This window comes from Neodiprion pinetum, chromosome 4 (genome assembly GCF_021155775.2).
Source record: "Neodiprion pinetum isolate iyNeoPine1 chromosome 4, iyNeoPine1.2, whole genome shotgun sequence".
Classification (NCBI taxonomy): domain Eukaryota; kingdom Metazoa; phylum Arthropoda; class Insecta; order Hymenoptera; family Diprionidae; genus Neodiprion; species Neodiprion pinetum.
The window spans coordinates 18,059,193-18,345,497 of NC_060235.2; the positions used below are offsets into that span (position 1 = coordinate 18,059,193).

Genomic DNA, 286,305 nt, shown 5'->3' on the forward strand with positions numbered 1-286,305 from the left:
GTTTGACTGATACTTGTATTACATATTTCTTAGCCGGTAGAAAAGCATCACGTTATTTGTTAAATCCTATAACAACTTCGTGTCATTACTGTATTATAATCATTATTTTACTTATTGTTTATTTAATCATTTAATATGTATTTCTCAATAACCTATTATACTTTGTTCTATATATAATCATTTTCAATATAATTCCGGTATTCTTGTGAGTTTATTTTATTTCTTTTATGTACTTCTGTCCAAGACATATCATCATCCCATTCAAAGTGATTTATCTATTTATTATTCAATTGATTTATAGTACATGTTTCATATTTTTCTTTTAAAATAACAGTTTCAAAATAATATTGTCCTAGAAATTTAAATCATCGAATTGATTTAAATCAATCGTTAAGCCATTGCCGCAGATTTATGCACGCATATATATATATATACGAAAGAGATTTGATTGCCTATCTGTCGTGCATTTTTTTTTACCTCTGAAACCGGCCTTTAGATCTAAGTACCAAGTTGTAATCCAAACAGAATTAATTCATTTGTCGCTTGAATTGTTACCCGTATCGTTCGCCGCCACCCAGATTCTAATTTATTTGGTTCGTTATCGTTAAGTAAACATTTGCGTTTTTTAACGGTGATAAGAGATCTCTACAGTGAAAAACTTTTATTCCATTTATTGTCTCGACGATTTTGTGTCCCGGTTTCTCCCATTTCTTTCGATACTAGTTGTTGAGCTGCTCCTGGAAAAGCAATAACAGCTTGAATTTCGTCAAATTTTATACATTCAACGGCACAATTTTGTCTCCGTTTGTTACGTTTTCCTAATTTAAGGGAAAGCGAAAGAAAATGATGCGATATTTTCATCGCAAGAACATACAAAATGAACGGGACAAGGACAAAAAAAAATAAAATAAAAGGTGAAACGAAAAACAAAAAGAGAGAAAAAATTCTAAATAAATGTTAACAATTATTTATAAAATATAAGCAATTATTAAGATAAATTATTGCACATTGAAAAAATGATTAAACCTGGTGAAATTCTCTGTTGCGCTATAACGATGCAGATAAGCCATTAGCCCGGAGATTTCTTTTACTTTGATTAACTTTATTATGATTTTATGTTCATTTTACTTTTCATTTAAATTACCTAGGTATATTTACTTGTATACATATAACGCCTAATTAGTAAAGGAGGAATGTACTTGGTGGTTGCGTAGTTGAGCAAGGATAAGAATTGAGCAAGCTTAACGTATTTATTTGTAATTTAAAAAGCTCGTTTATAATACTAATAATTATTACTTCCCAATTGGCTGTTACCTGTTAGAATTACAACAGTGATTTGAAAATATTGTTTACTTAAAATTTTCATCGAAAACCTGTGCCTATTTGTTGTGTTTCATTTGTCAGTTATGTTTTATTCCCGATTCGAATGACGAGGAATGAATGGCAATAGATACCGAAAGGATGTTGTGGCAAGCTTGATTATACGCCCAACAATAAACTCAATTTCTCCAGTTATCACTACCTAACTGTGTCAGTAATACATTAATTGTTATTCAATATTATATAACATTTATATTTTAAGCTATAACGCTGAAGTTAAAATTTTATCTTCCTTTCGTCAGGTATGTGAAGAAAATATATACTTATAAAAAAATGTACAAGCGGAGGATACATTTTTTCACATTTATACGTGTACAGGTATATAACGCTTTCGTTTTACTCAATTCTTAAATCCGCTCAACAATCACGCGCACTCACGCGCCACGTACACACAGACGCACAGGACACGCAGAGCGTAATGCAGTAGCGCATATATATATGTATGTATAGTGGCTAGAGATTTGAGTAGGAGAGATTTCATTTAATTTGATTTAATTGCTAGAGAGGCCTGCGACGTATTCAATTTTATTTATCTTTAGTACGATACGCATAGACGACACATTTGTACCGCGTATATTAATACCGACGTTCAGAACCTCCCAGCCGTGGAATGCTGCCTGACGATAATTAAACTTATAGAGGTTCAAGTCGCTCCGCCTCTCTTGGCCGTCGACCTCCGACGCATCGTTGACTTTGGGGATGAGTAAGCCGTTGCAGGCGCTGAGAAGCTCTGTACCAAATGCTTGACAGTGCTCTGCCGACCTTTGTTCTTACGATTATTATTGTTGCTGTTGTTGTTGTTGTGGTTATTATTGTTATTATTATTGTTATTATTATTGTTATTGTTGTTATTGTTATTGTTGTTATTATTATTATTATTATACGCACTACTAACACCGCCACTATTACCCCGATAATCAACGGACTTTTTACCATCGATTTCACTACTTTTTGTAATAAGCAAAGAGTCCTGAGCTCTGGCAGATGGTGATAATAAATTTTTGCCACCCCCCAGATTGACCGCTGGTAGCGCTGCTTCCGATGTACCAAACGACGCAGTCCTCGACACGCCCAGTATGCTAGAGCTGCGAAACTCTCCCGCCCGCTGGCCGATATCATCACCAGCACAGTGGTAATCGTAGCTGCAGCATAACTGCCCATCCTGCGAAAGTAAATATTCCAGTTTAATCAATGCCGGTGATACCTCTGCGTTTACTTCGTCATCAATTGCTCATACGGAAAACCTTGTCTTCGTTGTGATTTTCTGATTCAAGTCGCCAAGAATCTTTATCATAATCAAGCGACACAAAGGCACAAAAGTTATGAATGTACATCATATTTAAGTTGCTCAATTTACGCCACAAGAACAGTTGAAATTTAACCGACTTTGCTCTTATCAAACATGGTTAAAATTTTCAACATTTCTTAAGATGTGAAGCATCGTTTGTTTCTTTCACCAGAACGTTTATTCTTTTCTCTTCTTTCTCCTTAACAACACGAAGACAAAACTTTCCGCTGTCTAAAAAATCTCACTTGACGAAGCATATAGTAAATAATTCATTGTTTCGTTTGTAGAGTTCATTCGATCACAGTTATTAATTATATAAATATCTAACGAGACTGTAATTTTATTTGCAATACATTAATGTCTCACATATAAGTGAAAACCTTGCTCTTCTGTGAAATCGGTATTTTAGAATAGATGGTATGATAAGCTTGTGGTTTTTCTCACGATTTGATTTGTCGTCGAATAGATCATAGTTTTAGTTAAAAATTAGGAAGGCAAACACATTACCTCTCAGCAGAGTCGTTCTTCATTCAGATACATATGCTCCGAACTAACACGGGGGACGGAGGAGTGGTTTGTAAATTACTAGTACATATAGGTACCATAATTAAGATCCACACACATTCATATAAAAATCATGCGGATATACGAAACAAAACAATGAATTATCATGATATGTCTTCAGTCTATAGGTAGATTCTACTACGCTAGCTACGCTATAGCGACTTTGATGGGATCTTTCTGTTGATATATTCATTTTTAGTCACTTTTAATTCGTAATTGATCCAATGATTTATTCGTTATTTTTTCAACTCTTCGCTTTGAATTTTGAAATAAATAGAATGAGCGGTAATACAAGGAAATTGTTGTTCATTATTTTCGATTATTAAGCAAACATAAAGCTAGTTTTTCAGATATATGTATTACAGAATGCAATCCCAGATCAGCCGCTATAGTTTCAATGATAAGGAGTAAAAAGTTCCTAGTGCTTCTATATATGCATAGATTTCATATGCAAAGAATATCAGAAATGGTGCAAAATAGGCTGAGATATCCCAAAAAGAGAAACGAAAAATTCAAATAACCGTGTCAAGATGCTGTAAATGTGAAGATGTGTTTATCGTCAAAACTTTGATTGGTTGTTTTGTATTAATTTTTTTTCTTTTCTTTTCTTTTTATCAACTCGAAGGTATATAATTCGTAAGGGCATATATAAAATAGAAAGAGCATGCGTCGTGATCGTGCACAGTGACCGCGCATGTAAAGAGCACTTGATTCGATAATCGTGTATCAGAGAATCGTGAACAGATTTAAATATAAGTGGTATGAAAAGTGATGCACATATATTTGATGAATTACTTTAGCAGTGAATATATGTGACCTGTATTTTTTCACGGTAAATAAATAAAATCTCATTGTACCATAATATTTGTATAATCGAAGTATAAAATGAGTTGAAATAATGTGAAATTTATTTTTTAATACACCAAATTTTACACCAACAATCCGCAGCGCAAGCTGTGCAAAAAATTTCTTCAACTTCCAAATTATGGATGAAAATACAAGCCACGTGCTAAATTTTTCTCTTTAATTTAAATATAACTGAGCAAAACTGAGAGAAAACGAAAGAAGAAAAAACAAAAAATATTGAGATATAAAGAAATTGTTTGAATAATGACGAATGCAACGTGAATGAAATTTTTTTTTTTCCAATAATGAAAATGATCATAAGAGAGTTGTGATAATAAGAGAAAGATTAGTAAATAAGTAGTTAAGAGTAGTAAGATTAAAAGGTAGGTAAGGTGAGGTAGAGTGACGTGATTACCGATGCACACAACACGCGCTATTGCTCACCAATTGGGCGCAGTACGGCACCTGCAAGGATACCCAGTGTTAGGCTGTTAGTCTCAAGCTAGGCATGTTAGCATGTTAGGTATTGATGTCGATATAATTTCTTTCATTTTTCTTTCATTTCCACTTTCATTTCATTACTTTGCTCTTGGTCCTTTCTATTTGGTATTTATTCTGCATTTTCACCAGCCATCATTCTATTGCGCCCGAATAAATAGACAATGCTTATTAATGATTTAATCCTTCGATAGACGTATACATCCATGGATAAAAATGTTACACGTATAATATTTTATTCGTCGCAGCCATCTACTGTTTTTTTCCGCTGATTGGTGAATGCATTAAATCGTGCAAGTTGTATGATCCTAACTGTATTACAAATCTTTTACTCGTTTCAAACAACAATAGATTTATTAATAGCCCATAGATTTGTTTCACGAAAATATCTCAAGGCGAGACACAATGACAGATTATCCAATTGGTTTTTACTTCAGCAAATAAATATTATACATGTTGTTTTCTCACCAGGATTTGAAATCTTCAATACAGAGCTCTTATCGATTCGCGAATATGAACGTGAATGCATGATCTATAAAAGACAGGATCCTAATATAGTTGTTAATTTTGTTTATTCTGCTAATTTCTCTGAAAAATATCTCATTTGATTTCTTTGAAGTTCATATGCATTCATTACGTATGCATAGTAATGATTAGTAGTGGATCAATATTTTGATAGGCGCATTAGAATGGTGAAATATTTTAGTAAGTGATAGAGTTCAAAGTATGTATTATGTACGAATGATCCATGCAGGGCCGACCCGAAGCAAATATATAGTCACAGTGTGACATTGTCGTAAAAGCTTCAAAAATAAGCAATAGCTAGCAATAAATATACTTTTTCCATAAATTCGCAGGCAGCGTTTATTTGCGTCACTATAATTTAGCTAAAACCGATTCGTACGTATAAGTATACCCACATGATCTCAAAGTTTCATATAGGTTGGGAGAAATTAGGTAAACAATATTTAGAACTTTGTTATTTTATGCTCAAAATCTATGCCAAAAAAGCTACGAGGTAATTCGAGAAATTGATGAAAAACGGCGAGAATAACATATTCAGCAAGAGGTTGATATTCATATTTTATGTTTCTTTTTTTCAAGTGGAATATAATTGAGTTAATTCATCAACAGAATTGTTTGTTGATGTCGCTATATAAACACTGCCAGTTGCGCGGGCAACATAAAAAATCAGGCTAGCTTAGGGACGCCCCTGTATGGTAGCTAATTAATAAGTCAACGCTAATATGCTAACACAATATTATATTCATCTAATAACAAATGTAAAATCTAGCGGTAGCAATCTTGCACACACCGATTATGCAACATAAAATGAAAGAAATGAAATCATGTATACATGTATAATAACAATAGAAAATAACAATAACGATAATATTAATAATTCAATAAAAAATGTATAAGACGTATATGTATATGTATATATTAGATAATAATGATAATAACAATAACAATAGTAATAATATGCATCCCACTAAGCAAAAGGCAATATGCTTTTTTCTTTTCTTTTTTTTTCCCCATAGGTTATTTGCATTTCCTTTTTTCGTTATATATTTACTAACCTTGCATATGCTTATAATATTGCTAAGTCTTTGATAAATGGGGTTGTACTCCGTACATTCATAAAAGATTTATAATATAATATTTATAGTGACAAATTATGTTCGGCTTTTCTATCTACACATATAGGTATATGTATCATAGATTATGTATCTAGTATGGAAAATTATATGCATGTTGTATGTATATGTATGTATATTATATGCATGTGTGTGTATGTGTATGACAAATTATAATATTGTTGGAATTACAAAAATAAAGCAAAAGTAATGAAAGACTGTACGATTTTGCCGCATATTCTCTCCCTTTATTTTTCGGTTATTGTTCACAAGAGCGTTTAAAATTGAGAAAAAAAAAACCGTTAAAATTGAAACTTCACCAGGATAATGTATACCTATAGTGTATAAAATGAATAGAAATAAATGTGTATGGGAAATTACTAGCAGAACTCATTGTATATGAGTTTTAAAAGAACCTCTGTTGCCTAGACACATATGTGTACATTGTATAATGTACCTATATAAAGTATGTATGATGTATATCCGAAAATACTAACAGGTGATGTGTAGAAAATTGGAGTTATATATATTGGAAGGGTCTATACAATGTATATAAAAATTTCGGGATTTGCAAGTTAAACACGTTTCCTTACCTTGCACTCGCACGTTGTGCATTTGTCGTGCGGATCTTGCCACGAGCTGCTACTCTCGTGCATTATACCCGCGTAACTGCACGGCTGAGGATGACTAGATATAAGGGAAGTTCCATTGTTGGATAATTCTCTGGCGCAAGGGTCATCCTCGCATCTAGGACAACAGTCGCCGTCCTCGGTAACAGGATTGGAACATGTCACAGGCGGACATTCCATTTCCCAGCAGTCTATTTCTCCATTCTGTACAAAATAAATTTTACCACATCGTCCATCTAAAGTTAACGACATATGTTAACGATCGGATGTTTTCGTACTTCTCAAGTCAGGTTGACCAGAATTTCATACACAATTCGTCAAGAAAGTACACATGAGATGATTGATGAAAAGGTCAGTGAATTTTAAGAATTTATATTACAACAATCAATTCTTAAATTTGATTAGGGTTTGCTTTTTTCAAAAGTGTGTGGATTGAATTTCGTCAACATGTTTTTCATAATTGGGATGAATTAATAGCAAGCATTGTTTTTGATAATAACGCCAATATGTTTCGCGGTGACCAAAATATCTTAAAAACGACTGAAACGGTGTACTTGAAATTTTGAGATATTATCTATGGATAGTTTTACAAAATGGCGACAATTTGAAGTTGAAATTAAATTTTTCGTAGAAAGTTAACTTTTCAGAAATTTAATAAACAACACAAATATGATAGGTAATTAAGAAACAAGTATGGTCATTGCAACGGGGATAAGGTATTCAAATTTTATGTAAATCGGTTAAGCCATTTTTGAGATATCATAGATTTTGTAGAAGATATCGCTGAGCGAAACGATTTGTATCATAGTTAATAACGACGCTTTTAATTTATTTAATGTGATAAAAAAAATATGAAAATGAAGTTCGATCTGTACAATTTATTAAGAAAATAAACTGCAAATAAATGAAATAATTGACTGTTGAGATATAATTAGTTCCGAGAAATTCACCCTTATTTTCAGCCATCTAGTTAACAATGACAAAGAGAAAATATATCTTACCAAACACTCGCAAGTTTGACACTGATATATCCACCTTTCTCCGCTCCTAAATATAAGATGATATAGATCCTGATGCCTGCATGATGCCAAAGGATCGCACTGCGGGCAGCACTTGTCTCTCTGGCTCGCAGTAATGCTGCAGTTACAAGTGGGGTCTCTACAGGTGACAACGCCATTAAGGCAGGTGCATCGTCTGCAGGGATAACCAGCAGGGACGACCGTTTCCCCGTTCTCAACTTCCTTCTCCTCAAACATGCAGCCTATTTAAGAAACAAAAACAAACCATAACAATGGTATTTTTCTTGGTACTTTTGATCAATTTACAAATCAATTGAATTTTTGGAAATATTGTCAAGAATGATAAAAATCTTTTGTCGTTAATGCACTTTTTTTTTTCATGGAATTGTCTCTCTACTTAGAGCGAAAATTGTTTCCTGCTGCATCAGTTCATACGTTTCACAGTCATTTGCATGAAACTTTTTCAGAGTGCTTCAAAAATATCAAATTATCAATTTTTTTTTGGTTAGATAAATTCATGCTCGTCATTCAACTGTAAAATCCTCTAAATTTCAGATCTCATCATCAAAACGTTTCAAAGATCATGGCAAAAGTTTTTTTGGGAAAGATAGACAGACAGACGTGTCTTAAAAAAATTGTTTTGTGGATACTGGTGGTCCAAAAACATGAGAATTCATATTGAAAATAAGAGAAAGTAATCTTCAATTGAAACCAATACTTTTTATATAAGTGACAAGAATGAAAAAAAAAAAAAAAGAACCACAGCACGTCGATAGTAAACCTTTGCAACGAAAACTTTCTCATACCTATCCTATCCGTCTTCAACACACTCAGTTTAACTTACTCAGTTTACAATCTGGCCCGCGTTCCGGGGGACAGGCACACATGTAACCACCGATGGTGTTGACGCACTGAGAGCTAGGATGACAGGTGTGTTTTAGGCCATTGGTCTGATCGTTGCACTCGTCGATATCCTGGCACTGAGTGCCCTGTGTGGTGTCGTGGAAGGCGCTGTGATAGCCGGGCTTGCATCGGCAATAGTACCACCCCTGCATGTTGTAGCAGGTCGAAGAATGATGACATCTGTGAAGATCGCTGGCGCACTCGTCGAGGTCAAGTTCGCAACTCGAGCCGACGTAGCCTCGCCTGCAGGAGCATTTTCCAGGCGCAACGCACTCTCCGCCATTCTGACAAGGTCGCTCGCAAACGGCTGTGGATTAGACACAAATGAGTATCAATGAGAACGAGAGCATTTAAAGGCAGTGTATCGCGCTTCTGCTGTAGATTTACAGTTACTCAGAGATTTCTTTGCCTCTTCGTGTGTCTATTACTCACGTGTACACGAATTTCCGTCTCCTTTATATCCGTCCCGACACACGCAGTGATAACTACCCACTGTGTTTATGCACATCGCGTTCTCGTGGCATTTGTGATTACCCGTCGAGCATTCGTCGAGTTCGGCGCAATTGTACTTATCTACTCTACGATATCCTTGCAAGCATTCGCAAATGTATGACCCGTTGGTGTTGACGCATTTGGTATTGGCGTTGCAGTGATGACCGTTGAAGCCTCCTTGGTGTTTGCACTCGTCGACGTCTAGAAACGAATACAACTTATCTTTAGTAATATTGCTAAACTAGTTTCGCACAGATTCATTTACATATTTCCATTATTGTCTTGTGAGAATATTTCGTTAAATATGATCTGGACAGTGTTGCACATTATTTAGATAATTTTACCTAAGACAAGAATCTTGGATAATTTCAACTTTTATCTTTTATCCTTTGAAGATTCCCTGAATTAGCATAAGCGACACCATTCAGAAGAAAAACACCCTGGTTTTATATTGCCTAAGTAAATAATTCAACAGAAACGTCGCTTTAAAATTAGTCTGCTTCGCAGTTGGCAATACTGAAAAAAGAATTGTTCGAGTCGATCGAATATTTTTTGAACTTTGCACAGAAATGATTGTTCAATTAATGATTCTCTTTGTCCTGTGTGTGTTAAAGTTTCTCGTTTTCTTCGTTATATTTGCGATTATCTAGATGAAAATCATTATAATTTCTCATCTTTTGTGAAGATAATTGGATGAGAAAGATCATATCCGCATAAATTTGTATAAATGAATAACCTTATCTCCGTCTATAAGATACCAATACTTATTAACTTGTACAACACTGGATTTGGTATTAGTAAAACAAGAAGAAGAACAAGAACATGAAGAAGGATAAGGAAAAAAACATATTTTGTTAGATACCGTGACAATTACGTCCGTCTCCTTGATAACCAGCGTTACATTGACAGGCGTACGTTGTCTGAAGATTCAAGCAAGACGCGTTGACGTGACAATTAGGATTTTCAGCGCAGTAATCCACCCCTGTGTTAGTCGATTAGAAAAGCATTGTTAACATTAAGAACATGTGATGTTAGTCGCCTCATGACAACACACAAAAATCATACGCATTAGTAAGCGAGTTTGTTAGGATAAAAATTCCACGTTAAAAACAAACAAATTATAATTAATGAAAATGACGAAATAACAAAGACTCACTTACCTGGGCAAAACTTGCAGCATTCGTCCGCGACGCTGATTTGTTCGCTAGGCCGACACGGCAAATGTGGACAGACTTTTTCCGGTGGTGTTGACTCACAGGTGAGAACACCGTCGTTACATACGCAGAGCGAACACGGTTTGGGTGCAAATCTATCACCGTGATCGTAAAAAACCCCGTGCTGGTAGCATTGCTCTGCGGAGAAAGGAAAATGATGATATCCGTCCGTCGATTATTTGCTTGTAAAAATTACGTGGCGTCGCGCAATCTACGATGATTTCGAAATACTTTCATAGTGCTTGAAACTCTCGGTTACTTACTGCGACATGCCGGACAGCATTCACCCTCCGGTATGTAGGGGCTTTTGCATGTGACAGGCGGACACCATTCTGGTTCGCATTCGATCTTTCCGTGAGTGCAGGAACACTTTAGACAACCTTTCTTCCAGTTAAGCCCGTCTTCGTGAAGAGTTCCGTTTGCTCTGCAAGATTTTTGGCACTCGCACTCCTCCACTTTGCTTATCCTACCTTCGGCCGCTGTTAACTGAAAACAGTACGAGATGTCGATCACTTCTTTTGAAATTTTTAGATTTCCTTAGATTATGTATACATATTTATTTATTTATTATTTACGAGAGGATTTTACATAGAAAAAGATAGAATAAAATGTACATATAATGAATTGAGTGGCAAAGTGGTGTAGTGTAATTTACAAAAGAAGTAACTGTTCATACCCAAATAAAGCTCTGGAGAAGTTTTTTATAGTATAAAAACTAGTGTTGTAAGGATCAAACCAATTTTCGTTCTCGTTACATAATAACAACGGACGGTCAATTATAGATTAAACGTTTGATACGGTCGATCATTTTAAACTTATTGAAAAGCTTGAACTGCTCAGCATAAGGGGTCTACCACTGAAACTAATTATAAGTTATCTGGAAAACCGAAAGCAATAAGTTCAATTTAATGTTGTGAACAGTAATTTCTTGAACGTCCAAACAGGTGTACCTCAAGTGACTATTCTTGGGCCACTATTATTTAATATTTGTATCAACGACATATTTGAGGAAAGTGATGAGAAATCTATTATATTTTCATACGCCGATGATATCGTCAGTATATGCTCAGATATTATGTGGTTGACAGTAGAGCCGAAGATCAAATGGAAGTTAACTAACATAAAAACTGGCTTGATCACAATAGACTATCCTTAAACGTGAGCAAGACAGTTTTTGTTACTTTTGTCTGTCACAAAGATAGTATACCTGTCGATTTTGAGTTTGAAATTTATGGTAGTAAAATACAGCGGCGCTCTTCTATTAAATATTTAGATGTTTACATCGACTGCCATCAGAGATGGGATGTAAAAATTATAAAGAAAGTAAACCACATTGAACCTTTTATATGTATCATCTGGAATCGGCAAATTACTATCACCAAACAACTTACAAATGATACCGTATGGAATATGCTATGGTGTTGCCACTTATGGAACATTAGCTTGGGGATCAGCCAATGAAATAATAATCAGCCTAATCGAGAGTGTTCATAATAGAGTTATAAAGTTGTTAAATGGGTTACGGGAAAGGAAGAAACCTTCGGAGCTTTACGAACTATACATTCTTAAAGCTATTTCGCATCATTACCAAAATCTTAGTCAAGAATACCGAGACAACACTGCAATTACTAGGAATAAAATTCTTAAATTACCCAAAGTAGAAAAAGAAATGGGAAGGACAAGTCACGGTATATTCCGATGCTGATCTTTAATAATTTCGATAATTTTATGAAAAGTGTAAAAGGTAGGAGCTGTAGAAAAATTATTAAGAATTATTTAGGGAATACTGACGTGTAATAACGAAACCAGTCAAAGTTTTACTAAATAACGCCCGTTGTAAATTTTTATTCCATCCTGTTGTATTTTTAGGATTAAGTTTTGCATTAAGTTAAGTTATTTTTCAATTTTAGTGGCCAGTCCGCGTTCAGATGCATTTTCATCCCTGTCGAACACAGCACCTTGTATTGTATTGCTACGGTGTAACCTGGTTAAAATATTTATACTCTTCTGTACTTGACATGAATAAATCGGTTTTCCGTTCCCGCAATACATCTCATTAACTAAAAATATTCGGAAAAAGTATTTGTTTAAGAGGACATTCTACTTTGTTCAATCTGAAAAGTATTTGTTTAAATCACCAAAAAAAAAACTTTTTTTTTCGCATTTTGCAAAATCAAACGAGACTTTGTTTACTTTGAAGACATTTTTGCTTGAAATTGAACAAAACGTTTTGAAAAAAATTAATTTTTGCTGTAATAAATTACTTTTTTCTCCGGGTGTGTGTGCTAATTGTATTCAAGGATTTGCTTGCTGTCACTTTACCTTCTGCGTCAGTTCGTTTAGGTTCTGCATAAGTTGTTCGACCGTGTTTTGGAGCATGGAAAATTGGCCACAGGTCGGACAGGAAGAGTCAAGCTGCGGACACTGTGACAGGTACCCGTGGGGACCTGGTATAAGCTTGACGTCTTGTAAAGCACCCTGTCGACAGATAATTCACAAAGATTCTGTGATCAGTTGTGAGTTAAATTTTTCCTTCATGAAATGAGAATGTAGAAATAAATAAAAAAGAAGAATAAAAGTAAACGAGTCTCAGAATTAGAATTGTACAGCTTATATAACAGAGAGGAAGAACAAATTTCAAATTATATTTTTCTGTAGGTTGGAGGACAAATTTTGTAAACATCTTCATTTTTTTTTTTTTAGATAATATTTTTCCGGTTGAAAAATGGGCAACAAATCGATGTGAAAGAGGAATACAGAGAAACCGTTTCAAAGACATTTTTTTACACCGACTGAGCAGATCATGCACGGCTTTTCCTCTGATACGATTTTGAATAATCCGGATTGCAAGAGGATTTACGGACTCTTCTCCAAGGATTTTATTTCTGCTTCGGCAGCTCCTGCATTCAATCTCGCGGCATCAGAAAGATGAAGCAGCTGTTTTATTCCCAGGAAAAGTTTTTAAGCCGGCATGATCTGCAGAAGCAAATGGAATCGAGAAATAAAAAAATTAAATGAGAAAACCTCGAATTCTTGCAATCCGCGTGGGAAAATATACAGCTGAGCAGTCTGGAAAAATTTCAATGTTTATAATAAGATATCATGAGAGAAATACTGTGCATAAATTACAAGAATATAGAAGAAGCATTAAACAACAAATGCAATAAATTAAAATCGAATTTCTGTAGAGAAGATTTACATCTGAGGTCGGGATGTGATTAATTCTTCCGATAAATTCTTCCGCCATTCGTCGTAATTTCGTTACTCAAACTCCACAGATGGGAGAAAATTGAGTTACTTGGCGTAAACTGCTGCTGCTGCTGCTACTTTTGCTGCACCCTAAACGTTTATTAGATCATCGTAAAATACAGGCCTTGAATTGAATGCGTTAACAAAAGGTGTAAATAAGATTAAAGGACACTGGATAACTTATAGCTCTGCGTAAATATACGTAAGCCGAATTACACGGAAACAGGAAAGTAATTAACTTCGAAACCACAAAACGTTGCAGCACGTGATTATCAAGGTTTTTTTCCTTATTTTTAGTCTTTACGTGAATCGGAATAAAAAACAATAACGCCCAAGAGTAAAATTCGCATGAAAAATGTTCCATTTGTTGCCTAATACTTACTCCGCAATACTGAGAAAGGAATGGTAACAACAAAACCCCGCATAGAGATTAATCGATCTTCAAAAACGAATAAGAACCTTCTACAGGGTGATTTGGCAAAATTTTCTGCAACCCGCCACCCCCAGTGCCGCCGTATTCAGGTTAGCCCTCCCTCCCCCATTGGCTAATGTTTTATTCAATGCCTTTGTTCGATCCGGCCATTTCATGGAGATAAAAAACACGGAATAAAAAATCTCTCCCTCATCTACGCCGTTGGTGCAGCAGCAGCAACAGACGCGATGCACCCTAAATCGCGTACTCATTACGCGAGATTAGGGGAGCAGAGCTTATAGAAAGTGATTTTCGATTTATTTTCCATATCGGCTGGCGCAGGCTGTCCCGCATTATATTTTATACATACGAACGAGTCATTTTCACCGCGATTTGCACAAAGGTTCAATCCAGTCATTTCATTTCGTTGGGTTGAGTATTCCGCATTTTCACTGGTATTTGAAAATCCCACTTTTCACATCCCATATGTAAGATTAACACAGAATAAGGCGGATGTATCTACAATGTGAATTAGTGCAGGTAATCCAAACACAGGAATATAATATTCTGGCGTTATTGCCGCGTGAAACAAACATTTTTTTATTTCTGGAGATATTTATGTTAGGTATATTTTTTTTCCTGTAACCGAAAAACATAACAGTTCTGCATAAAAAATAATAGAGCGAGTTTTGTAGCTGTGAGCAGAAAATCAAATGTGCTGATATTCTTTTTGATTATACGAGCGATAATAATTAACGTTGAAGCAAAAATAAATTGATATTGATAAATAATAAGACATAAAATTTAATTGAAAAAATGCGTGATAAATTAAAAAAACTGATTAAATGTTGCAGTAATAACCAAAAACATAGTTATATAACTTGTCGATATTGTGTTATATTAACTTGTACTTGTACAAATAAATTTCCTACACCATGAGTTTTCCCAAGTGCGAAACTATCCGTGCGCCTGATTTAAGCAACCGGAGTTACAGCTCATGTTCAAGCTGAGGATCGTGTCCCGCCACGGCCATCCCTAACGTGAAAGATTATATTTCAAATTTTGGTAACTTTGACAGCTAATATTTGACGTTTGGGTGGCCATGGTGGGTTATGGTGCTCAACCTGAACATGATTTGTAAACCGGAAGTAAGAAAGACGGAGACGAAACTCAAGCCTGCCTGCCAGTAAAAATAAGTGGGCCCGTTTTTGGTGTAGAGTTAGCAGTACCGATTTCCTCCACTCGCCGCGCTCGTGTTCTTCAGTCGTTCGAAACGTGTAAGCCAGGCAGCTATCAACACCTGGTCAACACTCAATAAGCATAATATTTGGACGATCAAAGAACACGGACGCAGTAGGTGGCAGATATCGGTACTACTAACTTGACGCAAAATCTGGCCCAACTTTGTTTTCCGGAGTTTTGTCTCATTCTGTCTTACTTCCTGGCCGTAACCCCGACTGCATGGAGACTAGAGTAAAGGAGTGGACACAGCGTGCTTCAGAAATTTATACGAAATCCCGGCCTAACACAACGGCGCTGCGATGAAAAAGATCGTAGTCATATATATATATATATAGATCAGACACACTGTTACTAATTATTTCCTAACCTCAATGTGGCAAAATTCGTGCAGTGTTTATGTTTACATGTGTAAAACTTTTTGTTACTAATGTGCAGTGTTAATTAATTTATTATGTTTATTAAAATGGGTGTATTAAATTTCGTTGAATAAAAATAAGCTGAAACATTAGTGAATGAAATTACTTTGCTCAGAGAAGAAAACGTCGAATCGTACGATGAAAACTTGAAATTGAATTGTTGATAGAGATTGTGACACAAATCACAACTGTTCTTACACGAAAAGCAAGGCACAAAATACGTTACACAAGCACTGATAAAACAAAAATAATCTCCTTAACCTCCAATATACTATCATTGAGGTGCGTCACTTTTCATTCTACTGCGCAAGCGCGGATCGGTCAGTAATTTTATTACTATATTTACGATCTTTTCGACCCATGCGATGCTAGTGGCAGAGCGGAGAACTAATTGAAGGACGGGTTTTTGAGGACGCCGTTACTACTTATTCTCCTATGCTGTGTCCACTACTTTACTCTAGTCTCCATGCCCGGCTGCTTGAATCAGGAGCATGGATTGTTCAGCGTTTAGAACAACCCAAGGTATAGTGTAATTAAAAAAAAAAAGAAAATCAAACCTTCATAATTTTAACGATACACCCATATTTACCATAGAATTTTCTAGTGACTACATCAAATGAAATTTTCTGTTATCGTCAGCGTGCGTAATCGATACATGTAATAGCCAATATTGTAAGTGATATTTTCCTCGCATATTCATCGACATCTTGTTCGTCTTGGTCTTTCCTCTATTTCTCTAATTACCTTGAACAAGAAATGCTTGGCGCTTCGTTGCCCGACCCAGAGCTGAAGCTGAGGTATCGTGAAGTTAGTATCCGGAGGCCCGGGTCGCAGCAAACGCCTGTAGAGCGGATGACAATCGACCAAAAGCTCAACCTGGGATCCGCTTATGCTGAGGGCGACCCGATGCCAGGCGCCGTCGGCTAATCGGAATGGAAACGCCTCGACATGAACGGCTCCGTCCCTCCTGGAAAGATAGTGGAGCCGAAGTTCGTCCTTCCGACCGCTGCTTTGCAGCTCCAGATACCTAATATCACGATTCGAAGAGAAAAAGAGAATATTTTATTAAGCGTCAACCATATCAGTTTCTTTTTCTAATACTTGGAATATTTAGTTTGAAACATAAAAAAAAAATGGTTCCTTTGGTAAAAGTATTTTGCGTGATGTATAACATCCGACAATTTCAGGTTCGCATTATCGAGGAAAACGTTATTTTGCTACGATATTCGTCAGGTGAACTCAAACTTATAGGCGCAAAATCAAAATGGCCGTTGTAAAGCCACGCACTTGAAATTTTATTTCAACTCTAAACTGATTTTCAGAGCTTTTTGGATATCAAATGTTATTTTGCAGCAAAAAATGTGACAGCAAGGACTGCTGGAGTACAATTTCACCTTCAACGAAATTCTAATAACTGAATTTAGCCCGCGATAATCACTTGTACTACGTGTGTACTTATATGACAAAAAAAAAAGTAGGTATGATTACATCTTAACTTGTCGTTGATGATTTTCGTATTTAAGAGAGAGGTAGAGAAAAAAGCATTTTTTTGAGATTATCTTCTTCGAATCCAATGATTTTCTTCCAATTCCTTGTATACACGATTGTATTATGTATAATATCAGGTGTGTGTAATTCGTTTTTATTTGTTTCTATATTGTTTTGTTTTAATTAGTACGAACCTGTTGTTCCCGTGTGAAAAGGCGATTATTGTACCGGAATTGGCCTCTTCCTGGCGAAGAGCTGCAGCTACCGTGAACTCCGGAACCTGCCGAAGAACCGCCGCAGCTCTTTGAAATCCCGCTTCGCTAACTCGAAGCTCTCTGTCGTCGCCTGAAATCGTAAAAAAAAACAACTACATTAGAATGCAATAAAATAGATATCTATGCTAATTACACAGTAATAATGATAATAATTTTAAAAAAAGAGCACACTATAAAGACAGCGATAAAACCGGGAGAATACAATTAAAAAAATATATATACATATGTATAAAAATTCTTTTCGTTATACGCGCGTGATATGCATTTTGGGCAATATAAATACGTATATAACTATTATACGTGTTTCTGTCCCTATTCACCATCAGCTCGTCACCCATAATATTATATATATATATATATATATATAATATTATGGGTGACGAGCTGATGGTGACTTTCATTGTATATATATATATATATATATATATATATATATATATATATATATACATACATACAATGAAAGTATGCAAGAGGCATGTGCAATGCCGATAAGAGAATATTATTCAAGATAATTGGAAATTTTTCGAGAGATAGGATTACGAATATAGAAGGATATGTTACCGGTGTAGTATTATACCTCTAAAGCTCTATGAAGCCTCAAGAATTTTCCCACAGACATATACATATATGTATGTATTAGGGTGGTTTTTATTTGGGGGTCCGAGAAATTTTCATTGGGACACCCCCCAGATCTGTTCCAAATCATTAAAAAAATCTGTGTAAAGTTTCAATCCTCTACGTCAACTGGAACAGGTTTGAAAGTTTTAAATTTAAAGTACATGTAGTTTTTATAAGCAGTTATTTCGTTTTGTATGACTTTGGTATAAATTAAGAGACCGATGTGTAACTTGACAAAGTTGTTGCTTATAATCATAGAAACAAACGGTGGAAATTTCAAAATTTCACTATCATTTTATAATATACTTCTTTTTATATATAAGCTTAATAGCATCACTTTTATTAGGCTGATATGTAAGGGAACAATAATTATAAAATTTTTAGGATTTTTTCCCATCATTATAAGCAACAACTCTGCCAAGTTTCAAATCGGTCTCAATGAAAATTTTTCCTACCCCCAAATAAGAACCACCTTAGTGTATATATTATGTAATATATATGCCATATAAATATTAAAAATTCTCTTCTCATCTCGCATTTTTATTAAACCCTCCTTTTTTACTCCCCTTCGAATACCGTGCTGCGTAATAAAGAAAAATAAATCTCGCTCGATTTTATATTCCTTATCTTTCTTGTACCCCGGTGTGTTGCGTTTTCTCTTTTCTCCATGGTATATACGTAGTAGATCTATTCAACGAACGGAACTTATATCCATATGACATTATTCGGTCATCCCTTAAAGGAGATTTAATCTCTATCTATCGTCTGTATGAGGTATAACGGTATAGATTCTAGAATACAAACGTTCAGGTTTATCAATCCTAATCTCGATCTTATACATAGATATATGACACATGTATGTACATATAGAAAATCTGAAAAGCTGTACACTGCATATTTGTATCCTTTTATCGTGTGGTTTTTCCTTCCCTCTTATATGATTAAACTATGTGCGGTACGAATTATTCAAACTGAGATAGAAAAATTACAAGTCCGAGAGAGTCTTTCTTATAGTAAGACTCGTATAAGAAAAATAAACTGAAATGTAGAAACAGGCAAATATTTGCACACGCAACGTGCGGATGGAAAAGATAAATACTAACGCTAGGCAATATCCAGATTCTAGATCATTCGCACGATCGAAGGTGCAATATCACTTATAAAGGTATACTGTACATATACAGTATTTCCACAGCTGCATCGAAAACAGCACGTGTTATTCGTCCCTTGCGCACGGAGTACAAATACTGGATTGCAGGCACAGACAGTATAAACAGAGAACATAGAGACTGCGAGGGTGTTAGTCGAATAATAGAAAAAGGGCGAGAAGGACGATGGAAGAAGTAACAGAAATAAGAGGACAAACGGGAAACAGGCGAAAACAAGGATATTAAAAGTCAGGGATATGGGGGAAATAATTGTCACATAACACGTATGACACTTTTGGGCACGTCAAAGAGGAAGAATAATGAGGTATAATGACATGCGATGTGCATGCATATGGATATTATGTAAAATGTACATGCATGTATGCAGGGTGGATCCGCGACCCCCTGAAAGAAAAGGAGGAGGAGGTGGAGGTGGAGGTGGAACGACGTGTTAAACCAACAATGACATAGATAATGATCCCGAGGGAGCTGGTTAGCGAGGTTCGCTGCCCAATGGCTATGGTCCATTTCCGGGGTCGGCCTGCCTGCTGCAGGTATGCGTAATGCCGTTCACCCTGGATGACAAATCCGCCCTCCAGTTCGGAGAGGCATGGTGTCTAATAAGAAAACGGTCTCTGCACGCAATTTGATTTAGTGACCAGGGGGTGCAAAGCTGGCGGCGATTTGACCAACCGGATATAAGAGATGAGAGAGGGTCGCATTGTAGCGTTTCTCGTGAAATGAGAAAATAGAGAAACTCGCCTCGCACGACCGGCAGCTGCTTTTTTCTAACGAACGTTCGAAATTTCGTCAATACATGATCGTTTATTCATGTTGCAGACGGCAGCAATACTTGGATAAATAAACTATACCGTCTACATTAGAGGAACAAATTATGTTGCTGTACAAACGGATTTTATGTGGTGTTTTTATAAAATCATGCTATTCCTTTTTTTTTTTTTTTTGAACAGCTGCAATGTTCTTCTTAGTTCAAAAATAAGTTGGGAAAAATGACGATGGATATACGAAAAGAAAAAAAAAGGATCGAACGAGTTTTTATTAGCAAATATTTTCTACGATAAATTAACTCATGTTTATTATACCTGTTATGTGCACAATATGATGTGGAATTGTATATAATGTAGTTTTTCGATGTTGATAACGAGAAGACGCGACGGTGAAATTGTGACAACGCCCAATTTAATGTATTGTATATACGTAGGCCAAACTTAAACGACAAAGTCATTAGTAAGAATATTCTTCAAATCGCTGAAATATTTTTTTTTCTATTTTTTCTTGGCCAATTCATTTCAATTTTTTTGCTAAACCTCCTTTTAATTTTTGCATTATCACACAACCTGTGCTTCATATCAATTCCTTTTGCCGTTTCAATTACTTTTCTTACAACATACTAGATAAGTTGTTCAAACGCAATGAGAAAGTGAAAATACGATTGATACAACATAATTGATGTAATGTAGAAAAGCGATGTCATGAAGTTATATTATACATGCAGGCTCTCCGATAATAATAGTTGAATATGAAGAATAAGCGAGTGATCAATATTTTTATGAGAAAACTCTAGAGAATGTTACGTATTCGAAAATGAGATGTGAAAAATGACTAGAGAATTTTTTTCCAATCTCATAGGACTACAAGAGTTAAGATGCGAGCAAGATAAATTAACCTTAGTCGGTCACACCTCGATAAAATTGCACAACGATCACACTGGGTGACATTCACCGCAAAAATGAGTTGTTAATTTTTTTTTAAATATCTATATATTGTTTAAGGATCGCAGAAAAAGCTCTCTCAGTATTCCTAACCAAAATTGATTGTTTAAATATAGTAAAACATCGGCAAAGTTATTGAAAATGCCAAGAATTCGAATAGAGAATGTTTGTAAAATGTTTGAGGTGAAATTCACGCAGAGTGATCGATTAGGGTTGAAGAAAAAAGTGAATCCCTGGCAGAGTTTCTCAAAGAAAGATATTAAGTTAAGGCCGTAAGTTAAGGCGATACATACTATATCTATAAAACGTAAATTAGATTATTTCGTCGGTATCAATATACTATAAAAATTTAATCTGATCAAGTCATCGTTACTATCGTCAATATAGATAATTAACGAAAGAGCCGTTGATCCGAACGAACATTCCATTTCCAAGTTGAGTATCAGCCCGTAGTCTCAGAGTGACGTTTCGGCGTCGATTGTCTGACCATAACGATGCGGAACTACTGGCAAATTATATGGCTGATAGTTGTGTTGCTCGTCTCCAGGCGCAACACAACTGAACCGTGATGGTTTTGTTGCCGGCACGCAGGCGCAGCAGAATTAGACCGTGATAATCATATTGCTCGTTTGCAGGCGCAGTAAAAATCCGAAAATCACCCAACGATAAGAGTTTGACTATATCTACGTGTAGACTTACATTATTGTACAGTAATGTTCATTAATGCTACAAACTTCCGGTCAGCTTGTTTTCCTCCCAAAACAAAATGCGAGTTCAATTCTATACGAATTATCTGACAATGACTGGCTAATCAGCTGATGTGATAGATTCAGAGTCATTGTCACGTGATTCGTATAAAATCGATGTCGCATTTTGTTTCGGACAGAAAACAAGTTAGCCGGAAGGTTAAGGCATTGATGAATACTACTGTACGCCTGTCATTACTCGAATAATTATAATACACCATGATTTAGAACGTGATTTAGATTTGAAGAAGACAAACATATACGTAATAGCGTATGTGTAATATTGTTGAAAAGCTCAATCTCGATTCCGCAATAATTCACTCCAACAATATTTATATTATAACAGTCGAAACTGGACACGGGGGATGTATTTTTTATGATTTCACTAAGAAGACAGGCACAAAACGATTGAATAAAAATATTCTGTATATTTCAATAAGAGAAGCAAAGTAAAAACGACTTTATATACGTATAATACACATATTTACGTAATCGTATATAATCTTGATGAAAGTAAAAAAATAGGAGGAAGAGGAGGAGGGTGGAAGGGAGGAAGGGAGGTAACGAGGCCGTTGACCTTCACCGTTCATCCCGCAGCCCCTGCCGCCGGCCACACGGCAAATATAATATCACGTGTCTCACGAAACACGTTACCTATTTATCTATTATTACCAACCAGCCAACCATTACGCGCACAATATACATGATACATAATATATAGACGTATACTTGTACACACGTTATACATTGGGGAATTTTCGCGTTTTATCTTCATTTCTTTTTATTATTCGCATTCCCGGAATTTGGGACTATTTGGTCATACCCCGAAAGGGGAGAATAAAAGGAGAAAAAGAAAAAATGACACACACATCGCGTGCATTGCAAAAGGTGTAGTATACAATGTATAGAAGTATAAGTTATTGGCAACCATGCAGAATACACTTATGTATAAAACAGTTTCTTTGGTATATAATATACAAGCAGGCAACAAGGGGGGAAGAAAAAACGAATAGGGAATGGTAAATGAAAAATATGTTAAACTAAAATCAGCTCAAACCACGCGTGTAATTAAGAATACCATACAAGATAAAGTAACGTCGAAACAAAAAAAAAAAAAAGCTTAAAAAATTGTCACACTGGAGCTAATCTGTACTTAATTGTTATTATCCAACTGAGATATAAAACAAAAATGAAACAGAACCCGCGTACTGCCAACATCAGATAACTCATTCTCAGATTGTTCTGAAAAAACTGTTGTTAGTCTAGCGTTGTTTCTGGAAACTTTCGAGCCGGTGATTGGATTGATCGAAATCTTATACTATATGACCGATAAAATACGGTTTGATCGTCACTCACCTTGCAGATAGTAGGCGGGTTTGATGGTGACCAATCCCTGAGTGCGACTGACGCCTTGTCGCGTTGTGTTGTGAAGTTGCAATATAGTCAGTAGATCTATGCTGCCTGCACCTACACCTGCACCGGCGTTAATCGCGGATCCAGGAACGTTGGCCGCTGCACCTCTGTTAGATAATCCAGATCTCGTTGACGAACCAAGACCAAGACCGGAAGGAGAAGATGACGATGACGATGACGATGACGATGAAGAAGAATAAGAAGAAGAAGAAGAAGAAGAAGAAGAAGAAGAAGAAGAAGAAGAAGTAACACTCGCCTCGCTCGACGACGAACCGGAAACTGTCGAACAGAGAAGGAATTAACAAATCAGGTCTCACGAATCCATTATAAAAAGCAAATGAAAAATTTACAACCATACACAAATTTGTTTGTGGAGGAGGTACGAACAGGTACGAAAAGTTGCACCCGAGGTGTCATTTAGCAATTTACTTCATTCTGGGATATGTCGTAGTACATCAAAAAACATTAGATACGTACTTTTTTCACGTGCCAATTCGGCCGTTAAAAGGGTAAAAACCAACTCCAAATTTGAAAAACATAAACCATGCAAGTCCTGAAGGTAAAAATAACAGAATAACGTCCAATTGATTCTAATAGAAAATTTTTAAGTGCTATAGATCAATCGTAAAAAAATTACTTTCAGGGGGTAATCTACTGGGGAAGTTTTTATACTTTAAGCGGCCGAATCGGTGTACAAAAAAAAAATATACGTTTTGAATTTATTCTGATGTACTACACCATATCATAGAATAAATAAAACCGGTGAGGGGCATCTCGGTTACTTAACTTACGAGTGACTCGTAACGGCATAAACACATATGTACAGTTTTTCATATTATATACATATAAAAAGAGTAGTTTTTAATTGATGCTGCACTCTGCGATTCGATGCAGTGACGTATTTTATACTCTGCTTATAGTCAGTTGAAATTACACTCAATCTCTCTTACATAGATGTGTGGTTCATTTTATGAAGCTGCAGAGTTGGCAGCGGCTGCAGTCGTGGTAATGTTTGCCGAATTTTCGGAGCTCAGGATTGTTACACAATGAGCTGGCTAGACGCGTGGACTCTACTGTGTAACCATAGAGACTAAAACCACCTCAAATTAGCCTCTGACGCAACGACTCGACTACCCCTAAAATAATGACCGACTCTCATCCTGTCGACTCGAGTCCTTGCCACTTAATGTTTAATTTATGCAAGGCGCAAATGTAGACTTGTACATATAGAGACGAAAAACCATCAGTCAAGAGAATCGAAGAAGAATAAACCGAAGATCGGTATCATCATCTACACAGTCTAGTAAAAAGAATGTCCGGTGGAAGAGTAAGGAAATAAATTAAATCAGCACAGGTTGTGTGTTGTAAACCGATGATATGTTTCAAACTATATTCATGTCATCAGAGAATTCACGCTTACAGACAAATATTTAACGAATATGATGAGCCGTGTTTGTACTCATTGAAATTGTACAAACAATACGAATTTGACGTTAAGAAAAATTACTTGGTACTGTAACTCGTCTGGTATCATTTTATCAACAACTAAATTATTTCGATCGCTAAATTCACGCTTTACGTTTTTTTTTTCATACCACGGAGAGACGTTTTTTTTTTTTTATGAACTCAGCAGAGCTCGGTTTAGTTTATACCCGTACTATCTCTAAAAGTTGCTGTTTCCCAACTCTTCTCATTTTATGGCACCTCATTTTTCAGTGGACATTTACCTATCTGTACACTCCATTTGCAAACTACGTTTGATGACAATCGCTCAGACATCACTTGAATTCGTTTGAAATCACTTAAAAATCTCTTAGAATCAACCAGAAACTGCTTGAAACCCATTTAAAACAGTTTCAAAGTCGTCCAAATTAGTCTGAATCCGTTTTTAAGAATTTTGAAGCCGTTTTAAATCACCTCAAAATCGTATGATACTCATTGAAATCGGTTTCAAATAGATTGAAACCACCTTTAGAAGCAATAATTATGATTTTCAAACTGTACGTTATCACTTGAAACGTCTCAGAAATCGTTTCGAAATTAGTTGAAATTGGCTTCAAACAGGATGAAACAGCATTCGAAACAATTTATAATAATTTTGAAAGCATTCGAAGTAACTTGTAACGATTCAGAAATCATTAGTTTTTTAAACCACTTGAAACCGTTTAAAACTCGTTCAAATTAGTTTGAATCTGTTTGTAAGAACTTTGAACCATTTTAAATCACCTCAAATTCGTATGAAACTACTTGAACTTGAAATTAGTTTGAAATAGGTTAAAACCACCTTTGAAATTATTAGTAATGATTTTCAAACCGTTCGTTATCACTTGAAGCGTCTCAGAAATCATTTCGAAACTAGTTAAAATCAGTTTCAAACAGAATAAAATAGCATTTGTAACCGTTTGTAATGATTTTAAAATCATTCGAAATAACTTGACACACCTTACAAATCATTTAAAACTGATCGAAGTCAGTTTGAAACAAGTTCAAATCATTTTAAAACCGTTCCATACCGTTTGCGACTTCTTGATCCGTGAGTGCAAATAGCATCACGATAGGTATGTACACCATAACGTATACAAGAGAGGGTAAGCATAATGGCGTAAAGTGAACAGGTGTAATCGGTGAGCCGAAGGTGAGAGCCAATTCTGCCAACTACAGCGTATCTCTATACGCGTAAGTCGGTGAATTGGCCTCCCTCGTTCTATATATAGGGCGTCGTCGGTCGGACAGGGCCAGCCAGACGACGTCGGCTAGGTGGCAGACAGCCGGGCGTCGCGACGCCGACTATCGAACCGGGGAGCTAGCCAGCTAGTGTCATAGCACGACGAGTATCGGGGTCCCTCTTCCAGAGTCTGGTTAGACTCGCGGTTAATCGGGATTCTCTTAGCCTTCCTGCCTCTTCAGCAAACTCTTACGATACATCCGATAGGCCCGGAGTTTCGCCACGTTTACGGGTCTGGTGTGTTTTTTTTTTTAACTTGATAACGTCACGTCTTATAAAATTTTTTGTTAAACATTTGGGGCGGCTGGTTGGCCAAAAACAACGACATTTCTCATTAATTCTCATACAAGATATAGTCGTAGATCGGGTATTTATCAAATCATTATATTCGTGGTCGCGAAGAGCTCTTGAAAAAAACTAAAAATAAAATGCACTAGAAGTATACACATTTAGATGTGTATTAAAGTGTTTCAAAAAAACCGCTTATTTTTTTTTTTTTTCGAAGAACATTGAAAAATCTTCCGAGTGTCCCTCAAAAATGACCTCGGTAAAATATGAGCTCTTAATATTGATATTTAGAGGTGGCGATTCTCAATTTTCTATTTCCCATTTAAATAACATGGGAAAAAATTTTTTAAAAGTTTAGAATTTTATTGCTCGAAAACGAATCAGTGTGAAGATATAAACAAAACATGTTCTTGTAGGAAATTTTACGCTCTACAAAAAAGATCTGAATAAAGATTTGCGTAAGGTAAGTCGTTTCGGAGTTATCAGGCCTCAAACATCGAACCGTTTGAAATAATGATGTTATTAATTTATAAATGCTACAAAACTGACTCATATCACTTAAATACACAATATTATTGATTTTAAAATTAAAACTATAGACCTCCAATGAAATTTTAAGTAATAAATTTCATTAATCAACGATATGAGTCAGTTTTGTAGTATTTATAAATTAATAACATCATTATTTCAAACGGTTCGATGTTTGAGGCCTGATAACTCCGAAACGACTTACCTTACGCAAATCTTTATTCAGATCTTGTTTGTAGAGCGTAAAATTTCCTACAAGAACATGTTTTGTTTATATCTTCACACTGATTCGTTTTCGAGCAATAAGATTTGAAATTTTTGAAAAATTTTTTCCCATGTTATTTAAATGGGAAATAGAAAATTGAGAATCGCCACCTCTAAATATCAATATTAAGAGCTCATATTTTACCGAGGTCATTTTTGAGGGACACTCGGAAGATTTTTCAATGTTCTTCGCAAAAAAAAATAGTCGGTTTTTTTGAAACACTCTAATGTGTATAAAAAATTGAAATTGGATATCGATGCTTAGCTACAAGTCACGTTAAAGTTGATAAAAATCTATAGGTAGGATTCGTTCGATTTCACCGTACGATTAGTCGCAAGCTGAGCGAAAGATTGTCTTCTACAAATTTACAGAATCGGTGCTATGTTGTAAAATCAAGTTTCGTAAGGTGGCAAAATGATAAGAAAAATTAAGCATTTCAGTGAATTTATGGAAAATAATGTTTGAAATAAAATTTACAACCATCGTAGGGTGAAATCAAACGAATCGTCTAGTAGATCTTAACAATTTTTAAATAATTTGAATCGGAGTTTATCGAAATTTTAAGTTTTCGTCTCAGTATAATTTCGACCAGATCCTTACAGCTTACGAACATGTAATAATTTGATAAATAATCGATGCACGACTATCTCGTAATAAAATTAATAAAAAGTGTACAGATGATTTATCGGTTCGGAAAAATTAATGATGAATCCATGCGTGTAATCATCATACGCAGTATATACCTATGGAACGAATAGATAGAAGAAATTTGGTACGGCGACGTCGCGTAATAAAGTTTATAGCCTTCCCCTTCCTCATTCTCTACATGCAGACCGTCCGAATAAAACTTTTATTACGTAACCCACAATGATCAATATGTAAAAACATGCAGCATGGCAGCGAGTCGGACGAATCGCAGCCCCAGAACTCAATGTTAGTTGTTCTCTTGGCTTATAGACATAGAAGCTGTAGCTGTATTTAAGCTGTTTATAAGTATAATATTTGGTTATCAACTATTAAATTTAAAGAGCTCCTTTCACTTTGTGACAGTATCGCCTCGTTTTTGCATAGTTTTTTGCCTTATGTAAACACGACACGTGGTACTTGACTGATTGCAAAATCACAGTGATTCAACCTATAATACAAAAATTTATACGAAAATAGGAAGAGGGAAAAAAGTTTGCGAAAAATTGGGTTATAAGCGTTGTAAACAACCACGATAATATCGCATGGAATAAAAAAGCGGAAAACATGTTTTATAAAAGGCGATCGTCAAGTCGCGTGCCATGCGATGTGAAAATAATTCAGCAACTTTGACGAGTTGATTACCTTCCGATCGATCACTCTCGTATAAAATTAAAAAACATACTATTATCTTGGTTTGTCAAACTTTCGGGGTAGACGAATGAATAAAATTTTCACAATTAACGAACACATCGAATACCGAAATGAAATTCTTTGGAATGTCGGGAAATTGAGTAAAAAATGTTGCCAACTTTAGCGGAACGAAGTTTGTTAATCAGGGATGAGACGAATATGAATTGCAGGATGAAATAGTTCACGTTGAACACACCTCGCAGAGATAACAATAAAAACGAAAACAAAACAAATACTCACTGATATCAAGGGGGGAGTTTCTTCCTAATCGGTATAAAAAGCCGGAAGGCAGTTCTTTATCATCGAGTTCGTAGTCGTATTCGACCCTTGACAGGCCCTTTTTTATGGGGTATCTTTCGAGGAGCGCCGGCATTATAACGGCGGCAACGTCCTCGGTCAGAAAACTAAACGCAATTGCAGTGATAAAAATTACTTGCACCCTCATCACCCGGTAAAAACCACTTTAATAACGTGTTATATATGTATACGTGCAGAAAAATGATTGGTTAATTCTTTGTAAACAAATACGATCGTCGAGTAACGCGTAATTAATATTTATGACACATTGAAAAGGGCGAGAGCATGATATTGCATATGATATGCAGCGGAAGAGCTCTTTACTGTCACATTCCTGCGAACTGACTGACGACGCCGATGAAACGTGATTCGGACATTTTTCTGCACACTGACAATGAGTTGAAGGTTCGAAAGTTGATTTTTTTTTTTCTCCATTTTCTCTTACGTTCCACTTCATTCATTCTTCACTTTTATTTCTTTTTCTTTTTGTATGTACACATTTTTTTTTTCTTCTTCTTCTTTCCTACACACTATTGCATCGTAAACGAAAAATCCGATCTTATCGTTAGTCCAGCGTTATGACATCTGCCTTTTTAAGTATATACGTGTATACATATTATATATGTATTATATATGATATGACATTGAAGGTAAGCAAACTCTCACCCACGCGCCACACATTATTGTTAAAATATATTATTACACTGCAGATTTCCTATTTATTCTTATTTTTCTGTTCCATTTTCGTTTCTCCTTCTTTATCCTTTCGTTATATGCAATTTTCATTTCTCTCTATCGCCACCTCTGCGCGCAACGTTTCCACATAATCAATTATGCATTGTCATTGAAATAACGTTTCATATTGTACATATAAATATATATGTATTTGACACTCGATAACCGTGAGAAGAATAGTTTCCGTTTACTGAACCTCGGTCAGTTTGTTCGCCTTTCTTATCCAGGCTGTCAGGTGGGGAGAAGAAAACTAAAAAAAAAAAAAAAAAAAAGAAAAAAAATTATAAACCACGTGCAGCAGCATTTACGCAATTTTTAGCGTACGTTCGCGGATTATTTTTTTTCTTTAATTCTTTTCAAAATACGTATAATATTCATATTATATAGAGTGCTGATTACTGTGCAATTATTTATCGCTTCACGCAATACTCGTATTATATGTATGTATATAATACGTTATATATTTCCAAGGTATAATTACAGTTACAATTTGAACTCACGACGAACTGCATTTGACACGGGTCGTTGACTTTTTTTAATACAGGATTTCTTCTTCTTCTCGCTTTGTTTGTAATCATAACACTTGAGAATGATTCAAGAGAGAAAATTGATGATTACGTACCTACTGGGTAAGCTGATTACTTACGTTCTTACGCATACGTATGTATGTATAATTTGTATGAATTTAAAAATCTATTCTTACACTTTATACTATTTATATACACAAATGCGTGTATACATATACCATTGTTTCTTATTTACGTGTGTGTGCAATGTGCATAATACAATCGTTGACATTTAGTGATGTGCCACGTTATATAATAGTAAGGTTATTTGCGCAAATTACCAAGATAATCTACTGTCTATCTGTGACATTTTGCGAAAGTCAAACGACAACAAAAAGAATCTTAAAGACTGTTTCATTTTATAATACCGATCGACATATCGAACGAAGTAGTAAAACTTCACGCCATTTCTTTATAAAAACAATTGAAAATCCATCTTCAGATATCACGATATACGCTAATACACTTGTGCTCAAGTATAAGTGTGAATTTCTGTACGATTTGTTTGTTTATTTTTTTTTTTTTTTGTTTTTTTTTTTATCAGTGAGAGGGTCGCGACTTGAAACACACCAACACAGAAATACGCATTGACGTCCGAGTGTGGACGTCGAAATAAATAACATTTTTCACGGGGAGTGTTAATATTTTGAGCAAATATTGATAGAAGGCCGTCTTACAACGGCATATAACTTATACACACAAATGTATGTGATACGTATGATGTATATTATATGTGTATAGAAGAAGAGGAGAAGGAGACGAGATATTTTATTTTCTTTTCTTTGTTTTTTGGTATTTTTTGCGGTTTTTTGTTCTTTTCTTTTTCACATCTTCGGTTTAGATTAGATTGTATTTCGTGGTTGCCGAAGCCGAAAAGTTTTATTATCATTATTATACGACATCGGATTTCACCGAACACCGTCTAAATTTCATCTCGATCCACTCCGAAAAGTAGAGAAAAATATGAACGAAAATAAGGAACATTACCAAAGTTTTGCCAAATTCTGAGCTACATATGTAGAATAACGATTCACGCTTCTTGATTTTTCTCCGTCTCTCCTCTTTTCTTCTATTCTCTTCTCATTGATCGTCGCGTATATTGTTAAACGATGATGTTTGTTTGGCATAGAAAGAATAACACGCGTTCTAAACTTTGAGTGCTAATTATTGTTACAAAAAAAAAGTAAACATATAAATGAACAACGCGCGGATTTGGATCAATCGAATCTCAAAATTTCTCTATAGTATTGCAAATAATAAGCAACCATATGTCAGTCAAGCTCTTGGTCAAGGTTGTAGTTTCTAATCACAAGGTGATTTCTCTCCCTCTCTCCTTCTCTCTCAGGATGCGAAGCAAAGTTTTATCGCGCTGAGCCAACATTGTTCATTCGAGAAATGAAGAGAAGCAAAGAAGTAAAGAAGGAAATAAGGAAAGATTGTAGAGATTTGAGTCTTATGTTCCGCTGTGTATAGATGCGGCTGAAGGAGGTTATATATGCAGGGTGTTTATAATAGGAGAGCGTTTTTACAGTTTATTTGACATCGATAAACTACCCGGCCGCTGAACATTATCTTATGTACAGAAAGGAAGAGAAGAGAAAAGAAAAAACGGCTGAGCTACAAACGCACATACACGCAACGAACGCGATGAAAAGGAAAAAGAAAGATGATATGTGCAGCTTCGGCTCAGACTGCAGGTTGTTTTACCTTTCAAAAGCGTCGTCTCAAAGAGAAATCCCGAAATCTACACCCATAATGAACTGACAATGAACGACCAAACCTTGATTCGGATAAATCAGTTTCTCTCTCACTTTCCCCTCTTCATTTTTGTTTTTTGGATTACTCCAAATGGTATCCACTGCTGAAGAATATACGAAACAATGCAAGCAATAAAACGAACGGCAAAAAACAGAGATGTTTTTTTTTTCAGTATACAAGCATAACGAGCCTAAGTATACGTGACTGAAATCTGCAGGAAATTCCGATTGTATAGTTGTTGATAGAAATGATTGTATGATAAATGGATAAAAGAAGATGAAAAATATGAAGAAGAAGAAGAAGAAGAAAAACATCTTCGAGAACATGAAATTGCTACAGACGCAGATATTTATCCAAATTATGCCAATCTTCTTGGACGCGACGACGGGAGCCGAAGAACGATGAAAGGTTAAGTATTTTGACCTCAAAATCAGGGTCGAACCGCGTATCATCAACCCCGGCATCAGCATCAGCGGGGCGCGTTATTATAAATATTGTACTCAAGGACACATTTAAACGTTTCTGCAGGCAATCAAACGAGGCATATCGTAGAGAAATCGTAGAGTTGTTACATACGTGCATATGTGTACAAGAACAACAACAACAACAGTAATAATAACAACGATGATGACGACGATGATGATGATGATAGCGAGAAATGAATAAGTAAATGAATCACCCGATTACGTTGCATATGTATAGACGAATGGCGTATATTACGTAAACTGATAATTCGGTGTAAACATTTGTTATTTCTTTTGAGACGCAGAGTGCATCAGGGGCACTCAGGGGGTGTAAAGAAGAAGAAGAGGATGCACGGAGGATCACGATCGTTGAAGAGTGTCAAAGAATCGCGTTGCTCGGTTCATATTGTAACAGGATGGATGAACGGATAGAAGGAAATTATTTGAAATATTTAATCCTGCATTATCCGGAAGAGGGAAATCGAAGAACAATAAATGTAAGATTTTAATTTTATTCATAGTCTGTAATATTTTGTTAAAATCAGGATATGATACGTAAACGAAGATGAGTAAAAATGCAGCCTGACGATTTTTAACTGTTTAAAAGGTTCGATGCCAGAGTAGCCTAACCCACATTGTCGATAATGCTCACTTCGGCTATCCTAACTCGTTTAAGATAAGCCTTATGTACGATGTGGGTTAGGCTACTACGGCATTGAACCCTTCACATAACGGTGCAGCAGATTGAAAAATGAGAAACGGAAGACGAAGAAGATGAAGAAGGAGCGGAAGAAATAGGAGGAATTCAACGGTGCGTTGGGACAGAAGACACGCACATACACAAGCAAGCGCACAGAGTCCAATAGAGCGAATTGAAATTTGGCAAGATTGTCGACGCGTGTTTCTTCCAACGAGACGTGCAGGGCAATTCAGCAGCGTCGTCGTTGCCGATTGCATCATCAAGGGTGCCATTATTCCACGTATAACTTGATATTCTTTACCGTCCCAAGCTGATATAATACACGTACAAACACACGAGCAAACATACACATACAAATGCAACCACCGTGCACGCGTGATATTACCTTCTTTTCTCTACACTCGGCATCGCGCACACACACACACACAAATATGGTATACACGCATAGGTATACGAACTCTTATCGCGGATAAGCCGGAGAGGAGGAGAGAAGAAGTAGAGAGAAGAGAAACTCTCGGCGCGGATATAAGAAGGAAGAGAGAAGAGAGAAGAGGAGGGAAGGGAAGGGAGGGAAAGGGAAAATACGACCACCGTCTCACGGTTCCACCCTTCTCTGAGCCTCCGCCACTTCCTATATATATATATATATATATATACATACATATGTATACTTTTATCCATATACTACAGGGGATGTCGGCGCCGTCTTTGGGCAACAACGACTACAAGGCGCCGAGACGCCGCAGCATCCATCCAGGGAATGATAATGGTACAGGCTCTGTATAAACCGGTGCCATTTTATTGTCTCAAAACTATACATGGGTACGTCAAAACGTACGGGAATAATAATTCGAATTTTTTTTATTCATTTTGTTTTTTTTTTTTTTTTCTTGTTTTTACAAAGAGATCTGACTTTTGCACGAATTGTATGCTTTCCTGGCAGGAAAAAAAAAACATCGCAAATTGAACAGACTATTTAATGTCGATAGCAGGCTTCGACTCGAGAAAATTTTGTGAAAAATTGTCCCTATAGTCTTTAAAATAGCAAAGTTAAGTGAACGAGTTCCAGAGGGAGTAAAAATTTAACGAAACTTTTCCGTTCGATTTCATACAGAAGCCTTGTACTCAGAAATTTCAAATTGAAAAAATAGATGCAGATAAATCCGATCGCATAATTTGTAAAGAAAAAAAAAAAAAAAAAAACAATGTTCGTTATGAGAATATAAGAAAAAAAAGGGGGCCATCCTCTTGAAATCGTGAAGTTTGAGCTTCAAATAAAAAAATTATACCGCAATTAGTAATAATCACGTTTTTGGTATCTTTTTTCTTAATGTATCGTTAAAAGCAACAATTTTCAAAAAAAAACAAAAAAACACCTCATCTGGTCAATTTTTCAAGATGTCGTCAACTTTCGTAGATAATTACAAAAATTCATACCTCAAGAACAAATGGATGAAAATAATAAAAATAAAAAAAAAACGATTAAACTTCTCTGTTTAGAAAATTTTGATGGAATCAAAAATTAGAAACTATGTGAAACCATTAAGTGGAAATGTGGGAGAAAGATGACAAAAAAAAGTCACCTAATTGCTGGTCGATACCCTTGAAAGCATGGATAGTGTCGTATCCAAAACCTTAAACTTTTCTTAACGTTTATGAAACTGACATAACCAAATGAGTACAATTACAAAAAAGTATAGTAATTTGGTGCTCTTGCGGTGCTGAAAAGTAACGCTATCGCCAATTTTGTTGCTGCTTGATTATTTTCAACATGGTTTTTATGCCGACTTGCTACTCGAGCTAGTTAAATCACCATTTTCGAAAAAAATATGTACAGCACTAAAATCGGCGACAGGACAACTAATGGTCAACAAAAGAGCACCATATTGCTGTAGTTTTCTTGTGGTTTTTGCACATTTGGTTTGTGTCAGCTGAATGGACGTAAAGAAATATTAGATTTTAGAGGCGCCACTATCAAAGTAGTGTCGAAAGTATCGACAAGCAATCAAGTCAAAAAACGGGGCGAGTTTGGAAACACTCGGTCCAGTTGGAAATAGAATATGACAAAAATGAGGGTGCGCTAGAGTTTTCGATTAATTTCCAAGCTCGAATCAATGTCCGTGGAAAAACGGTGAACCGGACCCCCGAAACATAAACAAGAAATACAGGACACTTCGTCAAAAGGTTATAACTCTTCTGTCACCGACGTATAACAGCCTGGAACTGGGGGAAAGGGTGGAACGTCCCGAGGCTTGGTATGTACGAAATACCGCCAACCTCATCGACCATCCATAACTGGCTGCCAGAGGCAGGTGATTGCTTGGTATCGTATTGCACATTGTACCCAGCACAGCATGATGGCCATGTGGTTGTTACGGGTTGTTGGAGACAGGCGATGATCGCGCGCGGTACGTTTAACGTATGGGTTTATGCACATGACGCACGCTTTGGGTTAAAAGGCCCAACAACGTCTTGTCAGAGGCAAACTCCGACCCCTGTGCATTCGCCGGTCCAGTCTCTGATATAAATGGTACACGAACGGTGAACGAACCGCGTTATTATACATAGATACGTCATGTACTCGGTTCTTTACCGTGTACGTTGTATACTTTGGGTGTACAAGTTTTGTGCCATAAACCGTAACCGGAAAAGTTTGATGGTAGTGTAGTAACAAGAACTGGTAGAAGTAAAATGAGCAAAAGAAGAAGAAGAAATATACGGTAGAGATTCATCTTTAAAACTAAAACTATAAACTTGTAACGCTACAGTCCTGATGACGATTCTAACCGTTTATAATGCTACGTACACAACAAAGTATTGCACTCCAACCATTGTGGTTGAATGGTGGTTGAAACCAAGGAGGATAGGATTGGATGAAACTTAGTGAGTCACTGTATCGAAATTAGGGGAAACCATTCCTTACAATGTTCTACGGTGAATCAGACATTCGTTTCCGACTGTGGATTACAAGATATAAACTATACGGGGATGAAAATAAATTGGTGTGATATTGAATCTCTGGACCTAATGCTTCTCCTCTTTTTACTTCTTGTTTCATTTTGCACCCTATGGTCAACTCCCTGGGGGGTTGCTAATTGCGCAGGAACTTTGTACCGAGATTCCATTAGACAGAGGGAGAGTAATAATAATATCCCCCAAGGAATATGCTCCTCAACTCCACAGGCATGAGGACTCCTGGGGTGCGATCATGAATCCTCCTCTCCATCATTACCCGAGAAATTGTGAAAATAAACTACTTTCGCACAAATGTTTTCTTTCAATCTCATACAAATATAAGAATATTATACTGTACAATTTTCTTATATTTGCGAGTTATATACATACCGATTACACAAACCATATTATCTGTCAGAGCCTACGGTGTCCTGCAGGTATCTAAAGCATATATTGGACGACCATTAAGCCGTGTAATTTCGAGCTGGTTGGGGGAAAATGCGAGGAGCTTCAGCCATGACTCTCGTTCTCGCATTACATAACTTATTGTTACGGCTCTCTTGGTACGTATCTATGTATCTATGGACATACATATGCGCACCCATGTATGTAGGCATTTGTAATACCGAAAGTGCCAAAGGCTGCTACTCCCGTTGCTGTTCTGTTCCCGTTTCCCGCGACGAGTTGAGCCAACAAAAGTATCACCACCCTTACTTTTCCTTCCTTTTTACATCCCCATTCCATTCCATTCCATCCCTTCCCACTCTCTTCTCTTATCTTCTCTGATCCGCAGGCAGAAAACCAAGGAATATATACTTTGACTGTGAAGGATTAATTTCAACAGAGGGAATAAGAAAAATTGGAGAAAAAAAAAAAAAACCACAAAATACGAATCAGTGAACACAATTTTTCTGCATCAACTGCTTTTTCTGTTGCTCTGTAATTACTTTATACCACTGAATTTTCTCATCTTGTTTATAATTTCTTATTTACTTTCCATTTATTCTGAACGTTGTAGGTAACAGGTTGTAAAATAATTCGCATTATAGATATGCAAATATACGTCTATAATCGAATACAGAGCATAAGAACTCTCTATCGAAAGTTTTCTAATATACAGTATAATAATACTCAATGTTCAAGAAAAAGAAACACGTGAGTTGACCAGGAAAGAAATGATACAATTATAATACTATTAAAAGATTGCGATCATACCACGCGATCGGCGTTGTTATACGTACCTATAACATCGTAAAGTGTGACTAACTAAACTCTAAGCAATAACAAAAATCTCTAGTAATCAGTAAATAAGTCAGGCCATTTCTTTGTACACAAGTATTATCCACATATATGTATATTATATAAACAAATTATTATGCCACACATAATCGTGTCATTAGACTGCTCAGATTTTAATCTCTCCCATTTTTTTCTCTCCCTCTTTTTTCCTAAAGTTTCTACAGTTTATGTAAATGTTTAATACCGCGTCGTTACATCATAGAGTGCACTGTTATTATAACACCGATAGCTGATTGATTTGAAAACGCAATCGGCACCGACAATGAGAGCCGAGGACCGGGGGGGGGGGGGGGGGGGGGGGGAGAGGGCGAAGTATTGTAGAAAGAGAGAGGTGGTCATAATTCGTAATCGGGACACAGTAGCCAGCTTGTAATAGTTATAATTATTATTGCCCGACACTTGACGTTCCGCAAGAGCAGTTATAATGCCGAGGAGAGTTTCACGTGGATAAAACTTTTTATCGACTAGGTACTGCTACTGTACTGCTGCTGGGGTATTGCACTCGGCGACTTACGAAGCTGACCGGTATGACGTTATATTCGCACTCTCAATTATTTACCCGATATATCCAATTCCACCTCCTTCTATCCCGAAATACGTACCGTAACGTAACAATTGGACAGGTTGCTCAACCCCGGTTGTTTTCCGCAGGACCCCCAGACACGCACCTATATAAACTACGCTCCTATCCGACATGATCGTCACAATTCATTAAGTCGCTACACAGCAGTATCATACGTTTAATCGACAGTGATAATTCGGTGATATTGTAGAACCCGAGAACATGACGTCCAAGGTAAAGATACTTGTTGGCTTCTGATACCGTCTGTTTTTTAATCAAATGATTTGCAACAGTTTTTCTCGCCCTTGAAATACATGAAGCTAAAGCTATAAGCCAGAGTTAGACGGAAAACGTGTTGAACTTTTTGGAACTAGAAAAATCCTGTTTAATTATATCCTCATAATTCTATAAAAGTTCACAAAATTTTATTTTTGAACTTCACTAACTTATTCGAACGTTAGAACGTTTGGCTGCTAATTCTGGTTATTGGCTTCAGCCTCGGTTGAAAAACACATTCTCGCGTCATTTCCATGAACGCTTGATCAAATTTTACCGCTGACTCGTAAGGTTAAATGGTAGGCAGATAGTGTTGAAACAAAGGTTTGAGAAGTGTCGCCGAAGCTGATCCACTTATAAATCTATAATTGAAAGAGTCTTACAATTAGTGATCCGGGAAGAGATATTAAAGCACTACGAGGCTGAAGTTAGTAACGATAACGTACTCAAACGTCGAGGTAAAAAATCATTATTGTGCAATTTCCGAATGGCTTTCAGGGTGTTGACTCTTCGAAATATATGAGTATGTTTTGTTTATCATAGTCTACTAAATTTCGGTCAATCCTAAATGTGCGAAGTAACGATTTTTCCTAAAGCTGCGCGGTTACTCTAACGTTACTAACTTCATCCTCATAAGGCACTGAACTTGAATTCTGAACACTTCGCAATATTAAAGACATCGGAGAAATCAGATTATTCTACAATTTCTCCATTATAAAAAATCCATAGTCCTTGTTCGTTTCCGACGAACAACAGCTTACTTCAAACGTGAATGAATTGTACCGAATCATTATAAGTGTCGTCATTCTAACTTGGCAGACCTTTGTTCTATAACGTTATTGTTTCATCGCACTGTTTTGGCCTGATTCTAACAAGTCCCATAAGCCCCCGATCACGAAACTCTCGACCTTAAAATAACGAGCTCCAGTTTCGACTTGAGAAAAAAATGAATAAATCAACATCGAAACACTTCCAAGTCATCGGTTTATGCAATATCCATTAACGCGCGATAACTTGACACGTATTTTCCTATCCTTTCATTCGCAGATGATCCTTATTGCGGCTGTGGCGATAATAGGAACGCTTATGGCGGTGGATGACGCATCGTGTCACAAGGCGCATTCGCACCAGCATTTCCACGGTCCCGTGGTAGGACCGCACCATGAAGTATCATGGAAGGGAAAGCACGGTCACCATCACGTCGACTACGTCGCCCACCCGAAATATGATTTCGGATACGGAGTCGAGGACCACCACACGAAGGATTTCCACAGCCAAAAGGAGCACCGAGACGGAAAGAACGTCGCTGGTGAATATTCCCTCCACGAGCCGGGCGGCAACGTGAGAACGGTAAAATACCACGCCGACAAGAGTGGATTCCACGCTGTGGTCCACAACAGTAATGGAAACGATCACTCCGGTGGTGGACACGGTCACCATCACCACTAAGAATTCCAAACTAAAAGAAAATCAAGACGGCGATGAGCCGAATCGCATCGTCGTCAATTAACTCACGCTGTTCAATGATCGTACGATAATTGTTGTGATGTAAATATACCCGCGTTGTTGATTATTTTTGCTCTTTTACTCTGTATATAAATCGTTGTTATTGTACAATTGTACCATCGAGATCAGTAGACGACTGATCAATAAATTGTTACCGTTTTTTCTTCTCTGAGATGAACGAATTATTTTTTTTTATTTTTAATCCCCTCCCCCCACAAAGTTTCCATTACTATTTACACATGTGGGTGTAATTTGTGGCGTTCCTCTTTTCACTCCGAAGTGAGTTGTTAATAGTGTTAATGATTAATAAAATTAGTTTCGGAGATATATAAGGTCGGCCGGTTGTGTGTGTCAGGCACAGCTAGTGCACACTCGAATCGAGAAGAAACCGGAAGTTGAGCGTACAGCGTTGAACACACCCTTCCTTCGTGGGCAGGGAACACCCCCGTTCAATACTTTCTTATACCTATAACGAATGTCTAGTATAGAATATCGTTCTTTCGTTCGTTGCGTAAGTGGGGAAATACCGTCTCTCTTCTTATATTTCGACGAATCTCCTTTTCTGCGTTGCAAAAATTGTATACAAAAGTATACACGCAGTTAGTACCTGTGTACAGAGAAATGGAGACAAAGATAGAAAGAGACAACGAAGGTGAACATTTCCTTGAATTACGGATAAATGCCACCTATAACTACCCAGCCCGCCACTTTGGCGACAAAAAAATATCGATACATGGAAAATTACGAGCAATTTATGAGCACTCGTAATAATCAATTCCCGATTTTCGAGCTCAACCGGTCGAGTAGAAATCAGCAATTTTGAGTGTGGGGTTCAGTTACGTAAGTAGTCAGTCCCCGCTGCTAAAAAAATATGATGATAAGAAATTGAAAATACCAGAATTATGAGCTATCGATGAGCTTTTGGAATAATAAAATTCCGAATTTTGAGCTGAAACACCTGGGTAAGGTAAGACAGTAAAGGAACGGGAGAAATTTTTTTTTGTAAAATTACAAAATCATTAACTATTTATGAGCCTTTTGGATATACTTGTTTCGAATTGATACCCACAACCCCCAACGACTCACCCTTTAAAAACCCGTTTCTGCTAGGAGAGAACTAGTATTAAAATCAACATATTTGAGAAGGCTTTGACTGGACATCGTGGTTCTGATTTTTTATTTGCACCCACCCCTCGAAACCCGTTACCGCGAAAAGAGAACTGGACTTTAAATCGACGTATTAGCAAAATCTTTGATGGTAGAATATTCTGTAAACTCCAAGCAGCCTTGATTTCTGAACTGCAACCACGGATAAAAACAGAATTCCGAAATACTTGCTCATATCGTAAGTGAATTTGCTTCGCAATTCGTCGAACTCAAAAATTTATGCTTTTCAGATATCTTGCAATTCGCAAGGTTCCAAGATAAAGCGACCTGAATTTTTTCAATAATAGTTTCATTGCGTTATGTACAGTTGACCTTCCGTCATCATCCATTAATCTCAATGGTAGTATTTTTACATCATCTTATGACGTGATGGGAATTTTCCATCGATAGAACGTTGAAATTCATGTTGAAGTTCAAATTCATCCGTTTGTCAATCCGAATGTAGTTGATCCCAAGTGTGTGACACGCAATTACGTCGTGAAAATGTATTTCATCCATTTTGTGATAAGGAAACTATACCGCGTTTCACATGCATGAATTCAGCTGATTTTCAAGGAGATTCTCTATTCCGAATATATTTTCAGCATAAATAAGCCATCATAGCCGACATTTTTATAGCGATACAGGCAATTGTGATCAAAAAGCTCATTTTCGTTTTTCAGAGCAATTTCATTCTTTTATAGTTACTAGAAAACCAAAACAATACGGGTCTCTTCGCAACATCGTACGTGGGACAGTCCGTGCCAGATCGCCGAGTTTTGTAATTCACCATTCATAATTCAATTGAAACTTTTTCAGGTGGTTGTAGTACCTTCAAAGCACTGAATTCTCAAAAATAGCATCTTTCATACCAATTTGAACCACTCGTACCCTTGAGAATTTGATTTTCGTATAAATCGACGGCTGTTGGTGTAAAAAGTTTAAACACGTGACTGTGAAAAGATAGAGACACAGAGAAAGTTAGAAAAATCGTTTTGAAAGCGAGCGATCGTCCCAGATTGATGATAGGTAGTATTAGATTGAAATCAAATAGTGTTAGATTGATACAAAAAATATTCTAGAAGTAGAAGTATACAGAGCATTTTTATTTTTTTTTTTTTTTTTTACATTGTACCTGCACACGTTTGATATACATAAAATTTATGTATTTCTACTCCAGAATTAAGTGAATTGCTAACGAGGATATAGTTTTTTTTTTATACGTACTAGCTTTTTTCACCACCACCATATAATTCGGTAATTTGGAATGACGAAAGGGTGCAACAAAACTTTGTAACGTCATTTACATACATTTCTTAATATTCTTCTGATGAAAGAGCCGAATTCTTTTGATATTTATTTAATTCCGCAGTGGAAATACGTACGTTGTATCTGGAAAGCGTGCCAGACGGCGTTGTGGCCGGCAATATCAATTTTCTTGAAAATTTTCAACTCTTACGGCTTTCCTCACTTTCCGCGATTCCCAGGATCACACTTTTGCTGTGTTTCACGTTTGAGGACTATGTTTTTCCCGATTTTCTAATTTTTCTAACGGCATAAGTTTCGGTAGTTTTGACCCTAGGTAACCCTAGGTAACGGGGGGAGGGGGTGAAAATACACCCCACGCGAAGTTAAGTTTCCCGCCGCAAGACAACAACTTGCGTTTTCGACACGAGAAACTCACAAATTCAATTTCATTAACCGAGAGTAAGAAAAGTTTTTTGGCCCACGTGATTCTTTATTAAAAAAAACGAAGAAAATGAAACCCTGCAGGACCATGAACGATGCGATGTACCCGAGAGATGGAATTTACAAGATTGGAGCTTTTTTTCATCCCCCCTTACTGAAGTAGATGAAAAAAAAAAAAAAAAACAATAACGTTATCGTTTTAGGGCTAAGAACGATCCGTGAAGTTTTCAGGTTTGAAACGTTATAAATTTTAACTTCGGTGACCAACTGCGAAAAAACATATTTTCAACTTATCGGTGGCAAGAGCTGACGTCGCAATTTTCGCTCGATTATAAGCCATTGATTATTATTGAACGCAGAAAACCGTAATTATTCAAAAATGCCTTATTAAATACTTTCCATGGTTGTGTAGATTGTCAGCCTTAATTTATGGTCTGATTCACCCAAAATATGGTGGTCTTTACCATTTAAATAGTCGCAATGACGTTTTGGATGCTTTATTTTCACCTTAAATGAAGATCAAGGGCAATTTTTTGAATTGTTTAATTCTGTGCGTATTTAATGCATGTAGTGAAAACATGATGTCTCGTCAGCTCATAATTCAGCGTATATTGTACTGTCAGAAATTTTTCAAACATGTTGGTTTTAAGACTAGTTCTCTCACATCGGAAACGGGTTTTTCAAGGTTGGGTCGTTGGGGGTTGTAGGTATCAATTTGAAATAAGTATGTCCAAAAATCTCATAAACAGCTCGCAATTTTCCAAGTATCGATGTTGTTTCCCCGAAATGGAAGGGTTAGGTGCATGCAAGTAAAAATGCCGTTCCTTCTGCTCTTCGACAACAACATTAATAAGAATTGTCCAAACAACAGTAACAATCACGAGATGATTATGATGATGATGACGATGATTCTCGGTAATTTTCCCAATTTGTGGAAAGAAAGGCTTCACTTCTCTCGCTCTCTATCTCTTTATTTCTTGTATAATTTCATTATTCCCGTTTCATTCATTACCTTAATACACTGATGCTTACAGCAAAATCGACGACGATTATATTGTTATGTTATTAATAATCATCCTCGTGATATCTGTCTGAATTATGTGAAACTCATCAGCGCCGATCATAAAGTATAGGCAAGCTGCGAGTCTAATACAACCAAACAACCGAACTTTGAGTTTCGAATTACGAGAGAAGAGGTAGGCAGGTACTTGGGTGGTTATCGACACTTTGTGCTAGCCAGCGACTAACGATCAGTGGCACGTGCCGTACGCTCCGAAATTCCCGACTAGCTAGCTTGCACCTCGAACAGCCTGAATATTTAAAGATCTATCGGGCGTACAGTCAAGTCGAAAACAATATCCAGACGAGAGAATAATAATGGAATAAATAACAAGCAAGTGCTATCGAGGTTGATCGAGTTGAGTTTGGTGGGAGAAAAAATATTATTCGGAACAGCAAAACAAGAAATCAACAGATTTTCCCGCTGCAAATAACGGATAAAGCGCTCTGAATTTATCAGGGACTTTTCATCATATAATTCTATTCTTCCTTCCTTGGCTGTGAAAAAAACTTTACCGTACATCTAATTTCAATAAATCATATCCATGGTTTCGTTTGAATTGATTAATTGACATGGTCGACAGCTTTTTTTCGTGCCAAGAGAGATAGATAGTTGTTGGATAGAACTGATCAGAACTTAATTCACTCGATAAATCTACCCCACTGTTACTCAGTTTTTTCGTCCTGCCAGACTTTCGAACGGACTGTACACCTGATAAAACTTTAACAAATCTTGTTAAGGAACTTTCAAGCCAAGGGTCCACCTTCCATTATTCCCCCCGGTAATTGATGTGCGAACGGCGAAAGAGGATCGTTAATATTCAATCAATGATCGGTGGAGCAATCTCAGAATCGAGTAGCAGAGTGGCCATCAGGGTAAATGTGATACTGGAAATGGTTCAACTGTTATCTCAGATATTTCAGTCATTACCGGCAGCAGTCGCTGAAATATTTTAATCAGAGAGTTCCGGGCGCGGATCGAAGGAACTAGCGCTGTGCGATTAATCGATTAATTGTTTTTCCCATCAATTAACCGACGGTTTTGATTCATATACCGATTGACCTGCAGAATGATTGTGAGGCAACTTCGATTAATCGATTAATCGAAAAAACGAGTAATCAAAAAAGTCGATTAATCGAAGCTGCCGATTAATCGATTAACCCCACAGCACTAGAAGGAACTCTGAGCGCATTGACGCTGCGTCAAGTTGTTGGCTGACCCTACACGGACCGATATCACTGCGCACTGAGATTGTACGCGATGCTGCTACTACTTATTTCCAGCTGCTGCGGTGCAGATTTTTGTATCAAATCCTGAATCGCGATCAAGGACGAAACATCAACCATAAAGTGACTTTCACAAGGTAAAGGAAGAAGAAGAAAAAACTGGAGCTTGGTTAGCCGAGCCAGTTTAACGGATGGACGACGTTTTAAAGAACATTTCACGACACGAAGCAATCGAAGTGAGTGAAGTAAGTAACGAAACGGTTTGAATGCCTCATAACCCTAGAGAACGTATGGTAATCGCTTGGTCTGTCATCTTCTTAACCGCCTTGCAACGAGACTGGCAATCGTACTTTTTCCTATTAGTATAATAATCACAAAATTATTGGGGACGGGGTTGTTTTTCAACGTCTGTCTGTCATTCGTTCCATAATTCATACAAGTTTATTTCTGCTTACCGACAGATAATACACATGTACGACTAAAACGATGGTTAAGGTTAAAGACATCGATACATTTATCCGCCTAACGTAAGTAACGTCCAAGAAGTTTGTCCAGCCAAGTATATAGACGAGCAATCAATACTTTTCACTGATGGAATTGATCAATACTCTAGCATAGTTTCAGCGTTACACGTGCCTGTCCTTAAAGCAATTAGGACAGCAATAGCGAGGATGAGGTTGAATTATTTCTTTCCACTTTAGCCGTTTCGATTTTCATTACCGCAAAGTTCGTCATTTCGCGGTAGCTTCTTAGCCAATTATTATCCTCCCGAATAGATAGGCTTTTTTCTTCCGCGGTGCATCGATATCTCATTGCGTGAATTTCTCAAGGCACACACGTACGCAGTCCACCGTGAAGGTGCGACAGACGAAACACATTCGTGCCGTACAGGAATGTGAAAATCTTTCTGTAGGCCGTGACAGAGAAGTGGGGGCCGCCATATTGTCTGGCCACCCCGCATTGCGCCAGTGAACTCGGAGAACCACGAACCAACCCCGGCCCCAAGCCCCCCACAACCACAACCACCATCCATCCCCCCCTTCGACCCTCGAGGAGTTTATATATTACCAGCTAACTACCATCCATCCCTGCATGCGTTGAATTTCACTTACTGAATCTACACCATCTCATGCACAGGAATCGTCTTTGATGGAAAATCCGTACAATGTGCATCGTGTATTTCAATATCGGTACTGGGACCACCGTCCGTAAGTGTCGCAACTTGCGATACAAACGTCTACCATGTATTCCCTCTACGGTGCTGCTTTAATCCTCTTCAATTCTTCCCCAGTACAATGTATGGCTTAACCATCGATACTGTAACAGATGTGTAAATCGTGGAAAATCGTTCAAACGAAAGACTTTGGGTGTACAGCCAATATTTGTTCATATTGTATGATCACAAACCGTTAGAAAGCCATTTATAAAAGTGAATCGATGCGCGGGATTTGAAGACCAGAGAGTTCTTATCTCTTTCTCTCTCTCTCTTTTTCTCTCTTTTTAAACCGATCCATTAATCAGCGTCATCATCCAAGGCTCGCGAAATTGAGAAGGAGGGAGTCAGAACTTCCGAGTGTAGCCGCTGCTGGCTGCTGGTTGAAGAGTAAACAAGTGTGTAGAAACTACACAATAGATCCTCTTATATATAATTGTTCAAACCCTTCGTTTTGCCGGCAGTCGACTGACTGGTTGTGCATTTAGCTGCCGCATCCTGGCTTTTGTGTTTCGCACATAATATATACCCACACAGCTGCAGCGTGGCACGATCATTCAAACTACGATCCACTGACGATGAGAGGAAAATATGTGTACGGTGAATGCATGCAGGTTGCGAGAGGTCTTTGGAACCTCGATAATAATAGCTACTCTTACTGTTCAAAACACAGTAGTCAAGTGTTGAGCACTTCTGTATGCTCTCGGTGTGATTTTTGATAACTTATATTAACCTCGAGTCAAGGTTAAAAACAATTTTTCGTCATGTGTTTGAATTTCCTTCAGTGTATAAACTTCTCCGCATCCTTTTGCTTCACTTTTACGATATTGAAGTAATACATAGTTTCCTTCACACAACACTTTGCTCCGTAGCAGAGTTTACCGCGGAATTTCAGATGATTCTAAAATCTCGAAACTAGTATTTTCCAAAAAACTTCGTCGTCGCATTGACGTTAGAAATTCCGACCTCATACTTGATTTACCAGATTGTTAGGAATGTTCCTCTCGACTCAGCAGCCGCAAGCAGGCCTTCAAGTCTGGTGGTAACATAATTCGGAAATGGCTGCAGCACGCTTATGCCATGATCCATCCGCATCACGCAGACAGTCGGCTTGCCCAGTCAGTTGTTGTTGAGGGTCTTCACCTCTCTTGGTTCGTTCGTCTATCTTTTCTTCTTTCTTCTTTTCTTTTCTGTTCTGTATCCGGTTCCAACCTGCTTAGACAGTCCGCAACTTCTCTCTTCATGTACCATCTTCTTCTGTCCATTCCGAACAACGTACGCTTCCTTTCACTAATTGATGCTCGTACCGTAAATTCTCCTTCTCTATTCTCTTTTCCTTATTCTTCCATATTTCTCGTGGCGAAGTAGGAGTAGGAGGAGGAGGAGGAGGAGGAGGAGGAGGAGGAGGAGGCTGATGTGGAAGAGAAGGGACGAGCGAGCCCGACCCCAGCACATCGTCCATTCCATTCTACCGGGAGCAAATTGATTTTCTTGGCTTAAAGAGGAGGGTTCGGTTTCCCCGGTTGGAGGACAGACATTCAACCCCGCCACGCGAGTCGCTCTCCAGCAACGTCCCCGCGGCAAGTAAGACCCGGGGGAGTCGAATAACGGCGTTGAAGACGAGTCGGTAACCTTTAATAAAGCCTCCAGCTTGAGCAGCCAACATCAGCCAAGAATCTTTGAGATTAAAGCCTGTCTTTCCTCTTTAGCCTCCTACTCCTCCTTCACCTTCTCCGCCTTCTCCAATTCGCCAGCACCATTTCCTCCACGGCTTTGGATTAAAAGACAAGATCTGTTAACGGAGGCGAATAAATCCGTGAATATTGAGAGAGAAAAATTTCTCATCTCTCTGCAGAATCAATTATAATACACCTATACTGTTCCAATTTTCAATCTTAAACTAAATCAAGCTTCCGAGAAATCTACCGGGCGCGTTTTTGAAAATCTGTGCGGATAGAAACAGAAAACGACAGAAAGAGGATCAAAGAGAAAAATGTATGAATGTGCGTGTATAAATCCGCGCACCGCAACACTCCATACCTAGTTCCTACATCATCCATCAAGCGAGGTTTTGGTTTACTTTTAGCTATACATGCATACATACATATGCGGATGATAGCATACGTATACAGAAGTAGAGAGAAAACACCTCCGGAATTAACTCTCGCAGTTTTACGATCCATCCATAAACCAACGTTCTTGTTTCGTGTTTATTACACGTCACCCTCCCCCTTCTCTTCCGCCACCTCTTTTACTTACACATGCACACAACAGTTCTTCGACTCTTAACTCATTTAAACAACTTCTCTGCTGTAATGATTCCGAAGAAAACTCGGCACCGGGCTAACCCTCGTCTATAATTAGAAAAAAAAATACCGCGTGCCGAAAAGGATGGGGAAAGAAAAAGAAAGACAAAAAAACAACACAGAATTAAACAGCCAACTTATAATTTATCGCCGTGACTACCGTTTTCTTTCATAATCACCATGCGTATACTTGCATAATAATATTTAAACACGCCTAATATACAATATCATGACGAGTGTATACCTTGCCGTATATCGTGATCTACAACGGCCATAAAATTATAGTCGACAAATTCTAAATTCATCATAGTTGCAGGAAGGCAAACGATGACTGGATAGGTACAATTTATACAAGGACTACCGAACCCGACGAGGTTCGTGAGATATGACGATCACTGAAACACTGAGAGAAGAAAACTCGAGACTGTTTAGCAAGTTAATTAGTTCGATTTGATTTATGACTCGTCCTAATTTTCACTCCCTTTACCAATTACCGTGTAAACTGTAACTATTCAACTTGTACATTTGATCTCCACCCACAACTGTTGTCTTTATACACCGTCATGTATGGCTATATAGAACGAAATTTAGTCAGTTGTTACTATAGGTGGCCAAGCAAATACACTATAACGTTATACCATACCGTACCGCAACACCGTGACGCAGGTGCTGGATGTGAAATACATACGTGGAGTAAACGTAGGCATGTAAAATTGAAAATGAGTGCAGCATTGCGCACGTCCTTTCACCTGCGCAACCCCTGCTGGCGCTCACCGGTTTCCCATTCCCCCTCTTGTTTTTAACCCATGGTTCCAACCTCTCAGCATTTACACTCACAATCAGTACCGAAACCCTTCGCATATAAATTTAAATCAAACGGATCGTTTCTCTCCTCATCTTTCGACAATGCAAGTGTTATCATTTTCGATCTACCCTCAATAAAGTTATAATAACAGTTCAAGTTGATTGTGTACATAGAACATAGATACTGGGTATTATTGTAAGATCCATCATGCACAAGAGATAACGAGCTTATAATTTTAATCATGTGCTGAATTAGAATTTTTGTATTTAACATACGTATCAAAGGATGCAGACAGACGTTGGAGACGTTAATCTAATTCGATTTGTACCTTGAACGATGACTTAGAAAATGCCCACGCGACAAACCGGCGTCAAGTCTACCCCGTAACCCATGAAGCGCGAAAACCGAAGGAGGAAAATAAACGTGCAGCCGTGCAGGAGGGTTTTCAGCAGGCACTCATTCCAGCCGCGCTGTCACTCTCTCGTTATAATACCGCGCCACTGTAACCGAACGATGCAGGCACGCGTCCGTTGCTTACAGTGCAGCACGAGTTGCGTGCAGCGCGTGTAAAAGCACTTGAGCTTGCGAAGAGTCTCCTCTTACTCTTAGGACGTACAATATAAAGAAAGGAAGGAACGAACCTGCAGCTAAAAAGGTCTTCTAACCAACCCCCGGGTCTTGTTTTTTCCACTTCGACGACCCCCGCCAACGACGGACGAACGAACATCGGCGTCATGTGGCAACTGGACGAGGAACGCGTGTCTACCTGCCGGCTGCCTTATACGTGAACTCATAATACGGAATGCAGGCGATTATGCTATATTCTTATAGAGGAGGGGGAGTATCTTAGGGTTATAAAAAGTTAGCTGATTTCGAGTGCAAATAAGAGTGGCCACGCTGTTAAGCGTAAAGTTTCCCACCTGCAGTTGGTTCAAGACACTGTCTGACATACTTGAGATATAATAAATGTAACTGTGTAACCAACTTGAACATTCAATTTTGTATCAATCGGCGCCACGTCGGTTATTCTGTGTACCCTTATTTGTCTACAGAATTTGCCGTCCTTCAGTTTAAACTACACTACCTCGATGATGTTTCATATTTTCGTCAAAAATGCCTGCAGGCAAGTGCCATTAGGCTTTTAATTCTACTTTGGGAATACGTTTCGTAAGTTTTCAATATCGATGTTGTCGACGATTCGAGAAGAATTCTTTCGTGTAATCGAACATGAGTATGGTTGTACGTAAGATTGCAGGGAAGACGGTACCTGCAAAAGGTATTAGAAATATCTATAATTTCGCTAAAACATAAGTCGTTCAATTTATTACATATCTTACATACGAAAGGATATTGAATTCGTTACAACAGCGGTATAGCTTGGAGTGCGATAAAGTGTTACGCCTGTGTGTATAGAAAAGTGTGGTAAAGCACAATTTGGTGAAATTCCAGGTCGCAGCCTAGTTGGCAGTGTAACAACGACGCGAGTGCAGCCCGAAAATGGCGAAGGGAAGGGTGAAAAAATAAGAAGAGAACTAACGATAGCTGAGGCAGTAGTGCGGCCAAAAATTCGAGGAGATGGAGTACCAGAGAATATATGATCGAAGAATTGAAACAGAGGGAAAATAAAAAAAATCTCTCTGCACCATGAAAACGAGGGTAATGGAACTTGAGGTTACAACTATATTAACCCTTTGAGTCACAGTGGTGAGTATTGTTAGAAAATATTTCTTTGCGGTTTTTTTGCTATTTCCGATTGTACATTAATAGGTTTTCAATACTCGAGAGTAATTGTTGCGATACGATGTAAACTATTAGTGTTAGAAACAAATTGGTTTAAAAAAATCGTGAAAATTTAAGGAATAATTCATTTCCGAGAAAATTACTCCTCTACACTTATACATGTTTTACATAAATTATAAGCTTCTGGGGTCGCTCGTTACAAATCCGAAGTCGGATTTAAAAAATTTAAAATGGCGGGTCTAATATAACGGATAAAAATTTTAAATTCGATTAAATCCGGATACAAAACTCGCTCTGAGGGTTTTTGGGGCCGCTGATTTCGAATCTGTAATCAGATTTCGGAAATTCAGTTTGGCGAATCCATTCAGTAACCCCGAAAACCCCTGCATAGAGTTTTTTGACCGGATTCGACCATATTTGAAATTTTCGTCCACCGTATTGGATACACCATCTTGAATTTTTTAAATCTGATTTCAGATTCGTAATCTGCGACTCCAAATTATCTTGTTATATAATAATGTGTGAGTCAAAGGTTTAAGGAGATTTGGAAATCTCGCTCAAACAACAGAAATATATTTGAATTTTCAGGATTCGTTTAATTAGTATTGACAAGTGATGTCTTTGAATTTTAAGTTTTTCGATCGTTTCGTTTTTGAAAAATTTTTTAGTCAAAGTCGGGTCTTACGTACAGGCTTTTATAAGAATCACGAACAAAAGTGTGGTAAATGCGGTGAAAAAGGTAAAGTGGCAGTAAGAGATTGAAAAAAAAAAAAAAAAAAAACAGTTCGAGTATCGTGGAATGAAGCATTCTGAATAAATACGTGAAAACGAACGAACATTTGACCATCTAATTTACGATACACACCTCATAATCTAAAAAAAAAAACTCGGCAACCGTTTTAGGTTAGGTTTAGGTTAGGTTGCGCGGTCGTTTCAACTCAGCGCATGTCATTTCTACTGCACACGCGCCGTGAGACACGTGATCAAGCATGTAGCAAGGGTGGCAACTCTAGAAGCTACACACACTATCGCCAAGTTTTCATTGAAATTTCCATGAGCATTAAAATGAGATATTCGCGGTCGGTTATCATCAAATCTATTTGTATCGATATGTAATTGGAAAATATCAATATACGAAACGTTGGAAAAGAGTAACGTGAACATTTACGCACTGGTACTTGTCACGAAACTTCGGCCAAAGAAGTTGGTACTGCTTAGGCTCTTACGTGTACAAGCATACGCTCCTAAGCCTCTCTATTACAACATGCAGAGTAGATGGTAACGAATTCTGATTGCGTCGTCGTGCTTAATCCTTATGCAAAATCGTCATCAGAGAAAGAGGAAGAGAAAAGGAAGCAGAATATATTTCAGGTGAAATAAAAAAATAAAAAATAAAACCAGAAACAATAAGTAAAGACAGAAAATTATAAAAAGTAAAAGAGAAAAACGGCTGATTAAGGGATGGGACAATTTGGAGCGCTACGACCCAGTTAAACCCTTAACATCTCGTACCTACAAACTGCACTGCAGCACGTATCCCGAGGCTCTCGTCGTTTCCATGCAGACCTCTGATTTTCACATTCCAGAAAGTGTACATACGTACGTATGCCTAGGTACCTATGTACAAATCGTTGATTGTAATTGGAGCTTTGCGATAATTAAACAGAAGATTGAATCGAGCGAAAAAATGAGAGAAAAAACACGTTCTTTGTCACGAGGTTCATCTTAATTTCAGTTTTTAGGTTCAGTCTCACGTTTTTTGTTTTTCTCTTGGCTTCACCTGCACATCGCCACCGTATATTTAATTGTTAGACTTGTTCTCTGGTACCGTTTTTATTTTATTTTCTTCTCTCTCTTTAATCTGTGCAGAGCAGAACAATTTCTCTCCGATTATATTAGACCTCTTTTATATGAGCATCTGGAAAGGAGGGGGGAGGCAGTTCTGCTTGAGCCGACTATCGATCAGCATTCGTCGTTTATCCGGGAACGAACGAACCGTCGAATCAACCAACCAGGCAACCAGTCATAGGATACAGGATAGGAATAATAAAAAGGTCGAATCGCGTATTTGGGTCAATTTGATTGTAGTTTGATATCGATTGCACCCCCTCAAACTGTACAGCGCACACCTCACTGCGATTATAGAGACATGTTCAATTGCTTGGTACATCATTATTGTCTATCATCACATACCTATATTTACCTGTATCACGAATATTAAAAAGGCTTTACAATTAGTCCGATTCAGAATCTGCCAAACTGCGAAAAGAAAAAATCATTCTCAGGGTTGCATGTAAAGATAGTTTGAACTTTCTACAAATATGTATGTTTCACCGTCACAAGTAAAATTCGACCCTATTCTTTTCGACGAGAAAAAAGACCACATTTTTATAAATACTCGTATTATTCCAGTTTAAAAAGTATTTGTAATAGTGTTTCAATTTCTGTATATGTATTGCTGAAAAAAAATATTTAAATATTAACCTTCAAAGTGAAACACGGTGTCTTTCGTGCTCGCGTGATTTCTTTGTCATGTGTATATTTTGTAAACAAGCATGCACGCGACTTTCTCGTTTCTACGAAAAAAAAAAAAAAAAACCCTAGGGACTATTGTATCTTCAACTAGAAGCCTTAAAGAACTTGCATGAATTTTTTCAAAATTTTTGTAGCTCATTAAATGGCCAAAATAAAGGCCAGTTGCGAAAGACCCCATGTTTCACTTTACGTATAGTGAAAACCATTTATCACTTTGAAGATTATGACGTACTAGCTGAAGAATAAGAACGGAATGAGATTAGAGTAAAATAAAAAAAAGGGAGAGTATACCGAACTAGTGAAAACTGGCCAATTGAAATGTGGGGTATGAAACTGACCACGTGCCGGTTCGTCCAAGGAGAAAGATAGAGAGAGAGAGAGAAGATTGTATTCATGTATGACGGTGCGGTACGACAGGCAGAAATACAATATCATCAAATTAGCCGTGTAACGAGAATGCGCGTAACCTAATAGCGTCCAATTATACGCGGGGTGTTTTTTGCCCCTCATCGCCGTTATCCTTTTCCTTGTGTGTGTGTGTGTTTTTTTTTCCATTTTTTTTTTTTTATTTCGTTTTTAGTGGTGGTTCCGATCCCCGTCGGCTGCAGGGGTAAGCGATCGGTATGCAAGCTTGAAGATAGAAAGAGAAGCATTTACGGTTCGTTGGAAGTGTGTGTGTGTGTGTGTGTATAACGTGTATTTTGTAAGCTATGTGTGTGTATATATGACATATAAGTGCTATCGCTGCTGCTACATGAGGAGAGGCGGTGAACTTTAAACGCCCGGCACCACCGATGAAAGTTAATGACACCGTGAACGAGAATTAGAAGCGGCCTTCATCGATGATATAAATGACAACGACGAAAGCCATAAGAAGAAGAAGAAGAAGAAGAAGAAGAAGAAGGATGGAAAAAGAGGGGGGGGGGGAACTACGAGGAGTAATTTAAACCTACCCCGCACCTTTAACCTTGCACTTCCGGTCTATATGGGCGTGTTTCACCGATACCTATTCTTTTTCTTTTTTTTTTTTTTTCTTTTCTTCTTATTCCTCTTCTTTTATAATAGGTCGCATGGCTGTTACAACGTAACCAACGTATACACCTATATATTTTTTCGACTTCACTGAGCCCCGTCTAATTAGAACGGTCGGATAATTGTACTGATCAATTGATCAGCCGACTAACCAGGGGTGAAACGATCCTTCCTCGCCCGTCATTAATATATTATTGTACTATATATTATGTAGAAACCCATGTATAAATGTTTGATCCCGTTAAACCTCTACGGGATTTTGTTATTTCCATCGTTAATGTGATTATTATTATTATTATTACTATCATTGTATATTTTATAAGGAATATTTATAGGAATGCGATTGCGTGAAAATAGAAAAAGAAAAAAATAAAAAAAAGTCATTCAATTACGAGTAAAATTATACAACCGAAATTGCGTAATTGAAAATCATTTATACTGGAGTTATGTATTCGTGTATTATTGGAGTTATTTTTTAAACTTTTTAAAATTATTAGAAGTACTCGAATACGTCGCAGAAAATGAAGAAATTTTTGCTTCAAAACGTTTCCTTTTTTCACCACCCTTTCCAATGTATGTACATAGAAATGCAAGAATTGCTTTACTTTTTTCTTCAAAGAAACTCCGTCTGTTGTAAAAAAAAACTGCATGCCAACTATTATTCTGATTATTGTTTCCACCATTTTTTTTATTGTACGATGATAGGAGATTATATCGGACTACGTTATAAGAAGAAAAAAAATCACACTTCAAGTAAAACAAGTACTGTTTTATATTATGAAGCAAAAGAATGAAAATAAAAAACAAGTATAATACCGCAAGTGAAATCGAATCTATATAACGGACATATCGCGATGTCATGAATAGAAATTAGCGCAAAGCAGTAAATGTCTATGTGATCTACTATTCAAGTACCAATGCTGTGCAGCAACAGCAACAGTCGCGGTGAAAAACACGAGTCTTTGTGATTAAGCACGATGTTTAAACGAAATGGGAATCAGAGGAAGAAAACAGTAGAAAAGAAAAAATTCTCGTATATGTATGGCTAGGTATTGTTGTGTTTATTCAGTCTTTTAAACAAATTGACCTGGAAGAAATATTTACGCAATAACAATAATAATGATAGTTATAATAATAATATGCACGCCAATCGTCGAGACAATGTTATATATATATATATATACATATATACTAAAATGAATTTCACACCATATATTATATAGCGGTAGACGCGTTCACGACGGAAAAATTATTCATACCGCGATTTGCAATTTATTTTTTGTTCGATTATTTTTTTTTTTTCCGAATGTTTTTCTCCTGTTTAAAACATACCGTTATAATAAACTAGAACAGTTTATCACGCATGGTGGGTATATATAAATCTGCAGATGTAACATGCGAAGCTGTGCGATGCTGCAGTATCAGAATCAGAAGTCTGCAAAAGTCGGGATATAGTATATAATATATAGTACAAGTGTAAGCGACAATGTCTGCACATCCGACGAGACTCGTGGAAAATGAAATATTCTGGCAATGGTCCAACCAACGGTCGTCAAATATCGCCGAGAGGTAGTTATATAGTTAGATTATATACATATACCTACATATAATGTAAAGGTGGATGGTTAACGTTGAAAACCTATAGGTTACGATTATATAGGTTAAAAAATTATAGGTAGGTACGTACATGCATCCATTATACACAAAAAATAGGTACATACGGTGTATGATACCATCCCATACCTCATACGTGAAAATTTGGAAACAGCGATTCAAATTTCAAACCGAAAGGCTATTATTTATAGTTTTTTTTTTTTTTTTTTTATTACGTATATTCTCGTCGTGGTATTGCAGATTATCATTATTATTATTATTATTATCGTGATTAATTCGATTAGCCAAAAAACTGCAAAAAAAAAACCATGCCGAAAAGATGCGAACATTACAGGATTGCACAAAAAAAAAACTGTCGGAACACAAACACGATATTTAAGAGTTTATGACAGTTTCACCGAAGCTTACGATAATTAGGTTTAATATGGCTACGAAAGATAGGTGAAAAAAAAAATAACGTTCCTCTGATACGGAAAAAGACACAGGTCTGCGAAAAAAATAATTTTTTTTTTTTGGTTCAAGGGATGTTTTTGGTTAATATTATGTTTTCGAGTGTGCTGAATTCAAAAATGACTTCCATTTCCTTCCTTGATGTACAGTATTCTTGCAAAATACAAGGTGTATACATAAAAAGCATAAGTATAATAAAAAAACTATCATTTGATTATAGTGAAATGATCAACATTTTTTTTTAAATTAACCAAACAATTTGTTTATGCAATTTATTTAAGATTCCGCGTTCGATCTTTCCGCCTATAAAATCTTTTCCTTTTCTCTTTGATACATCTCCGGAGACGTTTCCGCTTTACAATTTCTGTTTTCCTGTTTGTATTTATTCTTGAGTCTCACTCCAACACACTTTAAATAGAAGTAAGACATCACTTTTGCATAGGATTTTTAGAAACACGAGAATCGGATACCAGATTTCGAATTTAACGGTAGTTTCACTCCAAATGAAACTATAAAAACCTGACGTGATGGAACTTTTTGTGTATTTTTCCTGGTTTCAGCGAATGAAAATCCGAAAATATAAGAAATAGTATAAAAAGCCTGTGCAGTTTTTTTTTTCTTTTTGTTGCAGACGTGTGAATTATAAAACACCGAATTTCAACTCTCAGGGTGGTCAAAAATTTTTGGGAACGACATTCCGTGACCCTTCCAAGATTTTTCAAGACCTAAAATCTAGTTTCTAGTAATTTACTAAAATCTAAATCGTTCAGCTTATTAACTCTATATTCGGTTACAATTCAATTTGAAGTAAAGAAAAATATATCTTACAAAAAAGTCAGTTTAAGCCAATTTGTTTTCTCCACGAAAAAAACTCGACTTGTCACCTCAAAAATTCATTTCTATTTCCCATTATAGAAAACTAATGTTTTCAGTTTTTTCCATGGCCAAATTAAAAATCCCCTGGCAAGCCCAGGTTTTCCATGAACCCTTTTAAATACCCTGACATTTTCAGGCTTTTCAGGCATTCCAGGTGTTTGGGCCACCCTTTAGACTCTTGTATAACACCTGACTAAATTAACTAGACATTACGTAGTGATGAATCATCACTACGAATCATGTAAATTATTATACAAATATTCTACACAATTATGGGTTTTCCTTTTTTTTCAACCGCTTTTCACCGGCACAAAAAAAATCTTGTCACACACGATTAGGTACATTGGGATGAAATGTATTTTATAACGTACGAGATAAGCTAGTTTTTTCATTAGAATCGGACAAACTGCGTACGGTATGTGAATTTTTTTACTGAGAAAAAAAAAAACAAAATTAATAATTCGCATCACAACGGACTTTAGAACCAAACTCGACACGATTAATCACAGCCAATCAGTTATACGTACATACTTTAGAAACGTTATCGGAGTCCGCCATGATAAATAATCCTCTGATACGAAAAATTTTGTGAAAAAAGAAGTTTGTCCGTGTTACGTGCAGTGAAAAATATATAAAGCATGGTTATAAAACAACAATATAATATAAGTCTAGTTGTAATATTTATTTGCACGATACCAACGTGAAGCAGAAGACCGATCTGAAGTGGCGCAAAATTTTACGACCGTCAAACTCGCTCGTTAAATATTAACAATCGTTTTCTCGCAGTCGCAAGCTAAGGTATTGTATTATTATATACGTATGCTATAAAATAATATGAAAATACAAGAACCTGATCCTGCATACGGCATTCGGGACAACAATAACAAGAATAATAACTATAATATACGAATACGGAGGACGTTTTGACGCGTATAGAAAGGAGGCAGTAACGACGGCATGTTTTTACTGCAACAAAAAATCTGCTGCATTGAATGAAGAAAAGTTGTAGTATACCCGTAACAATAAGCCAAGATTTGGTGTAACGTAAGGAGAAAAAGGAAAAAAGGAAAACTAAAATGAAAATAAGCATAACCTCGTGAATGAAACGTCGTTGCGTCGTCGATGTATTACCAGGTAATAAAACAAAATGATTTACGGAGAATGAATAAAGTAAATAATAAAAAATATAAATTAAGAATACACGCAGTGATTTCTCGCTGCGAAGCTGCTTTTTTTTCATACGTAATTTATATTTTTTTCAAATAATACGAATAAAAATTCTGCAAAATCAGGAGGAACTCGTAAGAAAAAGAGGCTGAATAAAAAATTCATTGAATCATCGTCATCGCGGTTATGTCAAGTATGTATATAACTGAATATATACAATTATACAAGTATATCTACTTATTTTCTGCACATGTTCTATTTTTTTCAACGCCTTCATTCGTCACTCCGGTCGTTACACATATGTATACATATATATATACATGTACGTATATACATATGTATATATTATATGTAGGTGTGCATGTATACGTCTGCCAGTCTGGCTACAAACTAGAGGCTATAAATCTGCTGCTGGTGCTTCTGTTTCTGTTTGTGTATAATTGTCACTTAAGAGCCTGCAATAGCCGTATGTACTTATAACACACGACGACGCCGCGTATGCGTTTCTAAATTTAAATCTCGTGCCAAACTTGAGCAATTGCTGGCACCGCGTGATATGATGAGAAAATTTTCTTCGTGGGAAGCATTTTTTTTTTTTTTTTTTTTTTTTTTTCTCACCACCTCCGTTTCTTCGTAATAAATCGTATTTTGTGTGCGGAAATTTTTACGCACCAAATAAGATTTTCGATTAATTCTACATGCATAGGTTTGCTGAATTCCTTCTTTCCGCAAGACTGCACGAATTTGCTAATGCGGACGAAGAAAAAAGGTACGTAAGAGAGAAGGAGAAGACGAGAAATTTTTCTTTTTTCTTTTTTTTTTTTTATTTAATAAAATGGTAAAATTAATTTGCAAGCACAAAGAGGGAAAGATAGAGGTAACTGCAGAGCGATTGAAAGACGAATGACCGGAGAATGCAGCCCAGCGACGTTTCGTGATATTCTTAGCATTTCTCATCGGCCAAGAGATTCATCCGCACGGATGAAAGATCATAATAATATATTCTCACATCATCGTTATTAATAATAGTTCAATTTTCAATAAAAATTGTTATTATTGTTATCATTATACATACGGTAATTGATTAATCGCTATAAATACAACGAAGACAATCAAATATATCCATTTATGCATATAACATGAGTGAATTCTTTACTAGACAGCACTTACTTAAAATCACAGACGCGCAGCAATTATTTGACGTGCTACCGGAGTTATATCATTATTAATATCACTATCGTGATAGATCGATAAAAAAAAAAATTATAGAAAAATAAAAACCACAGCGGTAAGAAGAAAAATGAGCAAAATAATGAGGATAAAAATGAGAATGAACAGAGGGATCGATTGGTTCCGTTGAGGCTTCAGCTGTGATGGGATGGATGGTTAGGATACTATATACACAATGTGTACAGTTTTAGCATAATAACCTGCACCGCGACCGGCGGCTCAGCTCGGTAAGTATTGGGTTTCGGTAATTCGTCGACGTATACTCTCTGCAACATGTTAGTCGATCGCTTTCCCAGTCCCCCATCCTCCTTTTTCATTTCCAACTACCTTACATACTTTACTATTCGATGAGGCTGGTGATAGTGGGAAAAAGTCTGAGTAGTTGAAAAAATTTAAATAGTGGAAATAGCGGGAAAAAAGTGGGAATAGAGGTCGTAGTGGAAATATTCTAAATAGTTGGATAAGTAAAAAAAAGTGGGAATGGTGATGGAAGTGCAAATAGTCTAAATAGTGGGAATAGTGAAAATAGTCGAAATAGTGGTCGCAGTGGGAGTGGTGTTAATGGAAATAGTCTACATAGTGGGAATAATGGTCATAGTGGAAATAGTCTGAATAGTGGGAATAGTGGTGATAGTGGAAATATCCTAAAATGTGGAAATAACAGTGACAGTAGAAACAGTTTGAATTGTGGGAATAGTGGTCATAGTGGAAATAGTCCGAATAGTGGGAATAGTGGAGATGGTGGAAATAGTGAAAATAGTCGAAACAGTGGTCGCAGTGGGAGTGGTGATAGTGCAAATAGTCTGAATAGTCGGAATGATGATGATAGTGTAAATAGTGGTCATAGTGGAAATAGTCCGAATAGTGGGAATAGTGGCGATGGTGGAAATAGTGAAAATAGTTGAAACAGTGGTCGCAGTGGGAGTGGTGATAGTGCAAATAGTCTGAATAGTCGGAATGATGATGATAGTGTAAATAGTGGTCATAGTGGAAATATTCCGAATAGTGGGAATAGTGGTGATGGTGGAAATAGTGAAAATAGTCGAAACAGTGGTCGCAGTGGGAGTGGTGATAGTGCAAATAGTCTGAATAGTCGGAATGATGATGATAGTGTAAATAGTGGTCATAGTGGAAATAGTCCGAATAGTGGGAATAGTGGTGATAGTGAAAATAGTCTCCGAACTGGGAATGTTGGGGGTAATAAAAATACTGGCAATAGTGGGAATAGCGGGAATAGTAATAATAGTGAATATAGTGGTGATAGTAAGAATACTGCTAACAGCACGGTGGCCATTGTAAGAATAGTTGAAAAAATTCCCTCACTTTTCCCTCACTATCCGAGATGAAATTATAATATTCCCCTGACTAACTAAAACATTCAAACTGATAGCGTCAATTCGAGATATCTAATGAATAAAACTCCGAATCGATCAGCATTCAAACACACGATTACGATCAATTCGATGCGGTAAAGGAGCCGAGAACGTAGAAGAAAATTGTTGCTGGATTAATAAAAATATGCTTTTCCATTGGAAGATGGTTGCTTCGGTCTTTCTCATTCCATTGGCTTTTCCTTGACTTCCCTGGTCATTTTTCAAATTCCCTGATTTTTCCCTGACCATTAGTCACTGTGTTAAATAGCTGTAATACCGGTGATATTTCATTGAAAATTATCTCAACTGTTCCGAATATTTTACGAGCGAATACCCCCTTGTACTCGGAGCATGTTATAAAGTATACAACTTTGTACTCCCTCTTCATTTAATATGCACCTGATACATACGTATGCAAGCGAAGCTGTATAATTTTATATATTAGGTGGAGGGTCATTGTAGTTATAATCAGCTGTTACGCAATTAGATATATGTATACAGGTATACCTTGTTACATTGTGAGTTTTTCGTATAGTCGCGAACGAAAAACGGAATCATAATGTCGTACCAATAAATGTCAAACAGTCGCAACACGTTATTTTTTCTACGATGGAAAATTTTCTCGTTTATCTTGTTGCACTATCAAAAGTCAGTTACAGTTCTGTTCCGTTGCTTTCGAATCTTGCGTCACCGATTTTTCTCAGAATCTAATCAGCTCTAATTTGGAAGAAACCTCATCGATCGAGATATTCGGGAGTCGAAAAAATTAATGAATCACTATAAGGACAAGCTGCATGACACCTGAAAATGTCAGAAGTTAATATATTCATGAGGATGAAGTTAGTAACGTTACTATAACGATGCATGTTTAGGAAAAATCGATACATCCAACATTTCGGAATCTCTAAAATTTAGTAAACAATGACAAATAAAACGTGTACACTTATTTTAAAAAGATGACTTCTTTAAAGTCATTCCAAAATTGGAAAATAATGATATTTTCCCTGAAGTTTCGTTATTACTATAACGTTACCAGCTTCACTCTCATGTATATTCTCAGCCCAAAATCGTCTATGAATGAAGCAAAAACTTGTAAAAGAAGTGCGACAATTCGAAACGTGTGTATAATATAAAAACGTGAATCATGTCGTAATTAGTCACTCCGTAATCAGGAACAGGAATCAACGCAGTAATGGAAAAATAACGATTCTCGTGATATCAGTAAGCGTGCACAATGCGAGTGGACGATGAACAGAAGAAAACGACAGTCATCGTAGCGAAACGACAGACTTTTGTAGCTGTTATATATATATAATATATATATATAGTGGCGAAATGATGATACAGAGAGACGGCGAGAGCCAAGTGGATAGAGATAAATGGCTAAAAGACCAAAGCCGCCTTTTCCTAGCTGTCGCCCATCACTTAGCCGTCCCTCGACCGTGAGCCGAGACTCGCGATGCTGATGCTGGACCACAGCGAAGAGCAGCTACAGCAACGTTGGTACGAAGAGTGCCGGACGCGAAACAGAAATACTCGACGACTACACGCTGCTCTTGCGGCCTATTTCGGTGTCTCGCCTCTTTATCTTCCTCCTCCTCTTCTCTAATCCCCCTCTGCCTCTATATTCCGCCAATCTCATTATTCTTATTCTTTTGTCGAGACCCCTTTTTTCGAGCGAGGGTAAAAATATAGAATGATCAAAAAATCGAAGGACTGTAATGTCGAATTTTTAAAATAGAGAAAACTCAATTTTTGAAAAAAAAAACTTATAAACGTCGAAAGTCGATGTACGGTGAAGCAAAAGATTAGATGGTCAGAACGTAGAATGCGAAACTGTAGAATCGTCAGAATTTCTCCCGATAGTACAGAATCGCGTACGGATTCTCGATTTTGCTTATCCATGTTTTGACCTTTCTATATTTGATCATTCTGTACTTCGACTTTGTATATTAAAAATTTTTTGCACTCAAACTTTCCACATCCTTAAATTCTACGAACAAGATTTCCGCGTCTATGAGAATTCGATATTCTGGTCCTTTTAAAAATTGGCAATTCTAGATTTTTACCCTTACCCCCTTTTTCCTCCTCACTCTCTCCCTTTCTCTCTCTCTCTCTCTCTTTCGCTCTCTTCGTTACAGGGTATAGCAAAATTTCAAGATACACCAGAAGAAAGGACGAACAAATAAATTGTGCAGATCGAACCTAATACCAGCATGACGAATTAATTCGCAAAAGAGTTGGCTACAAATTTCTCTACACGTAATTTTTATTACTATACCTATATATATATATATATATATATATATATATATATATTAGGGTGGTCCTTAAAAAGCTTATTTCCGAATTTCTATGCTCCCAACGGCCTAAACACTTCCATATCGTTAAAAAAAAATCACAAAAAATTGACAGCCCTCAATTGCTATCCTAAAGTTTGTCCCACGGCGGCCAAAGTTTTTACATTTAAATAACATGTAAGTTATTTATCTTCATGTTCATTTATATGTTACTCGGCTGCATCTTATGCTATCGCTTCGTAATTAGGCTGGATTTGTCCGCTGGACACTTTTAAAGAGCATATATTTATGTGCAAATCCAGCCTAATTAAGAAGCGATCTAAAAGTTCTAAAAGCAGGGAAAACGTGGCTGAGTTACATAAAAACTCTATGCGATAAGTGTGAAGTATCACATAATAATTAAGAAAAAAAATTAAATTCTATGTTAGAACATTAAGAGAACTACACAAATTTAGTTCGAATTTTTTTATTATAATTATATAGTATAAAAATTACGGTGGGAAAAAACTCGATAATGGAATAATTTTTTTAAAATTCTCTTTCCATCACCCTGCAAGTTTTGAAATACAGCGTTTAAAGATCTGACAAAATTCTATCAAAATTGTCCATAATTATTTTTGCTGAGAATTTGACCGTTTATTACTCAAAAATAGCAAAAAATAATTACTTTCAATACTTATCCCGGAGAAACGGTTCAAGAATGGTCAAGATACCGTGGACACTTTTAAAGAGTATATATTTATGTGAAAATCCAGCCTAATTACGAAGCGATAGCATAAGATGCAGCCGAGTAACATATAAATGAACATGAAGACGAAAAACTTACATGTTATTTAAATGTGAAAAATTTGGCCGCCGTGAGACAAACTTTAGTATAGCAATTGAGGGCTGTCAATTTTTTGTGATTATTTTTTTTTTTAACGATATGGAAGTGTTTAGGCCGTTGGCAGCATAGAAATTCGGAAATAACCTTTTTAAGGACCACCCTAATATATACGTATATATCTCGCGCCATAATAATTATTGTGTATACAATAATATAATACTGCGAGTAAATACCACTACTGAAGTTTTTATGATTTCGAAATATTACTATTGCAGAAGGAAAGATCTATACAGACTGTTATTTCAAAAACAGAACACGTTAATTTTGAGTTTATAAATTGACGAATTATTGCAGTGGGTCTTAATTTCTGGAGTGGGAGAGAAAAAAAAAAAAAAAAAAAAAAAAAAAAACGAGGTGTGGAGAACGCAGAGGCGTCGAGAGGCGTCTTCTCCGAGGCACGTGGTGCACGAGACTGCACGATCGAAAGACACGCGACAAGAAGACGACACACGGAATAGTCGTCAACGATGAGCTGCATGGAAGTGTCGTTTAAAGAAGTAGAGAGAGAGAGAGCGAGAGAGAGAGAGAGAGAGAGAGAGAGAGAGAGAGAGAGAGAGAGAGAGAGAGAGAGGCGTAACCGGGACGCGACTCGACGCGTCTCGTTGGCGACGATTATACATGTATATATATATATGTATGTGTGTGTGTGTGTGTGTGTATTTACACGCATACGCACACATTATAAAGCAGAGACGTTGTTATTTTCGTTAGAAAATAACTATAAAAATAGAACAGCGCCGATGCGTCTGCCGAAGGACAGATTAAGGTGAAAATCACTTTAAATTAGGCGGGCGGGAAAGAGAGGAAGAGGGAAAGGGAAATGAGGGAAATAAGAGAGAGAGAGACAGAGAGAGAGAGAAAGAAAATGCAGTGCTTTCAAGTTACCAACCCGTAGCTCGTTTCCCTGTAGATTTCGCAAATATCTATTCTATCACACTTTATGAAATGAGAGGAAACGAGAAGGAGTAAAAAAATAAATTCAGTGTCAAAATATCCCGAGCAAACATTATCGATACCGCGACGTGTGGAGAAGAAAAGAAATCGTTTGTTTCCGAGAGATGAAAAATTGTAACATTGTTTCAATCGCAGGTATACGTTACGTTAAAAAAAAAAAAATGGGTGCGTGTACTTATGTACGCGCGTGAGAAGTTATACTTCTTTGGCATCATTAAAAAACAATAAAACAAATAACGGATGTCTTACATTATATTTAAATAATCTATTAAATTTTTGTCACGAACTTTTTATTAAATGTTCTATTAAATTTATTTCTTTATTTTGTAAATATTAAAAAACCAATAATAAATATTCAACATTGATAATTTAATAATATTTAGTATTAATTATATTAAATAATGATATTTTAATTTATATCAATAAATAATACATACGGATAACTAACCTCAATTATATTGGATCACTTGAAAAAGTATTTTAGCACAATTAGTGTAAAGTATTTTAGCACTAATATTCACAAATTTTTCGAGACTTAATGAATTCGGTTGAGTGCGCAACTTCATCCTGTTAATTTTGTGTTACAATTTGGTGTTACAGTGATGCGCGCGCATCTTGAAATTTCACTCTCATCAGTTTTTCATAACGCGCCTAAAGAAGTATAACTTCAAAAATTCCATTTACAGGTAAAGACATTTTCGCATACGGAGAATAATTTGTACTATAGGTTATACCGATCGCAACTCGAATTTCATTTCATTTCCAATAATTATAATTATACGTTTAATGCAATGCTATTGAATCGTTGTATTCAAACGATACCCATAACTATACATATATAAGTTATTACGTATCTGTAAAAAGCCTGCAGCTGAACTTTCATTCACGTTAAACCGACGCGAATGAAACACACACACGCACAGGTACATGGACTAGTATACACACGTATAACTATGTAACAATACACCACGCCCACAATGTAACAATACAGTGGAAGTATGTATATACATATACTTTTATATATTTCTTGTTGATATCGAGGTCCGTTAAGACGAATATTGCGGTAGTAAGAAATGAGTTTTATGGCTAGAAATCCGTAAAACCTTATCCCGTAATTCTAATCTGACGTTGGAGAGTCGCGCCTGCGTGTGTGAGTATGTGTGTATTCACATTCTACATGGATAGATACCTGCGTAAATACATACACATAACGTTATGTATTGTACACATACCGCAATCCGGTTCGATATCCTAGACTATCGAGATTAACGCTCTCGTAAAAAACCAGGTATATTTATACGTATGTGTAGATGTAGTAAATACATCTACACATCGATAATACGAGTCAGGGTTAAATTGAAATCTCGTGATTCCGTGTTTTCGATCAGCGCGATTGCGTGATATCTAAGCCACGTGCGCGTGCGAAAAACTAATTGTGCATAGAAATAATGTCGCATGCGTAGAAATACTCTCACTGACTTTTGTTATACGATATAATGTATAAATCGGTGTGCGTGTAAATATTAAAAGAAGAATCAGCAGATTGATAAAACGATCGACTATCAATCAGCACCTAGGATAATTATTACAATCAGCGATAACTAATCCACCTTGGCAACAGCTACTAATAAATTCAATCACTCAGTCAGTCAGTCAGTCAATCAGTCAGTCATCCACATATGTCCGCCGTAACAGCGTTTGAGAGTTGTGTGGAAGCGTATAATAATGAGAGACATCGGATGATTTTTTAAAAGAACAGATAGGGAGGCGGAGGGAGGGAATGAATAATGAAATAGATGAGAAATATATAAAAAAAAAAAAAACACAAAAAAAAAAAAAAAAAACAAGCATTGTAAACTCCTCACGCCACTTAATTGTTATACGCCGGTACGACAACTAATGTGAGAGACTTTGTAAATCGTATAAAATAAAATACGTGTGTGTACAATAACAACACTGTAAGCGATCGAAGAAAAATGTGACCACAATAAGCAGAAATCCTCTTGTAAATTTTCAGCCAAGTATTGATGAATAGAAATAACGATCATTGAAATATTGTGATACGTGTGTATTACAACGACGACAAACGTAGGTGTAAAATGTCTCCGCTGAGATGATATACAAGCGAATGACGTAATCCAATAACTTATATTGAAACGACGATAGTGTCAGGCGATTAGCATTATAACGGTTTATGATCGTATTTAATTATACACACATCACCTGATCATCCTCATCGTCCTCATTTGTGTGCGTACTTAGACACACGTTGTATATGCATATACATGACATACATACAGAACCACGTGCCTGTGCAAAAGTTCCGAACGTAATTCATAATTTGAACGATAATTCATGATATAACTCTGTACCAATATAGGTATATGCGACAAAAGTTTTCCAATATAATACGGAATTTTTTCAGGAAACGATAAGCACAACATCTTACCATAATTTGGGAAACGAAAAGAGAAGCTAACGCCAATTTTGCGAGACCGGTACAGACACGAGGAGCGATGGAAGAAGGACCGTCGTTCGGCCTTCGGGGGTTCGTCGAGTCCCGTTGTCGGTCGTGGTGGTGGGAGTTTGAGGGTGATTGGGGCCGATCGATGAACCCCCGACCTCCCTCCACCCCCAACCACCGCCTTTTCCTCTTTTCCTCTTTCCCTGCGGGGCCTCGCCAGGGGCAAACCAGACCTACTTATATGCCGGTACTAGGTCTGGTAGGATACGGAGAATGTGCAGGACGAACGAGTAGACTGGAGGGATGTGAGGAGCACGACGAACACCATTATCTAAAAACGTGCATCCCGTGAACAAAATCCGCAGCGCAAACTGTTCTAAACTTCCAAGCCATGAGCTCTGCTCAAGATTCAATTTCACCAGGCGAAGCATTCGTTTTAAACGTCTCGTTTGGCGAACAGGTAAACCGTAACTAACTTCACGACGAAAAAACAACCTGATGCAGTGTAGGTTACCTTACTTGCTGTATCTGCAGTGATCGTTCACCGATAGCTTTTGCTTCTAAGGTTCCCATGCAGGGAAATATAGTTGTCTCTGCATCAGATCTGACCCTTTGATTCCGTTTACTGGTATAAACGGTACATAGGTAGAGTATCAGGATGGCGACAGACCGGGAAAACCGAGAAAAGTCAGGGAATTACGATGGAACATGGGGAAAAACTTACTTTTTTTTTATAAATCGTTTTCAGACTTCAGCTATGCTTCGTTAATTCAGTTAAGCTAACTTTCTGAAATAGCATTGTTCAATTTCTAACTATTTTTGTGAAACGAAGCAATACTACGTGTTTTTTAGATCTAAATTTAGACATTCCAGGTGCGTAACTTCTGGAGCTTTAGGTCATAAAAGCAGCCCAACGTTAAGTTTCGTAGGAAGAAGTCAGACAGTTCTGGATTCTTTTATAGGAAAAGTTAGGGAAAAGTCAGAGAATATTATTTGAGCAAAATTGTCGCCACCTCGAGTGTACTTGTCCAATACGCGTTAATCAAAAAGTCAACGCCCTCGGGCTGACCGGACACTGCAAGGCACAAGGCATGATGCATGGAAGAGAGATAGAGAGGGAAATATAGTGAGCTGTGTACGAGTTATAAACCACCCGTCACACCTCCAGCAACGAGGGCTAAAGTCTCCTACCGCACCACTTCTATATCCTCGATTATTGCGCACCTTTGCAAGACCACCAACGATCATCACGGGCGACAGCAGCTGCACACACGGCGTTTGCGCAGTGTGTCGAATTGCATTGTACCTACTGTGTAATAATACGTATGCAAGGTCGCCGATGCATCGAGCCAGAGTGATAGAAGGTGGTCGTCTTACATGGTGGAGCTATGGTGGGTAGAGGCAAGGAGAAGCATCTTATATGGGTTTACAACTGAAAAAGTTTCCATCAAAAAGCGACGGATAGTCGTTGAGCAAGTCACCAGAATGGAGCTAATAAGCAATCAGGGTTAAATCTGAACTTGGCGGTTGTAACGGACGAAGTATGCGAAACTTTTGCTTAACAGCAATGCCATCTTAATTGTTCTCTGTTTCATGGACACTTTTGTACACGTGGAGATAGTCCTCGTTGCAAACCAAGCGTCGCATCAGCAACGTGGTGTCGGTCTACCACCACCGCGAACAAAGTTCACCCTCGGTAAGCAAGCGACAAGAGTCTGCTCCCCCGCTTGCATAATGCAGCCCGGGCTAGTCGGTCGCCTCCTTCTACCTCCAACCTCCTACCTTCTACCTCCTCATCCACCCTCTTCCCCAATACTTTGCGCCCATTAGCTTCATACCGTAACGTTGTTGTCGTCGTACAGTCTGCAGGTATAATAGCACAGACACACGCAAACACGCACACACGATGTACCTGATGCTTGTATATGCGACTTTATTGCATACTGAACATGGCTGGTCTGTGTTTGTGTAACGTGATGCAAGGGTGCAGGCTGTATCTATTTTACACGGTCATCGGGGCGGTAACCGTACACATAATATCGCGCTGAATGCTTTTTTCACCCTCCCTCCCTCCCTCTCGCTCTCTCTCTCCCTTTCTCTCTTTCTCTGCAGTATGCAGCCTGCAGGGGACATTAGACAGCATCTTCTTCTCATGCCGCACATGTGATACGTCATTTATAGGTACTGTAGCGTTCCGTTCTTTCTCTTTCGTCTTAATTTAATTCTTATATCTTGTAATAATGACAATCCGACGATACTGCGGATTTGGGCTATACGTATATACGTATATTAGACCTGTCCTTAAGAAGAGTTGATGTCGAATTTCGATGTTCGCATCCCTCAAATTTGTTCGAAATAATTGAAAAAAAATGTTACATTTTTTTTCTCTCCATATTTACCCACCCCTAGAAAGCCTTACTTTTTCTCATAAAAAAAGCATTGATTTTTCGAGGTTTTTGTTCAAAAATGCGTACCAGGTACAAAAAAAATGGTTCGAATTTTTCTAAAAGAGCAAATCGAAGATCAATTTGTCTCCTTTAAAATGTCACTTGGCAAATTTGGCTATCTCTATTTTTGACTCCGCCATCCAACCTTTGGTGCGGCAAGGAATTTCGACTGGTAAATCCAAGCTTTTGAGCTGTCAAGGAACTTAATGGGATTGCTCTTAAAGAAAAAGGAAATTCTTCGCTGAAAATAATAAATAGAAATTCAAAAATTTCTATCGCCTCATCTTCGTCTTACAAGAGGTTTGCATTATTAAGCTTCGTTGAGATTGTCCAAAAGTTCAGCTTCACATGTCAAAATGTCTTGCAAAATTTTATTTAAAATTATTTCGAACTAATTTGAGGGGTTCGACCATCGAAGTTCGATTTCACTCTTCTTAAGGGTACGTCTGATATAGCAAAATCGATTTTACAACGGAGGTTGTATAACTTACAAGTTATTTATCACGCTGCATACTGATCATGTTAAACGGAAAAAGCATTTGTATGAGATATTGCAGGCTAAGTTTGTCTGGATGTGAACGTTTCGACTACGAAATTTGTTGACAGCGTGGAATAATTACATGTCACAGTAAGAAAATACTGAAGGTATTGGTTAGGTTTCTTATATAGGTATGCGTGTGACACTAAATCGATACAGTTCGGTTCGATATCGAGAACAGTTTATGCTACATCATAGGAATATATAATGGATTATTATATTGACAATGAGAACACGTACGTTCCGGCAAGGGAAATATATCGTCAAATATATTATAATCGCCTATTATATAATATATAATTATTATAAACTAAGTACGCATATTTTAATAATTGGGGTAAACGGAAATCGGATTTCGAAAGCGATTGTATAATTATATATAGAGCGGGGGAAATTCAATAAAGAAGAAAAAGAAATACGCAGACGTGTTGCGTCATTAATGAAATTGGTATTATCAAAGGGTAATTGAAAAAAAGAAAAGAAAATTAACGGAAGAAGCGATGTAATAATATCGCTGATCGTGCCTCGTGTCATTCGTGAGGCAGGTCACATATCGGAAACCCGTCCCTCGTTAATTGTCGCTTTTAATTAGGTAGGTATCTGCCTACATAACATTACACGTACATACAGTTCTACACGTATTACATCTTCGTCTCGCGATATATATATAGTTATACAGATTTTGTATTACTTGTAGAAAAAGAGAATATCCGGTAAATTGAATAACGCGCCACATACCTACGTAAGAGTTGGTTAAAGAAAAAAAGATAATAATATGAACATTCATCCTCATTCATTGGTTCCATCATTCATGCAGCTTCGGGTTTAGAATTCAGTTTTTGGAAAGGTGTGAAGGTGATCTATGTACGATGTACGGTCTGCGCGATATAGCCTTGAACTTCTTGAAGATCAGTATGTAGTTGAGAATTATTTGAAAAGGTTGATGGTTATCCGCTGTCACCGACTCGTAAACGCGTGTATGGGTAAATGACAAAGTGTGAAAAGGTTGCGGCGACGGCTACGTTGATGCCTCTTAAACGATGCAGATAGGAAAACGAGTGGAATGAAGCGTCGATCGGCCGCGAGCACATGGCAAGAGCCGTGAGCCGGCAACGACGGCGGCATCAGCATAGCAGAAGAGAAGAGTGAGCGAGAGAGATAAAGATGGAAAAGAAGGAGAGAGGGGGAGAGAGAGAGAGAGAGAGAGAGAGAGAGAGAAGAGGTGGCATAGTCACTGCCCGTGACACCAGCTGTCAGGCTGATGCCTCTGCCACCTTAAATATAGATTGCTGTACTCTTAACCAACCATCCAACCATCTACCCATCCATTCGTGAGTAATTCACAAATCATCCACCTTTTGGGCATATTTATATCCATGCATTTATTTCAGCAAGCTTAAGACAAAGAGGAACAAGTTTGGAAGTAGGTAAAAATTGATACAGTATTATTGAGTATTCAAGTCACCAGTCAAGGCCTTCACCGTATTACCAGACACAAAGCGTATTGTACATTTTCGGAAAACTGCGGTCATACACGACAACGGAGACCAGAAGATCTCAAACCAGTTTCCTGACTGACGTCGCTATAAAATTTTTCAAATAATTGTAATAGTGAAAGAGAAAGTTAACGTTTGATCTTTTGTCGTCATCAGCATCGTAATCGTGATATCAGCAATCCTGCACATATACGGATACGTGGCGAAGGGAGAGAAGAGAAGAAGGAAAAAAGTGGCACAATCAAAGTAGAGAATACCAGACCACACAACCCTCTCCAATGACAAACACCACAGAGGGATATAAATCAAACAACAAACAAAAGATAAAGACGAAATAAGGAAATGGAAAAAAATGTATGCCGTGCGTAGTCCGTGTACGTGACAGTTGGCAAAGATTGGAACCTTGCCCAAATTTCATATAAACGCATCACTGCTGTGCAAGTTTTCTTTCAAATGTTTCTATATAGCGGTACCATCGCCAAAATCCTGAAATTTCGGCAGGCTAGCTCCGTAGAAAAAGGGGGTGAAAGGGGGGAGGGGGGAGAGGGGAGGAGAAAGGGGATCAGAAAGCACGGGGAGAAAAATGGGAGGAGGGTAGCAGCAGCGTGGGAATTGAACAAGGTGTTTTACCGTGTACAGCACACACGCATAGATACGCGGTGCTGTAAGGTTATGGTGTATAATGCTCGTGGAGAGAGGAGAGAGGAGAGAGTGCCGGTGCGTGGAGGGCGCGTGTGTTGCGCTTGGTACGAAATAACATCGTGATGGAACACCGGCACCGCACCGCATTGTGATGATGTGCCGCAGGGGTGAGTGAGTGTAACGCCATGAGCGCACATGCCGTCCCTGGTCCGAAGCCCCGAAAAACCCCCGTACGAGTAATTCTTACCCACAGCGTCGTACCCCTGACACCGTGTCTACACGGCGAAGCGAAGCACGTTGCAGGCCAATATCTTACGGTCTAGGTAAGCACGTTTGTTACTCCTGTGTGGCGCACAGCACTGGTCTTACGGGTAAGAAACAGAGCAAGGTTAGAATTACAACGGGAAACAAGAAGAAGAAGAAAAAGAAGAAGGAGAAGAAAGTGGAATGATCACAAAAACCAAACATCTACTATACCGTCTCTACTGGCCGAATGGGGCATAGGACTAACGTGTCCATACGACAACGACGTTGTTGGGTCGATTTGAATTGCATAATTCAATAGTCTAGCCTTTATAGTTTCTAGCGGTAAGTAACAAGATGAGAGGTTTGATTTCAGGTACAAATTATTTGAACAACTGTTCACCATCTTCACCTTTACTTTGTCTTTTACATGAAACGTTTTTCTTTTCTAAGAGGACTATCGATAGTTCCAGTAGAAAACCACACGACGATGAGCATATTCCGTGGTTATTTCTCACCAGCATTTGGCGGTTTCGATATTAATTTTTCAACGTTTGGGAAGAAATGATGAAGTTCAATTATATGACCAGTTCGTTGTTATAACGAGTATCTGGTGCAATAGGAGAACCCGGAAACTAATAGGAGGGATTGATCGACTTCAAGAAGAAGACCAACCTGAAAGCACACGCTATAAAGGTTGCAGAAAATATCAAGCATACAAGAAAAGTGTACCTATAAGTCATAAGTCAGGTATGTTTTCCATGGTTCGAGTAGAAACGCCATATCATTGATTCGTCGCGGATTTCGAAATCGGACACCATAGGGCGTAATGCACCACAAAATCTGCAGCTATAGGCAGCTCGAAGGTCGCAAGATGAGTTTTAAAATCGGTACTATTCCCCTGTTCAAATATGTATACAGTACCTAAAGAAACAAGTCTACACATTGTGATACGTGTACTTTGTGGTAGCATTAAAAGGTTAACAACGTATTGGATTAATTAAAGAATCAGATCATCCGCATTGTTCGAATACCAGTTATGCTTCGTACTCTCACTGCGCGATCGGTACCCGGAAGATCATACAGAGTACATAAGTAGAAAGACAGAAGTGTGGTTAATTCGATCATAAAGACAGCGTCACAGACGAGAATCTGTAATAGCGATAACGATCCTGGCATTAAAGAACCTGCATATTCCATAGACGCACGTAGACGACGAGAGGAGAAAATAAAGACTAGGGTATGACTGAAAATCCTACCTGAATGTGTAACGAGTGCCAAGGAAAGAGCGACGACAGCGACGACGATAAAGGATTTGTCGACCTTAGTGTAAGACAGTCGACGATGACTAGAGTCTCTTCTTCTCCGCCAACTGTTTTGGCCACGTCCGGTGAACCGCAGTGATGCAGATGAGTGGGGAGGGGTGCTCCTCGGGGATGACGACGACGCCGTGTCCTCGGCAGGGCGTTGCGGGGACTGCAATCGCGGAGGATCGCGTTCTTCGAGGAGGAGGAAGCGGGTTCGGGCCCGGTCATGGGGCCCGTTCATGGCCTGGGTATCGGCCAGCGTGGGCTGCTCCTCAGGTCAGCGTCTCCTCAGATCAACAGGACCTATTCCCTCGACTGTTCCTGCCTGCAGCTGCTGGACCGACGGCGACCACCGCGGCAGCATCACACTGGAATAGTCTTATATTATCTTCCTTCCTTCCTCCTTTCCTTCTTCCTGCCTATCCTTCCACTTCCTCTTTTCCTCCGAAGCTTCTCTCTTCGATGTTCCGGGTTATTACAGGTTCGGGGGATGAAGATGGAGAATTGACTATTCCACCAAGCCGGTTGTGTTATTCCAGTATTTAGCAACGTCGTTCACTCATCTTTTTCTATTCTTCTCGATATTACTGATATTACTGTTATTGTATCTTCTTACTCCTCTACGCCGTCAAGCTTTCCTCTTATCAGTAAATTTTGATATCCCGTGTCGCGGGAGTGTACGAAGATTAGTTCTTTTCTTCTTCACCGTTTTTGCACACCTTTTTTCGTTTTCGATTACTACGCACAACACTTTAGCCTCGGATCTCTCCTCTCTGTCTATCTCTCTCGGATTATATACCACGGGGGGAAAGAAGAGACTCTGGTACTTTTTGGTGATCACACTGTTGAATAACCTTGATTGAAACACCACAGCGTCCAATGGTCTATTATAAACGTTCTATATACTCGTCTGTGTGTGTTGAGGAGAGGAGAAACTGACACAATTTATTTTTATACTTTTATACACACCACCTGCACAGTTCCCGAATCACGCTATTCGTATATTGTATAAACACGTACACACGTACGTATAATGTATATACGTAATACACGCATGTAAATTTTGGCAGTAAAGCTATTGCATCTTGATTCGATCGTACGCATATGGGTTTATAATATCCCTCACCTGCAACAGTCACTGCACTTTAGTGTACGAATGTAGAATGATTTACACCGTCGATGTGGTAAATTTTTACGCGCGTACTTTGATATATTTTATGTATATGTAACGTTTATCGTTTATAGCATGGATCCTCAAATTTACTTATACCGAAGACTGACATTAATTACTTTACACTTTCGTGTCGGTATCGATTTTTCCTCTTTTTCTTCTTTTTCACATCGACGACGATTAGCACCGTCTAATCGTATTAAAAATTTATAATATTCATCTATAGAATTGTTTCAGTGTTAATCCTGATCTCCCCAACTCTCGTTCCCACATCTGTTTGCTCATATTACGGTATTTTTATTATTATACATTATAATAACACACCGGCCTCTCATGAATGAGAAATAATTTCTGTAGAACGAATTAATGAACTATGAACAACAATGTTGAAAAAGAAAAAATAAAAAAAACAAAGAACACGCACACACACGCACGATAACCGAAAATCTGCACCTAAAATTACATTTCTCGCTTCTTCTCTTTTCTACCTCTCTCTCTCTCTCCCTCTCTCTCACTCTGGCTCTTGCTCTCTATCTCTCTGTCTCTCTTTCTCTCTCTGTTTTTCTTTATCGAATACTAGATTTTTATCACTTGCAAGCATTACTCTCTTTATTTTTTTAATTTATATGCCCTTATTTCGTGCTTCTTCTTTTCCCTCTTCAGTTCGGAAGACGACACACCGCGTATATAATATACAGAATAATGCGTTACTCACTGATATTATACAATACAAAAATAGGACATCAACAAACGATCAGAAGTCCGTTAATGGACTTTTGAGAGAAAAGTCAAAAGAAAGAAGAGAAGCTAATTTCCACCACACCCCCTTCCACCCCCAACCACCGCAACCCCTTCTTAAATTTACGCGTTCATCGTTGTATTGTAATTTTTTTCAAATCTTTTGCCTTTTAAGTTTCTTGACGTCGATTATTGTACCGAATGGATTCCATATTAATGCCCGGATTTATCAAACAATTTTCAGTCTCTCTCTTTCTCTTCTTCTCTTTTCCTCTTCAAATCACTGAGAAGAAGAAGAAGAAAACAAGAAGAGAAAGAAAAAGAAACGAATGCACTTATTCTGCACACACTCTGTTTTTTCTCCCGTCTTTTTCAAATTCACTGCGTTTCATCACGATTGTTAATATTATTTTTATTGCTATTATACCGTATTGTTCCTCCTAGCGTGTGGATGATTGATGTTACGAGGGGGAAAAAACGAGATTTTTCAAACACGAGTACTTATTGCAAGATAACAAGATGCAGAAAAAGAGAGGAAGAGTGAGAGAGAGAGAGAGAGAGAACGAGAGTTCGGAGAAATATGAACATAAAATACGCGAATCAAGTAAAAGAAAACTAATCGATGAAGCACACACGATATGCAGTGTGTAATCTCTGCAGACGAGGAAACGACGGCAAGCAATATAAATTATTGTGATGATTATTATGACAATTTTATTATTACAACGTTACACACGCAGGATATAATTAAATGTCTCAAGTTCATGTAAACCTAAACACATATCGTTTCGTTAAATATTTCACGAATTCACGATTTATGATTTATTATATGTATAATGATACTAATAATATTATTAATAATCATAATAACATTTAAAATACGATGAACAAATGAATTAATTAAGCGATCGATTCGATTCAAATCATTCAAATATATTTGTAATGAAAAATTGATTATACTTTCTTCAAATATATATATGTATTAATATGATAATATAGTAATGATAATAACATGAATAAACAATAACGATATTCAACCGCGTTTAGTTTATACCTTTTTTTTTTTTTTTGTTTTTATCCAATTCTCTTCTTTTTCATTCGACGTGTATATATATTTGTATAATAACAGCGATTGTTAATATTATTATTGGTTTATTTTACTCGTTTTTTTTTTTAGCTTTTCTTCTTCATCAACTATACGTGTGTCAATATCGACATCCGTTCTTGTATCGTTATAACAATTGTTATCGTTGTTGTTTAAAAAAAAAAAAGGCGTTGTAACTTATACGTCGTTTATTTCGTTCAGTTTTACAAGCAAATTATTATTCAAGCGAATAACGATGGTTAATATATTTAGTTTTTTTTTTTTTTGTTTGTATCATCAAATTTATTAATCGCTGTATTCGTCGTTGCTTACTGCACGCAATAAACCGACGTTACGTATATTTTTAAGGGATGAATCGAGATCTACCGCCCCGGTGTGGCAATGTCATCGTACGAAACAATAATCGACATCCATATTTAAACGAAAGTATAATTAACGATGGTATGGAAATTTAGCAAAAGGATTGTCTCGTTTGTCGAGGGGATGAGGGGTGGGCGGGGGTCGGGGGTCGGAGGTTGGGGTGGTCGTCGGTGGTGGTGGTGGTGGTGGTGGTGGTGGTGAAACGTTCCTGAACAATACGTAGATGTATATTCGATATCAGTGATATTCAATGTTAATTAATACCCGGCGACGGAACGGCAGCAGCGGCTGCGTTAGCGGCTGCGGCGGCTGCGACGACGGCGACGGCGACGGCGACGGCGACGACGACGACGACGACGAACGAGCAGCCCGTAACTTGCATGGGCTGTTTGTTAGGGAGCTCATCGGAGACTGGCTCTCCTCGCAACTCCGAACCGAGGTTCTGCTGCTGCTGCTGCTAGCGGCCAGGTTCGCCGGAACGGCGGCCGGCCAAACTCGTCGTCGTCGTCGTCGACGTCGTGCCTGCGTGAGTGCGTGCGGCGTGCGTGCGTGCGTGCGGGCGTGCGGTGGCTTTTACGTAAATCGTCGCGTGTGCGCATTCGATTCGACTGTGTCTGTGCGCGTGTGAAACACCACGCCTCCCCGTTTGCCTGTGTTTCTTCGTAGGTCGGAGAGGGGGAAGGGACGGGTGTGATGGGGGGGGGGGGGGGGGGGGAGGTGTGTGTGATACGCGCGCAGCCACCGCCGCGCCGACGTCGACGTCGACGGCCTACGACGGCTATAGGACTGTATGACTACGACTGCGACTGCGACTGCGACTGCGACTACGACTACGACTACGACTACGACTACGACTACGACTACGACTAAGACTGCGACTACGACTACGACTACGACTACGACTAAGACTGCGACTATCAGCCGACGGAGTACGACCACGGCGACGACTCAAAGGCCCGCGCGAGGAGCAGCAATCGATGTGAAACGTCGTCTCGCGGAAGACTACCCGCTCTCAATTTCGCTCCATCTACCTATCTATAATCTTTCTATATGTATATCTGTCTATCTATCTGTCTATCTATCGATCTATTTATCGACCCATCTATCTTTTCCATGTATCTCTCTCTTTATCTATCTATCTATCCGTCTCACTCTCTGCACTGTACTACATGGCACTATTATACTTAAATTATTGTGTATCCTTTAAATAATTGTACGTAATAATTAAGGGCGTATTCCAGTCTAGAGGCCTAAGTTACGGGCGTTTTTTCAGACTTGATAAAAACCGAAACGTATATATTTCTACCATTCCATTTTCCTACTGTATTTTTATTGTTCTTTAAACCACTAGCAACAAAAATTATGGCCATGAACAACAGCGTTGCGGCGATTGACACGATTCCGATGCTCCCATTCATCTCAAACAAAAATGAAACCAATTTTCTTGATCGATAATTATTTTATTACGGCAGGTACTAAAGAGAAGAAAATATTTGAAAGATGACAACTGTCTGAACGAAAAGCTAATTTTTCACCCTATTTTTTCACAATTAAAAAAAAATTGTGGTAATAATAATTTCGCAATATTCGTATTAAGAGCGATAGAGAGGTATATACCTACTGAAGGTCCATACCGAATTTGAAATCAATCGGTTGAATAGAACTCGAGATTTTATGTCAACCAGGTTGAAAAGTGTAATTCGGAGATAAGCACGTTTGAAATTTTGACGTTGGCTTCCGTATCAGATGGCTTCTGCCGCATTCGCAGCTTCCTCGTAAGCTGATCTTTATAGCTTTGAATTCAGCTCATGACTGAAGTGCTCGTAACTTTCTCAATTTTCAGAAATTTGACATCGGCTGTGGGCCAAAATATACTTAAAGGTTTAATTTTTCCAAATTTCTAGATAAAAATCCCCCCTCAATACCGAGTTTTTCGATTCCGAAGTAACCAAAATGCATCTTAATTGCACCAAAATTATTATGGGAGATATGTCGATGCCTGAACATTAAAAAAAAAATTAAAAATACAAATGAGTAAGCAGTATGATTAATTGGTTAAAAAATGAATAATAAATTACCGTTTTGTCGGCTCATTTTAATTTTGGTTGGAATATTTACGGTTTTGACTACAGAATTTATGTAATTTTTTTGACGAATCATAAAAGTGTTGCAACATTGTCAAAATATCATCATTTAAGGCACTCTGGGGCCGCCAAGGAGGGTTGGAAAAACCGTTTTAAAAAATTGCAATGCTTTTTCGAGTTGGAACAACAATATAAAAAATCGCCGACCAAATCCAAAAGGGTGAAGCTCAGACCGTAAAAGTTGAATCGAAATGTAATGCCCCGTATATACCTAATAATATTTCGCTAAGACTGTTATAAATGTTTCAAAAGATGTACGTATAGAAAGCTTCAAGTTTCAAAATCAGAAAACTTTTACAGATGTTCGACATGATTATTCTGACTTCCGCATGATTTTTTCCAATTACATGAAACAAAAACCCCTCCCTATCTACCACATTTTTCCCATATTTTTTTTTACTTCCGCCTACGGTTTAAACCTACGGGACAAAGTAATCTACTTGATGTGGTTTAAACGGGGAAAACTTGGAATTCCGAGAGCGATCTTTTAGCAGCGTAAAGCTATATGCGATATTAATTAACCGCAAAGATTCTTATATATATATATATATATCATAAATAAAATTTAATAATAGCCCTGATTATAACAGGTGGGGTGATTAAACAGCAAAAGTAACACAATTTTTCCGATTTGTGGTTAATTATACTTCATAAAATATTATAAATTTTCGTTTTATGGGTGAACGAAAAACTTTAATAAAATAAAATATGAAATTAAGAAAAAGGGAACCCTATAAGAATGGAAGAAAGAGAAAGTTTGAACTTGGGAAAAATAGAGATAAGTTAAAAAATAAAGCTTCCTTATTAATACCATATAACAGTATGATGTTTATGAAAAACAAAAAGAACTTGTGACGATGAGAAATCGACACGAAAATAGATACGGAGGAAGAGAAGATATAATAACTGCAGATATAACTCTCGGTGAAAGATCAAATAATTCTACATGCTATATACTTATAATTATATACACGCGACCATCGGAATTTGTACTTTGCGCAGCAGCTAAGTGCAGTGCAAAGATGAAATGGAATGACACGAATCCTTGATTCGAACGACAAAATGTTATCGTCTACACACGCTCACCTTTCTCTCTCTCTCCATCTCACTTCGGCGTTTCGTGCGTTATTGCTTGCAGGTGGTGATGCTTAGTCCCCAATGTATGTATGCTTGTAGAGTCAGCATAATTTAATTTATTAATGTACAACTTTATCTTATTTTTATTTATCTTTAATTATCTTTATTTCTATTTTCCTCGAGAGTAAGCGCGTCTTGTGCGCTCTCTCGTAAAACTTTTTATATATGTGAAACCTTATTTTCCTTCTTATTCTTTAATACTTATATTTACTGTTTTACTGTTTAGTTTTAATTTTAAGCTTCCACGATCGCCTGTAACCTTTTACTAAATTTTTCTGTATCGATTTTTCCACGGTGTTCTTAGGGGACCTCAGTCCCAGAGCACCTAATAAACAGCTCTCTCTCTCTCTCTCTCTCTCTCTCTCTCTCTCTCTCTCTCTCTCTCTCTCTCTCTCTCTCTCTCTCTCTCTCTCTCTCTCTCTCTCTCTCTCTCTCTCTCTCTCTCTCTCTCTCTCTCTCTCTCATCTGTTTGTAATTCGCTACCTTTTGTTAATAATACTTGCTCACCTATTTACTCATGTTTGCTTTTACTTTAATTTTATTTTATTTTTCACATCATGTCAGTTGTTTTCTGCGATGCTTATTACGATATGTTATCATATGTGTCCATGAATTTGTTAGAAAATAATTCTATATTTTGTATTTATGCCTGGGGTCCTCAGGGAGTCCAACTCCAGGATCGAATAAATGTACTTTCATTCTCTCTCTCTTTCTCTCCCTCCCACACTCGCTCTCTGTTATAATAAACTGTAACGTATGACTGTAAGATAAACTACATTATGTAATGTATATACACACATATCTGCAATAATATTTATGGAAAAATAAACGTATCACGATACATTTTAGACTATGAAATGAATTTGTCAACGTTTCTCGTATTATGCGAACTTAAAGAACAATCAAATAAACAGTTTTAATTACAACTTGTTGGAGTGAAAATTCCAAAGAAAAGAAAAAAATAGAATTCACGAGATCAACGGTATGTATGTCAGCCAATTTGTTCCATTCTCTTTTCCTTCTATGTTCTATGTCATGCGTAATAATTCTGCGAGGTGGAAGGTGGAAGAAGAGAGAGAGAAAAAAAAAGAGAAGGAATCTAACGACGCGTTTCCAAGGTGGGGTTGGACGTTTTCGTCTCTGCACCTGGGTTTTGGTCGCGCGTCGATCGCCTCGTGTGGGCACCAGGTGGTTTTCAACGTACAGAAATAATGCACCATGTATATAAATACGTAACTTTCTGCCTGTATGACATACCCTTTACACATGTCAAAGCCAAGTCGAGGAATCATGTTTCCCTTTTCTTAAAGAAAGAACGTGGAAAAAAATGAAGAGAAAAAAGCACCCCTAAATTTCCACATCGCTTACAATTATTACATCGAACTCTATGTGCTCAAATATCATTGTTATTGTACCCCGCGACCAAATATCTCAGCTATGTAATCCTTGAACTGTATACACGAAACAGGGAGAAACTATTTCAATAATAATCATGATAGCGGCCGCGGAATTATTTAATGATTAGGGAGGCGAGAATATAGGGACAATTAATTACAGAAGATTAATTCGTTAAGCGAGATTGGATTCCTCTCCACCTATTGTTTTATACTATACGTACATACTTGGCTTCAGCCCTTTATCCCCTTCTCAAATGTTCCATTGTCCGGACGTGTAATATTACATTAAAACAGCGTCTTCTGTCGAATTCCTTTTGAATTCCACCCCAAACAACACCGCCAAGTTTATGGATACGTAACATACGTAAGTATATACGGGGTATTTCATGTCAATTCAACCAATAATTTTCCCAGACTATTTTTTATTTGCTTCAGAATTTTTTTACACGATTCTTCGGTCTCGAAAGAGCAATCCTGAATTTTTTCACATTTTTTCCTACAACCTTTAATTTTTTTATGATTATTCAAACCTATCCAAGAATTGGCATTTCTTTAAACTCCGAAAAATATATCAAAATTTTTATTTCGATAATTCTGATGTCGTCCCGTGATAGGGCGATTTTTTCAGCACTTTAAACATCTCGAACAAACCAAACACCATGTTTCCATGTTCCGAAAAATTCTGCCAACAAACAATGAGTCAAAGGATTCATAGTTGAACGCAGAATTTTTGGTAATTTTTTGAGAATTTTTGGAACGTCGAAACATGGTGTTTTGTTCGTACGATATGCTTAGTGTTAAAAAAACTGGAAAAAATCAGAATGATCGGAATGAAAAATAAGATTATTGACAATTTTTGAGATTTTTAAAAAATGCCAATTCTTAGACAGGTTTGCATAATCGTACAAAATTAACAGTTGTATAAAGAAGACTGAAAAAATTCAGGAGTGCTTTTTTGAGATCGGAGAAACGTAGAAGAAAATCCGGGTGATGAGGGATAATCATTGGTCGATTTGACGTAGAATGCCCCAAATTTTACACTTTACGCACAATCTACTTATCGGGGAAATTTCTTTTCAAAATTTTTTTCTTACACAAATTGTCACGACGAAGAAACAATAATCTATAACATATTATTTACAGGCTTAATAAATATTTTACATGTATACAGAGCTTCATTATCGCATCGCGACACGGCAAGCGCAATGCTACAGAATTAGCGGTAGGTAAGTAAAAAGGCAAGAATTTCTTCCTGCGAGCAGTACGTGCAGCAGTATAAACGACAACTGCGAAGGCAAAGGAGTAGAGGAGAAGAGAAATATTATAATTTACGAGGGCTGTCGTTCTTCGTCTCGGGGCGGATAAGAATTTAAACGGCTACAAGAAAAAAAAAAAAAAAAGAACGAAAGGAAGTAGGTATAATATTTCTTTCCGCGTTGAATTTTTCCTCGAAATGTGTATTGTAGTACATTATATTGTATTATAATATATTACATAGTCGAGATTAAAACGTAATATCAATATAATTATAGAATATGTGTGAGAAATAAAAGAGGCCGGTGTGTGTGTGTGTGTACGTATAATAGAATGAATGTAAAAAGATATTGGTTTTAAAAACGAATGTGTACAATAAAATGAAATGCGAATATCTTTCATTTAAATACACGACGATGCCCCCTTTATTACATGAATATTGTGTATAGGTAGGTATATGTACACCACGTATATCGAGGCATATCGACGATGATACATAAAATAAGGAGAAAAGAAAAAGAATCATTGAAAGCATGTTTATTCAGGATATACATATGATAATAATAATAATACAAACATTACGCATGCAGGCGTGATGATAAGAACACGAGCCGTGAGGTGATAAAAAACAGAAGGATACAAAAATAAAATAAGAGAAGAAAGAATTAGGTATTTACTTACCTTTTCTCTTCTATCGAATTTATATAAATCTTACAATGGAATTTGTATGCAGGGCAAGAGAAAAAAAAAAAAAAAAGAAGAAGAAGAGAAAAAAAACACTCGAAATTTTATACGATAAGAAACGAGTAGAAAACAAACAAACACAAAGCTGCCAGTAAAAAGATCAATTGCCATTGATCGTTACAGAGAAATTTTCATTCGCAAAACCGATATATATATAAGTATAAGGATGCTGAATAATGTAATAGGTATGATGGAAAAAGAAAAAATGGAAGAAGTGTTTTTTTTTTTTTTCCTCTGTCTATGGAACCGATAATTTCTTTCGGCGATGTATTTTATATATAGACATATATTATACATGTATACCATACCGCGTTTCCAGCCTCTCACGCGTATAATAAAGAATTCAAAACATTTAGCGAGTGTTGCGTGTGTATGTGTGTATATATATATATATAAAACTATGTCTAGATATCACACACGGACGTCTGTCCGTCTGTCCGATGTCTGCTGCACGGCGATGGTGAGGAGTGAGTATTTTTAGCCATCGCAAAAGAAGAAAACGCGAACGAAACGCGAGGCACCCTTAATGCACCGTTAACACGAACGAAATCCCTTCTATACACTATCTTTCCTTCTCTAGCGCATAAGTATAGTTCGTATTAATATATATATACTAGGCTGATTCAAAAAAAACGGCTAATTTTTTTTTTTCAAAATCCTCACATAAAAACTTTTGAGAAGGTGTGAAAAGACGCCTGTAAAAAGCAGAGCCCTTAATATTATTATTAAGAGGTCGCGCATCGGGAATTTCTATTTCCCGTTTAAATAACACAGGAATAAATTTTTTTAAATTTTGCAATTTCGTATTTGTGCAACGGCTCATCGAATTAGCAGACCAAAGCATATATCTTTATAACAAAATAATGAGAAAAGATTCATAGTATCATCGAAAAAAAAAAAAAACATTGAATATTATTGTAAGTTCAACTTTGACCTCGAATAACTTTTGAAGGAGTGTGACTATCGAAAACTTTGTAAGGACTTTTTTTGTAGAGCGTCAAATTTCCTACAAAAATATGCTTTGGTCCGCTAATTCAATGAGCCGTTGCACAAATACGAAATTGCAAAATTTAAAAAAATTTATTCCTGTGTTATTTAAACGGGAAATAGAAATTCCCGATGCGCGACCTCTTTATAATAATATTAAGGGCTCTGCTTTTTACAGGCGTCTTTTCACACCTTCTCGGAAGTTTTTATGTGAGGATTTTGAAAAAAAAAAATTAGCCGTTTTTTTTGAATCAGCCTAATATATACACATATTAATATATGTATATATACCTACACATCGCGTCATCGTTGTCAAAGGTTTTTTACCTTTCGCATCATGACGCATGATTTTTGGTACATGTTGTACCCATGTGTTGGGTGGAAAAAAAATTTCAACAACGGATACGGGTAAGAATCGAAATTATTGTTGATTACGAAGAAAATAATACATCGATGTAGATTAGATACCAAAACTGCAAGCATGGAGAATATATATAAGAATAATTTCAGACTATCTTGACTTTATTAATTCTTCGTTGCCGATCGTAGTATAATAAATCTAATGAATTCTCAACGTATATGCAGAAACGCCAACGAAGAATCGAACATCGAGCAATCGAACAACAACAACGACAATAAGAAACGGAAGGGTCACGGGAAAAACGAACGAACGAATGGAAGAATCCTCCCTCATCGCTTTAACAAAACGTTTACGATCCTATTCGCCGATTCACGGTAAGCGTGAGATATGTGCATATAATGTATGTGCATGATCATATGGCATGATGCGTCCGACGGCTAAACGGCGCCCCGTAAAACGAGATACCCGCATCGTTCGATCTCGAAAGAGCGTAAAAAGAGTGAAAAGGGGATGAGGAGAAGATCGTTCGTCTGCTAATTTACCTTGGGGAGTGGTCTGCTACTAGTACATAGTACACGGAAATTACCTTGACTTAGAACTAAATACACGTAAGGGTTCTTTCGCGATATTTATTATTAATATGTAGGGGGAAATATTTTTTCATCATTTTTTGGAGAGGGTCCCGCCGTGCGACGGAAATTTTTTTTATATTTTTTGTTCGCAATTATGGCAATATAATGATGAATTTGGCTATATCTATATCTAATTGAAGATACACACAAGAGTCGCGTTATGCGCTCGTCGCGAGGTAAAAAGCAAACCAATCCGTTGGGAATAATATTTTTTTAGCCGATTTTTTTTTTTTTTTTTGTCGCACAGACAATTAATTGTTGTACCTCTATAACGGGTCATATTTCCATGACCCCGTTCAGTGACGCAAACATGTGTTTATTCATATATACATCCCTTCTTTTACTGCGTCGTCGATATAATGATAATTCAATTATGTACGCATTCGTTCGTTTCAAAGACTCTAAACTACGTCAACGAATGAAAAACACTCGGACAAGAGCTTCCTGTTTTTCGCACAGGATTATAGACAAAACCGAGTTATGAAGCTCAAGCGGTAGAATAATAATAATAACAACAATGTATTATGTCCATGGCAATGTTGGAAAAATATTATGTGAATAGCAAATGGAGTACTGAAATTCTTAAAAGTAATTATAGTAATAAATTAAGCCAAATACCTGAAGAGTTAACCGGAGTTAATGTCTAATGGCTGCCAACCTATGAGAATCATTTTTAATCGAATTGGTATCATCATCATCATCATCGTCATTATTATCGTGTTGCAATATTACGATATACTCGTATATGGTAAAGTTACTCTGTAGAAAACTATATATATATGTATATATACCTGTGTAAATTTTATATTGCCTCTTTCTGCACCCGGCTGCAAACCATTGTGAGGCTAATTGCTCTCGTCGCCGATGAAACCGTTGACGGGTGTAAATTCAGCGCTGATTCTACCGCGAGGTAAAGACACACACACACACACACACACAAACACAACTCTTTTCTGTTAGGACTTTGGTTCACAATCGTTACGCGTGTATTTGCCAAGTTGATCCGAACCGAACGATACTTTCCATGGAATGTGCAAAAGAGAACGAAGTGAAGTTCGGGCTTAAACACAGCTTGCAGCCGTTCGATTGTTTGCCGTGGTTCAGAGAACTCGGGCCATGGAATGTGTTGTAACGCGAGTAGAATACACGCATACAAATGGCCCGTTGGCACCTCTAATTGGAGGCAAACATCGTCTGCGAATGCTGCTGCTCCTGCTGCTGCTTCATCGGGAAAACAGATGCAGGGGGGATGATGGCCAAAAGCAAAGAAATACCGAATCGCGGGGGCCGAAACAAACTACGATCATCGCTTTCACTCCTGTCGACGGTCGTTAACTGACTAAAGTGCCGCCCCCTCACCATCGGCCTATTCTTATTACCTCGCTCAGTTTTATTTAACAAACGCGATTAATCGTCGATGTTTGTATACTTACCGTACGCCCGTTCAACTCACCAGCAAACTCGACGATTGGATTCAAAATTAATCATGGTGGTCGATGCACGCGTATATCATTACGCGATGTTCGACCGTCTTGAATGTCACCCCGCAGTCCGGAACGGCGAAGAATTGCGCGGTCGGTAAAGGAGTTCGACCAATTGCGATTTCTAGCCGCTAACCGTTGTTCAGCTCACGATTAAATTCGATGATCGGATTCATACTTAATCGGGATGGTCAATGCACGTGTGTATTATTACGCGATGCTCGACCGTCTTGAATGTCACCCCGCAATCCGGAACGGCGAAGAATTGCGCGGTCGGTAAAGAAGTTCGAACAATTGCGATTTCTACCCGCGAACTGTTTGTATTTTCAAATTGCGAATCGTAGTTAGTACGATTCCTCACGAGATAACTGCCTGCATCTTTCATCTTTCGACGCTCGTTTGAATTTTACAGCAATTTGTCTAAGGCGTCGTGAATGTACACCGGTGTACATAAGAATACAGAGGAGGTGGAAAATTTTCTACTTCAGCCGTACGTTTTTTTTTTTTTAACTCTCCAGTTTCCAGGAAATCCCGATCAAGAAGAATTCTGTAAACGCGTACATACATTTATAGAATTGTGCGCGGCTCCTGAGATCGCTCTTAAATCTTATAAAAATTCGAACGATGTTGTCGGGAGATTCTATTTTCAAGTACGTAACAAAATTTGCATGTATACTGTATGGTATATACAATGTTCCGTGAATACGGGTATCGCGGGCCAACATTGAAGCCAGACTGACCCGTTGGCTGCGAAATAATTCACTCCGTTCCACATACATACAATATCTTATATACATATGTATACCTACAATATGTATTACGCGTATATACTGAATTGCCGGAGGGCTAACTTCATTTCGCTATTCAGAGTCTAGGCATCCCAGGCCTATAGGTATACCTGTGTATATGTATGTATAGTATACTCCAAGCTGTCTATGCGCATTATATCTTCGCCCTGAAGATTTGGCACGCACTTTATCTAACGGATCGTTGAACTTTTATGACGCAACATGCGGCACCAATACACAGGGCTTTTTCGTACAATATTACGCCCGCTCTCGTGGGAGTAAATCAATGTCTCAAGTTCTCCTAGAATTTCGGTATTACGCAACCTCCGTTTTCCTCACGTATGCAGACTGGAAAATGATGAGAAAATAATAATACATTGCACTCTCCAATAGACCCCCTCCCCCGTTTTCGTACACAGTTGCTGTCCCCGACTCCCCGGCCCTTTATCTTCGCAGCACAACTCTCGCAATACGGCCGCGCAGCAAATGCAATGGTTCTGCTATTTCTTTTATCACATAAACAAACTTAGTCCAATTTAAACACACAATACTTCATGTAAAACGTTAACATGAATAGTTATGTATAAAAAAAAAAAAAAAACAGTCGTTTCAATAAAATATTGACACAAGTATTTTTTAGGGTAAAATAAAATTTAATCCCCATTAAATACAACATATGTAAACAATGTATCAGCGCGTGCATGAGAGACTGGCTCTAATGAGAGAGTTTAGGACTTTTTCGTGACGTGAAGCTTGAGCGCGATGGTGACTGGTGAGAATCAAGCGATTTCTGAAAAATCGCTTCCCCTCTTGTACTATTTCAGCCCTATAGAGATCGAACTGTACAATAGGTATATTAGGGTGGTCTTCAGAAAGGTCATTTGTAAATTTCGGCAATCTCATCCCCCAAATCGGCTACAAATAATTCAAAAATAATTCCCTCATTTTTTCAGATTTTTATCTCAACCTTAACCCGATTTCTCCATTTAATCTTTTTAAAGGGAACAGTACATCTAGCGGACGGAAATTCAACACGGCAGATCCTATATGGCAGACACGCAACCCAAAAATCACTCGGCATTGCCATGTTGAATTTACTATTTTGAATTTCGACATTTCAAGTCCAGATTCGTAATCAGTGACTAAAAATACCACCTGTATAAAAATTTTATCGAGAACCGTGTGGTAGATTTACTGTTCTCTTGAAAAGTGTTAAATGGGGAAACAACCCTCTGACGACACGGTTTAGAACAGCGATAAAAATCGGAAAAAATTATGGTTCTAAAATTGAATTATTTGGAGTTGATTTGGGGGTGAGATAGTCGAAATTCAAACTTAATATTTCTGATGACCACCCTCAAGTATGTAAATTTGTGTATCTAACATAGGTGCGTTATAGAAGAAGTGACCGAAGAAAACCGAGAAAACTAATTGATCACTCATTCTCCAATCGTGACTAATAAATTGAAATTAATTTCACGCACCCCAAGTGCAGACGCGCTGCATCTATGGGGCGAATAATAAATACGGCATATAATAATTCCCAATTCACGTTCAGTCCGTTGTACATAGAAACGAGTGTACCTTAAGGTACTAAAGTAATTGGGTGGTTAACCGCATGCGACGCATTCGAATCCGTCAATCCCTCTGCTCGCTCTTTCGTTCATTGCCAAAGAAAGCAAATTGCCATCGTCCCGTCTGCGCGGGCTTCTGGGGGAATTATTTTGGCACCCCATTCGCCTCAAGGGTGGTCTACACGGCTATTATTTTCACCGACTTGACGCAGTTACGTCCGATACAGTATAATACAGAAGCACACATGCACGATGGGCGCGGATCCGTTGGTCACCCGATAAATGACTCACTCTCCTCGAGGAGTATATCTACCTATGTACCTCCGCCCTTTGCCGTATCGCGTACGCCTATAATAAATACCGTCTGCAGTACATAACCCAGGCACATGCACGGCATTCATGAATTGCTTCATTCAGCCCCTACGCAGAAGAAAAGAAAAGGAAAGCGACGGGATAGAGAAGAAGGAAGAAACGGAGCTAGGATGGGGACATGGGGTGGAGGGAGCCTCAGAGGAGGTCGGTCACTGCGCTTACAACCATGAAAAATCAATGAGTCGTAGTATTTTCGCCTCTTAGTACGGCGCCTCGTGGTCTCAGCCATGCATCGCGTGCATAAAACCTCGAAATCGTACGCACACAAGATCAGGAGAAACATTTCTTTCGCTTCGCGTATGCGTGTGTGCGATTATTCGCGTTAAATAACACCCTACAAAGCTTCACGGCATAATGTATGACACACACGTGATATCACATGCACCGAAAGCGATTTTTAGTTTCGGTTATCGCTCCGTCCTTAACTATTTTCATTTTTTACCACAATCGAAAAATATAGTTCTGGGTAGAAAATGAAAATTATTTTTTTAGCTGTTACCGGAAAGTCTATAATAGGATCCGTTACTATTCTATCTCATTACGATCACTGTTACTATATCTTCTTGTAACTGTCGGGAAAATTTAATGCTTGTGCAACAATAAATTGACGTTAAAGACTTGTTTAACTAAAAAAGTAGAGTAAGCCTCAGAAAGTGATTTTGCGTTGCAATTACCAAAAAAGGAACGACAATAGCGCAAAATGGTTACGCGTACCTCGTTTTTCGTAATTCCAACAATATTCAAACAGTTTTTTGTAACGATACCTGTTTTACTGAATTTTTCTAGTTAATATAACAAATGAAATTTTTCTCAGTGCGAGAATGAGTGTGGTAAAACAGTCACGCGTAAAACATGGGTGTACGTATGTATGTAGACTGTTGCAGAAAAAAATGTTTTGCGATTTTCCACCATGGCACCCCCTAAAACGTTTGCTTAGGTTAAAAGAAAGATTCTGTCAGAAGATGAGCGATCTACGTTATGTGGAATATCGCGCTCAGTTGATTTTACACAATTTTTTAAATTTATGAAGTATCGTGAATGAAATTTAATTTGTACTGCTTACGTCAATCATAATATCAATTTGTGTTACAAAGCAGCTTGTAATATTAAGTCTCCAGTTGATGTTTCAGCAGTGTTTCTGACTATCTTTTCATTATTAATTCAATCTCATTAAATAGTTATAATTTAATATGAACTCTTCATTTAGGAGAATAAGATTCTCGGTTCGTATATTGTTGTGCTATGGGTCGTAATCTTTGGGTTGAATATAAATCTTAGGAAAGAAATAATAATTTAAGCGTTATAACGTGTTTCATTATGAATTCAAAAAAATTTGAAAAAACGTGAAAAGTCATATAAGCACGATCTTCCACACAACGTAAAACGCTCATCTTTTGACACAATCTTTCTTTTAACCCAAACAAACTTAGAGGGTGCCATGGTGGAAAATGGTAAATTATTTTTCACTGAAACACCTTAATGTAACGTCCATACCTACGAATTTCACGGTGCACGATACGATACGTCGCACATTCATAACATCTGTGCGTCGCAAAGTATTAACATGTGTAATCGGAAAGGCACAGCAAAGAGAAAGATGGATGGAGAGGGAGACAGCCAGGGAAATAAACTCGAGTTGGACAAAGACGCGTACGTTACGTGTGTAAAATACGTACATGTACACGTAGAGATGCATGCACGTATGTATGTGTGTGCCTGTCGTGAAGATCAATACTTACTAAACACTATTCAACGAATCCAAGTTTATGCCTAGATTACGCCTTCATGTAATTAGCCAATTTTTTGTCCACAAGTTGGGGTGTAATTGCAGTCGAAAACCGATAATAGTACATTATGCAACAAGGGAATAAAGTCGAAGATTATTCTCGCGGCTGGGTTTGCGAGGGCAGTAATCACCCGAGGAGATAATCGACTTTTGTTCCTGTGTTGCATATAAGACACTATTCCCGACTCAACTCTGGCCTGATTATTGACTTGAAAATCTTTTCCTTTTATGTGCAAGTGTGATCATTTTATTAGTTTGAAAACTAAAATATTGTTCAAAGTTCATGAGAATACAGCAAGAAATAGTTCAAAATTGAAATAAAGGAGAAAACCAGAAAAACTGAACAACTCATTAATGGGAGGAAAGTAGCACTTTTTTCCCGCAAACTTTTAACTTATGATGTAGCATTCTGTTCAAATTTTCATTTCTCTGTTTTCAGGAAATAAAGGAAGTTATTGTAATCACCCCGAAAATGAAAAGTTGAGTTTTCACTAGATCTCGATGTTTCGGCTGAAGGCCGGAAATTGGGTAATAAAGTTCTCTTTCTCTCTTCACCCTCGTTCACTGAACTGGAATTAAAAAAATAACTTTGAAGGCACTTTAACCGTTCGTCGCAAACCATATTCCGCACTTTTCATTCGATTTTTCCATTCATTTCTTGTTGGTGTGTTCAAAAGAAATCAGCATAGTCTGGATACCTATATGCGTAGAAACAACATCAGTCTGTTTTATTCAATGAATCACGAACTGTACAAAATTGATTAATCATTGTTATTATTAATATTATTGTTTAATTTAAGGAGGCAAAAATATGTGTTCTTTCTTTTCTTATTAGATTTGTAAAATATTCCTTCCCAAACACCAAATTTTCGAGACCCAATTGATCACACTTGAATCGAAAAGAACATTTTATTTCTTGCCGATTCGTTTCAACAGATTCAATCAGGGCGACATGTGTATTCGTGTAATCAAGACAGATTCTCGTGCCATTTTCCATCAACGTAGGAAGAAAGTAATGACAATAATTGATCGACAAATATACTAACGCACACACCTAAATATGTCAGCTCTATTCGTTATTAGTTAAAATAATTATCCAACTATTACAAGTTATTCCCTATTATTGTTATTGTTGTACTTATACCTTTAAGTCTTCTCTTTCTTTTTATCCTTCCAATAACCAAATCCTGAAATCATTGTAATTTTACTAAAATATATATATATTTATATTATACAATTAATATATGTATATACCATGCCTGAGAGACACCGTACATAAGTTCTTGTCATCTAAGATTGACACTTTGTCGCAATGATACATTCATGGCGTATTATAATCGAAATAAATTCGAACTTATTCAAAGAAATCAGCAACCTCTGCCAGTTCACGAACTCGGGCCTGTTCGTGTGCCCAACGGTCTTCCGCTAGTCGTTCACTGACAGCCCACTTATCATGATAAACTCTTTGACCGCAACCAGGACACTTTTTCCCTCCTGTAGAGAAACGCAGTGGTTGTGTCTTTTTTTTTTCAAAGTAAATATACCAGAGAGAATCACGAGAGTAAAACTTTGGAAATACCGTGAAATGGAGGAGTTTTCATATACGTTATGAGGCATTGCTGATGGAACAAGTGGCTGCAGTACAGCCTCTCGACGTGCAAATCTGCCGTCTCGTCGATTACCGCATCCTCCGGATTCTGAGGAAGACAAGCATCTCTGCAGAGCTGACAATGCTGGTTTGGAAGAGTCTTGGCAGATCTTAATAACAGATAAGTTACACTGCTTGTAAAAAAGCTGGTCAAAACATTCGAATTTGTGGAAACTACTGAGATATAATGATACTGAAATGCTCACTGCATGGCTCGATATACGGCTGGCTTTCTGGAGAGAGAGACATAGCTTGGAGATGAAGCGCTGTCTCTTTTGCGCCGGTGCAGTCTTTCACAAAGTTGATACACCGGAGATCAGTGCCTCTTTCGCACGTGTTTTCTTTCGGAAATCAGTGACATTACATTTTTACTTAAATTGTGTGACGCTCGCGCAGTAGCTAGTAGAAACAGACACCACTTCACCTCTGAACAATGTCTCTCTCTGGAACCCTTACCACCGCAGTGAGCGTTCCATATTATTATATTTCAATGGAGGAAACTAGATTAGAGAAAATATTTTACAAACAAATACCCTGAGTCATCCATTTACCTTATGAGAAAAGATACAACTTTGCAGAGAGAGGGCGAAGGTTTGAACATCGGTTGATTAGGGAGCTTCTTTAACGGAGGTTCGACACATCTTCTGCCGAGTTCTCTGCCCTGCCCAACTAAATGACGGGTGAAAACAGGTGGGAAGTTAGTGTCGATCTCTTCCAAACTGAAATAAGGAAACATCAAGAAGTGACGAGAAATAAGAAATACGGAAATTATTATACAATATCCCAAGCTTACCTAACCGAAATTTCAGGATAATTGTCAGGGACCAATATTTTTGTCTTAAAATAATAAAGTCCTTGATAAACCTTCAAGTTGATATAGGAACTTTTCTGTTTCAACTGCAGTTTGTCGCGTTCTCCAAGAAGCTTTTTCAATGCAGATATTTCGTCGTAACAACAGCAGAGTGAATTTTCGTGGATAAAATTTCTGACAAACTTCAAAACAGGCAGGACCTAGTAAATCAGTTTGAATTTAGTAGGATTAGCTATAAACCTCTGCGAATGGTTATTATAAGATGAAAATGAATGCTCTTTTCAAATAAATAAAGAAGCAAATAAATCACCTGAGCTTTTCCCAAGATTTTTTTACACTCCTGTTCGCACACATTGGTCAAGCCAGCCAGCAGATTTTCAGACAGAGTTTTACTCTTCAATTCAATCAGCAACGGAGTTTTGGGATAATCTTCCGGAAATTGAGCACATACAATGATTTTCTTAAATGACGTCTTTCTGCAAAATGTTTCGACAATCATGCAAAGGATGACAAAGCTGATTTGAAATAACCAGAGTCTCAGAGTTGAACGATTCTTACGTTATTTCGATCCGGACCATAGTTTGGAAGCAAGAAACGATTCGGCTACCTTCGACCACATTGTGACAAAGTTTGGAAACCTCTTGCAATTCATCCTCAATAAATCCCATGGAAGTCGTCTTAAGCGATAATCGAAGGCTGTAGATTCAGGACGGTCAGGACTTCGAGCGAAATGTGACTGAAGCCATTCAGAGCATCATTGGACCCCGTTAAGACTGGATGGGAGAAATAAAACAGAAAGGTCACGTTTTTATTCAACCGATAAGTGAAACGTTACGCTTTGCAAAGAGTTTTAAATACCGCGAGAATCGTTCGAGCTTACAGCAAAGCAACGTAAGCATAACCTCAAAAGGTGGCAGGAGTTTTGTTTACGTAACGATATAGGCTAGACGCAGAGACCGGTTTTCATGCTTACCGAAATCCTTGAAAGCTCACGAAGCGATTGTTTGATCTCGATAAAATGTGGAAAACCCGGCAGACGGCTCGAAATCGAATTTTATAATTCCACCCAAGGCCACGCGACCTTCGCCAGCAGTTCCCAATCCACTCTACATACTACTCTGTGAACCCACTATTTACCATAAGACGGCAAAACAGAAGTTGCAGCGATCTTCCGCGTGAGTCGTTGCAATGCTGGAAACACATAGCAGGACTTTCGTTCAAATTGTTTCGGGTAATTATAGAGCATAAAACTTTTTTAAAACAGGGTAAATTTATGGTAAAATGGTAAACAATTAATATACAATAGTTGTGGCTGTACCTTATGAGTAGGTTTTTTTTTCAAGCTATTCGCAAGCAAACTGTATGTAATTAATATACGTAAAGGCACAGAAATGTACAAACAGCCTCTCCTTCAGCTTCGAAGTGGTTGTGACTAAATTATTCGATACTTGACATCTAGAATAAGGTCTTTCTGTAGCTTAACGAGCTTCAAACTGTCTCGTATTATTATTATCATCGTTGTTATTCACACTTATCACTTAACTCAAGTTTTCATTCATCTCGAAAACCGTATTGACGGCTCGTAAGTTTCTAGAATATCGCCAGGCTCCTGATCACTCAACACTGAGTGAGAAAAAGATTTGGATAAAACCTCAAAGCCTCTATAGAATCGTCTCTGCAGGCTTTTCCGTGTTTCTCTGTGGCGATCAGCCTCTCGCGTGCCAACAGAATTGATATTCCTGCAGACTGAGCGAGCTCCTCGACAGTTATCGATCCCTTCTCTTCCAGCTGAACAGAAAAATACTGTGAGTCTATGTGAACAAGCGATGCGTACCAAAAAAATCGTCCAAAAAAATGTCACGACGTACCAATGCTTCCACAGATTCAACAATGGCAGTCTCGTTATGAGATTCCAGCTGCAGGACCATTGCTCCGCTCTCAAAAGTTCTGAGGATAACTGGCAATCGAAGTGGAGCCAATTGTCTGCTTGCATTCAGCACATCCTCGGGAGATAAAAGTTCCAGACCTCTTGCTCTGTTGACTCTACAATAAACGTCTGTCAGTGCCATCATGCCACCAACTTCCTGGAAACGAAAACGAATAAGCTTAGAGTGATCTCTGAAGTCAAGTTCAGTTCAGCCATTTTGAAATTCTGCAAACCTTCAATGGCTCCTCTAATATTTGTGACAACTCTCTAGCTAACTGTCTGAAATACTCGTTACTACTCTTGTACGCGTCTCTCGTGACAGGGTCATCTATGCCTAAGCTCATGAGGTACGACTTAAACCTGACCGTTTCATCCTCGGTTATGTCACCTTGTTTTTCCTGAAAAACAGATTCGGTGTCAGTGAGAGTCCCCGCCGCAACAGAATGAGCGAGAGAGAGAGAAGAAAATTTCTACCAACCCGTATTTTATTGGATATGGTCTTTGAAATGGAGACCATGTCCTTGGCCATTCCCATGAGCTTTTGGAGGTCCTGAAAGGCCATAGTTATGCTTTCATCAGTAGCTTTCTGTCGCTCTTGAAGGCTTCGTTCTATTCCAACAATTCCAGTCCTTGTTTTGATCATCGGCAATTGTCGCGAACTGCTTGACTCGGCGCTCGAGGTAGGCGATTGGGGCATGGGAACCGAGGTAACAAGTTCCCAGGCCCGCTTTGTAACCGCATCAGCAATGTAGCTGATAAAATTGGGATCGACTCCTTCTTTGAAAGATAGCTTAACAAAATTGTTAACGCTGTAATTAACAGGACCGGGCATCTTGTCTGAAATATGATTGATTGCAGAGCGGTTTGACAAGCCTGTAATGCGGTGTACGTGAATATCTGAATTAATTACCAACAGCAGCTTCGGCCAGATGTAAAACGATTTTTTTACTACGACCAAACGAGAATGGACCAGGCGTTTCCTCCTCAAAGTATACAATATATCGCAGAGAGAGGGACAGGCACGTAAGGCCTCTCGGAATTTCGCCGGGCCGACCCCACAGGATTCTGTAATTTGTCAGGACCAGTTCACCACCCTCAAATGACGTCTGTCAAAAGATAAAATTCGCCAGGTTATGTTGTTTTTGCTTCGAAGAGTTCCGACTCGATTACCTTCGTGTCTCCGTCGTAGAGCTTCACAGCCTTTTCACGTTTAAGGAACGCCTCGTTGGCCTGAAGCCGTGCCTCGGCATATTCAAATCTGTTCATTGTTACTAAAAATCTTGCCCAGCCCGCGGTTGAGACATCGGTTTTATGTTTAGCTAGGTTAAGTTCGCTTCACACCAACCATCATCTGTTCAATTATTCTTCCGACAGTTAGCGCCACTGTCTATGATCTCGAATATCGAGCTTCGAGTATCGATATATTGACTCTGTTCAACAATCGAATACATTTTTGAAAGTGTGTATGTCTTACAGTGGCCTTGGCCTCTAGTACGATTTATTTTTATTTTACGCAGTGTATATAGATATGTGGGTATGCACTACAAGTATAAAGCTGAGCAGTTGAGCAAAAAATCAGCTTATAGCTGTGTGCATATTTCCATAGGCCTAATACATACAACTAAGCGTGAAGTTAACTCTGTTCACATGAAGAATATTAATTACATATTTGTTTCACGTGGCATACGGCATTTATATTGCAGTATTGCACTGCAGCACGATTTATAAGTATATAGAGTTACTCGGTTACACACTGTTACACACAGTGAGAATGATAAAAAAATAAAAAAATACGAAGGTGAACTCAATTTGCACCAACTTCCGGGTACAGTCTGTTACCCAGCCCATCTTCAGAGATGTATTGATAATGATTATCTAACCTGATTGACCAGTCAGGCATAATTTTATTCAGAAATCGGCGTATATCGCGCGTATTTAATTTATGTATTCATTGCCGCGGAATTGTAATGTATGCGGGTATTTATATGTATTAGGAATTCTGGCGACGAGATAAAGGTAACGGTTGTCATCCCAGCACGCTTCTCATTTTATTGCTAGGCGATGACGCACACCTGAATCGTAAAACTATAGATTCGTTTCCTGGGTTCAGGAATACAGCCCGCTTAAACGTTGAGCCAGGTGGATATATTATCATAACTATATTTAGCATTTGAGACCGAAGCTACAACTAAGAATTATTATTACGTGAAAACGTACAGCCTAGATATGTCTGTATACGCCAGTTGTAAACTATTGTAATATCGAAATGATTATGTGACTGTGAATTACAATCAATTCTCGTTACAATTTAACCTGACTAATTACGACTGACTATAACTATACCCACATGTCTTACAGATCTACACGGCAATTAAGAGGGAAAAAAAATCTTTTCCTCACGCGTCTGTATAATACTAACGACCTCGGCATGTTTGCGTCGACTGATCACTGCTTGCTGCTATTCGCAGAAAAAACAAACGACGATATAGGTGTGCTTTATTTGAAAAGAAAGTGTCAGGCGATAAAACAAATTTACTATACAACTTATTTAACGATCGTCGTTTCAACTGATAAATGATTCACCTTGCCTGATCAGTTTCATCATACGGAAGTAGGTTTCATACAAGAACTCGACAATTTAATCTTGTCGGCTACAGAGATCAGCCGATAAATCGGAAACGAGAACGTCATAGACCGCATAGGCCTCGTACGCACGCGGGTGAATCCGTGTCGTAATGGTTTCTCGTAATCGACACGAAAACAGTGAGAGGAGAAAAAAAATCACAGACCTATCTTACCAACCGAGCGACTCAGCGCGCTCGACTTTTGGGTCAACTCGGCGACCGCAGTCAGCTGTCAGCGGCCGTGGAGTGCGGTGTTTGTGAGTTGCGGGGCGCGAGAAAAAAGAGCACATGTGTATCGTGACATCGCTTGGCATCCGTTTAGTGTGTGACAACGTAATTGAAGTAGATTTATTCGGTGCCGCAAACAATTCTACAAACATTTCCTCTCACCAATTCCGGCCTCGTAATACGTGCACATTGCACCGCGTGAATGCATGTCGGAATTCCCGCAACGCACAACCTCCTTCCCTTTCCGATTTTCCACCCCTCTGACGGACTGCATTGATTCTAGTTTAAATCGTTCGAGTGCAGTAATTGCATCGTTGTATAGCCGATTCTGTTGCCTTCTTGTTTCAGGTAGGGTATAAATTATAAAACTGTTCGGAATTCTTTTGTCCGTCAAATATCGTGTGTCGAGAAAACACACGTTCCTTTGTTCGTAATGCCACCGAAGGTTCGAAGAATAAAAGAAAATCGTGAAACGATAAAAGCCGCAAAATTGAAAAATTAAAGTACCTACTTATACCGATTGTCACGGGAAGAAACTTTTTCTATTTGTTCTGATACTTCACGGACTTTTTTTTACCGATAGGAATTATTATAATTCAGAATAATGCTACGGCCACGATCCGACTTTCTATTTTTCATTTTTTCCTATTTCTATTTCTTTTTCAGGTATACACTGAGGCTCATTGTTATGCCAAGATATGACGAGATGACATTATTACCCGTGCTGGTTATATTTGAGTTGTTTTTATTGTCCGTAGACGAGGAGCCAAAAATTATCATTATCACCGCTACCAGGCAGTGATAATAATTTTAGTGGTGTAGTGAAAAGAAAACTGTCGAAGTATGGTGTATGTTATACTTGAAAAAAAACCAGAGAATAATAAGACACGGTCTATTAAATTAACGAGGGACGTTATTTTGAAATCCTTAAACTAACAATACGCACAAGCAAAGAAGAATAAATTATTATGCAACAGGCCACACGATAAGTTGGCAGAGGAGTTATACGTACATACATATATCAGTTGGCCTTCAACTCGGTTTTTTGTTCTTCATCATCGTCGGTGTCGTCGTAAACGGAACGTTCAACTGCTGGATGAGTATAATGCATCAATCGATACATTTCCGTTAATGCTGATCGTTGACCATTGTCGCTGTTGTCTGCATTTTACATCATCTTTGATCAACGATTTAATCATCTCTGCCAGCTACCACAGACATCAAAAGGATCGGAAAAATGACAAATTTAGTTGACGGCTAATTACAGCAGCGATCAGTTCCGCACGACGGTGTCTGAATAGCGCATTGGGACACTTTGTCATTATCTTCTTCTCGTTCATTTTCCTTTCAATTTCAAACCGTCAAAAGTGCCAAGATGACTGTCACCTACACAGCGGAAGTTGCAACCTGTCGCGGATTTGGATGCTTCATCAAACTTTTGCTCAGGTAACTAATATTATCAAATATATTCTTTCCTCTTTGTTCTCTTAGATAGCGAAGCAAATGTTTTGCCTCTATATTTCAGATCGTTTGACTATCTCAGGGTAAAAAACGACTGATTCCATGCCTGCCACATCCTTCCTTCCTCCAGATATCGTACTCCTGTCCTTGAATTCTTTTAACCTTGATAAAAATATGCAGGTACCATTTTTTTTATCATTAATTAGCTAAGAATGTCACTTCTTATCATGCGACAAGGTTTTTTTTCCAATAGCTTTGCTGTGTTATGTATAGTTTCTGACTTGTAATCTCGGTTTATGATGGAAGGCTGTTTATGGACATGTATTATGATGAATTTTTTTTTTTCCTTTACGATTTATAGGTATAATAGGCGTGTAGTTATAGCCACTTTTCTTGAAAATAATAAAAAGCCGCTTTCCAAAGATATAAGTCACTTCTTACGTAATTTCTTATTTTGTTGTTTCAAACTGTTTGTTTGTTAGTTATTTTTATTTCTCTCAATATGTCATCATCGTGTTAGTCACACTTAATTCACATCGGAATTCAATCCATGTTCTTCGAAATTTTAATGTAGTCTAAGATAACAACTCGAGTGTAAAACTTGCGACACTGCATAGATCAATAAGATTGTATCACCAATTGTCTCAAGGGTGCAATATCACTTTAGCAATCGTTAAAAATTTATCTATATGTCGGTAAAATTGGCCTGTTTATACATGTATATTTTTTTCTTGCACAGAGATACGACAATAAAACAAAAACAAGAAATTATTACAATTAGAAAGAAAAAATTGTGTCTTTCGAATTTAATCACGCATTTGCCTGGTCAATCAGAATTCAGCCACTTCCTTAATCTTTCTAGAACTGTATTAAATTGAGCGGTGAAAAAAAATAAAAAATTTACAACAGAATTCGTTTCTGTATCTTTCTATTAAGATATCGGATTTTTTTCAGAATTTTCCTAAACCTATGTCAGAAGTTATACACATGTCTGTTACAGCGGTAATATTTTTCAAGTTTACAACTCTGTATTAACAGGTGCCGAGCTTATATATTTTCTTTTCCAGATAAAAAATTAAGTTCAAGTAGCATATAGAATTAGAAATGAGAACACAAATTACATGTCGCTGTTTTTGTCTGCTTAAGCTGCACTTTTTCAACTAGAAGACACAATTAAATGAAGAGATAGTCTTCCATATAATTTTTTTCAGATGGGTATCGAAATTGGTGACAAAATCCATCCCTAAAAAAAAAACTGATTAGCGAAACTTTTCTTATGAATTTTTCAAACGTATGTTCACGAAAATGGAGAACCGTTCTAAATGAGTTAATTAATCGATTTCAATCTTCTCCACTGGTATGTTGGTAAAAAATTATGAATGTTCTTAGTGTTGAAGTCATATTGATTCAAGCTTGTGAGTCTCTTGATGAACTTATCTGATAATCTATGAATGGCATCTGTCTAAACACAACGTGCCTGATGGGTTAAGATAAGTGTGATCAAATAGGTCAGATTGTGAGAATAATCTAATACTCGAAACTCTCAATTGCAGCATGTAAAGGTTTTATCGATGGCAGATTGTAAATGAATGACTCGTGGCTGCGACTGTTTGCGATCGGTCTGAATTTTTTGTCATCCATCTTTTAAGAATCACCCTATCTTGAGCTAGTCATTTCATGCCAGCACAGCTGTTTTTCACTATAAAAGGTGACTCCCAGAACTTTTCCTGATTGTGAGTCGGAATAACTGATCAATGATCAACTTGTAGGAACTTTGTCGTGCGATTTCTGTGAAGCGGCGTACTTATTTACAGAGTTAGTCATTAGACATTATTATTCAAAAAGTCTTTCACTATTATTCTCAGTGGTCCCACATTTTGACATATACATATGTACATACGTGATGCGATAATTTACTTATTGCGATTACTTTAGTCGGCATTTTTTCACTCTCTTTTGAACACGAACGTTCAACAAAGCTTACTAATTTCTCAACAGGGCATACATGATGTGACAAGGAAATGTGATACGTGTTCTGGCATTACCGATACACCGATTTTATTAATACCGTAGTGTAATCATAATGATTTACGTTTTGGAATAATCGTTATTTCGTAATTTTAGAAACATCTGAAATGCAGTAAATTATAATGAGGCAAAAGAATTTTGTTGTTTCATTACACCGATATTATTAACTTCAGCCTCATATTTATTCGAAAGTAAATCACCGTTTACTTTGCACTCCGTATGGTTATTTGAACCACGTCAGTGTCCGATAATAACGGTATCATCATTTCCTCGCAATTACTTCAAAAGCGTTGTCTGTTTTGTTTGAGTGAAGAACGGAAAAATGCAGCCGGTAGAGATTGTAACGCTTTACTCGAAAGTTAATTATTCAAATTGGAGTCATCATTCTAACGAAAGAATTTTCGTCAAATAATTCCACCAACATTTTTTTTTCCTCCTTTTTAATGAAAGAAATTTTACTCTACTTTCTCCTTTTCTTTTAGAATGTCTCACAAAATGTTATATTCCTTTTTACTAGTGATGATAATGAATGATGTAATGACTATAAATGATACTTATTCATACGATACTACTATTTATGCCTGTAAAGTCAATTAATAATTGATACTGATTATTCGTGTATTTCAACTACCCGGGACAATCTTGGTCCGGTTCTGTCCCGCTTTACTAGTACATTTTTTTATCTTGCATGTGACCAAAATGACCACATTACAATACCACTTTTCTTAATAGAGATTTTGAACCGAGATAAGTGATCCTTGGCGGCTGTTGGCGATCCAATATAAAAGCTATTTCCTGTAATCTCGCCTGTGAGTCAACTGTCTAGCAAAAAATCCATGTAAAAAGATTGCCCAAAGCCGATTGGCAGTATTATAAAGAAGATTGTAAATGAGGTAATATGCTATCGAGTCCAAAGTTCAAAGGTCGCACAATTTGTTGTACACTTACTACGTAAATTTCAATACTCGCAATGTATTGGCAGAAAATAACAATTCATTATTTGGGAATGACTTGTTTTAAGAATAGACACATTCCGAAAAAAAATTTACAACACCATGAATTACGTGTCTAGTTAGAACGTCCATTGTTTGCGATATCTTTTTATTGCCTGTAGTTGACATATAAATGTAATAAAAGAAAAGGAACGAGCAGTTTTTTTTTTTTTTTTTTACTTCTACCTCTATTGTCAAAAATAGAATCTTTTTGATAGCCTCGTTACCGTCGCTTTAATTTCCAACTTGTGGATTCTGTTTTATTACAGTCTCTACTCACATAACCGGATACACTCAGCGGGACTGATAAATAGCTTATCTCGATCAACTCATCATTGTCAAAGATAGGACTGTACGCATTGAGGCGTGTGCTAGACATCGTCACTGATTATTGCACAATCTAGTCCCGTTATTATACTTACCACTTAACGTTACAGAGGTTTGTTATTTTTTCGAATTAACACCTCTCCCAATAAAGACAGAAATACGATGTGTGACGTCAAAATGTTGTTACTAATTTCTAATCCTTGTTATAAACACGTACATGAAACTTGTAAAAATCGTTATTTCGTTTTTCACATATTAGATGGCGAGCCAGCGTTTACAAATTGGTGTGGTTCGACTTAGCTGCTTTTTTAATACTGAACTATGCTATTACGGGCATACATCGTTTTCTCCTGGATGACGTGCAAAAAGGACACTTTAAGGCAGTTGTCGAGTATTGCAAGGCGTACAGCGACAAAATTCCACTGTCTTTCGTACTCGGTTTCTACGTCAGTATCGTCATGACCAGGTGGTGGAATCAGTACATGATTATTCCTTGGCCCGACTCTATTGCAGTTTTTGTTTCTGCAACTATTCACGGCCAAGATGAACGCGGAAGACTTATGCGGCGTACCATTGTGAGGTACGGTAACCAGGTAGACAATAATTAATTACCGAAACTAACAAGCGGGATAGTGAAGATGGTTTTTATACTGATTTTAAGGTATATTAAGTTTTCTGTTTCGGATGTACCAAAGTTATAGTCCAGTCAAAGAGCTGTCCAGACAGAAATATGAAGTAAAAACATTTGAAAATGCAACTGAAGTTAATTGACTTGAATTTTGTTGAAACAGTATTCCCTTCTTGCAGATGAAATTAAAAAAGCATGAATTTGAACTGCAATTTAAAAAATACTGCATATAACTGAATAGCATAATTATCGCATCATTTGACCGATTTCAATGAACTAGAGCTGATTTTGACCTTAAATGATTTCTCTACAAACCAACAAAGTCATATTTTCTACTTCACTTATCAGTTGATCGATAAAACATGATCAGTGAAATAATTACAAGTGATGAATAGTAAACCAAAAGAAATCCTGAAACTTTATCGAATATCCGACTTTGTACATTATTAAAGAATTCATTTACGAACAGAACGAGCCCTAGTTCATTAAAATCGATGAAACGGTGCAATTTTTTCATCATAGAAACAATTCACTAATGTTAGCTCTTCAAAGTCATCAATAATTGTCCTATCGTCACTAAATTTTATGATTTTCTAATTTTTTCTGTACGAATGGAATATTGTTTGAACCAAATTCAGTTTGATTAACTTCAGGTGCACTTTTAAACCTATTTTACATGACAAGCCTGGCTGGACGGTTTTTGACTGAACTGTATGTTTGGTTATTTCTTGAACACGAGGTAATTCATTTATTGACTTATTTATTTGCGGCTTACCCCTTTACTAATATCAAGAGAAAATAACACAACAATCACTCCCGATTACATTTCATATACTAATGTTGCTCTACTTTACTCTTTCTTTCAGATACGTCTGCGTTTGCTTGACTTTAGTGCTTACCAACATATCGCCTAGAGTTAAAAAGCGATTTCCAACATTGGAACACTTTGTTGACGCTGGTTTACTGCTCGAAAATGAATTGTCGATATTCCAAAGCCTTAACGCCAAGTTTCCAAAGCCTGGCAAACACTGGTTACCTATAGTATGGGCCTCAAGCATCGTTACTCGTGCTCGAAAAGAGGGCAGAGTGCGTGATGATTTTGCTGTGAAAACTTTGATCGACGAGTTGAACAAGTTTCGAGGAAACGCCGGAAGGCTCATACATTATGACATGATCAGTGTGCCTCTGGTCTACACTCAAGTCGTCACACTGGCAGTATACTCATACTTTTTGACCTGTATCATGGGAAGGCAATGGACAGGTGATTTGTCAGCGGAAGCAATCGACTTGTATTTTCCCTTCTTCACGACTCTTGAATTTCTATTCTACATGGGGTGGTTGAAAGTAGCCGAAACTTTGATAAATCCTTTTGGCGAGGACGACGACGACTTTGAAGTTAACTGGATAATAGACAGAAATTTACAGGTAATATTACCTGCTTTCATACATCGTTCATTTCACGTCATGCGAGTGAATAGTCAAATTTTTCATTTACATCGAATTACAGGTGAGCTATCTGATTGTCGATGAAATGCATCACGAACATCCGGAACTTATTCGCGATCAATATTGGGATGAAGTATTCCCAATGGAATTGCCCTACACAGCGGCTGCACAGCCTTTCCGAGAAGAACATCCTGAGTCTTCAACCGCCGGTATTCAACTCTCCGCTGCTCAGCAAGAATTGCAGCCATCATCGGTCAGGATTGAAGATCTGGCACCGGAGTACAATACCAAATTTCACAATGATCTAGCAGACGACGCTGCATCGGGTATACACTTTACTGCAGGTGGAAAAATGTCAAGGTAATTTTATGTCAGCTACTTAACGGAAGGCTTTTTTCGTTATCATCAATTTGAACGAAATTTGTGAAATTAAGAAAACGATTCAGTTTCAAACAATCTGGAGTACAATATTAATGAAAAGAATTATTGCACAGTTTGAATTTAGATGTTTATCATTCAATAATCACTCATTGTTTGTCTCCTCTTTTTTTTATTTTGCACACTGCACTCACGCAGCCCAAACTGGCTGATGGATTATTTTTACAACGGATTGTAAGTTCTTTTCTTGCAAAAAAAAACTTAATACACTGTAATTCGATGTTGTACTGTTCCGTTAGCTAACGCTTAATCATGTTTCATTCAATTATTACCTGCTCTTGATTTTCATCTTATACAATTTGTTTGAACAATATAACGTATGTGATTGGCAGTTCCCTAGGCTGTGTAACATTTTTTGTACAATTATTGGCAACTTAAATTCTGCGTTAAAAACATCAAGCGGATTTTCAAATTAATTTTCTACAGTCTGGACCGACTTGATGTCAATAGAAATATTCTACTTTTGTACTAGATTACTATTATTGTGCATCCGTGTATATGCGGTGTAAATTGATCAAAAATGATATAGCTGTGTATCATGTCTGAAGAAAAATTTATTCCATTTCTTTCCTTTCTTTATTTTCAATTACTTCACCTGCGCAGAAGTGGAAGCAGAGTCAGTACCAGAGAGCGCAGATTCAGCGGGGGATCAACACCTAGTAATATTGGCGGTTCGCTCACGAGAGTAAACAGCGTAACTAACGTTCTACGGAGGCTTTTCAGTAGGGAAGATAGACCCGACGGTAATAAAGTAAACGACGATACCAGGACGCCAGGAAAAATTCCAAATTCAAACTCAACAGCTTCTTTGCAGCAGTCTCGATTTGCCGGTATGAAACAATTTTTTATCCTACCAAAATGCTTGGAAATCCCAAATAAATTTCAACCAATAACTAACCGCTGACTGTTGCTTCTAGGTGGCGGATCGATGAGAATTGGAGTAATCGAGGAGGTTGATGAACAGATGACCATGACGTCGATGCGGCCGGAGACTAGGCCTCACGTTCAAAGCATTTTCCCACAGGGCGCACCACCTCCTTCTGCTCCTATGAACGTCCCGGGAACAGTTTCCCCAATGAATGGTCGAAATGGTGGCGAAATTCTATCAACGAGCGCGCCTGCTGCGGCGATCAGACTTCCCAGTGCGCCAAGGTATTGAGTTGAACTGATTCTCATAATCTGATATGACAAAGGGCAGTTCTGTTATTTTCCTTCCCTTCCATTTTCAGAACCCAACGCAGTACGCAATCGGCTCGATCAAGTGCTGCCTTCGAATCTGCCCCAGGCTTTGAAATGGGACCTGTGATCGATATAGATAATATTAGCATGAGTAGTACAAGCACGATGAATTCGGATGACGAATTTTTAAAGCTTAAAACTGAAAGGGAGAAACAACGGCGGGAAAAAGCGGTTTTAAAGCTTGCACGAAGCATTAGCGCCCAGACGCAGATAAATCACGGTGGAAATCTTAATGCGAGCGATTCAGAGGCTCTTTTAACGGAGCTCACACAGTCCTCTCGTATTTCGATTAGGCCTAGGAACGATAATAACACCGATCACGTTTAGCGCACGAAATAACTTAGGTGAATTCTTTTCTCTTTCTTTATCTTCGTCTATATTGTGTTACATTTCATCGTATGCGCGTTAAACGATCTGCACTTCAAGTGGAATTCTCCCACTATAGATAGTTAACAGTGATGACACGAAATTCATGAGGTGGCTCGATTTTTCCAGAATAATGTTTTATCGTACAACACTGGTGCGTTTTTTAGTCTTTTTGTCATGTATATTACCGTCGTAAAGACACACTTGTCACTGCTCAATATTCGACACACGTATTACATTTCCGTAATACATAATGTTGTTACTATATGACGAAATCAGTATAAAAAGAATTGTTTTAAATATATATTCTAATCACATACAAACACACATGAGGTAAGCAATTCCATGCAAAGTCAAACTGTACTTAGAGAATTTTTATAGTGAGTAATGTTTACTACTCAATTCACAACATGTTTTGTTGTTTTTTACTATTGTCTTATTTTTAATGCAACGAGACGCGATAATTTTATCGCACTTGTAAATATTAGTTGAAATTCAACAACTTTAGTATCTTGTATAACTATCTAGATGTAGTTATTTAGAATTTAGTAATTCAAGTTTGTATTTAAAAATCAACACAAGTTAGAGAAGCTTCAATGATCGATTAAACTAGTTAGGTTATTTTAATGATTTTGATTGATAACATTAGACGCTTAACTAAATCGAATAATACCTGGGTTGTGGTCGGCTAAGTTTATTATATTTTCTTTAATTTTAATATGCATATTATTTATATCCACGAGTAACGAGATATATTAAACGTCGTTGATGTATTATTTATTATTACTAATATTATTATTGTTATTATGGTTATTTTTATAATTTTTAAAGAACAAACAAGTGGTCATAGGCTAAAGGTGCTTTATATTTTGTTTCGTTTGTTTCATATCGCATTTTGCGATAAATATTTATAAACGCATGAAAAATTCGAAACGATATAGATCTTTTGATATGGTCGAAGTATTATCTTACACGTACCTACTAATGTGTTTTTCGAATCATTCGCTGTTAGATACAATTGTCTGAAGATGATAACACTCTTAATAATAAACCACCAATCTTGTGTGGCGTAGTTGTTCGCATTATTATTGTTATGAGTGTTATTATTTTTTTCTTTTAATTTTTTGTGAAATGGCGAGAGATAAGACATCAAAGTTAATTATTCGGTAATCAACAATTGTAACCAAATCCTTGCATTCGGAATCCAACTTATGAAAGTGAATGAAAGTAAAATTTGCCTCTGCACTTTTTCATTGCACTGTACAAATATTTAGGAAGTCTAAAATACATACCATTGTAGCGAAATTACGAAAAAATAGGAACAACACTTTTACCTGCACGGTGCAATTTTACTAGCCACGTATTTAAGTACGAAATAAATTAATCGTTTTAACCTTATTATGTCACATATTGGCATATTTTCGGGTGCCTTTACGCTGTGCCTACGTTTTAAGTACGGAAAGTTTTAGGCGACCCATTAGCTTGTTATTCACACTATGCTCAAATTCACGCAATGCTCAAATTTCAAAAACTTATACTTACGTATATCCCCGCAATCGGAAAAGAATAGAAACGGATTGAGAATTTCAATACGATCTATTGCGATTTCTTTATCTAAACGGATGTTTCGTATTCTTCGAGAAGAATTAATTCGGATAGAAAGAATTGAATCGGATTGATAATTGTCATCCCTTATTCTAAATAAATAATTGAAACGAACAAGCTATTAGAGGTGGCATTGTCGCGAATATGACGGGATAGGAGAGAACAGATAAAATCGAATAGAAACGAATAAACAGATTAAAACGAACAGTGGCTCATTGGAATAACTCATGCTTAATTCGGAAACTTGAAGAAATGGGATTCATAATTCTGCTAATCGTTCCGTTTCTATTCTTTTCCGATTGTTGGGATTCACGAACGAGTATTGAAATCTGCTAACATTCCGACAATAATATGTTCTCTCCACATTTAAATAACAAAACCGCAAATTGCTCTTTGTAATATATTTATATTACGTATATTCAATACCCTTTGCTACGATATTGTACTTAAGTAATTATGTATAACATAGATAATCTAATTAAGGTTTGGAAAGTTGAGGGAAAAAGTGTGTATATTACACCAGTCACTGATTAGTATGCAATTAGTTATACGTATTTTGTTTGTTTTACCATTCTATAAAATGTGTATCGTTCGATTGCAACGATGCGTTAAATACAGAATAATGCGGCTAGCTTAAGCTACATATAATAGGAAACAAGTACTGAACGAATATAAACTCTTTTCTATTGGTTTTTCTGTACATAAAAAATTGTCATTTAATATAGGCTCGCAGTCTCGATATGATTCAAATTTATCTTGTACGTCAATATTTTTAATTAGTAATTCTCGTTTGCCATCCAAAGATTCCAAGGGATGATTACCTGGTGCTTGACTTGTGCATTGGGTTACGCATCAATTATCATTGTTTACCAGTATTACTGTTTTACTAACCTATGTCAAATCGCTTCTGCGTGTATAATAAGCAATAAGGATTTCTTCAAGGTTTAAAAGACGATCAAAAATTTCTTGTAAGTTTTCGGAAGTTGAGGTATATTACAAGGAAACAAAAATCTTCAAAGAACGTGTTTTATTGATAATACAGACAGATGGAAAGAATGAAAGATAATAATAAAATGTGTAGTTATTGAATGGATAACAACTTTGATAACGATATAAAATAAGTAATCTCTCGAAGTGAATGAAAAATAAATTTAGAGTAACGGAAAAGTAAATTTGAAGTGATTTTTCCTAATTTATCAATCTAATTTTGATAATTCAACAAACCTATCATTGTTGCAGTAATCTTTGTACGTGTGTTCGAACTTTAGTTTTAAATCTGTATATTTTTTGGTGAAGAATTCAATGTATTCCGGATGCGTAGGATCGACTTCCATGAACAGCAAACCTCTGGGAATCAATGCTTTTGATGCATATCTCAGGACTGCTTTTATCAAGCTTAAACCATCCTTGCCTCCATCTAAAGCCCTGAGATCTTCATATCTAATGAAAATAAATTAAAAACAGAAAGATCATTTATAATAGGACATTACTTCAATTTCTATTCACCGACGAGTTAAATCACGTTAAGATCACAGTGGATTTTTTACATTTTTATTTCCGGTGCTAATTCCATTAATTTTTCAGTCGGTATGTATGGCGGATTGCTGATAATTATATCGAACTGTTGCTTGTCAAAATCAACACCCGCATGAGAGTCATTTAGTGATTTTATTGTACCATTCTCCCTAAGAGCCGCGTTTACGATTCTCAACTTGTCCTGTATTCCTAAAATCTCTGCATTTTGCCTGGTCAATTCGCAAGCGTATAAACTTTTGTCTACAGATGTGCACTGAATCTGAAAATGAATTAAAAGGCAAGTTGGTAAATTTGACATGGAGATAATCAATTGATGACCGTTATAAATCCAACAACAGGGCTATAAATAGAAAACTTTGCAACAGATGAAAAGGGTAACTTTTTCAGTTCAGAAAGTGTTTATAATAAACCAGACATTAAATAAATGAAAAATAAAGTTTTTAAAGCTGTCAAAATTGCAAGGAATGCGGAAAAAGGAATCAAGAAGTGAAACTTTATTGCCTGTGACGTTGCTATCTGGTTGCTCGAGTGAACCAAAGCTAAAGAGATAGCTCCAGAGCCACAGCCGATATCCAGCACTATGTAATGACTATTCTTAGCTTCCGCCATTCTCCTGAGTGCAATGTCAACCAGAATTTCGGTTTCTGGTCGTGGTATGAAGACGGGAGGGACCAGTTTCAGCGTAATATCTCTGAAATCCCATTCGCCGATGATGTACTGCACAGGCATTCTGAAAAATTTTGTGGACTGCTGAAAAATATGCGACATAGAATAAGGTTGAAGATGAAATACTGCATCAACGAGAACTGCGCACCTTGACATTCTGCACTGACAGAGAGATTGAAGCTTGGTTATTTGGTCTAAGGATAGCCGCTGCTCCGGCGCATCAGCCAAGTCCATGGTCTGAATCACGGTGTTGGAACTGTAACGCTGGATGTCAGATTCTTTCTTAGAATACAAGAGATACACCCCCCGCCCTTATACACTATGAATAAATCTGGGATTATAAATTTTAAAAGTGTTTTTTCTCCCATTTTACTTTGATGTTATTTGTAATCCTGGTTCGCAATTACAGACTGATTGATCACAGATTCTCAGGCTTGCTGATGCATTGCTCCTATGTGTAAGTATTCCCCTTAACGGACGCGAAAAAATTTAATGAGCATTTTCTATGAGTCTCAGACATACCTTTTTTGAGCCGAGTACGTGAGTGAGAATATGTTCGATTGATTCAACAGGTTCTGAAATACCCTCATTTTCAAACCGGTTACTCCAATATTTGACTATTTCACAAATCGTATCAGGCTCACCCTCGTTGATCCTTGTGCTAAAATATTTTAGCCCATTAGCCAACTCTTCTCTCCCTATCCTTACGGTACAAGTTTTGCAACCCGATAATATCGACCCCCTACAAACTCGCAACATTTTTAATGCCATCATTGTTTTAATGATGCAAATTTTAACAATCCTCTTTTCTCCACTTCGGTTTATATCACATACGGGCGCATGAATATAATTCAACTTAGTCGTCGCCAGATGACGCTATTTGCATATTTACATTACGCCTACAAAACTTTACAAAAATTTCTTATGTGATATCCGCGTTGCGGAGAAGCCGGCGTGTTGAAAAAAAATCAATAAATAGAATCGGGTTGCAGGTAACGAGGCGCATAGCCACTGAGAGGGGATGATTTTTTTTCGAAGCTGTGGCTTTGATACATTTGAGTTTCAATTGTCGGATACGAACTAGCCCAACGAACTTACTTAATTATAAATCAATTATTTCTGATCTACAGTATCAATGACTTTTGAGTTATCGCTTTTATGGAAGAACGATTATAATGTATTCTGTGTTCGACAAGTTTGGGCTCAGGACTTTTACGAAACTCGCAAGATCTGGTGGTATAAACGGGTAGACAATAATCTGGGTGGATGAATTATCAATCCGACATGAATTAGCTTTAATTATTATACTACGAATTAAAAATGTACAGATTTAAGGCTGATTACGAGCATATTATATAGAGAGATAATATTAGCTGCGAAATTTTTGCGTCATATCAACATATTCTACATTGAGTTATTTACGTTTATTAATGATAAATTTATCATTCTTGTTACCATTTTTATCAGTGCGCGAATATTTATGAAAGGAAAGAGTGACATTGATAGTAGCGGTTTCGACACTGATATATCTCGTAATTATTTGTAGTGGAGCGTGTGTGTAAGAAACTGAGAACTTATACGAAAGCGAAGTCGATGACAGAGTTCGATAATTCTCTCCTCTGAGGTTCTTTGCTCATAAAGGGAGCCAACCATAGCTCCTCGGAGCTCACGTGTCAGTCGCCGAGTGACCGTCAACAAAACGAGATCATTTTCCTTCTCTACATATTGAGACATAAAAGTAAATTCGTTTTATCAAATTTATCGTCTGCAACGCGTAGATTTAATTTCGTTATACACGTGAATTGAGTAAAACGTACCATCTAATTTCTATTCACTCGTTTATTTTGTTCTCTTTGTGTATAATCATAGTTTACCAATAACAAAATTTCACGGAAGTTGACTTTCAATTACTTCTCACATTACACTCATTCGTATTTGAATTATTCATTTTATCGTAGGCGATTATTTTTATTCCCTTTTGAATTTTATTAATCAATTATACGAAATTCAATACACATTATCTGTTTTCTCTCGCGTTAGGCCTTGGTGAATATACAGAACGCCGAAAGAGATTTGCCTGAGCGATGGCGTGCCCCATGAGAAACGGAGGAGGGTCAGTAGAATTAAAAGTGTATACTTGAAATAATACTTAGAGATCATACTACGTGACACGAAGAAAGAATATTTTTTAACATAACTTTTAACAATGAACCAGACAAATGAAGATTTACACTTCATTAAATAAATCATCTCAATTACTCAACGGCACTGAAAATCACAGAGACGTTTCAGCAACGAAACATATTCGCAACTTTCGTACCGCTGCGAGATAACGCAAACAAAAACAATTATGATACTAACTAATTTTTTTTCCTCGTGACTTCTTCATAGGTCAAGTCCGATAAACTGATAGCTTATTCGAGTCAGTGACAGTGGAATAATAAATTTTTAATCAAAGACTATTTTCGTCTTTGGCCTGTCGCAATGAAAATTCAAAATTTCGTTACTATTTCGTCAGATTATCATTTAACGGGTCATCAGGTCGTATGGTTCTGTGTTACACATCATTAGACTGATGACGATTTAGACTTAAGCTTCAATTCGCGAGAACCTTGCGCAATACGAACTACGTATAATATTTACCAATCTGTTCAGCGAGGACACAAGTCAGGATGGCGATCAATTGACCGAGGGTCCGGGTATGCTTTACGGCGAATACCTTCGTCTGGATAAAATACTGTCGGCTCAAAGGATGCTGAGCTCGCAATGTGGCGAGGAAGGCGTACACGACGAGCATCTGTTCATCGTAACCCACCAAGGTCAGCGATTTAATGTGATGTTTTACGCGACGATAGTTGTTTTGCATAATAGTGCTCTTCGAGAGATGCACAAGTTTGCTCTGACCCCTTAAGATAATCCGATTACGTTAATAAGTACAGCAATGAATAGTATGACAATTACTGTTACAGCATACGAGCTATGGTTCAAGCAAATCATCTTCGAACTTGACTCTGTTCGCGCCTTGTTCAACACTGAGGTGAAAACTGGCAGACGCGAATTTTTAAACATTTCCACAGTATCCTATTTCTCATATTTATTTTTCTATAAGCAGTTCGTCAATTTCAGGGTCTTGACGAATCGAGAACGCTCGAAATATTGAAGAGGTTGAACCGAATCGTCCTTATACTAAAAGTAAGTCTACAACTTTACAATTAAAATATAATCCGTATAATTGAACTTGCTTGTGTGCTTGTTGATGGTGCGAAACGGTATGTGTATGATAATATGTAGTTAGATAAAACCATGGCCACAATTAAGAAACCCATATGTCCAGATTGAGAAACGCTTTTTAATATTGCCACTCTGGAGAAAAGTTTTTTTCTAATAGTGGTCATCAAAAAGCAGGGAGGGGGGACCACTTGGTACAAATTTATATTTTCAAGTAAATGAAATCAGCGAGTATGCAAATAGGAAACCAAATATTTTACAACATGACTGTAACAAAAGAGGAAAAACAAGCAGAGGTAAATAAGGAAACAGCGTTACACGTACAATTTTGTGCTCTGGCTAGCTGAAAGTTAATTGGCTTTTCTTTGCCGTTGGGATCCAGCATAAGCGACTGGGCGTGATTGTTTTAGGCAAATCACACGAATATCAAAGCAAAAGAAAGTTCGTAAAAGCTGTTCAAATGTCGTAATAATAAGTGAAATAGGATTTTTTTTGCTGCTATATTTTCCACCGATATTTCAGCCGAACTCGTAACACTCTGAGATGATAAACTAGACATTGCGTACATCAGTTGGAACTCGAAATGTGCGAAGACTGGTATACGTACGGAATGCGGAAATAGAAAAAGATAAAAGGAACGAAATCCCCTGGTGACAATGACAGTGGTATTAGCCTGGGGGGTAAACGACCTGTTCCGTGTTCACGGCTGGGTGTAATCCAATTATGAATATACACACGTGCGAGTGTAACTATGATCAAGGAAGTATTACATTTCGGGCTACATTTAGGATTTCGAGTGTATATAGGACGTAGGATCAGTTTTACCTGGCGCGTGTAGCGAAGGTATCTGGGTCAAGCTCGCGATTTTTTGCATCATGATATATTGTGCGCATATGCGACGTTACTATTATTTCACGGAGGCGACCTCGTAACGCGTTCCCGATATCGTTTACCGCCTCGTGGATTAAATATTTGTTAAATAACTTCTTAGATATGATTCTCTCTCTCTTTCTATGAGTGAATATTGTGCCACATCGATATGTGTACTTGAACGCGATGAACTGTTGTAGAATTTTACACGATATACACACATATTGCATAGCCTTGTATTTGTATGGGTAATACGCACAAATTCACAATAACAATATATTGAGTAAGTTAGACCCACGAGAATTTCGCATAATGTATAATCGTCAGGCCAGCCTCAACTGCCCTCGAGGTCTTACAACAATCTCCGTTGGATTCCGTGAAACATATAACACATATGTATATAGTTAGATGCGTATTTCATGTTATCTTGCACCTGCAATATCATGCATATATTATATCCTGCAGAGTAATGCACACGTAACCGGGTTGATATTATTTCTTTTCCTTTTCCTCTCCTTCTCTGCGGCCTGTTTTCTTCGGATCGAAAATCTCTTACCGTCGTCACGGCCAGTGTCGAGTTCCCACTCGTCGTCTCGACTTACAGACCTCAAGCCTATCCTTGCGTGTATATTATACATTCATCCCATTTGTCCAACCTGCCCGCGACTACAAACTCACGGTTTTCTCACACCCTAGCCTATTCAAACTGGTACGATTACATTATTGTTTTTGGTGAGAAGTCACACCTAGGTTTGCGTTTACGTTCACAGAAATGCCTCAAAGACATCCTACGAATTTATATTGACGCCAGACCCTACAGAGACCATTAATCTCATTTTAAAACCCGCTTTCAGGAAAACCCGTAAGGATTTCCCCACTCATTTCGTTAGCTTCGCTTTTCAAACAGCCCAAATTCTCCGATCTGAGACATCTCCTTGCCCAAGTTAATTGTGTGCCAAAGTACACGATACAGGTGACGTGCGTAAGCCTGTCGTGAATGAGCTCCGTGATACAAGAGGGTCTCCGCTTACCGTGAGAAGCCAAAGAAATCCTCTTGCACTCTAGTAAGGACTGACAGCGAGCGTTGGGTTCTTCGGATCAATAGTCTCAATCTTCGTTAAACGAAAAAAATGAGAATAAATACAAATCGGGGCTTTCGATCGAGGCTGAAGTTAATGTATCCGGAGTTTTCTGTGAAACTCGCTCGCTCAACGCCAGCAAATAGGCAATTCGAACGCTCGGAATGTGACATGTAGTATCAGTTGCCTAATCTGCCGGCGTCGAGTGCGCGTGTTTTACTGAAAACTCCGAGTATATCAACCAAGAGGGATAACAGGAAATCGGAAAATTGGTTTCAGCTACTCGTGGACCAGGTGATGATCCTGGAGACGATGACACCACTTGACTTTATGGCTTTCCGCGACTACCTCTGTCCTGCATCCGGTTTCCAGTCGCTCCAGTTTCGCCTGCTCGAGAACAAGCTCGGCCTGCTTCAGGAGCACAGAGTAAAGTACAACCAGAGTTACACCAGGGTATTTGGCAGGGATCCCGAGGCTATGACAGCTCTTGGCCTCGCGGAGAACGAGCCGAGTCTGAGCTGCCTGGTCCAGCGATGGCTGGAGCGCACGCCTGGATTGGAACCCCACAATTTCGACTTCTGGGGAAAGTATACCAGAGCGGTTGAAGGGATGCTGACGGGGCAGGAGGCTTCGGCCAAGGTAAGAGGCTTGTCTTTTCGGTTCATTCACATCCTACGTTACGGAAAGTGACTTTGCGAAAGTGCATTTGACTTGCTACTAAGCATTAGAGTGTATCAAGAGTCAAACCCAATGTTTTCAGCATGGTACTAAGAATTTCAAATCATCTAATAAACTTTGCGAAGGAAGCGACCAGACTAACAGATAACGTAAACACAGCTTCTTTTACCTGCGATTAGGTGCAGTTGCATAAGGTGTGAAAGCAAATAGAAGATAATTAAAGGTAAAAGTTAAAAGGTGGGAAAAAAACAATCGAGGAACTGTACGATCCTGCGGTCAGTTAACGGGCTTCGCTGGCATCAGATATACACCCACTCACCGACTCTCGACTACATAACGTAACATAAGTTTGCGACGTCGGTTTCTGCGGTCAACCGCACCTGTCGCCGTAATAATAATTAAATCGAAGGGACAAGAGAAGCGAATATTGTTATGAAGAGAGCTCTGTTTGCTAGGCACGGAGAGTCGTTTCAAATAAATCGGTTTCCATTGTACGTCTGTTACATAATTCGAAGATCCGAGTTTAATTATATCGTGCGGTGAATAATAGTACACGATTTTGTAGTTAACGTTTTTGAATGATCACATTTTGAATCGAATTATTATACGAAGGCGGAGAAGAGCGAGCAGGTGAGAAACCATCGGCTCTCCGACATCTCTTCGCGGAGGGCGGTCTTCGAGACGATATTCAACGAGGCTCTTCACGACGCTCTTGTGTCAAGAGGAGAGCGGAGATTTACTCACGCGGCTCTCCAAGGCGCCGTTATGATAACGCTGTACAGGGACGAGCCTCGGTTTAGTCAGCCTCACCAGATCCTCACGCTACTCATGGACATCGATTCCTTGATCACGAAATGGCGATGTAAACAATTGAGAAATTGATTATTTTTTGCATTTATTGATATTCCACTTTGCTAAAATATCTCACAAGCAAGTTCTTTTACCCAGATAATCACGTCATCATGGTCCAGAGGATGATTGGCTCCCAACAGCTCGGCACCGGTGGTTCTTCCGGTTATCAGTACCTGCGGTCCACACTGAGGTAAAATATGCTGTTCGTTTTTTCCCGCGGTTACTGAAAAGATATGAGAAGAACTTCCATTTAAATTCCAGCGATCGTTACAAGGTGTTTTTGGACCTTTTCAATCTGTCAACGTTTTTGATACCGCGAAATCTCATCCCGCCGTTGAGCAGGGACATGAAGGCGAAGCTCTCGGGCGCGTGGGGATGTTGGGGAGCCGATGATGATCAAAACAATCTAGAAAGCTCCGCCGAAGCTTCTATGTAGACTATAATTCACGCATCTACGTGATATGTGATTTGCTTCAAGTCAGCACCGGAAAGGGGGATAAATGAAGAGTCAAATTTTATTTTCATGAGTTGTAGTAAAGTTATTATAATACGTCTGGAAATAATTTAACACGTTTACTTATAATTGTGTCACAAGATTGTACCGCTCCGTTTCCTTATCACAAATACCTAAATCAAGTAAATTGAACTGTCAGAGGAAACATTTTGACTTACGCGGTCATATTTAATGGCTAAACGATAATACTGTGTAAATAGTTTCGTACATTGCTTTATTTATCATTCACCTGATTTGTTAAAGAGATCAAATTTTTATTCAAACACATTCATCAGTATGGAATCACAGGGTTTACATTTTTAATGGTATTTTTGTACTCTAGTAGATTACGTGTCCAGTTGTAGATTTGAGCAGGAATAATAAGAATGATGGTAATGTTCTCACTTGATCGTCTTCATTTTTTAATTTACACGATGGAAATTAAAGTTATTTTCAGATTATAAGTCCATAGCCATCCGGCATTTGAATACTCTTTGTACAACTATAAGTGATATGTTTGATTTTGAATGTATAATCTACAAGTTAATTAATTTTAATAGGTATATAATTTCCTAGCAGCAGTGGTACGCTAATACTGTCGTACGTATACGAACGTACTTATATTAAGATTCCTGTGTTACTTGTTGAAGTTATTGATTATTGCGAATATTATACACATGTAACCATATTTATAAAATTAAAAAAAGATAAAAATATAACGTGTATACCGTCTATGTGCTTATATTGCATATTAAAATGTTATTCGCGGAAACTGCACATAGGAATGTGTGAAGTTTTTTCCCCATTTCTCACAAAAAATTTTAAACAAACGAATGTAACACTTGCAGCCACAACGTGTTTCATGAAACAGTATGTTGCATAAACACATACGTAGTATAAATATTAAAAGGAAGGGTAACACAACTTTTCCCATCTACGCGACGTCCAACGACGACACTTGGTTGGCAATACCTGCGAAAAGAATTCAACATTGTAATAAAACCGTGGCCGATAGTTGAAAAAAAAAGAAAATAATAGGAAAAAAAATAATTCCTCACCGCAGAGATTACCGTAAGCTGCAAGGTACAGGTAACCATTATCGCCGAAATTCTCACCCCAGGAATTTCTGACAATATAAAAAGGCACGGAGGCGCTCAAATCGTAGCCCACGATCTCAACCGCGTGATTTAGACTTTTGAATCCGCCGTCACAGTGGAATTGAATTATACCTCCCAGGTAATTTTGCCACGATAAAGCATTCACTGCTGCAGCGACTGGACCATGACTGACAAGGGTTGCCATCAGCGATTCTTCGGCGTCTACGAAACTGGCGATAAAAGAAAAAGCTATAGTTCCAGAATTCCGAGCGATTAAAACATCTAAGTGATGTTTTTTAGAGTTTCGACTGAGTAATCGGGTTGCATGCGGTTCAGGAGTATACGTACTTGTCGCATGTGAAATCTATAATCTGCACGCCAAATGTGCCCGCGGATGACAAATCTTCCCTGAATAAAGAGATTAATAATGAGATTACAGAGAGGGATCATTTATTTCAATTAATACATCGCCATGGTCATTTTATACTTTTTCAATTGGCAGCTGTCCGTTCTCCACGTCATCGGGTACGCGGTTTCCGCCTTGATTTTAACCCGCGTTACCGTCAACCACATCAACAGACTGCAAATATCACCGCCGTTACAACCGAAGTTACTATTTCCAGCGCAATCAATCATCTGATAATAAAAACCACGCATCAACGTAATCAGTTTCTCGTGTACATTGTGTTGCTATATTTCAGTCCAACTTGTTGCATTTTTTACCTCTTGAACACTAAGCGTGTGCAACGTGCCATTATTAATCGCAAACATCGTTTCGGCGACTTCGACAGTGCTGAATGCCCAGCAAGCACCGCAGTTCATTTGGTTTCGAACTGGAGTTACGAATCCCGTTTCTCTCCAGTCGAATTTTACCGGTAACCCGGTAGTAGATCTCCGCAATCTGTTCTTCTCACTGCTGTCGGCTCGACCATCTTTAGTATCATCCCGATTGTGACGGTGCGAGTGATGATGCGAGTGATGGAGATGCCGCATTCCACGCGAGGACAAATCAGGGCGTAAATAAGAGCTCGCAAACTCGTCCTCAGACAAGTCGGAAAATTCTGTAACCCCGTATCTCGCACTTTCTTTCGATGTTCGCTTGGCGTTCATCTCCTCGATATGTCGAAGGGATCTCTAATTTTATTCAAACAGAACAATTGCAATCGCTAATGTAACAATGTCCGTTAATTATAATTTTTCGTGATATCATTCAGACTATGACGCATAGAAGCCTCAGCCTTGTGACCGTAGCAGCATAAATACGATGCGTATGAACTTTATCGCAAAGGTTATACGTTATATATAAATATTTGTGAACAAAAATGTCAAGTACCGATAATGTCACTAACTTAGATAAAGCGGCCGTGGAAAGCCCCACAAATCTGTATGCATGTGTTACAGCGTGTGTGATAATTGGCTTCAGAATATGGCGCGAAATCTAACAAGGCGCTGATTTGAATCAAATCAATCCGGAGGTAATCGGATTGTAGACAGTTAACGCCACCTACCTGAAATTTGCGAAACCTTTCCTCGTACTCTGCAGGTGATCGTGTATAAGATTTCTTAAATTTTTCAACATAAGTCTTGAACAATTTTAGGTCGCTTTCGGTGTTGTCGGGCTCGATCTTGATCGGTATTGCCAAGAAGCACAGGCTCACTACCGCGATTGTGGTTATCACCTTTTTCCACTCCATGACAATTGGCAGGACAAATTTTACATAACAAATTTACACAGCCGTAGTATATCAACAAAGTACACTACCCTGATTCTAACCTATATGAACAATTCAGAGTATACGTGCAAGCGGCAATTAAATATACCTCGCGAGAAAATGTATTTTTATCTAATTACTGAGGTGCCTCCTGCTTATAATGACTATTCTTTTACTGAATTAATCCCCACCGCAACTGTGGCCTGATCTAGCTTCTCTGTTATTCTTATGCGGAATGCCTTATCGTTGCGCTACAACGATGCACACGCACCCCGCACACTCGGCATACATTGTATGATTTGTAAACGCATAGGTATGTAGTCACATACGAAGCTTTCACAGCTCATCCATTTCAGTCCCTTCGCTCCTGCTGACTGACAAAAGTGCAATTACACGTGCAAATCTGTCTGACTGTCGTCAGGCGTAGAAATGAATTTACGCCTGATAGTGGCAATCGTGTACGCAAAATGATCAGAAAAACAACTGTATGATTTAATGAGAATATTTTTTAACCAAACTTGTACGTCAATAGCTTGAATAATTTGTATTATCTTTACATGCTTATGATTTTTCTACTGCCACAAATGATCTCATCACATTTCAGTATGAATAGGTTAAAAAAAGATGCTGATTTGAATGCGAGTTATGCAGTCGAGTCCCATTTCCGTTTCCAGTCGGAAGACCCTTCAGTTTTCCGTCTCCTTTCTTGTAACAGCGCTGATTATGGCAGCCCGTTCGATTTCGAAGAAGAGGAAGGTTAGTTAGTTTTAACAGTTTTTACCGCGTTTATCAAACAAATATCGCAATCACGGTAAAACGCAAACATTTCCTCACGATATTTTCCTGCTAAACCTGTGAATCGCCAAAGTTTGAATATCGGATCGCTCGGATACTTTCAGCTGTCGCTTGTTCCTCCCCAAAGCGGTTATCCCGCTCCTGTCACTTGTGCATCAAAAGTAACAAAACAGTTGTGATGCATTTCTGTGACACTCATTCTTTTGACAACGGCGAATCGCACTCCGATTTTTACTGGTTAATTATTCCATAGCCACGCAGATTTTTGTAGGTTAGGTTAAGGTTAGGTTTGAACCGTAAACACAGCCTGGCCCTTCAAAATACCCCAGTTGTCGATTTTTCGATTCGTTATTTCCACATGAAAATGAGGTGAATTCTTCTCTGCCTTATGTTCAGAACTAATTTTACTTTTCATTGCAGTTTGTTGGAGACGGAGTCTTCAAAGCTGAGCTCAACGAGTTTCTGACTCGTGAACTTGCAGAGGATGGTTACTCGGGTGTTGAAGTGCGTGTCACCCCAACGCGCACTGAAATCATCATCATGGCTACACGTACCCAGAATGTCCTAGGAGAGAAAGGACGCCGGATAAGAGAACTGACTTCGGTAGTTCAGAAGAGGTTCAATTTCAAGGAACACAGCGTGGAACTATACGCTGAGAAGGTAGCAACTCGTGGTCTTTGCGCCATTGCCCAGGCCGAATCTCTACGTTACAAACTTATCGGAGGACTGGCTGTCAGACGGTAAACATTTTAAATAATATTAATCCTAGTATTTATACGTAGTGTATTGGAGATTCAATACTTACAAGTATTTATTTTTCAATAAAGTGCGTGTTATGGAGTACTTCGTTTCATCATGGAGTCTGGTGCTAAAGGATGTGAAGTTGTCGTGAGCGGAAAACTTCGTGGACAGCGTGCAAAGTCCATGAAATTCGTCGACGGACTTATGATCCACTCCGGAGAGCCAACAAATGACTACGTTGACACAGCAACCCGACACGTACTCCTCAGACAAGGTAAACGTGCAATTTTGCCATTCCTGTTTAAGGAATATCAGAAGTAATAGTTTACAATAATGACGTGATTATCGAATGTTTTAAAATATTATATTTGACTACTTTTCTGCGTATGAACATAATGCGTGATAATTGTAAGTGTTATTATGTTACAGGTGTTTTGGGAATTAAAGTGAAAATTATGCTTCCTTGGGACCCCAACGGTAAGACTGGACCCAAGAAACCTCTGCCGGACAACGTGTCAGTCGTAGAGCCAAAGGAAGAAACTCTTCCCACTTATCCATCCTCCGATGTTAAGGTGGCCAAACCGGATGCTCCCCCTGTTGCACCGATTCCTGTATAATTCCGCAGATCTTAAAATTAAAACTTTTTGAAAGATCAATTGCTCTCACAGTTAATCGCAATTATACTTCCCCGAAAATATCTTTGCTAACTGTAAAAGTGGACTGGAGAGTAACCGACGCATAAATTATTACTCTTGAATTTTATCAACTGGTAGAAAAAGGTACAAACTATCAGAATGGGTAGAAGAATTTTTATTTCCGAATATTTTTTTTACTGCATCTTTTCTTGGATACATTGTTGCGCATTGTGTTTAATTCGAATTTTTGATTTTCGCCATCTTGACTCATCACCATAAGATTTTCCATGAACTTCTAGATTTGCATTTCTCAATTCCGCACAATTCATTGAATGTCATCTTTGATGGGAAACCCATTATTTCCCTATCTTCTTGGATTCGGAACGTGAACGTCGATTCGTGCGTTCCTATGAAGTACCTAGACATAATTAATAACATTGATTAGTTCTGTGGTCAGTAAAAAATAATAGAAACTTACCTCGCTTTTGAACAAATTATTTGATCTATAATAGCAACACCCCCATCTTTATACAATTTTTTAACACTATCTGATGGTGTGTATCTTGTTACTGCATACATGTTTAGCAGTGATTTAAGCTCATTGTATTCTAGAGAAAGAAAAACAACGTGTAACGTATGATATTCTCACAAATGGTTGAAGCGATTTTGAGATATTCGTACCGTTATTCTCTGCATCTGTTGCTATAAAAATCGACTGCAAATTTAGTTCTTCCATTTTTATACTCAACTGAGATGCCGCATTCTTTATTGTCGGTACAGAACCTGCGCGACCTATTAAAAAATCGCGTCTTCTAAGGTGTACACATAGATATGGTCCTCCGAGCGCGTTTCTTTTGCTCTATGAAAAATAAAAAATACATTGTTTTGATCACTTTACAGTGTTTCGAGGCAAAAGAAATGAAACTGAATCGTTGGAATATCTGTTTCTGAATCTATTACTTTCTCCTTGGTCCAGTCCATAGGTAGTTCTGTCTTGTCCCTAGAGTCATTTGACTTTAAGTATTTCTGACTGAAATCATTAGCGATCTCATAGAGAGCAGAGTTATATCTCATGCTGCGTCTTGCTGCCCAGTATTCTTTTGTACCGTAAGAATCATGAAGGGGTATCTCCATGTGATCGAACATCACAGAGCTGGAACATGATTCAATTAACTTGTTATTTCCTTTCATTTTCTCAGGTTTTCGTCAAAATTTCTACCTGTAAATATCAGGATAGAGATTCTCCTCAAGTCCAGACATAGTGCCATGATAGACTAGGCACTTTACTTCGTTAGCAGTGACATTCGAGTAGCCCCAAAACTTTGCACCGTAGTTGCCAGAACTAGAGGCTTGGTACTTTCTCAACGCATCAGGGGTACAGTTGACGAGCTGATTTTTATCGTCAAAGTTACCAGTCTCAAACATTTTTTCATCATTTTGTAAAATGTAGACACGATCTATCGCCAAGGTCTTGCTGTTTTGCGAGTACTCTGGAAAGAAAAGAGTGTGTTATTAACTGTTATTTGTTTTACCAATTTTAGCTTGCCAAGTACAGATACCTTTGATAAATTCGTGCATCTCTATCACTGGTACATATTTCTTCAAACTCTCCAAGTCGAAGAATGTACTCCATGGTATCTGCTTCTGGGGACCAATGTCCGTGCTTCTCCAATGGTACAAATTTCCTGCATAATTGTTGTTACGGAGTGTTAAAAGTCTCTTTACTTTGGGGTAGATTCATGCAGTAGATTCTTTCGTGATAGAAATATGAGCGGTTACCCCATGGTGGCAGGACAAGGTGCCACTGGTAGCGCTTTTTACTTTTCTCTGACAAGTTTCTAACAAAGATTGACGTTCTGAGGTAGACGTCTCGCCTGAGGTTGAAACCTTCAGGGGGATTCACATCGTACAATATATATCTGAAAAAAGTCGTTCGTTTTGTTGAGTAAGTGCGACGTTCAGTCAGTCCCAATGAAACATTAAGGCGTCCATGCATTAAAATCGGAAAAGCTAGGTTAGGTTGAACCTCTTGCTAGTGAATTCGGTGTGCCAAAAGCAATTTTTATCATCTAAAGCATATCCATTTTTCTTTCCACAATATTCTGGCGCCTGAGCAACGTTCTTGTAAGTCAAGTCTGCTGAAATTAACAGAAAAAAATACAACAAGATATCCGAGGCTACCATTGTAAATTCTGAAACAATGAGGGAAAAGTATTTAGAGCACGATCTTACATACAGGCATGGAGACTAGAGTACAGGAGTCCAATCTCTATGGCGGAGAGGCAGAAAAGGCGTCCGCGAAACTCTGAGATTTAATAGTGCACGGTTTTATCACCAGCGTCGCTCCGGACATTCTGATCCTATAAATATAGTAATACAGTGATGTAGTGACCAAAATTATAATAATTATAATAAACGTAAATATGTACGGCATCATGGAGCTATTATATCTAATATACATATAGTTATCGGTCCAGAGTGACCACAGCGCCGCTAGCGGAACCCTTATTTCTCATGATTTCGCGAACACATCTTCAATGCAGGGATTGGACTTCTGTACTCTAGCTCCGTGCATGCAGGTCCGGGAACTGTGGTGGTGGAGGTATGTTCTCCTATTGAAGCACCGGGCGTTTCAGCCACGTGACCACGAGTGTCTCTGCGATAGTGAGATTTATAGCGATATATATCAGTGGTTTTCCACTGGTTGCACTGAGTGTGAACTGATAGCGCACTAGCGGTAGATTCGTATTTCCAGCGTGTTCCACTGGCAGCTCGGGAGCGTGAATTTAGCATTGAGTGCGTAAAATATTGCCCTGAAATTGGGAGTCAGTGCAGTGTTCCCAACCGTCACATAATTATAGTAGATGTCACATAAATATGAACTTCGTACTATGTAACATAGAACTTTCATTATGTGACGGAAATCTACTATAATTTGGAAATTTGTGTAAAAAGAAGTTTTTTTTTGTAATACAAAAACTGGCGGGACAAAATTCTTCAATACTTTTCAAAAAAAAAAGATTTTTAATACTTTTCAAAAGAAACGTATTCAAATCTTTTCGCGCTAGGTAAAAAATTGTCAGCGCCATTCACCATAATGTGGTTTTTAATTTTAACCACATTATTGCGGAGGGCGCTGACATGCACGGTTCAGGCTCAGGCGCGTTGGTGTTGATTTGAGCGCCCCGTGTCCCGCTTCCCGCCAGTTCCTGCCGTCATTCCTAGTGTGTACAAAAATAATTCAAATAAGTACCTTCTGGTCATTCGTACAATTAAATGTAAGTACGCACGCGTATTGTAATGGATAGGGATAATATACTTATAAAAATAATATTCCGTGATTTTATTGCATTATTAACATTTTCAAAAAAGTACTATAATTTTTTGTTCGGTACTATAATGCCACGGCCCTGGTCACATAGCCCCCCACGGACGGGTTGGGAACACTGAGTCAGTGTCAAAGCAGTGCAATTATGGCTGCCGATCGTGAAAGAGTCTAAGTAGATGCTGTGACAGCAACTCTTTTATTACATCTAATTTCATCTTCGTCTAGCAGTGATGATGATTTGCTGGAGCTGAAAGATAGAGGAGAGATTCCCAACATTTTAAATTTCATAGGAGTATTCCACAGCATGTCCGATATCGAAGTATGGATACATATTTTTTCAGCTTTTAGAGGTTAACTGCTAGGTATTTTTCAGGAGATTGGGACAACTTGACTTATTAATTTTTATCTTTTCAGAGGAATTGTCAATTTTTTTTGCCCTTGTATTCTCGTGCCTAACATTTGTGACATTTATTTACAAACGAAAAATTACCGTTGCGTTTGTTCAATTGGCTTCTTTATCACTGGCTTGAAAAAACTTGCAGTCGCGCAGTCGGTCAAGTAACGTCACATTATTTGTGATTTAGGAGAAATTATGATCTAGTCTGCCTTTATCTGCCTTTATACGTTTTACGGCGTGTTCCGCTCAGAAGATTTGCCCCGATGCCGGGCGACGCATGCACGGAACGCGTGTCCTCTGTTGGAGCCAGTGCGCACTCAGTGCAACCAGTGGAAAACGCGATCAGGCTGTGACAGAGAGATGAAAGCAGATTGTTGAGCGTGGTTTTAAAATCTGTTTCCGTCTCTCTTATACAGCTTGAAACCCTCGATAGCAGCGACACTCGTGGTCACCAGGCGAAGCGGCCGGTACTTCAATAAGACACCCCCGCCGTTGAAGTTTTGAGCGAGTTTCCAGACCTGTATGTAAGACCATGATCCGAGTAAGAGCGTGATAAAGAGCGATCGCCCGCGACGACCGTGGTCGTTGCGAGCGTTAATTGAAGAGTGGAACGTACCCCGTGTGTCGTGCATATGTCAGCGCGGAAAGTGCGCACCTTGTGCGCGTGCGTCGAGTCGTTCGAATTTTATTGGCCGACAGTCACGTTTCAGTCTACGATTCGCTACAACGGGTGCATTCCATTTATATGACTTTTGTGTCGCCTCGTGTTAACTCGTGTCGGGTGGTGTCGACTCTCAAAAACGAATTAGTATTTTTACCATTGGTCTTTTCTGAGACAAGATTGTGATCTATCCCAGTATTTCTACAGATTTCCGCAAACAGAATTTAAAAATTTGGCAGGCTTAGGTAGAAGAATAAGTTCACGAAGTGAGGAGGGGACATTGGTGGAATGTTAATGAGTTACATAATATGTGTTAAAATTGCAAGAAACTTGTTTGAAATTCATGTAATTGTTTAGAAATCATCCAAGAAATATGCGTCGTTGATGAGTTATTGGAACAGCATCGGGTTCCCGTGGTGGGTTGATTGACCGTTTTGGGGAAATATACACAAGTCCGTTAAATTCACGAATTCACGAATGTATCGTAGATACGACCTTTTGGACACACTATTTTATTCATAATTAGATCCCAAGTAACAATAATGTGATAATCAGCCGTTGAAAAATATTCCCACCGAAGTAGTAATATTCTTCAATGCAACCGATTTGTGATATGCGTTACTGACGAATCTCTTCCTTTCTATGGCGAGTAATGAATCAACACGTATAATATGACGAAACATTTCTTTGGTGATACCTAATTGGGTCTCAAATCAGTTAATAATATTATAAGATGCAAGTTATCGTATTAGTTGCCTTTCTTTTTATTTATGTAAATACAATGATTTATTGCAATACGTATTCAACAGTAGATTCGGTTAAGTAATCTGGAAAATCAAGCGGGTATAGAAATTGTTCGTAAGAATTTTAAATAATTTCCGACAAAATAGATTCAAAAGCGAAGATGGGAGTGAATTTCTTACTGTATTCCATCATGTTGGGTCTTTTAGACGGATCACCCGTATGACAATCGTACATAATTTCTCAACATCGTTCTTTTTGTCACTTTTAGTAGCCGGTTTCGAATGAGCTTCGCGTTTTTTGCTCTTTATCAGTTGTCACGGGAGACGTGCTCATTTGTTACGCAAATATCGTGGTTTATTGTAACAACTTGATCCGAGCACCGTGTTGATTGCGGATGACCATGATTCGACTCAAACGGTAGTTGATAATTGTTTTATCAATGTCCGTGCGCGACGCGTGTCAGCCACGGCGCTGAATGACTTGTGCTCAGAACCTTGCAGTATCAAGTTTACGCACAAAACGCGCGGTTAAATTTGAATTTACGAATTCTTGTAATACAAAAAATTCAAGAACGAAATACTGGGAATGCTGTGCCGGATAGGCAATTGAAATAGAACTAATTTCTCCGAAAAGTCGAGCTGTCCAATGAGTAAAGACTGAAACTTTCGAATTTTACAATTCAACGACTTTACTGTGTCGACTGCGCAAGGTCAAGAGAGGGAGAAACATGTTGGAATTGCCAAATTCTGAATTTCCAAAGGCATGCGCATCTTACTCATTTCAATTAAAAAGCGAAATTTATCAAGAAGAAAAATGTATTCACGTGGAATTCACTCCGACTAAATTAGAGAAATCCGAAGTTATTACGATTCCACATTCGTTACAGATCATCGAAGCATGAGTTTTATTGACAGTGAGTTAAATTTGCGCAGTAATAAAATTGTCATTTGAATAACTACAATATATACGTTAGTATTTGACCAGTGAAAATAAGCTCACTTGTGCTCGTTTCCACACCACCGCAAGCGGTAGAACACCCGGCGCGTTTTTTTTTTTCACGTGGTATCCCCAGTAGGCCTACTCCACGGAGAACAGTTGCAAGATCTATCTTGCGTTCTATGAAAAATTGCAAATGACTTTTTTTACCATGTTAATTGTGATATATTGTTGTTCCCAGTCAGTTTATTTGCAGCAGAAATCCCAGACCTTTCCAAACAAAAATACTACTTGTAAATATTTTTCTGGAAATTAGGTAAGACTCGCTGACCCCCAAACACAAGATCGTTCAGGAATTTATTATCACGTGGCCCAGATTATATACTCTTCACAGGATTGTCTTAAGGGGGTATTCTGGTTTAGAAATTCGAAAAATTCGATTTTTTTCTGGCCATATTTTCAAAGCTTAGAGTTTTAAGAATATGTCCTTAAGAGGATTTTTCAAAATTCTCATTATTTTCAAATTTACAGCTTCATTTGTGACGCGCCGACTAAACCGGTCGGCGGTCCGGCCGGAACGAATGAACATTACACAGTAGGCAAACAATGATTAAGAAGAATCAGTTAAAAAAGGTCTTTTGTACTCGATATTTTCCTTAGAAAAAAACAAAATCTCACGTTTGAAGTGGAAAAATGGGGCAGGGATCGCTGCTTAGGAAAATGTAAGTATAACACGCCATTAAACGAATCAGACTCCGCGAAACTCGACCTCAAACTTTAAACGCGTTTTTCTCAAAACTACTATTTTCGATACGGTTGGTACGATATCCCAAGTTCTAATCAACCAATTTACTTGCAATTTGGCACGGAGCTTCTGTATATATTAGAGCATCGCGTAAAGAAGCGTGCTTGCGAAAAATTTTTTTTGTTTTACTATGTTTTAAAAATTCTGAAAGTTGAAAAAAACAGGGAAAAAACGCGACTCATTTTTCACACCGCCGCCATTTTATGAAAAATTCTTCTCCTCAAAAACCCACACGTAGTGCGATAACTACATCCTTCTTCATTAAGAATTTAAAAAAAAAATTTGTTTCAGATCACTGGAAGGACTAGAATCCTGCCAACCAAGACACGCCATTTTTTTGTGAGCCCCCAATTTGCCGGCCTGCAGATTTTTCAATTTTGATTATTTTTTAACTAATTTGACTTTTTTATACTCTTAAAATATCAATAAATAACTGGTAAAAGAAAATGGATACGAAAAATATTTATTGGTTTTTTTTTTTTACAGCATCCGAAAAACACCTAAAATTCGGGCGTCCAAACCAGAATAGCCCTTAAACATTTTAAAAATGATAAATTAAATTCGGCATGTATGAAAAATAACCGGCCTCCATATAATAATCATACATCTCATTCTTTGGTAAATTCCGGATATGGATAAAATGACCAGTCTCCGCAAAATGATCATATAATTCATTCTTGATTAGATAGTCTACTCCACATAGAATACACAGGTGATATAAATCCAGAACGCTTTCTTCCCATGACCCTTCTCTCTTTTTTTCCTTCTTGTCCTTGCGTCTGCTCTCATCAGAGCTTAACTTCTGAATTCTTCTTGCTTCCTTTGCTCTCTTACCTTTAGATTTTTTTGTACTTTGAGTTAATAATCTGGCATCTACTTCAAAGCTCAAGTCAGTATCGTCAAAATTTACTTTGTTGCCTTTAGTAAAATTGTCAATCGTTTCTGGGACAGTGTGATATTTGTTGTCAAGAGTTGCTTCCTTTTGTTTTTGTTTCCTTCGCTGTTTCTTGGACCACCCAAAATGAGCATCTAGTTCTTGCTCATCGTCGGTTGTTTGTTCAAGAATGACTTTTCGAACATTTTTACGCTTCTTCTTCTTACTTTTGCGAGATTTTTCTGTCATATCTAACACTGGGTTGTCAAGCTCGTTCTCTTGGGCTGATATCAATGTACATTCAGGAATCAGTATATTTATGTTATCGTGTATTTTAATTACTACAAGAAAGGCTTCCGGTTCTGGGCCTGTGGCTAGTTCAACACCTTTTTTTTTCACAAGCTTATTTGTATTTTTTTCACTTGTAGAACTTGATTCACTATCCGAAATCATTTCTTCATTCGATGTACTTCGCTGGTTGCCATTCGCATTCGCATCAATATTCTCACTGCGGTTCGTCAAGAAATCTCGTATTTCTCGGCTTGTTGCCAATATCACACTTTTCCGATTTGGACTTATCAAACAAATATTTGTTTTGCTACCGCATTTAAAATTCAATTCAGAGTCCGAATTGTACTTTCGAATACTGCATTCAAATTCCATATTTTCATCAGCCAAGAAGGAGGCTATCATGGTTGAAACATTATCGTCGTGTTTCTTGGAATTTTCGTGATTCGTAAATGCTTTCCGTGTCTTGTATATTTTGCTGCAAGCAACGCAATACAGGGTGTTACTATCCGTATCATCGGCATCTTTAGAATCTATATTTGAAGTTAATTCCTCTCCAAACTCAGCAGCAAGATTTGCTTCAATAACCTTTAAATCTTGTTCGATATTAGAAAACTTTGACCATTCTGGCTCAGTATAACTTTCCAGTTCTTTTTGTCTCTGGATCAGTTGTTGCTTTCTCCGTTCTTGTGTTTTTTCGGTATTTTCTTTAGCTCTTTCTGCCAGGATTTTTGCATGCGCTTTAACTCGTTTATCACGCTTGCGAACAAATGCTACAAGGTTCCGAACTTGTTCATTGCGTTCTTTTTTAGCCTTATCTCTAATTTTCTTGTTCTCCTTTTCTGCCAATCTTAAAGCACGTCTGTTTGGGGTATCACGAATATCGTATGTATCTAGCCAAGCAAATGACCTCTTAGTCGAATAGCTTTGCCAATATGCATAAAATTTGTGAACATCGTGATATGAGCTAGTGGAATTCCCAAAACCAGATACTTTATCGTCTAAATCTTCTTCTTTACAAAACTCTGATTCTTCAGCAGTCAGTTGTTCAAAAACTTTTCCATAAACCGTGTAAAATTCTTTTTCGCCATCGCCATAGCCCTCATAACAGCTCGTAGTAAAGTATTGGAACAAATCGATCGAATCATCTTTGTAATTCCCTCCTATCCCTCCTTTCAAAATGGCTTCTCGGTGATTGTCATACCAGGCTCGTTCTCGCGGATCATTTAAGACCTCCCATGCTCGTTGGACGATTTGAAATTGTTCTTTAGCATCTTCAGTATTGTCGAAATTCTTATCAGGATGGCATTTCAGTGCTAGTTTTCTGTACGCTTTTTTCAAATCGTCGTCTGACGCATCTCTCGAAACGCCGAGTACTTCGTAGTGGCACTTCATACTTTCTGGGTATTTCATATAACGATGTGAAGATATGTTGGATATTTTACTAACAACTGAAATCTCTTTTGACGAGATTGTTGAAAGCAATAAGCAGCATCACCAAGGTCGAGATATCAAAGATTTACTTTCGTATAAAGTCAATTATTCAATTTTCGGTATATATTTCGAACGTACTGTGACTGAGAAACCAAAACCTCGGTGTTAGAATGGCCCAGCAATTCCCTGAAATGTAAAATCAGGCAGTCAGTTTATGGCTCTCCATGTATCTAGCAATAGAGGTTGAAAAATTCGGTACTGAGCTTGTAAGCCAAAAGTCCTAACTTACCGTGACATACGGATGTAACGTGCGAAATTTGGCGCCGAAGTCAACCTCGTGTGCTTTGTGGAACTGCGTATGGAGATATCACAGACGGTCCAAGTTGCCAAGATTTTTCCGTCATTCAGACCATCGTCAACGTCGAATAAATTTGATTATATTTTCACGTCATTACCACACCAATTGCTTTTTAATTGTAAGCTCTCAGAAAAATTGTAACTTTATGACAATTATTCAAGCGGTTAACGCGATTTCCGTTCACAATCGGAGAAGAACTATGTCCGCAGCGTTGACTGAAGATACATCCAGCGTCGACTGAGGACACGGAAAGACTGATAGCCTCATGGGACTTTTCGTAATAGGGTGGGGGCGTTATGAGTTCATCGTCAAGCGACGCCCTCTGCATCGTGTCGTGCGCGCGCAACCCAGTCCGACAAACGATCGGTACGTAAAAACGACAAGGACTGATGTTACCATCGTTCACAGCGTGTATTCAAATTTTGCAGAGTCGAACGACGTATCTATCCATCTATCTATCTATACTTTTCAACTATACAAGTTCATTTGAGCCAAATTCAGTAATGTTAATGCAACTCCATCAGATCGACAAAAATAATGTTATCTAAATAGATGCAAAATAAATATACACCTGGTTTCCTGTTTATAGAGTTAGAAACCTTTTCTTGATGCGAACGATAGGAGAAATAGTCGAAGAAGTTAACCAAAGGATGAAGATGTATAGTTGTTCCTTATGTAATGTGTTTACTGTGACGCTGATTTTTACTGCACCTCGGTCACCGGGGTTATTTATCTTAACTAACCGTGAACTCAACTAAACGCAAGCGTAACGCATTCGAACTCAAACTTTCTCAAAGCTCTGAAAAAAGCTATTTGCTAATTTGAACACTCCATTTCGGCAATTTGCGACCTAAACGAGAGACGACACTGAAAAATCCGTTACCGTAACTCAACCTTGTACAGCGGAATTCGGGCTGCAATTGAATTAAAAAACGAAAAAGACTTAACTCCAAATCGTGACTCTACTCAATATTCTCGCCTACTTAAAATTTATTCAACTCCATAACGCGCAACTCAGACTACCGTCACCAAGCAAAAGTATCGGCAAACAAATTTCGAGTACTTTTCGACAATGCAAATCCAAAACGGCTAGTCGTTATTCGGCAAGCCGTTACTCGATGACTCTAGTAATTCAGTCGCGAGGATATAAGCAGCGCTTACCGTTCTACATCCACGCAACAAATTCTCTAATCCCCTCGTGATTTTTGGCGGCTCCATTGGTTCGCAAAGCTCCAAAAAGCGACTATCTCGTAATATCGCCAGAACTTGAGTGATTTCCAAAATCGACGACCTGCCGCAACACGGATCTCGGTACGCAATGCCCTACGTGACGTCATACCTACAAGAATACGCAATAATCGATCCGTCATCGATTTCGTAGATTGCGCAACTCGACGCGAACCTGTCGTAGCATCGCGGCGCAGAACTTAACGTTAGATCGCAATTTCGTCATCCGCACAGCTCCATGATGGCTTGGTGGTGATCGGGGTGGTCCTCCCTCGTCGCTAGTCGGTCCTTCGCAAAGTCTACTCATATGACCTGGTTATACGAGTGGCTTTTCGTGACCCGAGAAGGTATATGAGTGAGGATATCGTCGGGGAAGGTCACATGTGACAAAGGTGACAGGTGAAAAACCGTTGAGGTTCTTTTAGCGACGATTCGGCTGGGCCTAGCCAGCCATTATCAGGATTAAAGGACATGGCTACCGTATAACGAATATCTGAGCGCTTAGGAATGTCCTTTAATCCTTATAATGGCTAGCTAGGCCCAGCCGAAATGTCGCTAGAAAAACCTTAACGGTTTTTCACCTTTCAAAATTGACCTTCCCCGACGAATTTCTCACTCAATTACCCGGTTAGTTTATGACTCTGTCCGCTGACCCCCAAACACCAGATTGTTCAGAAATTTATTAACAAATGGCCCAGATTATAATTGCCCATATCCGTCCGCTTCATTATACATTTATGGCAGTGCCCGTGTTGATTATTAGGGATTTCGAGTTTGAAAATATAATACATATACCCGACAAAGTCGATACTACATTACCCGCAATTTCTGCACTTTGCCGTTAACCCCTAATAATAATATTAAGGATGTGCAGGATAGCAATTTGGCCGGATATCCGGCCATACAATATCGATCAATAGCGAGTCATTTTTGAATTTTATTTCTTCAGAAAAGTGAAGTACATTATAATCAAGGTACCTTCTGTATTGAGAATCCCCATGCTGAATGGTAATTTGCGGACATCTCGTAAACTTTGACGATATTTCTTAGTCGGAATTATAGGAAACGCTCATTATATTTTAAGATGTTATTCACGACAAAATAATTATCTTCTCCTACTTTCATGAAGAAATTCATGAAACATTGTCAAAATGTACGAAGTGTCCACAAATTAGCTGTCTGTACTGGAATTTTTGTTACAAGAAGATTCTCCGTATAGTGATAATGATATGACTCGCGATTCTGTCGTTCAGGACGAAAGTTGAAAGATTACCGAGCGTTGTAGTGTTGAGGAGGTGAAATTTATAGATTATTATGAATAAACGGGAATGAAAATCATTCATTGTCAATTCGGTAGAAAATTACTAGTTAAATGTTGAAAGTCCGAGAGACAGAAGTTACAGTATCAATCCAATTGTTGGAAGATGCAACCCAAACGTACGTAATTAAAAAGTGACATCGATAAAAAGTCTCTGAATAAGGTTTTGCCGATGTAAAGTAAATTAATAACAATTGAACGTAATTTAATTTACGTCAATCCCACGTTCCACTCAGGAAACTTTTTTGAAAAACGATGATAACTAATTACAATTATAAATTGGATATGAGAAACTATAACGACTGACCTAAAGATGGGTATTCCGGATTATTTGTAATCAAATCCTTATCAATTATATACGGATGGTTTCATGCTGAACTGTTTGTCGCTCGAATGAATGCGTCAAAAGTCTTGGCAAGAAGTTTGGATACGTGCAGGCTTTGAAGTACGATATTTCTGTAAAAAAAACATAGCGGAAAAGTTGTAAGACCTTTCGGAAGCTTCGAGAGCGTTCTTCTACTTCCAACAATCCATCGGTCTTTTCTGAGACAAGATTGTGATCTATCCCAGTATTTCTACAGATTTCCGCAAACAGAATTTAAAAATTTGGCAGGCTTAGGTAGAAGAATAATTTCACGAAGTGAGGAGGGGACATTGGTGGAATGTTAATGAGTTACATAATATGTGTTAAAATTGCAAGAAACTTGTTTGAAATTCATGTAATTGTTTAGAAATCATCCAAGAAATATGCGTCGTTGATGAGTTATTGGAACAGCATCGGGTTCCCGTGGTGGGTTGATTGACCGTTTTGGGGAAATATACACAAGTCCGTTAAATTCACGAATTCACGAATGTATCGTAGATACGACCTTTTGGACACACTATTTTATTCATAATTAGATCCCAAGTAACAATAATGTGATAATCAGCCGTTGAAAAATATTCCCACCGAAGTAGTAATATTCTTCAATGCAACCGATTTGTGATATGCGTTACTGACGAATCTCTTCCTTTCTATGGCGAGTAATGAATCAACACGTATAATATGACGAAACATTTCTTTGGTGATACCTAATTGGGTCTCAAATCAGTTAATAATATTATAAGATGCAAGTTATCGTATTAGTTGCCTTTCTTTTTATTTATGTAAATACAATGATTTATTGCAATACGTATTCAACAGTAGATTCGGTTAAGTAATCTGGAAAATCAAGCGGGTATAGAAATTGTTCGTAAGAATTTTAAATAATTTCCGACAAAATAGATTCAAAAGCGAAGATGGGAGTGAATTTCTTACTGTATTCCATCATGTTGGGTCTTTTAGACGGATCACCCGTATGACAATCGTACATAATTTCTCAACATCGTTCTTTTTGTCACTTTTAGTAGCCGGTTTCGAATGAGCTTCGCGTTTTTTGCTCTTTATCAGTTGTCACGGGAGACGTGCTCATTTGTTACGCAAATATCGTGGTTTATTGTAACAACTTGATCCGAGCACCGTGTTGATTGCGGATGACCATGATTCGACTCAAACGGTAGTTGATAATTGTTTTATCAATGTCCGTGCGCGACGCGTGTCAGCCACGGCGCTGAATGACTTGTGCTCAGAACCTTGCAGTATCAAGTTTACGCACAAAACGCGCGGTTAAATTTGAATTTACGAATTCTTGTAATACAAAAAATTCAAGAACGAAATACTGGGAATGCTGTGCCGGATAGGCAATTGAAATAGAACTAATTTCTCCGAAAAGTCGAGCTGTCCAATGAGTAAAGACTGAAACTTTCGAATTTTACAATTCAACGACTTTACTGTGTCGACTGCGCAAGGTCAAGAGAGGGAGAAACATGTTGGAATTGCCAAATTCTGAATTTCCAAAGGCATGCGCATCTTACTCATTTCAATTAAAAAGCGAAATTTATCAAGAAGAAAAATGTATTCACGTGGAATTCACTCCGACTAAATTAGAGAAATCCGAAGTTATTACGATTCCACATTCGTTACAGATCATCGAAGCATGAGTTTTATTGACAGTGAGTTAAATTTGCGCAGTAATAAAATTGTCATTTGAATAACTACAATATATACGTTAGTATTTGACCAGTGAAAATAAGCTCACTTGTGCTCGTTTCCACACCACCGCAAGCGGTAGAACACCCGGCGCGTTTTTTTTTTTCACGTGGTATCCCCAGTAGGCCTACTCCACGGAGAACAGTTGCAAGATCTATCTTGCGTTCTATGAAAAATTGCAAATGACTTTTTTTACCATGTTAATTGTGATATATTGTTGTTCCCAGTCAGTTTATTTGCAGCAGAAATCCCAGACCTTTCCAAACAAAAATACTACTTGTAAATATTTTTCTGGAAATTAGGTAAGACTCGCTGACCCCCAAACACAAGATCGTTCAGGAATTTATTATCACGTGGCCCAGATTATATACTCTTCACAGGATTGTCTTAAGGGGGTATTCTGGTTTAGAAATTCGAAAAATTCGATTTTTTTCTGGCCATATTTTCAAAGCTTAGAGTTTTAAGAATATGTCCTTAAGAGGATTTTTCAAAATTCTCATTATTTTCAAATTTACAGCTTCATTTGTGACGCGCCGACTAAACCGGTCGGCGGTCCGGCCGGAACGAATGAACATTACACAGTAGGCAAACAATGATTAAGAAGAATCAGTTAAAAAAGGTCTTTTGTACTCGATATTTTCCTTAGAAAAAAACAAAATCTCACGTTTGAAGTGGAAAAATGGGGCAGGGATCGCTGCTTAGGAAAATGTAAGTATAACACGCCATTAAACGAATCAGACTCCGCGAAACTCGACCTCAAACTTTAAACGCGTTTTTCTCAAAACTACTATTTTCGATACGGTTGGTACGATATCCCAAGTTCTAATCAACCAATTTACTTGCAATTTGGCACGGAGCTTCTGTATATATTAGAGCATCGCGTAAAGAAGCGTGCTTGCGAAAAATTTTTTTTGTTTTACTATGTTTTAAAAATTCTGAAAGTTGAAAAAAACAGGGAAAAAACGCGACTCATTTTTCACACCGCCGCCATTTTATGAAAAATTCTTCTCCTCAAAAACCCACACGTAGTGCGATAACTACATCCTTCTTCATTAAGAATTTAAAAAAAAAATTTGTTTCAGATCACTGGAAGGACTAGAATCCTGCCAACCAAGACACGCCATTTTTTTGTGAGCCCCCAATTTGCCGGCCTGCAGATTTTTCAATTTTGATTATTTTTTAACTAATTTGACTTTTTTATACTCTTAAAATATCAATAAATAACTGGTAAAAGAAAATGGATACGAAAAATATTTATTGGTTTTTTTTTTTTACAGCATCCGAAAAACACCTAAAATTCGGGCGTCCAAACCAGAATAGCCCTTAAACATTTTAAAAATGATAAATTAAATTCGGCATGTATGAAAAATAACCGGCCTCCATATAATAATCATACATCTCATTCTTTGGTAAATTCCGGATATGGATAAAATGACCAGTCTCCGCAAAATGATCATATAATTCATTCTTGATTAGATAGTCTACTCCACATAGAATACACAGGTGATATAAATCCAGAACGCTTTCTTCCCATGACCCTTCTCTCTTTTTTTCCTTCTTGTCCTTGCGTCTGCTCTCATCAGAGCTTAACTTCTGAATTCTTCTTGCTTCCTTTGCTCTCTTACCTTTAGATTTTTTTGTACTTTGAGTTAATAATCTGGCATCTACTTCAAAGCTCAAGTCAGTATCGTCAAAATTTACTTTGTTGCCTTTAGTAAAATTGTCAATCGTTTCTGGGACAGTGTGATATTTGTTGTCAAGAGTTGCTTCCTTTTGTTTTTGTTTCCTTCGCTGTTTCTTGGACCACCCAAAATGAGCATCTAGTTCTTGCTCATCGTCGGTTGTTTGTTCAAGAATGACTTTTCGAACATTTTTACGCTTCTTCTTCTTACTTTTGCGAGATTTTTCTGTCATATCTAACACTGGGTTGTCAAGCTCGTTCTCTTGGGCTGATATCAATGTACATTCAGGAATCAGTATATTTATGTTATCGTGTATTTTAATTACTACAAGAAAGGCTTCCGGTTCTGGGCCTGTGGCTAGTTCAACACCTTTTTTTTTCACAAGCTTATTTGTATTTTTTTCACTTGTAGAACTTGATTCACTATCCGAAATCATTTCTTCATTCGATGTACTTCGCTGGTTGCCATTCGCATTCGCATCAATATTCTCACTGCGGTTCGTCAAGAAATCTCGTATTTCTCGGCTTGTTGCCAATATCACACTTTTCCGATTTGGACTTATCAAACAAATATTTGTTTTGCTACCGCATTTAAAATTCAATTCAGAGTCCGAATTGTACTTTCGAATACTGCATTCAAATTCCATATTTTCATCAGCCAAGAAGGAGGCTATCATGGTTGAAACATTATCGTCGTGTTTCTTGGAATTTTCGTGATTCGTAAATGCTTTCCGTGTCTTGTATATTTTGCTGCAAGCAACGCAATACAGGGTGTTACTATCCGTATCATCGGCATCTTTAGAATCTATATTTGAAGTTAATTCCTCTCCAAACTCAGCAGCAAGATTTGCTTCAATAACCTTTAAATCTTGTTCGATATTAGAAAACTTTGACCATTCTGGCTCAGTATAACTTTCCAGTTCTTTTTGTCTCTGGATCAGTTGTTGCTTTCTCCGTTCTTGTGTTTTTTCGGTATTTTCTTTAGCTCTTTCTGCCAGGATTTTTGCATGCGCTTTAACTCGTTTATCACGCTTGCGAACAAATGCTACAAGGTTCCGAACTTGTTCATTGCGTTCTTTTTTAGCCTTATCTCTAATTTTCTTGTTCTCCTTTTCTGCCAATCTTAAAGCACGTCTGTTTGGGGTATCACGAATATCGTATGTATCTAGCCAAGCAAATGACCTCTTAGTCGAATAGCTTTGCCAATATGCATAAAATTTGTGAACATCGTGATATGAGCTAGTGGAATTCCCAAAACCAGATACTTTATCGTCTAAATCTTCTTCTTTACAAAACTCTGATTCTTCAGCAGTCAGTTGTTCAAAAACTTTTCCATAAACCGTGTAAAATTCTTTTTCGCCATCGCCATAGCCCTCATAACAGCTCGTAGTAAAGTATTGGAACAAATCGATCGAATCATCTTTGTAATTCCCTCCTATCCCTCCTTTCAAAATGGCTTCTCGGTGATTGTCATACCAGGCTCGTTCTCGCGGATCATTTAAGACCTCCCATGCTCGTTGGACGATTTGAAATTGTTCTTTAGCATCTTCAGTATTGTCGAAATTCTTATCAGGATGGCATTTCAGTGCTAGTTTTCTGTACGCTTTTTTCAAATCGTCGTCTGACGCATCTCTCGAAACGCCGAGTACTTCGTAGTGGCACTTCATACTTTCTGGGTATTTCATATAACGATGTGAAGATATGTTGGATATTTTACTAACAACTGAAATCTCTTTTGACGAGATTGTTGAAAGCAATAAGCAGCATCACCAAGGTCGAGATATCAAAGATTTACTTTCGTATAAAGTCAATTATTCAATTTTCGGTATATATTTCGAACGTACTGTGACTGAGAAACCAAAACCTCGGTGTTAGAATGGCCCAGCAATTCCCTGAAATGTAAAATCAGGCAGTCAGTTTATGGCTCTCCATGTATCTAGCAATAGAGGTTGAAAAATTCGGTACTGAGCTTGTAAGCCAAAAGTCCTAACTTACCGTGACATACGGATGTAACGTGCGAAATTTGGCGCCGAAGTCAACCTCGTGTGCTTTGTGGAACTGCGTATGGAGATATCACAGACGGTCCAAGTTGCCAAGATTTTTCCGTCATTCAGACCATCGTCAACGTCGAATAAATTTGATTATATTTTCACGTCATTACCACACCAATTGCTTTTTAATTGTAAGCTCTCAGAAAAATTGTAACTTTATGACAATTATTCAAGCGGTTAACGCGATTTCCGTTCACAATCGGAGAAGAACTATGTCCGCAGCGTTGACTGAAGATACATCCAGCGTCGACTGAGGACACGGAAAGACTGATAGCCTCATGGGACTTTTCGTAATAGGGTGGGGGCGTTATGAGTTCATCGTCAAGCGACGCCCTCTGCATCGTGTCGTGCGCGCGCAACCCAGTCCGACAAACGATCGGTACGTAAAAACGACAAGGACTGATGTTACCATCGTTCACAGCGTGTATTCAAATTTTGCAGAGTCGAACGACGTATCTATCCATCTATCTATCTATACTTTTCAACTATACAAGTTCATTTGAGCCAAATTCAGTAATGTTAATGCAACTCCATCAGATCGACAAAAATAATGTTATCTAAATAGATGCAAAATAAATATACACCTGGTTTCCTGTTTATAGAGTTAGAAACCTTTTCTTGATGCGAACGATAGGAGAAATAGTCGAAGAAGTTAACCAAAGGATGAAGATGTATAGTTGTTCCTTATGTAATGTGTTTACTGTGACGCTGATTTTTACTGCACCTCGGTCACCGGGGTTATTTATCTTAACTAACCGTGAACTCAACTAAACGCAAGCGTAACGCATTCGAACTCAAACTTTCTCAAAGCTCTGAAAAAAGCTATTTGCTAATTTGAACACTCCATTTCGGCAATTTGCGACCTAAACGAGAGACGACACTGAAAAATCCGTTACCGTAACTCAACCTTGTACAGCGGAATTCGGGCTGCAATTGAATTAAAAAACGAAAAAGACTTAACTCCAAATCGTGACTCTACTCAATATTCTCGCCTACTTAAAATTTATTCAACTCCATAACGCGCAACTCAGACTACCGTCACCAAGCAAAAGTATCGGCAAACAAATTTCGAGTACTTTTCGACAATGCAAATCCAAAACGGCTAGTCGTTATTCGGCAAGCCGTTACTCGATGACTCTAGTAATTCAGTCGCGAGGATATAAGCAGCGCTTACCGTTCTACATCCACGCAACAAATTCTCTAATCCCCTCGTGATTTTTGGCGGCTCCATTGGTTCGCAAAGCTCCAAAAAGCGACTATCTCGTAATATCGCCAGAACTTGAGTGATTTCCAAAATCGACGACCTGCCGCAACACGGATCTCGGTACGCAATGCCCTACGTGACGTCATACCTACAAGAATACGCAATAATCGATCCGTCATCGATTTCGTAGATTGCGCAACTCGACGCGAACCTGTCGTAGCATCGCGGCGCAGAACTTAACGTTAGATCGCAATTTCGTCATCCGCACAGCTCCATGATGGCTTGGTGGTGATCGGGGTGGTCCTCCCTCGTCGCTAGTCGGTCCTTCGCAAAGTCTACTCATATGACCTGGTTATACGAGTGGCTTTTCGTGACCCGAGAAGGTATATGAGTGAGGATATCGTCGGGGAAGGTCACATGTGACAAAGGTGACAGGTGAAAAACCGTTGAGGTTCTTTTAGCGACGATTCGGCTGGGCCTAGCCAGCCATTATCAGGATTAAAGGACATGGCTACCGTATAACGAATATCTGAGCGCTTAGGAATGTCCTTTAATCCTTATAATGGCTAGCTAGGCCCAGCCGAAATGTCGCTAGAAAAACCTTAACGGTTTTTCACCTTTCAAAATTGACCTTCCCCGACGAATTTCTCACTCAATTACCCGGTTAGTTTATGACTCTGTCCGCTGACCCCCAAACACCAGATTGTTCAGAAATTTATTAACAAATGGCCCAGATTATAATTGCCCATATCCGTCCGCTTCATTATACATTTATGGCAGTGCCCGTGTTGATTATTAGGGATTTCGAGTTTGAAAATATAATACATATACCCGACAAAGTCGATACTACATTACCCGCAATTTCTGCACTTTGCCGTTAACCCCTAATAATAATATTAAGGATGTGCAGGATAGCAATTTGGCCGGATATCCGGCCATACAATATCGATCAATAGCGAGTCATTTTTGAATTTTATTTCTTCAGAAAAGTGAAGTACATTATAATCAAGGTACCTTCTGTATTGAGAATCCCCATGCTGAATGGTAATTTGCGGACATCTCGTAAACTTTGACGATATTTCTTAGTCGGAATTATAGGAAACGCTCATTATATTTTAAGATGTTATTCACGACAAAATAATTATCTTCTCCTACTTTCATGAAGAAATTCATGAAACATTGTCAAAATGTACGAAGTGTCCACAAATTAGCTGTCTGTACTGGAATTTTTGTTACAAGAAGATTCTCCGTATAGTGATAATGATATGACTCGCGATTCTGTCGTTCAGGACGAAAGTTGAAAGATTACCGAGCGTTGTAGTGTTGAGGAGGTGAAATTTATAGATTATTATGAATAAACGGGAATGAAAATCATTCATTGTCAATTCGGTAGAAAATTACTAGTTAAATGTTGAAAGTCCGAGAGACAGAAGTTACAGTATCAATCCAATTGTTGGAAGATGCAACCCAAACGTACGTAATTAAAAAGTGACATCGATAAAAAGTCTCTGAATAAGGTTTTGCCGATGTAAAGTAAATTAATAACAATTGAACGTAATTTAATTTACGTCAATCCCACGTTCCACTCAGGAAACTTTTTTGAAAAACGATGATAACTAATTACAATTATAAATTGGATATGAGAAACTATAACGACTGACCTAAAGATGGGTATTCCGGATTATTTGTAATCAAATCCTTATCAATTATATACGGATGGTTTCATGCTGAACTGTTTGTCGCTCGAATGAATGCGTCAAAAGTCTTGGCAAGAAGTTTGGATACGTGCAGGCTTTGAAGTACGATATTTCTGTAAAAAAAACATAGCGGAAAAGTTGTAAGACCTTTCGGAAGCTTCGAGAGCGTTCTTCTACTTCCAACAATCCATCGGTCTTTTCTGAGACAAGATTGTGATCTATCCCAGTATTTCTACAGATTTCCGCAAACAGAATTTAAAAATTTGGCAGGCTTAGGTAGAAGAATAATTTCACGAAGTGAGGAGGGGACATTGGTGGAATGTTAATGAGTTACATAATATGTGTTAAAATTGCAAGAAACTTGTTTGAAATTCATGTAATTGTTTAGAAATCATCCAAGAAATATGCGTCGTTGATGAGTTATTGGAACAGCATCGGGTTCCCGTGGTGGGTTGATTGACCGTTTTGGGGAAATATACACAAGTCCGTTAAATTCACGAATTCACGAATGTATCGTAGATACGACCTTTTGGACACACTATTTTATTCATAATTAGATCCCAAGTAACAATAATGTGATAATCAGCCGTTGAAAAATATTCCCACCGAAGTAGTAATATTCTTCAATGCAACCGATTTGTGATATGCGTTACTGACGAATCTCTTCCTTTCTATGGCGAGTAATGAATCAACACGTATAATATGACGAAACATTTCTTTGGTGATACCTAATTGGGTCTCAAATCAGTTAATAATATTATAAGATGCAAGTTATCGTATTAGTTGCCTTTCTTTTTATTTATGTAAATACAATGATTTATTGCAATACGTATTCAACAGTAGATTCGGTTAAGTAATCTGGAAAATCAAGCGGGTATAGAAATTGTTCGTAAGAATTTTAAATAATTTCCGACAAAATAGATTCAAAAGCGAAGATGGGAGTGAATTTCTTACTGTATTCCATCATGTTGGGTCTTTTAGACGGATCACCCGTATGACAATCGTACATAATTTCTCAACATCGTTCTTTTTGTCACTTTTAGTAGCCGGTTTCGAATGAGCTTCGCGTTTTTTGCTCTTTATCAGTTGTCACGGGAGACGTGCTCATTTGTTACGCAAATATCGTGGTTTATTGTAACAACTTGATCCGAGCACCGTGTTGATTGCGGATGACCATGATTCGACTCAAACGGTAGTTGATAATTGTTTTATCAATGTCCGTGCGCGACGCGTGTCAGCCACGGCGCTGAATGACTTGTGCTCAGAACCTTGCAGTATCAAGTTTACGCACAAAACGCGCGGTTAAATTTGAATTTACGAATTCTTGTAATACAAAAAATTCAAGAACGAAATACTGGGAATGCTGTGCCGGATAGGCAATTGAAATAGAACTAATTTCTCCGAAAAGTCGAGCTGTCCAATGAGTAAAGACTGAAACTTTCGAATTTTACAATTCAACGACTTTACTGTGTCGACTGCGCAAGGTCAAGAGAGGGAGAAACATGTTGGAATTGCCAAATTCTGAATTTCCAAAGGCATGCGCATCTTACTCATTTCAATTAAAAAGCGAAATTTATCAAGAAGAAAAATGTATTCACGTGGAATTCACTCCGACTAAATTAGAGAAATCCGAAGTTATTACGATTCCACATTCGTTACAGATCATCGAAGCATGAGTTTTATTGACAGTGAGTTAAATTTGCGCAGTAATAAAATTGTCATTTGAATAACTACAATATATACGTTAGTATTTGACCAGTGAAAATAAGCTCACTTGTGCTCGTTTCCACACCACCGCAAGCGGTAGAACACCCGGCGCGTTTTTTTTTTTCACGTGGTATCCCCAGTAGGCCTACTCCACGGAGAACAGTTGCAAGATCTATCTTGCGTTCTATGAAAAATTGCAAATGACTTTTTTTACCATGTTAATTGTGATATATTGTTGTTCCCAGTCAGTTTATTTGCAGCAGAAATCCCAGACCTTTCCAAACAAAAATACTACTTGTAAATATTTTTCTGGAAATTAGGTAAGACTCGCTGACCCCCAAACACAAGATCGTTCAGGAATTTATTATCACGTGGCCCAGATTATATACTCTTCACAGGATTGTCTTAAGGGGGTATTCTGGTTTAGAAATTCGAAAAATTCGATTTTTTTCTGGCCATATTTTCAAAGTTTAGAGTTTTAAGAATATGTCCTTAAGAGGATTTTTCAAAATTCTCATTATTTTCAAATTTACAGCTTCATTTGTGACGCGCCGACTAAACCGGTCGGCGGTCCGGCCGGAACGAATGAACATTACACAGTAGGCAAACAATGATTAAGAAGAATCAGTTAAAAAAGGTCTTTTGTACTCGATATTTTCCTTAGAAAAAAACAAAATCTCACGTTTGAAGTGGAAAAATGGGGCAGGGATCGCTGCTTAGGAAAATGTAAGTATAACACGCCATTAAACGAATCAGACTCCGCGAAACTCGACCTCAAACTTTAAACGCGTTTTTCTCAAAACTACTATTTTCGATACGGTTGGTACGATATCCCAAGTTCTAATCAACCAATTTACTTGCAATTTGGCACGGAGCTTCTGTATATATTAGAGCATCGCGTAAAGAAGCGTGCTTGCGAAAAATTTTTTTTGTTTTACTATGTTTTAAAAATTCTGAAAGTTGAAAAAAACAGGGAAAAAACGCGACTCATTTTTCACACCGCCGCCATTTTATGAAAAATTCTTCTCCTCAAAAACCCACACGTAGTGCGATAACTACATCCTTCTTCATTAAGAATTTAAAAAAAAAATTTGTTTCAGATCACTGGAAGGACTAGAATCCTGCCAACCAAGACACGCCATTTTTTTGTGAGCCCCCAATTTGCCGGCCTGCAGATTTTTCAATTTTGATTATTTTTTAACTAATTTGACTTTTTTATACTCTTAAAATATCAATAAATAACTGGTAAAAGAAAATGGATACGAAAAATATTTATTGGTTTTTTTTTTTTACAGCATCCGAAAAACACCTAAAATTCGGGCGTCCAAACCAGAATAGCCCTTAAACATTTTAAAAATGATAAATTAAATTCGGCATGTATGAAAAATAACCGGCCTCCATATAATAATCATACATCTCATTCTTTGGTAAATTCCGGATATGGATAAAATGACCAGTCTCCGCAAAATGATCATATAATTCATTCTTGATTAGATAGTCTACTCCACATAGAATACACAGGTGATATAAATCCAGAACGCTTTCTTCCCATGACCCTTCTCTCTTTTTTTCCTTCTTGTCCTTGCGTCTGCTCTCATCAGAGCTTAACTTCTGAATTCTTCTTGCTTCCTTTGCTCTCTTACCTTTAGATTTTTTTGTACTTTGAGTTAATAATCTGGCATCTACTTCAAAGCTCAAGTCAGTATCGTCAAAATTTACTTTGTTGCCTTTAGTAAAATTGTCAATCGTTTCTGGGACAGTGTGATATTTGTTGTCAAGAGTTGCTTCCTTTTGTTTTTGTTTCCTTCGCTGTTTCTTGGACCACCCAAAATGAGCATCTAGTTCTTGCTCATCGTCGGTTGTTTGTTCAAGAATGACTTTTCGAACATTTTTACGCTTCTTCTTCTTACTTTTGCGAGATTTTTCTGTCATATCTAACACTGGGTTGTCAAGCTCGTTCTCTTGGGCTGATATCAATGTACATTCAGGAATCAGTATATTTATGTTATCGTGTATTTTAATTACTACAAGAAAGGCTTCCGGTTCTGGGCCTGTGGCTAGTTCAACACCTTTTTTTTTCACAAGCTTATTTGTATTTTTTTCACTTGTAGAACTTGATTCACTATCCGAAATCATTTCTTCATTCGATGTACTTCGCTGGTTGCCATTCGCATTCGCATCAATATTCTCACTGCGGTTCGTCAAGAAATCTCGTATTTCTCGGCTTGTTGCCAATATCACACTTTTCCGATTTGGACTTATCAAACAAATATTTGTTTTGCTACCGCATTTAAAATTCAATTCAGAGTCCGAATTGTACTTTCGAATACTGCATTCAAATTCCATATTTTCATCAGCCAAGAAGGAGGCTATCATGGTTGAAACATTATCGTCGTGTTTCTTGGAATTTTCGTGATTCGTAAATGCTTTCCGTGTCTTGTATATTTTGCTGCAAGCAACGCAATACAGGGTGTTACTATCCGTATCATCGGCATCTTTAGAATCTATATTTGAAGTTAATTCCTCTCCAAACTCAGCAGCAAGATTTGCTTCAATAACCTTTAAATCTTGTTCGATATTAGAAAACTTTGACCATTCTGGCTCAGTATAACTTTCCAGTTCTTTTTGTCTCTGGATCAGTTGTTGCTTTCTCCGTTCTTGTGTTTTTTCGGTATTTTCTTTAGCTCTTTCTGCCAGGATTTTTGCATGCGCTTTAACTCGTTTATCACGCTTGCGAACAAATGCTACAAGGTTCCGAACTTGTTCATTGCGTTCTTTTTTAGCCTTATCTCTAATTTTCTTGTTCTCCTTTTCTGCCAATCTTAAAGCACGTCTGTTTGGGGTATCACGAATATCGTATGTATCTAGCCAAGCAAATGACCTCTTAGTCGAATAGCTTTGCCAATATGCATAAAATTTGTGAACATCGTGATATGAGCTAGTGGAATTCCCAAAACCAGATACTTTATCGTCTAAATCTTCTTCTTTACAAAACTCTGATTCTTCAGCAGTCAGTTGTTCAAAAACTTTTCCATAAACCGTGTAAAATTCTTTTTCGCCATCGCCATAGCCCTCATAACAGCTCGTAGTAAAGTATTGGAACAAATCGATCGAATCATCTTTGTAATTCCCTCCTATCCCTCCTTTCAAAATGGCTTCTCGGTGATTGTCATACCAGGCTCGTTCTCGCGGATCATTTAAGACCTCCCATGCTCGTTGGACGATTTGAAATTGTTCTTTAGCATCTTCAGTATTGTCGAAATTCTTATCAGGATGGCATTTCAGTGCTAGTTTTCTGTACGCTTTTTTCAAATCGTCGTCTGACGCATCTCTCGAAACGCCGAGTACTTCGTAGTGGCACTTCATACTTTCTGGGTATTTCATATAACGATGTGAAGATATGTTGGATATTTTACTAACAACTGAAATCTCTTTTGATGAGATTGTTGAAAGCAATAAGCAGCATCACCAAGGTCGAGATATCAAAGATTTACTTTCGTATAAAGTCAATTATTCAATTTTCGGTATATATTTCGAACGTACTGTGACTGAGAAACCAAAACCTCGGTGTTAGAATGGCCCAGCAATTCCCTGAAATGTAAAATCAGGCAGTCAGTTTATGGCTCTCCATGTATCTAGCAATAGAGGTTGAAAAATTCGGTACTGAGCTTGTAAGCCAAAAGTCCTAACTTACCGTGACATACGGATGTAACGTGCGAAATTTGGCGCCGAAGTCAACCTCGTGTGCTTTGTGGAACTGCGTATGGAGATATCACAGACGGTCCAAGTTGCCAAGATTTTTCCGTCATTCAGACCATCGTCAACGTCGAATAAATTTGATTATATTTTCACGTCATTACCACACCAATTGCTTTTTAATTGTAAGCTCTCAGAAAAATTGTAACTTTATGACAATTATTCAAGCGGTTAACGCGATTTCCGTTCACAATCGGAGAAGAACTATGTCCGCAGCGTTGACTGAAGATACATCCAGCGTCGACTGAGGACACGGAAAGACTGATAGCCTCATGGGACTTTTCGTAATAGGGTGGGGGCGTTATGAGTTCATCGTCAAGCGACGCCCTCTGCATCGTGTCGTGCGCGCGCAACCCAGTCCGACAAACGATCGGTACGTAAAAACGACAAGGACTGATGTTACCATCGTTCACAGCGTGTATTCAAATTTTGCAGAGTCGAACGACGTATCTATCCATCTATCTATCTATACTTTTCAACTATACAAGTTCATTTGAGCCAAATTCAGTAATGTTAATGCAACTCCATCAGATCGACAAAAATAATGTTATCTAAATAGATGCAAAATAAATATACACCTGGTTTCCTGTTTATAGAGTTAGAAACCTTTTCTTGATGCGAACGATAGGAGAAATAGTCGAAGAAGTTAACCAAAGGATGAAGATGTATAGTTGTTCCTTATGTAATGTGTTTACTGTGACGCTGATTTTTACTGCACCTCGGTCACCGGGGTTATTTATCTTAACTAACCGTGAACTCAACTAAACGCAAGCGTAACGCATTCGAACTCAAACTTTCTCAAAGCTCTGAAAAAAGCTATTTGCTAATTTGAACACTCCATTTCGGCAATTTGCGACCTAAACGAGAGACGACACTGAAAAATCCGTTACCGTAACTCAACCTTGTACAGCGGAATTCGGGCTGCAATTGAATTAAAAAACGAAAAAGACTTAACTCCAAATCGTGACTCTACTCAATATTCTCGCCTACTTAAAATTTATTCAACTCCATAACGCGCAACTCAGACTACCGTCACCAAGCAAAAGTATCGGCAAACAAATTTCGAGTACTTTTCGACAATGCAAATCCAAAACGGCTAGTCGTTATTCGGCAAGCCGTTACTCGATGACTCTAGTAATTCAGTCGCGAGGATATAAGCAGCGCTTACCGTTCTACATCCACGCAACAAATTCTCTAATCCCCTCGTGATTTTTGGCGGCTCCATTGGTTCGCAAAGCTCCAAAAAGCGACTATCTCGTAATATCGCCAGAACTTGAGTGATTTCCAAAATCGACGACCTGCCGCAACACGGATCTCGGTACGCAATGCCCTACGTGACGTCATACCTACAAGAATACGCAATAATCGATCCGTCATCGATTTCGTAGATTGCGCAACTCGACGCGAACCTGTCGTAGCATCGCGGCGCAGAACTTAACGTTAGATCGCAATTTCGTCATCCGCACAGCTCCATGATGGCTTGGTGGTGATCGGGGTGGTCCTCCCTCGTCGCTAGTCGGTCCTTCGCAAAGTCTACTCATATGACCTGGTTATACGAGTGGCTTTTCGTGACCCGAGAAGGTATATGAGTGAGGATATCGTCGGGGAAGGTCACATGTGACAAAGGTGACAGGTGAAAAACCGTTGAGGTTCTTTTAGCGACGATTCGGCTGGGCCTAGCCAGCCATTATCAGGATTAAAGGACATGGCTACCGTATAACGAATATCTGAGCGCTTAGGAATGTCCTTTAATCCTTATAATGGCTAGCTAGGCCCAGCCGAAATGTCGCTAGAAAAACCTTAACGGTTTTTCACCTTTCAAAATTGACCTTCCCCGACGAATTTCTCACTCAATTACCCGGTTAGTTTATGACTCTGTCCGCTGACCCCCAAACACCAGATTGTTCAGAAATTTATTAACAAATGGCCCAGATTATAATTGCCCATATCCGTCCGCTTCATTATACATTTATGGCAGTGCCCGTGTTGATTATTAGGGATTTCGAGTTTGAAAATATAATACATATACCCGACAAAGTCGATACTACATTACCCGCAATTTCTGCACTTTGCCGTTAACCCCTAATAATAATATTAAGGATGTGCAGGATAGCAATTTGGCCGGATATCCGGCCATACAATATCGATCAATAGCGAGTCATTTTTGAATTTTATTTCTTCAGAAAAGTGAAGTACATTATAATCAAGGTACCTTCTGTATTGAGAATCCCCATGCTGAATGGTAATTTGCGGACATCTCGTAAACTTTGACGATATTTCTTAGTCGGAATTATAGGAAACGCTCATTATATTTTAAGATGTTATTCACGACAAAATAATTATCTTCTCCTACTTTCATGAAGAAATTCATGAAACATTGTCAAAATGTACGAAGTGTCCACAAATTAGCTGTCTGTACTGGAATTTTTGTTACAAGAAGATTCTCCGTATAGTGATAATGATATGACTCGCGATTCTGTCGTTCAGGACGAAAGTTGAAAGATTACCGAGCGTTGTAGTGTTGAGGAGGTGAAATTTATAGATTATTATGAATAAACGGGAATGAAAATCATTCATTGTCAATTCGGTAGAAAATTACTAGTTAAATGTTGAAAGTCCGAGAGACAGAAGTTACAGTATCAATCCAATTGTTGGAAGATGCAACCCAAACGTACGTAATTAAAAAGTGACATCGATAAAAAGTCTCTGAATAAGGTTTTGCCGATGTAAAGTAAATTAATAACAATTGAACGTAATTTAATTTACGTCAATCCCACGTTCCACTCAGGAAACTTTTTTGAAAAACGATGATAACTAATTACAATTATAAATTGGATATGAGAAACTATAACGACTGACCTAAAGATGGGTATTCCGGATTATTTGTAATCAAATCCTTATCAATTATATACGGATGGTTTCATGCTGAACTGTTTGTCGCTCGAATGAATGCGTCAAAAGTCTTGGCAAGAAGTTTGGATACGTGCAGGCTTTGAAGTACGATATTTCTGTAAAAAAAACATAGCGGAAAAGTTGTAAGACCTTTCGGAAGCTTCGAGAGCGTTCTTCTACTTCCAACAATCCATCGGTCTTTTCTGAGACAAGATTGTGATCTATCCCAGTATTTCTACAGATTTCCGCAAACAGAATTTAAAAATTTGGCAGGCTTAGGTAGAAGAATAATTTCACGAAGTGAGGAGGGGACATTGGTGGAATGTTAATGAGTTACATAATATGTGTTAAAATTGCAAGAAACTTGTTTGAAATTCATGTAATTGTTTAGAAATCATCCAAGAAATATGCGTCGTTGATGAGTTATTGGAACAGCATCGGGTTCCCGTGGTGGGTTGATTGACCGTTTTGGGGAAATATACACAAGTCCGTTAAATTCACGAATTCACGAATGTATCGTAGATACGACCTTTTGGACACACTATTTTATTCATAATTAGATCCCAAGTAACAATAATGTGATAATCAGCCGTTGAAAAATATTCCCACCGAAGTAGTAATATTCTTCAATGCAACCGATTTGTGATATGCGTTACTGACGAATCTCTTCCTTTCTATGGCGAGTAATGAATCAACACGTATAATATGACGAAACATTTCTTTGGTGATACCTAATTGGGTCTCAAATCAGTTAATAATATTATAAGATGCAAGTTATCGTATTAGTTGCCTTTCTTTTTATTTATGTAAATACAATGATTTATTGCAATACGTATTCAACAGTAGATTCGGTTAAGTAATCTGGAAAATCAAGCGGGTATAGAAATTGTTCGTAAGAATTTTAAATAATTTCCGACAAAATAGATTCAAAAGCGAAGATGGGAGTGAATTTCTTACTGTATTCCATCATGTTGGGTCTTTTAGACGGATCACCCGTATGACAATCGTACATAATTTCTCAACATCGTTCTTTTTGTCACTTTTAGTAGCCGGTTTCGAATGAGCTTCGCGTTTTTTGCTCTTTATCAGTTGTCACGGGAGACGTGCTCATTTGTTACGCAAATATCGTGGTTTATTGTAACAACTTGATCCGAGCACCGTGTTGATTGCGGATGACCATGATTCGACTCAAACGGTAGTTGATAATTGTTTTATCAATGTCCGTGCGCGACGCGTGTCAGCCACGGCGCTGAATGACTTGTGCTCAGAACCTTGCAGTATCAAGTTTACGCACAAAACGCGCGGTTAAATTTGAATTTACGAATTCTTGTAATACAAAAAATTCAAGAACGAAATACTGGGAATGCTGTGCCGGATAGGCAATTGAAATAGAACTAATTTCTCCGAAAAGTCGAGCTGTCCAATGAGTAAAGACTGAAACTTTCGAATTTTACAATTCAACGACTTTACTGTGTCGACTGCGCAAGGTCAAGAGAGGGAGAAACATGTTGGAATTGCCAAATTCTGAATTTCCAAAGGCATGCGCATCTTACTCATTTCAATTAAAAAGCGAAATTTATCAAGAAGAAAAATGTATTCACGTGGAATTCACTCCGACTAAATTAGAGAAATCCGAAGTTATTACGATTCCACATTCGTTACAGATCATCGAAGCATGAGTTTTATTGACAGTGAGTTAAATTTGCGCAGTAATAAAATTGTCATTTGAATAACTACAATATATACGTTAGTATTTGACCAGTGAAAATAAGCTCACTTGTGCTCGTTTCCACACCACCGCAAGCGGTAGAACACCCGGCGCGTTTTTTTTTTTCACGTGGTATCCCCAGTAGGCCTACTCCACGGAGAACAGTTGCAAGATCTATCTTGCGTTCTATGAAAAATTGCAAATGACTTTTTTTACCATGTTAATTGTGATATATTGTTGTTCCCAGTCAGTTTATTTGCAGCAGAAATCCCAGACCTTTCCAAACAAAAATACTACTTGTAAATATTTTTCTGGAAATTAGGTAAGACTCGCTGACCCCCAAACACAAGATCGTTCAGGAATTTATTATCACGTGGCCCAGATTATATACTCTTCACAGGATTGTCTTAAGGGGGTATTCTGGTTTAGAAATTCGAAAAATTCGATTTTTTTCTGGCCATATTTTCAAAGCTTAGAGTTTTAAGAATATGTCCTTAAGAGGATTTTTCAAAATTCTCATTATTTTCAAATTTACAGCTTCATTTGTGACGCGCCGACTAAACCGGTCGGCGGTCCGGCCGGAACGAATGAACATTACACAGTAGGCAAACAATGATTAAGAAGAATCAGTTAAAAAAGGTCTTTTGTACTCGATATTTTCCTTAGAAAAAAACAAAATCTCACGTTTGAAGTGGAAAAATGGGGCAGGGATCGCTGCTTAGGAAAATGTAAGTATAACACGCCATTAAACGAATCAGACTCCGCGAAACTCGACCTCAAACTTTAAACGCGTTTTTCTCAAAACTACTATTTTCGATACGGTTGGTACGATATCCCAAGTTCTAATCAACCAATTTACTTGCAATTTGGCACGGAGCTTCTGTATATATTAGAGCATCGCGTAAAGAAGCGTGCTTGCGAAAAATTTTTTTTGTTTTACTATGTTTTAAAAATTCTGAAAGTTGAAAAAAACAGGGAAAAAACGCGACTCATTTTTCACACCGCCGCCATTTTATGAAAAATTCTTCTCCTCAAAAACCCACACGTAGTGCGATAACTACATCCTTCTTCATTAAGAATTTAAAAAAAAAATTTGTTTCAGATCACTGGAAGGACTAGAATCCTGCCAACCAAGACACGCCATTTTTTTGTGAGCCCCCAATTTGCCGGCCTGCAGATTTTTCAATTTTGATTATTTTTTAACTAATTTGACTTTTTTATACTCTTAAAATATCAATAAATAACTGGTAAAAGAAAATGGATACGAAAAATATTTATTGGTTTTTTTTTTTTACAGCATCCGAAAAACACCTAAAATTCGGGCGTCCAAACCAGAATAGCCCTTAAACATTTTAAAAATGATAAATTAAATTCGGCATGTATGAAAAATAACCGGCCTCCATATAATAATCATACATCTCATTCTTTGGTAAATTCCGGATATGGATAAAATGACCAGTCTCCGCAAAATGATCATATAATTCATTCTTGATTAGATAGTCTACTCCACATAGAATACACAGGTGATATAAATCCAGAACGCTTTCTTCCCATGACCCTTCTCTCTTTTTTTCCTTCTTGTCCTTGCGTCTGCTCTCATCAGAGCTTAACTTCTGAATTCTTCTTGCTTCCTTTGCTCTCTTACCTTTAGATTTTTTTGTACTTTGAGTTAATAATCTGGCATCTACTTCAAAGCTCAAGTCAGTATCGTCAAAATTTACTTTGTTGCCTTTAGTAAAATTGTCAATCGTTTCTGGGACAGTGTGATATTTGTTGTCAAGAGTTGCTTCCTTTTGTTTTTGTTTCCTTCGCTGTTTCTTGGACCACCCAAAATGAGCATCTAGTTCTTGCTCATCGTCGGTTGTTTGTTCAAGAATGACTTTTCGAACATTTTTACGCTTCTTCTTCTTACTTTTGCGAGATTTTTCTGTCATATCTAACACTGGGTTGTCAAGCTCGTTCTCTTGGGCTGATATCAATGTACATTCAGGAATCAGTATATTTATGTTATCGTGTATTTTAATTACTACAAGAAAGGCTTCCGGTTCTGGGCCTGTGGCTAGTTCAACACCTTTTTTTTTCACAAGCTTATTTGTATTTTTTTCACTTGTAGAACTTGATTCACTATCCGAAATCATTTCTTCATTCGATGTACTTCGCTGGTTGCCATTCGCATTCGCATCAATATTCTCACTGCGGTTCGTCAAGAAATCTCGTATTTCTCGGCTTGTTGCCAATATCACACTTTTCCGATTTGGACTTATCAAACAAATATTTGTTTTGCTACCGCATTTAAAATTCAATTCAGAGTCCGAATTGTACTTTCGAATACTGCATTCAAATTCCATATTTTCATCAGCCAAGAAGGAGGCTATCATGGTTGAAACATTATCGTCGTGTTTCTTGGAATTTTCGTGATTCGTAAATGCTTTCCGTGTCTTGTATATTTTGCTGCAAGCAACGCAATACAGGGTGTTACTATCCGTATCATCGGCATCTTTAGAATCTATATTTGAAGTTAATTCCTCTCCAAACTCAGCAGCAAGATTTGCTTCAATAACCTTTAAATCTTGTTCGATATTAGAAAACTTTGACCATTCTGGCTCAGTATAACTTTCCAGTTCTTTTTGTCTCTGGATCAGTTGTTGCTTTCTCCGTTCTTGTGTTTTTTCGGTATTTTCTTTAGCTCTTTCTGCCAGGATTTTTGCATGCGCTTTAACTCGTTTATCACGCTTGCGAACAAATGCTACAAGGTTCCGAACTTGTTCATTGCGTTCTTTTTTAGCCTTATCTCTAATTTTCTTGTTCTCCTTTTCTGCCAATCTTAAAGCACGTCTGTTTGGGGTATCACGAATATCGTATGTATCTAGCCAAGCAAATGACCTCTTAGTCGAATAGCTTTGCCAATATGCATAAAATTTGTGAACATCGTGATATGAGCTAGTGGAATTCCCAAAACCAGATACTTTATCGTCTAAATCTTCTTCTTTACAAAACTCTGATTCTTCAGCAGTCAGTTGTTCAAAAACTTTTCCATAAACCGTGTAAAATTCTTTTTCGCCATCGCCATAGCCCTCATAACAGCTCGTAGTAAAGTATTGGAACAAATCGATCGAATCATCTTTGTAATTCCCTCCTATCCCTCCTTTCAAAATGGCTTCTCGGTGATTGTCATACCAGGCTCGTTCTCGCGGATCATTTAAGACCTCCCATGCTCGTTGGACGATTTGAAATTGTTCTTTAGCATCTTCAGTATTGTCGAAATTCTTATCAGGATGGCATTTCAGTGCTAGTTTTCTGTACGCTTTTTTCAAATCGTCGTCTGACGCATCTCTCGAAACGCCGAGTACTTCGTAGTGGCACTTCATACTTTCTGGGTATTTCATATAACGATGTGAAGATATGTTGGATATTTTACTAACAACTGAAATCTCTTTTGATGAGATTGTTGAAAGCAATAAGCAGCATCACCAAGGTCGAGATATCAAAGATTTACTTTCGTATAAAGTCAATTATTCAATTTTCGGTATATATTTCGAACGTACTGTGACTGAGAAACCAAAACCTCGGTGTTAGAATGGCCCAGCAATTCCCTGAAATGTAAAATCAGGCAGTCAGTTTATGGCTCTCCATGTATCTAGCAATAGAGGTTGAAAAATTCGGTACTGAGCTTGTAAGCCAAAAGTCCTAACTTACCGTGACATACGGATGTAACGTGCGAAATTTGGCGCCGAAGTCAACCTCGTGTGCTTTGTGGAACTGCGTATGGAGATATCACAGACGGTCCAAGTTGCCAAGATTTTTCCGTCATTCAGACCATCGTCAACGTCGAATAAATTTGATTATATTTTCACGTCATTACCACACCAATTGCTTTTTAATTGTAAGCTCTCAGAAAAATTGTAACTTTATGACAATTATTCAAGCGGTTAACGCGATTTCCGTTCACAATCGGAGAAGAACTATGTCCGCAGCGTTGACTGAAGATACATCCAGCGTCGACTGAGGACACGGAAAGACTGATAGCCTCATGGGACTTTTCGTAATAGGGTGGGGGCGTTATGAGTTCATCGTCAAGCGACGCCCTCTGCATCGTGTCGTGCGCGCGCAACCCAGTCCGACAAACGATCGGTACGTAAAAACGACAAGGACTGATGTTACCATCGTTCACAGCGTGTATTCAAATTTTGCAGAGTCGAACGACGTATCTATCCATCTATCTATCTATACTTTTCAACTATACAAGTTCATTTGAGCCAAATTCAGTAATGTTAATGCAACTCCATCAGATCGACAAAAATAATGTTATCTAAATAGATGCAAAATAAATATACACCTGGTTTCCTGTTTATAGAGTTAGAAACCTTTTCTTGATGCGAACGATAGGAGAAATAGTCGAAGAAGTTAACCAAAGGATGAAGATGTATAGTTGTTCCTTATGTAATGTGTTTACTGTGACGCTGATTTTTACTGCACCTCGGTCACCGGGGTTATTTATCTTAACTAACCGTGAACTCAACTAAACGCAAGCGTAACGCATTCGAACTCAAACTTTCTCAAAGCTCTGAAAAAAGCTATTTGCTAATTTGAACACTCCATTTCGGCAATTTGCGACCTAAACGAGAGACGACACTGAAAAATCCGTTACCGTAACTCAACCTTGTACAGCGGAATTCGGGCTGCAATTGAATTAAAAAACGAAAAAGACTTAACTCCAAATCGTGACTCTACTCAATATTCTCGCCTACTTAAAATTTATTCAACTCCATAACGCGCAACTCAGACTACCGTCACCAAGCAAAAGTATCGGCAAACAAATTTCGAGTACTTTTCGACAATGCAAATCCAAAACGGCTAGTCGTTATTCGGCAAGCCGTTACTCGATGACTCTAGTAATTCAGTCGCGAGGATATAAGCAGCGCTTACCGTTCTACATCCACGCAACAAATTCTCTAATCCCCTCGTGATTTTTGGCGGCTCCATTGGTTCGCAAAGCTCCAAAAAGCGACTATCTCGTAATATCGCCAGAACTTGAGTGATTTCCAAAATCGACGACCTGCCGCAACACGGATCTCGGTACGCAATGCCCTACGTGACGTCATACCTACAAGAATACGCAATAATCGATCCGTCATCGATTTCGTAGATTGCGCAACTCGACGCGAACCTGTCGTAGCATCGCGGCGCAGAACTTAACGTTAGATCGCAATTTCGTCATCCGCACAGCTCCATGATGGCTTGGTGGTGATCGGGGTGGTCCTCCCTCGTCGCTAGTCGGTCCTTCGCAAAGTCTACTCATATGACCTGGTTATACGAGTGGCTTTTCGTGACCCGAGAAGGTATATGAGTGAGGATATCGTCGGGGAAGGTCACATGTGACAAAGGTGACAGGTGAAAAACCGTTGAGGTTCTTTTAGCGACGATTCGGCTGGGCCTAGCCAGCCATTATCAGGATTAAAGGACATGGCTACCGTATAACGAATATCTGAGCGCTTAGGAATGTCCTTTAATCCTTATAATGGCTAGCTAGGCCCAGCCGAAATGTCGCTAGAAAAACCTTAACGGTTTTTCACCTTTCAAAATTGACCTTCCCCGACGAATTTCTCACTCAATTACCCGGTTAGTTTATGACTCTGTCCGCTGACCCCCAAACACCAGATTGTTCAGAAATTTATTAACAAATGGCCCAGATTATAATTGCCCATATCCGTCCGCTTCATTATACATTTATGGCAGTGCCCGTGTTGATTATTAGGGATTTCGAGTTTGAAAATATAATACATATACCCGACAAAGTCGATACTACATTACCCGCAATTTCTGCACTTTGCCGTTAACCCCTAATAATAATATTAAGGATGTGCAGGATAGCAATTTGGCCGGATATCCGGCCATACAATATCGATCAATAGCGAGTCATTTTTGAATTTTATTTCTTCAGAAAAGTGAAGTACATTATAATCAAGGTACCTTCTGTATTGAGAATCCCCATGCTGAATGGTAATTTGCGGACATCTCGTAAACTTTGACGATATTTCTTAGTCGGAATTATAGGAAACGCTCATTATATTTTAAGATGTTATTCACGACAAAATAATTATCTTCTCCTACTTTCATGAAGAAATTCATGAAACATTGTCAAAATGTACGAAGTGTCCACAAATTAGCTGTCTGTACTGGAATTTTTGTTACAAGAAGATTCTCCGTATAGTGATAATGATATGACTCGCGATTCTGTCGTTCAGGACGAAAGTTGAAAGATTACCGAGCGTTGTAGTGTTGAGGAGGTGAAATTTATAGATTATTATGAATAAACGGGAATGAAAATCATTCATTGTCAATTCGGTAGAAAATTACTAGTTAAATGTTGAAAGTCCGAGAGACAGAAGTTACAGTATCAATCCAATTGTTGGAAGATGCAACCCAAACGTACGTAATTAAAAAGTGACATCGATAAAAAGTCTCTGAATAAGGTTTTGCCGATGTAAAGTAAATTAATAACAATTGAACGTAATTTAATTTACGTCAATCCCACGTTCCACTCAGGAAACTTTTTTGAAAAACGATGATAACTAATTACAATTATAAATTGGATATGAGAAACTATAACGACTGACCTAAAGATGGGTATTCCGGATTATTTGTAATCAAATCCTTATCAATTATATACGGATGGTTTCATGCTGAACTGTTTGTCGCTCGAATGAATGCGTCAAAAGTCTTGGCAAGAAGTTTGGATACGTGCAGGCTTTGAAGTACGATATTTCTGTAAAAAAAACATAGCGGAAAAGTTGTAAGACCTTTCGGAAGCTTCGAGAGCGTTCTTCTACTTCCAACAATCCATCGGTCTTTTCTGAGACAAGATTGTGATCTATCCCAGTATTTCTACAGATTTCCGCAAACAGAATTTAAAAATTTGGCAGGCTTAGGTAGAAGAATAATTTCACGAAGTGAGGAGGGGACATTGGTGGAATGTTAATGAGTTACATAATATGTGTTAAAATTGCAAGAAACTTGTTTGAAATTCATGTAATTGTTTAGAAATCATCCAAGAAATATGCGTCGTTGATGAGTTATTGGAACAGCATCGGGTTCCCGTGGTGGGTTGATTGACCGTTTTGGGGAAATATACACAAGTCCGTTAAATTCACGAATTCACGAATGTATCGTAGATACGACCTTTTGGACACACTATTTTATTCATAATTAGATCCCAAGTAACAATAATGTGATAATCAGCCGTTGAAAAATATTCCCACCGAAGTAGTAATATTCTTCAATGCAACCGATTTGTGATATGCGTTACTGACGAATCTCTTCCTTTCTATGGCGAGTAATGAATCAACACGTATAATATGACGAAACATTTCTTTGGTGATACCTAATTGGGTCTCAAATCAGTTAATAATATTATAAGATGCAAGTTATCGTATTAGTTGCCTTTCTTTTTATTTATGTAAATACAATGATTTATTGCAATACGTATTCAACAGTAGATTCGGTTAAGTAATCTGGAAAATCAAGCGGGTATAGAAATTGTTCGTAAGAATTTTAAATAATTTCCGACAAAATAGATTCAAAAGCGAAGATGGGAGTGAATTTCTTACTGTATTCCATCATGTTGGGTCTTTTAGACGGATCACCCGTATGACAATCGTACATAATTTCTCAACATCGTTCTTTTTGTCACTTTTAGTAGCCGGTTTCGAATGAGCTTCGCGTTTTTTGCTCTTTATCAGTTGTCACGGGAGACGTGCTCATTTGTTACGCAAATATCGTGGTTTATTGTAACAACTTGATCCGAGCACCGTGTTGATTGCGGATGACCATGATTCGACTCAAACGGTAGTTGATAATTGTTTTATCAATGTCCGTGCGCGACGCGTGTCAGCCACGGCGCTGAATGACTTGTGCTCAGAACCTTGCAGTATCAAGTTTACGCACAAAACGCGCGGTTAAATTTGAATTTACGAATTCTTGTAATACAAAAAATTCAAGAACGAAATACTGGGAATGCTGTGCCGGATAGGCAATTGAAATAGAACTAATTTCTCCGAAAAGTCGAGCTGTCCAATGAGTAAAGACTGAAACTTTCGAATTTTACAATTCAACGACTTTACTGTGTCGACTGCGCAAGGTCAAGAGAGGGAGAAACATGTTGGAATTGCCAAATTCTGAATTTCCAAAGGCATGCGCATCTTACTCATTTCAATTAAAAAGCGAAATTTATCAAGAAGAAAAATGTATTCACGTGGAATTCACTCCGACTAAATTAGAGAAATCCGAAGTTATTACGATTCCACATTCGTTACAGATCATCGAAGCATGAGTTTTATTGACAGTGAGTTAAATTTGCGCAGTAATAAAATTGTCATTTGAATAACTACAATATATACGTTAGTATTTGACCAGTGAAAATAAGCTCACTTGTGCTCGTTTCCACACCACCGCAAGCGGTAGAACACCCGGCGCGTTTTTTTTTTTCACGTGGTATCCCCAGTAGGCCTACTCCACGGAGAACAGTTGCAAGATCTATCTTGCGTTCTATGAAAAATTGCAAATGACTTTTTTTACCATGTTAATTGTGATATATTGTTGTTCCCAGTTAGTTTGTACTTGCGTATATTCGCACTCCTTTTCAAACGTTTTAACTCGTGACCCCCGCTGACCATTTATCATTGATGAATGATGACTGTTTCAATTATGGATGAGAAATGGTTGTTTCAATTATGGCTGAAAGATAATTTTTCTCATGTCATATGCGAACGGTGATTGAACTTGTATATTTGCGAAAGGGTTTTTTTCTCTAATTTAGTATGAGATAATTACTAAAATGGATAACCCGGTAAATACGCCATACAACGAACAACTAACTGAAGGTCGAAAACACGATTCGCTGTAAGGCGTCGGCATTCATCTATCGGATGACGATGCAGAAATCTTTGAAGAAACGGATACAAATCGGAGTAGAATAAGCACAACCGCCAAAATACGACAGAGCTGTATGATATCACCTTGAAATACAAACGGAAAACAAACTTTGACACAAAAATTATTGCAATAAAAAACTGTAAGACCTCTAAACACATTTTTTTTCAAAACTACAGTTCAATAAATTTCATTACACTTTGTGTTTACCTCTATTCTGAAATACATCGCTGAATCTACGTATCGATGGAAATAAGATGGCTGACCCAGAACCAGACCTAAGCCTAAAAAATGAAAATTTAATTTTTCAACATAGTCAATAAAACTCAGTTACCGGGAACAGATGAAAATATCGTTATTGACATATCTCGATATAGACAAAGATTATGTAGCTCAGTTGAGTGAAAAATATAATCAACGGAAAAAGAGACAAATTAATCAGTTGAAACAGACAGAAGACTTGATCAGCTGAAACAGACTCAAGGTTTGATTATCTGAAACAAACAAAGGTTTAATTAGCTGAAACAGATAAAGGTTCCATCAGCAGGATCGGCTAAAGGAGTGATCATGTGAAAACACGGAGAAAAAATGGGTCGAGTCCAACATGATATTCGCTTTAATATTCATTGCTTCGACATCTCTTTTTGCTTTCAGTTATCAAAGTGAATATCTTTTTTGATCGAACATTCTTCAGTGCTCAGTGCATTTGTTAACAATTTGGTTTTGTTGCCCTGAAACCGAAAATAACACGATCAGGGATCCGAGTTTTTCTGTACATTTCAGATATATTTCACAAATAATTACTACAAGATTTTCTATCATCAGTATCCACTACCGAGATTAGAATAATAACCATAGTCCTAAATGTTTACAGCATCAGCCATGTTGATTTAAAAATTGTAAACTCGGAATCGATCCCAGTAACCTCACAAACTACTAAAATACCGGACTCCGGAAGTTTTCACGATCGTAAAAGAAACTATGCCAGAAACCGTTCGGCAATTTGTGGGAATAGTTGTTGTTATAAATGCAACCGAAATTTATTAAAACGAAGAAGCTCCTAAATTGTTGCTTGGAAAGAGCTTTGTAATGTTAAATAAGACGAATCGAAGCAAAATAGTGCGATTGTAATGGAAATTTGGCTGTGCGGGTATAAGGGTAGTTCACCCTCTAAGTGACGTTATTTCGAAAAACGCAAAAACATGTATCCCCTACTTTTTTTTGCTGTTTCAAATGCAATTAAATTCTTTGAAATCCGAACAAAAGTTTTGTAGTTATAAAATTTTTTTTAATTGCAACCCCTATAATTTTCGACTATTCAACCCCGTCGTAACCGGCCAAAATGCATTTTTCATTATTTTTCATAGGAATTATTCTCCAATTGGTTTCATATAAATATCTCAACTGGAAGTATGCAAGTATGCATCCTGTCCAACTTTGGCGGCTGATTTCACCCCTTCAAACAGTTTTTCCGCCGATAAAAAAAAGTACGTGACGCTTAGATTTCGATGAAGAATAACCTATCCTCAAATGGTCGAAATCGGGGGGGGGATACCTCGAGAGTAAGTGTTTTCGCTCCGACTGCTCGAAAACGACTGATGCCGCATGGCGTGCGGCGCTCAGAAAAGATTTAAATCAGTTCTCTGAAGGACAGAAGATAATAATTCTCTCTCTCTCTCTCTCTTTGTCGCGCTTCCCATGGAGTGGGGGTAGCTTCACGCGCCTGACTAACTGTTCTTCCCTTCTCGTCGCGCCTACTCCATGGGTAGAGCGCACTGGTAGAGCGACAGTGAGGGCAGAAGGATTATCTATATAATTATCAGAGAGCCGATTCAAATCTGTTTACGGGACGCTTACGCCATTGCTTACGCGCTATGTATAATGCTGGATGACATGGAGACTAGAGTACAGGAGTCCAATCACTAAGGCGGTGTGACGTCGGAACGGTACCTAGTGGAAATCCCCAGATGTTAGACACCGGAAACATTCACACACAGTTACAGCCAGACTCACATCAGTAGTTTGGGTCACCAATTACCGATTAAGTATTGAAATACACCGGACAACGGGCATTCTGTCGCTCTAGTCGAACGAACCGAAGAGGGAGAAATTGTTGGATAAAAGATTTAATTTGGCTTACCTTTTTGAGAATATTCTGGATGCGATGACTTGTAGATTGGTGAGAGGTTTTAGTGGAATAACTGACTTTAATATTTGGATATTTTGACTAAGTTTTGGTTTATTTTATAAGTTTGATATTTAAGAGTCACAAACGCAGAGTTACACAGTGTAAGATCTTAAACTTAGTATGACACAATGGAATTTAAGCTCGGTGGACTTTTGGGCAGAGTAACGTTGTATGAAAGTTTAAATGCAAAAGGCTAAAGGATTTTACCGCGAGACTGTACCGGAACTAGATGACGAATCTGGAGGTAGAAACACAAGAGAGCGATCGAGTGATCGGTCGCCCTTTTTATAGGGGTCGATCGTTGCGCAGAACGATCCCCCTCTCTAGTTTTTTGGTCGCCTTTGCGCACCTCCCCTCTTTTCTAGGAATTCTAATTAGGGCACGACATCTTCGCCGCATGCACGCCTGTGATCTTAGTTCTTTAGCTATTACTATATTGTAGATTTTTACGTATGGTATATCGCTGCTTGGTGCGGTGGTGTAGGTGCGTGGACTTGGTTCCGTAGTTCTCCGAACTGCGTGAGCTTTTCGTTGTGTCGCCAGCCCCCTTTGTGGCGCCAGCCCCCTTTGTGGCGCCAGCCCCCTTTCTGGCGCCCCTCAGCCACTTAACTACCTGTCTACCTTTTAATGTTTTTGCTATCTTGCTCGTTACAAAGCCCATATTTCATTTTGGTTACCTGTCGTTTGTTAGTTTTATAGTTATATCTATATAGAATTGTATATGTGTTATAGTCGACTACTGTCGTTGTTAGTTTTATAGTTGTATCTATATAGAATTGCATATGTATTAAAGTCGACTACTGTCGTTGTTAACCTGGAGTACAATAGCAATTGTTTATGAACATAGTTTGTTATTTGTTTAACATTATTAGAATCACGCTGCTGCGAATATCTTTAGTTGTTTGTGTTATAACTATCTTAACAGATTTAGAGTACTTAGTAATTTGATGATTCATAGCTTTAGAGCAGGTTTACATGTGTGCTTTTGTATATGATTCCCTTCTGTAGTTGTTAATTCTTATATTGATATAAATCGGCTTGGAAGCTTCTAGAACGTTTTCGTTTCGTCGGTAAGTTTCCTAATGTATTCTCTAGGTAAGGCTCTGTATGGCTCCACATTGGAGATCTGCATTGCCTTCAAAACGTTGCGCGTGTTGCCTACAATACGGCGTTGCGGAAGAAGGTATAGTTCATGCTTGGTAATTAGCATTCACGGTTTGATGGTTTTGCAGTCTCTGGTTTTATGGGTTATTGCAGCAGTGCTATCTTTACATTATATTGGTTATGCATTTATCTATGGTTTTACAGTCTTCTATACTCCAGGCTATATAGTAAAGCGTATGTTGCTTATAGTATAGCTCTTAGCTCCGAATGCCTAAATGGCATTGTTGAGTGCTATATAATAATTGGGTATAATTGTGTTAGTTAATTATAGTGTTAATATGATAGTGATATATAATAACGCATAATAGTATTATAGTTCTCTGTAGTACGAAGATCTCGTAACATGGTTTTTAAGCCTCGGCTAGTGAATTTCATAGTTATTTCCATCTAGGGATATTCCAAATAGTTATACAGTTGTTTTAATTTCTTATGGTTACAAGATTCTCGTACTTCGAGTTTGGTTAGTTGATAAAAGTAACATGCAGTAATAATAGTCGATAAAACATACGGACGTTCCGGTCGGATGTTACAGCGGAGAGGTAGAAAAAGCGTCCGCGAAAGTCCAAGATTTAATGGTGCACGGTTTTATCACCAGCGTAGCTCCGGACGTATTGATCCTATAAATATAGTAATACAGTGATATAGTGACCAAAATTATGATAATTATAATGAACGTAAATATGTGCAGCATCATGGAGACTAATATATCTAATATACATATAGCTATCCGTCCAGAGCACTGATATATATATACACTGGATTGGATATTACCGTATACTGCGTATACTCTACGTGTAAGCTAGTGCGTCCAATTGAACAATTGAATTTCCGCCATCTTGTACAGAAAGTTGTCACAAAATGCGCGCTAGATTTGAACTGCGTAATATATGCTATTTAGATCTAACGATATATTCGTCACATAAAAAAGTTTTTGACGAGTAAAATAATGTTTGACACATTAAATGAAGAACAAATCATTTTTTCGAAAGTATATGATTATTTACAATTATATGGTGTAAAAGATCATTAAATAATATGACGAAAAACTTGTATTTAAGCGTGATTTTTCTTTATGTTCAAAAGAAGTCCTCAATTCTAAGAAGTTTCCGTCCATTATCCTTCATCCTATGGTGGGCTGAATTCCATACGGATTATTCAAAAATTTGTATAACACTAATTCAACCATTAGGGAATCCATTTACCATCCATTGATCATCAAAGTGGAGCTTAAGACATGTAAAAAAAAGTTTTGAATTAAATTATATCGAATTGGGTGAGTAAAAACTTTATTCAAAAATATGGAGAATAAAACATTCCTTGCAAACGTTAAGGCATTTTTATAGAGTTGCGTGCGATAAACCACAAACGTAATATAATTAGTAGTATCAATCCACATTCCATTCACATGAAGAAAAAGTTACAAGCACAATCAAAAGAAAATAAAAAAGATGTACATACCTGAGCATGCAAATCAGGTACAAATGTGTAGGTGATCATGTAATTTGGTTAAATTCACTATGGTGGGCCGATCGGATTCATCCTGAAATTCGGTCTGCTGCAAGTTTTAACCTACGGATAAGTTACTAATAAATAACGACAATGGAAATACACAGAAATGTGTCACACACGATTTTTCTGTAACAGAGCACTTTATAATCTGTAGGTAATTAACCGCTTCGACGGAATTGACGCAATAGTGCATCACATCAACGTGTCTTCATGCACACTGAGTTTTCTCTGACCTAAAAGGGATTAATAGTTTCAGATCTTACCAAATAACGTTGGGATACTGCCTTTTGGTAAAGTTATATAATTTTTACTTTTCTTCTGAAAGCAAGAGGGTTCAAAGTGGTCGGAACACAGAAAGCTATCACTTGATGGAGACCAGGGTCCAATGTTTATATTTGCGATCCACTGCTTCATAATATCAGGTTCATCCAATGGGAACCTACATAACAAGCAGAATTTAAATTTATTAATTCACACGTTATGTTGCATTGAGTAACGGTACTTACTTGAAGAATGAATAGCCATGTCCATATTCCCTTAATCGGTGACAAGATGAACACTCTGATTTTGGGTTGTCAAATATAGTTGGTACACTTTTCTTTTTCAATGTAATTAGGAATCCTGTCCTATCAAAGCAGTCATTTGCAAAATGAGCTGAACACAATGTGCTATTTCGGTTTGGCTTCCAGTCCTTCCTCTTCATTTCTTTTAACCACTGCTGAAGGCGCAACACATCTTTCACGGGAAATCTACATATCGAATTATAATTTAATCCCTGAGTCAATAATACCCGAGTTTTCAATTTCAATTATAATAAGATCAGTTCATAATTCAAATATTGTGAATTTTTGCTGACCCGATTCGTACGTTATAATACTCGTTAAATATAATTAGTAAATACTTCGTATGCTGACATAACCTTTGCAAGTTATCATTTGCAGAACGCTTCAGCGTTGTATACTCACTTGTGAAATGATCGCCCACTATATTTTGATTGCTTTGTTTTGCAAAAAACGCAGGTACTCATTGTTACCTCAATAATTGTTACTGTAATTTTCCATCGCAATCGATTATATACACATACATATATCACATATATATCTGAAGTGACAAGAATCTGTACAAAATGGCTACCGTTCAATTGGCGTGACGGCACCACGCTTAATCCAATCCAGTGTATATATATATCAGTGGTCCAGAGTGACGACAGACGCCGCTGTAGCGGAACCCTTATTTCTTATGATTTCGCGGACGCATCTTCAATACAGAGATTGGACTCCTGTACTTTAGTCTCCATGCTGGATGAGGTGAATTCTTCTCTGCTCGCGAGAATTCAACGTAATGCAGTTTCCGACCTTACTGACTAAGGCGTCGCGCCATTCGATCAACTTACATTCTCGGTTGGTTGGTAAAGCGGCAACGCATGTACCAAGCGGCGAAAAAAATATTTCCACCTTCGAAAAACAGAAGCGCATGCTGTATGCACTCTACATAAGTACATACCGTGTACGCGAAGATCCATCGCTTGGTAAATCATAGGAATAATAAAAGAATATAGATAAAAATTAAGAACTATAATACAATGGATACGTCGCCAAATTCTTATTCCCGAAAAATGCACAATTCGTACGAAGACGAGGAGGAAAGAATGCATTTTCTCCGCATAGTGTCTGCCTTTAAATACTACAGGTAAATTATTCTTGAACTATTAAGATTTGGACCGCTTTGCCCTCGCTCGGGATTTAATACCGAGCGGCGACATAACCTATCACCGCCTTTTTCTCCACTTACATTGGAATTGTTTTTAGTCCGATCAACGGTTCGGACCCTCGGTATTTTTGCAACTAGTAGGAAACTGCCGGCACGCGATCACCGGAGTTTGATTTCGGTGTATTTTGTGACTGTCGATACTTCGCACGATTCTTGTCAACAACCCTTCTCTCAATAGCATGAGAATTTTATTCTCTTTACAGACCCCATTCCCTACAACGGGTGAAGAAAACGGAAACTTACTTCATGTCTCTACCTGGTCATCATCAGAAGCTGCTTTCCAAGTACAGAGAACAACTCCAAGAGATCAAAAGATGCATTGAGAACAACGACCACATTATTAAACTCATCATTAAAGATGTGACTCATATTTTTGAAAACGTCAGTCCGACCACTGCCCAAACCGAGAGTGTAAGAAACGTTTTTCATCGTTTGATGCATCACCATACCTTCAACTTTCATCCTTGCGTGTTAGATTACCTTTTACAATTAAATATTCCCCGATATTAACATTCACGTCGGTGACACTTTTTCGTTTTGCAACACATTTCTAATATGTTGTACATAATTCATATTCTGTGTTTTTTATTTCAAAAAGTTCACACGAGCGATGACAATTGATTGAAATTTAGAAAAAGAAGACTCACAAAAAGTTAATAAATACCTTGAGTCTTGAGTCTCTGTAGCAGATCTGATAAGGATGTTCCATGTATATTACATATATATTCTTTCGAGCTCCAATTAATTATTGTTCGTGTTAGAAGTGGTTAAATCGAAAAAATTGCATTGAACCTCGTTGACTCTCAACGATTAATTTTCACAGAAATATATTCTATTGTACGAAACATAGGTAGGTCTGATTCCAGACGCCAAATCCTCGACCGGTTATGGCTGACCAGGAAAAAGTACAAGCAACAATAAAGCAGCTAGTTAGAGACTGGAGCGAAGAGGGTGCCCAAGAAAGACTGTCCTGTTATCAACCTATCATAGACGAAATACTCCAACAGTTTCCTCCTGATTTTTGGTAAAAGAAAATGATTTGACCAATCATAGGTAGTCTTGGTCAAAGTTTGTTTGTCCTAGACTAAAACAGTGTAATTTACAAATTGAATCTAACTTACTGGATTCGTTTCCAGTGTACCGTCAGAAGTGCAAGTCCTAGTACCTGGCGCAGGGCTCGGAAGACTTGCGTACGAAATAGCCAGACGAGGATACACATGCCAAGGAAATGAATTTTCTCTCTTCATGCTGTTCGCTTCACATTTTGTCCTGAACAAGTGAGTAAAAATAATTGTGGATCCTTTAATGGAATTCTGGATTCATTTGCTCATCTAATAACCGTTACGTATTGGGATAATCAATTTTTAACACTTTTTTTGTAGGTGCAGAGGAACAAACACGTACCAGGTTCATCCCTGGGTTCATCAATACATGAACAACCTCAAGCCCGAGCATCAAACGCACGCAGTTTTATTTCCCGACGTAAATCCTAGTGACCTCCCCGAAAATGCACAATTTTCCATGGCTGCGGGTGATTTTTTGGAGGTGAGCAATCTGCCTTGACTTATTAAGCGTAAAATCTTTCAACAGCCACTTAAATTTCTTGAATTCTAATTGATTCATTCCAGGTGTACACGGAAGATAATCACTGGGACTGTGTAGCAACTTGTTTTTTCATTGACTGTGCGAACAACGTAGTACAATTTATTGAAACAATTTATAAAATTCTGAAGCCTGGCGGAGTTTGGATAAACTTAGGACCGTTGTTGTACCACTTCAGCGACATACCAATGGAAGATTCGATAGAACCAAGCTACGAGGCTGTCCGCGAGGTTATAATGGGCCTCGGATTCCGGATGGAGGTTAAGATCTCTTACTTATCGTCTCTTTTAATATTCATTTTCCTAGACTGTCCTCTGTTGAGAAATTTTTAATTCCCCATTTCTTTTTACAGAGAGAGGATACCCACGTAAAAACCCGTTATGCTCAGAACACGAACAGCATGCTACAGTATGAGTACAACAGCGTGTATTTCGTCTGTAGAAAACCTAAGGCAAATTCGTCGTCGGATTTGAGTAATCACATTAATGGTTCAGAATCCAACGGTTCACAGGAGCAGGAAAACTAAATGCCAGAGCTTACGGCTCATTCCGCATATGTTGTTGGACAAATTAGACATTCTGCGACACATGAAAAGAATACCTGTTGGAATTACTGGGCTGATTACGTGTTGTTGAGCAGTGCTCAATTAGAGCGGTTGTACAGTTGGATCAAAGACACTTTTACCAAATCGATACTATAGGTTACAAAAGGTCACCATTTATTTTTACATTAGAGAAAATTATGAGGCGACGTAGAGTTGGAAAAACATAAAATGAAGTAAAATAAAAAAAGAATAAAATCAGTTGAATGGGTGTTCACGCCCTGGACGTTGGAACTTTGAATCACTCAATTGTGCGTATAATGTTGTATTGATTAGAAGAAAGAATCGTTAGAAATTTTATTAGTTGTGTTAATATAATGTGTATAAGAAAAGCGTTTTCGAACACTTCGTTTAGATGAACAAAAGCAAGAGCAGACATATATATATATATATATATATATATGTATATTTATGTGTATATTCACCTACACACACTCGCGCGCGCGCGTATATTGAGTGAATTTTTTATATGATTCGCTAAGTTACGTACAATTTACAGCAAATTTCAGTCATATTTCAAGTACAAATGAATTGCACTCGTTGCAGTTGCAAGGTAGATGAACTTAAAATACATCCTTGCATATATTATTTTTTGTTTCGAAATCTAACACTATTGACACTATTTTTATTGTTGTAACTCCATATAAAACAAATACGTGTTATATTGCATCATCAATAGATCATAAGTGCATTCCTGACTGAATATTTCTCCCAATTATATATGTCCTTATGTCATTAGTAAATAATTGAAACCTTTTTTTTAAATGCAAAATGAAATACTGATATTTTCGAAGCAAATATGTTTTGTAGTTGATTTTGCTACAAAACATAAGAATAAATATAAATATAATTGTTATATTACTTTAAAACTTGCTATTGAAGAAAAAAAAAAAAAGAAAAACAATCCAAGTTGACAGTATAAATAAGGTGATTCATATCTGTGATTGGCCAAAGCTGTTAATTAAGACCAACTTCAGTACCTTTCATATTTCGTCTTATCATGTGAAATGCAGTCTGTGGTTTGGAGTTGAAGCATCTTTTTACGTTGGGTTTAAAAATACCCTTTTGCGAGATAGAATAATCTTCCATGTTTAATGTTTATAGGTTTACGCAGCTTTAACGGACAAAAATAAAAATATTGTAACATGCATGCCTGAGTAGAAAGATGTATTATACGTTTATAGCGTAACCACCGGTAAAACCGAGCCATAAGTCATACGTAAAAATTGTATGCAACGTCTTTCTTTATTACTCAGTCCATTGAAAAGATACTACATACATGACACAGCAGGTATCTCAACACATGTAAATTTCATTTCAAATGATTATTATAAGTTGAGGAAATCCTTGATATAAGTTAAATCTTAATGTAAGTATAAAACGCAACACCGACAACTCGATTATTAAAATATATTCATAGTGCCTTTTCAATGCTTGGAAAATATGTGTATGTCAATTATTTTGTACTGATCGATTATTCAATCAGTGCATGTGTAACGAATTTTTTTGTTCTTTTCCTTTTTCATTACACACGTGTGTAATAATATTGACAAGCTATAGTAGTAATAAATATGTATTCCCTTGTGAATCGAAGTACCAAATTAAATTCGTGTACATATAAAATTCTATTAGAAATAAGTACATGTAAAAGTACTTGGAACTAATATGTAAAATAGAATTGTAAAGTGTCCATAAAGTTCTACAATTAATATAATTTTTTTAGTAAAAAATTTGTTGCTGAAACTCCACATCAATTTCCCAATCGATCGATACTCTTTAAACTACTCATTCCTATCATGAGTTATAAAATATACAGAACATAAAATATACCTACAAACTTTTATTCAAATATTGTACAAATAAAGGTGCTATTTGACTAGGCTCGCTTTGCTGCATTTTACTGTAGGTCAAGAACTGCCTCCTAAGCCTGGTCAACTGTGGTCCAGTTCCAGAACGATTGACTGTCAATCCGTAACCTGGGATTTTTATGTTGCTTTCAATACCAAGAGTTTGCTTTGCTGATAAAATGGCCTGAAAAATAAAATCACAAGCATAAGAATGTGCTACATTCTTGGTTTCAAATATTCAATAAGTAATAACTTACGCTAACAATTTCCTGTGTTACTTTGTCCAATTCATACAAATAATTGGTGGACGAAAGAGGAGGCTGAAATAATAAATGTTTTAGGTATTAAAATTCATTCATATGTTTGACATTGTTATCCTTTCTGAAAATTTTAAATACTTACGCACTGAGTGCTCATGTTTGGTTTTGGAGCCTTCACATTGTACAGAGCAGCGTAAATTTCCTCGTGTTTCAATTCATCTTCTGGAGACACAGCAAATAACGGAGAATCCCAGCGATTTCTGCTATCCGGTGCCTCGTACCTTAATTAAATAACGTGGACAGAATGAGTGAAGAGATTTGCTAATTGAATCAGGTTGTGCATCGCGTAAAGTAAACTACTTGCCTAGCTACCAGAGCATCAAATATTTCTCTAGTATATTTATGCTCCTCGTCTCGACGATTGTTCAACATCCAAGCGTGCTCAGCAGGGATTTCACAGTGGATAGTGCACTGAGGGGTTTTGTAAAGTTTCGACATACAGTGCAATTCATATCGATATCCCTTTATGTAGTTACTACCATCCAGAATTAAAGTGTCATTTGGATTCAGTCGCCTTTGCACCTCAGACTTGAGATCGCCACGGATGCTTTTCTCCTTCCGCGAGTCTGTAGATTGGTAAAAACATAATATTTTAATTTTTTAAACAGCAGACGACGAGTTGAATGCACTAAGGTAAATGGGCATCTGCCTACCTGCATAGAAAGTATTCTTGTCGTAACCAGCCTTCACTATTGCGTCGAATTCACTAACTATTTCAACATTTTTGCTGTGATTTTTTTCCAAGTATCCTTTCAGTTCTAAGGCTCTTGACGATTTTCCGCTCGACGGTATCCCCGTCACCACTATCAACGGCATTGCTTCTTTCGAACTTGCGATGTTATCACGTCAAACTTACTCAAACCATGCGTACTATAACCTGTAATAGGCACGGTAAGGGATTGCGCTGTTATCGACTGAGCTGATTCTATGCCCACAGCGAACGGAGAAAAAAGATACAAAAAAGATCTTAACACCTTACCGACCGCTAGCGTTTCAACAGTATATCGGCTACCGGTCGGTAAGCGTTGGCGACGAAAAGCCTATTAATAGGCTGCCGGTCGTTAATGTGTTAAGATTACAGTGGATGTTCAATTGGGTATTTGCATGATTTTTATATTTCTTAACTTTTGATGTTTTTCGATTCTATAAATTTTTTTAGAATTTTTGAAAAAAAATATTTTGTTTTTGTTTATAAATATTTAAATAATTTAATAAATAAAAGTGGTCCTAAATCACATAAGCGTCACGTGACATAAAACGGAATGTGATTGGTTTGACGTCATTGTGCTGCTACTGGCGCGTTTATTTGAATCCACAAAGAGTAATGTACAATATTTTCTAGCGCTAAAAAAATTTTAAGCAAGTTTTTTAAACTTTAAGTTTGATACATTGTATAATTAATGTCAGACTTCGGTGAAAATAATTAAAATAGAAATCAATTTTTGTGTGGTGTTTTTTTTTTTTTAACTCACACGGATAATTGTGTGGAGGTTATGATCACGTCAATGTTATTATACTAAGAATGTTAAGCAAGCATTAGTTTGAGTATTTTTACAAGTTGGTACTATTCACCAACAAAAATCGTTTTTTAATGACATATTAAATAATTTAATAACTTTAGTTTATAATAAACAGCACTATCAGACGTTCTTTTCATCAATCACAACACAGAGCAACAGCTGATTACACGTACGGCGTGCTTACAGGAGAACTTGGCGCTAAAAATTTCAAAAAAATTCAGCATTGTGACGTCACATACGCGAGATGGAGCTACTTATTCATTTAAATATTGCCTTTTTTTTATTCATTAAATTATTTAAATACGCATAAACAAAAACAAGATATTTTTTTTTCAAAAATTCTAAAAAAATTTATAGAATCGAAAAACATCAAAAGTTAAGAAATATAAAAATCATGCAAATACCCAATTTATTTAAAACGAAACATTCATCGATGAGCGGACGATCTTGCCATGCATATAAGAATACGAAGTATAACATAAAGTGATAAAGATTCAATAGTCATGTTTTTTTTTTTACTTTTATGATGTTCGGCGACATGATTTCGCGTGATGCAAAACATTTTCGCACTATAATTAATAGCCACATTCTAGCCGGCGGGAATTAAATTTGGTATAATCTAGATTTTGAGAGTAACGATACAAAAAAAATCGTTGCATCTTTCGACAAAATCTAATACATGTGATTTGTCTAATTCAGATCATCGCGAATAATATTCGCGACAGCACGCGTCAATGGGAATGTTGAATCCCGGTGCCAAGTCGCGTTCCAATCATCCGCATTTAGAGAAAATATCATCGCGCCACCGAACCCTGATGATCGTATCCAGTTCGCCTGAAGAAACGAAACAAGTCAGAGATTAAACGAAAGTTGACAGAAGAAATCAATGTATTTATTTTCTTTATCAACAATGGAGTTCACGCACCTTTGTACTCACGCTAACAATATCATCATATGATATCCATTCCGTGTCCTTGTAGGCGTACGGCACTTGACTTGAGTTCTCAAAAACACGCGTGGCCGAATTATTGAGAAAACCACAGATTGTTGGGTATGATGCGAAGCCGCTATAACCCAGTAAGCCATATCCACTGCAAGGGGCTTGCAGTCCGTGATTTTCGACGTTTTGTAATTTGAACGAATGTCCGTACGTCGGTATACCGACGACAATTTTATTTCGAGGCATTCCTTTCATCACCCAGTAATTCGCTGAATAATTCACATTCATAGTGGCAAACAAACCGGCATCCTTCCCGCTCCGATAAAGCGGGGCATTGAGACCAGTGAAGGGCAATTCAGGAGCGTAGAAATGATAATCATAAGCCATTAAATTAACAAAGTCCACGTGTCTAGAACGTAACGATTGAATGTAGTGAAATATTACAGATCATAAAAGTTCTGAGCACAACATATGAGTTCAAATATCATTATGCTTACTCCGCTATCTCAGGTACATTGTAACATTGGTCTATCATAGCCTCGGATGCAGCAACTGCTGCGGATAGAACTAATTTGTCTTTTCTCTTGGTAAACGCCCTCTTCAACTCGTATAGCAGCTGGACAAAGTGGATCTTTTGACGAGCATCAGCATCTAGCCATGCCGGGAATTCCCAGTCGATATCAAGACCGTCCAGCCGCAGAGATTTGGCTGCTGCTAATACTGACCTAATAAATCTGTAAAGAGACAGATGAGCGTCAGTTGAGGCACAATTGGCTGCATGGATAGATTTGAAAACCATAAAAATGCGTTTATGCCCGAAAATCAGTTATACTTTTTCCTATTTGCGTGGTTTCGAACCATTACTGGAAACCCAGTCGATATTTCATTCATACCGGCGACGCTGACCATAACCTTCAGCTGTGGATTCTTGCTCTTCAAATTGATGGCATCTTTGTAGATTTTGTCATTTCCACCCAGGTTGATGGTGCAGTTGACGACACTGGCAAAACCAATTATGACATGAGTGCAGAGATTTGGATCGACGCTTGAAGCACTTAGATGTGCCGTGGTGTCGTTCCCTGGTATTGTTAGGTAGCAAATAACCTTGCCACTGAAAGATTTCAAGAAAATTAAATGACTAGGTCTCGAAGGAGCAGAATTGGAATTACAATGAACTTCAAACCTGCTCGATAAGGATGCGAGGTATTTCTGGTTTTCCAGCCATGAAGATGCGAAAAGAATCTGAACGTTGAGCCGTAAGAGGATAGCTGTCAAGAATATCCCGGCGAAGAATATCAACGCTACGAAGATGACTGGTTTGGTATAATTTCTGCAGATATCAAAACCACCTTGATTTATCACCTGTATCACGTTAGATTAGTTTTTGGTTCATTTTTAGTTCACGTAATACTGATTTTTGGCTTCCACCTCCTAATTCATTATTCTATGGATGTGTAATTATTATTGACTACTCACCGCATAGTGAGTCCGTTCTTCAATACTTTTCATTCACATTATTCATTAGGTTATTGCAGACTCAACAATAATATTTTCATTATCGGCGCCATCACGTAAGTCATGTTAACATATTTGTACATATGTGGAAAAACGTTTGTATTGTTTCATCAACGGATGGAATGATTGTATATATGCCCCTTTATACATGCGTATACATATTTGATGCAGTACGAACTTTGATCCATTTTGTGATTATAATTTCTGGAACTTTGACTGGAACGGAAAGCTGTGGTGGGTGATGAATTGACTCGGTCGGTAAGAAAGTGAAATCCTAGCCTTGTTGGCGTCTAGTTTAAAAATTCTCTGACGAAGTTAATGTTTTTATTAAATTTCTTACTCCATTTCTTATTTTATTGTTACTATTACTATTATTATTATATATAATAATTTCATCGCTTTAAATATGATTTACTATTCTGAAATTGAGATCAAATAGAAATAGTTTAGATTACAATACTAGTATATTGGCTAAAAAACAAACTTTACAGATATAGTTTAACGTTAGCTTACTGCTCCTCTTCTCATATTCGCAATTCACCTATTTACCTCTAAACGTACCGTCTTACTACTATACCTGTGTATTCGCAAGGTTTCGAAACAACGTTGGGTTTCATTATGACTGCATCTACATTTCGTTTAGTTACTTCTCAAATGTATATGACAGTATTTAAACCAGTAAAATTAAAAAAATAAAATACAGTAACAGTATAAAAAGAGTAACAATAAGAACAATCTGGAAAAAATGTTCAGTATGTATTGTATTCTATGTATATGAGGCATTCCACCCCAAACCGATTTATGTCTTACCCTCACCATCAGCGTTTCTTTTTATTTTTAAATGTGGTATAGAGTGTATAAAAAAAAAAACACCTTTCACCGAGTTTTAGATTTTTGTTTCCACTGATTTGGTTTTTACTGCTCTCGAAAACATGCAAACACAACTGAATGAATAGCCCCAATAGACTCGCTTCAAATTTTTGTCATCAATTCTTCATTAAGAAACGAAAATCTTGAAATCAAGATGGAAATGGGTAAGCTATTGAGTTAGAAACTATAGTCAAAACATGTAATTGAAATGTGGGAAAAATTGAATTAAATCTGACTTTAAAAAATAAAAATTTATATTCTATTTGATTTTTCTCACTTTTGCGTTTCTGATTTAGAAGCTACAGGTGAAGCAAGTAATTGAAAAGTAAGAAAAAACGAATAAAACATAAATTTGTATTTTTTTAAATTCACATTTAATTCAATTTTTTTCCACTTTTTAATTACTTGTTTGGACTTAGCTTCTAAACCAATAGCTTGCCCACATTCATCAGGGCTCGAAATTTTGTTTTTTAACAAAGAATTTAGACGAAAAATTTGAAGACGATCGATTGGGACCATTCATGCGAAAATTGGGTTTTCGTGTTTTTGAGAGCAATAAAATTGGTCAAAAGAATCTAAAACTCGGCAAAAGATGTTTTCTTGTAGACTCTACACCATATTTAAAAAGAAAAAAGTACCCAATCGTGAGAGTTAGACATAGGTTGGTTTGGGGTGGAATACCTCAAATATATGTGTAACATAACTTTGCAGGCATCCTTTTTAATCTGCATTTGTTAATTTCATTTATTGACTTTATAGCAATAATGCACGTATGTCAAAATTGTAAAAATACAGTTTGCGCTTCAAGATTATTCTGAATGTGAAGATTTTTTTTCACACCAAAGTCGATATACGTATTGTTCTATCATCTATTCTTGATACATATATTTTATTACTTATTTCGGGCTGACCAAATGATTAACATTGTATTACATACATATTTATATCTATTTGCGTTCATTGTTTAAAGCGAATTGATATATTATTCGTAAAGTCTGGAAAAGAACTAATTGAGAGACAATAAATGTTGATACTCTTCTGCGATCCATCATTTTGAAATCCTATAATTTCTATTTGTTTTATTCTTCTTCATTGACACAGGCTGCAATGACTGATCGAATTTGTATTATTATTCCTTCGTATCAAAATAAGCCAACATTTCTGTATCAATTGCTTGTAGAAGTGTCTCTTGAAAGTGTCATTATTTTCTATTTATAGTATTTTTCTTATTATGTGACGAAGAGAAATAATGCCTAATAGTACACTTCTCGCAAAAATTAAGGGAACAACGAAATTTTCGAAATTTTTTGGTGATTTTCAACAGGCTGTATTTCAGTAAAAAATGGTCGTAAAAAAAATAAAAAAAAAAAGCTTTTGAAGCTTGAAGACTCTAGTTTTTGAATTTTTTGGTTAAAAATTTTTCGAAGCACTATTAGCCATGCAATCCTTGGATAAAGCACGAAGAAAAAATTTTCAAAATTTTTTACGTTTTTTCTTTCGCTCTACGGGCATGGAAAAATTTTTCCGAGCTAAACCAATGCATAGGTCGCATAGCCTGTTTATTCAGCTTCAAGATGCTTTTTTTTAAACCTCGATACGACCATTTGTCTTCGAGATATCGAATTTTGAATGCCAAAGCATCCTTTTTCACTCAACTGCCGATATCTCTGGAACTACTGGTCGCACAGCGAGCCGAAGGGCAGTTTCTTTTTCTGCAGAAAATTTCCTACAAAAATCTGTCAAGGTTGATGTCAAAAAAATTTTTTTTCCACCTGTAGCGTTAACGTGAAAAAAGAGCAAAAAAATGCCATTTTGCCTTTTTTTGGATAATTGACTGTATCTTCGTCAATATTGGGGGGAAAGCTTAGGTTAGAAGAAAATTTTACAGCCTAATGTACCCCAAAGGTCCCCCCAAATCGGTAGATCGATCGGTTCAGCGGTTTTCCTGGACCGATTGATTGAAATTTTGACAAAATTAAGAGAACAAGGTTCCTTAAGAAACAAAAAGCTTGTTCCCTTGATTTTTTCAAAATTTCAATCAATCGGTCCAGGAAAACCGCTGAACCGATCAATCTACCGATTTAGGGGGACCTTTGGGGTACATTAGGCTGCAAAATTTTCTTCTAATTTTCTTTTTCTGCAGAAAATTTCCTACAAAAATCTGTCAAGGTTGATGTCAAAAAAATTTTTTTTCCACCTGTAGCGTTAACGTGAAAAAGAGCAAAAAAATGCCATTTTGCCTTTTTTTGGATAATTGACTGTATCTTCGTCAATATTGGGGGGAAAGCTTAGGTTAGAAGAAAATTTTACAGCCTAATGTACCCCAAAGGTCCCCCCAAATCGGTAGATCGATCGGTTCAGCGGTTTTCCTGGACCGATTGATTGAAATTTTGACAAAATTAAGAGAACAAGGTTCCTTAAGAAACAAAAAGCTTGTTCCCTTGATTTTTTCAAAATTTCAATCAATCGGTCCAGGAAAACCGCTGAACCGATCAATCTACCGATTTAGGGGGACCTTTGGGGTACATTAGGCTGCAAAATTTTCTTCTAACCTAAGCTTTCCCCCCAATATTGACGAAGATACAGTCGATTATCCAAAAATTCTTCAAGAACCAAAAACCTTGTTCCCTTAATTTTTTCAAAATTTCAATCAATCGGTCCAGGAAAACTGCTGAACCGATCGATCTACCGATTTAGGGGGACCTTTGGGGTACATTAGGCTGTAAAATTATCTTCTAACCTAAGCTTTCCCCCCAATATTGACGAAGATACAGTCAATTATCCAAAGAAAGGCAAAATAGCATTTTTTTGCTCTTTTTTCACGTTAACGCTACAGGTGGAAAAAAAATTTTTTTGACATTAACCTTGACCGATTTTTGTAGGAAATTTTCTGCAGAAAAAGAAACTGCCCTTCGGCTCGCTGTGCGACCAGTAGTTCCAGAGATATCGGCAGTTGAGTGAAAAAGGATCCTTTGGCATTCAAAATTCGATATCTCGAAAACAAATGGTCGTATTGAGGTTTAAAAAAAAGCATCTTGAAGCTGAATAAACAGGCTATGCGACCTATGCATTGGTTTAGCTCGGAAAAATTTTTCCATGCCCGTAGAGCGAAAGAAAAAACGTAAAAAATTTTGAAAATTTTTTCTTCGTGCTTTATCCAAGGATTGCATGGCTAATAGTGCTTCGAAAAATTTTTAACCAAAAAATTCAAAAACTAGAGTCTTCAAGCTTCAAAAGCTTTGTTTTTTTATTTCTTGCACGACCATTTTTCACTGAAATACAGCCTGTTGAAAATCACCAAAAAATTGCGAAAATTTTGTTGTTCCCTTAATTTTTGCGAGAAGTATATTTTGACAAACTCGCAGCCTGTGATAATTCGTGACTGGATCTTTGTTTTACTCCTGCTTTTTATTGTTATTCCAATGCGAGTTTTGAACGAACTACGATATTGGTATGTTAAATGGTACATTTGATTTTATTATGGTCATCTTTCTCTATTATAACTCACTTTGGGATGAATGAAGTCGCGATAACGCTCACTGGTTAGTTTCATAACATAGTTATTACTCGAAGCTACGTATTTTATAGCGACTAAATAATATGATATATAACACAATATAAACGGTATGTGTAATGATTAAAAGCTAAAACAGTCTCCACTCTAAGTGCTGAGTGCTGTGATTTGAGTAGCAAAGTCTTTTTCTTCTGTTTTTATCTCCTTTTCAATCCAGTCAAATTGTCATGTGATGTGATTACAATCATCCAAGACCGTACGCGTCAAACATATAAATATAAATATACGTATACGAATATATATATATAGTATATAGAAAGTCTGTTACTAAAAAACCTCGATATGTAACCATCCCTAAGATTAAGTGAAACATAAGATTATGTATAATAATATTGCCTCGGACCACATAGTCACCCTCGCTCACCGGCTCTTTCCTTCTTAGCTACATCATCAAATCTTGCACATCATTGTATAAATTAAATTTACCCATCTTCAAATTTTCTCATTTTAATCCTAAATGTTAAAAATACCTGTATATGCACGGTAATTATCTAAAATTGATTATAATGATGATAATGATGATAATGATATTAATGATAACAACCATAATCATAAGCTAATGAACCAAGTTATCTCTTCAACTCTACTTAAAACGTGATATGTAAAATCAAACAATAATTTGTATCTAAACGCAGCACTCGTCATTTTCCCTTCTCCTTCTATTTTCCATTCGTTTTATAGTCAGATTTCAATTTTGATACAAATAATGATATAATAGAACTATCTAACAATACAATATAGCTCTAGTACAAGTGCGCAACAGCCAACGAATTAGATAATCTTGCTTTTTCGTAGATATCAAATTCTTTTTTCAGAAATGTCCTCATCTTCAAAAGATCACAATCATTATCATGCAATTTGTTTACATGAAGCTATAAAAAAAAAATTCAAATAAAAATACCATTTCGTTATTATAATAGCGGCCTTTCCACTCTCCCCGAATCTTCATCCATTATAAAATAACAATTTGATATGAAACAACAATTCACTAACCACAATGGGACGTACGCATTTAAAAAAGTTACCGATTCAAATTCTAATTCATAAATGAACCGGCTACTTTTAAATTGCCATTCGTTTTTTTTTTTTTACTTTTTTAAATATTCGGCTAATATTTTAATAAACATACATCATTAATGTCTGTGTATACATAACAACTCTCAACAATCTACGACGACGGGAATTACGGGATAATAATCTCATTGACTCATCTCTACATGTTAGCATTCTTGATTGAATAAACGAAGAGGTGTTAAATTCTAGTATAACAAGTTAAAAGCAGCGTGCACGGTGTTATATTTTTCAAAATTGAATTTTCTATTATGCTTTATAGTTAGCAGCAATGTTTGGCGTAAGTCAAGTAGGTCAGGACATAATTTTCAACTTTGATGAATAATTTTTTCTGCCATTTGCTATAAATATATTGAATTCAACTCATTTCAATAGATTTGTAATACGTGAGAGTGCAAGCTCGTAGAATATTTTTACATTATACAATATTAAATTTAGGGGTCTTTCTTTCATTACAACCTGTCGGTGACTATAAAGATTGGCGAGAGTACCTTTCTTTTTTTCACAATTGAATTTTTGTGCCATAGCTGAAACACTTACTCGCCTAACAACTTTTTTTGTGAATTTTCACGGTTTCGTTTACAGCAGCACCAAGTCAGCGGTGAGTATTTGTCGACCTCGAACTATAATACATATATAAAGTACCGTTGATTGTTATTTGACGCTAAGAATGTGATTAAATGATGTAGATATTCGTACCTAGGAGCTTGTTTCTTTCTTGGAGACGACAAAACAGAAAAAAAACAAACTCACAAATCAAACGACAATTTAAGATTCACACACGCATACACGCACATACGAGCAAACATACTTTCTTCATTGGTAGACATATACAATTTGTTTAAAAAGTCGTCAATCAGGTACCGAACCCACATATTAATTCATTATGACTTAATTTTTTCTTCCTTTTTCTTTCACAAAAAGACAGTATGGGTTTGTGGTAGCTTGAAGGTAGCTATGCTACCGATGAACAATGCCGTCGCTGTCAGAAGTGCTGGCGCTATTAGCGGCGCGCCAATCAAAGTCTGGTAAGTAGCTGTGCCTATCAAGCCCGATAATCGTATGCCTGCTGTCATGAAGCCAAAACCAGTACACCTTAGAACAACAAAGAATGTTTTGATATTTTTCTTCTGGATCTAACAATGAAATGAAGGAAGCGATTTGAGGGATGTAGCAAATATACAGTCTAGTAGCAGAGCTATCAAGACAATAATATGACGTCGCGAAATTTTGGAAGATCAAAAAAAGTTAATTCAGAGGAATTTAGTTGACACAGAACTCCCCTGACACAGAAAAAAAAGAAAGAAAAAGAAAAATTTCAGGTACAATAGCACAATGATTGATGAATTTGAAGAGATCGCATTATTGAATCATTTCGAAAACGAAAAAATTGCATCTTTAACCAATTGTAACGAAATAGGGTTCACTATGTTCGTGAATGAATTATCTATAAATTTGTAGAAATAGATTTTGGATAAAGGTGGAGTATTTTTTCATCAAGGTATTGGTTTACTGTTCTTCACTCGTTATGATTTCAATAATCACGTGTTTTTGATCAACTGAAATGCCAAATAGAAAAAATATGACAAGCTGTTGGTTTGGAGAGCATTCATTTTGTTTGTAATCAGCGCTGGATAATTAACATCGGTCAAATTTTCAGGTTTCAAAATTTTTCTGTGTCAAGGTAATATTGTTTCAACATAATTCAATTTGATTAACTTCAGTTGCGCACTTTCAAACCTTCGTTAGGTCGTACTGTTGGCTTGACAGCTCTTGGACTGGACTGCAAATGTTTGATAAATAGTTCTAATGAGCAACAACTCACCTCAGGTGCGTAGGGAAGCTCTCGACCGTAGCCATGGTCAGTGAGGTCCAGGCGACTGCAAAAACCACAATAAATCCTCCCTCGAAGCCAAGAATTGCCAAACTGTTTGTGCCCACGAGCATGAGAGAGAGTGCAGCCATAGACGACAGGAACAATGATATGCCTGTGAAACGGAAATGTTTGTTGACAAAAGGTTACTATGAGTAGGAAAGAAGACGAAATGCGTGGAAGAGATGAAAGAAATCCCACCAATCATCTTCGGCCGTTGGACAACAGTCAGCGCAAACCCAGCCAGAGCTGCCGCAGGGACGAAGGCCAGCTGCGCCACGAGATGGCCGTGCAGTGCCTCCTCAATGTATATGTTGTAGTCTAAGTCGAGGCTTGGGCACGGACCGCTAAGGCTTAGCTCCGTATTATTCTCCAATTTACATCTAATAAAGACCTGCGCTGACAGATCTGTGTCCACGAATCTAAGTTGCAGACATGGTAAAAAAAAAGATAAGGCTTGAACATGGCATTATAAAAGAAATTCTTAATCGTAGAATTACAAAGTCCGAAAAAGAAGTCGATTCTTCGACCAACTCTATACTCACTTTGAGTCTACAATTGTACTGTCGGTGAAGTGTGTTTTGCTAGATTTAATGCTGCTAAATTCGACATTCTGAAACGTACAGTTGTCAAAATCGACGTGGCTGAATATCATCTTTGTAAATCTGAAAATTTAATCGTATCGGATGTTTGTAAAATGTTTGTGAAATGTTTGTGGAATTTTTTTTTAGGAGCAACATGATAAAATTCAGTGATGAGGATGGTACAAATATTTGAAGAATGGAAATAAAATTTCAACCACTCACTTGCAGTTGATAAATTTAGAGTTTTTGTATTGAAGATTTTCCAGAGACCCATTAAAAACTCGTCCATTGTGAGTCTTGTCGGCATAATGTATTGTCTGAGCTTCGTATTCTGTTGCCCTAAGAAGTTTCAAATATTCAGGACACCATGCCATCAGACCGTAGAGGCTGTTGTAAAAGACAAGGTAAAATATTAATGAAAAATCAATGGATGAATTTCTACGTGCGAAGGAAAGATGTTTCCCACAGTTTTATAAAAATAGGAGAGAAAAAAAAGAAGAGCTCCCTACCCAAATGCGGCAGCTACCCAAATGATGAGTAGAACGATTGTGATGCGTAGATGAGGAGGCGAGAACAGCTGCAGAAAAGAGTTCCAAAACTGTAATGAAAATAGAAACAAAAAAACAAATTTAGCAATCGTTATTACTTGATTCGTTTATCTTATCAATCATTTAGAACAAACTCTCTTCGCTATCTGTTTTTAAGCAAAGACAGCACATACTTTTTTTCATAATTTAACACAAGTTAGTTATCGAAAACTAGTCATACGCTAACCATATTGAAAACCGGTTAATACGCATCGTGTAAGTATGTGGGAGTTGCAAAATAATTAAATATGCATCTTGACGGTAGAGTGTGATATAGAAAGCAACCAGAAAACAAAGTGAAAAAATGTGCCATGTACCAACCATTTCAATGGAGTATAAAATATCGGCTAAAACGCTGGCATGTGTTGCTGGTGAAGATGGAGCCAATCCTCTGGGCCGCTTGCTCGGCAATTCCAATTCCGAGAGCTGATACTGAGCGCCAGTTCCGCCTTTGCGAGCGCTATTCTTCTTGTATATTCTCTGCAAAGAGACAGGATGTGTGAGTAGAAAGTTAAATAGGCAAATTCTGAGGCTGCGAACAGGAGCAAAAGGAAGATCACTGCTCACCTGGTACACCATCATTGCCTCGACGTCTCTTCCTGCCTCGACAAGGTAGCGTGGACTTTCAGGTAAAAATACAAGCCCGATTGTTGCACTAAGTGCAGGAAGGCAACAAAGCAGAAGAAATCTGTGCCAGGCACTAAAGTGCTCCTTGTTCTCAAGAACAACCATTTCCCCTGTTGTCGGCACAACAGCCCAGGCCAAAAGCGCCGCATAAACGCCGCCCAGAGCTCCAGCGCCGACTAGAGCACCAGTCCAACAGCCTCTGCTGGACCTAGGGCAGCATTCTGCGAGGTATGCGAATGACAAAGGAAGCGCTCCACCAACACTGTTTAATTACACAATGTTATCGATAATTGAAGCATTGCAATGGGTTTGTTTATACCTATTCTCTTTTCTTGAATAACCCTTCAACTCACCCGATTGCGGAGCAGAATCTAGCGGTCATGAAAGTGCCGTATGTCGGCATGAAGGTAGCCACACCGCTGAACAGAGCGTGCACAGCCATTGCGGAAAGCAAAGCTCTCCGTCTTCCCAACCTGTCGCCTAGTCCGCCCCAGCATAATCCTCCGAGGGCTAGACCGACCAAAGTTATATTGCCTGAAATCCGTCGGTGAGGTAAGATTTAAGAGATGAAGGACATCGATAAGTTGAACACAAATGATAAGGGCTTTTGGTGGAGATTGAAACAAGGTAAAGTAAAAAGTTTAAATATATTGTTACCTAGCCATCCTTTTTCATTGTCTTCTATACACAGCTCGACTTCGGCACTGGGCAGGATGTAAGGTACTACGAAAAACTCTACGGTGTCTGCGGCGAGACTCAAACCAGCGCAGAGTGCGACTAATGCTTGAAAGGAACCGACACCAGCCTGAAAACACATTCGAATATTAAATCATACGTTTTTAATGGAGAACTCTTGTTGAACATGAACCGCAGTTTAATCAACAACTAATTTTTTATTATTTCAAGTAGTTTGGAAGCAGAATTCCTGAATTTTAAAATTAATTCTTCTTAATACAGACGAAGAACATTAACGGACTAGCCTTGACTGAAAAATTGCAAAGAATCGATCGACTTTGTGCGGTTATTTGCCAGGAGGATAAAATTAACCGCAGATGAAGAAATTGGCCGCGAGGGGTTGGCAGGTTGGCAACACAGCTTCAACCCCCCAGACAAAACAAAACATAACCTGACGTCCGTCTCAACGGAGCTGAGGAATGAACGAGTGAACGAACAAATGCGAGATGCCCCGGGGGGCGGAATATTTACGGTCGCGTCTTCCGGGAAGTCGGGAAATTCGCGAGACCGGCACTTAAGTGAAGTCATCGAGTTTTCGAGGCCCGGCGGCACGTCCATCGTCGAACAAGACTGTTAGGTCAGGAATTTTATAATAAAAAGAAACCAGCACAAAACCCGTCCGCGCATCTTGCCGCTGGCTGCTATTGTACTCAAGACTGGCCGCACCGACTCGAGGCAGACCATTCAGCGCATATCTGGCAGCTCAAACAGTGAGGCGGCTGCAGGGGTCGACGATCCCCGCGATCTTCGCGGGGTTCGAGCAGTCTAATTACACCTAGAAACCGGAGTTTCTTAACCTGTGCCGTTACGCGGGGTCAAAATCCGACCCCGCGACGCCTGGTTAGCGATTTTCGTCGACCGGGATCTTCATTCATCGATCGCAATTGTTATTTCCAGTCTGTTTCTCCTACGGTGCACTCGTTCTTCGGAGTTTTTAAATTTTCATCGAATAAAACGCGCTGAGATTATTTAAACTTTTGAATAATCAAACGCGCGCATAATTCGGTCGGCAACTGATGGTGCACTCATGAGTTACTGGAAATCGGCATTCAGGCGCTGCACCGACAAATACAAATTATCTGTTGAATAATATTATTCTTGGATATGAAGGTCGTGAACGTCAAAACACTTTTTTTCTATTAACGTTTCAGCCCGGATGGGGGCCCTCCTCAGAACGATTTGTTTAGAACATCTGTCACGAACAGAAATTATAAAATAATGTACAACTCAGTTGTAACAAACTTAAATGTGAAAGGTTTAGGTAATAAGCAGGGATGTTTGTGCTAATATAAATGAGAGGAATTACCTGATGATGAACTGACACTTTCAAATAACGAAGAAAAGGAACCAACTAGTATGTAGTGAATGCGTGTTAGAATAACCGAGTAAAACACAAAAGTTCATTTTTTAAAAAACACTACGACAGCGATACGAAACTCCCAAGCATTCATCCTGGTTGTTAATTGAATAAAAATGCGTTCTTGTGTAGTCTACAAAATTCCCTGCAACCAATGCAACATGTCCTACATAGGTCAAACAATTAGGCAACTACACACCAGGATAACTGAACATAAACGCAATATCCATGAACATGAGGATAATTATACTGCACTGACTAGGCATGCCATCGATTTCGACCATTCATTCAATTATTCTCAAGCCAGCATTATAGACGTTGAACCATTGTATTACAATAGGTTATTGTTAGAAATTTGCAATATTGTTGCACATCCCAATTCTGTCAATCGAAGACAAGATATTGAACATCTGAGTACTATTTACACCTCTGTGATACACCCATCGTAACTATCTATTACCGACTGAGCTTGCTCTCGATTTTACCTTCTTAACATTTTCTGATTTCTATTTAACCCGTTGACTCTGTGCTTGCTCTGATAATGACTGATATCGGTCTCCCCCCACTACACACTGGACGTTCCACACGTTCAAAAGTGCTCCAGACTCAAAACCTAAAACGGTCGTTGTGTGTTTTTATTCAATTAACAACCAGGATGAATGCTTGGGAGTTTCGTATCGCTGTCGTAGTGTTTTTTAAAAAATGAACTTTTGTGTTTTACTCGGTTATTCTAACACGCATTCACTACATACTAGTTGGTTCCTTTTCTTCGTTATTTGAAAGTGTCAGTTCATCATCAGGTAATTCCTCTCATTTATATTAGCACAAACATCCCTGCTTATTACCTAAACCTTTCACATTTAATTTTGTTATAACTTGGTTGTACATTATTTTATAATTTCTGTTCGTGACAGATGTTCTAAATAAATTGTTCTGAGGAGGGCCCCCATCCGGGCTGAAACGTTAACACAAAAAAAGTGTTTTGACGTTCACGATCTTCATATCCAAGAATAATATTATTCAACAATTCACCAAGGTCAAGAAAAATCGTCTTCAACAAACTATCTGTACTTGATTTCTTTGTTCTATTAATTATTTCTCATTTGCCGCTCCTCTATTTAGTATTTATAGATTCTGTGAATAAAAATAGAATTAAAAAGTTATTCCATCATTCTCGATGTCACACGCTTTATAAACAAAACAATGAACTGTGCGTAGAATCAGAGATTTCGAACGATTATAGGTATGAAATTGTCGGCATTAGTTTCCAAATGTGTTATAAAAATTAGATGAGTAAATCGATTGTCAGCACGGCAGACGGCTGAGCTGTATATTAATGAGCGACATCGATTCCGTTTCAGGCTTGCACCACGATTTCACAGCTGAGCGTTACGACTGTTACGAACGCGCTAAAATAATCACCGTCTAGTTCAACGGATCGTACATAGACATATCAGAGGTGCAAAGTGCTAGCTCGAAATGCGATAGGAAGAAGCGCCATGCCATTTCAAAATAGTGCGTTAGGAAAAGATGCTATCTCCAATTACGACTGGGAAAGTTAAATTCAAAGGATATTAAAAAATGCTTAATTGTATCGAAAAGGGGTGAACCCCGTTTGGACACCAGCCGATCAGGTATCACCTAGTTATTTCACACCAACAATAACGGAAAGCCGTATCGGACACCCGCCCTTTTAGACACAGTCCGATTGAAGTCCGAGAAATATTGAGCACATCTTGATTGGATACCAGCCCCTTTGGACACCAGCGGTATCGTGGACGCGGCCCCATTGGGCCCCAAAGATTCAATAAATATATAAATGATTAAAACCAAAATTATTTAAAAATGGCACATCAGTATTACTTTTCCACGTCTGACAATTTTGGTTTTGTTGGAGAATTTATAAATTCATTCAATCTTTGGGGTCTGATGGGGATGTGTCCGCAACAACGCTCGTATCCAATCGGGCTGTGTCCAATTATTCTCTGTGTCCAATCGGGCTGCGTCCAATAAATCTCGGTGTCCAATTGGGCCGTGTCCAAAAGGGCTGGTGTCCGATACGACTTTCGATTATTTTTGGTGTCCAATAACGCCAGGGTCCGATTGGCTGGTGTTTGAACGAGATTTTCCCTCTAAAAAACGCGAATCATGCATTTCTGCACCTTGGATCGATAAAAGACCGTGAAACTGGAAAGCATTCGAATTGAGAATTTGAAACAGCGTATTCAAGCGTCTGACACATCGATAGAATCATGTGTATCTGGTACACTCGACGCGTAAATGTTTCTCAGGGATTTTTTTTATGAAACTTGCCGCACAACGCCAGCAAACAGGCAACTGAGTCGACATTTTCAACATGTAGGAATACGAAACGTAGCTTCGGTTGCCTATCAGCCGGTGTTGAGCGACAAGTTTCAAAGAAACCACCAGGTACATGCAATTGGCTCGTTTCCGATTATAATTACTGGCTCGAGTTCTAAAATAGCCGTGTGATCACTTTAGTTTTCATTCATATAATATTCCCACTCGTCGACGACTGACGCACGTTGTTACGCGCGAATCTAATCGCGCGTATGATATAACGATCACGTACCTGCTTGATAGCGTCCTCGTGAAATTGTGCGAGGAGGGTCGCGTCGGCGGTGGAATCGATCAGGTCGTGTTCAGCGGGGTCGGCCGATGCAGGAGTTACGCCTGCGGCAGCGGCGACGGCGGCACTGCCTGGACCCTGGGAAGACATCTCTTCGGTGTACAATAATCCGGCTCTAATTGTAACGGAGCGGTGACCGCCGGTCGCAGGATGATGATGAGCCGACGGTGCGGATCCTACCGAACCCACTGACCCCTGGACAGATCCCACAACGGATCCCGTACTTCCGCCGCTCCCCGCAAGCCACAGTAAGCTCTCCTCCTCGGACGAGGGCATCACTGCCACAAACCATCTGCGTAATATACGTGCATCGTAGCTATCACCTAGTTGTAATAACCCTCCGGCAACTATACAGATTATATCGTTGCTGTGAGATGGGTCTGCGGAATTGATCTACACGTGTGTGCGGCTGCATGCAGGCTGATATTGTTACACGGTATACGTATAACGACGATTCAATCGTTATGAGATGCGCCGATATTACATATGATGAATCTGTTAATGTTTCGGTCGCTGTGCAATACTCCTGACTATTATCAATTCTTTACTATCATCAAAAAATACATTTACGGGTGAAGGATTCGCGTGAAATTTAGATAACGTCAAATTCGTACGCAGAATGTACCCTCAGTTGCCGAAATGCAGGCGGATTTCGTTTAAAATGTAACCTGAAATGCATAAATGTAAGGGCACTTACGCTAAGAAATTTTAAAAATTCCTCATCGGAAATTTCCACAAAATAATCCTTCTACGAGAAGGCAGGGAATGATCGCGTCTTAATCTCCGGTTTGAAGAGAGTTTATCTCAGTTCGTAAGACCGATCTAATTATAATTCCCAGCTAATTAACGAATTGAGAATGTCGAATAATTAATGGCTCTAATACGCCAGCCCGTCAGTTGATAGTCAATTTGTGTGTAGGTACATTCTTGCACGAATTGCGCACCCGTTTATTATAATATTACAACATGTCGATCCGCATCGGGGCGACGACAGGTGTGTATAAACGGCAATTACACCGTGCGACGATTGTGCACTCGAATAAGTGTGTCATTACGCGATGAAATAATTAGCGCGTATTATTAGCACGTCATGTATCGTTTACTGCAGGTATAATTTATGATACACGGTGTCTAAAATCAACGCCGCGTTATCACCGAGTTTACTTCTTGCGAAATAACGGTCACTATGTATATACATAGGTGTATGTACACCGATATATTAAAGTGTGCGGTGCGTGAACTACGCATTATAATAATATATAGAATAAGGTCAAATCGCGTACTGCAACGTGATTCAGGCCGAGTATAACTAGTGCAGTTCAGTTGCATGCTGGCTGAAAGACGAGTAGATTGATAGGAAATTGAGACAGAAAAGAGAGAATACGAAAAAACAATAAATAAGACTAAAAGCAAAACGAAATTAGCAAGTGGGCATATTTGTGTATTCCAATGAAAAGTTTGCGTATTAATTCTTGATTTTCGTATTCTTACCTGGTTTAAAGAACTTTGCACAAATGCTATCAACGAATATCTTAATCAGGAACCAACGATAATCCTCTGCAAGCTGATCGCAGCGAATTTTCGACACGAAAGCGTTCTTTTGTAATTATTATGTATGCGTGTATACTGCTTGCAGCGCGAGATGTGTTACAATTATGTAATGGTTGATACAAATTTTAAGAAAGTAATTAATAACGAAATGTTAATATCAGTTTTGCGGATTTGCAGATGCAGCGACGAGCCGAAGCGTGTTTATCGTTCTGTTTGCTTTGCATAATGATATAATCGCTAGATTCCGATCACGTAACACGCGTTGTATTCTTTATTATCGATTATGTTCATCGCTATACGTATACACGCGCAACATTTCACTCTATCCCAGTGTACAAAATTATTATAATATTGAACGCGAAATATATACGTTGTACTTCATATACATAGATACGTGAATATGTGTATACACATGCGTATGTATATATATTCGCTTGTTGTAAAGTATGTCGCGTTTTTAAGCGTTGTATTAAAAACTATGCCTCGAGTTTGAAAAATACAGGATATGTATGAACTGGCGTATTTTCTCGTTTCCAAAATTATTCAAAACTCGATACTTGAGCTTTTTTGAGGCTGTTTATGCCACTCTCCAATTTTCACGTTTCTATATGGTTGACGAGTTTTATCAATAGGCTTGCTGCAGGTGACAATAATAATCACACAGACGTTGATAACAATAATACGTTAAGTTCGAAACAAACGTATTGTAAAACGCTGCGATATAATAAAATGTGCCGGAAACAACGATGATTAGAGATTTATGCCGATATATTATATACACTGAACGTTACAGAGTTCACTGAAACTGAACTTGAACTTCCTGCTAATCACAGGTCGTGTCAGAATTATATAGTTCCTACTCTTACAATTGCGCCACTTACTGTAAAAAAAAAAAAAAAATTAAATTAATCAATCGATCTTTTGTGTACTCACTATGGCGAATTATGAATATGAATTATACGTGATACGCAGCACCCAAGTAGCACTGTGTGTTTTGTCATGGATTATATTTTTGGACCTTTTCTCCTTCGACGATGAGTGATGCGATACGATATGTATATATATTTACTGTTAAAGTCGATATGTTTTAAGTGATTTTTGAGAGCCCAACTGTGATCACTACTCGACGAAATACGATGTCAAAGAAATCGCGGTGTCCGGGTGGCATTTTAACGAATTTAGAATATTTTCGTTTGGTTTTGGGAAGCCGATTTTTAGATTATCATATTTTTGCAATTTGATAAAATGAAAGAAAACTTGTCCTGTATTATTATTATTATTGTTTCTAGTTTTTTTTTTTTTTGGCAAGGGTACTGGCAATGGTAGGTAACACTCGCGTATTATCGATCTGAAACCCTCGTCAGCTATACTGAACAGGAAGAAAACATTTGTTCCTTCGTCGGCGATGTTTGGACGAGGAATGATGTTCGACGCTCTCCTGCACCGTTCGGCGCTCGCGTCACAGTCCCGCTACCGCTTGAAAATCGATAATTTAGTTATCAGGCTCTGACATACTGCACATGTACGGCATTTGTGCGAGACAAGAATCTCGCCTGGACGAAGGCGCTTCAATTAGAACCGCGAGCGAAGAGACGAGGAATTCCGAATTTTTCCTCATCGAAAAATCTAGCACGCTCGTTTAAATTCTCCCTCTGCGCAACTCGCTTCCCGCGTAAAATTTCGAATTTCGAATGCTGCTGAGAAATAAGTTTCCTGAATTGAAAACTCGCCTACAGGGCAAAGTCGCGGTGATAATATCGCCTACGCGGTTCGAGGGGAGAAAAAACGTCGGGAGCGAGTCTTGTTTGCTAATTGATGAGGACGGATACCGTAATTGCAGTAGGTAGCGGGGACCGGCCGAGAGATAAAGAATTGCGCAGTCAAGATGCTCGCTGCACACGCATCGTGCAGTGATCGTGTCGCTCCGTATTATCAAAACCGCGATTCCATACCTGCCGCATGAATTTTTCGCCCTCTTTACCCCGCGCCCAGCAGACTTCAAACCTGCGTATCTATTTACGGATGAATCGGTACGGTCACGTTGCAGCTGCATAATCAGTTCCTCGGAAAAGATAAATCGAAATTTATTTACACAGTATACATGTACGTTGAGTGAGTGCTATCGGGGCTGCGGAGACAAGTTGATAAGATCTGTGAAATACCTGTAGTATACATTATACTTATACTGGTAATTTATATAACGTTTATTTTCATTTAATTTCTCGAATTTATTTGAAAATACCTTACTAATCCAGCATTTCATCCACTTTTTCTTTGGCCCTTTATTTTTGCTCTATATATATCCAGAACGAAAAGAAACGCGATCAGTGTTGAATAGCAGCCTTGGAGCTTTCCTTCCTCCAGAAGGTGAAGGTTTTGTTTTACTTTTTATCAGTGTCTAGTCATTTTTACGAGGACGCATTAGTGCGCCACTAGTTTCGGTCGTTGCTCTCTTGATCGTCGTCGTCGTCGTGGTCACGTTTGCAGAGATAAGGGAACGCACTTTTCACACTGGATTCTCACCGCTCCTATTTTGCCCGAATCTCAAGGCGAATGGAAGATTTGAAGACACTTCAGACGGCTGAAAAACGTGAAACTTAGCGCCAACTGATCTCAGTAAACTGACGTGAAATTTGCCCGCTTCTCTGAAGCTTGTTTCCGAAATTCAGAGCCGAAGGTCTCTACGAGTAGATTAGATAATAACTAGTTGGTATAATCACTCATTTTTTCAGAGACGCGATAAGAGAGAATAAAAGGGGAAGAAAGACGCTCTTGGCCAAAAAATACATGCCCGTAAGCCTCGGTGGCGCTCGTTACTCAGCCGTTGGTAAACAAAGCCGATCGTAAAACTCCGGGGGTCTATGACTACACGCGGCGGCGATCCGTCGGGAGCAGATACTCGGCTAACAATGAGCGTTTGCAAAGGCTGCCACGCGATGACTGAGCACGTGTGGGACTGGGGACAATTGATATACATATATGTAGTCCGAAGTCTGTCCTACGTCGCGCGTTGTTACATCGCCACCCGGTAATAGAGGGCAAATTTGTTTAAGTTGATTGCTGCGCGGTTCACTGTACAGACAATGAGAAAATTTAAATATACACGTCCATTATTATCCGTATCTTAATTATTATTACTTTTTTTCATCTTTTATATTTGTCTTACAACAAAATTGAGTGTATCGTTCGTGATGTTATCTTTCGTACTTTGATGACAAGTTTTTCGTAGAACACATAAGGTATACCGCAATGCATCGTGCATATCAGTTCGCTGTTTCACTGTTATTTGTAATGTAATATTTTCTGGTTTTATTTATTCTTGTTGTTGTACACCTTCGGATGCACCAACAATGCTTATGTTTTGAAGAACAATAAAACGGCGACGCCCCTGTTTTTTCCCTCTTCCTCTCTAACTCGAAGGAATTAAAATTTAGAAATTAATTACCTAAATTAAAGTATTACACAAAGTCGGATCTGCACTAGTCAGAATCGCTATCGGCCTTCTCTTGTTCCGCCGCCTCCATTTCTTCCACCTTCATTCTCGCCACCAACTCTTTGGCTGGATTGAACATGCCGTTTGTTTGTACGTTGCAAATGAAACACCTCGTACTCTTTTTGTACTGTTCGAGGGCGCATTTTTCGCAGAAGTAATGTTTGCACCTGAAAAAGTGATTGAAACGTCATTTAGAAATTGCTCTTGCATTAAGAAACACTTGGGGATAATTTTCTCCGTTGTTAAATTGGATCTGACTATTTTTGGTTGTAAATCAAATTTTACAAACTTTGTGACAATGGGATCGGTGAATCTGTTCCTGCATATGAAGCATTTGAATGGCAGATCGTCGACGTCGCTGTCTATTTCATATTTCTTGTCATCCTCGTCACCGCTGTTGTCATATTCGCCACTGGCTGCCTCTCGCTCTAACTGCCAGCCTAATTTGTAGTCGGATCTGTCATGGAGAAACTTGCAGCTGTCTGGGAATAGAAGAGATTACCTTAGAGGCGACATTTTACTGCAATTCATATGATTGAGCAGCCCTTTTAATGCAGTCTGGTAAACAGTAAAAGTTTCGTCGAAACTGGATAGAGTGAAAAATCTGTTTCTTTTCTCACCTCCAAATCCGCAAAAACCCGTTTCCTTGTAATCTTTACAGATATCTGGCTGATAATCCCATCTTACAGTGGCTCGGAGATTTGCTGGTGCTCTGATGGGTCCTTTGCGCACCATTCCACTGGACGCGTTGCCTGCTGCAGTGTCCTTTTTTTTGTAATACTGAGCATAATTGTTCATGCCACGGTATACTTTGTCGTCTTCTTTGCCCTCCAACTCCTGTAATAGAAAATAGATGAAAAAGTGACCAATAAAGGATTCTTGAAGATTTCAAGGACAATTAGAATACCTTTCCGGTCATATATTTCGCTGGTATAGGCAAAGAAATTTGAATGGCACCCTTAGATCACAAAGCAACACACCAAAAATTTTGCCAGATTTCAGACTATAACAAACAAAATTGCTTTCAGTTACAATACCTCATTGATTTTCTGAGCCCTTTCAAACAGAGCTTGGGCATCTCTGTCGATTTCTGTCTCTGTTTCCAGAATGGCCGTTGCTCCTTGATCGCTAGGCCCTGCGGGCATCACATTCCGCTTACTTTTATAAGAGACAGTGACGCTGTCATCTTCGGCTTCCTCGTCATTTTCACCTATTACAGGTCGTTGCCTCTTGATACTTGTCTGCAGAAATTGAAACAGTGATTGGTTGTTGGAGTTTTAAACTTATCTTACTGTTAGCACAGTTGATAATCGTGGGGAAGATGACTGAAACAAAATAACAGGGGGAAAAAATATGTATAGTTTCTTACACTTTGTCTCATAGGATTTTGAACGTCGGTCTTTTTTTCCTTTTTGACAACCGTGACTGCTTCTTCTTCGCTATCGTCTGCAAGTGATACGGTGGTTTATTTCAATAACAACATATTGAGAGTTAACCTATGACGCGTGGTCTGATACGAAAATCTCGTTTCAATCCGGCGGATCCTCAAAAATCATTTCTGATTAGAAAGCACAATTTTAATTAGAGTCGTCTCACCATTTTCTCCCACAATTTCTTTCCGTTTTCTTGCTGCGTTGTTGCGGATTTTTCGCTTCTTGAACAAAAACGTGCAATTTGGCTTTTCTGACGCTTCGTTTTCTGCCATGTTTATTTTTAACGATGAAAGCAAGGCGAGGCGCGTCTGTCGCGTTAACGCCAACACGATCCGCAAAGAGTTCTTCGTATACGACGCTGGGTAAAATCGTAAGCGTAGCGTAAAAAGAATTCTTTTTATACGGTCGTCGATAAAGTGAGATTCTGATAGTTCGGTCCCGGCGTTCCATGGTTCATTTCCGTCATTCCTACTTTTACGGGAACGATCGGCGGTTGTTTTCAGACGCTTCCCAGCAAGGAGATGGAGGCATAACGAATTCCGCTATATTTCCTAATAAATTCTTCGCAATTATATCGAAAAGGTAAGTTAATAATAATAAGTACAATTCAGCTGAACATTTTCTTTGAAATAAATAATCGCAGTTACTGCGATAATTGTAAATTGTGAGTATAAATTGGTTTCCGTTACTAACGGTCCATCGCAGTTCCAGTAACAAAAGATTATTTACAATTATAATTTCCATGCGAATCTCGGCCTACATTAAATTGGTATTTCTAGTGTTTGAGTAAATCTGAATCGCATCATGCACACTTTCAAACGAAGTGGTAAACACTTCGCCAAATATCTTCAGTCAACGGCGAGTATTTCATTGTCGATATTCAGCCGTTTTACTCACGTGACGCCATGTGAAACAATCGACAAACGATTGTTCTGCCATCTTAACGAACGTTCGTTGTTATTTGAGAAATTTGAGTTCTTGAAGATCAACAGATTAAGTTCAGGAGCCACGTACAAATTGTTAATTTGTTGCTTTTGTGATGAAATAACGTGTCAAATACACACGAAAGAATCATTCAATCAGATGTGGAAGGCTTTGAATCAAGAAAAGTGTACAAGAGAGTACCTCAAGGGGGTGCTCTAAGCCTCTTGCTGTACACCCTATATGTATCAAACATAAGCAATAATCTGCCAAAAAATGTTATTGCCTCACAATTTGCTGACGACGTCGCCTTGATCTCCTACGGCGAACCTCTATCACTGTGCAAAGATAACCTTGAAATCGCGGCAAAACAAGTAAACCAAAACTTGCATGAGCTAGGTCTAAACCTATCTCCTGAAAAGACAAAACTTCTACATTAAGTAGATAAGATACGACACTTCTAACCCAAAACATGACGTAACCAGTTGACGTAACCACGGCGGCCATTTTGATTTTTTGATGGCGGCCATTTTGATTTTTGCTTAGTCGGATGAGCAGCCATTTTGATTTTTGCTTAGCTGGAAGTAGATAGGATATGACAGTTCTAAATCAAAACAAACATTACGTAACCAGGTGACGTAACCATGTGACGTAACCGGTTGACGTGACCACGGCGGCCATTTTGACGGCGGCCATTTTGATTTTTTGATGGCGGCCATTTTGATTTTTGCTTAGTCAGACGAGCGGCCGTTTTGATGGCGGCCGTTTTGATTTTTGCTTAGCCGGATGAGCAGCCATTTTGATTTTTCATCGTCCGACAGTTTGATAATGTGATTTTCGCTATGACGTCACCAGTATAATCGACCGATTTTACCGTCTGACGGCGGCCATTTTGATTTTTGCTAAGTCGGATGAGCAGCCATTTTGATTTTTATCGTCAGACAGTTTGATAATGTGTTTTATTTCTTGGCAGGATGAACAGTCATTTTGATTTTTCACCGTTACCCCGTAAACTTTCGCGCTAATAGTTTGCCCCAGGGGCGAAAAATAATATTTTCCACGTACTTCGAATACATTCTTTTACGTTAATCGACCGGATGGTGACATCGCAATTAGATAGACAGCGAATGTTGATGACGATCCGTAAACTTTCACGGTAATAGTTTACCCCCCAGGGGGAAAATTTTACATTCGAAAAATATTAATAGAATTTATTGTAGTTATATATATATATATATATATATATATATATGTAAGTTTGAGACTAATCCAAACTACAGCGCGACTATCAGAGGTCGTCCGCTCGGCACACCTACCAAGCCAGAGACAGCGGTCGTCATGCTGATTAGTCGAAACTGCGTAATTCAAACAGAAACACGCAAAAGGCTCGTAGCGCTTGGCGCTAAGGTTTATAATCAAACAAAGTTAATAATTATAAGTACTAGTTGTTGATTCAGGTAATCCTGGGCATAATTCCATATTGTAATTATCTGAATCGTTTGAACATGTGTAAATAGTGTAAATATATTTCAGTTATTACCAGCATCAACCGCAGTACTTTATTGAAAACAAGATAGCCCTTAACTACGAAAGATAAGGGATTGACTTATAAATCAACAACTATGGCGGTGGTTCGAGCAAAATTCTGCTTTGTCTCCGAGGCATTAGACGCTAGAACCACCATTTTGAGAGTTCGCACAATTCAATTAGAAGGAGAGGACACGACTTATGAATTTCCGGAACACTTTTCAACGAAAGAGAATCATCCAAAACTCTTCGAAACGAAGATCGTGAAAAATATAGTCAAGAGTGTTAAAACACGGGGAAAGTTCCGGAAGGTGTGGATTTCGCTAGTAGATGAACTTGAAGGGCAATACTTAGATGAAGAGGGAAATGTATGTTACGACGGTATTTATTTGGATGAATGTCGAGCGTATGGTGATCCCAGTCCCGTTCCCACCCATAATTTTGAAACCTTTCCGCATGAAAAGATAACGTCACGAGTGAAAAACATGATTCTGGAAAAATTCTCAGGAAAAAACCAGAACGCGGCTATTTTTATGGATCTTTTCGTGAGCGAGTGCACCCGTTTAAAATGTAGAGAAGAAAACTACGCAGAGACGTTGAGATTTTTTTTGGAGGGACCGGCCCTTGACTGGTTTCAAAGCTTTTTGAAAATAAATAGGATTACAAGGCCATGGGAGCATTGGAAAAATTCCTTTTTAGATACTTTTGCCGTGATAGGGTGGCCAGAAATAAAGTATGCATACGAATTTCGTTATTTAAATGGTTCGCTTTTAGAGTACGCACTAAAAAAGAGAAATCTGCTTTTAGACACAGATTCTAAAATATCAGAAAACACTCAAATAAATTTAATTGTTTTGGGCTTACCAGCAAAAATTCAAGTACACATAAATAGAAAAGATTTAGATACAATTGATAAATTAATGTCGCTCATAAATCAGTCAGAAGGTCTTGTAGAGAAAAAAATCAAAACAAAAATCCCAGAGGAAAATAAATCAGAAAAAAAACCATGCTCCTACTGCAATAAAAAAGGATTTCCAAACAGGTATCACTCAGAAGATGTGTGCAGGTTAAAACTCTATGATAAAGAGAAAACAAGAAATGATAAAATACGTATAATAAATAACACGAACATTGAAGAGAGCGTAGCGTCTTCTGACGAATCAAAAAACGGATGGCGACCCCACTTATCAGATTAACAATAGGTATCGAGGATACTCCAGTCGTTGCGGTATATGACTCGGGAGCAAACGTATCGATAATAAATTATGATACAGTGGTAAAATTAAAATTAAACAAAAAAATAAGTGGGGTAAACAAACTCAATACATTTGCAGGCACTACGAATACGTTAGGCTCAATAAATCTAAGAACAAAAATTTTTAATATTTCAAAAACAATATGTTTTTATATTGTAAAAAGTGTCTCTTTTCAGGATGACATTTTGTTAGGTTTAGATGCAATCAAAGAATTTAAACTGTGTCAGAATGAAAATTTGAAAATTTTTCAAAATGATACAAAGAAATGTCAGTTACATGAGAATAGGAAAACAGAATCTATGTCAACAAACATAGCGGTAAACAGTGAGATCTATTTGGAACGCGTGTGGAATAAACACAAACAGCTGTTTACAGAGGACAAGTTCAAAGTAGGCAAAGTAACAGGCTACGAGGCGCCAGTAAAGCTTACCAAAAATAAATATATTGCGCGAAAACCGTACAAATGCTCTATAGCGGATAGCGAAGAAATAAATTCACAAATAAAATCATTACTGAAAGTAGGTTTAATTGAACGCTCGACTAGTCCGTTCGCTTCCCCGGTAACTCTTGTTTTGAAGAAAGAAGAAGGGAGAAAGTCACGGTTATGCGTAGACTATAGCGAACTAAATAAAATAATTATACCAGAATGCCACCCATTCCCAATCATTGACGATCTGCTAATGCAAGTCCGGGATTGCAAATTTTTTACAAAATTAGATATAAATTCGGCCTTCTGGTCAATCCCGATTAGAGAAAAAGATAGATATAAAACCGCGTTTATAACCCAAAACGGGCATTGGCAATGGAAATGTTTGCCTTTCGGCTTAAAATCGTCTCCGGCAATTTTTCAGAGAATTCTGAGTGACGTATTAGCGAAAAACAATCTCGAGAAATTCGCGATAAATTATATCGATGATATTTTGATATTTTCAAAAAAATTCTTCAGATCATTCACGTCACATTAACGAAACTCTCATCGCCATAGAAAAAGCGGGTTTTAAGTTAAACAAAAAAAAATGCACATTTGCAAAAAAGTCAGTTATCTATTTGGGACATGAAATAAAAGAAAATAAGATAAAACCTCTAAATGATAACTTAATAGCAATAAAAAAATTTCCGAAACCGCAGAATCAAAAAAATGTGAGGCAACTCTTGGGAAAAATAAATTTCTACTTAAAATACATACCGAAAGCTTCGATAGAATTAGAACCACTACATAATTTACTTAGAAAAAATGTAAAATTCGAATGGACACAAGAATGTGAAGACAGTTTTAAAAAAATTAAAAACTATCTCAGCTCTGAGTCGATATTGGCAATTTTTGACCCGAAACTTCCTATATACATTTTTACAGATGCATCCAAAAAAGGAGTAGCAGCAATTTTAAAACAACCTCAAAAAGACAATTCTATAAGACCAGTCTTTTTTTTTTCAAAAAAACTAACAAAACCGCAAGAAAACAAACGCGCTATATTCTTGGAAGTCCTGGCGATAAAAGAGTGTATTTTATATTGGCAATATAAACTTATAGGAAATAAATTCACGATCTTCACAGACCACAAACCGCTTGAAAACTTTAATGTAAAAAAGAGTAAAGATCCTGAACTATTAGCATTATTAAACTACATCTCAAACTTTGATTTTGAAATCAAGTATAACCCAGGCAAAAATAATGCAGAAGCAGATAGCTTTTCTCGAAACCCAGTACTAGATGAAAACACAAGCAGTGAAACGGCTATAAAAATAGTAAATTTTTTATCGATGGAAGAACTGAGGAACGACCAAAAACAATTACATATAAAAAAAGAGGATAAAACAGTAAAAAAAAATAACATTTGTTATAAAATCTTAAATAACAAAGAAAAAATATGGGTGACGGAAAAGTTAGGTATTCAAATGATAAAAAATATACACAACGAAAGTCATATTGGAGTAAAGCAGTTAACTCTGACTTTAACCCCAAAATACTATTTTAAAAACATGCACAAACATATAAAACTTATTTGTCGAGCATGCGACACTTGCGTAAGAAATAAATCAAGGTTCGGAAATTTTATTCAACCCCTTTCACAATTAGGTCCAGCGTTGGAGCCGTTTCAAATAATATCCTTGGATACAATAGGAGGGTTCAGCGGAAACAAATCACCAAAAAAATACTTGCATTTAATCGTAGACCACTTCACGAAGTACGCCTTTGTATTGATCGCAAAAACACAGACAGCAAAAGATTTCATAAATCTAGTAAAAAAAGTTCAGAAAAAGGGAAAAATAAAAGTACTTCTAACTGATCAATACGCGGGAATAAACTCAAAAGAATTTAAAAATTATCTAAAAGCAGAAAACATAACAAACATTTTCACCGCGGTAGACTGCCCCTTTTCAAACGGGCAAAATGAACGGACAAATCAAACATTAGTTAATGCGATTAGGTGTGAAATATTTGAAAAAAAAGACCGGCCGTGGTCAGTCATAGCTGAACAGTGTGTAGAAAACTACAATAACACAATACACAGCACAACAAAGTTTACACCGAATTACCTTTTAAATGGAATTGATAAATCCTATCTCCCGTCGGAACTTAACGAAAACAACTTAGAAAATTTAGAGAAAAACAGAAAAATAGCATTTTTAAATGCAGAAAAAATACATAATCAAAATAAAGTTTACTATGATAAAAATAAACGAAAAATAACATACGAAGTCGGTGATCTTGTTTATATTCAGAACGGAAGTCGGTTAAATAGGAAAAAACTTGATCCGGTCAGAGTGGGCCCGTTTAGAATAAAGAAAAAAATCTCTGACTTACTGTATATTATTGACTCGGGATTTAAAACACCAGAGTCAAACGTTTATCATGCAAATAAAATGATCCCCTATTTCCAGACTCCTGACTCCTGAAACATAAGTCTGGGAGGGGGGGGGGAGGGGGGGATGTAAGTTTGAGACTAATCCAAACTACAGCGCGACTATCAGAGGTCGTCCGCTCGGCACACCTACCAAGCCAGAGACAGCGGTCGTCATGCTGATTAGTCGAAACTGCGTAATTCAAACAGAAACACGCAAAAGGCTCGTAGCGCTTGGCGCTAAGGTTTATAATCAAACAAAGTTAATAATTATAAGTACTAGTTGTTGATTCAGGTAATCCTGGGCATAATTCCATATTGTAATTATCTGAATCGTTTGAACATGTGTAAATAGTGTAAATATATTTCAGTTATTACCAGCATCAACCGCAGTACTTTATTGAAAACAAGATAGCCCTTAACTACGAAAGATAAGGGATTGACTTATATATATATATTTCGAATTACAGTTACACCTAATTTTAAGTAAAGCTGGGGATGTTCGCCACAATTATATAGGTCGGGAATGTTGATGGCGATTCGTAAACTTTCACGCTAATAGTTTTACTCCCCAGAGCGAAAAATAATATTTTTCACATACTTCGAATACACTTTTTTGTGTTAATTGACCGGATGGTGATGCCGCAATTAGATAGGCTGGGGATGTTGATGATGATTCGTAAACTTTCGCTTTCAAGAATTTATTAGGGGGGAGAGTGTGGTTAGTTGGTATATAAATCGCGAGCTCATTCAACACGTTATATTGTTCTCAAAGTTTTCCCATTGTGAACTTCAGTATCCATAGTACGTCAAATTTATAAAATCTACATCGAACGTGATGGATCTAAATAAAATCAACCTCGTCTGTCGCCTGGAAACGCTACCCACCAAGAGAATGTCAGATCTGGAGGTTGGGGAGGAGTACAGCGTGACGGGGGTAAGGCGCGTAAATACTAAGTACGGCACGAGTATTCTTCTCGCGCTCAATGAACAATTCGAAATATTTTTACCCCCACGAATTGTAAGCCTCATGGAAAATGATGTGGTGCAATTCAACGCCATGCAAAAGACGATAATCGAGGGCATTCTACGAATGAAATATCAAGGAGGCGAATACAACAAATTTGAATTTTTGTGTGACAGATGAGCAATTTGAGCGTAACAAACAGCACTGTTCCAACTTGCAATATGGAGATGATCATGGACATTCAAAGTTTCGTTGGCCCCAACGATAAATTTATACCCAAGGAACTTTGCATCAAACATAAACTCATCGGGTTTGAGCCGCATTCTCTTCAAACCGCCGTACGCTTGGGCGGATCTACCAGCTGAACACAAAGCTACTAACGCTTGGCTAACACGCAATTTTCACGGAATACCCTGGAATGCGGGAATCGAACCTTATGCTGAGGTGCAGAAAATTGTAAAAAAGGCTGTTAAATATGCATGCTATGTATATGTCAAAGGTGAGGAGAAGAAACGGTGGCTGACGAAGATCCTTGGTGGGACAAAACAAGTAATAAACATGGAAGATTTACACATTTCAGCACCATCACTGGAAAAACTGAAACATATGGAAGAGGCGGGTTGGTGCTGTGATTATCATGGAAACGCTTCAACGGGATACAACTGCGCCTTCGAAAATATTCAGCGTTTGAAGAAGTGGTATGTCAAGGAGTGCACGGGGTCTCTCACGAAATCGTTCTGTCTTTTCGAAAAACAGATAAATTATTAATAGAATTTATTGTAGTTATATATATATATGTATATATTTCGAATTACAGTTACACCTAATTTTAAGTAATATAATTTATTCAAATAAATGTAAAATAAATATATATATATATATATATATATATATATAAATGTATTGTTGGAGGCAGCATCTGTTAAAAGAAATAAAAATACTTATTATTGATTATGTCTACTGGGATGATCCGAATGAAATTGTAGATTGTCTCCGACTGCTTATGGCGTCACAGGCTGCAGGCAATACCAGCTATTCGAACGAAATAGTCTCCATTACCGAGGAGTTGCGCGAGGCTGGAATCGTTTATTAGCGGCGGATGAACATAGAATCATCATTTGTTCAGTGGCCGTCCAGCGATGAGTATAGACATATTTGGACGACACTCGGAGCGTGGTGGGGGTAAAAAATTTATTCGTGGACCTCCGGGTGTTGGATTCAAAACCGCTACCGATAACCACTACGATATAGACAGCAAACGATTGTGTAATATCGCCGATCCTCAGATGGAAAACGATGCCGTTTCCTTAAAAGTTCTCAATACTGCTTTACAGTCTATGGCTGTGGATATTGTGGATACTTTTCAATTAAATTTTGAGAGTTTCGCGCATAATCACAACGAGGAGTTGAAACAGCTGCGCATAAATAACAAAATCATAGAAAATGAGTTGAGTCGCATCAAACATATTGGGGAGCAAGCAACACCGACGCTGGGGGCAGGCCAGCAGGGGATTAGTATCGATTGAGGAACCAGAGTGGTTGGACGGCGATTCGAAAAATTGAAAGGTGAAGAGTGGGGAACAATGAAGGCTGTTATAGCTGCCGAACTTCACAGACAGGCTCGACGCAACTATCCGCGCCGATTCGTAGATGTACGCGGACTGGATGAGACCTGGCAAGCTGATCTCGTCGATATGACCGCATACAGCTCGCACAACAAGGGATACAAATACCTACTAACAATCATCGATATATTTTCCAAGTACGCGTGGGCTGTGCCGATAAAGTTCAAGAGTGGGAAAGATGTTACTGCTGCCATGAAATCTGTACTGACCCAGAGCCGTATACCTACACATCTACACGTTGATCGGGGCAAAGAATTTTACAACAGCGAATTCAAAGCCCTCGTGAAGGATCACAATATCAACATGTATTCGACATTTAGCAACTCGAAGGCGTCGATATGTGAACGTTTTAATCGAACATTGAAAAATAAAATGTGGAAGCGGTTCACTCTCCAAGGACCGTACGAGTGGATTAATATTTTGGCTGATTTAATGAAGTCCTACAACAACACCAGACATCGCACGATTCGAATGAAACCGGTGGATGTTAGCACGGAGAATGAAAAACAGCTGTATCGTAGCGCGTGTACAAGCCTCGGCAAATCAAACGAAGTGATCGGGCGCGGAAATTCAGTGTGGGCGATCGAGTTCGAATCAGCAAGTACAAGAATGTATTCGAAAAAGGCTATACGCCCAATTGGACGACTGAAATATTCACCGTGAGTGAGGTGAAAAATACCAATCCACCGACGTACAAACTTGCCGATTATCAAGATCATCCCATCGAGGGGGGCTTCTACGAGGAGGAGCTGGGCAAAGTAAAATACCCCGACGGCTATCTTGTGGAGAAAGTATTACGCAAACGGGGGAATCGGGTCTATGTGAAGTGGTTGGGTTTTGATAGTTCGCACAATAGCTGGATAAATAAAACAGACATGTAACATAATTTGTATGTATTTTTCGAATTACAATAAAAGATTTGAATATACAAATATTTCCACACTTATCTCCTTTGCATGCACATGTGCCATACTCGATACCATGAAAATAATAATAATAATAATCTGCATTTTTCCATACGATTATTGCACATTTTATTTTTTGGAAAACTTTTTTCATTTTCAGAAAACTTTTTTTCGTTTTCAGAAAACTTATTTTCATTTTCTGAAAACTTTTCTCGCGGTAAACGAATGAAAATGAATAATTTCTCAATATATTGATAATAAATAAATAAATAAATGAGTAAATAAATAAATAAATAAATGTTAAGTATATGAATTCACATTTTCAAATCCAGTATAAATCGTTTCCGCATGATGGCGGATCGCCCGAGGCGTCAAACGTAAATATTCACAATAATTCTACGTCTACAGTTTTATCCTATAGCTGTCTCCTTTGCATGCACATGTGCCATACTCGGTACCACTGAAAACTTTTTTTCATTTTCTGAAAACTTTTTTTCGTTTTCTGAAAACTTTTTTTCGTTTTCTGAAAACTTTTCACGTGGTAAACGAATAAAAATGGATAATTTCTCAATATATTGATAATAAATAAATAAATAAATAAATAAATAAATAAATAAATAAATAAATAAATAAATAAATAAATAAATGTTAAGTATATGAATTCACATTTTCAAATCCAGTCAAATATCGTTTCCGCATGATGGCGGATCGCCTGAGGCGTCAAACGTAAATATTCACAATAATTCTACGTCTACAGTTTTATCCTATAGCTATTGGGGGGCTGGGACAAACCCCCAAGGTAGGGTGTCGGTCTGTCCAGGTATCAATTGCCGCTTGTCATCCTGCCAACTGAGAGCCAATTTTTTTTGTACGATCGTGCTTACTTCATGTTTCTTACTTCGTATCAAACACTGGGGGAGGGTCAACTCTTGGTAAGCCATCAGACAGCGCTTATAATCATCAAACGTGATGCTATTTATCGAAGAATTTTTTACACGCTTGGCGCGCTTGCTCACTTTTTCCCCATCCCCGCCCATTGTAGTAAATGTGTACAGCTTTGCTCGCAGTCCCACAAACTCTGTCATAATTTTACCATTATTTTCATCCTTCATTAGCCCTAGTCGTTTCTTGTTTTTAAGCGGAATGCCATACACATTGTCGGGCGGATAGTCAGAGGTATCAAACATTGTATCCACATCACGTTTGATGATATCGTAGATGTTCGATACGTTAAATTGATAAATAAGGCTGTCTGTGTCGGTATACAACAATTTGACCTCGCTGTTCGAAAAGTTGGATTTCACATAATTATAGTGGAAATCGTAAAGGATGATTTTTGACAGATCTAGAATCGATGCACCGACGTAAATAGGTTTAGCGAAGCGAACTTTGACACGATTCATTTCAATGATGACCATATCAGCGCCAAATACGGTGCAGCTGTGAAAGTTTGCCCTGGCAATAAGCGCTCTCGCACCACCTCGTCCCTCCCATTTTGTGACCAATTTTACATCTTTATGATTTCGTACATTCTCCATAGTCTTGCCGAACACCGCGTTATTCATGAGTTTGTAAAAGTTTTTCTCAAATTCATTCCTAGACCGCTTGCGCATGTCCGTGTTGAGCGTGATGTAAGGTTCGAGCCATGGAGATTGTGCAAACTTCAAAACTCTGTGCACTTTCGTTACTTTCAATCCTAAACTCAAACACTGCTTCAAATTTCTATAGTGCAATATATACTTTGTTTTGGGGTGGAGGGTGGTCGCGAGTTTGGCGTTTTTACTACCTGGAGGAGTAAAATGCTCGGGACAAAGAGGCAAGTCTTTGTGATCCTCGTGGAGTTCCACAGGATAGTCCAAATCTACCTCCAGAAAGTAACCGATCGGCGAATCGTCCGGATGGTTTGTTATATCGATGTGCTGATACTCCCACTCGAACGAGCCGACCGGTAAATGCACGCTCATAGCCGCTCCGTACAGGTTATTCACGTCAAAATACGTGAGATACGATTCCGCTTTGTTTGGATCAAAATCTGTTCCCATGAATCTATTATTGGCCCGAGCGTGTCGATTAGAACATTGCGCTACGCCGCCTCGAATGGCTCTTTCAAAAAATAACACCATTTCAGGGTTGTCTAAAAGTTGCAAAGTTACATTGGTATGTTTGAGCATCGCGTCAAAAGCAAGTCCCGGTGCAGTGTAGTAGTGCAACGGATCTAAATCGTATGTTTTGAAGCAGCTAGCGCGGAAATTTTCGAAAATATCGGCAAGCAAAAGAACATCGGTCTTTAAATATAAATCCGAATAGCCGCCCAATGACTCTAAATGAAATTCCCTCCAAACATTTTTAGCGTGCTCGTAATCGGTGTCTGAAATATTTGCATCACAGAGGTGCGAGTAGAAATGCTTCTTTGCAGGTAATCGCGTTTCATCGAGTTTCCCCCAACAATCGACGTATTCATAGGGAAAAACGCCTTTGCGGGTCATCAAACTGAACTGAGTCGGATTATTATAAAATTTACGTGTTATGGGCTTGTCTGCATCATTCAAATATTTGGAAAGTTTATCGATGCTGCTAGCCATAAATCGAAACGAATCGATGAATCTCAAATGCATCATCGTCCCATCAACGTGTTTCGTGAAGGATATATATTTTTCCTTATTTATGGGTAGCAGGGTAATTTCACCGGGAAAAGTTGACGCGAGGGATTTTATTAAAAAGTGAGAATCGTAACCGGACAAATTGTGGAAAACTATTGGAATTGTGTGCGTCTCTCTGAAATTCAAATTACACCGATTATGAGCAGGACCACGATATTTACCCGTGAAGTGACAGTGGTCGTGACACTTTTTCTCCTCAGGGGTAAACGGCTTTTCGCAAATGTAGCAATTCTTTGCGCGCATGTGACGATCGTGTTGCACTTGGGTAAGAGACTCCATCGGAATTATGTTTTTGACGCGTGACTCTACTTTAATCGATAAATCTTTAACCTGCTGCATGAACCAATCTATGCAATCAACGCCACGTTTACTGTGGAACTCCGATAAAGTCTCATCGTACGCGCAATGTACATAGTACGCTACACTGTGCGGGATATGCCTTTGAAATTCACGTGTTTTACGGGTTGAAACGTGATTTTGGAATTCGTCAATCGGTATATACTCTAATATACATTCGAGATCGGCGTAAACGACAAACGGGACGGTACCCTTGTTCTGAAAATTTGAAAATGCTAAATCTTTCGACTCGGGAAATTCCATGCGTACTTTATTTAGCATAATACAAACTTGCCGATGATTGTCGTAGGCATGTTTCACGGTAAAGTGACACAAACATCTGTCGCATAAAAACAGTCGACCATTATGATTAGACAATTGTTTGCTCACCAATCGCGAAAGATCTTTAATCCAAGCAAAGTGGAATCTTGGTGTTAACCCGCGAGCCATATCATTTTCTGGGTTACGCTCAACCATCAGAAGATGAATCGTGTCAAAGTTCGCGGTACTCAAATGATCGCTCAAATAAATTGGCACGATGACGCTTTTATTCGATTTTGCATGATCTGAAAAAGTTTGAGATTCTATCCCGTATACATTGATTCGCAAATTATTCAATCTCTCAAGCTTTTTCACATCATGTAGAGTAGCAGGGAATTTGATACCTGTACAGTCCAACTCGGAGATAAAGCGGCGATAATGGAAAGTCCTATTGGTGTGGGTGTTGGTCGGGTGGCGTGCTGCAGTGATGGACCAAAGAAGACACCTTTCATCTTTGTTTTTCACATTGACCACCGCTTTCTTCCGCTGAATGTCCTTGGGCAGCTCAACGAATGTCGAAAGCCCCGCAGCCAGAGGCTGGTACCGGTTGATATTTACGGCAGTATTGAGGATCTCGATCATGCTCCACCCAGAATCGCGTTGTTCAAAATCCTCAACCTTCACAAGTAGATCGGCCCTTGCGTGCGTAAACCAACCGTCTATATCGCTTGAGGAGAGGATCGCGATGTTGGCGGTGTTGAAGCTTTTAACTTCTTCCGCAATCCCCTCGTGCTTTATGTTTTCAAATTTGCACGATAATGTGAGGTTAACCTTCACATTACCCTCCTCGCGCAGTACCAGCCTCAATTGCTCAACGATGATCCGTTGCGCGTCGTCGAAAAAGGCGTCCAAATTCTTATGCCCGAGATTTGTGACGACTCCTGTTCGGATCAGGTTGGCGAAAGCACTTTCGACTTCGTCCCACTGCACCCTCGCAGGGCTGCCGATGGTAGCACCCATGACCACGGCGTACTGCTGCTGCTGCCGCTGCTGCTGTCGCTGCCTCAGCTGTTGCCGAATCTTTGCTATCCAGGATTGTACGAGCGTGATTGTGTGCTGAATTTGCAGTTTCGCACCTTTGCTCGTTTTCGGGCGCTTGGAAACATCACGCAGCAATTGGAGATTTTCCATTCCAACGCCAATCCAGTGCTGGAAGATGTCGTCATTCTCCTGCTCGGGATGCAGCTCGCCCAACAAATCGTGCACGTTCTCCATCGTTTTGACGATATTTGAGTATGTTTCAGCGGCCATGACTTTAACGCTGATATTTGCAGAACTTTGATGAACTTTTGACTTGCACGTATCGTGTAAGACTGACGAGTCTGCATCGGATGCGTTGAGTTAATATATGCAGATAGATCGTAACAATTTGGGGGAGTGATAGCGAAAGGTTCAAGCTTGGTATCCCCACTCGCCATCCGGTCGATTAGCATAAAGGAATGTATTCGAAGTATGTCGAAAATATTATTTTTCGCCCTGGGAGTAAACTATTAGCGTGAAAGTTTACGGATCGTCATCAACATTCCCAGCCTATCTAATTGTGGTGAACATCCCCAGCCTATCTGATTGCGGTGTCGCCATCCGGTCAATTAGCACAAAAGAATGTATTCGAAGTATGTGGAAAATATTATTTTTCGCTCTGGGGAGTAAAACTATTAGCGTGAAAGTTTACGAATCGTCATCAACATTCCCAGCCTATCTAATTGTGGTGAACATCCCCAGCATATCTGATTGCGGTGTCGCCATCCGGTCAATTAGCACAAAAGAATGTATTCGAAGTATGTGGAAAATATTATTTTTCGCTCTGGGGAGTAAAACTATTAGCGTGAAAGTTTACGAATCGTCATCAACATTCCCAACCTATCTGATTGTGGTGAACATTCCCGGCCTATCTGATTGCGATGTCGCCATCCGGTCGATTAGCACAAAAGAATGTATTCGAAGTACGTGGAAAATATTATTTTTCGCCTTGGTGGCAAACTGTTAGCGTGAAAGTTTACGGGTAGCGGCGGAAAATCAAAATGGTATGTCGAATGTAAAATTTTCGCCCTGGGGGTAAACTATTAGCCTGAAAGTTTACTGATCGTCATCAACATTCCCTGTCTATCTAATTGCGATGTTACCATCCGGTCGATTAACACAAAAGAATGTATTCGAAGTACGTGGAAAATATTATTTTTCGCCCTGGGGACAAACTATTAGCGTGAAAGTTTACGGGTGATGGTGAAAAAATCAAAATGGCCGCCATCAAAATGGGCGCTCGATAGCGAACGTCATAGCGAAAATCACATTATCAAACTGTCCGACGATAAAAAATCAAAATGGCTGCTCATCCGGCTAAGCAAAAATCAAAATGGCTGCTCATCCGGCTAGGAAAAAATCAAAATGGCTGTTATCAAAATGGCCGCTCGTCCGAATCAAAATACATATACGAACAAATATTGTCATAAAAAAACAAGGCCAAACTAAAGGCATAAAATACTTTACACACTATTTCCGTGAAAACTGCAAGCCCTGGTTCCACAACAAAGACCTCTCAAGAGAATGTATAGTCACGATAAACCGTTGCAGAGCGAACCACTACCACCTACGCGCCTCCCTTTTTCGCATAAATGTTACAGACAGCCCAAATTGCGACTGCGGTGAATTTGAACAAAATATTAAACACGTACTGTGGCAATGCGTATTATTTGACCAACAAAAAATAGAGTTTTTCAGCAATCTATCTAAGTCTAACTTACGCCCCCCACTGAATATTGAATTAATAATTTGTAAACCTAACTTAAGCGCCTGCATCTATATTCAACGCTTTCTGAATACATGTAACCTCAAAGTATAAATTGTCAAGACTCAATACAAATAAGTATAATAACTACATCAACCATTATAAGACTATTGTAAACTAAACTTTTGTATGCAGATATAAACCCTTACAAGGGTTTCAAATGCTTAAATAAAAAAAAAAAAAGAAAACGTGTCAAATGAACGCGGGGATGTAGATTTTTACTCGTAATAGGGTACGCCAGAGAATTTTTACAGCATGGTATCTAAATTTACAAGTATCGAGACAGCGAAATTCACCGGTTCGATTTTCATTGTTACAACGCGTGGCTCGCGGTGCTGTCGAATAAAAAGTGGTCGTTAGATTATGCATACTCGAATCATCATCAACCCGGAATATCATTCTTGCATATCTACAAATTGACAATTTACCGTATAAGAAAAGTGTCTCATCAGAATTGGATGCAGACTATTTGCGGAAGATTTCGGGGCTAGGTGCCGAGCTCACGAGCTGAAAGATGGAATGCCTAGAGGAGATACATGGAATGAACACACTTTGTGCATCTGAAAGGGGACCCTCGGACATGGTTTCAATGGATTGCAGGTATGTTGTAGAGGTATTTGCCCCAAGTTTTGTCACTAGGATAACGGGAATTTATGCACTGTGGCTTGGTTTCCGAGAAAATCGATGGCTTACTAAATATCAATAACAAACATTGATTTAGAAAGTTTTTTTTCAAATTGCGAATCCGTCAGGGCGCAGCGTCTGATGCGCTGTTTGAATAAAACAAGCAATGCGATCAACGTTACCGACGGACGTTACTCAATTTTCCCGAAATGGTTACGGATCTTTCAAGGGTCGTGATCACAGCTCGGGCAGTAAACTGGGCGAAAGTGTTTGTGTTTGGATCTGTGAATTGTAAACATTTAACCGTGTCAGCTTGCCGAGTGCGGTGAAGTTCTCGTTTTTTAAATCCAATAAGTTGAAATAAAATTCTCCCTGAACTGTGAATTTTTTCACCGTAAGTATACAAAATTCTGTCTTATTTTAGTCGACACTATTTCTTGGTAATCGGATTGCGATTTTTATTCATCATTTTTTCACCAACGATTATCGCACCGCACGCAACCGTCATAACCTAAACGTTTATTTAATCGTCCGTACGGATGAATGAATGTTATAAAACTAATCGCACGAATAACGGGCTAAAAATGTTGTAATCATTATCTTTCGATAGTGAAAGAAATCAAACTCAGAAACAAACAAGAATAATTATGAGCAAAAAGCAGAACATGGCTATAGATTTCCACGACAATATGATACTACTGACCAGAAAGTATCTGAAGCGAAAAATCATGTGTCCAGAAACAAAGTTCAGGCATCACGTCAAGGAGCGAGTACATATTCTGGATTTGTTGAAAAGGACCGTTGAAAACGGCGAGAGCAATTCGGCCTTACTGATCGGTCCCAGAGGATGTGGAAAAACCACGGTAAGATGTGGCCAAAAACATGTATGGAAATATCGGAGACTAAAAGACACAAGAGTAACGCAAAGTAGCCTGTAAATCTTTACAAAACGTATCTTTCATTGAATTTAGCTCATCAACAGCGTACTGAAAGAGCTGTCGTCGTTAAAATCATTCAAAGATGAAGCACTTGTCGTGAACTTGCATGGTTTAGTTCATACGGATGATCGTCTTGCGCTCAAAGACACCACACGTCAGATGCAGCTGGAAAACGCAGTCGGTGACAAAGTATTTGGCACGTTCGCAGAGAACTTGAGCTTCCTTCTTGAATGTCTCAAGTCTGGGGACAAGACTCAGTCCAAGCCGGTAATTTTTATTCTGGACGAGTTCGACCTGTTTTGCGCCCACCGAAACCAGACTCTGCTCTACAATTTGTTCGACGTTGCGCAATCTGCACAGGTGAGCATCACGCAAGAAATAAAACAATAGTTATATATATCCCTCGTTGTCCTCAATTTTGTCCAGGCCCCGATATGCGTGCTTGGAATCACCTGCAGGCTTGATGTTATCGAACTTTTGGAGAAGCGCGTCAAGTCCAGGTTCTCACATAGACAGATATTCCTTTTTCCGGGCGACACATCTGGCTCAGATCAACCCACCTCAGCTTTTGACGATCGTCTCAAGTTGTTCCAGCACCTCCTCAGTCTGCCTGATGACGAAAATGTAAACGAAACCGATCAGCAGTACGAGGATTGTAAAATGAATCCGCAGTTTGGCGCCAGATGGAACGAGTACATAAAAAGTCTGACCGAAAACATGACTATGGTCAATTTTTTGAAGAGAATGTACCAGCTGGATGTCAGCGAGAGGAGTTTCAGAAACTTTTTGGCCCTCGTTATATCGTCGCTTTCCGAAAAACATCCGAAATTAGAAGTGAATGATTTCGTTGAGGCTAATAAGTTCTTCCATCAGGACGACAAGGTTCTCACCCTTCAAGGGTTGTCTGTTCTAGAATTGTGCCTGGTGAGAATTTCACCTTCGAACGAAGGGACGCGAGTCTGTTGAATTTCCGATTTTATCCACATCTTTTTGCAGATTATCGCCATGAAACATCAGACTGAAATATACGACGACGAGCCGCTGAATTTCGAAATGGTTTTAAACAGATACGTCAAGTTCGCTAATCAGAATTCGTCTATTCAAACCGTCCAGCGACCTGTGATCATGAAGGCTTTCGAGCACATCAAGGTGAGCATCAATGTGCCATTTATACTCCCATTATAGATAACGGATGATTGAAATTGCAGAATTTGGAGCTGATTCAGCCTGTTGGAGGGCCGAACACACGAGTTGAGAAGGAGCATCAGCTCTATAAGTTTTCACTCGGTTGGCAGCAGATAGCCGATGCCGTTAAAAACTATCCCGAGCTTCCGACTGAAGTTTCCCAATGGGCGGTCAGCAGTTTACAATAGAAAATCCGTGCATTTAACTAACTTTAATGAAATGTGTTAAACTTGAGCAGTTCTTTGACAATAGGATTGTTGTTTCGTTTTATTTTACATTTTTTTCCCTTCGTATTGAACGACGTTCCCGTTACCAGTATTCATAGGGTTTTACGTGCAACCCTTATTATTGTATTCGATAGATAAATATGAAACATGCGTAGAGTTTCTAGTTCTATACCTATATTTAATTATGTTGGTTATACCTTGAAATTGTAGACTAATTGTGTAGCCAATATTTTATTATTATTAGTACTACTGTAAAGTCTAGGCGAAAAAATGAATTACGCGATTAACAGATCTCGTCTCTTGATTATCTCATTGTATTATTTATCTCTTACGTACATGTATTTTTCAAGTTCAAAGCTTTAATTTATTTATTTACACTATTTATTTGTATTTCGGAAAACACGAGAAAACAAAATGAAAAAGGAAACTAGAGAAGGCAGAACAAAGAGTAAGAAAAAAAAAATAAAAAAACGTGTGGATTGTATATTTACTCAGTAATAAGACGTGTTTGTATTTCTATTTATACAAAAGTTTCTATAATATAAATTTATACATTGAAAAACGATGTAAAGTGAAAATCTTATCTTGTTTTTACGTGTTTACTTGTTTCATCCATCACACCTCGTTTTTACTCAATCCACGACAACTTTGGAGTCTCTTTGCCCTTCAATGATTTTTTTAAAAGATCCTTCACCCCGGATTGTATTCGGTTGTTTTTCAAACCAGTCACTTTTCCCGGACTGCGCGCCATTAATTTCTTCAGCTTTTGGGCTCTCTGGCTGCGGTTGTATCTCTCCAAGTACGATTCGTGCCCTGTGGAATCGAGTTGATAAATTTTTATCAATTCCCCCTCTTAAATGCAACACGATAAAAAATATCAAACCTGGGTTGAATCCTATTTTCAAAACATTCTCCAGTCGAATTTGATCCGGGAATGGACGAAGCGCGGAAACCGCTCTGCTCACTCCCACCTGAAAATTAAATTGAAACGTGTGCATTAAAATTCACACGCGCGAAATCACTACCTAATCTACCCACCTGCACGTGTCTCACTCTGTGCTCGACCAAATCTGCACCCAGTAATTCTTCGTGCGTGCTCATTCTGATCGGTAGCACCTTGTCGATCATCTGTAATTGCGGTCAAGTTCAAATTTCTGTCCGCTTCTTTCCGTCTTCACACATACTTACCCACAACAGAATAACCGACGATAGAAAACTCCAGCTGGCTAGACAAAGCACGGACAAGCTTTGAACCCCGAGTAGGTACCATCCCCCACCTTTAATTAAGGTAATCAGCAAATCGGTGTAATTAAGACATTATGATAATCCCGGTATATTTGGATGCGATCATATCGTAATTTTTACTACTGATGAGTATTATACTCGGTATTGTTTGTTTATAATTGGAATCAAATTCGTTCTCTTGGCTTGTATGAAGAATTTTTCATCCTACTTCGCACGAATAATTGTGATATCTTAATTACTTGATGCGTTTATAACGTACCTTTGAAGAGGCCTCTTCGGCCATTCGTTGTTGTCAATGGTCGAGGATTGTCCGCGAACAAACCAATCGCCAGAACTCCCCAAATTCCACTAGCTCCTACTTAAATGCATGTTTATAGAGCTCGTTGTTTAAAAAAATCGATGTAACTAGGGAGAAAACAAGAACCTAAACTATGAAGGATCAATGGACCACAACGGCGAAATCAAACGTTAGGGAAAGAGAGAGACAAAATTGTTCTAAAAATCTCCAGAGTTTTTTCTCTTTCGCCAAGTTTTGATTCAAACCACCAGCCTTTTTGTCCTTCATCGTAGCTTAAATTCACCGTGAACTGCAGAAGCACCAACAGGATCGTCTATGCCCAGCTTGTCCAAGGCAGGCATCGCGATGCATGCTATAAACCCGCCGATTGACCCGACCACCAATGCTTCCCAGGCTTGGAAGAGGAAACACCCGCCTGTATTCGAATAATCATACACGGCCGAAATAAGTGATTCTATATCGTACAACACGCGATTTTGGAACGATGAGGGATATCAAAACTCAGTGCATGGATGAAAAAAAAAAAAAAAATGGATCGATCAGTGCTGAGGAACAACTGTACAAAACATGAGGTGAAACTGATTGTGAATGAAAAATTTACCTGTCACTGCGACCAGCGCTCCAAGGATGCCGTTAATTTGACTTAAAATGTCGATCCCGTTCGAACCCATCAAGCTGAATCCAAACCCGATCAAGCCGCCACCAATGCTGCCCATCATCGTAGAGACTGCAGCTCTAGCCGCGTATTTCCACCGATCGCCACTTACGCCGTAGGTGCTTCCGCTGTTAAACGCCAACCAACCCCACCTTGGAAGAATTCAATGCACGGGTGCATCATAATAGAAGTAAAAAGGACTCTCCCCTTTCGATGAATCACTTGCAAATCAGAAACTTGAAAATCGCTTGAGAATCAGTGAAAATCTGAACGACTTTGAACATTTGCTGGAAGCCCTTGGAAATCGGTGGAATTCAAGCTAGCCTTCAATATTGGAAATCATTTGGAATATCACAGACGATCCCCAAGTGATTTCCAAGTGATTAGCTTCTCGGGATTTACCAGAGCACGAACATTCCCATCACAGCATTGACTGGACAACCTGGTGGAAGAGGGTTCAACCCGTTGTCGTATCGACCAAGTCTTGGTCCCAGCATTATGGCGCCGGCTAGGGCTACAACGGAAAAAAACATGAGCTAAGGAATGGAAGGGATAACGGGTGACATGTGCTCCGTCTCCATCATCGACTTGCCGGAAATTCCACCGACCAGGTGAACCGGCCCTGATCCGGCGATATCGACAACGCCCATTCGCTTCAGAAATCCGTGATCGCCCCACACCCAGCCGGCAGGGATGCAGTACACGACGGTGTTCAGTAAAGAGAAGAGGCTGTAGGCCTTGAAGTTGCACCTGAAATGCTCTTATTGATCATCCGAGGAAGTCATAAGCTTAACACTTCGATATCAAATTGTAAATCAAAGAAACCGAAGTGACCTGAATGTTCTTCGAGAATCACTTGAAATCATATGATGGCGCTGAAGAAGTTGCGTGACAATTAGCGTTGGAAGTGGTGAAAATCGTTTCAAGTTTTGGGGTACCTACACGCCAAATGATACGGTGTCAATTCATTGACATTCTATTCTAGGTATTGACTTGCAGGTATCTTATCGTTTGCATTATATTAATTCCACGACTTCCAGTTTACCCCGTGATTTCCATTGACCGCCAATGCTTTCTCAGCGTTCTTAGTGACGTTCTGACCTATCGTGATTCTTTTCGGTCCGACAATCAGGGCAAGACGTCTAGAACGCTAGGACATCATTGGAAATTAAGGGGAGCCACTCGGTACACTGGTCAATCAACGAGAGCATATAATGAGACAGAAGTGAGTTAAAAGCACTCGAAGTCGATGTTAATGGTCAAGCACCGTAACGCAACGTGCGTTTACCGCTCGGCCATGGCACCGCTGACGATGGTTGTGGCAGTGGTGGCGAAGCTGAGCTGAAAGAGAAACGCAGCGCAGGTTGAGCCCATGAGCTCATCATCGATGCTCGGATCGACTAAGAACCCGCCGATCCCAATGAAGGGGTTGACGGGCTGAGCCTTTCCGAAGCTCATCCCAAAGCCGAAGAGCCAATAAGTGAGTCCGCCCAGGACGATGTCGACGACGTTCTTCATCATGATGTTGACTTCGTTTTTAAGCGACACGCAACCGGACTCGAGCATTCCGAACCCTGGAAAACGGGTAAAATATTTGTTGTGTAATGGTTACAGGTACCGTACTACACAGTCCTAAACTGTTTTCACTTTCGACCACAACCGAAAAGTATTGATAATTCTAGGTAAGAAAATGAAAATTAGTTTCTTAGCTGTAACGAGAATATCCGTTACGATGTGCTTATACTATAATTCTTTCTAGTTGTGGTCACGTGCACTACATTTTCTCACACATCATTGCGATAGTTTGATTTTGTTGGAGCACCAAATCCATTGAAAAAATGATATTACGTAGTCAACTAAACAAATAGACTTGACGTTACGCTAATGTATAAATTTAGTAACTGACAACTATGTAATCACACTCAACAGTCACTTGTGCTACAGATTCTCTTGGGATTTCCATTTTACCGGAGTCTTCTGGTAATGATTGTGCCGCATCAAATTTCCGGGACTCACCTGTCTGCATGGTGAATATGATGAAGGAGGAGCTGACGATCCATATCGTGTCCTCTTTTGACACGTTGTAGATCGAGCTCGAGTATCTAAGATCGGTGATCTCGAGTCTCTGCAAGTCGCTTATACCTAATACGGATTGATTTTTGACGTAGAAATTGTTGTAAGGGGTCTCGGAGTCGGTTGATTCCGCCATGTCGGCTGCCTAAAAAGTCGAAAACTTTTGTGTAGACGTCAACTAACGTGACCAAAGTCACTGACAAATGGTCTTTACCTAGCGAGCGCAGACTTGGATCGTACCCTAACTGCAGTTGATTGTGGGCGCAAACATAGATCAAAGAAATTTAATCGGAGAAAAACAAGTACATTATTTACCATCGAGTCTCCTTGTCTATTCTTTCCCTGCAAATCGATGTGCTATACGACGATCGTTTAAGTCGTTTGCAGGCTCGAAAGAAAGAGAGATAGATAGAGAGAGAGAGAGAAACAAGTAAAAAAAAAAAAAAAAAGAACGGAGCAAGATAGAAGAACAAATCGGATGGTAAAAGCTGGACTTAATATAATATCAATATTATATTACGCAAAGGAGGACTGGACGTGTATTACGGTATTACTAAAAATGATTCAGACAATATAGAAACCGAAAAATATGTAATAAACATATTTATATGCAATATATGAAAATTTATACATATATAATATGATGTCATCGTAGCGTTAATACATATACATATACATATCTACATATATGTATGTATGTACATAATTATATTCATCCTGTATACATATAATATGTATACATATGTATATATATTGTATTTAGATTACATTATTAATTAAATATGTAATATATTATACTTAATAAGAGAGCCTGTAATTGCCGTGCATTGCACATAACCTATATATATATATATATATATATATATACATATATGTTTATGCCGCGCTCAGAAAAAAAATCTATTATTTTTAATATGATAAGCTTACTTCATATGTAATATATTATAATAAGGTACATAATAATATAATTTAATCTTAGCAATATAAAAACAGCGGTGACTTTTCGTAATATGTATAGCGATAAGAATTTGATCGACATGTTTTAATAACAACAACAACAATAATAACAACAGCAACAACAACAACAATAACAATAACAACAATAACAATATAATCGTGAATTAAATATTCTATTCAATATTTTATGTATTCAATCGTATTATTATACTTCCTTTTCGTCGTTTGTTTATAACGTGATTTAATTATTTTTAGTACGTGTGTAATGGTCATAATTAATTATTTATATAGCAACTTTTAACGCTTTTCGTTAACGACGGTTTATTAATTTATATCGGTTATCGATTATTCCTATCATTATTATTGTTATTATTATTATTGTTGTTGTTATTATTATTATCAAACGCGTAATACAAGCGTACAATCGAACTTGAAAAATATTTTGTGTGTGCGTGTGTGTTATATTATCTTGTGATCAATTTTAAATCATCTCCTTTCCTAATTACACGTTTTCTTCACTTATATTTATTTCTTACACACGCGATAAATTTTTTTCTACCCTGTGCAAATTCAAAGTTCAATTGTAAAGTATCGTCGATTCATTATAATCATATTATACAGAAGCTGCAGATTTAATCGGCGCATTTTCATTACTCTGTTATATATACTACTATATACTTAGATTAAGAAAAAAAAGTGCATCTACGTTATGATGAGACGAAAGCTTGAATCATGATAAGGCTGTGCTTTCATACACAAGGAAACTGAGCGCGGATTTTGAAATGAAAATGTGAAAAAATAAAAACTAAAGACATAACGATAAAATCAGGGTGAAAATATTTGCAAATCTTTCTCTTATTTTACAATTCAATTCGACGACAATTAGTTTTTATTTCATTTTTTTTTTTTCACGTTCGAAATTTAGGGCGAACAGAAATTTCCTCCATATTTCTTCTTCGATATCTCGAAGGTACAGCTATATTAAACGGACGTGTCGATATTCATTGTTTATCAATATTCTTTGAATCGTTTTGTATTAGAAAAATTATTTAGAGTCAATATAATATATATAGGTATATTCTTATATATGGAGTCAATATATATATAATATATTTTTATATATTGTACATGAAATTAGACATACCTATACATATATGTACGTATATGGGGCATTCCACGTTAGATCGACCATACCAAAAGCCTGACCCTCTCAGAATTAGTTTAAACTTTGCGAAAACCTTCTGTTATTTGTCCAGAATTTCTAGAGTTTTTTTTAGTTTTTGTTCGACGTTGTTTAGATGTTAACATTCGATATTATATGTGCGGAATTCGAAAATGTGCGAAGTTCAATTAAGTGTAATTCGAAAATTATTAGTTATATAAAAAAAAAGTTACGTACGAAAACGTATCAGTTTCGAGTGAAATTTAACGCCAAAATATGTAAAAATTTATTGAGGCTGCCAAGAGTTCTCCTCAAAATTTTAAAATATTAATTTTTGAGATTTTTTAAAAATGGTCAAGTTTTTATCGCTAAAAATTTCAGAGGACATTGCGCTCTCAGTGTTCAAAAACTTGTTTAAATTTCATCATGGACCGAGGTTTCATTCCAAAGTTATGCATGTTTTTCTACATTGTTTCCTGTAAAAAAAAAAAAAAAAAGAAGAAAACCTCCTACCACTAGAGGCCTCACCGGGCGTTATGCGTCACGAAACGATTACACGAGAAAGCTTCTGTGAAATCATATATTTGGTTATAAGTTTTGGAATTATTTCATATCATGTCGACGACAGCACGACATGACGTGATAGACAATTTTTGCGAAAACTGTGTATGAAAAAAAGTTGCAACTTCGAAACCAAGTCTCGGCCCACGATGAAATTTACACAAGTTTTTCAACACTAATTGTAAGAGAGGAGTATTCTCTGAAATTTTCAGCGAAAAAAATTGAACTGTTTTTGAAAAATTTCGAAAAACTAATATATTTGGGTTTTTAAGTACTGTCAGAGACCTAGATAAATTGTTGCATATTTTGGCATTAAAGTTCAGTCGAAACTGAAGATTTTTTATTAAAAGTTTTTCAAAAATTAATAAACAGTTTTCGAGTTACACTTAATCGAACTTCGGATATTCTCGATTTCCGCATATATTATATCGTATGCTAACCCCTAAGTGTTGTCGAATGAAAATGTAGAAAAAAATCACAATTACTTTCGACAACTAACAGAAAGTTTTCACAAAGTATAAACTAAATCTGCGAGGGTCATGATTTTGGTCAGGTCGATTTGACGTGGAATGCTCCATATACTCGTATGTACGTGCAGTGTGCGTCTTTTTCTCATGAAATGTATGATTATTAATTAATTGGTATTATACATACCAATATTACATATATTGTACCACAGCTTGTGAATCTACCACCTATATTATATATTATATGACGTACAGCAATTGTACGTAATTGTTATAATGTTTGTTGCTATTTTTTTTCATTTTTTTTTTCACGAGCCCGGTTAAAGCGAAGCTCAATTCTTTGCCATAATCTTTTCTCTTAATTTTCACTTTCAATCGTTCCCTTCGCTATTTTTACCGTTCATTAGAATGTTTTTAAATTTTTTTAATTCCATTTTCTAAAATTTTCTTCGTAAAGTGAGAAACTATGCAGAGAATTATCCTGTTTAATATAAATAGGCAAAATTATCTATCATAACACGTGACAACGATACTATCCTATTTATGTATGATATTTTGTTTGAATTACATTGATAATAATAACAATAATAATAATAATAACAACGTACTTATCGTGGGTATAAATACTCTAAAATATGTATCTATGCGTATGCATGTACATACATATCAATTTATATACACATGTACCCTAGGACTGAGCAAGAAATGAACAGCGTGCGCAAACATATGTGTGATACTTGTCTGATAATAATGATAATAACATCAATAATATTGATAGCAATAAAAATACTAACAACAATATCTATTGTCATTATATTATACAAGTACAAGATCAGCTACTAGGATTATAGCTTATAGTTTTATACTGTTCGTTATATCTGATGATATGGAGGAAAGAAGGAAAAGAAAATAAATTACAAAGACGACGTGAACGCGTTCTGATAAAAAATTAGTGAGAAAGGATATTGAAAAAAAATTGAATATTACGTTTCAATAATAATTATTGCACAGATTTGTGTTTTTGTTGTTGTTATATGTTGTTCTAATTATATTTATTTATCCATTCGTTTCGCGTGATCACTCAACTTTCGTGTTTTGTTACATGTCCCGTACAGCATATGTATACACAGTGAATTGCTAACGACTGAGTGTGTTCCGTCGTCTGCTGCAATTTAATGCGCATGGGCTACAATCCGAGAGCAGTTGTTTGCCAGGGTGACCAATCGTCGCGGATGAAATTGCAAAAATCTTGACCGTTGTCGCTTGGCAGGTGGGCTCAACACCGACAGCTGTCAAAATTTTTCAGGTTACATGCGTCGTCGTGGCGAACTGTCGTCTAAATTTATGGCCGTTGGTCACCCTGGGAAACAACTGCTCCAGGGTTGTAGCGCATGCGCATTAAATTTCATCAAACGACAGACGATTCAGTCATTAGAAATTCACCTTGTACACCTGGTACAATATAATACCACGTCGATTATTCATCTCATCGTATTTCATATTACGTTTTCTCTGCAAGCTTGATTGATTTTATTCCCGTTTCAATATATTTATATAATCTTTATTCATTTTTTTTTTTTTTCTGTTACTTCCGGTTTTCGTACCTATACATGTTGTTTATAATTTTAGCGAGTTGAGAGATGAAAAAATAATATCGTGTACAACAGTTGCGATGCAGCGCGCAAAAATTTCGTACCGTTGTTATTACGATTGTTATTTTTACTGTTGTTGTTTTTGTTATCGTTGCTGTTGTGATAATTATTATTCACGTTTACGAGCTTGCAAAAGCAAATTTCATTCTATGCTAATACGCGATTGTTTATGTCAAAATATACATACATATATATATACCTGTATGTATTATTATGATCGAATTCCGTTACTTTCCTATACTTTGTAATTATATTATTATTATTTTTATTATTATTATGTACGTATAATTACATACTGCATATATTTTAATTATATGTTCATTACCGTTATTATTACTATTGTTGCATTAGTTGTTCTCTTATTATTATTATTATTACTGTTATTATAATTATCATCGTTACCGTCATCACCATCATCGTTATGTAACTTGATAATCGTTTCAACGGACTCTGTGTTGTAGATGTAAATACATGCAAGCCATCGAAGAAAAGAATTAGATATTTTGCATGTATATAAATATACATTGAATATTGCTGTTTTAATGCGATTCCGTAATAATAATAACAACAACAATAATAATAATAACGATAATAATACCTCACAAACGCGTAAATGGTATTATTATTACTTAGAAGTTTTATCACGTGTATGTAATTTCGCATTGTAATCATGGCATATCAGTGACATACGAAATATAATATGTATAATAGCTGTATACATATATGCGTATAGGTACTAGGCCTAAAGCTGCGCAGGCAATTTCGTATATTAAAAATGAAATGGTGTAATTTTTTTTTTTTTTTTTTGAATTTATTATTATTTTTTTTTTTTTCTTAAACAGTTCTATATCGACGTCTTTCCATAATGAAAAAGAAGAAATGATTAAAAACAATGCATACAACGCGATATGTTGAATATTAACCTCAAGTCTTCGAAAATTCGAAAAATTCGTGTATATCCAGACTTATGGCTAAAGTAAAGGTTTTTCCTTGTTTCTGAATAACGATCAGGAACATCGTGATACAAAAGTAGGTATGATATTTCTGATTTTACGGAAATACGAGGAGCGCCGTCTCATTTATTCGACATGTTTGATGATTAACCGTCAATTCAGACCGATAGAATATCCCATTTCTCTAAGTCCGGAAATACTTTTTTTTTTGCAACACGATGGTAATAATTATAATTAAAGGGCTGTAAGAATCGTATGCAATGTAGTTTATTTTTGTCTAAGTGTTATAAATTTTTCGATGCGGCAGCTATAGGTGTATTGTATCATGTATATTATGTACGTACTATCATATATGATATATTATAATTTTAATACTAGGGCAAATCGTGTCTTATTCGAAGAGATTGATCAGCAGTGATTTTCGGAATTTTTGCCCGTGGGTGATTTCGTAAAATTCGTAAACGCACAATTTACGTGATGTGTACATGGCACCGTTTTAGGAATAAGTTATTTTCGTTTTTCGTATTATTTTTTATTTAAATATCATCGTCGTTTTCGCTGAAGTTAGTTTTTTTTTTTTTTTTTTCTCAATTTCGAATAAGAAGAAAATCAGAAGCGGATAAACGAATAAATTAATGTATATATTTACCTATTATGTATTATAATATAATATATGAAATTTCTATATTTATATATCGTATTTCTTATCTAACGTGCAAATATGGTGAAAAAATTAGAAAATGAAATAACTCCTAAAAAAGTGCCACTTCAATGCCTACATAACGTTATATGTAATTAATATAATTAATATTATATTATATTACGTATGTATTCTTATTTGATTCCATTTTAGTAGCTGTGTATAATTTTCAATTTATAGATTTTCCTTCTCGTTCCTTTTCTCGCGTGACAATCTGACCTACTTTCCGATCCAGAATAATCATAATAATGATAACAATAATCACAATAATTCAGGTAAAAGCATAAACGAAAAGTATTTAAACCAAATCTTTCGATTTCGTGATAATATAATGCATATAGTATAAATGTTTTTTTTATTTTTGATATTTTTTTTTCTGCGTCCGTTACCATACTTTTCTTTTTTGCTCGATTGCACGTGTATATATATATATATATATATATATATATATATATATATATATAGGGTAGATAGTTAGAGAGGGAGAGAGAGAGAGAGAGAGAGAGAGAGAGAGAGAGAGAGAGAGAGAGATTATTATTTGGATGTTAATTAATTATTATATTATACGGACGATTTTCATACGCGCGCTTCGCCATTTATATTATACACACACATATATAGGCTGCAGGTGATTTCATAATGCATTGTTATTATCTTTTCTTTCTTATTTTCTTTTTACTTCGTATAGGAATATATGTATTGTATATAATTTTCATTTCGGTTTGAAAATTTCGCGTCAAGTGTTACAATATGCAGCTAAATCGAGGCAATGTCGAATATTTCAAAATTCAAAATTTATCTTTCACGATGGTTGGTTATAATGTGATACGCGACAGCGTATACATAGTAATTATAATTGATATACATGACAACCAAATATACAATAATTCTGTACAAATATATATGTTTAACAAGATGATTTATACAGTTAATCTATATAATAAAAGTTCATACTTTGATAACAAGGCGAATCAACGCGAATAGTGATTATGATAATAATAATAATAGTAATGATAATAAAACAAAAATAATGATCATACTTTCGTATAACAACATCGGATGAAATTTGCCAATTAAAGTAACATATATGAATATATTTTCATGGTAATCAATTCCGCTGATAAAAAATTTCTTTTCTCTTATACATATATACTTCTGTTTTTCTTCTCGATTTTGATAATTCTTAAAGCATGATTACGTTACACATTAAAATATGTTGGTTAATCGTTGACGCGTGACTTGCAACTATTCGTCATCATCATCAGGTACACTGGACGATGTTCGTATAATCATAATCATAATCGTCATCGTTATCATAATTAATTCTACACTGAATGGCGAATTTTGCGACGTTCTCAAAATAATTGGATTATATAGATATATAAAACAATGGTTAAAAAAAAATTCACCTCAGTTAAAACGAACCGTTTGCCGTTTTAAAAATATTTTTTACCAAGCAATTGATTAGTTGGCAAAAATTTTCCGTTCTTCTTATTTTTCCCCGCATGTTCGCAATTCGTAACTCATTAATTAATCACGTCTTAACTTCCGTGATCCTGGTCCAACTCGTCGAGGGATTCGAGCCTCGCTATTGGCGCCTCGTTTATCGCGAATTCCCAGGACATGTCCTCACTGGTTTGCCGCGAGGATTCCGGCCGCTGAATAAGAGCGTGACTCTCGACACCCGGCGTCGCCGAGGATCTCTGACCGGAAACCGCCTCGCCTGAAACCTCCTTCCGGCTCTCACTGCTCCTCGGCCTTTGCTGCTGCTGATTTGTTCTCGACTGATCGCCGCAGCTCCATGGATCCTCGGATCCCGCCCCGAGATCAGTTTCCGACCGTTTGTTGAACGAGCTGTAACTACCGCGAGTTAAACACGCGAGGTAAGATTGCGACGCTTAGATTGATCGGCCGAAGATCTGTAATAGTAGATATATAAGGCCGGTTCTGGATACAGACTCCTGTTTTACCAACCAATTACATTTTACCAACATTTAGACAAGACACGAACCTTTTTCTACAACATTTGAGGGTGGAGAATATCCCCAGTCTAATCGACCTTATCGACCATCAGATCATTTAGTTATCCGACGTTATCGAACATCCGATAATTTCGTTGTTCTACCTTGCCAACAATTTGAGGGCATCGACTATCCACAAACATTCTGGAAAAGGGTTTGCGTCTTAGCTAAGTTTCGGTAAAATGTCAGTACAGGAATCTGTATCCAAAACCAGCCTTGTATATCTAATTACAATTTTGATCGATTTTATTAAGAGATTGTCAAACATTGTGGTATATTTATCGAATCATTGTTTCCCGAAGATCTATCAATTTGAAAGTAAACCAAGAGAAAGTTTTAGTTGCGGTTTACTGTACTTGACAATTTTAATTTTTGTTTCATACTAAGAATAATCGAAAAATATTGTTTCGTCGGTACGACATGAAAATTGGTTTCCTAGCTGTAACTAGAAAATCTAGTATTTGTGACTTTTCTTTTTCATTATGGGCAATGCTGCAACATTTTTTTATAATTGTTGCGAAAATTTGATTTTGGCGCAATAATAATCATTTGAGTAAAAAAGTGCTTTAAACCAAACAATCTGATTTTGCCATACAGTTACTGGAAAATGTATACTAATAACATCTATAAACGCACAAAATTGTAACTTGTTGTACCTCGTTTCGCTGTACAAAATTGCAACAGTGTTCAACAAGTTTTTGCAACAATATCTGTTTTACTGAATTTTTCTAGTAAGTATAGAAAATGAAATTTTTGTCAGCGTACGAAGATTTTTTGTACCGGAATTATAAACGAAAGCTTAAAGCTCGATGCTTCGTTTCGAATCGCTTCAAAATTGCTAAGAATCTGGAAGAATTGGCATTGTCAAATCTTTTATTTCACCACATTGCATCGATATTATGATTATGGTCCACAAATATGGAAATATTAAATTGACAACTGGAAAAAAAGAATAACCATTTAAGCGAATCTGTAAAATATATAGTCCTTGGTATAAACCGAACCATCGCCGAGTGAAATCGGCTAAATATGATCTGTTAGATCTTCGGCAATTTTGGACCGATCCGAAGTAAGTATCGACTTCCAAGCTAATATTTATAAATTCAGTACTTTTTATTTTTGTATTTTTAAAGAAATCATTGTAGCTTTATAGAGATTATAAGAAATGTATAACAACTCGATGTAAGACTGTCTCGTAATAAAATCAATGAAAATGATCGATTTTTGGTCAAACAACCTCTTTAACAGAGTATCTTCAGTAATCTTCACACATATATAGATTATCTAGATGCAGAATTTACTGAGATTCTGAAATATATGCCGATGAAATTATGGCAGCATATATGTTTTTTTCTTATCATTCAACGAAATACTATTTTGTCACCAAGACATGGGAGAGGGGGGATGTAATTGGAACATTAATTCAGGTTTCTTCAGTGAAAACCCGATATCGTTTGAATAAATATTACGCCAAATCGGGTAAATTTGTTGTCACCATACTCTAGCACAACCCGAATTAATAATCTCCAAAATTCTTGGACAAATTTCGTGGTAATTTTTTAGTTGACACGCTGTTTAAACCATCCAGATAGATTTTTTCCCTACTTATCGACAACCGATCTTGGTAGGTTAGTTTTGTTTTTCGACTTTAAAACTTGACTTGAACCGATTTCTTATCGATTTTTTCGCGGATTAAACTTCGTAAAACTAATTCGAAACTCACCCGGTCCTGAACTCGCCTCTCCTAAAGGCTGCCGGCTGGCTGTGCCAGGCTGACGGCTGATGATGGGCCTGTTGGACGGTGGCTGGAACTGCCAGATCGACGGGTTGGCTTTGGGACCTCGTAGGTCCTGGCCTGCCGTTCAGGGCGGACTGTAGAGCCGAAGCCAACGCCGAGCTTTCCGACGTTACCGTCAAGCGCGACGTCCCCGATGACGCGAAGGTCGGCTCTCGGGTTGGCGGCCTGAAAATTGGGCCCATCATTGAAACGACGTACTTATTTATTTATTTTTTTTCTTCTAATACCCGTGATATTTAAATTTCATAAATTTGATGCTGTTATACCTACGATCTGTTTACATTTGGTGCAGTCTAGCTCTTTACAATAATTATTGTCACTTTACTACATCGGGTTATTTCCGTAAAGCACCCGATAACGATCCCTAATTATAGGCAATTCAGTTCGAGAGTTTTGCTCAAAGTGTGTGTGTACCCTGAATTGCCTATAATTAGGCATACCTACGAGGTGCATCAAGAAAATAAATCGTCACACTGCACTGCGAACTGAGGTGAAAAGTTCATTGAACGTGATTCTTCAACTCTCTGAAATAGTTTGGTTGATATTTAGCGAGAGAAAATATTTATCCCATTATTTGTTTCGCAAGAACATTGTGCAGCATGTGTTATTGATTTTTTTTTTTTTATTCAATTATTCGAGATAAAATTATCAAGAAAGTACGAGATAAGAGCTTTTACTTTGAATCGAATGAGGGTGGTTTATTTTTATTCTGCACCCGGTCCTGCAGTGTCATTTTAATTATACGTAAAACTCAACGTCTCGCTGTCTGTCTGTCCGCACGTTAGCTAATAACTTCAGGACTACCGAACCGATTTTTATTATGTTCTTTGCTCTGGATAGCTAAACAATCTGGCTAGGTTTTACAGAGCAATATTTTCGGCAATAATATACAACGATATTTGTAAGCCAAGTCGGGACGTGATGACACACTTATACGAACGCTGTCTAAACTCTTACAGATAAAGGAAAGTTATATTCAAGAGTTTTCAAGGTCTCGACGAGCTTTACAAAAAAGTCCACGAGAGCATATGGTTATATTTGATAGTTTTACCGTAACAACATTTGAAAATATTCGTGGGTGAAGCCGTGACGAGTTGCTACTATGAAACCAAATTGTTTTCCAGAAGCGAAGAATCACGTAAATATTTGTTCTCCGATCGTGAGATTGTACAAAATATTAATTACTGTAGACGCACACGATGCGGAGCTTCTATTATGATGATTGTCTATTTATTCAACGATCAAATTCTAAAAGCAATATTAGGTTTTAAACGTATAATATTATGTGCATTTATTCTTTTCAACGAATATGTGAGGCTTGGGGTATTTAATTAATAATACGTTACGTGTATAATAAGCACAAAAGTATACTACCGTACCTACGTATAAATAGAAACGGAAAAAAAAAACGCAGGCGGAGGAAAAATTTATAAATTAATAAATTTAAAAATATTTGCATCGCGGGTAATTGTGAAATGACAATCGTGATGTGTGCGGATTTGTTCGCGGAGCAACGCGAGATGTCATTTTTCGGCTCGACGATTGCATGACTAACGTAATCCGTGGAGATATGTAAATTACGCGTTCATTGATACATCATTTTTCTTTATATAAATAATGAAAATAAGATAGAAATCATAAGCGAAGGAATGAAAATTCACTCCGGTGTTTGGTATATTTAAAAATAGTAATCACAATTTCTTACGTGTTGTACATATTACATACGCATGAATTAACCTTGGCAAATAAAATTTGTCGCCCGATAAAGTAATCTCGGACTCAAGGTTTGAGTGTGATAAGTAAAAATTAAATAACGCCGTTTGAAAGCCAAACATTGATAATTGAACAGTGTCATGGAAAGACGAGAAAGTAACACGAAAGACGTAGTTAACGATAACAGAGAACCGAGGAAAGGCACAAATTCTGCTCGCAGTGACAGACGCAGGTGAAAATTGGCGTGATTAACGAAATCGAAAGTCAACGAGACGTACGGTCAGGTAGAAAATATGCCTAATCGGATAATATTTATGGAATTAATTTTTGGACGAGATAATTTTTTTCATGGAAATCGGGCAAATTACACAAACTTTTTACCTTAATCTTAAGATTTCACCTGACGGTACGTGTACGTTCCGAACGAACCAATAACATCTTCTCAGATTCTTTTCTTCAATAATATTATGCAAGTCAGATCTCAAGAGAACAAGGATCGAAAGGCGGTTGATAATCCGCGGGCTTCGTCGGTCGAAAAACGGAAGCACGACGAGAACAGCGTTGGTGAAACGAATCGCGAAGATCGGCGAACGATGCGCCGGCGCATAGAATCAAACTCGATTGGCAAAAATTTCGACGGCGCGAATCGGTCTTCGAAACGGGTTTCGAGCCAAAATCGGCGTCGTCGGGTCAACCGAAAGTCGACGAAGAAAAACGGACGAAGACGACACCGGCAGGGGAAAGAGGTAAAAAATTTCCCTCCGTAATTGTTTGGAGGATATTGTATTTTATGTAATTCAAACGCGGTTCGTGATAACGGTTGATAAAATGTCTCAAACCAAGAAGTCGCATCTTTTAGTTGCGAACATTGATTCAACTGTAACAGACGATACTGAAAAGCAATGAACTGGTAGAAAACGGTTCAATTTATTTTTTTCATTGTATTGACTCGCAGACGAACTATCGAAAAAATTCATAAAACTAATTTCAACATCGTTGAACTCGTCATCGTTGAAACTGATAAACGAGATGTTTTTTTGTCTTGAAAAATTTGGCATCATCTTCTGGGGAACTGCAGTGGAATCTCTTCAAATTTCGACATGGAAAAATAGGGAGCTAATATTCTTTTTCCAAAGATCCTGGGAATGTCCGAAGCGTCGAAGACGATCGCGAATCGAACTCCGAGGCGACGTACCACCAGATCATCCTGCGCCATTGTCCCCCATTACAAATCGGGCGAGGCTTCGTTACCGGCTGTTCCGAAACGCGTTTTTAAGGCCCTGCATATGCTTCGTCATGAGAAATTCTTACGAGCCGTTTCCCGCTACATCAAACCAGCCAATTCACTGCCGGGGAAGAATTAAGAGTGTAACGCATTATACGTGGTATCGAGATATTGTGCAGTTGGATCGTTGAATCATTTGCAATTTTAATTATACTGTTTAAAAAAATTTCCGTGTGTATATAATTACCGTACTTCGTATACTCGATGTAATTACATAATTATTATGGTATTTATCGTGTAAATTATGTATTATATACATACATCTCTATATACGGTTATTTTCCACATACGACGGAGCGTTGTAACGGGTAGGAATGACAACGAGAAAATTTTTACCAAGTATGCGCAACATTATAATTATAAGCATATTACTACTGAACGTCACCTTTTCAACTTGTCCAATTTATCCAAAACAAAAGACGCCGATATCAAATGCAACTGATCCAGGGATTTGGAAAGAAAGCTTATCCGGGACAGAAGAAAAACTGTGGGTCTTTTTTTTCTTCTTATTATTCTTCTTCTTCGATTCAGAGATAAGAAGGAAAAAAAATTGTAGAATCAAACATGCGATGATGACGATGATGATGATGATGATAGTGATGATGATAAATATCGGGATCAAGATTAATTAAAGAACGCGTAATGAATAGTGAAATCATAAAGTGCGATATGAGGTTGAAGATCGTAATGTCGATGCAGCGATGCAAGTTTAAGAAAAATCGTAAATTTTCGACTTGAGGTATTTCCGAAATTCGGTATCCTAAAAAAAATCTAAACGCACTGATATCGCAAGCTCGTCAATTAAATCAGAATATATAGTTATTCTTTACATGCTGTATAACGTTACCAACTTGAACCTCGCGCAAAAATTCTCTTCTGCACAATTTTTGTAATCTGACAAAAAGGCACGGTAAGAAAAATGCAGTGTATACTTTGCATTTTGATGTCAATGTAACACTATCTGATACCGAACCTCTGAATTGATCCAAAAATTGTCCCGCGGTAGGGTGGAGGTCAAGCCTTAGAAGGATCAATATTTGGAATGGCCGATATATCGAAATGTCAAACATGCGAAAATCAAGATTTCTAACAATTCATCTTTCGATATTTTACGTTCGCACCTTTGAAGTTTCGATATATCGATCGTTCCAAATATTGATCCTTCCAAAGTTTGACCCCCACTCCCGTAGTAGTCCGAACGTACCAATTTTGGTTAGATTCGCTACCGTCCCCATTTTCCCATTGCAGAAAAACGTATCCCTGATCAATGAATTCGAAAGAGACGTTATTTTCTCGTACCTGAACAAACTGTGCGAGGTACTCGGCTGGATTTTCCCATGTCCATTGCCGTAGCTGGTTGAAGTAGGAATGCTCGGAGGTTGCGGTTCGCTCGCCGATCTCTGAACGAGAGCCGGTGCTCTTCCGGTTGATTTTATCGTCATCGCAGGCGCGGTACCGGGTATCATTTCGATGCTCGAACTCTCCCGCGAGGAGTTCAGAGTCTGCTGGAGGAGGGCCAGGATCAGCCTCACGTCCCCGGCCATCGAGTGCTCCAGGGACGTGACTTGCCGGGTGAGTTGGTCTATCCTGGCGTTTATTTCGTCCAGTGGCCGGCCTGGACCACTTTGGAATTCACCTGCGAACCAGAGTGTCATTTATGCGGTCGGCTTTTTTCAGTCCGGTGTTAGTTCGTATTATGAAGGGTAGAGGTAAGGAGAAGTATCTCATACGGGCTTTCGACTGAAAAACTCTCCGCCAAAAAGCGACAAACAGTGGTTAAACAAGTCACCAGAATGGCGCTCATAAGCAATAAAGGTAACGATCTGATTGGTGCTTAGCAATCAGGTTTCAATCGGGTTGAACCTGATTGGTACTTTGTGGAACTTTTGCTGCAGCAAGGCCATCTCAATTTGCGGACTTTACGGACACTTTCTGGCACACGGAGATATAATGTTCCTTGCCTCAATCCTCCGTAGTTTGTCTATACTTCTACAGGTTACATGATATTCTGTCAATTGCGCAGTCTGGTTTGATGTCATTGCGTGCAAAGGACTTGATCGTGAGAACTGTTTGAGTGATACTCTCTTGATGAGGTGTGTTAGTTATAGGTATTGCAATGTTGCACTGTGAGGTGGTTTTAATGTACCATGGAAATATTCTGAAAACTTGTTTACTTGCTTGAACAGAACACGGCGGAGATTTCGCGAGTGGTTCACTTGTACCCTTTTGATATAGTGTCTATTACTTGCCAATCTCATTGGATGAAATCGTTTGAAATCTCGTGAAACCTGTCAACATTCCGTAAATTCATACGAAACGTCACGACAGCTTGTGCGAAATTGTTTGAAACGCGAGTTTCTGAGATCTTTGATGCTTTTCTCATCAGATATGATATCAGGGAAACTCCCTTCAAACAACCCCCTTCAAATCTTCTCTAATACCGTGAACCTCGAAGCAAGGTATGCAGCGAACCAGCGAAACCCGCGAAATCGCGTAGTAAATTAATTGAAATAATTCTAGTACAGTAGCAGCAGAACCGTACCGTGCGAGTGTGGATGCTGGGGCGGTGATGGGGTCGTGTAGTGACTAGAAGTGGTTGATGCTGGATGGGCGGCAGTGTGACTGAGGCAGCTTTCGCCGGCAGCCGAGCTCCGCCTCGCGGGTCTAGTCAGGGGTGTAGTAACTGCGGAACAGAGCGAATAATGAGTAGCTGCAAGCTGCTTGGCGAGTGACTACCGTTGGCTGAGCTTAAGGGGGGCGATACAGCTTGGACGGTCTAAAATCATACCTACTTTTTGAAGTTTTTTTTTAAAGAAGAAACCAAAAATTTGTTAGAAAAATGTTGGAATCGAAATTCAAAAATATAGCTATGCAGCACGAATCGATAAAAAAGTCAATCCGCCACCGGATTGAAAACGTGGTCGTTCGGTACTTGTATTCAATGAAATTTCAATGAAAAAATGGAAAAATATTCTTCAAACTATAAATAATGAAGCCTTCGATTTGAAATTGCTCTGTTTATATTTTCTTTGAGAAAAAAAAAAAAAAAAAAAAAAACTCCTACAAATAGGTATGATTTCAGACCGTTCAAGCTGTACCCTCTTCTTAACGAGACAAGAAGGTCAGGAAGGATCTGTATAGGACCCGGAATGAGGGGTCTTCATCACCGTCGGGTGCTTTTCTCCCTTCTTCGTACGTCGATGATCAACGTATGGAAATGAGGATGCGAGTGATTGGATATATTTGACGATGCACTGGCGGTGACGAGGTGATAATGGCCGTCCGTTAGCGACGGTCGTATATCAATGCATGGACGTACCTTGCTTCGCGAGGTAGTCGTGGCTCGTCAGTGGCTGGAGGTGTATCTTGTGCTGGCGAAGGTCCGGTATGCTGCGCTTGAGATGGGTTAGCATGCCTGAACAACCAGGTTACAAGGTGTTAACAAACCGGGAGATGATAAAACCGAAACTCAAGTCATTCAGTATTCAAAGCGCTTGGGAAGGAAGTGTATACAATTCGTTAAAAGATGTGTGAAATCGATCGCTCTTGTCTGCTCTCTGAATTTCCGTGGAGTTGAAACAACACAACTCGCATGGTGCAATGAGCATTGACTCTTTAAGACTAAAACTACCGAGGTAAAATAACATGAAGTAGGGACATTAAAATGAAATAGTAAAACCAGTCTAATTCAGTAAAACAAAAAATTCATTATATGATTCATTTAGTTATCGTTCTAAAAGTCATTACATCATTGCGAGGAAAAAAATGTAACACGGAGTAGGAATTTTAAAATGAAATTGTAAAACCAGTCATTTTACCTGGTCTGGTAGTTCTCGTATTAAGAGTGAAATTTCCACGCCAAACGCTTACGGATAATAAAATCACTGTGAATATTACTCGATTGGAATGAATATTCACTCGTTTGGACTCGGAGTTGCGCAGTTTTCACTCTCGCTTAGTGATTTTTCACACCACTTGAGTGAATCCTCTCACTCCAAGACATTAAGAGAGTGGTGTAACATTATATCTTTTCACATCTTTATCATGACGACAATGCAGACGATGATTTTTGTGCGTGTGTAAGTTTCGTATCATTTAACAGTGCAGCAGTGCTGTTGCATCGTAATACGTACCTTTTGGTTATCATACCGTGAATTTGCGTCATGCGTGCAGCGAAATCTTTTCGGAGGCCATAATCAGGCGAGTCTAACAAGAACTTTGGGAGGGAAGAAGCGGGTGACAGACGGTACATGGATTCACTTATAATCCTTCTCTGACAGATCGACATTCGCATCATTATTCACAGTCCCGAGAGTTACCGAGATCAAGCATCGGCGGCGGCAGGGTGCGTTTAATCGGGCTGACATTGATCATCAGGATCGCAGTGTAGCTGGTGTTTATAGCATCGTGCAAAGACCATTCATTCGTGTCGAACCAAACGAAACGGGGAGTGAGGATGAAACGAGAACCAAAACCGTGAAATGGACAAAGGCGTTCTACGTATAAGCACATAATGTACAATAGACACGAAAGCAAAGTATGCAACACTAACGATTTATGATGTAAAATGCATCATGAGTGGACTTTCAAGAAGGTACAATACGAATACCGACGTGATAAGGCGATTATAAGTAGCTGTACTGACCGGTTATCGAATTCAAGGTAGAACTCCGCTGCTTCGGCTCGTCGAATTCGAGGTTCAGAGGCGTCACGTCTTGGCCGGCTTTGTCGGTGCTGAACTCGAGGATTCCGTGACCGCTGCCTCTGTCACTGTTGCAATAAAAAATTGTCGAACATGTCATCATCCTTTGAATCACTTTTTCGCCACCACATCTTTTACTTACTATTCTTCCTGGTCGTCCTGCAGCGAGTCCTGTCGCCCAGTGGGGACCAGGTGTGATCCCGGTGGCGCTCCTCCACCTCCTCCTGGACCTCGACGGTACCTCGGAGGCCGGAAGGCGAATCGCCTCGCGTCGACGTCCACGTCGGTTGGCGTGCTGACCGGAAATCGAGCCGACATTGGATCCACGCCAGCTTGTTCCTCCTGTTTGTACACGCGTCTTATTAGGCAGGTTATATATAAATCGGACTCGAGTGTCTATTGTATGGAAAAATCTGGTAAACCTCGATCTCTGATAGGGAACTTTGAAATCAATTATTGACCAAGTTTTTGAATTAATTAAATTAATTAATGTGTTGAAAGAGGGATGTTGTAGAACAAAGGTTTGCAAAGTTTCACTGGACCTGATTTACTGTTACATATCTATCGGATTGAAATGTCTCAGTAATAGGATGAAAAAACGATAAAACACGGTACGTTAACTCTAAATACGTCAAACAACATTAACACCAGAGTTAATTGGAACGTGATCGGAGACCGCAACTGTCCAGTCCGTCAATGAATAAAGGAGTCTCTAATACACCCGGAAAAGTGTCTAACCTAATCCTGCAACTTTCGAGGGGATTTGAATATCACAGTTTGGTAGACACCATTATCAGTTATCGCGAGAGTCCGACTCTCTCACAATCAGTTTACGATCAGAAAACAATACTCACGTCACGCATGTTGAACGTGATTTCAAGGTTGGTGCTGAAGTGGTTGGCGAACTCCGGATAGAGCGCCAGGACATCGAGCAGATCGTCTCGGTGTATCTTGTGGAGGTCGCAGTAGGTCAGGGCGCGTACGTTGCAGGATGATTTTCCGACGGTTGGATAAATGCATGGATTCTCGCCGAATATGTCGTCCTTGCCGAGGATCGCCATGACTATGTCGTCCTTCAGTATCTCGATGCTACCGCGCGATATGAAGTAGAGCGAGGTGAGCACGTCTCCTCGGTGAACAAGCGTGTCTCCCGGAGGCGCGTGCGTGGTTTTGAACTTCAGGGACAACGCTCTGCGAAATTTATCAACATTTTGTTGCGGTGACAAGACAGTCTCCACTTGTGTTGTGCGCTAAAAGTCAATAGTTGAAACAAGAGAAAAGAACCATCCACCGCAAAAGCATCCAGCAATGGATCTGTATGACGAATCAAATGGGAAAGTTGCATCAGAATCGTATCAAAAACACCAGGAGTTTAATGAATTTTAACGTTCTCGTTGTAAAACTTTCTCTCAAAATCGATGGTAGTACGTCTTAACTTTTGTGATACGTATTTGCTCATAATCATTTCTATCGCACAGTAGAGACATCCTTCCATCCGTGTACATGCCATGACTGACGCGAACAAAATGCACGATTTTCTATTCAAACCCCGAGTTTTGCTTGTCAAAAATTAAACTCACCTGAGGCAGCCTTGACTCGCTCCCTCGAATGCCGTGCAATTGCTGAGCAGGTTCCTGTTCAGATGAAGGCAAATATCGGCCTGCAGACACTCGGGGAATCCCTTCAACACGCTGTTCATGTCGATGCCGTTCGTGTAGGTCCAGGCATGCTGGAAGTACTCCTCGAGCCTTTGCCGAAGGGGGTTGGGTATCTGGTGAAACTTTATGAACTCTCTCACCCTTAGCATCTGGGTGTGGTACCTAGCAGTCCCGCTGTACAGCCTCTGAATAATCGCCGACACGTTTCCGAATATACTCGCGTACATCAGAGCTGAAATTCGAGGATGTTGATCGAAACAAGTAGAAACATACTGGTGAAAACGATCGATACGGCATCGATAACGTGAATCGATTCTGGGTTTTGGGGACACTTTAGGTTCACATTTTTTGGTAACACTGAATTTCTTCGGGTTCCAAAGAGATAATCTATGTCAAGATCGTATTATAGTTATAAGTTGTTCCTTCCTTACTTCAGTCCGCATTACTGTCTAAGAAAGTATATACATGTATAATTTACATAACGTTACAGGGTCGAAGGCGAGGCTGCGGGATGATTTATGACTTCTAATTTGTTTCCTTTTACTCGTTTTTTCCCCTAAAATTCCATCTCGCGCCGCACCCTCATTTTAAAACTGTGTGTGTAAACTTGTTATGTAAATGCTTATTGATCGCTGCAGATATGCAGAATCCTGAAAGTCCAACTCACATCCTATCAGCATTACGATTATGGTGAATATTTTTTCGGCGTCAGTATTCGGCGCAACGTTTCCAAAACCGACCGAAGTCAAGCTGCTGAACGTGAAGTACAAAGCTGTCACGTATCGGCTCTGTAAAAATAAAAAAAAAATTATAACAGTTCAGCGTCAAGCTCACGATATTTACTGTCGTACTCCAATATTTACCTTTATACTCGGACCGCCGGTGTCGTTTAGGTGATAAAATTGGTGGGTGTCATTCGCCAGTATGTCGAGCCAGCCAACTTTACTCTTAAGCGATGACCTCTCCGCGTTTCCGATAGCATACCTGAAAACGGATTCGATCTAAAAATATCGTAAACAAGCCCTGTTTTATTTTTTTTGTACATTCGTTCACACAAGATTATGGGTTGGTTGGCCAAGAATAGTGTTTTTTATTTTTATATCTTCGGTGAGGTTCCCGTACCTCAAAAGGATGCAATAACCAGTCTTTACGGGACCAGTAAAATGTCACTTATTTTGACTATTACCTATGCTTATACACGCATTGCCAACGGAAATAAGCCACTGACAGCGCCATTCTACACACAATGCCGAATATGAATATCTGAAGAAAGTTTGGCTTCACGCGACAACGACACCAGGAAATGTATTTCTGTAATTCAATTACCACTTATTTTAGGAATACAGTACAGAACAAAGTATTTCCTGGGGTTATCCTAACATGAAACAATCAAGTTTTTCGACGATTTTGTTCGGCATCGCATGTAGAATAGCGCTGTCTGTAACTTTTTTGCGTTAGTGACGCGTAAGCGTAAGTAACAGTGAAAATAAATCATATTTCACTCGGTCGGTAAAGACTGACTGTAGCATCCTCTTAAGGATATAATAATTTGCGCAATACTCAGAGTACGACCATCTTGTTATACAACGATATTAATTTCAGAAGAAACGATTTTTGGGGTAGAGGTAAAAAAAAAAACTGGAATCGCCGATTGACAGAAGGACCAGAATGTCGAATACTCATAGACGCGAAAATCTTATTCGTAAAATTTAAAAACGTGCGAAGTCCAAGTATAGAAAGTTGAAAATATTGACAGGTCGAAACACAGAACGGCAAAATCGAGATTCCGAATACGATTTTATACTATCGAGAGGAATTCTGACGATTCGAGAGTTTGGCATTTTACGTTGTGACCTTTCTATTCTTCTACTGCCCCATACTTTGACCTTTGACATTTTGAAGATCTATGAATCAAGTTTCTCCTTCTCTAAATATTCGATATTCTGGTTCTTCGATTTTTCGATCTCTTTCCACATTGGTACCCCCACCCGATTTTCGCCCAATCAACAGCCTCGAGGACATTTCTTTCCGCGTCTCTCTTCTTTCAACAAGCTTATTCGCAACAAGAACAAAACATACGAATCAACGAATAACGGGAAACAATTTCTCCTTCTCTCTTACCAGATGCAGGCAAGCCAGTGAGCAATGAGAGCGAACGATGCCATTAGGAGAAGAAGCACCGCAGCGCCGTATTCGCTGTAACGATCGATCTTCCTTGCCACCCTTACTAATCGTAGCAATCTGGCAGCTTTTAACAAACCAATCAGAGTAGTCGTCTGCAATAAAATGGTAAGTTTTCCTGTTTTTGGTAATGCTTTTTTTCATTGCTCCATTTATTTTTGATATTTTCTCTATATCGATTGATTTGTTTATCCGATCGACCTAGTCTCACATTTCATTTCTATTTTGACGCACTTTTTAAATCTCGATTCCCGGGATCTATTTTACGTACATAATGAATAACGGCGTTAATGTTTTCTTTGAGACCTCGTGGGATCGATTGAATGTATCACGTGTTGAAACAACGACAATGAAGACCGTTTTTTTTTTTTTTTCTTATCCTCCATTTGGAAACAATTTAGGACCGTTCAATTCATTTCCGTTTCTCGTTATTGACACCGTCTTCTTCGATGCATCGTAAGTGAAGATGATGAAAAATCGAGCGAATCCGAAAGTTGACGAGAGACGTGCTTGCAAAATAACGCGAAAATTCGCACCGCGTTCGCGATTGTTAGAATAAATGAAGAATGAGGGTAATGTGAAGGAAGAAATTGTTCTTTTCACCAAATCGAAGTCAAACGATTACGAGATTGAAACACGTTGTACATCGCGCGCGATTCACGTTGCTGAATTGATTGCAGGTACATATTTTTTTTTCTGGGATTCGGTAATGAAGGTATAGAAATATATGTGCGGGAACTCGATGAATTATAAATGACGATGCAGGATATACAAATGTGCGATACAGGTTTTTTTCTTTTCATCGGTGATTTTTTCTCAATCAGATGAATGATTGTCTACATTGTCTAAGCGAAAATGAAATTACGAATGAATGAACGAATGAATGAATGACCAATCAATGGTATGGTGAATGAATATACGTATATCTATATGATATATACATACTGTACATATATTGTACCTACTACATTATGTATAGGTATATACAACGAATTACAAGCATGCATTGCATATTTTTTTATCGTGGCATTACCAAATATATAAAAAAAGAATTGAAAAGGAGAAGCAAATAACACAAAGCTAGATAAACAAAAATAAACAAATGTATCAATAAGGATATTAAGAAGAATACGAAGAATCGAAATTTATTGTAATCACAAATCACTCGAGCCTCGAGATTTTTGTTAGGGCGTATAAAATAAATTCAAACTCAATACGAATAATAAAAGAAAATCGATTGAAAAGAAATTACAAATTAACCCAGTAGCAAGTTACAAAATTTAATATTAAAATTGTGTCAGCATTATACGTATATAGATGTACTGGATCATCTGCGTGACGAGAAAATAATTATTGAATTGAAAAAAAAAACAGATTCGTAAGAATGAAATAAAAGAAGTAAATAACCGATCGCAATTTATTATAGGCAAAGGTAAAAAGTATAATACAGGGTTAAATAATAATAATATCAACAATAATAATAACAATAATAATTGATTATTATTATTGTATATACATGTATATGTATTATGTATAAGCGATATGTAGGTAAGCTCAAAAATTATACAATTTATGCGTAGTGAATGTTGCACGGCAAAGCGATCGCGTTTGTGCGAAAAAACACACGCACGCGCATACACACGCGCAAACGCACGCGCACGCGTGCGCCTGCAGAGAAATAAAAAGCGGCAATTGGAGAGATTGTACGAATTTAAGAAACAAAATGTATTTGAAATAAATCAGTGGATATAAAATGAAAATTAAATTTAAACACACACGCGCACACACACGCACACACGCGCAATTGCATACGAAGCTTGCAACGTAAGCGTATACGATACAACGACAACGATAACAGTAATAATAATAATAATAATAATAACAATAACAATAATAATGGGAATAATGATAATAATAATGATAATAATACTAATAATAGTGATAATAGTAATAGTAACAATGGAGCAAGAATTATAGAATGTGATAATAATAAGAACAAAATAATGTGAATATTAAAAAATAAGAGTGAGAATGTACCATATTGCCATATATATATGTATATATATGAAGACAAGGATTTTACGCAATTAGGTGTTCAGAAAAGTGATGCATATCATATGTTTAAAAACAAAAAAAAAAAAAACTGGTTGCTATTATTGTTGTTGTTGTTGTTATTATTATTATTATTATTATTGTTGTTGTTGTTGTTGTTGTTGTTGTTGTTGTTATTGTTATTATCGTTAGATGTTACATGAATGCAAAGAAATCGCTAGAGAACGAGAAGAAAATAAAAGAAAATAAAATTTAAAAAAATGTTGAAAAAATAATTATAAGATATCGGTGATAAAAAAACCGATCGAATTGATTAATATTTATTATTAATGTTGAAAGAAAAATTTAGAAAAATTTAAAAAGCTTACGTACAATTTGAACCTCGCGCTGTACTCTTTCCGGACTTGTGTTTTTATTGTACATATCAGGGTATTCGTGTGAAGTTTGTACGTATGTTATTTATACAGATCTAATGTCATGTTTGCCCTCCTCTTTTTCGGTCTTCGTATAATGTGCGTTTGTTTGTTTGTTCGTACGTTTTTCTGTTCTCTTTTTGTTGTGTAAGTGTACGTGTTTGTGGATGACGTGTAAGAGTATGCAGATTTTGGAATAACTTTGGAAAATTTCATTGTCGTCGTTAAAAGTCTTGGACGAAAATAAAACACACATATATCCGCGTAACAAAGACGCAATCGATAATTACAATTTACTTAATTACTTGTTTGTTTTTTTTTTTTTTTTTCCTCACTATGGCCAATTCGTACGCAACATCGTCGAACTTCTTTTAAGATTCTACTCGTCATAACGTGCAAAATAATTCTTTCCCTTAATTTTTCAACGCCTCATAAAAATGTGAGAAAAAAAAAAATAAAAATTCCCTGGAGGAATCGAAAACGATAAATAAATTCGTTTGATTATCGACAATAATGAATATTTTGACTTGTTTTCACAATTCCTTTACATTATATTCAGCATATGAATATGCACAATTTTTAGTAGTAGAATCGATTAATTGAAGGACAATCAATTCATCAAGTGATCATACGATCACGAGACTTGAATCGGAAAACAAAGTAACATCTTTAAATGATTGTTTAAAATTTTTTCATTTTCATATTGTGCGAAAATTGCGTATTTAAATAAGGGCAGGTATGTCGCTCGTAAACGACGGATTATTTGTCATATCTTACAGGTATTATTGTCGGGTGCTGAGTATACAATTATACGTGAAAATGAATTTGCGCATTTTTTGTATTGAAACAAGGCGTTCTGTTGTGCAATTATTTTAAATGAAATATCATCTCAACTGTTGTATGAATTGTCAACACCGGAATCATACACAAACCATGCTGTAGATCGCCACCACACACGCGATAATAATAATAATAATAATAATAATAATAAATTAGGTTAATAATTGTAATATGTTTTGTAATTGTAATATGTCGTTAATAATAGAAAATGAAGGAGAGGGCAAAAAGGAAAGAAAAAAAAAAAATTTCCGTCAAGTTTGTTCTCGCTCTGGTCAATCTTAATTTCGTTTGATTTTGCATTTGATCTCGAAGTAAATGATAGTAATGGAAAAGAAAATACAAACACACCACGAAAAAAGAAAACGAAAAACCAAAACAATCTATTCTATTTATCTATATACAGAGTGATTGTCTAACCGTCGAACGGTACGTCGTCTGCTACAATGTAATGCGCATGCGTTAAAATTGGAGAGCATTTGTTTCTCAGGGCGACCGAGCGTCATAAATTCAAATGACAAGTCGCCGGTGTGTATGAAACGTGAAAAATTTCGACAGCAGTCGGTGTTGAGCGCAACTGCCAGCGAGAAGTGTCAAAGTTTTTAAGGTTAGGTTCACGACGGTCGGTCGCCCTGGCGAACAATTGCTCTCGGATTCTAGCGCATGCGCGTTAAATTGTAACAGACGACGTATCATTGGGCCGTTAGATAATCACTCTGTACATGCCAGTGTATATATCTATACGTGTATGAAATACCAATTTCATGTGGTTGGTTCTTTTTGTATCATTTCAAAATTTAGCGATATAACAAAAATTGATCGACTAGAACAAAACAAAAATGAAATAGCGTTTTCACTGAAGATCCAATCCAATCCGTCGCTTGTGTTACAGAAATACAGAAATATAACTGTACATAATGCAGTTTTTAATCGCTTGGTCATGCAAATAATTTAGCAAATACGTGATTGAGAAAATCGAGTAAAGAAAAGTTCAGCTTTCACTTCATCGCGCAGGATAAAAGAGAACGAATTGGCAGTTTGATCCTGATATGCATGTAATAATAGATACGTTTTTGCGTATGTATTGCATGTGTATACAATATGTATATGTAGGGTACGTATATATATATATATATATATATATATATATATATATAAATATATTTATTAATAATTTGTATATCGTTGTGTAATGTAGCGTGTTTTAGGTAAAGTTATAGGTATGTACATATATTGTCAATACCTACGTTTGAACCCCTCGGTCTTTGACGTTGGTAATTCGCAGCCGAGTGAGACATACCTGCCCCCCCGTAAAGCGCGTCCTCGTTAGAATTCTTAAAAGAAGTTTATAACAGGCGAAATTATAAGGAGGAGAAAACGGCAATAATAACAATAATAATGACGATGGTAATAACAACAACAATATAACATATAGGAATAAACGAAACGATGTATATCATGTATACTATGTGTCTATAATCCAATATAACGATGGTGATGAAAAATATTCAAAAAAAAAAACAAAAAAGGACTGATTGTAAGAGAAAAATTACAACTTCATACATCTGTTCGAGCATGTCGAGTATGTATATGTTTGAAGTACGTGAACGGGTACATGTCTATATACAGACATACATATACATATATATATATGTAATATATATATGACATATATGTATAATATATATATAATAACAGTGATAACATAGAATTCGATGATAGAATATAATAAAACGTGGGTGTACAGTGTATTTGTGTGAGTGTGTGTGATTGATAAAAATTGCCTTTTGTCAAAAAACTGTGCAAAATAGTATATTGATATGTAAGCAAATACATATGTATATATATATATATGCAAACACACACACACATCTACATACATATATGTAATATGAACCTGTGTACACACACATGCGTAAATGCACCGTTATGTGCATGTATATACGTGTACGTATATGCATCATACATACATATATATACATAATACGTGTGTTTGTGTGTGTGTATATACATGTATATATATATATATATATATATATATATATAATATATAGAATAGGAAAAAGTTGTTCGCTAAACATTGTCTTGGAATCTGCGTTGTGATTTCTGCTGACTAACCTCATCCTTGTCCAAGCCGAGCTACGGAAAACCACTAATGTTAAATTTTCGTCACTTTTTGTTTTCACTTTTGTTAAATTTGTAATTACATTTTTTTTTTTTTTTTTTGTTTTTCTTTATTCAATACTTTTGTTTCTTTGCAATTATTCAATTTTATTTCATATATTCGGTAGGTAATTTCGGTTTCTTTTTTTCGTTTTTCCGTCTCGTTTGTTCGGGTTATCAAATTTTCATCATCGATTTGCTTCGGTTTCTTGTTCGTATCTTTTTCTCATTCTCTCTTTCATTCACTTCTCCTTCTTTTTCTGCGCTCGCGGATTTGTTTCTCCTTTCTCTTTTTTTTTTTTTTTTTGTATATTTGATATACGTTGACACGGTATTTTGGCAACGTTATTTGAAGGCAGAAAAAAGCGTGACTGTTGTTCGTACAGTATATCTTTTATACATACGTTCTGCAAATTTCGAATGAATTGCGAGAAAGGAGGAAAAAAAAAATAAACAACGAAATTGTTTGTTATTATATAGCCAATTCTTGATGAGCGGAATTGTTCTTTTTCGACAAAAATAAAAACATATCGGTATAAATTTCACCGATTGTTGAATTTGTTCGTCATCGCCGTTGTATGTATTCGAAGGAGAGATGAAGTCGTTGATATATTATGATATTATTTTGAACGAAAGAGAGAAAGAGAGAAAGATGGAGAGCAAATGAGAAAAATTAAAATAGAATGACGTATACGAATGAAATAATAGCATAATATGAATAAACGAATGAATTTCATTTGACAAAGTATAAAAATTTGTAAAGTTCTAGGATTTTACTGCGACATGACTAAAGTTGAATTGATATCATATTATATAATGTTTTATACATACATGTATAGTGAAGTACAAAATTTCTTTTCCTTTCTCTCTTTTTCTCGCGGCGTTATTGTAAAATTTCTTTTTTCCTTCCTCCGAATTCTGCAGTTTCATTTAATTTCATTCTATTCTATTTGACAATTTTTTTTTTTTTTTTTGCTATCTTTTTTTCTCTTTCATCGCTTCAGCAAACAACTATTATTATATATTGCAGTATTTATGTATAGGTACGACAATATTAGTAATAATAATAACAATAACAACAATATAACAGCAACAATAATAACAATGACAATTAATAAATAATAGCAATAATCTATCACGGGAAACATAAATCAGATAAAATATGAACACAATTTTGGAGCAGAGAGAATCGAGGATATGAAAGTAATTGGAATTGTTTTTTGAAACAATTGTTCAATGACGGAGAATTTTGCATAGTTGAATCTGAACTGCGGCATTCATGTATTTGAATGAAAGAAAAATTTGAAGAAAATTAAAAAAATAACACCCTGCTGTCGATGATGAAACTAGCGAAGAGGGTTTTTGTTAAACACAATGAAGAATAAAGGCTAACGAAAGAAAAGAAAGAAAGAAATTATTCCCTCACTTATATATACATGCATATATAATATATGTATATATATATATTTGTTTATAGACAGTATATAATATTCTATACTCGTCCAGCAATTTATTTAGTATTGACTTTTCTCATTGGATCCGTTGATCTAAGAACTAGACGAAGACCAAGAAGGAGAAGAACAAGAAGAAGAATACGAACAAGGAGATTGATTATAAGATATAATAACGAATATGAGAATATAAACGAAAGGAAAGAAAAAAAAACAACAACTAAGCGCCAATTCTGGTAAATACATCTATAATAGACATAATTTCCGACTTAACGTCTCGTTTATGTGACAGTAACAAAATGTAATGGAAAAAAGATACTCCAAAAAATTAATAGTAAAAAAAAAAAAAAAAAAAAATAGTAGTAATGATAATACGATAATTCGAATAATGATATAAAAGTAGTATAACGAACTTAGGGGCTAACATCGAATATATAACGACGCGTACGTACGGAACGTCGTCGGATAAAAATTCGACGATTTAAAAAAAAATGAAATTCTAAAAATTCTCGTCAACTTTTCATCACAGCAAGTTGCAGTAGGTATATTTTGTCCATCAACAAGGTACGTAGAGTTAGAGAAAAAAACGCGAGTTTTCATCCGACGTGGAACGCACGATGGGGAGGGATAAGAGATATACCGAAGAACAAGAAGGAGAAGAAGAAGAAGAAGAAGAAGATTGAAAAACATATGTAAAAAAAAGTTAGAAAAAAAAAAACATCAAACGAAAGGGAAAAATGATTTGTGGGTTAAACGCGTCGAGTACGCCCGTAAAAATTCTTGATTATTCGTGGTATCGTTTTTTTTTTTCCCTCGTTTTTTTCTTTTTGCAAAGTTTTGTCCATGTACTTTCCGTTTCTCATATAATTCGTAACACATATCGATTGGATTTTCGTAATTGTAATTATACTCATAAAATGTATTATCTTTGCTTTGAATCGTACCTCGTCCGTATTTGTGCCGAAGAATAGGAGGTCGAACGGTATTGCGGCGACCAGGTCGATTATGAACCAACCCTTTAGGTAGTGTACGGCGATTTTGCCAGGGTGCGAGACAACCTCGTCGTTCCTATTAACGAACGTTGTCCGAAAGTTTATCAGTATGTCGACGATGAAGGTGACGTCGACTGCGGGTGAAAAAGAGAAATCCAGGAAAAAAAATGAGAGCAAAAAAAGAAAAGGAAAACGATCGGAATATCATTCGACGTCGCAGATGATAAAACACCCTCAACTCTATTTTATATGTACATGTATAATACAGCTTTACACTCGACTTTACGCTATATCATCCCAACTTTAAACGTCGAATTTCCTGCAATTATATACCGGGAGAATCTCTTGAAACTTGAATATCAACCGCGCATGCGTCAAATAATTCAATCTCATTGGTCGGCGAAATCTTCCCCGCAGCGATATTCTTGTCTGCGATGCGGGCGAGCCAACGTACGCAAAATGTGTACGTTTGAATTTTCAAAGAGCATAAGCGTTAAATTCCGACCGTTCTTTGAAGCATCAACTTTCCGACCCAACAACAAATGCTTCCCAAACCCTTCCGAGTCGCTGCCTCGATTATTTGAGATCCTAACCTCGAAAATTCGTATCAACTACATCGCCGCCAGAAACAGAGTTTGACAGCTGAAACTCGGGATGGCCAGCCTGCAACGAGGAGCCGATAAAACTCGCGCATGCGCGTTTGATTTTCAAGTTTCAAGAGATTATCCCGGTATATATATATACCTACTTTGATCGGTGGTCGACGGAAAGGAGATTCCTTTATCTTCAAACCGTGCATCATGATTTTGCGTAACTTGACCCTAATACGTCACACCTCGGTAGAAGTTAATTAGAAAACACCTAACTCTGGCGTGACGGTTATAATCCAAGTAAATCTACCGGGAATGACAAAAAATAATCGATAATTTTTCCGATTAATCACATATAATCGATTATATTTCAAACTCGATTATTTTTTCTCACAATCCGTTTCTGTTTTTTACTCCCATGAACGACGCAATACAATATCAATTAATACGATTCAAGTATCAATTATTATCATTGTCTTATTTACTAATTAGCTATTTGATATAACAAGTGTAAGATTAATCAATGTTTTTACCTGAAATTGAAAAATATTTCGAATGAAACTATAAATTATCGAAAAACTGTTCCGCCATTAAGACTACATACTGAAATTTAATAGATTTTCGTTTCAAATGCGGTGTTTCAAAAAAAAAAAAAAATATTAAATAATCGATTGATCGATTAATTCTTACCGATTCAATCCAGTCACGTTCGACAATTTTTTTCGATTCCATTATTTTTAGCTTAGTGGCCATCGCCAATTACTCTACGGACCTCGACGATAAAACGGTCAACTTGTTCGCACGCGCATAGAAGCTAGTTGTTTTATCATCGGACTTCCGTAGAGTTACTTGGATTATAATCGTGACACAATCAGCCTCCCTTAAGTTGAGCGAACTTTGTCAGGGACCATCGTTTTCTACTTTTCGTCGACCAGCCGAGCCTCCCTCCTCGTACTTCATAATTTCAGAATGCAAGTAGAACCGAGCTCTTACCGATTAGGTCGATCACGACGATGGGATTGCTCGTGTAGTTTTTGCTCTTCTTCGTGTAGTCAGGCTCGGACAGCAAAAAGGCAGCGACGTACGGCGTGAATATAGCCGTGTACATCACGAGGAGAAGTATCAGCCAGTCCCACACCGCCTTGAACGGCGAGTAATGGAGTATCGTCCATTTGTGGATACGGGGCGACTGCAATTTGTACTCCGGAAGTACGTCGGCGCCGAGGGAGAGCACCTGGAACAAAAATCGCAAATTTATCGACCCTACGCCCATTTTTTTTTGTCGCGTCTCAGGAACCAAAAAATCCCGCCTTTCCAACCGCGCACGACAAAATTCCAAAACGGACTTTCAAATAACGCATTGACTTTTCCGATGGATTGTCATTTTCATTAATCATTAAGTTTATGACGCATAGCGTGGAAAAGATTTTCATTTGATTGTTAAATTCAATGGTTAACGTATGATTTTTTGACAAAAATATTTACAACCCCGTTCCTTACCATTGCACCCGAAAGATCGCTGCGATTCGCTGTTTCTCAACCCGATCGTATTTTCATAGACGCGAAATACTCGAAACAGCGGAGTCTGACTTCCGCAAGGGTTAAAGGCTGCGGTTGTACTCTATGTGGGATGTTACCTACATGCACCCTATAAGCGCGTCTCGTCAATAATTCAATAGACGGACCTCGATTTGCAACCCCAGCATCGGAGCTCAGGTACAATTGTGAGTGGGCGGGTTAATCACCCTGAAGATGAAAAAAAAAAAAATAAAAATTCCAAATAAATTGTATACATTCTGAAGAAAACGAGCGGCTCGATTATCGTAGGTATCGATTCTTTATCCGTAGGAAAAAACGGACACGTACCGGTATAAGCGTGCACTAGGGTGGTTCTTACATTTTAGTCACATCGGAATTTCTTCCGGTTGCCATCCCCCCAAGAGTAATCAACATGTATGGAAAAAAATCTAGCCAAGTCCCCGAATGTTTTCGTCAACTCTAACACACACCGCCAAGCGGTCGAATTTTTGTGTGAAGAAATGCATACATATGAAATTTTGTTTAAAAAAAAAAACTGTGTATTACGAATAAAAATAATTTTCTTAAAAAAAAAACAATTCAAATGCATGCATATTTCCGTACAAAAATACGACTGCTGGGATCTGGAAAATTGGAAAAATTCGGAGACTTGGCCAGATTTTTTTTTTACACATGTCGGTTATTTTTATTTGGGGAGGGGGGGAGCGCGAAGAAATTCCGACATGAGCAAAATAAGAACCACCCTAGTGTTCGCAGTATATTATATCCAACAGTATCCACAAAGCCACGAGTATAACAATCGGTAGGCGAAAAATCGATCTTCGTCTATAAGTTTACATCGGCGTTATACGGCGCGTATGGACAGGTGGAGGTATTTATAGAGACGGAGATACAATGGTGCGGATAATTCACGAGTCATTTACAAACTGAGAAGGGTAATAAAAAAGCGTTCAACGCGCGTTTTTCTCTCTCCGTGCCGAAAGCTTCCGCTTCTGTACAACACAAGCGAACTTCTTGTATTCTCAAACCTAGCGGACAAAAAAACGTGTGTCCGTATACGATATTCAACGCGTGAGCAAGGCTTGGGTCCGAGTGTACACGAGGTGTGTCGAGATACCAGATACGGACTGAAGCGGACGAAGAATGCGATAGCGAAAATCGCGACCCTTCGACCGGCTGCCGAAACTCGTACTGAAAGCCGAAGGGAGCAGCCTTTTAATCATATTCCTAACCGACAGACAGGATCCGCCCTTCCCAGCCATTTCGTTTTGCAAGTATAATGGAGTGGCTGCGAACGGCCGGGAAGTAGAAGGAGTAACTGGAACCATTCATCCAACCGCGTATGATCGTGTTTCAAAAACGCGGTATCACCATCGTGCGATCGTATACCCGCAGCACGATCATTTCCATGACCGATGCGAAACGCGGAGTAATTCGACCATGGCCTCCTCACATCGTCATTGGGGTCATTACCGTGGTCAGCGCCGAGTTGAAGGGCTGTTTCTTTCTGCCACGACGCCTGAGGCAGTAGCGAGCAATCTTCTTCCACATTATCGGTACCCGAGGTGGTCATCCGATCGGTTCATCTTCGATGCGAAAGTTGGCACAAAGGGCAGGATTGAACACTGTGCACGAAACGGTGATCACCATGCACCATGCGGAACGGTACTGCACACACTCACTCTCTCTCTCTCTCTTTCTCTCTCTTTCCGGTCAACTCTCCGACTCTCCGTGCATGGAGACACCACGCACGTGCACTGTACCGGGATTTACGGTATGCACTCTATTTACGGACCCAGCGTTTAGTGGGAGAGGAGATGAGAGGAGAGGAGAGACACGTGGGCGTGTGCACGGTGCACCAAACGCGCACAGACTAAACAGAGTTGGTGCAGCGCCGCGAGGCCTTCCGAATAATCGGAAAGAGCTGGCCGACGATGCCGACGGTCGACTGGGCCAAGATGAGGCATAAAAATCGGAAATAGTCACTGCCGGCAACGGCCGAACGTCGAAAGCTGATCCGAATTGATGTACCACTCGGCATCGCCACGTGCTGCACGCTGAGTTAAGGATGGATCGGCTGGACCGTCTGCGTGGAAAGTTTGGAGGGAGGAAGAAAATAATTTCGAAACATGTCCAGGAATGTTATTTGCGCCGATGACGGTCACCTCGAATGGTTATCGACACGTTTGGACTACCCAATTGTTGACCCTTTTGTTTTTCAAAATTATAAATTCACGGCACTAATTCCGAGTCTCTCGACGACTGAAACCAATTGTCAGAGGGTTAGACGCTGGATATTTATATTTTGGTAATTTTAGAAACAAACGTCAAACGGATACAACCGAAAAAGGTCGATAATTGGGACAGGGTCAGTAATTGGTACGCTTATCTTACCGCGTCGTAGGAATGATTCTGAATAAATTCTAACGACAAAATTTACGATACCAGGTCAACAATTTGAAAAAAGGTTTGATCACTAGAACGATCAAAAACGTGAAAGCTCCGGTGCTTTTCAGCCGATCTCTGATGTTTTTGGGCTCGTTATGGACACCGTGTGGATTTCCAGAGATCAGTTGAAAAATATTTGATACAAACTCAGGATACAACAGATGTTACTCGACAATTGGATCCTCCCGTTGCAATTACACTGTACCGTGAGATATCTTGAATGTTCATCGGAAAATTCGTTGGCATTTGGTTAGTGAGGAAAATAGGCTCGGAAATGTTGGAACCGGATGAAAAACAGCGGAGATTAATGATTTCGAACGTTCTAATCGTACGCGAAACTAAACCTTTTCTCACATCGTTGATACACAATTAGCTGGTTTTATTTGGATTTCCTCGGTGTTATTTCTATGGCACAGTAGGAGCGTTGTTTCGTATCGCATTCACCAAAGTCATAGGCCGAAACAAAATTACGCCGGAGATTTTGTGAATGGTTTTTTCGCATCTCCCAATAACTTTTGACATAGACGGTAAGGCGGATTCATCCGTAACTACTGTAACGAATACACAGCCGAGAGCCGGGATCCGACGTACCTATATACTGTGTATTTACTCAAGGGAGTATCCAATACACTATCCTGTGTTGAATGCTTTCGATGATAATTCTCTGCTTCGACTATAAACCGAAACTGACTAAGACTAGAACTCTTGGATTAACTGCAGAGAACGCCGGATCAACAATTGTAAGCTTATAAACGAGGCCTTTCAACTATCGCGACACCTTTTCCACCATCACCAAGCGTTGCGAATTTCATTCGCGAATCAAGGTAACGATCCGGACGGTCGTTCCCGAGCTTTAAACGCGAATTATCGGATATCGGCGCTTGATTGATCGAAACGATACTTTTGCGCTTTGGCAATGGTTGCGCCATTATACGTATATTACAAAGCTTCTCTGGAATCAGATGTAAGTTACGCGCTTTTTCACTCTTCACACATTGACATTCCGATCATATCGACAGAGTTTTATAGTCGTTGTTGATCTACAGTCCTTCAACTATTCTCGTTATTCACTATAACCGGAAGATATCGCGATTATTGATGCAAAATGGAAACGAGTATTCATCGTAACTGTGTTGGAAAGTCTAAAATGTTTTTGGCATTATTTTTTTTATACAGTGTTTCGCATCTCGTTGCGACTATTGCGATAATCTGATTTCGAAGGTGGAACAAGTGAAGTGATACGTGGTTTAAAACCGTTATTCAACTATGGACAGAACTTGGAAAATATCTAGTGAACTAAAGAAACGGAATATGCACTATTGCGCGATCAGCAAAAAAAATTACTATCCGCTGTCATCGAGAATTAATATAAAATAATTGAAATTTCCCTCAGCGCTGGTAATTTCGACAGGTGCTCATCCATTTTGCAGAGTCGAATTGGTAATGATAAGAATGTAAATGCCTGATCTTACGCATCGCCAAGTTTTCTGTGTTCAATTTCTATCGTCCGTTATTTTCCTTTTTCGACTTGAACGAGTTTCTCGTTTCAAAGTTCCGAGAATCACCCCGGGCTGCTGATTCGTTCGAGTATATATATACATACATATATATATGACGTGTTCCATGCCAACTGAAAGGTCATTTTCTCTGACCCCCGCCAATTTGCTTTATTATTTTTTATATGATTCTACAACCTAAAAAAAGCACTCACCATTTTTTTCGGATTTTTCGTCCCAACCATTCTTTTTTAAAAAATGTTACAACCATGACAAATGTTTTGTATGTAAAATACAAAAAATACAAAAAATCAAATCTCCACTCTGAACTATGGCTCAAGATGTTTGTTTTAGGACCCAGAAATTATGTGAATTTTTGCAAAAAAAAAAAAAAAAAAAATGGCGTTCTTTTTTTAGGACCATAAAAGGGTTTGTAACATTTTTTAAAATGAGAGCCTGATTTTAAATCTGAAGAATTAATTTCAACGAATCTATAATGAACGAAATATACGGTTTTGCAATTTGATCATATCGCGTGTGTGATGACATAAGGTCATAAGTCAAAGTAAATATACCTTTTGCTGTTGACAAAAGACAAAAGGGCGTATATTTTTTCTGTTGATCGTATCCAGGCTTAAAACATGAAAATATTGTCAGAAACGTTGAAATTCAATATCAGTTTAATTAAGAGCAACACGTTGTACGTACTGATAGATTCGACCGTTTTTGTCGCATTAATCGCATAAGCTCAGAGCCGCTAAAAATTATTATCGTTATTTCTATCAATCCGATAATTGACAACTTGGATAATAGAAGAACAGAAAACGGACATCCTCACTGCGTAACTTTGTTAGTTTAAATTTTTTACGCGCTTTGGAACTCTTCAAAGCGTTAGCGAAAAAAATAAAAAAATAAATAGCGGTTACGACCTTTTGTTTCTTATGTTTTTTTCCATGTATACTCATGGACGGAAAAAATTTGTATCTGCCTAATAAGCACGCGATAAAAAAAGAAAAAACACGCTTCACTTCAATCGCCTGGCAAAAAATACACAATTTTAACAATAATTCCAAAGTATTGTTAAGCCTGTTTCGTCTGAGCGTAAATTGCGCAGCACATCACGTACTTGAACAAAAAAAATTTGTTCAGCTTTATGCAAACACCTACCTACGTATGAAACGATTAAATTTCACAAAACACCCACGAAGCGTGCAAAAACTTTAGTTATGTATGCGAGGCATCTTTGTGAAATCTGTCAAGATTTTAATTTCGACTTGCTTTATTTTGTCAAATTTTCTTCTACCAAACTAAAGGGCGTACATGATTTTTTCCAAATTTTCATCCCAATTTGTTCTTTAATTATGAAGTTTTGAAGAATTTTCTGTTTCAGCATTTCAAATGATTATGAAACTTGCATACGAAAAGAGATGTTGAATCAAGTTAAAACAAGGTTACGCCGTATTGACGTGTATATTCGTGTAAAAAAATGTGAAGAAATGATATTTCAGATTTCTCAAATCCATTAAACAAATATTATATTGTAAGGCCATTAATTCGTGTAATAAAGAGATATTTTGAAGAGGCATGGTATTTCACTTGATCACTTTAAGTGAGCGGAAATCAATTTGGTTCTCAAAATTTAGGGTTTAAGAATGCTCTGGTCACTATTACTGATTTTGTGTACCTACAACTACGCTTGACAAAAGTGAACCGACGGACGGTAATCGGTTTCTTAGACTTGGCCAAAGCTTTCGACACGGCCAGTCATGACAAACTATTAAAAAAGTTGGAGGATATTGATTTTCGAGGCATTGCTCTGTAGTTATTAGATAATTATCTAAAAAACAGATCTCAATCAGTCAAGATGAAAAATGTTAAAGGTAGCTATAAATGTGTAAGTATCGGAGTGGCACAGGGAACAATACTGGGTTCATTGTTCTTCATTATCTACATAAATAGCCTGTTCAGAATTGGTTCTTAATATTATTGCAAATGCAAATATTACCGCTGTTCCTTGTGGTGCTGACGATTAAATTGGTTTAAAAAAAAGTGTCAATGATTAAACTGGGAATAACTAAGTATTGGTTATATAAGAATAGCCTTTCATTTATCGTAGCCCAATCAGTAGGCATTACTTTTGGAAATTAGATACCGTGATTCCGTACTGAACGAGTTCGAAAAGGTTATTGATGGTGCTCGGTTAAGGTCATGTAGTACTCCTGCCTTTACCGACCGAGTAAACTCGACCTATTTTTTCTTATATTAAATAAACAAAAGGATTGAAAGTGTTGACATTTCGCCGGTGCATCGCAACCAAAAAACGCGCGAGCGTGCTCCCAGCAAATCGTGAGATCATCATTTATTTACGAAATTATTTCAATTCCTAGTTCTCGTCTAGCGACCTTAATATTGTACGAAAACAGTCTCACGATGGCTCACTTTACTCTTCGTTCTTGCCGGGATTGCGCAAAGTATCCCAGTTATGAACTTTTTGGCCCCTGAAATACGGGTAATATGGGTATAGTAACACGTGTCAAAAAACTAGACATTTTTTTTAACGATTTTCGGGATATGAGTAACTTTCCTGAATTTCGTTACAAAAGAGCGTTGCACCGTCGAAATTTGAACCTTATCTGTTCGTTTGTTTATTTAATATAGGAAGGAAAGGGGTGAGTTTGCTCGATCGGTAAAGGTTGGAATACCACATGACCTTAACTAGGAAAACGCATTGAAAGTACCTCGGGATACATATTGACCAGTGCATCAGTGATCAGTTTGTGACGATACTTATTGTTAACTTAAAATTCACGAAGAACCAATTATTTTCAAAAGCACAAATTAGGAAGGATATTTTTCTCAATCAAGCAAAATGTGACCAGCATGATAGAAGACGAAATTGTTTTGTGAAAAATTCAACAAATTCGGTGTCTTCTAGGAGATACAATTGCTTCACACTTATCCACGAATCTATCATTCAAGAGGAAAAAAACAACATATTTTTATCTTTTCGTCTTACGATTATATCGTTCATTTGAAAAATTGAAACATAGAAGTTTTGCGGAAATCCGTAACCAAGGAGATAAGAATTACGAAAGAATTGTGAATACTCCGTTTGACAGGCAAAATTAAATGAAACTTTGACGCGAAAATCTTATCCGATTGCAGTAAATATTCATTCTTCGAATTTTTCCAGCATCCCCCCCCCCCCCTTGCCTTCGATATACAGGGTGTGGAAAAAAGAAAAAAAAAAAAGATTGCCAAGGTTAAATCTTGAGTAATTTTTAACAAGGGATCAATGGTAACCTTTGCTTTAACCTTGAACCTCATCTTCGAGGTAATTTTGAGATCAACTTCCGTTTTTCAAATGGGAATCATCATTTTTGGTGTCAGAATCGGAAAGAGCGATAAATTTTAAGTTTAAGTATGCGTTAAGGTCTAGGGTCAACGTGACCTCCACGGGTCGAATAAAGGTGAAAAAGTATCCTTGGTAACAATAACGCGAATAATTTTGAGCATCCGCATCTTTCGCAAAATGTTGCACACAAAAGTTGTTAGGTTCGGCCAGGACGATCTGATTAATAAAACCTTAGCTTCGATTCAACATGATCGATTCGACACTCTGACTAAGCACGAAGATCGAAAACAGTATGTCATTCAAATTGTAAGTGAATATAAAAAGAAATTTCCAAATGTCACTAGGAAATGTTTAATAAAATAAATTGCGTTCATTAATAAGTTAAAAATTTATAAATCCTGTCACATTTTTTCAAATAAATTGCAAAATTTTAAGAGTAACTCAGATTTTAAATTAAATTTTCTGGTTATCGGAATATTTAACACTAATTTTACTTATAATACAGTTGAAATGAGATATTTTTTTTGCAATAAACAATTAATTTTTACATAAATAATGACAATTTTTCGGTCAAAATAAAAAAAAAACGAATAAATTATTTTTAGTTTAACTTTTGAGCAAGTAAATTTATCGAAAAAAGTTAAGAGAAAGTTTTTGTAGAGCGTTCAATTTTCTACAAAAATACTTGTTTGGCATTGCCATATATGAACTGGCATCGAAACAAAAAAATTAATTGTAAAACGTGCCAAAACCCCATGTTATTTAAATGGGAAATGTATCGTCTTTGTGGCAGGGTTCGATATCAATATCAAGGGCTTGTATGGGTCTGATATTTTCTTCAAGTCACGAGTTAAAAATTTTAGGGGCCCTGCAAAGTCAAAAACCAAATTGGTAAATAACGGACACCCTACTATATATACACCAAAAAAAAAAAATGTAAGCAGGAAATTTGTTTTCAAATTCGTAACCACAGACCAATCTTTTTGCTTAACCGGTTTTTTCGTCACGTTCACAGCGGAGGCTCTGATTTATAACATGCATTTTTTCCGAATTATCCGTACGCTGATTTTTACAAGTAAGAAAAAATTGGAATTTTCGAAAAAACGAATATTTTTTCCCGCCAATTTGAATTTCGTAATTCCAACTTCAAAACCGTAATCAGCGATTCCCAAAACCTATGCATCACCTATGACGTTCTAAATTCGTTCACTGGAAGAATGTGCAAATGAGATATTGTTCTTTAAAATTTCGCCCTATTTCCCAAACGATTTCGGATGGAACTAAAACTGCGAAATAGCATTCGCAAGATCCCCCCCCCCCCCCCCCCCCCCGTTAAAAAAGAAACCCAAATTCCGCCACAACCTAGTATCGGTGTATCAAATGTCGGCCGGCTACCTCTTTCCTGATGGCCCCCTTGACCGGAACGGTTTGAATCGGCGGCCCGTTCTCAACGAGTAGGCTCTTGGTGCTGCCGCCCCTGACCCTGACGCTACTCCAGCGCTGCCTGGGGGCGAGTTCGGCGATCCTCTCGCCGCGTTCGCCGTCGCGAAGCGAGCCGCCGCCCTTGGCCCTGAGGGCGCCTAAGATCACGGGGGCGGTGGGGGCGGCGGGGGCGACGGGGACCTGCAGCTGGCCCAGAAGGTGCTCTGACATGGCCCTGGGCGACTTGAGGCAGGCCATATTGGTTTCCTGGCGGCGGGACGGGGGCGGCGATTCTAACTGATCCAGCAGCCGCGTTGACGCCGAGGAATAATTCCCGCCGCGGGCATTTGAACCGCAGCCCGCCCCCCGGAGCAGAAGCTGTTTACGTCGTATCACCACCGGCGGCGGAAGCCGTCCGAAAATCGTCGAGGAGACCCGCCCCCCACCCCCCAATACCGCCGCCGCCGCCGCCGCCGCCGCCTCCTCCTCTTCCTCCTCCGTCGATAAAGAGGACGACGATGATATCGAGCGAGATCTCGACTGCAGTCGGGATCTGACTGTTTTCTTTAGGAAGTCAATCTTGGATGATTATCTCTCTTTGGTTTTTCGGTTTTTTACCTTGTGTATTATTTTGGTCTGTTTTTACTTATCGAGATTTTTCTTACGGCAAGCCTTTTATTTATCACACACGAATTTGTTAGTAATACCCAACTTGCCCCGATTCCCTTCGCTTTCTCTGTCGATAAAGTGGGCGAGGATATCGAGCGCGATTTCGATTGCACTTGGGAATTGACGTTTTTCTTTTGCAGGTCAATCTTGTATATTGTGCGTTCTTTCTTTTTGTTTCTCGTTTTCGTATATCTTTTTTGTGGCAAGTTTTATGTTTCACTCACGATCTTATTAATTCGCACCTTCTCCACCTTCTCTCCTTCGTTGATAAAGAGGATGACGAGGATATTGATTGGAATCTATCTCGGTTGAATTTGTTTTTTCTTCGTTTTATATTTGATGTAATTTTTGTGTTGTAGTTTTTTTTTTCCTTTTTTTTTCTTTCAGCAAACCTTCTCTTTATCTCTCACAATTTTATTATTATTATACAGGAATAACTTGCGTAGGAATTTTATTTTCCACAATCGTTTTAGTTTCGTTTTATCTTTTTCATTATCATTGACACACTCGTCTTTGTTACTCAACGCGTTCTATAATACCGAAAGAATTAGAACGTGTTCTTTTATTTATGTACTAGCTTTTTTTTTTAATATCTTTTCTTTTAAATTTGGTGTTGTTTCTTTATCGTGCAATATCGATATATTGGTTATTGGTGTTGGTGTTATTATTATTATTGTTATTCATATTACAGTATTTGATATTAATTATAATAGTGTTTCAATTCATCAATACACGCAAATCCAACTCATTCGACAACTCGTTTTTCTATCGTGCGTAGAATTGTTGTACGATAAGGTATTACACATTTTGTAGATTTCACAACCGTGATAAAATTTACCCAGCGGATTATCCTTTCTCTCTCTTTCTCTGTCATCCTACTTTTAAAACGCTGTCCCAGTCGTCACATGTATTATGCACAGCAGCTTTTTCGCTAATTAACCCGATTCTACCTGTACACGGCCATGTACGTTCTTACCATTTATTATGTATACGTACAGGTAATGTGATAAATTATTTGTACGTGCCTGTGTGCGTTCCTTTGTAATAATAATAATAATGGTGATAATAATTGTTATTATTTTTATTATATTGTTCTTTCTCTTGTTTTCGGTATCGAACGTTTTATCACAGATCGCGGATGACGAAGAATATTATCGTACTCGTTTATTTTTTCATCTGTTTATTTGTTCGTTTATTTTTTCGTATATACTTGTGTGTGTAATACTTTACTTGGCAGAGTGAAAATAAAGAACGACACCTCGGTGTTGTGGAAAAATTACAGAGATATTAAGCAGTAGGTTTGAATTGTGTCTGTACGCGGATATTAGAAGGCGACGAAGTGAAAATAAAAGAAGTTATCGTTTTGCGACGAGGTATAAAGCTCATTTTTTTTAAATATATATCATATCCATGTATAGTATATTATTATTTGAAATATATAACAGGTATTGGGTATCATCAGGTACGCAAATATACAATACAACGTTTATTGTACATGTATAATAATTTGGTGAGATTGTACGTCGTAATTATGTGTGCCTTCGGAGCGATCATTTTTTGGTTCGGTTGTTTGTTCGTAGTTTTCTTTCTTCGTTCTGGCTATCGGGAAAAACGAAAATAAAACAAATAGCCAAGTACTCGATAATTCATGATAACAATATTACAGTAGTATGTAGAAAATAACGGCAATTATTGGAGGGAACACGCGGTGTTATTTATAGGTATATATTTAATATGTGGTCAGTAGATTTCTTGGTTATTCACTCAATTCATTTATTCCTGGATATATTAATGTGTATATATATATGTATAGAACAGGTTTGTGTCTTTTTTTATAATATTATACATTCATTCAATAATACGCGAATATATTGACATTGATTGATTTAACTTTCTTCGAATTACATCAGTCTAAATATGCAACGATTATTGATCAAGTAATTTACGAATTACAGCAAAATTTTCTCCTCTCTCATTCAAAGTGAACTAATAGCAAGGTAAATTTTGCAAGTCTCATTTTCTTCCCAATAATTTCTCTTTCGTTATCATTACTAATAATTTTAATTTGTATGCATAATTCACGTTCTCTTTTTGTAATATAAGCTCGAGTGACTTTATCATTTACAACGTACTAGGTATAGTATATCATGCTTAGACAATATTATGCGGACAGATATTTTCGTGTGACTTTTACTTGGGTGTATGTGTTATATTTTCACGTCGTCAGAAAATCGCTCAATCGTAAACAAATTTATTTCGTTATGGGTAGGAAACGGAAGAAGGAACATATCAAAAAAATATCAACGTTAGATAAAAAAAAAAAAAAAAAAACAAATCAATAAATAAATTTAACAAAAAAGAACAAGAACAAATGGTGGATATAGAAAATGAATGAAAAATACCCTCGTGTAAAATGCGACACGGTTTCCTCTACTTGATCATGTACATTTGCACCTAAATACATATATATATATATGTCAGTATATACAGTGAAAAACGGTGAATCAATACGGAGCCTTTAACCTTTCTTGTTAGTCTTATGGTACGTGGAATATAGATGAGTTCATTTATACATTATACATTATACCAATGTATAAATACACACGGTATAAAATCGAATTCGGTACCTTGATACTCTTGTGCTTGACGAGTGGACCGTAAAAAAAAAAAAAAAAAAAAAAAAAAAAAAAAAAAAAAAAAAAAAAAAAAAAACCTACCACAGACGTCGGTACAAAAGGAAACTGTATTTCACTACCGCTGTATAATTTCTATTTATATTGTAAATATATATACATGTATACGTATATGTGTGTGTACTTTGTGCTTCGTGTTGTATTCGTGTCGTCGTAATACCGCGAGATAATGATCCTTTCCTCGCGTTTGGTGCTTGTTTTCAATTTTTCGTTTTATGTTTTTTTTTTTTTAAATATTTGTTTTATTTTTTCTTCTCCTTTGCTCCTTTTCTTTGATTATTGTACGGTTTAGTTTCCGTATCACTTTCCTCCCCTGTTATTTGACTCGCTCAAAGAACGAGATCAGTGGTGCAGGTTTTTTCTTTGCACCTCCTTCGTTTTATTTTCTGGTTTTATTTCGATTACCGTTTTATCTTTATAATTTAGTCTCACTTTTGGCACTGTATTAATTACGTTATAATTGTAGTAATGATAACGTTGCAATAATACTCCTCGGCTAACTACGCATTCATAAAAAAATTGGATTACGTATTAATATTCATCGTCATCCTCTTTTTCAAGAAGCTTCATGATCAGTTTTTATCGCTCGTTTATTTGATAATTTTCATTATCAATTCGTTTCTCTATACCGCAACTTCATCACGTAAGTTTCTTCACCGTTTGACACACCGTTGCGATAATGTTTCATAGTCCACTTCACACTCCGTTACACGTATACATATTTTTCTTTCATCTCATACACGTGTATATCAATATTTTCGTAAGAATTGTCAATTGCGTTACGTAGAATAAAACGTTTCGCAGGGTCGCCGGTAGAACGGAAGCGATGAAACGGAATCTTTCATATGAAAATAAGTAAAGGATTTTTATTTGGTATTTAGCACAAATACGTCACTCGTGAAATCATGATTTCGAAAATAATAGTAACAAAGCAAAAACGAAAGAAAAATACGAAAGATTGACTGGCAGTCAACATCACTGACAATGAATTATCAACAATCACGATCCGCGATGAAAAATTGGGATGGCAAGAATGAAAAGAATACAAAAACAAAAGATGACAAATGTACATAATACTAGAAACAGAACGAAAAAATTGTTAACACTATCGGGAACAACGAAGGAACGGGAAAAAAAAAAAAATTCCTCATTTATTTATGTTTTTCTACTACAGTCGAGATATATTCGGTGCAACGTTTAACGAAACAATCTCACTATATCGTCTTCGAATTATAAAAACGATAAACGCAACGTGTGAGATGAGAAAAATACAGGGGAGTGTAAAAGAAGAAAAAAAAAAAAAAAATGCGCGCGTAGAGAACAATGAAAATCAACGATCAGGTATGACGAAAAAAAAAATAAATAAATAAACAAAAAACCCGCATACCGTATTTCAATACGATCGGTGCGGTGTAATTCGAAAACGAAATTTTTTCACGTTCGATAATCGCGACGAGGGTTGTGAGAAAAATCAAAAGAAAAAAAATAAATAAATACCCTCTAAGCAAAGGGTGATCCGCGAGGTTACGTTTGCAGAGAGGTACGCTCTGCTCTGCTTTAGGCGCTTGGTACGACGGACGAGCAGAAATTGTTACAACCAACTGCGACGCTTCTCTCTCAACGGCGAAACGAACGATCGGAAGCTGACGGGGAGTGAGATAGAGACAGAGAGAGAGAGTGAGAGAGAGAGAGCGAGAGAGAGAAAGGGTAGGCGTAGGGGAGGGGTAGAAAATTCCTCGCACACCTGTACAACCCCCGGGTATTGATTGTTCTTCCTGCGCTGGCGCCATGACTCGTGGTTGTGAACCCACCCCCCTCCGCCCCCCTGTCGCTCGGTTTTCCACCCCCTCTGTTCACCCTCCTTTCCCCACTCGTGCCTTCAGCATCCCCCGGAGATTCGAGAGGGCGTGAGCGTCTAGTGCCGCGAATTGCAGATCAGAAGAGAGCGCACGGTCTGCGGATTCCGGCTGTTGTTTTGTTTATGTTTTTTTTTTTTTTTATTTCTCTTGTTCGTTCGTCGTCGACATTTAGCCTCGTTTCTAGGTTAATTTTTTATTCAACTTTTTATTTCAACTACCGTGGTTTTATCCGTTTAGCTTATAGCTCATGTATAACATAGACGTGGGTTTAATATACCTTTGTACGTAGACCAGACACTCGACCTCTCGCGGAACTAACTTGAAACTGAACCACGCTAGGTGGAGCTGCGCACGGCAACGTGCAGCAATTAACGCGCGCGATTCGCCAAGTTCTACTTATTTGCACACTTCGGAGTTTCCTGGTGCGGGAATGCCGCGGTAGAAATTCTGTCTTTTACGTGTGTACGTGCGTACGTGTGTTATAGATTGATGTTAAACGTATGTATGTGTGTGTAACACAGGTTTTACCGCTCGCCGAAGGGGAAACTAGAGTAGATTTGGCTGAGGTTGAAATGAAAATTTGAGGGGAAAAAAGCTCGTAAGATTACCGCATGTTAAACGTTTCACGGATTTAAATTATAATATTACTCCCTTCGAACGATGATATAACGCGTTTATATTTTACAGGTACACGTCATACTTATATTTGGCCTCAGGTTAACATTATTATCTTGTATCATGCATCGTGTTTGATATGGCATAATAATTGTCGTATATGCATAAGTAACGTACAATATATGTGACACATGGAGATGTGGAAAGATTGTGTGCCGTGGGCGTCTTTTGGTTTTCTTTCCTATTTACGAATTCAATATACCCGTATATTATTGTTTCGACCGAAGCTGTTTTTTCGGTAAACAATTGAATTTTTCTCTCACAAATACGGTTTTTGGCCGGTAGGTAGAAACATGTGGGCCGGTGATTGAAGGAAATCAAATATTGGCGGGGCTGTGGTTCGATATATATATATATATATATATATAAATGTATATATGTGTATATATATGTATATATATGTATATATGTGTGTGTATTAGGGTGGTTGTTATTTTGGTCATGTCGGAATTTCTTCACGTTCACCCTCCAAAAGTAATCAACGTGTAAAGACATTTTTTTTCCTGACAACTCTAACACGCTTCGCCAAGTCGTTGAATTTTTGTATCGAAAAATGCGTGCATTTGAAATATTTTTAAGAAAATTGTTAATCACTTTCAAACTATATGTTACAAAGCAATTTCCTCCAAACGTTTTTTAAGAAATTTAATGCTCTAAAAAAAAAGATCTCTGGTAAAATTTTCGTAAATCTAATATTCATCACGTTATTAGTGATAAAATGAAGACAATTCTTCGCTGATAACGTGTTAAATATTAGATTTAGGAAAATTTTACAAGAGATCTATTTTGTAGAGCGTTAAATTTTCTACAAAATGGCCACAGAAATTTTTTTATAACAGTTTTGAAAGACTAAAAGTTTTTTTCCATATATGTTGATTACTTTTGGGGGGTGAGCTCGAAGAAATTCTGACATAACCAAAATAAGAACCACCCTAATATATATACAGGCCTATGTAAAGTATGTTCATTGATGTATGTATAATTATACGTATTATGAGAACCCCAAGGCTTGCGTATGCAAATACAGAGGAAACAAAGAAACACAAAAACTTTCACGATTCTACAAGAAGAATAACTGTTCCCTCATTTTTCTCTTGTATTTTGTATTTTCATTTGGATCCAATTATTCAATCGACGATGGACAAACATTTATTCGAATTGTACAATATGATAATTTCATTTACTGGATACAATGTTGTGTTGAATATGTAATAAAAGGGAAGCTGAAAGCAGAGATTTTTCAAAATCTAATTGGTACTCCAGTTTTCAAGTTATTCAAATAACATCATTTTTTTGAAATCGAATAATATACAGAAATCGGATCAACCGATCTTCATTATCAATGTCCCAATTGACGCGAATCTTCGCTCAGAAACGAATAGATCTTAGATTTGATCGGTGCCCTGGTTTTCGATTTATTCGAATATCAAGGTCAAAAAAAAATGCAATGACGATATCCCGAGATCGGCTCAGCCGATTTTCATAACTTTGATTTCAATTAATACAACTGTTCTTAACCCATTGTCAGAACTGCCGATTTTTGAGTTTTGAGTTCAATCAGTGCTCTAGTTTTCCGATTACGTGTTTAATAAATTGAAATAAAAAAAAAAAAAAAAAAAACCAATCACGACACCTTGAGATCGGATGAACCGATTATGTGGTAATTTCGGTCTCAACCGTCGAAGTTCTCCTCATCCCAGAACTGGCAAGTTTTCACATTCAATCGGTGCTCCGATTTTCGAGTTATTCGAATAGCAAAATCGAAAAGCAACGAATTATGACATCTCAAGATCAAGTAGACCGATTCTCACGATTTCGGTCTCAATTGACGCGGCTTCCAACTCAGAACTGGATAGATATCAGATTCGATCGGTGCTCCGGCTTTCGAGTTACTCAAACAACAAAATAAAAAAATTCAAAAAAAAAAAAAGTAAAGAAAACAAACCATTCACATAATTGAATAACGTTTATCGAACTGGAAAGAGATCCGAGCGAAGAGTTCGTGCAATCACTCCTACTTATTATACAATACTGAGAAAAATTTCATTACGCGTAACCATTTTGCGCTATCGTCGATCCTTTTTTTGTAATTGCAACGCAAAATCAGTTTGTTCGGTTTACTCTGATTTTTTAGTTAAACAAGGCTTTAACGTCAACTTATCGTTTCACAAGCGTTAAATTTTCGCAACGGTTACGAGAAAATATAGTAAGAGTGATCGTAATGAGAACGAATAGTAACGGATACTAGACTTTCCGCTAACAGCTAGAAAACTAATTTTCATTTTCTACCTAGAACAATATTTTTCGATCGCGGTAAAGAATGAAAATAGTCAAGGACTGAGCGGTAACCGGAACCAAAAATTTCTCTCTCGGTAAACAAATTAACGACTTACAGTTGTATTGCGTAAAAACCACAGACGGTGGACGGACAGAATTCCCGGCATACTTAATTCGTAGGGGGAAATTGGCAAAGGGATAGAAGATAAAAATGGAAAAGTAAAAAACGGGGAATCGGCAGGATCGTCGACTCCTCACCTGCTCGGCCCGCGGCTTCGCCTTCTCGTCCTGCTCCTTGGTCAGGTCCTCGACGAGTTCGTGGAGCAGCCGTATGTCTTGGGGGCTGCAAGGGGAGCGCGGATCCCCCGCGACCCCCGCCCCTATCGTGCGGGGCGCCAGATCCGGGTCCGCGTCCCCCGGCCCTGGGGGGCAGACGCGGTCGCCCTCCCCTCCCCCTCCTCGTAGCTCCCGAGATCCCGCCGCTTCTCCCCCCTCCGAAATCCTCCCACCCTTCCTCGTACCACCCCGAACGTCGCGGCCCCCGAAAACCTCGGTCACCTTCTTATCCTCCCTCTCATTATCGTACATTTAGCGCATTCGTAATTTATCATCCACGGATCCGCCGACGGATCGCCGATTTTTTCAATTTTTTTCACCAATGTTGAGCAATTAGTTTCTTTTCTTTTTTTTTTTTATTTTTTTGTTTTTTTTTTTTTATCGCAATTCAAGTCAGTTCTCGCATCGTTGCTTCTCGAACTGTTTATACGTTTCAATTACATTTTTTACCCAATGTTTCATCAACGTTTCGGTCTTGTCGCTTTTTCTTACAACTTAGAATCGTTTGTTTCTCTCCGCATTCAAATTTTTGCCCCCATCTTGTTGAAACTTTTTTTTTTTTTTTTTTCGGACGGTCTGTTCACTTGTTTCACTAAAATTAACGGTTATATATTATTTTTATTTACTTATATTTTTGTACAAATCGTCTGAGGCATTATTTTATTTTCTCCGATTTCCCTTACACTGATTTCCATTCTTACAAACGGTTCCGATTCAAATACCTGTAATTTACATCCGATTATTACTCGCTTCTTTTTCACTTCAGATTGTAATAACCATGTTCAACGTCGAGGATTTTTGGTTATCCAGAAACGATTTAGTAACTTTATCGCGAAATCACCTTGAATATTATCTACGGTGAGTGACAGATCATAAAATCATTATACGGAGACTGTGTTATATCATACTTTACGAATTTATTATAACTATCATTATTATTATTATTATTATTATTATTATTATTATTATTATTATTATTACTAATGATGTGTCGTTGCTTATCGAGCCAATAGATTTTTATCGATGGTAAATCTTTGGTAATCTTTAATGCCGATAAACAATTCGAATGCAATTGTTTTCGCACAGTTTCCTAATATGCATAAATTGATTCAATCGCGTATTCTTAAATAACAGCTATGATGATGATAACAATAATAATAATTTCCAGAGCGATCAAACCGTTTCAGACAGATAACAATATTGATCATGGACCAATTTTTTAGAACGTCTTACAAACGGTGCAATGTATCCGTGAAATATCTTCTGATTATTAAACTTTGCGACGGTTGTATGATACCAAGAGAAAAATAAAAAAAAACAAAAAAATACTTGAATCAAATATGTACGTTATAAAATTCTTACTCATCTTTCGCTTTACAAAGATATTGAACGCGAGTCCTCGAATTTGTTGAAATTGCACAAATCGTATTCGCCTTTCAGAGTTTTTTCATAATTCTTAAAAAAAAAAAAAAAACGAGACAAGGCACGATGGGTAAATTGTTATCAATCGTTCCAAAAATCGGTGATAATGTGTTTTCGGTGTAGATCTAAGCGATTGGAGAAAAAGAAACGTTGTAGAATAATTGAGAAGAAAAAAAAAAAAAAAAAATGCCAAGCCGCGTGACAGTTTCGAGCTTTTAATAATAATAAGGTACAGAGTTGGATTCGCCTCCACCTAATTCGCGAGGCGAAATATATGACGGGAAGACGTGCATGTGTCGTTTGTTAATGTAAGAAGGTGGAAGTGCACGCCGGTGTGTTCTATCGATTCCGCATTACGTTCCCAGCTTTCAGCAGCCAACCTCCGCAAGTCGTTCCGTACTGTCATTCGCAGCCCCGCTCACAGCTTTCTACATGTAACGTTTCTCTTTCTCACCCCTAAGAAAGTCCCCGTATTTCACTGTTCGCTGATTTAATTACCGCGTAGATCGCTTCGTCGTTTTTAATTGAGTGATCAAAATCGTTGACTACATATTTTTTTTTTTTTTTTTTCTACCACCTTTTAAGCCGTTTTTCATTTTCGCTTCTATTTTACTCGCTCGGATTTGTATTACCTCCGATTTTTTGTTCCTTAATTTTTTTTACTCATCGTAGCCGAGTCGTTGTTCTTCGAAAAATTTCGTACTATAATTATATCGTTGACGAAAGGAAAGGATAGCAAGAAAAATAATCCGACTGTTTAACAAACTCACCGATTCGCCTGCCGCATCAAACGATGATTACTTTAACATGTGCAAGAATAATTACCGAATGAGAAAGAAAAATTATCGTTATTTGATACTGATCGATGAAAATCAATCGATGCGAAATTACCGCAGAGGCTGATCAACGAACGAGCTTTTTCAAAAATAATCCACGAAATGTAATTCACCTATCATGCAGAGAGATTTTCTTTTTTTTTTGCGTTTTCATTTCTCTCCGTGGAATTCAAGTCTCACCGACATTTTATTATTTACTTATGTCACCCAGATATTTCGTTAACGAAATTTTTCTCTCCTCACCGTTATTTCCCTCCCTCTTTCTTCCTCATTCTGCAACACATCGATACACGAACAACGGAAAAAATAATACCAACGTACATAGAACGTTGGGTTATAAAAATATCTCGACCGCAATTGTTGTGTATTTTTTTTTTTCTTCATAAATTGCCCAATTCTTCGGAGGGTTGTTTTTATAGTTTTTTTTTTTTTTATAGTTTTTTTTTTCTAGCATTTTCGAAATCGTTGATTTTATCTCTCCTTTTTTTTCTTCTTCGTCTTCTTAACGTATAAATTGATATTACTCTCTCTCTAATTTTCGCTCAACAAATTCATGACATATTCATCGGACAAAGAGGTACAGATGAAATATTTCATGGTAGGCGACGTTCCGCGGTGCATTTTGGCAGTAGGCTATACAAATTTGCGGACTCGGCGGCGTATGTATATATATATAGATATATATATACATATATATATATATATACACACGCACACGCACACACACACACTCATACGTGTACAGTTTGTAACACGTTTGTTTCTTCGTCGTGGGTTATACTATAAATAATTATTTATTATTGTTGTTATTATTTCCGTTGGACGGAGGAACGTGAAGCGTATCGTCGTCGTCTGCCGGAAAACGGTGCAACTTAAAATGTGCAAAATTATTTTCATTAATATTATCATCATAGTCGTAATTAGTGCTATTACTATTATTATTATGCATAGTTCGTCGTAAGAATGAAATACCTTTGATTTTATACGTAATCCAATTCCGCGACATGTATTTCTACAAAGAAGTCGAAAGATATTATTATTATTATTATTATTATCATAAATATATCATTTGCTCCAATTCCTCCGAAATATATAATTAGAGTATTACAATATATTATCGTATACTCGATGGACGAGAAAAAAAAAACGTTAGCAAACGTATGAAAATTCACAAAAACGCTGCATAAATAAAAATTGTAGTTTCATTATTATACCGTTATTGCATTATTTTGTCATGTCGTCAATACATAAATATTTTCTTAATCAATCGATTCCTTTCAGCTGCACATTTGTCATTGTTAATTTGCTTGTTCGTTAATTATTTAATGTAAAAGTTTAACAATATCGTTCAATCTTTTTATTATGCACGCATATACGTATAGATATATATTTATATATATATATACACATGTATATAAAACATACAAATATAAATATCTATATAAATATATAAATTTATTGTTATTTAGTTTCGAATTGTTTATTATTATTTGGAAATACCGTCGAACGTTACTCGGCCGCGGGTTATTTATTTAAACGTAAGACCCGACGAGGAGCGAATGGAATATCGTGACGAGAGGATGAAAAGAGGCAAGTGAGTCGCCGACGAGACACACTGCGACACTAAACGTCGCGACGCTAGCGCCATCGACAATTTTCTACCAGAACTGAATCCCCACCCCCGCATCCCCTTCTCGAGGCGTCGAACTGCGGTTCATAACATGCCGTGTATACAGGGCGTTCCGTGCCAATCACCCGTTCCGTCCGTTTACCGCGAATCCACGGTTATCGTTTATTTTTTACCATTTTCATGGTTTTTTCTTTTTTGTTTTCTTTTAATTTTTTCATCCACACCGCGTGGCAGAATCGATTCCCGAACATTTGAATCGATAATCGGCACTCCGTGGTTTTCGTTACTCAACGGTCTCTGCTTTTTTTTTTTTTTTATCTTTTTTTTTCCTCTTCTTATCCATTCTTCGCATTCCGTTTGTTTTCCACCCTTTTTGGCAATGTACCAACGCGGCGTTTGGCAAGCTTACCTCAAGAGTATCGAACAATCGTTTTTTTTTCTTCCGCACAGCTCGCTATTCCTACTCATTTTTCTGGCACACTTTAGAGTTTTTCATCGTATGCGTAATTCGGTGTGCTGAAAATTTGATGATACCTGTAACGTGCCGAGTGTAAACTAACCAGGGCAAACGGCGATTTGAGAATCATTGAAATTAGATCGACGACGTTGCGTGGAACGCGTGTAACGAGACGCGCTGGAGGTGCGAAAGAAGAAGCCATGAAAGAAAGCGTTTTCTTCTTCTTCTTCCTCTCTCTCTTTCTCTGTCTTTCTATCGGTGTCTTTATTTTTCTTTGCCGTTTTTTTCTCTCGTCATTTCTATCCTCTCGTCCTAGAGGATTTGCACTGTCGGATTGTTCGCATTCGTTCGCTTACCGACGGAAATTAATCCCGGATATGCGAACCGACAGTTTGACGGCCGTCACGTCGTTATATTGTAACATGCATTATGTACGTGAAATATATCTACATTGGTTATATCCCACATCGAATTGAGGCAATCGGATCCAGTCTGTTTCGATGTATCATCACGAGTTAATGTATAGTTTTCGAAATGCTACATTTCTACAATATTCTGTATTATCGAAATGAGATTTCACGATTATTACAAAATATGTAACTCCGCGTCCGTGAAATTGCCGATTTTTGTTGTTTTTTTTTTTCGAATCGAACGACATACTCGTAATATTCTCAAGCTTATACTCGTCGAAAGATGTAAGAAAAACTTTGGAACATTGAAGAAGAGGTTGAAAAAATTTTTAAATCCGATTTATTGCTCGTTCTTTTAATTATTCGTAATATAATTGTGAAGCTATCGATCGAATTTTATACACATATGCATGTGTATGATATATACAAAAAAAAAAAAAAAAAATGAACGCAATTTTCGTTACATCGGAGAAACTAGGCTAAGGCATCGTTATTGAGGATAAAATGTTAATTCGATGGGGTTTGTAACTTCTGGAATTCGGAAACGCGATTCCTGCATTCATTCCTATACATAGCTCGACTATAACAAGGATTAATATAGGGACATTGGAATGTTTGCTACTAACCTGAGCGACCTTTTCCCCCATGTTAGGCGTGTGCATTGCTCCCTGGAAGAATTTCGCCGAGCCGTTATCTTGAAGGGAGAACTGTAACGAGATATAATTACGTGGGTCAATAAAAAGTCGATAGCGATAACGCGCTTAATAAGAATAAGGAATCTGATCGCGTGATGAAATTTATTATACCAACCTACAATAATTCGATAATTTATAATCGCTTTTACGACAATTGCATGCATACCTAATATCATACAAGCTATTATACGTATATTTGGGGTGGTAAATTATTACATTTTTTATATTTATTTACCTTGTGCTTGATAGAATCAGGTCCCATTTGACTTAGCGAAGGGGACTTCCGGTCCCTCGAAGTCCGCCATTTTTGAAGATCGCTTTCCGAGGCTACGCCGGGAAATATCTTGGAGTGTTTTGTGGCTGGAAAACATTCATACATAATACAGGTGGATAAATGAAACCAAGTATTAAAAAACGATTCGCAGAAACGAGCGAAAGACGCAATAAAAAAATTTAACACGTGTAAATAAAACTTGAGATTTTTTCTCTTCTCTGTGTAAAATCTGCGCATTATGTTTTTCTTTTTTTTTTCTATTCAAGTATGTATAAAAATTCAGTTTTCTAATTGTTTATATATAATCATTCGATAATTCAGACTCATTTTGAATTTCAATTAGCTCTAAATTATCGTATCAACGATTTTTCGATATTTCATTGTTAACGAATTTCATCGAATAGATACAGTAAAAATTGGAGAAATTTCTTTCGATAAGGATCGTAAAATATTCTTCGTCTTTATAGTTCTTTCATAGCTCTAATTTTATTCTATTTTTATCATATCAAATTGAGCATGAATTATACGTATAGATTTATTATAGGTACAATCTAGAAGCACTATAACTGCAAGTGAAATTGTATATAGTTGATACATAACGCAGGTCAATTGTATATAATATAATAAATCGGCACTAGAAGCTCTAAACCTGTGAAAAGAATTTTTGAAACGGTAATAACGAGAGGAAAAAAAAAAAAATCAGATTGAAAAAGAAAAACGCAAAATAAAGTAAATCAATGAGAGGAGAAACGTGTCACGAACAGTATATAACGTCACTCGATATACTCTCGTCTAAATTAATAATTCAGCCACTACTAATTACATGATGTTGTATTAGATATTTGACAATACATAATCGATACACAATGTATGATAATAATAACAGTAATATAGGCATTGTAATAATAGTGATAATAACAGTATCAGCGAGGTTGATGATTTGTACAATGATCAGTGCGATTTGAAGTCGATTCGTAATAATTTGATCCCATTCGTCAAATGTATAGGAATTTTCAAACTTCGTCACTTCCATGGGTATATAATTTACGGTTCCGTTATTATATACCTACCAGCTCGTTTCTTTAAGAATTATATAAAAATCTTGCATACTCCTCGTCTCTTAATTTGCATCGTCGAATTGTCGATTTGTTGCAGGATTCACTGTTTTATTATTCACGCCTTTTTACGGAACATTGTAATTGATACTTTTCCCTCATTTCTCTCTGTTTTTATTACCAATATATTCATTCGAATTACTGCATTTTTCCATAATCGCTAATTGCATAATTATAACTTTAACACGACTCGGGTTAAAATTGACGAAACTAAATACTTTTTTTTACATTCTTATCTTTTTTTTCGGACATTTGAATGGTGGGTATGCGGAATAGTACCGTCGATATGTAATCAAGCACGCGGAGAGTAAAATATTGGCATTATAGTGGACCGTGCGAGGAATACGTCGACATCGTTTAAACGGAAAAAGAATATAATACGTATGTATATTAGATACGTATGCATATGTGGACATCCCCGCGGTTCCAGCATCTGTATCCATCTCTCTCTCTCCGTTTCTCTCTTGATCGTGACAATAAATATGTCACGGCGTAATATAAAAGTGATAAAAGTGAGGAAGGTAGGAAGGAATGCAGAATTATAGCGTAACATGCCGCCGCCGGGTTGAGGAACCGTGATTTGTCGTTGATGGTATAGTATAGTAATATGAATTTGAAAAGAAAAATTCATTCTTAACGTACTATAGCGTAATATAGGTGCGGCCAAAAACGCATCAACTACTGTGCTCTTTGAAAATTCACGTATAAGTATAAGGTATCTGCATTATCGTTGATACATTATGCTGCGGGGCTAACGGGTGTGAGTGTAAGTAGAGAGTATGAGAAAAAAAGAACGCAAAAAAATCATCGCAAATTGTTACGTAAAGATTCAGGCAAAAAGCCAGCACTGCACTTTGTCTATCTCTCTAACGTTTTCCGTAACGCTAACGTTATAAATTACTACTTGGCGTATTTTTTTCCCCGTCAATTTTTTCACCCGCTCTACGTTGTAGCGGGAAAGGAGACGATTCCAACGACACCGGACACGACGCCAGTCCGATAACTCATCATCGAGTTATCGTGTCCCGAATTAAAACAACGGCCATTGTTCGGCCGACCGTCGAGCGCTAGCAGACGATTTTCGACATCGAGGGCGGATATTTCAGCAGCGGCTTGACGGAACGACGAGTTGTTTGGTGTCGTTGGAATCGGCTAGATCCCCTCTACAGGCTCGACGTAACGGCGGAACGAATTTCCGTTGAAAAATATCTGAAACTGGTGAAAAAATAGGTTGCATAAAGTTTCACATCTCCGCACAATATTCAAAACGCGTTCGCTCAGTAGCGCGAATATCATGGCGATCGATTCGAACGGGGAAAACTGCGTGTCTGTTCAACGAGCGTGTGAGTGTGTCAGACCAAAGTGAAAGTGGTAACGAAACGGCCATAAAAGCTTGTGGTGTGGCGTGTCGTACGCGTGTCCGTGAGTGTATAAATATCGTTTGAAAAATATGTACACACACAGAGAAACGCGCACGCGTACTCAGGAACGGTTGCATTCACAGATAAATACTGGAATCTCAAAGCTTTCGGGTCGCGTATTCAATAATATCGTGTATACAAGAATCGAGGTATGTAAGCTATGAAAGCGATTTGTCAGGCTTGATTGGCTAATAAATTATACATAGTTGTATACTATAAAAATAAGAATTGATCGTTTTGTTAGTCAGGACTGCAGCGTCAAGCTCGGTGTATAACAGTGGTAGCTTATCATTATTATACATCATTATGACGATAATAACAGCAATGATAATGATGATAATAATGATCGAAATTAATAATAGTATAAATCGGTCAGTATATAAACGTTATGCAATACTTCGAGTTGTATATATTTTATATACGTATAACAAATATATACGAGCTCGTGTTTTTTTTTTTCCTTCAAAGCTTTACCTTCGGCCAAGTTATCGAGGGTCGCCGGTCGTCGTTCGAGGGCCACGTTCTCGCTCCCTCGACCCGTTACTAAAATATTATATTCAACACCTCATTTTTCACTCAGAAAATTCATTTTCAAGTAATTGATTTTCAATTTTTAATCTAAAATAATAAATACAATAACAAAACACTGTACCATTGATTCTTTACATTCGCCATTTCTTTCGCCGTCGTTGTTGTTGTTGTTGTTGTTCTTTTTTTTTTTTTTCCTTTTTTTTCAAATACTCTAAACTTTCGTCCTCCCTTTTGTTTCGTCACTTCCATGAGTGTATCATTTCTTAATTAATGACCAACCGTATCATCCTTTCCTTACCGCCTTATCTCCCAAGAGAAAAGAGCGCGCGTGTATTTTATTTAAGTATACACAAACGCGGAGATATTTCTACAACGCGTACGATGGCTTGAGACGAAATACGCTCGAGGAAAGAAGGGAAAAATTGGCCTGAGGGAGGGGAAGGGGATGAAATCGGAATTTGGGGGATTCGATTTAATGCGACAAACAAGTATGTATCATACTTATGTCACGCCGATTAACGTAGAGTTAGGTGATCTTTCGGCGAGGCATACTTACAAACGCTGCAGGTCAGACTCCGGCATGGCGCTCTTCCGGCTTCCGGTTTTACCATCCTTCGTGATATGGCGTCGAGACTCGCCGCGTGGGAAACGCTCCTCGACGGGCCTTCCGCGGCTCCGGATGACGAGTTTCCCGTGTCGTCCCACATCCCGGACTTCTGGGATACCTGGCGGAGAAATTGGAGTTTTGTGTCGATTAAAAAAAACGCCGAATCACGCCGATTCGAAGAGGGTGGAAAAGTAGAACGGCGACGTAATGGAAGGATCACCGTTATCGATTTTACAAAGACGCGAAAAATCAATTTGTAGAATTTCAAAACGTGGAAGGGTGAAATTTTACGAGGATCCGAAGTGTAGAATCCTCAAGCAGCTGATGTTAGAACCACATGTCTGTATTTAATCTGGCGATTCTACATTTCCGCGATCCACGCTTTTACTCCAATTTTTATACTCTTACATATCACCAAATTTGTTCCGACGATTCTACTGTCTGGCGTTCTCCATTTTTGTTCGAACCATTGTGATTTTCTGTGTTTCTACATTTGTTTTAAAGATTTTACACACCGGTATTATACACTTTTACTTGAATTTCTGTAAGCTTCTACAGTCTCCGTTTTGGCATTCTGTATTTTCATCACTATAAACTTCAACTTTTCTATATTCTACATCGACTTTCCGCATTTAAAAATTTCAAGTATCAGATTTTCACGATTTTTATACATTCGATATGGCTAAATTTTCTTGTATGACGATTCTACTTTTTGGGTGAGGTCAAAAAAGATGCAAAAGAAATACCAGAAAACAGAAGGATAGTGATATCAATATTTCAACGACGCGAAAATCCTTTCCACTTTAGAATATTAAAACGTGAAAATTTCGAAACGACGTAGAAGTGTCTCGGTACAAAAAGCATCAAACACAGTAGAATCTTCGGCAAGAACAAGGATACCGTCAGCCAATGTCTTTTCAAACGCGTTTCTCCACTTTTAAATTTCTGTTTCATCCCTTCCCATTTTGTGAAATTCTAAAAAAACAGTCCTTCGATTATTTGAAAATTCGACACCGCACCGCCACCGTTCCCTTTTCTCCGACATTTCTACCTTTCATAATCGACACGCACGGACGAACAAATTTAAACTCACGTCGCTGACGCCCTCGGGACTCGCTATTGGCGCCGTTCCGGTTCCGGTTCCGGTTCCACCGGTCCTTCCGTACCCCCCGTGAGTGACCGACGTCGTCCCCGTCGTAGGTGTCGGCGTTGTGACGATCGTCGCCGTGTTTCCGCACCCGTTTCCCGATCCTACGCCGCCTCCTTGCGCCTGATGCTGATGCGGGTGATGATGCAGGACCGCCGAAGGCGGCGGGGTTCCCGTTCTCGCTCCCGGACCCCCCCAAGAGTCCATCATAGTCGGCGAGCCGCGCGTCAGGGGACTAAAAAAAGATTTCGATTAACCCGAGCTTGCAATATAAATTGCGGGTCAGTGGCTAAATTACAATTTGTAATTAATCGTGACATTTGAGTGCAGCTCTCTCGAGGACAAAATACGAACATACGTATACAGTAGCGCTAAAAAGTATTTTGACAAAGATAGTAAGTGAGTTGATTACGTGCAAGTGTAGACTACAAAGATCAATAGTATTATTTGTTGAATGACATTCGATGTTCTACATGATTGTTCAAAATTAACTTTCGAATGCTCGAAAATAAAGTGAAAATAAAGAAAATTAAGAAAAACGATTGGACAAAGTAATTACGAATTTCATACTATCAAAATACTTTTGAGCGCTACTGTGTGTAATTTGTATTTTAGGCGCCCCGAATCGCTGAATGTAATTAGAAAATGCAATTTTTCCCCGTACGTCTCAAAATTACGATCATAATTTGGAATTGTGATTTTTAGGGAAAATTGCAGATATAAATTTTCATTGTAATTTATAATCTGAAATTGTAATTCGTAATTTTTACTTTGCGATACGCGTGATTTGTGATTTTTAATCTGTAAATTGAAACAGATTAATTACAACATGCACCAATCTTTGAACCGTGCAGATTATCAATATTACAAATATCAAAAGAAAATGTCCGAGATACAATTGTTTTAAATCAATGATGGAATCACCGGTTTGACAAGTTTTGAGGGTTTTTAAAAGTCCGTCTACTTGGTGACAGTAGAAAAATTGAAAAACTATAAATTTTCATCTAAATATATCGGTAATCAATGATTTGAGACGAGTTACAGTGTCGAGAAGTTTTTTGCTGGTGCCAAATTCGTACAAATTTATACCTAACCAATTTCAACAAATAACTACATTTTCAATGAATATTTTCTAATCAGATCAGATCAACGAATATTTTGATCACGAAGCGTTAATCTGTTGTACCTATACGAAAGCTGTGCATCGATTCTTCCTGTATTACTTTTTTGGCCATGTGAAAAGTTGAATAAAAAATCAAGTTCAGGTGATTAATTGTATAAGATAGGTACGTGCATAGAATCAATTCGCAAAACGAATCTTCTTTTCTTCCTCTAACCCAAAAACAAGAAGCAGAATCATATTGTTTCGAGAAAAAATTTATCCACGATGCGCAAATCCGTTAAGAATTGAAAAAAAATTTCTGTTGTTTTTTCGCATTCCTTCGAGCTAATTAAGCCTAATTAAATTGACACCCCCATCTGAAAAATTGTTCAGTCACGTCGTTAATTTCGCAACCATTTTGTAAGGAGATTGTTTTTTTTTTTTTTTTTGTTTGCAAACAATAACATGCGCCCGATGCATCCTCAAGGTATAATCGACCCTTCGTCCTTAAGTACTCGCAGTCGCCTCGAATCCATTCGAGTTAGGTTAGGTTAGACGTCAAGTCCTCGTCTGTAGATATTAAGCACGTTCCACATGCCGCGAGCCGATCTAACGGGGACAATAGAGAGATCCGGGTCTAAATATCTAGGCGCCGGTGTAACACGTGTCTATAGACGTATCGCCCGGTCGAGTTGAATGCGCAGAGGGTATACACATACTTATGCATGCATGTATTAACCGCGGACCTACAACCTACGGCTGTCCTCGGTCTAGATTTTACGACGATGAAGTTTTTTTCCCCCATCCCCCCGTACAGCCTTCCCCTGCACTGCATGCACCAGAGTAAATTCTGGATTGCCATGCACCCCGAGGATTCCAATCGCCCTAAACAATCAGGCATACATGTACATTTATACATATACGTGTAGGCATGGAAAATGAAGAAAAACGTCATCGAAACGGTACCGCTTTGAAGGCATGCAACCGCGAGCAATGTAGCCCCCGAGTATTCCGTGAAACTGACCGTTCAACGCCACGGGATAGGCAACCGGAGCTGCATTCCGGTAATGCTGGAATACGAGATGTAGGTCGGGTTGCCTGTCCGACAGGCGTCGAGCGGCAAGTTTCACCGAAAACTCCCGGCATGTAACGGAATAAATTCATTCCATTTCACCCCGTCGTTCTTATCGGTTGTATTCTTCTTTTTCTCGTCATCGTTATCGCTCCTCGTAAGAAAGAATATCGATATCGGCTGCAGGGGAGATTTGGGCTAACGACGAGTGCGTGTTATAGCGAATCGGGATCAAGGTCAGGAACAAGGTCGCCGAGGGGGTGGAGAACCGAGCAACCAACCAACCCTCCTCTCCTCTGCCCTGCTGCAGGCAAACACAATTCAGTATAATTTATCACGACTCCGCTCGTATATACGTGTAAAGTATACCCGTATCCGTGTATTCGCCTGTGCAGATGTATCGTTAGATAGGGAATCGATGATCGTTACAATCGTGCAAAGTGTACACACGCTGTGTGTAAATTTTGCATTCGTACGTGTGTAAAATACACATCGGATCGAATCGCTGAATCCAAGTATAAGGTGTAATAAGATTATCACAGCCGCGTGGTGTTTTATTACATACATACATTCGCACAAGAAAGAATTAGTCTTCTGGAGTACTTTGCTTGTACTTTTTTGTCCACGATTCATCTTCGATTGTTTCGTTTCGCTTCCTTTTCGTTCCTACATGCTTCCGCGTAAAATTTTTCACGAAATTCAATTACAAATAATATTCGACCGATACGAAATTTGACTTGTCGATTTGATTCTGGTTAAAAAAAAAAATCTAATTAAAACCCAAAGAAAAAAAAAAAAAAAATAACCACTGCCGTAGTTTTTTTTTTTTTTTTACCGATTCTACGATCACTTCACCGAAGTTTTGTCGCTCGTTGTTCTAATACTGCCACTACTACTGATAATAACAATAATAATAATAATCGCAACAACAACAATAATATAAATAATGCGAACAATTACATGTCGTCGTCGTTTCGTCGAATAAAAATGAAAGTTTCGAGTGTAATTATCCATGTATAATACGGGTGTAACAACAGGCATCATGGGAGAAAATGAAACGGGGGTTCGGGGGTGGAAATGCGTTGGTTGTGAAATAATCAATAGTTGGGGTAAAGAGCTGCAGAGCGCGGAGGTCAGGCTCGCGCCAGTGGAGTGTGTCAGTGTTGGGTCAGACTGGCTGCCAGTCTCTCTCTCTCTCTCTCTCTCTCTCTCTCTCTCTCTCTCTCTCTCTCTCTCTCTCT

The 286,305-nt window shown here is 37.7% G+C and overlaps 19 protein-coding genes, 3 long non-coding RNA genes and 4 pseudogenes across 47 annotated transcripts in view; 8 read left to right on the forward strand and 18 right to left on the reverse strand.

Annotated features, from left to right (window-relative positions):
• Window positions 1–1,081: 1,081 nt before the first annotated feature.
• Window positions 1,082–77,964, reverse strand: LOC124216476 (protein kinase C-binding protein NELL1). 2 transcript variants are annotated; one of them, XM_046621032.2, is made up of 15 exons: window positions 77,892–77,964; window positions 74,206–75,697; window positions 23,157–23,492; window positions 17,472–17,622; window positions 16,534–16,816; window positions 12,793–12,948; window positions 10,734–10,956; window positions 10,417–10,608; window positions 10,119–10,238; window positions 9,197–9,457; window positions 8,706–9,071; window positions 7,844–8,103; window positions 6,807–7,046; window positions 4,494–4,543; window positions 1,082–2,542 (listed from the first exon to the last, which is right to left on the reverse strand). In XM_046621032.2, exons 2-15 carry the CDS (start codon window positions 74,492–74,494, stop codon window positions 2,014–2,016), a joined length of 3,456 nt encoding a protein of 1,151 aa, XP_046476988.1. In that variant the 5' UTR covers window positions 74,495–75,697; window positions 77,892–77,964; the 3' UTR covers window positions 1,082–2,013. The 2 variants fall into 2 exon arrangements, with proteins under 2 accessions (XP_046476988.1, XP_046476990.1); XM_046621034.2 differs by having other exon boundaries at window positions 4,523–4,543; window positions 74,206–75,775; window positions 77,892–77,917.
• LOC124216477 (cuticle protein 19-like) lies at window positions 37,834–39,686 on the forward strand. Its single transcript, XM_046621035.2, has 2 exons — window positions 37,834–37,966; window positions 39,056–39,686. Exons 1-2 carry the CDS (start codon window positions 37,955–37,957, stop codon window positions 39,455–39,457), a joined length of 414 nt encoding a protein of 137 aa, XP_046476991.1. The 5' UTR covers window positions 37,834–37,954; the 3' UTR covers window positions 39,458–39,686.
• A 15,023-nt stretch (window positions 77,965–92,987) lies between the features above and the next one.
• On the reverse strand, window positions 92,988–95,872 carry LOC124217857 (uncharacterized). 3 transcript variants are annotated; one of them, XR_006882926.1, is made up of 8 exons: window positions 95,717–95,871; window positions 95,302–95,516; window positions 95,054–95,219; window positions 94,726–94,943; window positions 94,484–94,651; window positions 93,864–94,042; window positions 93,539–93,778; window positions 92,988–93,471 (listed from the first exon to the last, which is right to left on the reverse strand). XR_006882926.1 is itself a non-coding variant. In XM_046623980.1 (7 exons), exons 2-7 carry the CDS (start codon window positions 95,409–95,411, stop codon window positions 93,431–93,433), a joined length of 882 nt encoding a protein of 293 aa, XP_046479936.1. In that variant the 5' UTR covers window positions 95,412–95,516; window positions 95,717–95,872; the 3' UTR covers window positions 92,988–93,430. The 3 variants fall into 3 exon arrangements, 2 of the variants coding, with proteins under 2 accessions (XP_046479936.1, XP_046479934.1); XM_046623980.1 differs by lacking the exon at window positions 93,539–93,778 and having other exon boundaries at window positions 95,717–95,872; XM_046623978.1 differs by having other exon boundaries at window positions 92,988–93,778.
• Window positions 95,873–96,026: 154 nt separating this feature from the next.
• Vps36 (vacuolar protein sorting 36) lies at window positions 96,027–99,093 on the reverse strand. The gene is made up of 7 exons (XM_046623971.2): window positions 99,018–99,093; window positions 97,841–98,100; window positions 97,581–97,776; window positions 97,149–97,507; window positions 96,904–97,068; window positions 96,612–96,827; window positions 96,027–96,531 (listed from the first exon to the last, which is right to left on the reverse strand). Exons 2-7 carry the CDS (start codon window positions 97,934–97,936, stop codon window positions 96,361–96,363), a joined length of 1,203 nt encoding a protein of 400 aa, XP_046479927.1. The 5' UTR covers window positions 97,937–98,100; window positions 99,018–99,093; the 3' UTR covers window positions 96,027–96,360.
• Window positions 99,094–99,499: 406 nt separating this feature from the next.
• LOC124217850 (bestrophin-4) lies at window positions 99,500–111,783 on the forward strand. 4 transcript variants are annotated; one of them, XM_046623962.2, is made up of 9 exons: window positions 99,500–99,870; window positions 100,189–100,968; window positions 104,273–104,442; window positions 104,590–104,910; window positions 105,825–106,383; window positions 106,466–106,764; window positions 107,446–107,672; window positions 107,760–107,994; window positions 108,072–111,783. In XM_046623962.2, exons 4-9 carry the CDS (start codon window positions 104,789–104,791, stop codon window positions 108,406–108,408), a joined length of 1,779 nt encoding a protein of 592 aa, XP_046479918.1. In that variant the 5' UTR covers window positions 99,500–99,870; window positions 100,189–100,968; window positions 104,273–104,442; window positions 104,590–104,788; the 3' UTR covers window positions 108,409–111,783. The 4 variants fall into 4 exon arrangements, with proteins under 4 accessions (XP_046479918.1, XP_046479917.1, XP_068991782.1 ...); XM_046623961.2 differs by lacking the exon at window positions 104,273–104,442; XM_069135681.1 differs by lacking the exon at window positions 104,273–104,442 and having other exon boundaries at window positions 100,281–100,968.
• On the reverse strand, window positions 111,065–115,012 carry HemK1 (HemK methyltransferase 1). Of its 6 annotated transcripts, XM_069135682.1 has the most exons (6): window positions 114,898–115,012; window positions 112,777–112,915; window positions 112,403–112,510; window positions 112,090–112,318; window positions 111,600–111,847; window positions 111,065–111,492 (listed from the first exon to the last, which is right to left on the reverse strand). In XM_069135682.1, the coding sequence occupies exons 2-6, from the start codon at window positions 112,842–112,844 to the stop codon at window positions 111,249–111,251; spliced, it is 897 nt and encodes a 298-aa protein (XP_068991783.1). In that variant the 5' UTR covers window positions 112,845–112,915; window positions 114,898–115,012; the 3' UTR covers window positions 111,065–111,248. The 6 variants fall into 6 exon arrangements, with proteins under 6 accessions (XP_068991783.1, XP_046479933.1, XP_046479932.1 ...); XM_046623977.2 differs by lacking the exon at window positions 112,777–112,915; XM_046623976.2 differs by lacking the exon at window positions 112,777–112,915 and having other exon boundaries at window positions 112,403–112,518.
• On the forward strand, window positions 113,862–119,544 carry vermilion (Tryptophan 2,3-dioxygenase vermilion). The gene is made up of 9 exons (XM_046623969.2): window positions 113,862–113,992; window positions 114,295–114,367; window positions 114,910–115,073; window positions 115,224–115,291; window positions 115,381–115,446; window positions 117,711–118,070; window positions 118,722–118,971; window positions 119,058–119,151; window positions 119,223–119,544. The coding sequence occupies exons 2-9, from the start codon at window positions 114,339–114,341 to the stop codon at window positions 119,395–119,397; spliced, it is 1,206 nt and encodes a 401-aa protein (XP_046479925.1). The 5' UTR covers window positions 113,862–113,992; window positions 114,295–114,338; the 3' UTR covers window positions 119,398–119,544.
• Window positions 119,545–119,888: 344 nt separating this feature from the next.
• LOC124217855 (cathepsin O) lies at window positions 119,889–122,647 on the reverse strand. Its single transcript, XM_046623972.2, has 6 exons — window positions 122,060–122,647; window positions 121,275–121,685; window positions 121,039–121,187; window positions 120,900–120,959; window positions 120,513–120,781; window positions 119,889–120,426 (listed from the first exon to the last, which is right to left on the reverse strand). The coding sequence occupies exons 1-6, from the start codon at window positions 122,243–122,245 to the stop codon at window positions 120,389–120,391; spliced, it is 1,113 nt and encodes a 370-aa protein (XP_046479928.1). The 5' UTR covers window positions 122,246–122,647; the 3' UTR covers window positions 119,889–120,388.
• A 224-nt stretch (window positions 122,648–122,871) lies between these two features.
• On the forward strand, window positions 122,872–124,455 carry RpS3 (ribosomal protein S3). The gene is made up of 4 exons (XM_046623981.2): window positions 122,872–123,019; window positions 123,479–123,798; window positions 123,886–124,073; window positions 124,229–124,455. The coding sequence occupies exons 1-4, from the start codon at window positions 122,900–122,902 to the stop codon at window positions 124,414–124,416; spliced, it is 816 nt and encodes a 271-aa protein (XP_046479937.2). The 5' UTR covers window positions 122,872–122,899; the 3' UTR covers window positions 124,417–124,455.
• O-fut2 (O-fucosyltransferase 2) lies at window positions 124,247–126,777 on the reverse strand. Of its 5 annotated transcripts, none has more exons than XM_046623966.2 (9): window positions 126,667–126,691; window positions 126,461–126,569; window positions 126,214–126,353; window positions 125,994–126,119; window positions 125,654–125,924; window positions 125,395–125,587; window positions 125,116–125,293; window positions 124,913–125,042; window positions 124,247–124,852 (listed from the first exon to the last, which is right to left on the reverse strand). In XM_046623966.2, the coding sequence occupies exons 1-9, from the start codon at window positions 126,674–126,676 to the stop codon at window positions 124,705–124,707; spliced, it is 1,305 nt and encodes a 434-aa protein (XP_046479922.1). In that variant the 5' UTR covers window positions 126,677–126,691; the 3' UTR covers window positions 124,247–124,704. The 5 variants fall into 5 exon arrangements, with proteins under 5 accessions (XP_046479922.1, XP_046479921.1, XP_046479924.1 ...); XM_046623965.2 differs by having other exon boundaries at window positions 126,461–126,572; XM_046623968.2 differs by having other exon boundaries at window positions 126,214–126,569; window positions 126,671–126,777.
• Window positions 126,778–126,939: 162 nt separating this feature from the next.
• Window positions 126,940–133,862, reverse strand: LOC124217286 (dnaJ homolog subfamily C member 21 pseudogene; annotated as a pseudogene).
• Window positions 133,863–140,204: 6,342 nt separating this feature from the next.
• LOC124217288 (dnaJ homolog subfamily C member 21 pseudogene) lies at window positions 140,205–142,220 on the reverse strand (annotated as a pseudogene).
• Window positions 142,221–148,562: 6,342 nt separating this feature from the next.
• LOC124217289 (dnaJ homolog subfamily C member 21 pseudogene) lies at window positions 148,563–150,578 on the reverse strand (annotated as a pseudogene).
• A 6,342-nt stretch (window positions 150,579–156,920) lies between these two features.
• LOC124217290 (dnaJ homolog subfamily C member 21 pseudogene) lies at window positions 156,921–158,936 on the reverse strand (annotated as a pseudogene).
• A 9,933-nt stretch (window positions 158,937–168,869) lies between these two features.
• Window positions 168,870–170,460, reverse strand: LOC124218181 (uncharacterized). 2 transcript variants are annotated; one of them, XR_006882995.2, is made up of 5 exons: window positions 170,323–170,460; window positions 169,864–170,106; window positions 169,621–169,796; window positions 169,307–169,417; window positions 168,870–169,074 (listed from the first exon to the last, which is right to left on the reverse strand). XR_006882995.2 is itself a non-coding variant. In XM_046624649.2 (4 exons), exons 1-4 carry the CDS (start codon window positions 170,382–170,384, stop codon window positions 169,064–169,066), a joined length of 492 nt encoding a protein of 163 aa, XP_046480605.1. In that variant the 5' UTR covers window positions 170,385–170,460; the 3' UTR covers window positions 168,870–169,063. The 2 variants fall into 2 exon arrangements, 1 of the variants encoding a protein (XP_046480605.1); XM_046624649.2 differs by lacking the exon at window positions 169,307–169,417.
• A 246-nt stretch (window positions 170,461–170,706) lies between these two features.
• On the forward strand, window positions 170,707–174,261 carry LOC124218178 (carnosine N-methyltransferase). The gene is made up of 7 exons (XM_046624644.2): window positions 170,707–171,046; window positions 171,331–171,538; window positions 171,994–172,151; window positions 172,264–172,404; window positions 172,510–172,672; window positions 172,756–172,989; window positions 173,082–174,261. Exons 1-7 carry the CDS (start codon window positions 170,940–170,942, stop codon window positions 173,253–173,255), a joined length of 1,185 nt encoding a protein of 394 aa, XP_046480600.1. The 5' UTR covers window positions 170,707–170,939; the 3' UTR covers window positions 173,256–174,261.
• Window positions 174,262–175,150: 889 nt separating this feature from the next.
• Window positions 175,151–176,534, reverse strand: LOC124218180 (protein KTI12 homolog). The gene is made up of 5 exons (XM_046624648.2): window positions 176,151–176,534; window positions 175,802–176,063; window positions 175,580–175,718; window positions 175,435–175,497; window positions 175,151–175,361 (listed from the first exon to the last, which is right to left on the reverse strand). The coding sequence occupies exons 1-5, from the start codon at window positions 176,311–176,313 to the stop codon at window positions 175,161–175,163; spliced, it is 828 nt and encodes a 275-aa protein (XP_046480604.1). The 5' UTR covers window positions 176,314–176,534; the 3' UTR covers window positions 175,151–175,160.
• A 911-nt stretch (window positions 176,535–177,445) lies between these two features.
• Window positions 177,446–179,703, reverse strand: LOC124218176 (acidic mammalian chitinase). Of its 2 annotated transcripts, none has more exons than XM_046624643.2 (6): window positions 179,434–179,703; window positions 179,141–179,287; window positions 178,790–179,068; window positions 178,455–178,691; window positions 177,943–178,366; window positions 177,446–177,851 (listed from the first exon to the last, which is right to left on the reverse strand). In XM_046624643.2, exons 1-6 carry the CDS (start codon window positions 179,436–179,438, stop codon window positions 177,708–177,710), a joined length of 1,236 nt encoding a protein of 411 aa, XP_046480599.1. In that variant the 5' UTR covers window positions 179,439–179,703; the 3' UTR covers window positions 177,446–177,707. The 2 variants fall into 2 exon arrangements, with proteins under 2 accessions (XP_046480599.1, XP_046480598.1); XM_046624642.2 differs by having other exon boundaries at window positions 179,141–179,319.
• Window positions 179,704–179,763: 60 nt separating this feature from the next.
• On the reverse strand, window positions 179,764–197,736 carry LOC124218172 (synaptic vesicle glycoprotein 2B). Of its 5 annotated transcripts, none has more exons than XM_069135858.1 (12): window positions 197,194–197,736; window positions 193,344–193,678; window positions 189,316–189,463; window positions 189,012–189,192; window positions 188,599–188,920; window positions 188,353–188,511; window positions 187,954–188,042; window positions 187,667–187,831; window positions 187,406–187,525; window positions 187,062–187,282; window positions 186,813–186,975; window positions 179,764–186,082 (listed from the first exon to the last, which is right to left on the reverse strand). In XM_069135858.1, the coding sequence occupies exons 2-12, from the start codon at window positions 193,674–193,676 to the stop codon at window positions 185,902–185,904; spliced, it is 2,082 nt and encodes a 693-aa protein (XP_068991959.1). In that variant the 5' UTR covers window positions 193,677–193,678; window positions 197,194–197,736; the 3' UTR covers window positions 179,764–185,901. The 5 variants fall into 5 exon arrangements, with proteins under 5 accessions (XP_068991959.1, XP_046480593.1, XP_046480590.1 ...); XM_046624637.2 differs by having other exon boundaries at window positions 193,344–193,692; XM_046624634.2 differs by lacking the exon at window positions 197,194–197,736 and adding an exon at window positions 195,885–196,844 and having other exon boundaries at window positions 193,344–193,692.
• Window positions 197,009–198,349, forward strand: LOC124218182 (uncharacterized). The gene is made up of 2 exons (XR_006882996.1): window positions 197,009–197,139; window positions 197,684–198,349. It is a non-coding gene; the product is annotated as an uncharacterized lncRNA (long non-coding RNA).
• On the reverse strand, window positions 198,234–200,192 carry mdlc (RING finger protein mdlc). The gene is made up of 6 exons (XM_046624645.1): window positions 200,041–200,192; window positions 199,814–199,890; window positions 199,482–199,685; window positions 199,065–199,281; window positions 198,734–198,926; window positions 198,234–198,611 (listed from the first exon to the last, which is right to left on the reverse strand). Exons 1-6 carry the CDS (start codon window positions 200,147–200,149, stop codon window positions 198,431–198,433), a joined length of 981 nt encoding a protein of 326 aa, XP_046480601.1. The 5' UTR covers window positions 200,150–200,192; the 3' UTR covers window positions 198,234–198,430.
• Window positions 200,193–216,855: 16,663 nt separating this feature from the next.
• On the forward strand, window positions 216,856–219,532 carry Orc4 (origin recognition complex subunit 4). The gene is made up of 6 exons (XM_046624641.2): window positions 216,856–217,041; window positions 217,258–217,510; window positions 217,619–217,945; window positions 218,012–218,509; window positions 218,582–218,734; window positions 218,794–219,532. The coding sequence occupies exons 2-6, from the start codon at window positions 217,295–217,297 to the stop codon at window positions 218,956–218,958; spliced, it is 1,359 nt and encodes a 452-aa protein (XP_046480597.1). The 5' UTR covers window positions 216,856–217,041; window positions 217,258–217,294; the 3' UTR covers window positions 218,959–219,532.
• On the reverse strand, window positions 219,386–223,457 carry Amt (Ammonium transporter). 2 transcript variants are annotated; one of them, XM_046624640.2, is made up of 11 exons: window positions 223,212–223,457; window positions 222,484–222,769; window positions 221,788–221,945; window positions 221,598–221,709; window positions 221,142–221,347; window positions 220,824–220,955; window positions 220,502–220,597; window positions 220,186–220,274; window positions 220,036–220,125; window positions 219,881–219,968; window positions 219,386–219,810 (listed from the first exon to the last, which is right to left on the reverse strand). In XM_046624640.2, the coding sequence occupies exons 1-11, from the start codon at window positions 223,402–223,404 to the stop codon at window positions 219,626–219,628; spliced, it is 1,635 nt and encodes a 544-aa protein (XP_046480596.1). In that variant the 5' UTR covers window positions 223,405–223,457; the 3' UTR covers window positions 219,386–219,625. The 2 variants fall into 2 exon arrangements, with proteins under 2 accessions (XP_046480596.1, XP_046480595.1); XM_046624639.2 differs by having other exon boundaries at window positions 220,502–220,600.
• A 6,715-nt stretch (window positions 223,458–230,172) lies between these two features.
• The window catches only part of sei (seizure), an 80,737-nt gene continuing 24,604 nt past the window's right edge, over window positions 230,173–286,305 (reverse strand). Inside the window, exons 5-25 of one of the 4 annotated variants that reach the window (XM_046623328.2) lie at window positions 282,837–283,125; window positions 281,693–281,861; window positions 281,080–281,148; window positions 278,031–278,155; window positions 277,727–277,807; window positions 254,570–254,810; window positions 252,939–253,120; window positions 250,499–250,519; window positions 245,019–245,173; window positions 243,761–243,881; window positions 243,565–243,685; window positions 242,820–243,129; window positions 242,094–242,430; window positions 241,382–241,581; window positions 241,183–241,307; window positions 239,857–239,952; window positions 239,080–239,220; window positions 237,837–238,173; window positions 236,923–237,057; window positions 233,465–233,704; window positions 230,173–231,580 (exon numbers count right to left, since the gene is read on the reverse strand). In XM_046623328.2, the coding sequence (XP_046479284.1) occupies window positions 231,262–231,580; window positions 233,465–233,704; window positions 236,923–237,057; window positions 237,837–238,173; window positions 239,080–239,220; window positions 239,857–239,952; window positions 241,183–241,307; window positions 241,382–241,581; window positions 242,094–242,430; window positions 242,820–243,129; window positions 243,565–243,685; window positions 243,761–243,881; window positions 245,019–245,173; window positions 250,499–250,519; window positions 252,939–253,120; window positions 254,570–254,810; window positions 277,727–277,807; window positions 278,031–278,155; window positions 281,080–281,148; window positions 281,693–281,861; window positions 282,837–283,125 (3,814 nt within the window). In that variant the 3' untranslated portion in view covers window positions 230,173–231,261. Of the gene's footprint in view, window positions 231,581–233,464; window positions 233,705–236,922; window positions 237,058–237,836; window positions 238,174–239,079; window positions 239,221–239,856; window positions 239,953–241,182; window positions 241,308–241,381; window positions 241,582–242,093; window positions 242,431–242,819; window positions 243,130–243,564; window positions 243,686–243,760; window positions 243,882–245,018; window positions 245,174–249,627; window positions 249,715–250,498; window positions 250,520–252,938; window positions 253,121–254,569; window positions 254,811–277,726; window positions 277,808–278,030; window positions 278,156–281,079; window positions 281,149–281,692; window positions 281,862–282,836; window positions 283,126–286,305 lie in introns of all 4 variants that reach the window. The other 3 variants (XM_046623330.2, XM_046623329.2, XM_069135531.1) reach the window with 3 other exon arrangements.
• LOC124217546 (uncharacterized) lies at window positions 235,402–236,601 on the forward strand. Its single transcript, XR_006882840.1, has 3 exons — window positions 235,402–235,484; window positions 235,731–235,998; window positions 236,389–236,601. It is a non-coding gene; the product is annotated as an uncharacterized lncRNA (long non-coding RNA).
• LOC124217547 (uncharacterized) lies at window positions 267,365–268,783 on the reverse strand. Its single transcript, XR_006882841.1, has 2 exons — window positions 268,696–268,783; window positions 267,365–268,036 (listed from the first exon to the last, which is right to left on the reverse strand). It is a non-coding gene; the product is annotated as an uncharacterized lncRNA (long non-coding RNA).

Excerpts from the sequence above, each read along its gene's own strand:
- LOC124216476 (XM_046621032.2), bottom strand. The coding sequence starts at position 74,494 with ATGAACGGGCCCCATGACCGGGCCCGAACCCGCTTCCTCCTCCTCGAA. Across the intron at positions 12,949-16,533 it reads CCAAGCATTTCTTGTTCAAG|GGTGCTTTACAAGACGTCAA; the intron begins GTAATTAGAGAA and ends ATCTGTCGACAG. Across the intron at positions 8,104-8,705 it reads CGGGCCAGATTGTAAACTGA|GCTGCATGTTTGAGGAGAAG; the intron begins GTAAGTTAAACT and ends TTTCTTAAATAG.
- LOC124217857 (XM_046623978.1), bottom strand. The coding sequence starts at position 95,411 with ATGGGATTTATTGAGGATGAATTGCAAGAGGTTTCCAAACTTTGTCAC. Across the intron at positions 94,944-95,053 it reads AAATCTTGGGAAAAGCTCAG|GTCCTGCCTGTTTTGAAGTT; the intron begins GTGATTTATTTG and ends CTGATTTACTAG. Across the intron at positions 93,779-93,863 it reads GAAAACTCCTCCATTTCACG|GAGGGAAAAAGTGTCCTGGT; the intron begins GTATTTCCAAAG and ends GTTTCTCTACAG.
- Vps36 (XM_046623971.2), bottom strand. The coding sequence starts at position 97,936 with ATGAACAGATTTGAATATGCCGAGGCACGGCTTCAGGCCAACGAGGCG. Across the intron at positions 97,777-97,840 it reads TCTACGACGGAGACACGAAG|ACGTCATTTGAGGGTGGTGA; the intron begins GTAATCGAGTCG and ends ATCTTTTGACAG. Across the intron at positions 97,508-97,580 it reads TCTGGCCGAAGCTGCTGTTG|ACAAGATGCCCGGTCCTGTT; the intron begins GTAATTAATTCA and ends ATCATATTTCAG.
- LOC124217850 (XM_046623961.2), top strand. The coding sequence starts at position 100,898 with ATGACTGTCACCTACACAGCGGAAGTTGCAACCTGTCGCGGATTTGGA. Across the intron at positions 100,969-104,589 it reads TTCATCAAACTTTTGCTCAG|ATGGCGAGCCAGCGTTTACA; the intron begins GTAACTAATATT and ends TTCACATATTAG. Across the intron at positions 106,384-106,465 it reads TAATAGACAGAAATTTACAG|GTGAGCTATCTGATTGTCGA; the intron begins GTAATATTACCT and ends ATCGAATTACAG.
- HemK1 (XM_046623973.2), bottom strand. The coding sequence starts at position 113,028 with ATGATGGCATTAAAAATGTTGCGAGTTTGTAGGGGGTCGATATTATCG. Across the intron at positions 111,848-112,089 it reads ACCAGATAGCAACGTCACAG|ATTCAGTGCACATCTGTAGA; the intron begins GCAATAAAGTTT and ends ATTCATTTTCAG. Across the intron at positions 111,493-111,599 it reads TTAGCACCGGAAATAAAAAT|ATATGAAGATCTCAGGGCTT; the intron begins GTAAAAAATCCA and ends TATTTTCATTAG.
- vermilion (XM_046623969.2), top strand. The coding sequence starts at position 114,339 with ATGGCGTGCCCCATGAGAAACGGAGGAGG. Across the intron at positions 115,447-117,710 it reads GAATCGTCCTTATACTAAAA|CTACTCGTGGACCAGGTGAT; the intron begins GTAAGTCTACAA and ends AATTGGTTTCAG. Across the intron at positions 119,152-119,222 it reads TACCTGCGGTCCACACTGAG|CGATCGTTACAAGGTGTTTT; the intron begins GTAAAATATGCT and ends TTTAAATTCCAG.
- LOC124217855 (XM_046623972.2), bottom strand. The coding sequence starts at position 122,245 with ATGGAGTGGAAAAAGGTGATAACCACAATCGCGGTAGTGAGCCTGTGC. Across the intron at positions 120,782-120,899 it reads ATAGATTTCACATGCGACAA|TTTCGTAGACGCCGAAGAAT; the intron begins GTACGTATACTC and ends TTTTATCGCCAG. Across the intron at positions 120,427-120,512 it reads AGCTTACGGTAATCTCTGCG|GTATTGCCAACCAAGTGTCG; the intron begins GTGAGGAATTAT and ends TTCTTTTCGCAG.
- RpS3 (XM_046623981.2), top strand. The coding sequence starts at position 122,900 with ATGCGAGTTATGCAGTCGAGTCCCATTTCCGTTTCCAGTCGGAAGACC. Across the intron at positions 123,020-123,478 it reads CGATTTCGAAGAAGAGGAAG|TTTGTTGGAGACGGAGTCTT; the intron begins GTTAGTTAGTTT and ends TTTTCATTGCAG. Across the intron at positions 123,799-123,885 it reads GGAGGACTGGCTGTCAGACG|TGCGTGTTATGGAGTACTTC; the intron begins GTAAACATTTTA and ends TTTTCAATAAAG.
- O-fut2 (XM_046623964.2), bottom strand. The coding sequence starts at position 126,618 with ATGGTAGCCTCGGATATCTTGTTGTATTTTTTTCTGTTAATTTCAGCA. Across the intron at positions 126,120-126,213 it reads CCTTGTCCTGCCACCATGGG|GAAATTTGTACCATTGGAGA; the intron begins GTAACCGCTCAT and ends ACAATTATGCAG. Across the intron at positions 124,853-124,912 it reads ATAATTTGTTCAAAAGCGAG|GTACTTCATAGGAACGCACG; the intron begins GTAAGTTTCTAT and ends AATTATGTCTAG.
- LOC124218181 (XM_046624649.2), bottom strand. The coding sequence starts at position 170,384 with ATGAGTACCTGCGTTTTTTGCAAAACAAAGCAATCAAAATATAGTGGG. Across the intron at positions 170,107-170,322 it reads AGTGGGCGATCATTTCACAA|ATTTCCCGTGAAAGATGTGT; the intron begins GTGAGTATACAA and ends TTCGATATGTAG. Across the intron at positions 169,797-169,863 it reads CATGGCTATTCATTCTTCAA|GTTCCCATTGGATGAACCTG; the intron begins GTAAGTACCGTT and ends CTTGTTATGTAG.
- LOC124218178 (XM_046624644.2), top strand. The coding sequence starts at position 170,940 with ATGGATACGTCGCCAAATTCTTATTCCCGAAAAATGCACAATTCGTAC. Across the intron at positions 172,152-172,263 it reads CAGTTTCCTCCTGATTTTTG|TGTACCGTCAGAAGTGCAAG; the intron begins GTAAAAGAAAAT and ends ATTCGTTTCCAG. Across the intron at positions 172,405-172,509 it reads TCACATTTTGTCCTGAACAA|GTGCAGAGGAACAAACACGT; the intron begins GTGAGTAAAAAT and ends CTTTTTTTGTAG.
- LOC124218180 (XM_046624648.2), bottom strand. The coding sequence starts at position 176,313 with ATGCCGTTGATAGTGGTGACGGGGATACCGTCGAGCGGAAAATCGTCA. Across the intron at positions 176,064-176,150 it reads CAAGAATACTTTCTATGCAG|ACTCGCGGAAGGAGAAAAGC; the intron begins GTAGGCAGATGC and ends ACCAATCTACAG. Across the intron at positions 175,498-175,579 it reads CAAACATGAGCACTCAGTGC|CCTCCTCTTTCGTCCACCAA; the intron begins GTAAGTATTTAA and ends TTATTATTTCAG.
- LOC124218176 (XM_046624642.2), bottom strand. The coding sequence starts at position 179,466 with ATGAAAAGTATTGAAGAACGGACTCACTATGCG. Across the intron at positions 179,320-179,433 it reads AAGAACGGACTCACTATGCG|GTGATAAATCAAGGTGGTTT; the intron begins GTGAGTAGTCAA and ends AACGTGATACAG. Across the intron at positions 179,069-179,140 it reads CTCGCATCCTTATCGAGCAG|TGGCAAGGTTATTTGCTACC; the intron begins GTTTGAAGTTCA and ends GAAATCTTTCAG.
- LOC124218172 (XM_069135858.1), bottom strand. The coding sequence starts at position 193,676 with ATGCCCTCGTCCGAGGAGGAGAGCTTACTGTGGCTTGCGGGGAGCGGC. Across the intron at positions 188,921-189,011 it reads AGATTCTGCTCCGCAATCGG|TGTTGGTGGAGCGCTTCCTT; the intron begins GTGAGTTGAAGG and ends GTAATTAAACAG. Across the intron at positions 187,832-187,953 it reads TGGGTAGCTGCCGCATTTGG|CCTCTACGGTCTGATGGCAT; the intron begins GTAGGGAGCTCT and ends CTTTTACAACAG.
- mdlc (XM_046624645.1), bottom strand. The coding sequence starts at position 200,149 with ATGGCAGAAAACGAAGCGTCAGAAAAGCCAAATTGCACGTTTTTGTTC. Across the intron at positions 199,891-200,040 it reads AGAAATTGTGGGAGAAAATG|ACGATAGCGAAGAAGAAGCA; the intron begins GTGAGACGACTC and ends TATCACTTGCAG. Across the intron at positions 198,612-198,733 it reads ACCGATCCCATTGTCACAAA|GTGCAAACATTACTTCTGCG; the intron begins GTTTGTAAAATT and ends TCACTTTTTCAG.
- Orc4 (XM_046624641.2), top strand. The coding sequence starts at position 217,295 with ATGAGCAAAAAGCAGAACATGGCTATAGATTTCCACGACAATATGATA. Across the intron at positions 218,510-218,581 it reads CTGTTCTAGAATTGTGCCTG|ATTATCGCCATGAAACATCA; the intron begins GTGAGAATTTCA and ends ATCTTTTTGCAG. Across the intron at positions 218,735-218,793 it reads AGGCTTTCGAGCACATCAAG|AATTTGGAGCTGATTCAGCC; the intron begins GTGAGCATCAAT and ends TTGAAATTGCAG.
- Amt (XM_046624639.2), bottom strand. The coding sequence starts at position 223,404 with ATGGCGGAATCAACCGACTCCGAGACCCCTTACAACAATTTCTACGTC. Across the intron at positions 221,348-221,597 it reads ATGGGAATGTTCGTGCTCTG|GTGGGGTTGGTTGGCGTTTA; the intron begins GTAAATCCCGAG and ends AATTCTTCCAAG. Across the intron at positions 220,275-220,501 it reads CCGAAGAGGCCTCTTCAAAG|GTGGGGGATGGTACCTACTC; the intron begins GTACGTTATAAA and ends CCTTAATTAAAG.